At 34.5% G+C, this 266,103-nt stretch overlaps 3 protein-coding genes across 8 annotated transcripts; 1 reads left to right on the top strand and 2 right to left on the bottom strand.

Annotated features, from left to right (window-relative positions):
• Positions 1–22,541: 22,541 nt before the first annotated feature.
• LOC133332581 (cAMP-specific 3',5'-cyclic phosphodiesterase) lies at positions 22,542–230,788 on the top strand. 6 transcript variants are annotated; one of them, XM_061540957.1, is made up of 12 exons: positions 22,542–22,652; positions 160,226–160,402; positions 177,539–177,577; positions 212,784–212,888; positions 218,719–218,899; positions 218,998–219,091; positions 225,309–225,640; positions 225,717–225,981; positions 226,057–226,171; positions 228,389–228,551; positions 228,616–228,987; positions 230,496–230,788. In XM_061540957.1, exons 1-12 carry the CDS (start codon positions 22,600–22,602, stop codon positions 230,664–230,666), a joined length of 2,067 nt encoding a protein of 688 aa, XP_061396941.1. In that variant the 5' UTR covers positions 22,542–22,599; the 3' UTR covers positions 230,667–230,788. The 6 variants fall into 6 exon arrangements, with proteins under 6 accessions (XP_061396941.1, XP_061396944.1, XP_061396939.1 ...); XM_061540960.1 differs by lacking the exon at positions 22,542–22,652 and adding an exon at positions 135,040–135,434; XM_061540955.1 differs by lacking the exon at positions 22,542–22,652 and adding an exon at positions 135,156–135,434 and having other exon boundaries at positions 218,725–218,899.
• Positions 137,151–138,627, bottom strand: LOC133332584 (katanin p60 ATPase-containing subunit A-like 2). The gene has a single exon (XM_061540962.1). It carries the CDS (start codon positions 138,625–138,627, stop codon positions 137,152–137,154), a length of 1,476 nt encoding a protein of 491 aa, XP_061396946.1. The 3' UTR covers position 137,151.
• Positions 230,789–253,603: 22,815 nt separating the features above from the next.
• LOC133332594 (uncharacterized) lies at positions 253,604–259,094 on the bottom strand. The gene is made up of 6 exons (XM_061540973.1): positions 259,049–259,094; positions 256,520–256,673; positions 256,002–256,443; positions 255,481–255,940; positions 255,021–255,420; positions 253,604–254,945 (listed from the first exon to the last, which is right to left on the bottom strand). Exons 1-6 carry the CDS (start codon positions 259,092–259,094, stop codon positions 253,604–253,606), a joined length of 2,844 nt encoding a protein of 947 aa, XP_061396957.1.
• Between the last annotated feature and the right edge of the window lie 7,009 nt (positions 259,095–266,103).

The raw sequence follows: 266,103 nt of genomic DNA, 5'->3' as shown, positions 1-266,103 counted from the left end.
AAGGGTTATAACCGACTTAGGCGTGGATTTTTTAAAGGAATATTTTCAAGTGTTATAACCGACTTAGGCGTGGATTTTTTAAAGGAATATTTTCAAGTGTTATAACCGACTTAGGCGTGGATTTTTTAAAGGAATATTTTCAAGTGTTATAACCGACTTAGGCGTGGATTTTTTAAAGGAATATTTTCAAGGGTTATAACCGACTTAGGCGTGGATTTTTTAAAGGAATATTTTCAAGGGTTATAACCGACTTAGGCGTGGATTTTTTAAAGGAATATTTTCAAGTGTTATAACCGACTTAGGCGTGGATTTTTTAAAGGAATATTTTCAAGTGTTATAACCGACTTAGGCGTGGATTTTTTAAAGGAATATTTTCAAGTGTTATAACCGACTTAGGCGTGGATTTTTTAAAGGAATATTTTCAAGGGTTATAACCGACTTAGGCGTGGATTTTTTAAAGGAATATTTTCAAGGGTTATAACCGACTTAGGCGTGGATTTTTTAAAGGAATATTTTCAAGGGTTATAACCGACTTAGGCGTGGATTTTTTAAAGGAATATTTTCAAGGGTTATAACCGACTTAGGCGTGGATTTTTTAAAGGAATATTTTCAAGGGTTATAAAGGCCTATTTACATTTTGAATTTACATTATTTCAATGTACTTAACCCTTGTGTAAACTTTTCCACTTTTTAATATTCCTCCTTCCTCCTGTTTTTTCTCATTCCAGGTAAGTTTGCGAACTTCAGAAGAAATTTAATCAATTTATTTTTGAGAATTGTAATGTAAGTATACACGTAAAGGAGGGGTCCCTACCTCATAATTCCTGTATTTTAAAGTAAAAGGGTGGTGGCTATGAAACTTTTGCCCTGCGGATAATTTTGAACAAAAAAATATTCGCCATTGAAATAATTGTATCTAATTTTTGAGGAATGTATATTTTTTTAGATTTTAATGAAATTGAATAATTTTCTTTTATTCGATTGAAATGCTTCAAAGGACTTATCATTTTCTTTGTCGGAATGGCCTCCGACCATGCGCCGTTTTTTTTGTTTTTGTTATATTGAAATAAAACATCCATTGAAATATGAATAAATGGATTTTTGCAAATTAATTTTAAATTATAGAGAAAGAAATTCCAGCAAAAAAAAAATTGTACACTCAGAAAAAAAAACTAAAAAATTAATCGCCCTGGCTATCTTGACCTTTTTTTGAAATACTTCCGAGCGGCACACAAAGACTGGAGTAAAATTTCAACATTATTTAAATTTTCACTACTATTTTTTTTAATAACATTTTTCCTCGAGTGTAACGAAATCATTCGATACAAATCTGTGAAACATGAAAAATAATTCCTTCTTTCTTTTTTCGTTTTTGTTGTTGTTGTTATTGGTATTGTCTACAAAGTAAAGTAATAATTTCTCGTTTGCTTTTCAAACCCAATACAAATTATTTGAAATTACAACACAAAGCCGAAGATGGACAACATGAATGGATTCAATTCCATATAGAAAAATAAAATATCTTATTACAGGCTTTTTTGTTGGAGTAATGAAACCAATAAATTTCAGCCGCCATCCCTTGGCATGACAGTCTATGAGAATGACCCTCGGAACAATACTGTCTGTCATTATTATCTCCAAGAAATGTCATTGCCATAACCACCAATATGCCCACCTTCATTATGCACAGACAATTGGAAATCGATAAAGGACATTTTTTCACTATTTATTTCCGGCGAAGTTAATTTTGATATTTTTTTAAGAAATCATTTTCCGTTTTAAAAAAAAACGATTTTTTAAAAAATATTTTTGAGAGTCCCTACTAATAGGCGTGGATTTTTTAAAAATTATTTTTGAAAGGCCCTACTAATAGGCGTGGATTTTTTAAAAAATATTTTTGAGAGGCCCTACTAATAGGCGTGGATTTTTTAAAAAATATTTTTGAGAGGCCCTACTAATAGGCGTGGATTTTTTAAAAATTATTTTTGAAAGGCCCTACTAATAGGCGTGGATTTTTTAAAAAATATTTTTGAGAGGCCCTACTAATAGGCGTGGATTTTTTAAAAAATATTTTTGAGAGGCCCTACTAATAGGCGTGGATTTAAAAACTAAATTATCTAAAATTAAACCCCTATCCCTATTGTTTTTACCTTGTGCCCGTGTAGTTATTTGTCACAAAAGTTTCAACTCTATTCAATAATCGATTTTCCCCCATTCCCTTGTCATTTCCCTTACCACTCTCTCTCTCTCTCTTTAGCATACACTGTGAGACCTTTCCATTATCCATCGAGAAAAATCGAACCCCCGATAAACACTGCTACCAATATCATAATCTTCATCATCGACATCCGCATCTGGGTTATAATGGTTGAAAAAAAAAATACCAGACTCCAACAGTGCGTGAGCTATGTGCCACATAACTGAATGTGCCTGTGTGTGTTAGTGCCTAGATAGCTCTCTATGTATTTCAGGTTGATTGTGAAAATTTCATTATTCCACATTTAAAGCATTTTCAATGGATCGATGGATGGTTGGCAGTTGCAGGGGGGGATGAATAACTAAATGGATGAAAGGATGAATGTTCGTTCAGTTTTGTGTTGAACTGGGGTTTTCCTTTCGCCCGACAACTTGCTTTTGGTATTTCCATATTTCTGTCGTTGTGTTTGGTTATGAACTCTAGCCCATGCCCCTCTTCTTCCTCTCGAATATTCTCGTTTTTCATCGCGATTATTGGTCGGAACAATTGGAACATATTTCGAATTGTTGACATTCCGAAGTGCATAAATTATACGCCATTTGATGACGAGGAGGCGAGGGCCAAAATTATGCTGCTGTCCATAGTGATGATGATGACGATGGTGATGGAGATGTTTGGTAAGCGTCGGAGCAGAGATACCACTATTAAGGATAATTTTAAAGAAGATTATAGACCATTGGATTGTGATTGTCAGAAAAAATGTTCATCGAGGAGAAAAAGGAAACGTGTGGCTTCCAAAAGAGGGGTTCGATATATGGCTTTGGTATTTAGGTGGATCATCTAGGGAATATTTTATGAGAGCTCAAATATTCCTTTAAAAAATCCACGCCAAAGGCCTTTATAACCCTTGAAAATATTCCTTTAAAAAATCCACGCCTAAGGCCTTTATAACCCTTGAAAATATTCCTTTAAAAAATCCCTTGAAAATATTCCTTTAAAAAATCCACGCCAAAGGCCTTTATAACCCTTGAAAATATTCCTTTAAAAAATCCACGCCTAAGGCCTTAATAACCCTTGAAAATATTCCTTTAAAAAATCCACGCCTAAGGCCTTTATAACCCTTGAAAATATTCCTTTAAAAAATCCACGCCAAAGGCCTTTATAACCCTTGAAAATATTCCTTTAAAAAATCCACGCCAAAGGCCTTTATAACCCTTGAAAATATTCCTTTAAAAAATCCACGCCTAAGGCCTTTATAACCCTTGAAAATATTCCTTTAAAAAATCCACGCCTAAGGCCTTTATAACCCTTGAAAATATTCCTTTAAAAAATCCACGCCTAAGGCCTTTATAACCCTTGAAAATATTCCTTTAAAAAATCCACGCCTAAGGCCTTTATAACCCTTGAAAATATTCCTTTAAAAAATCCACGCCTAAGGCCTTTATAACCCTTGAAAATATTCCTTTAAAAAATCCACGCCTAAGGCCTTTATAACCCTTGAAAATATTCCTTTAAAAAATCCACGCCTAAGGCCTTTATAACCCTTGAAAATATTCCTTTAAAAAATCCACGCCTAAGGCCTTTATAACCCTTGAAAATATTCCTTTAAAAAATCCACGCCTAAGGCCTTTATAACCCTTGAAAATATTCCTTTAAAAAATCCACGCCTAAGGCCTTTATAACCCTTGAAAATATTCCTTTAAAAAATCCACGCCTAAGGCCTTTATAACCCTTGAAAATATTCCTTTAAAAAATCCACGCCAAAGGCCTTTATAACCCTTGAAAATATTCCTTTAAAAAATCCACGCCAAAGGCCTTTATAACCCTTGAAAATATTCCTTTAAAAAATCCACGCCTAACCCTTAAAAATATTCCTTTAAAAATCAAAATGGTCCTATTTTTATTTAATCATTTTATAGCCTTCCCCTTGCACTCCAGAACTTATCCAATTTTTAAATTATTCTCTCCATTATCGCAATATTAAATTTTCACATTTCATATAAAAAGAAACCCCATCCATACAACCAACCCCCACCACTACTCCCCCATACATGTCACTTTTTTGTCTTATGGAGTTCATATCCTGGAGACCCAGCTGGTGTTAAAACACCTATTTTACCAATGAAAATTTATCTTTAGTCCTCCTCTTTGTGCGATTTTTTTCAAATGCGTGAGTTTTATAAATTTATAGTTTCGTTTATAATTGAATAATGTAGTATGTGTGTGTGGGGGCGTGTGTGTGTCTGTGTGAGTATATTCCCACAATATTTCATATTTTACCCCTCATCGTTGTTGCTGTGGTTCATCCATATTTTTAATGGTTCCATCAAGGTAAAGCTTAATTCTATTTTAATCCATACACACTGTACAGCGGAGCAGCAGCTCTCCGCCGGATGCTCACAACTATGAAACTGAAAAAATACCACCAACACACACACATAAAACAAAACAAGGATTCATCAGTTTCCCCAAGCTTTGAAATTTTAAATATGATGCACTGTGTTGGGGGTTCGGAAATGGATAATTAAATTTTGGCTAAAAATTCGCTATGAGGTCTTTACCAAAAGGGGAATTTATTTTGACGAGTGTTCTGAAGAAGGCATTTCAATGTCAAGGTAAACATTAATTTTTATACCCTACACAACTATGTTGTCAGGGTATTATAGCTTTGTGCAGCCCCAAATGTTTGTAACGCCGCGAAATATTGGTCCTAGACATACCTTTAAGTATACCGATCGTCATATCTCGACTAGCTGAATCGATCTAGACATGTGTGTCCGTCCGTCCGTCCGTCTGTCCATTATAATTTGTAAACACGATACAGGCCACAGTTATGGACCAATCTCCACGAAATTTTGCATGTAGGATGGGTTCTGGCCAATGAAGACCCCTATTGTTTTTGGAAAAGATCGGTTAATATTTAGGGGATGAAATGGACCAAAAACATTATTTTTGTCGGTTTTTCTGGTCGCTCCAGAGGCCGCAATTATGGCCCAAACACTGTGAATTTTTGCATGGAGAAGGGGATCGGGCCAGAGAATAAGCATGCATGTTTTGATAAAGATCGGTCAATATTTAGCGGGTCAAATGGACCCTGACTTTTGTGTGAAAAATGACAAAATTTGTATTCTATGGCATATATATTTACTCCTGGAGGATGTAGACCCGAGGAGTTGATAGAATATCCAAGAGGAGTGGTTGGCCTTTAAATTGATACCAAATATAGTGATGTATCTACTCAGATGTGGGAGTTACATTCAAATATTTACAGGTGCTTACGTATTCAGATATTATTTAGTAACCCATTACCACATTAGAGGGGGAAATATCGCGCTGATGGCTTTGAAATTTGTCATGAAGTTCCAGTTATGGTCAAGAACAACGCCTACAATTTTCGATGATGATCAGATTAAAATTTTGGGATGAAATGGACCGAAAACTTAATTTTTTGTGTGTTTTCGAGTCGAGAATAATCCGAAAATCACAACACAACCCACCGTGAAGGTAATCTGGACAAGTAATTAGAAGGACTGTACTGAATATTCGAAAAAAGTAAGGAAGAGGTGTTGTTGACCTCTAGTCGGACAAGAGGGGGCAAATATCATGAAATATTACTCAGACTCGGAATAAACATCCTCAGAAAGTTAGAGTTCGTGGTAGTTGTGTAGGGTATCGTATGGTCGGCCCCGTCCAACTATACTGCTCCGCTCACTGGTTTTAAATTAAAATTTTTTTAACATCGTACTGAATGTGGCGTATACATATTTTTGATAAATAAACATACAAATTTATTGTGTATACGCTCCCAGATATTCCTATGGACACGATTTGAACTTTAATTATTCTTTGGGTGTAAAAAAAATATCTAAATCTACACCTTGTAGGCTGAAAGAAATATTCTTTAAAAAATATACGCCTTGCAGGATACATGCTTACTTAGCTGGCTTGTGACAGTTCTTTCGTTCCATAAGCCGAGCTTAGAAAAAATGTCCAGGCTCGTCGGTCTTTTGCGCAGTTTTTCCAATTTGAAAGCAGTTTTTCCATTTTCAGCGATGTTGTCATCGACTTGATCTTTCCAACGTATTCTTGGCCTTCTCCTTCTGCGTGAACCATCAGCTGGTTCGCTTTTATATGTCTTCTGGGCTGGGGCATCTTTATCCATTCTCACAACATGACCTAGCCAATACGTCTAACAATGTCCGAGAATAGCTGGTACAACTCATGCTTCATTCAACGGCGCTGTTCACCGTCAACGCAGATCGGCCCAGAGATCTTTCGGAGAATTTTTTTTCTCAAACACTCCAAGTGCTGCCTCATCTGTTTGCGTAAGTACCCATGCTTCAGATCCATATATCAGCACGGGTAGTATCAGCGACTTGTAGAGTGTAAGTTTGGTCTGGCGGGAGGTGGCCTTGCTTTTGAGTTGTTTGCTCAGACCATAGTAGCATCTTTTGGCCATCACAATCCTTCTCCGAATTTCAGAACTGATGACATTCGTTTTAAAATCTTTAACTACCTCGAAGCTGTAGTTCTCAAGTTCCACAGTTGGACCGAGTCGACTGGACATCTTGCGCGTTGATACCACCAGCTTGGTCTTCTCGCCATTTACTGTCCCGGACCCACTTTGGCAGACTCCTTCTCAATTTCTCAAATGTTGATGTTACCGCACGCAATATTCGATCTATTATATCGATGTCATCGGCGGAGGCGAGTACAGAGTGCCATTTCTGTTCACCTTTACGTCTCGTATGACCTTTTCCAGCAGGATGCTAAAAAGAACACACGACAAACTGTCTCCTTGGCCGAATCCTCGTTCGGTATTGAAGGGCTCCTATGGGTCCTTTCCGACTTTAACTGCTGACCTTGTGCCACTTGAAGTTATCCTGCATAGCCGTATTAATTTTGCAGGAATGTCGAGCGTAGACCTGGCTTTAAACACCTCTGAACGGATAGAGCTGTCGAATGCGGCTTTATAGTCGACGAATAGGTGGTATGTGTCGATGTGTTTTTCGTGGGTCTTTTCCAGGATTTGGCGCAGAGTGAAAATCTGGTCAATATTGGTATGGTCCAATAATGTCATTGACCATTGGTTTCAATCGTTCACACAGCACACTGGATAGCACTTTGTATGCGATGGGAAGAAGACTAATTCCTCTATAGTTGGCACATATCGTCTTGTCTCCTTTTTTGTGCACGGGACACAGGATGCTGGGGTTCCAATCATTGGGCATGCATTCCTCTAGCCAAATTGTACTAATCAGCTGGTGCATGCTCCTTACCAGCTTCGTTGGTAAAATTTCCGGACTTTATTCTGACTCCTGTACATCTCGATTTGGTACCCAAGTGTTGCTTTTGTTGCAGTATGTAGGGTGTGGGCAATTCTTTGCCATTGTGCTTCATTGACAAGAAATGATTTCTTCAAGCAGGTGGGTATGTTGGGCGGAGTAGGCTTCGGCTACCTGTTGTGTTTGCAGCTTTTCGACGCCGAGTTTCCGTGTTGTGTTAGATTTCACCTTTGCTGCATTAAGACGAGTGCGAACCTTGGCTGCTACAAGGCAATGGTCCGAATCGATATTCGCTCCTCGGATCGACCGAACGTCTAATACACTGGATGAATACCTTCCGTCTATCACAACATAATCAATTTTATTTCTCGTTGCTTGATCAGAAGAAATCCAAGTTCCCTTGTGTAGATCGAAATGCTTTAATCTGGTGCTGCTAACTACCATGTTTTTTGCTGCCACGAAGTCAATCAACCTTATGCCGTTGTCGGATGTTTCTTCATTAAGACTGAATTTTCCGTCGGTTGAACCAAAAATATTTTCCCTTCCGATTTTTGCATTAAAATCTCCTAGCAGAATCTTAATGTCATGGCCAGGGCAACGGTCATATGCTGTTTCTAGGCGCTCGTAAAATATATCTTTGGTCTGCTCATCTTTGTCTTCGGCATGGGCGCCAATAAGACTGATGTAGAAGAATTTCGCTTTTATGCGGATTATAGCAATTCGCTCATCTACTGGAGTGAATCTGGAGATGAGGTATTTTATTCTCCTGTTAACCATAAATCCGCAGCCAAATTCACGTCTCGTTTCATGACAGCTATAATACAGTGCGTAATCGTCTGATTTACTTAAACCTGTCCCTTTCCATCGCATTTCCTGTAAGGCAATAATATCGGCTTTGTACTGCTTGAGTACATCCGCCAAAGCGAAAGCTTCGCCTTTTCTGTACAATGTGCGCACATTCCAAGTGCAGATTCGCAGATCGAGGTCCTTTATACGTTTTTGGGATTCGTCAATATTAGGGGGGATTGATTTTCTTTTTCTTTGCTATTTCATAGTAAGAGGGGTTTTCCGAGTGTGGGCAACTAACTCGACGCCTCAACCCATTTTTTTGTAGTTCTTAAAGATGAACTCGCGGCACATATTAGCTCACTATTTCAACGGGTGATGAAAATAGCTACCCCAGGTGACAACGGGGAGGTCAGTGTCCACAATTGAGATGAAAGAGGGACCAAGATAAGCCTGAACTTCGTCATGTTAAAGCCAATCAGAGCCGTTGCTTGGTATCTATCATCCCCTACGCTACCCACGCCTTGTTTTTACTCCAACAATTTTGTTTAAAAAAGTCTACTCCATTGTGTTCACTTCAAAAAATATATATTTTTTTTTCATCCACGCCTTGGTAGACCCTTAAAATTACCATTTTTTGTGAGTGTACTCAACATCGAGACCCCAAAACCAGTAGCTAAAAATGCATCCCAGAATTTTATCTTCTGAAGCTTTACATCAAAATGCAATGGCGCTAACTTAGAGTATTAAAAAGCTTTTATTTCTCTACCAACAGTCTCCAACATGCGAGAAATTCCCCCCAAACAAATATACAAAATATTAACAACAACAATATGGATGCAGTTATCGACTCAGAGAGTTAAGAACTCACACATCATTGGGGTAGAGAGTGATAGAGAGCGCCCACAAACAGGCACGTTGTTGTTTGTTTTTGATGGAGTCAACATCAATGCATGGCAAATTCTGTTTGGCAGAAAAGAGCATAGAGATTCAATGAGAATAATGGAGATATTCAACTGCAGTATTGCGCATGTTTAATATTGTTGTTTTTGTTTTAATTCCATCAAACATAGGGAAGCTGTGAAATTTACTTAATGAGCGAAAGAGATTAAATAATTGCAATAAGTGTATTTGTTAAGGGACAAAAGATAGGAGACGATTAACAAATTGGTAACTTTAGGGCCTAGAAAAATTCGTGGATTTTTAAAAGAATATTTTGTATGGCCTAGAAAAAGGGGGGAACTGTTTAAAGAATATTTGGTGGGGCCTAGAAAAAAGGCGTGGATTTTTTAAAGAATATTTTTGTAGGGCCTAGAAAAAGGCGTGGATTTTTTTAAGGAATATTTTGTAGGGCCTAGAAAAAGGCGTGAATTTTTTTAAAGAATATTTTGTAGGGCCTAGAAAAAGGCGTGGATTTTTTAAAGAATATTTTGTAGGGCCTAGAAAAAGGCGTGGATTTTTTAAAGAATATTTTGTAGGGCCTAGAAAAGGCGTGGATTTTTTAAAGAATATTTTGTAGGGCCTAGAAAAAGGCGTGGATTTTTAAAGAATATTTTGTAGGGCCTAGAAAAAGGCGTGGATTTTTAAAGAATATTTTGTAGGGCCTAGAAAAAAGCCTATTAATAGGTGCGGACTTTTGTAAAGAATATTTTTGAAGGGCATCAAAATTGGTGTGGATTTTTTAAATTTTTTTTGTTAGCCTTAAATAATGTTGGACCCAAAATTATGTCCATCTCCTATCCATTCATTTCCCACACACATCTTACTTGGCAACCCTTGTCTCAAATGCACTTCATTAAATCGAAATTGCAATTCATTTATAACTGCCTACAGCTGTTTTTCTTTGCCAATCTCCCTTCTCTCTGAATCTCTCTGGCACTATGTGTGGAGATGTCATTGAATGAAGATGCCATTATTCTCGCCGTTTTTGTTGTTATTGTTGATTTTTTGCAATTGCTGCCGCTGCCTCAGTCACTGCTAAACCACATTAATAACAACAACAAAAATAAACGCGCGCATTTTGTATATTTGAGAGAGTACAAACGATTGTGAGAGATGTCTCCAATAATAAAATCTCCAGACGGCGGTATTTGTAGAACAAAAATAAAAAAACAGTTAATATTTTATGTGAATGGTTTACGATTTGGGAAATTTAGATGGCTGTCTCACAGGTCGGCCTATTGTATAGCTAGTTAAAAATTATCAAACCGGGAAATTTTTATCAGTGAGATAAATTTCAAACTGGAAATAGAGAAAAAAGAGCTGCTTATAGAGAGCAATTGCCAGTGAGAGCATAATCTGGTTATTGGTGTAGCGTAGTAGATTGTGTATTAACAGTTTACTGAGATATTATAGGTATTTAGTGGTTGTTGTTGTTATTGTTGTATTTAGCTTGTTGTTCGAGGTGAATGAGAACAATGGACAGAACAGAAAATAAAAACAACAACAAGAAAGAAAAGCAGCAACTAGGAGAGTGCCTATTACTAGTGCTCCAATATATACAGTGCACTGTAGAAGTATTTGAACACCTGTTTAATGAAGGAAAACTTTGGATAAGAATTTTGGTAAAAAAGAAGCCAGAATTTTAAAAAAATACAAAAGAACAGCGATTTTTCAGCCATCCTACAAGGCATAGATTTTTCAGTGAATATTTTTTCAGCCTCCCACAAGGTGTAGATTTTTTAAAGAATATCCACAAAGCGTAGATTTTGTAAAGAATTTTCTTTCAGCCGCCCTACAATGCGTAGATATTTAAAAGAGTATTTTTTCAGCCGTCATACAAGGCATAGATTTATTACAGAATATTTTCAAGCTTCATTTTTAAAGAAGCTCGGACGACCCTTGGAAATATCTCTGAAAAATGTTCTTTTAAAAACCATGCCTATAGCTCGAAGGACCCTTGAGAATATCTCTGAAAAATATTCTTCAGAAATGCTCGCCTATAGCCCGGAGAACCCTTGAAAATATCCATGAAAAATATTCTTTAAAAATTCACGCTTACAGTTCGTAGGACCCTTGGAAATATCCCTGAAAAATATTCCTTATTCGGAGGACCCTTGAAAATATTCTTTAAAAATCCACGCCTATAGCTCGGGGGACCCCTAAAATATCCCTTAAAAATATTCTTTAAAAATCCACGCCTATAGCTCGGGGGACCCCTAAAATATTCTTTAAAAATCCACGCCTATAGCTCGGGGGACCCCTAAAATATTCTTTAAAAATCCACGCCTATAGCTCGGGGGACCCCTAAAATATTCTTTAAAAATCCACGCATACACCTCGAAGGACCCTTGAAAATATCCCTGAAAAATATTCTTTATACGGAGGACCCTTGAAAATATTCTTTAAAAATCCACGCCTACACCTCGAAGGACCCTTGAAAATATCCCTGAAAAATATTCTTTATACGGAGGACCCTTGAAAATACTCTTTAAAAATCCACGCCTACAGCTCGAAGGACCTTTGAAAATATCCATGAAAAATATTCTTTATTCGGAGGACCCTTGAAAATATTCTTTAAAAATCCACGCCTACAGCTCGAAGGACCCTTGAAAATATCCCTGAAAAATATTCTTTATTCGGAGGACCCTTGAAAATATTCTTTAAAAATCCACGTCTACAGCTCGAAGGACCCTTGAAAATATCCCTGAAAAAATATTCTTTATTCGGAGGACCCTTAAAAATATTCTTTAAAAATCCACACCTACAGCTCGAAGGGCCCTTGAAAATATCCCAGAAAAATATTCTTTATTTGGAGGACCCTTGAAAATATTGTTTAAAAATCCACGCCTACAGCTCGAAGGACTCTTGAAAATATCCTTGAAAAATATTCTTTATTCGGAGGACCCTTGAAAATATTCTTTAAAAATCCACGCCTATAGCTCGGGGACCCTTAAAAATATCCCTGAAAAATATACTTAAAACATAATTGTGTAGGGTATAAAAAACGACGCCTAGTAATAGGCCTCGAAAAGCATACTTAAAACCAGTATAGTCTAACGGGGCCGACCATACGATACCCTACACAACTACCACGGAACTTTAACTTTCTGAGAATTTTTATTCCGAGCCTGGGTAATATTTCGTGATAGTGGCACCTCTTTCCCGATTAGAGGTCAACAGCACCTCTTCCTTAGACTGACATATTTTCGGAATATAACTAATAGTCAGTTCAGTCCAAATTGTCCAAATTCCCTTCACCGTGAGTTGTGTTGTGATGTTCAGTTTATAATTGTGGCCTATATATCGACTCGACAAAAAACCAAAAAAAAAAAAGTTTTCGGCCCATTTCATCTCCTTTATAATAACCGATCTTTACCAAAAACAATAGGGGTCTTCATTGACCAGAACCTATCATACATGCAAAATTTCGTGAAGATTGATCCATAACTATGGCCTGTATCGTGTTTACAAATTATAATGGACATACGGACAAACGGACACACATGTCTAGATCGAATCAGCTGGTCGAGATCGGTATACTTAAAGGTGGGTGTAGGACCAATATTTCGGGGCGTTACAAACTTTTGGGGCTGCACAAAGCTATAATACCCTGACAACATAGTTGTATAGGGTATAAAAATCCACGCCTAATGATAGGCCCTGAAAATTATTCTTTAAAAAATCACGCTTATTGATAGGTTCTGAAAAATATTCTTTAAAAAAATCACGCCTATTGATAGGCCCTGAAAAATATTCTTTAAAAGATCCACGCCGATTGATAGGCCCTGCAAAAATAGTCTTTAAAATAAAAACACGCCGTGGATAGTAAATATGTCCCTCACATATTTTCTATTACGCTCTCTTAATGATTTGTTCTCTCACTGCCAAAAACCTTTCTCCTTAACTGTAATCCCAGATATTTTGTTGATGCTTTGTTGTAGTTGTTGTTATTACTGTTGTTTGTGCTGCTGCTGTTCTTAACGTTGCAGTGCTGCTGGCGCCACTGTTGATTCTCTTGATATCAGTTAACGGCGTCATCATAGCAGATGTTGGTGTTGTTGTTGTTGTTGTTATTGCTGCTGTTATTTTGTTTTCTTTTCTATTTTCCCTCCATAGCCCCATAGATTGTGGCTGGCTGTTGTACGCCGTACGTTTTTAGTTTAGTATTTAACTAAGCAGAAGCTGTTCACATATTAGTACTCAACTTTACTAACTGACTGGTGCTGCTGCTACTGACAGATTTTGTCTTGCTCTTTTTCTTGGTCTTCATTTTTGGTGAATTGAAGTATACAAAAATAAAAACACACGCACACACATACAGAGCTGTGTATATTTGGCGCACTTGGTATAACGGAGATATCTCTTTTTTTTTGTTGTTGTTTTGTCTGGAGACATTAAAAAAAAACGCACCCATTCGTCGTTACTCTAATTGTCGTAGTAATGCCGTTACATTGCCGCCAAAGTGTCCATTCGTGCATTGGTCTGTCCTTACGCTCAGTTGGGTTGAGAGCAACAACAATAACACCATTAAGGAGAATAACAACAAGAACCATTTGGTTGTAAAATTCTTTGGCCATCATTGAGAAGTTGTCGTAGTCCATCGTAGACAACATCGTCGTCGTTGTTGTCGTTGACGTCGCTGCTGCTTGCTTAGGCTTGTCGTCAGTCAATCGTTTGTTGGTTGTTTGCCACATTCGCTCCTGTTTTTTGTATTATTTCCTCCATCTTTTGTTGGTGGCAGGCGAAATTTACGGATTTTTCGCAAAGGCGACACTTTTATGTTGTTTTTGGTCGTCCATTCGTTCGTTTGTTTGCTTGCTTGCACAGGCAGGCAAAGCGGCCACCAGACAAGGCAATTCGACAGTAGTCAGTCTACAAATTTTCAATTAAAACGTGTTTAACGTGAGTGGTGCGGTAAACGTTCGATTGTTCGTCCGTTCGTTCGCTGCTGGTTCGCAGGTTCGTTCAACAACGAGTTGTAGTAGTAAACGCGTCCGTGAGTCAGTTCGTGTTGACGTGCAATGGTGCGTGCATTAGTGAGTATGTAAAAAAAAACAATTTTTGAACGTACAAATTTATGTCTGTCTGTCTGTTGCGTTATGCGTCGCGTCGAGTCGCGTCATATCGTTCGTCAATTTTTGTGATTATTATTGATAATGAAAGATAATGATAATATGTGAGTGAGTACAGCATACGTATGGCTTGGCTGACTTTGGTATATGGGAGCGTATGTGTGTTTGTGTTTTTTTTTTTTTTGGTTCTGGAGTGTCTCAGGAGTGTGTTTATTATTATTTATCTATACATGTGAAATATTTAGTACGGGAAATTAATAATCTAAGAGCGAAGGCAAAAAAGTAATGTGATGGAATTTTCTCCAAAAAAAAAAGAAGCCAAAAGTAAACGAAATAAAAATTATAATTATAAATATTTTTACCGTGGGAAAATACATAAAATTAATACGCCTTTAAATAAAAAAAAAACAAATAAATGAAAACAGCAAATGCCCAATAAAGTTTAATGAACTTTGAAGGATGTGTGAACAAAAAATAAATACAATGCTGCCAAAACAACAATCCGTCATCTGAATATAAAAATACAACAAAAATATGTTTTTTTTTTTTGTGTAAAAAATATGAATAAAAAAACAACAACAAAACATGTCCATCCAAAACAATGCGAAAAAATGTGCAAAAAATATGCCAAGAAAATTGTGGAAATCGAATTGAATGAATGACTGGCTGGCTAGGCCAGCTAGCTCTCTGTACGATTTTTGTTGATTGCAAAAATTAGTCGTTTTACTGGTTTTGACGAGAATGGAAGAAACTGAAAATAGGCGAGAAATCAAAAATTGATAGTAAAATAGTAAAAAAAAACCTGCAAAAAAGCAAATAAACCAAAAAACACCTGGAAAAGGGAAAATAAATGCGAAAAAATAACTACATAAAAATCAGTGTAAAAAAAGCAAACAGAAAATTACCAGCAAAAAGCAATAAAAATTCATAAAAAAATCATAAAAATTAGTGTGTAAATAAAAAAAGAGTGAGTGCATAAAAATATGAAGAAAATGCTAATTTTTTCTTATTAAGAAATTAAAATTTTCAAAATATAATTAAACAAAAACCCTAAAAAAACAAATAAGAAAATACATTATAAGAAATGTTAGTGGAAATAAATGATACATACAAAATATTGTAACCAATCAATAAAAAAATTTAAATAACAAAATTGTGCAATCAAAAAAAAAATGATTATACACCAAAAATTGCACAAAAATATATTGTTAAAAAATAAACAAATAAATGTATAATAAAAAATTTAAATTAAATAAAAAAATATATAAACAATTACAAATTAAAAATAATAAAAAGTAAATTGATGTTAAATGCTTTAAAAATTAAATTAATTAATAAATTAGAAATAAAAAATAAATTTCAAAAACAACGATTTTTTCAATATGATTTAATATTATATAAATTTAATATTAAAATGCTAATAAAACAAAATAAATTTTACTCGAAAATAAAAAAAAATAATAATAATTTAAAATCAAAAACGTATAAAACAAATAATAAATAAAAAATTTACTGATGTTAATATTTAAAAGTGAAAATTTAACAAAAAAAATAATAAAAAATAATTAAAAATGTTAAATAAAACATATGAAATTAAAAATAAAAATTAAATAAAATTAAATTTTCAAAATGAAAACCTTACAGAAAAACGAAAAAAATAAAATATGTATAATGAAATATAAAAATAATTAATAAAGAAACATATGAAAAAATAAATGCACTGAAATTAAATTTAAAAACTGAAAATTTTAAAAAAAAAACTAAAAAATAATTTAAGATATCTGTAATGAAATATAAAAATAAAGAAAAAATAATAAATATTAAAAAGTTACTGAAATTAAAATTTCAAAACGAAAGTTCAAAAAAAAACGATAATGAAATAATTTTAAATATAAAATAAAAAATAAGTAAACAAATAAAAAAGTTACTGAAATTAAAATTAATAAAAGAAAAATTAATTGTAATATTGAACAGAACTCATACATAAATATGTCAAATGAAATAAAAAAGATAAAGAAAATAATTTGCAATACATACAAACATAAATATAAATAAACAAAAAAATTAAAATTTAACAAAGTAGAAAAAAAATAATAAACAAAATAAATAAATATAAATAAAAGGAATTCATACTTTGTGATATGTTTAAAACAAATATAAAGATAAACAAATTATTAAAAATAATTATATTTTTTAATTTAACCGAAAAATAAAAATCAACCATTTCAAACATGAAACAAAAAAAAATATGTTTAATTCGATATGGTGACCAAAAAATTATATACCTAATTTTATTAAAATTAAAAAAATAATATTTCATATCTTAAGAAATATATATAATTTAAATTTTTTAATTATAAAGTTATTCGACTGCAATTAAAATATACATAATAAATAAAAACAAGTTTTTAAAATTAAATACTTAATTTCAATAAATGTTTCAGAACTTAAAAAATATATATAATGAAAAATGATTTTTAATTATAATGCAAGTAAAATATATAAATAAAATAATATAAATTTAAAATCTATATATATTTTTTTGGAGTAAATGTCACAGCAAATTGTGAATGTGTGTTATATCAAAACTTAAACTAAAAATAAGTATTTAAAAATGTATGGTGAATAAATAATTATAAAAATTATTATTATTTTTTATACAATTATTCAAATGCAATTAAAAATCTATAAACATAAATATAATATAAATATCCTAAACATAAATATAAATAATATCCTGAAAATATCCAATTAAATATAAATGGTGTTTTTTATTATTATAAAGAAAAATAAATTAAATAAACAATTAAAATTAATAAATATTAAAAATCGTTACAAGATTTTATTATTACATACAATTACGAAAACAGACAAACTAGAAAATATGATGAATAAGAAAACTAGCAACTGCCCTGAAACTTATAGAAATAAAAAATTGAATAAACAATAATGAAGTGAAATTAATAAAAAAAAATTAAAGAAATAAAATAACAAACAAAAAAGGATAAAATAATTAGGTTAATGTGAATGAATATAGACAAAATATTAAAAGTTTTGAAATATATTAAAAGTTTTTAAAATCAGAAACAAGTACCATAAAAACAAATTTAAAATATTCAATTAAAAATAGATACAAAAATGGAATAAACAGAAGATGTAACTATAAAAAATATTAATTTAACATAATAAATAGTATTAGTAAATAATGAACATATAAAATGACATACTGCTAACAAATTGCGAATAAATAATTTATAATAAATATTCAAAATAAGATCCAATAAAATATTAGACAAATGTTTATAAATAACATAAAAAAATAATTGAAGTGAAATAATAGAAATTTTAAATTAATAAAAATATTTTTTTTTCTTATTACAATCTATGAATCATAACTTAAATATCTGGAATGTGATACAATAATAATAAATATTAAATAAAATAATAAATCAAATATTATATATACATGTAAATTATATTTTTTAATCATTTTAAATAAAATATATATATACAGTAAACAAAATTAAAAAATATTTTTTATTAATATTGAAAAAGAGTTCCAAAATTATTTAAAAAAAATAATATTTATAATAATAAAAAAAAATTAAATATACGTGCAATGGTGATAAAATAATAAACATAATGCAACGAAATGCAAATAAATTAAATTCCGCTTTAGAAAGAAAGAAAAAATAAACTGAAAAGACAATGAAGTGAATTTTTTTAAAACCTATTTACGACTAGCAAAAGCTCGTGCATTTTTCAAAAAAAAAAAACATTTGTTTCTATTTGGACCTTTTTAAACTTGTTTAAGGACCAACAGAAGCTTGTGGAAAAAGCTTCTGTATATATTTTAATGACAAGCATAGACTCTGAATTTTTTTAAATAGATTTTTCCTGTTAACAATGGATCTAGATTTTTATAAAAATTATTGTTATAATATTAATTAGCTCAGGCAGACTAAGTTGGATTTTTGGATTTTTATACCCTACACAACTATGTTTTCAGGGTATTATAGCTTTGTGACGCCGTGAAACATCGGTCCTAGACCCACCTTTAAGTATACCGATCTTCATATCTCTCGAATAGCTGAGTCGATCTAGACATGTGTCCTTCCGTCCGTCCATTATACTTTGTAAAAAGATACAGGCCACAGTTATGGACCAATCTTCACGAAATTTTGAATGTAGGATGGGTTCTGGCCAATGAAGACGCCTATTGTTTTTGGAAAAGATCGGTTAATATTTATAGGATGAAATGGACCAAATACTAAATTTTGTCGGTTTTTCTGGTCGCTCCAGAGGCCGCAGTTACGATCCAAAATTTTTACATGGAGAAGGGGATTAGGCCAAAGAATAAGCAAGCCTGTTTTGATAAAGATCGGTCAATATTGGAGTGGATGGCCATTAAATTGACACCAATTATATTGTCGTATGTACTCGGATGATGGAGTTGCACTTAAATATTTACAGGGGCTTACGTAGTCAGATATTATGTAATAAACTATTACCACACTAGAGGTCGAAAATGTAGCGCCGATCGCTTTGAAATGTTCCATGTGGTTGCAGTTATGGTCAACGACAACGTCTTTAATTTTCGGTGATGATCAGATAATAATTTTGGGATTAAGTGGACCGAAAACTTAATTTTTTTTTTTTCGAGTCTAGGCCACAATTATAAGTCGAACATCACAATACAACCCACGGTGAATATTAGTAATATTTGTTGGCCTCTAGTCGGTACAACTATCACGAAATATTGGCCAGGCTCGGAATAATCAGCAGAAAATTCTAGTTTCGCGGTAGTTTCGTGTAGTTGTGTGTTGTCGTATGGTCGGCCCCGTCCGACTATACTGCTCCGCTCACTGGTTTTAGTGTTATATTTAGGACTACCTCTAAACGGGGATGAATATTAATAATTTTTTGTAGGGAGATTGGTTACCATATACAACTACAAAATACAAAATTAAAGTGAATTCGGTTGAAAAACGCGTTCAAGAACCCCAAAATACCGAACATTGGGAGTTACCTTAAAATGGGTAAGGGGTACCCTTATATAGGGGCTACCAGAAAAAGTGGACCTATATTTATAATTTTTAGAGGAGATATTTGGTACCCAATAATATCCTAATGTATCCAATTTCAGCAAATTCGGTTTAAAAACTCGCCCAAGAACCCAAAAACAAACCGAACATTGGGGGGTACCTTAAATACCGAAAATTTGTGGGGTACACTTATATGGGGGCTACCAGAAAAAGTGGACGTATATTCATAATTTTTAGAGGAGATATTTGGTACCTAATAATAACCCAATGTACCAAATTTCAGCTAATTCGGTTGAACCCCAAAAACCGGACATTGGGGTGTACCTTAAAAAGGGGGCTATTGGTATTCCTTGAACCGATATATCCCATCTTCGAACTTGGCCTTCTTCAAACAAAAGGCGACTTTATACAACATTTTGGAAATGCAAAAATTTGCTTAACAAATAAACAAATTTCACTGATGATTAAAATATTTAATAAAAAGTACAAATAAAAATAAATAATAGGTATATTTAATTTTTTTGTTTGTTTCATAATAATATTCAAAATAAAATCCATTTAAATAAAAATATAAATATTTGTTTTAAATTAAATAAATCGCAAGCCAAGAAAATTCAAAAGAAAAAAAATAAAGAAATGACTGACAAGTAATAATAATATAATAATTTAATAAAAAATATTTATAAATACAAAATTTTATAAAAAATATTATTAATAATAAAACAATTAAATCGTATTTTTAATTAAATTGAGAATGAATGAAAAAATTACTAAATTTAACAAAATATTTTTTTTATTTAAAATAAATATTTTATTACAAATAAATGCATTGAAAACACAACACACATCTGACAATTCCAGAAAATCGAAAGCAACCCAAGTGACTACTCAATTACAATCAAGTGTCAATATTTTTTTTCTCAGTGTATTCGAGAGTGTAATAATATCACAGCTTCAGCTGCTGCAGCTGCTTCTTCTTCTTCTCCTTATCGTTTTACTTATTGTTCCTCTGTTTTATTTCTCAGTTTACCCTATGCTCTACGTTTTGCCGACACAAAAAAATTCTTTTAAAATTTTGAACAACAAACAAACGACCCAACAGATGGGCCCGAGAGCTACGACGGTGACAAACAACATGTGTGACAAGTGAATGTGTGTGGAGTGACAAACAATTAATTAAAAAATAATAAAATAAAAAATATGTAAACTAAACTATGATGTAAATAAAATATAATACAAGAAAATAAAATCAATTTAAAATAAAAAAATCTGTACACAAAAAAATATCTCAAACCTTAAACGGAGCTGCGGGTCGGTGTCTAGTAAAAAAAGGTTTGATGCACAAAACAAAAACAAAAAAAGAAAGTCAATAGAAAAACAAACAAAAAACAACCAACAAAAGGGATACAAACAAAAACAACAAAGCACCAAAGTGAAAATCAGCAAAAAACGGAGGCCACAATATTCCAAACAATGCGGCTTTTAACCCCGTACGGAATTATGTAAAGAATTTGACGAAAGTGGAAATAAAAAAGGAAAATAAAATAAAATGTATTGAAAAAGAAAATCAAAAAAGTAATTCAGTGTATAATAAAAAATTTGAAAAAAAATTTGAGGATGTAAAATAAATTTTTGAAAAAGTTTTCATAAAATTTTCGCCAAAGTGTCAAAAATTAAAAAATAAAACCTAACCTTAAATGTGTCAACAATCTCCGAACCACACCCTGGGTGCTGCATGTAAATAGCAAAGCCGTAAATTATAACAAAAGTGTTTTCAACTGTCGTAAAAAATAGAAATTACAACAACGCCAACAACAAAAGGAAATATTTGCTCAATTGTCCTTAGCCACCTTTTTCATCTTTCGTGTGTGTGTGTTTGTTTGTGTGTGCGCGAAGCTATCACAAGAAAAGCGTTTAAGGCCACCCGATTTAAGGTGGCGTCCTCAAAAATAAAATCTACGGAGGCAAAGGCTTTGCGGGGAACACCTACCACAACAAATGCCGCATTTGACAAAAGCCAACAACAGCAACAACAACAAAAGCCAACACCGCCACCATTACACGAGGAGGACAAACAAACGTCACAACAGCAACAACAACACAAAGGACAAGGAAAACAAACCAAAATAACAGCTAAATCAACAATTATTGCCGGCTACACCACCACCACCACTACCACCGCAACAACAACTACTTCGGTTGCTGCCTCAGCCACAACAACAAATGCCACCAGTGTAAATATAAAAAAAACCGCCACTGGAACACAAACCGGAACAACAGCAACAACAATAGCAGCTACCGCCACAAGTCGTGTTCCCAGCAACAACAAACCACGTACCTCCCTAACATCTTCCTCCTCGAACTCATCAGCTTCCACCAACAACAACTCCAGCCGATCCCACAAAACTCAACTCAAACAATTTACGAATTTACAGCAACAACAACACTCCGCCTTGAAACACAACAAACTTCAGCCGCGGCAGCAACAACAACAACAACACAAATCCTCGCCACCACCACCCACTCTCATAACACCGCCACAAAAATTCAATTCCAAACAGCTGTTGAAGGCCACCTCAAAGGTGAAAAAGAAAGCCAAACAGCTGACATTCGATCACACCAAGTGTCTGATCAATGTAACCACCACCCCGCCACCCTTGGGCGGATCGCCTTTAATACGCAACACCACCAAGGAATCGAATCAAACGTTTCGTAAATTTTCCCTGCCCACACATTTAACGGCGATCACTACCACCGCCGGCCAACACACCCATAGTCCCCTCTCGACCATCAATTCACCACCCCTTCTCAAATCCGATCCTTCCATAGCTCAGGCTTACTGCCTAAAGCAACAACAAAAACCCAAATCGAAATCAAAAACAACGCAGCGTTTTACGAAATTTCTTCGAGCTGCATCCTCCGCATCATCGAATTCTCCCAAAGCCAAGGGGCGTAGAAAATCATCGGCCGCATCCATTGTAGAGACAGCATTAGCGGCGGCAGGGGTAACCGTTAATTTAACCACAGCATCGGCATCCTCTGCCTCGGCCACTGAACTTTTGGGCCAGGATTATACCAAAACACCCACCCCGGCCTCAAACTGTGGTGATCACAATTGCGGAGGAGGAGGTGGTGGTGGCAGCGGAGGCGGCTGTAGCAATTGTGGCTTGCATAGTGGCGGGGGACGCGGCTTAGATTGTGGTGACACCGAAGACGATCCGGAGAACGCAACATCATCGTGGTGTGGTGGTGGTGTTAATTTTTTGGTGTATATGGTTTGTTCATTCTGTTGTTGTTGTTATAACTTTCGAAATTCACCAACAAGGTAAATACGATTGAAAAAAATATAAAATAAACTTAAAACAAAAATATTTAAATTTTTTTAGATTCACAAAAAATATGTTTCCTATAAATATATTTTTTTTCAAACTTTCATAAGTATTTTTTTGAAAATATTGTGTTATAAGCGTGCATTTTTCAAATACTTTTTGTAAAAGTGAATTCAAGAAAAATATTCAAGGATCCCCACTAGGAGTGGATTTTTTCAAAATATTTTTTAGGGTCAACGATACTCACATGTCGTGGATTTTATAAAAATATATTTTTTCAAGGGTAATCACAAGGCGTGGATTTTTTTAAAACATTTTTTCAAAGGGTCGTCGATTTTCAAAATGTTTTTTTTCATCGATTTTTTAAATGTTTGTTGTTCAAAGGTCGTCGTTTTTTTAATTTTAATATAAAAAATTTAAAAAAAATATTTTTTTTTTGCATTTAGTTGAGTGTATAGAGATTGAATGCTGAAAAACGGAATTAGGACCACTATTTGAGTTCAGGATTGAGGTAGATTTAAGAAATGGTACTTATGTGTACGAAACGTACTTAATGGTACTAAATTTGGTCCAAATTGGATTTGGGTTCACAGATAGAGCTGTTGCAGTGTAGGATTGAGTTAGTTTTGGAAATTCGAACTTATTGGTACTAAATGGTACAAAATTTGGTACAATTTGGATTTTGCTTGAACGGATAGAGCTAAAACATAAAATTTGGAATTCAGATTACTGCTGAAGATTGAGCTAAAGGGACATATTTGGAAATTCGTTTTTATGTGTACGAAAAGTACAAAACGGCACTTGATTTGGTACAATTTGGATTTGGGTGAACGGAGAGAGAGCTGGAAACCTAAAATTTGGAATAATGGATGCTGTTGGAGTATAGAATCATGATATGGAAGCATAGTACTTATGTGTACTAAATGGTACGATATTTTGTACAACTTGATTATGTGTGAATGGATAGAGTTGCACTTTGGAATTAAAATTACTGTTGGTGTGTAGGATTGACGCAGTTTGGGAAATTCTTAATTATAGAAACAAAATGGTACTAAATGGTACCAAATAATTTACAAATTGTTTTTGTATGAGCGGATAGGGTTGAGATCCTGAAGTTCTGAAATAAATTGGCAGTTGGAGTGCAAGATTGAGATATGTCGGTAGTTTTGAAATTTCGTCATTATGTGTACTAAATTTTGTACAATTTAGATTTGAGTGAACGAATAGAGATGGAAAACTTAAATTTGGAATGAAAATTATTGGAATTTCGTACTTATGAATACGAGAAGCACTAAATGGTACTAAATATGGTACAATTCGTTGTGTGAGAGCGGGAATCCAAAAAATTGCAATAAAAATTATAGTTGGAGTGTATAATTGAGACATGGGGGTAGTTTTGAAAATGCTTAATTATGTGTACTAAATTGTACTAAGTTAGGTATAATTTAGATTTGAGTGAAAATATAGAGATGGAAACCTTATATTTGAAAATAAAATTACTATTAGAATACAGGATTGAGATAGTGTTGGAAATTTGAACTCATAAGTACGAAAAGTACTAAATAGTACTAAATACAATTACAATTTGGATCTATATGAACGGATAGGGCAGGGATCCAGAGATTTATGATTAAAATTACTGTTGGAGTGTGGAATTGAAGACGTTTTGGAAACTCGTACATACTCGTCTACGAAAAGTAATAATGTGGTACTAAATTTGGTATAATTTGAATGTTGGGGAACGGATAGAGCTGGAATCCTTAAATGTAGACTTAAGGGTATCATTGGAGTGCATGACTGAAGTAGTAGAAAAGCACAAAATTTGGACTTTGGTAAACGGGTAGAACTCGAATCCTGAAAGTTACAACTTTGGTTACTGTGGGCGTGTACAGAATGGTACGAAATCTTGTACAATTTGGTGAATAGAAAGAGTTCTTAAATTTGATAATTGGGATAGGTTTGGAATATGGGTACGAAAAGTGCAGAATGTTATCAAATGATTTTTAATGAACAGGCATAAATAAATTAAAAACCGGTAAGGAAAGTAGTAAAGTCGGGCTGAGCCGACTATGTGATACCCTTCACAACAGATGAATCCTAACAGACGTCGCATTTTTGAAGGACCAGTAAAATGAAATTGGATCCGTAAATATGTCATTCTGCAACCTATACTAAATTTTTCATTTGGTCAGATATGGAGTTGCTTCTTACAATGGGACAAAATTATGTACATCAATTTTAAGCAAATATCAATCGGATACCCGTTGATTATTTGGAGAAATATCTAATACACTTGAGGAGTTTGGTGTACCTATATCTAAATCTGAACCGATTTCAACGAGACTTGAAAGAGATTCATTTATATTAACTACAGTTCATTGTACAAAATTGTGTGGCAATTGGTCAAACTTGGGGTCTTTAGTGCACAATTTACATAAAATCGGAAGAAAAGTTATATAGAAACTATATCTAAATCTGAACCGATTTTCACGAAACTTAACACACATCCTTCTAGATCTAGTTCATTACGCTGTTCCAAATTTCGTGCAAATCAAAATATATATATAGGGAATTTGGTACACCATTTACCTCAAATCGGACGTAAATATATATGGGAGATATATCTAAATCTGAACCGATTTTCAAGAAACTTAACACACATCATTATAAACCTAAATCATTAGGCTGTGCAAAATTTCGTGTAAATCGGAAGATATATAGGGACTTTGGTACACCGTTTACCTTAAATCGGACGAAAATATATATGGGAGCTGGATATAAATCTGAACCGATTTTCAAGAAACTTAGCACACATCATTATAAACCTAAATCATTACGCTGTGCAAAATTTCGTGCAAATCAAAATATATATAGGGACGTTGGTACACCATTTACCTTAAATCGGACGAAAATATATATGAGAGCTATATTTAAACCTGAACCGATTTTTACGAAAATTAGCACACACCATTCTAGGCTTAATTCAGTACGATATGCAAAATGTCGTGCAAATCGAAGGATATATAGGGACTTTGCTGTACCATTTACATTAAATCGGACGAAAATATATATGGGAGCTATATCTGAATCTGGACCGATTTTCAGGAAACCTAACACACATCATTCTAGACCTAATTCATTACGCTATGCCAAATTTCGTGCAAATCAAAAGATATATAGGGACTTTCGTACACCATTTACCTTAAATGGGATGAAAATATATATGGGAGCTATATCTAAATTTGAACCGAGTTTTCCCAATTTCAATAGGGTTCGTCCTTGGGCCAAATAAGTGACCTATGCCAATTTTCATCCAATTGGGATCATAAATGCGACCTGTACTTTGTTTACAATTTAACATGGACAGACGCACGGACAGACGGACATGTATAAATCGACTTACAAAGTGATTCTATGCATATTCTTAAAAGGAACCATTTGTCTATCTCGTTTCCTTTTGCCTGTTACAAACATATGCACATAGACATAATACCCTGTACCACAGAGTGGTGAAGGGTATAAACAATATTTTAAAATACCTATATAGCATATTTATATTAATATTTTCATTTATTTCCCATTATTATGACTGTACTAAAATTTTTCCTTTTTTTATTTTTAGGTAAGTCCTTAAGTTCCGTGGAACTCTGTTATATGCCTAATTATAGACCGGTAAGGAAATCTATTAATTTTAATTGAAAAAATATATATATATATATATATATATATACTGCAATATATTTTTCATTACTAATGAAAAATAATATTCCATTGTTCTTCTACAAAAACAAATACTTCGAATATTTAATAATATTTCGATTAATATTTGCCCAGTGTTTTGTTATAATGTCAAATTTAATATTTATTTGTTTACGAAGTAAACAAAACACAATGGCATTTATCTATGTCTTATTGTTCCAAAAGAAATTAAATATTTAAGACCTAATGATGATGGATCGATTAAATAAATATAAAAAATAAATACTTTATTTATATTTACTATGATTTATATTCAGTATGATTTGATATGGAAAACTGCGTCAGAGTGGAATTCTGAGATCACCTACCATATGTATACGAACGCATGTTAATTTCAAGCCCATTTTCCAAAAAAAAAACTATAAAAATTTGTTTACTGTGCTAACATTCGGTTTTAAGTTAATGTGAAATCTATTTTTAAAAACTGTGTGCGATTTTTTTTATTTTGCCTTTCGGAAACACATTATATTGATGCAATAAAAAAAACTCAATCATAGTCATGTTTGTTTATGTTTACTTAATTTGTTACTATATTTGGATCGATGTACAAAAATATGTTTGTTAACATTTCTATTTATAAACACCTTTGACGTAAATCGTATTAATTAGATCATTGACATCAACGTGTCAGAAATATCCAAGTGTGAAATTGTCATTCAAATATTTTTTCTTCGAAAATATATATATTCACATTTTTCCAAAATAAAAAAAAAATGCAATTGGTTTTCAGACACAGTCATATATATGAAAAAATAAAATCCGCAAAAATTTTCCTTTGATACATTTATTTTCTACCACCAAGAACCCAGAACACCTAAAACGATGCGGGACCTCCATATAAGCGCTATGTCAAAACAGTCACCTATAGTGAACATTTTCTGCAAAAATGTTTCTCAGCATCAGCCAATTACTTACTTAGCTGGCTTGTGACAGAACTTTCGTTACATAAGCCGAGCTTAAAAAAGATGTCCAGGCTCTTCGGTGTTTTGCACAGTTTTTTTTCAGTTTGAAAGATTATATTCGTTATTGTTGTCTTCCACTTGATCTTTCCATCTCATTCGTGGCCTTCCCCTTCTGCGTGAACCATCAGCTGGTTTGCTTTTATATGCCTTTTGAGCTGGGACATTCTCATTCATACGCACAACAGGACCTAGCCAACGTAGTCGCTGCAGCTCAATACGTCTAACAATGTCGATGTCCGAGAATAGCTGGTACAATTCATGGTTCATTCGACGCCGATATTCACCGTCAAAGCAGATCGGCCCATAGATATTTCGGAGAATTTTTCTCTCAAAAACTCCAAGAGCTGCCTCATCTGCTGCGAAAGTACCCATCCATATAACAGCACGGCTAGTATCAGCATCTGGTGGAGTGTGAGTTTGGCGTCTGGCGGGAGGTGGCCTTGTTTCTTAATTGCTTACTTAGACCATAGTAGCACCTGATGGCCATCACAATCCTTTTCCGAATTCCAATATTGATGTCATTCGTTTTATTTATGGCGGTACCAAGGTATATAAAATCTTTAACTACCTCGAAGCTGTAGTTCTCAAGTTCCTCAGTTGGTCCGCGTCTACTGGACGTCTTGCCCGTTGATACCATCAGCTTGGTCTTCTCGCCGTTTACTGCCAGATCCACTTTGGCAGACTCCTTTTCAATTTGTTCAAAGATGGCTGTTACCGCTCTCAGTGTTCGACCCATTATATCGATGTCATCGGCGGAGGCGAGTAACATGTGTTGTTTGGTGTACAGTGTGCCATTTCTGCTCACTTTTACATCTCGTATGACCTTTTCCAGCAGGATGTTAAAAAGATAACAAGACAAGCTATCACCTTGTCTGAATCCTCGTTCGGTATTGAAGGGCTCCGATAGATTCTTTCCGAATTTAACTGCTGACCTTGTGCCACTTAATGTTATCCTGCATAGCTGTATTAATTTTGCAGGAATGCCGAACGTAGACATGAGTTTAAACACCTCTGTTGAATGAGGCTTTATAGTCGACAAATAGTTGGTATGTGTCGATGTGTTTTTTCGTGGGTCTTTTCCAGGATTTGGCGCAGAGTGAAAATCTGGTCAATGGTGGATTTGCCAGGTCTGAAGCCGCATTGGTATGGTCCAATGATGTCATTGACCATTGGCTTCAAACGTTCATATTCATATATGCGATGGGAAGAAGGCTAATTCCTCTATAGTTGACACATATCGTCTTGTCTCCTTTTTTGTGCACGGGACACAGGATGCTGAGGTTCAAACCATTGGGCATGCATTCCTCTAGCCAAATTGTACTAATCAGCTGGTGGATGCTCCTTACCAGCATCTGACCACCCGTCTTGAATAGTACGACTTGTAACTCACCGGCTCCTGTTGCTATTTAGTCGACAAATAGATGGTATGTGTCGATGTGTTTTTCGTGGGTCTTTTCCAGGATTTGGCGCAGAGTGAAAATCTGGTCAATTGTGGGTTTGCCAGGTCTGAAGCCGCATATATGCGATGGGAAGGTGACTTATTCCTCTATAATTGGCACATATCGTTTTGTCTCCTCTTTTGTGCACGGGACACAAGATGCTGAGGTTCCATGCATTCCTGTAGCCAAATTGTACTAATCAGCTGGTGCATGCTCTTGACCAGCATCTGACCACCAGTCTTGAATAGTTCGGCTGGTAACTCATCGGCTCCTGCTTTATTGTTCTTGAGCCGATCAATTGCTTTTATGGCTAGGTGGTATACACTCTATACCATCATCTCTGGGGTATCTTCTTCACTGCTACTAATTGATACCAGAAGTTGTTCAAAATGCTCCTTCCAGATTCTCTGCATCAGTCACCAGGTGTCCTATCTGCATCAGTCACCAGGTGTCCTTCTTCATATCTACAGGAAGATGTGCCTGCACCAAAACCTTCGGTTTGGTGTTTTACTCGATGATAAAATTTCCGACTTCATTCTGACTCCTGTACATCTCGATTTACTAACGCAAACGTTTTTCTTGTTCTTTCTTCTTTTTTCTGAAAATACGTTTCTCCTCTCTCCTTTTCTCCCGATAATTCTCCAACACATTACGTGTTGCTTCTGTCTGCAGGGTTGCCCTATTCGCTGCGTTTTTCACATCAGTAGCAATACGACACTCCTGATCGTACCATGGGTTTCTTTGTGGTGGTCTTTGGTACCCAAGTGTTTGCTGCAGTTTGTAGGGAGAGGGCAATTCTTTGTCATTGTGCATCTATACTTTTATCGGTAGAAGAAGTGATTTCGTCAAGCAGGTTGCTAAGTTGAGCGGAGTTGGCCTCATCTACCTGTTGTGTTTGCAGATTTTCGACGTAGAGTTTCGGTGTTGTGTTAGATCGCACCTTTTCTGCAACATTTGGACGATTGCGAACCTTGGCTACTACTACGAGTAATGGTCCGAATCGATATTCGCTCCTCAGATCGATCGAACGTATAATACACTGGATGAATGCCCTCCGTCTATCACAACATTATCAATTTGATTTCTCGTTGTTTGATCCGGAAAAATTCATTAGGCCTTGTGTATGTCGAGATGCTTGAATCTGGTGCTGCTAACTACCATGTTTTTTGCTGCCGCGAAGTCAATCAACCCTCCTGCCGTTGTCGGATGTTTTTACATGAAGGCTGAATTTTCCAACGGGGGCCAAAGATATTTTCCCTTCCGATTTTTGCATTAAAATCTCCTAGCAGAATTTTAATGTCATGGCCAGGGCAACGATCATATGCTGTTTCTGGGCGCTCGTAAAATATGTCTTTGGTCTGCTCATCTTTGTCTTCGGTCGGAGCATGGGCGCAAAAAACACTGATGTAGAAGAACTTCGCTTTTTCTTTAAATGCCTGAAAACGAAAATAATTCTAAAAAATCACGTTTCTTCAATAATTTAAATTTTTAAATTATATATTTGACAACGTATTTATCTAATTATTTCTATTGTTGTTGTTTTGCTGTTAGTCTATCTCCTAAAACCCAAAATTTTATATTCATTAATATTTTTATTTTGTTTATTTTTTTCAACGCCAAACTGGTTAATATGGCATGGCGCCATTAATACCTGACTTTCAACAAAACAACGACCAAAACAAAATATTAATTTGTGGGTTCATTATTATTTATTTTTGTTTGTTTATCTTTTGGTACACATTTCTTACACTTAAGCCATAGAATGCAAATTAAAAAAAAAAACAATGTATATAATTTATTTGTTTTTTTAGATTTATTATCGAAAAGAAGAGACTAACATGTATAGCCCTCCTGTTATTTATCATATCTATTTAACAGTGCTACTCCACCATTAAGATTTTAATTTACTCTCTCAAGCTCTCCCTCTCTCTTTTTTAGTTCTTCACAAAATAAACCGAAAATTATTTTATTTTCGTTAATGTCATAAAAAAAGGTAGCAAGTCCATTATTTTTAGACCTCACTGGGTGGTGTTGTTTATTTTTGGCTATGGCCCCCAACTACACACAGTGTCCGCTCACCAAAAACAACAACAAACAATCATACACACACAGAAGGTGCAATAACTTCAATAATGGAGTATTTTTTATGTTACCCTCTCTCTCTGTCACTGTGAATTATTAATACTCTCACTCCCCAATTATAATGCAAATAAGAAAATTTGTCTCTCCTTTCCTATAAGAAAAATAATTTGCTTGAAACTTTGTTCTGGAGCACAGAGAGTTGTAGCTCTCTCTCCCTCTCTCTCTTTGTACCGTTTGATGTGTTGTCTATAAGATTTCGGTAAATAATTTAAGGCAGGTCGTTTTTGTTTATTTCTTGGTTTTTTATATTTCTTGTTGAACTTCGAAAAAAATTATTTTAAAAATCCACGCGTATTATTAATATCGAAAAACATTATTTTCAAAATCCAAGCCTATTATTGTTCACGATTTTTATACCCTCCACCATAGTATGGAGGGTATATTAATGTTGTTTTTCCGTTTGTAACTCATCGAAGTAATCATTTTCGAACCTATAAAGTATATATATATATTCTTGATCAGCGTAAAATTCTATTACGATATAGCCATGTCCGTCTGTCGGTCTGTCCGTCTGTCTGTTGTAATCACTCTAACCTCTAAACGAATTGAGATAGATCGTCAAAATTTTGCATAGAATCGTCTTTTGTCTGCAGGCAGGTCAAGTTCGAAGATGGGCTATATCGGTCCAAGTTTAGGCATAGCTCCCATATAAGGGTACCCCCCAAATTTCGGTATTTTGGGGTTCTTCAGCGTGTTTTTCAACCGAATTCTCTGAAATTTGGTACTTTGAGTTCTTATTAGGTACCAAATAACTCCACTAAAAATTATATATCTAACACCATTTTTTCTGGAAGCCCCCATACAAAGGTACCCCCAAATTTCGGTATTTTGGGGTTCTTGAGCGCGTTTTTCAACCGAATTTACTGAAATTTGGTAGATTGGTTTCTTATTGGGTACCAAATATCTCCACTAAAAGTTATATATATATATATATATATATATATAAGTCCATTTTTTTCTGGTAAGCCCCCATATAAAGGTACCCCCAAATTTCGGTATTTTGAGGTTCTTGAGCGCGTTTTTCAACCAAATTCACTGAAATTTGGTATTTTGTAGTCATATATGGTAACAAATCTCCCTACCAAAAATTATTAATAGTCACCCCCTTTTAGGGGTAGTCCCCATATAACCCCATTTTTTTATATTAAAATAGTTATCTGATTTTTCCGCGTTTTGGGTTTGGTTCTAACACTCTGTTGTAATCATTTCACCAGCGAAGAATATCGAGATAAAAAAAACTTGAATGTAAGGTTCGATAATTAACTATACGTGATCTATAGCCCGCATTTACGCCTAGCCGTAGCCCCTGTGTGGGAGGTACCAGAAGACATGGTCCGATATTCCCCAAATTCGGACTTGAACTAAGTTTCAGTTGAAGTAAGAACGTTGACTTAAAGACAACATAACTTTCTTTAATTCCCTGAGGATGATTGGAGAATCCAATCGAAATATTGGAAATAATAAATATTAAAAATCAAAATCAAAAACGATTTTTTATTTCTAAAAAGCCTACAGCCAAACTAATACAACAAAGGTTTGGAAGAAATAATAAGATGGAATGAAATCAAAATTTTCTGAAACGGATTTGGTCCAAAGAAACATGGGGCCTAGAACCAATATTTCGATGAGGCACATTTTCACCGTGTGAAAGAGTATACACACTAATTAGCCATTAGGATGAGGGTACAATTTTCTATTAAAAATTTATGGTTTACATTATCGGTTTGTAGAAATGTCAGTATAGGTTCACTTTTTGGTATGTTCCCTATATTTTCATTTCAAGTACCTGCCAGTATATCTATGGTGAAGGGTATCCAAAGTTCGCCCCGGCCGAACATAACGCTTTTTCACTTGTTTTTTTTTAATCCAGGCCTATAATTGATCTTGAAAAAATGATTTTAAAAATCCACGCCTATTATTGTCCACAAAAAAAAAAAAAAAATAAATAAAAAAATTGATCTAGAAAAAAAAATATTTTAAAAATTCACGCCCATAATTGATCGCTAAAAAAATTATTTTAAAAATGTACGCCGTATATCCAAAATTTATCGATGATGTTTATAAAAATCACCTACACAATGCAGTGAGAGAAAAACATCCGGCTAATTTATTACCCAGCTGAAACAATGAATGAATGGATGAACGATGTTATCCCCTCCCGAAACAAAACCAAATAAATGTTTTATGGCAGATAATCACATGACTTAAGGTCGTCTTCAAGTTAATAAATTTTTGCATTCATTTTAATTTATGAATTGTTTTGGTTTTCTTTGTTGTTGTTGTGAGATTTTTGATGGGGGTTTTGGCTCCATAATTTTTTTTTCAAGGGCCCATACATTTTCGATTTTCTTAGAGATTTATTTCATGCTTAGTCAGTATTTAACCCCAATAGCGATGTAATTATTTTTTTCGAATTGTGGGACGAAACTTTCAGCGTCTCTAGATTGTGGGTCACAGAATCCAAAAATTTGATTTGTATCCTTTTTTCTTATCCGGATAATCGACAGTATCAATTTTTGGGCTGTGACCCTATGTTCACACTGAAACTTCTCGGGTACAGGTTTTTTAGACGATTTATTGATCGACTTATGAGTGTGACCATATGGTCACGCTAGCACAGATCGGGTTGATAATAGATTTTTTTCAAGTCCAATTTAAGCACCCATCAAGCAATACCTTCACCATGCATTTTCAAGCAATACCTTCTGGATCTGCAAAATCCCCTCAAATCCTAATACCGATTTTCAAACAGTCTCCTTTTTGTCTAGTACTTCGCACATTTCTCTTTAGTGCTCTCCCAAACACAACGAAATCCTCCCATGAACTGTCAAATGAAATCGCAATATCTTGCATCCCCCCACACAGACTCTGTGACAGTTGTCAAGCATCATCAACCGAAAATGGAATAAAACAACTATGAATAAATAAATAGGTAAAGGGATGAACTGTCAAAAAAATTTTTGTTTGACATTTTCCCTTAATACCTAACTGACATTCGGTTTGACAATCTGAGCTGCTGTGTGTGTATCCAAAGAAGCTGAAAAAATGGCAATGCGAAAAGAAAAATCCAAAAAAGGGAATACATGAACGAGATAAAATTAAAAAAAAACACAATCAAAACAAATGTCAAAATAACATACAGAAGAAATGTTGTGATAAAATAGAAATCAAAAAAATCTGGAGCATGCGCCAAAAAATAACATCCCCCCTGCCTTCTCCTTCGCTCACCCAAGAACACATTTTGTTGAGATATCAAGTTGTTTTCTGGTTTGGAAAAGGCGGGCGGTTTTCAAAACAACAAATAAAAAACAACAACAACATCAAACACATATTCATTAAACGAAAAAGAGATGCTTTCGTTCTTGTTGTTTTTCTAATCAGCAATCGAGTTCCTTAGAAGTCTTGCTTGCTTGTTGTTTTCCTTGTTCTAGTTGTTGTTTTCTTTTTCTTTTTTGCCAAAGAAAACAAACATTTGTTTTGTTTACATTTATAAATTTCTTATTAGCCTCAAAGATTCATCGTATTTTCGTATTTGGGGGACATTGTCTTGCTCTTTTCTGGTAAACGAACGGTTACTCTCTCTGTCGCCCTACCTTTCTCTCTGTCTCCCCACCTTTCACTCTCTCTCATCGTGTGTTGTGTTGTGGAGCAATGCATGTTTTGTTTATCATGCATGCTGTTTGCTTTGCTTTCTGTTGCGGGGGCCCCAACACAGAGACTTAATGGCGGCATGCATTTCACATTTGCTCTTACTCTCTCTCTCTCTCTCACACACACACTCCCTGTATTTGCTGTTGTTGTTTGATGTTTAAGAGCACAACCAAGCAATTGCTATTGATAATTAGTTTGTTTGTTTGCTGCTGCTGCCGCCGCCACCTTGTGCTACTGTAGGCTTTTATTATTCGTGTTGTTTTTGTTGTTATTATTTTGGGTAGCAGGCGTTTGTTTTTTACCTCCCCCTTTATTATTACGATGTTTGCTTAGCACTCGTGTCGTGTGGCGTTCAATCTCTGCCGGTATTGGTAGCCACACACACCCCACTAATACTCAACCCCACCGTGTTGGTTCATGTTATTTTTCTTTCTTGGCGTTGTGATTTTCTCTGTAATATTTCTCTCTCTCTCCCACTCTCTCATGTGAGTGTATAACTGAGAGTATAGTTTTCATAACTTCGTGTGATTTTTCAACCGTCGTTGTTTCGTCTTGTTGTTTATCGTGACCGTCCTCGTCGCGTACTTTATGTATGTTTCGTTGTCATCGTTGATGTCGTTGTCGTTGCCGCGTCGTCATCTTTTTCTTCTTCCACTGTACTCTGTGTGTTTTCTGTGTGTGCTGTGCAATGCCTTCTGTTGTGCGATTGCTCTCCCTGTTATCGTCGTCGTCGCCTTAGTTCGAACGAAAAAAATGAAAACATTAGCCACACAATTTCTGTGTGTTAAAGTGATTAAATAATGATTTAAAGCAATAACAAGCAGCTCTGCATTAATAAAATACAGTAAAACAAAACCGAAACCAAATTAATAATAACAAAATCTCTGTGAAAGGCATATCGCGAAAATCAACGCAAACAAATTATGTGAAAAACTTTTAATTAAAAAAAAATGGAAGAAAAATAATTCTCGTCTCGCATAAAAAACGGCGTTGTGTGTCCAGCAACAGTGTTGTGTGAGAACCTTATAAAGAACACATGAAAAGAACGGAATAGAACGGTCGTTTGGACGGACGGACGAACGGTCGCTCGGTATTTCGGTCATATATCACAACACAGTACAAGTCGAGCAAACAAGAAGAAGAAGAAAAAAAAATTACCCAAAAAATATATACAAAATTTATATGTATGTGTATGTATGTGTGCAATCAGAATACAAGAAAAAAAGAAAAGTGCTTTGACAAAATACAGAAAAAAAGTAATAATAATAAAAAGGTGGGCATAATAAAACAAACAAACAAAAATATCAGAAAAAAGAAACAAAAACCACAATAAAAACAGAAGGCAAATTAAACCCTTTTCAATTGATCAAAATCTATACGAAAAAAATCGCTCAAAAATGTTCTACAAAATTTCCTTAAAAGGGAAACAAGTGTTGCTGTGTGTGTTGTTGTTGCTGTTATTTTTTGTGAGTGAAGGAAAATAAACATATCTCCAGGTCTAAAGCCGAAAAATGTATTTTTTTTTTTTTGTAATAAATTTCACCTAATTTTTTTTTAAATATCTGTTTTGTGTGTGTGCAATTTAAAACTTAATTACTCAACAACCCTTAACCCCACATTTTGTTGCTGCTGCCACTCTATAGCTCGTCTTACTCTCGTTATTATGCCGTACATACTCTCACTCTCCAGCCAGCCAGCCTGCCATCCATCCATCATCCCCTTTTAATAACAACACTAGTTTACGTTAAAACGACCCGGTGAAAAATCTGAATATGCAAATTTTTTTAAATTTCAAAAAAGAAAGGTTAAACAATATTAAAAGAATTACAAAAAAAAAATCCAATTACAAAACATAAAATTAAAATTTACTAATAAATAATAAAAAAAATTATTAATAATATCGAATAAAAAAAATTAATTAAAATATATAGATGAAAAATTATTAAAATTGTAAAAAAATAAGAAAATAAATTAAAAATGATAAAATAATATTAAAAATGTTAATAAGAAATAATTAAACTTATAAGAAATAAAAATTAAAAAAAACCAAGTAAGATGAAAAATATTAAAAAAAATAAAAAAAATATGTTTTAAAAAAAAGTTGGGATGGTGGATAATAAAAATGGCTGAATATGAAGTATCTTCGTTGGACATATCGAAACTCAAATATACAAAATTGTACCCAAAAGTTGAACCTACTTCAATTTTTTCTCCAAAATTAAAACCCGATTCCTGTTGCAATTTTATGTGAAATCGATTCTGTGAAATAATTATCTTTTTCAAATTTTATACCTTTCACTACACTGTGATATAGGATATTATGTCTTTGTGCATATGTTTGCAACAGGCAAAAGCAATTGTGATAGACCCAAGGTTCCTTTTAAGAATATGCATAGAATCACTTTCTAAGTCGATTTATGAATGTCCGACTGTTTATGATCCGATTTAAATGAAATTTGGCACATGTCACTAATTTGGACCAAGGACGAACCTTATTGAACGTGGTGAAAATCGGTTCAGATGTAGCTCCCATTTTTGGTTTCGTCCGATTTTAGGTAAATGGTGCACCAAACTCCCAATATTGTCCGATTGAGACAAAATTTGCACAGAGTACTTAATTAGGTCTATATTGATGTATGCGAAGTTTTATTAGAATCGCGAAATTTTGGTTAAATCGGTTCAGATTTAGATATACCTCCCATATATAGTTTCCTTCGATTTTATGTAAATGTTGCACCATACTGTCAATGTTTGTCCGATTGAGGCAACATTTTGCATAGCGTACTGAAATTACTGCAGTTTGACGTCCGCGAAATTTTGTTGATATCGGTTCGGATTTAGATATAGCTGTCATGTGTATTTTCGTCCGATTTTATGTAAATGGAGCACCATACTTCCAAGATTTGTCTGATGAAGAAAATTTTTTAGCACATCTTACTGAATTAGGTCCAGATCGATGTATACGAATTTATGTCTGTATTGTCAACTTTTGAGGTATTCTCACCTGTCTGGGTATACCCCCCCACCCTCCAGTCCATTAATGGATGTCACAACTTAGTGGACATGTCCGTCAGGAGTTCAGACACTATCGTGAAGGCATCAAAGAAGTCATTCCATTGGATGTTAACAGATCGTTTGATAGCGAACGCGATTAAATCTGAACATAAACAGGCTGTGAGACGTTTCTTCCTAGGCAAACCCGTTCGATTCTGACACAATAAGACAATTAAGCCCTCATGACACACACACCACCTTTTCAATTATCCGTCCAAAGCAAGAAGTCTACTATCTATAGACTTATGGATTAAGCAAATTTCTTCGGCTATCCTCTTCAAATCCTAATTCCATTCAAACAACATAACAAATTTCAATTGACCTACATCTGTTTCCTTAAATCAGCGTACTCTGTATTGTCGCAAAATTTAGTGACCTCAATGATTTCTTTACCATCCAGTACAGCAATGGATGTCAAATGAAGAAATGTCTAAATTGAGTTGTTTAATTTTTTGATTCCGCCATCTACATCCTCAGATACTAAAAAATTTAAATATCAGGCCTTTCCATATATTGATCAGCTGATCCTGCAACGATGTAGTTCAATGGGAACTATTCCGCAAAATGAAGCGATCGGTACTAGGATCATCTAGATCTTCTCGTTTATAGAACGAATGGCATGTACCAATGAACAATTGAATTAATATGAACTATGGAACAAGATGTATGACCTAGTTCCTGCCTGCAGAGCAATTACTCAGTTTTTCCATTTTGTCTGCAGGTGAGAAGACTCCCAAAAATGCTGGTTATTTTGAAAAGATGAGTTGGGGAATTGTCATGATAGTGGCGCTCAACGTTTATGTCACTTATCGCGATCCAAAAAGAACTGAGTGCGGTTATATAAAGAAAGCTTGTAGTGCAAATATCCAGTTCCTTATTTTCGGCTGCATGTGACGATACATTCAAAACCCCAGTAATAAATGGACTGAAAGTGTGTTTAGATTTGCGAAATCCACTCGATCTCATATGTCAATTTCATAACGTATATGTCAAATATAATCTACCACTGGGTTTTTGAATAGGATTGACGCACACGCTATGGAATTGACGTTTTAAATCGATTGGTTTTAGTAGTCTAGACGTCGTATGAGAACAAATCAGCTGATCCTGCTAAGTGTACACCTAAAAGTATGCATCGTAAACCAAAGGAAAATAATATGTGAATTATAAATCCATGTAAATTAGTGTCACAAATGATATAATAATATCCGAAGCAACATTCACTTTCAACTTTCATTCACATCACTCTCAAGCTCCTCTTTTCCCCTACCATCGTCTTCTCCTTTCTTACACCTTGCAACAACAATAATTTCGCAACCATTCTCTCTCTCCCTGACGTTAAATTTCATTTCATTTTGTCGATGTCGAGAGCTGTTGAAAATAAGTCTATAAAATAATATGTTGCCATGAAAACTAAATTCATGATATATACCGACATACATATATACAAACAATTTTTATATGTATGTATTTTATATACATATATTGCCATTTGAAATATACAGACGGTTGGAGCAGCAGCAACAACAGCAATAATGTTAAAACTAATCTCTCTGCTAAATACCTTGCAGAATAGACCAACATCATCGTGATGGAAAATCTAACAATAACAGCAGCAACAACAAGAACAAAAACTACAATAACACTTCAAACTACAACAAAATCGTGGCTAATAAGTATACAACAACAACAAAATACAAGTGGATGAGGAGGCGGAGATGAACAGGAAAATGCGTAGATGTTGCGAGAATCAATTTTGTTACCCCACTTGGGATTCATGGGATGAAGAAGGGGGCAATCTCTGAGCTTTGGGGATTTTGGGATATGTATAGATGTTTTGATTTCTAAGTATACAAGTCTTGACTTCTATGTATAGAAGTCTTGACTTCTATGTATAGAAGTCCTGATTTCCGTGTATAGAAGTCTTGACTTCTATGTATAGAATTATTGACTTCTATGTATAGAAGTCTTGACTTCTATGTATAGAAGTCTTGACTTCTATGTACAGAAGTCTTGACTTCTATGTATAGAGTCTCGACTTCTATGTATAGAAGTCTTGACTTCTATGTAAAGAAGTCTTGACTACTATGTATAGAAGTCTTGACTTCTATGTATAGAAGTCTTGACTTCTATGTATAGAAGTCTTGACTTCTATGTATAGAAGTCTTGACTTCTATGTATAGAAGTCTTGACTTCTATGTATAGAAGTCTTGACTTCTATGTATAGAAGTACTAACTGCTATGTATAGAAGTACTGAATTCTATTTATAAAAGTACTGACTTCTATGTATAGAAGACTTGACTTTTATGTATGAAAGGCTTGACTTCTATGTATAGAAGACTTGACTTTTATGTATTAAAGGCTTGACTTCTATGTATAGAAGTCTTGACTTCTATGTATAGAAGTCTTGACTTCTATGTATAGAAGTCTTGACTTCTATGTATAGAAGTCTTGACTTCTATGTATAGAAGTCTTGACTTCTATGTATAGAAGTCTTGACTTCTATGTATAGAAGTCTTGACTTCTATGTATAGAAGTCTTGACTTCTATGTATAGAAGTCTTGACTTCTATGTATAGAAGTCTTGACTTCTATGTATAGAAGTCTTGACTTCTATGTATAGATGTCTTGACTTCTATGTATAGAAGTGTTGAATTCTATGTACAGTAGTCTTGACTTCTATGTATAGAAGTCTTGACTTCTATGTATAGAAGTCTTAACTTCTATGTATAGATTTCTTGATATCTATGTATAGAAGTCTTGACTTCTATGTATGTATAGAAGTCTTGATTTCTATGTATAGAATTCTTGACTTATACGTATAGAATTCCTGACTTCTATGTCTAAAAGTTTTGATTTCTATGTATAGAAGTCCTGATTTCCATGTATAGAAGTCTTGATTTCTATGTATAGAATTCCTTACTTATATGTATAGAAGTATTGATTTTTATGTATAGAAGTCTTGAATTTTATGTATAGAAATCTTGACTTTTATTCGTAGAAGTCTTGTCTTCTACGTATAGAAATCTTAACTTCTATGTATATAAGTAGTGACTTCTGTCTATATATGTGCTGACTTCTATGTATGGAAATCCTGACATCTATGTATAGAAATTCTGTATTCTATGTATGGAAGTTCTGACTTATTTGTATAGAAGTCTTGACTCGTATGTATAGATTTCCTTCTCTAAACCCTTTTAGAAAAAAATCCACACAACTGAAATTCTGTCATAATAATTTTCACAACATCTTTTCACCATTCGCCCACCTCTCTCGCTCCCTCTTCATCTGTCAAAGTAAGGAAATTTGTTTGGTTTGTTCTGTCATGTTTGTTTTTCGTTTTCAACATCTCCGAAGATAACATCTCGGGCTATGTTTCAGCTGTCAATTAAATCACTTTCCCACCTTCAGCTAACATTGATACGACCCTACCTCTAGAATTCTGCCTCCTCTCCTCCCACTACCAACAAATAGAAGAAGAAAATAATAGCACACAATAATTTGTGTGCACTCGTACGTAAACGACGTAACGTAAACGCAAATCAAATCAAATTAAATTGAATTTTCACCTTGTTTTTGTTGTTGTTGTAGTTTTTTTTGTGTATTTTCAACTAAACAAATGATTGTCGTCATCAAAGCTACAGCCAGATGAAAATCATAGTGAGAAAGAAAAAAATAAATATATATCCCCTCAATCAAGAGCAGCAGCAGCAACAACAACAACCACGAAATCAAAGGCACGCGAATTTCTCAAACAGGCAGACAGACAGAAGAAGAAAAAACACACAAATTGGGAAAATAAAAATTGAAACGGGCGTTAACGCATAGCTCTATATGTCTGCTGTACATAAATTAATACGCGAAAAAAAGCTTCAGAGAAAAATAGCAACAACTACAACTAAAGCAATTTAAAAAGCAAAGCAAAACATACAAAATAATCAAATAAAAAATTGAAAATTTTAAATTGATGTATACCGCAAGGTTGTGAGTAAAATTAAAAAAAAAAAAATAAATATATAAATGTGAATTAATGTTTTATTTTACAAAGCATCGATAGTCAGATAACTCCAGAGTACCTAGGTTTTTTTTGTGTATCATTGTGTTAAGTGTTTAGTGTCTATGTGGGTGTTCCATTGATTCGGAAAACCCCAAATGAAGAAATCTAAGCAGAAACATCCAATTGATATTGTTGAATGATAAACCATAGCTGTTATCCGGATATCTTCGAACAAACGTGAAATGTGGTATGTTGAATAATTTTTTTTCTATAAAATTTTTTAATAATTTTTGGGCGGTAATATTTTTATTAGAATAATTTTAAAAAAAAGAAAAATGTTCTCAAAACCAAAGTTGTGTGTTTTAAAATATTAGATCTACCGCTTGAAGGGAAACTCTAATAATTATCTTAGAAGAAGTCTTGTGTTCTACGTATATAAGTCAAAACTTCTATTTATAGAAGTCATCAAGTCTTGTCTTCAATACGATGTATAGAAGTCCTGACTTCTATGTATAGAAGTCCTGACTTCTATGTATAGAAATCTTGACTTCTATGTATAGAAGTCTTGACTTCTATGTATAGAAGTCTTGACTTCTATGTATAGAAGTCTTGACTTCTATGTATAAAAGTCTTGACTTCTATGTATAAAAGTCTTGACTTCTATGTATAGAAGTCTTGACTTCTATGTATAGAAGTCTTGACTTCTATGTATAGAAGTCTTGACTTCTATGTAAAAGTCTTGACTTCTATGTGTAGAAGTCTTGACTTCTATGTAAAAGTCTTGACTTCTATGTGTAGAAGTCTTTACTTCTACGTATAGAGGTACTGACTTCTATGTTTAGAAGCCTTGACTTCTATGTATAGAAGTCTTGACTTCTATGTTTAGAAGTCGTGACTTCTATTTATAGAAGTCCTGACTTCTTTATATAGAAACCCTTACTTTAAATATGTTAGATTTACCACTTGGTGAGAAACTCCAATAATTATCTTAAAGGGAACACTTCGGTGTACTGACTTCTATGTACAGAATTCCTGACTTCGATGTATAGAAGTCTTGACTTCTACGTATAGTAGTCTTGACAGAAGTCTTTACTTCTATGTATAGAAGTCTTTATTTCTATGTATAGAAGTCTTGACTTCTATGTATAGAAGTACTGACTTCTATGTATAGAAGTACTGACTTCTATGTATAGAAGTACAACTTCTAAGTATAGAACTCCTGGCTTCTATGTATAGAAGTCTTGACTTCTATGTATAGAAGTACTGACTTCTATGTATAGAAGTACTGACTTCTACGTAAAGAAGTACTGACTACTACGTATAGAAGTACTGACTTTTACGTATAGAAATTCTGACTTCTATGTATAGATTCTATATATAGAAGCCCTGACTTCTATGTATAGAAGCCCTGACTTCTATGTATAGAAATCCTGACTTCTATGTATAGAAATCCTGACCTCTATGTATAGTAGTACTGACTTCTATGTATAGAAGTACTGATTTCTATGTATGGAAGTTCTAACTTTTATATTTAGAAGTGTCAAGTTAATATGATTCAAAGTATCCTTGGTATTATGCACGCATTATTTATCCTTCAGAGTCTAATGGCTATCCCTTCTTCCGTGTCGATGTCGTTCTATGCATTGACGTCGTTATTGAATGTGATCTTCCTACGCACGAAACCTACTCTTATCTTGCTACAACTTCATATCTCGATATGAAATTATCCCACAAACACATCTGGAAGCCACAGGAAAACACACATGAAATTTTTCATGGTTCATTCGACGGCGGTATTCATCGTCAACGCAGATCGGCCCATAGATCTACAGGATAATTTTTCTCTCAAACACTCCGAGTCCTGCCTCATCGGCTTGTGCAAGTATCCATGCTTTAGATCCATACAACAGCACGGGTAATATCAGCGTCTTGTAGAGTGTGAGTTTGGTGACCTTGATTCTAAACTGGTTACTTAGACCAAAGTAGCAGCTGTTGGCCAAAACTATCCTTCTCCGAAATTCAAAGCTGATGTTATTAGTTTTGTTTATGGCGGAACCGAGGTATATAAAATCGTCCACCACCTCATGGCTGTAGTTTTCAAGTTTCACAGTTGGTCCGACTGGACGTCTTGTTTCTACCATCAGCTTGAACTTCTCGCCATTTTCTGTCAGTCCCACTTTGGTAGACCTCTTCTCAACTCGGCAAACTCCTTCTGACTGTTACCGCTCGCAATGTTCCACCCATTATATCGATGTCGTCGGCGGCGTAGGCGAGTAACATATGTACAGCGTGTCATTTCTGTTCCACTTTGCATCTCGTATGAACTTTTCCAGCAGGATGTTAAACAGGTCATATGACAAACTGTCACCTTTTCAGAATCCTCGTTCGGTATTGAAGAACTCCGATAGGTCCTTTCCGGCTTTAACTGCTGACCTAGTGTCATTTAAAGTTATCCTGCATAGCTGTATTAAGTTTGCATAAATGCCGAACACCTCTGAACGGTAAGGGCTGTCGAATGCAGCTTTATAGCCGACGAATAGATGAAATGTGTCGACGTGTTTTTCATGGGTCTTTTACAAAGTGAAAATATGGTCAATGGTGCATTTGCCAGGCCAGAAGCCGCATTGATATGGTTCAATAATGTCATTGAACATTGGTTTTAGTCGTTAACACAGCACGTCGGATAGCACTGTTCTATGCGATGGAAAGGAGACTTATTCCTCACTACCCAAGAGGCAGCCAACGAAGAACACACACCGGTAATAACTGAAAATACAATGTAAAGGAGTAGCTACTATAATAGGACCTAACGCTACATACCGAGCACGTGTGCGGTAGTTACCCTGAAGGGAATCTGGGGTGTTGTGTCCCTTTTGTCTAATATTGTGGCGACATGTCTCCATATTTTCAACAACTTGTCTGCATATCATAGTTGGTCAATAGTATTGGTGACAATGTCAATTGTAAGTCAGTAGTGATTTTCTATAGACATTTCCTACAGGGTATGAACGGGCTGTTTTATGGTGGATACATCAATGCCATAAAGTGGTTGCTATATCCGAACCCAAAAGGAGATTTCTATACAAATATCTCCGTTTTTTTTTTCTTTTGAAGACTTAGACTTACCTTTTGTATTTTTTCGATAGTTATATGGATTTTCGTTGAAGTTCGAAAAATTTGATATTTTATTTAAAATTCAACATTTCATTCGAAAAATCATTAATTTACAAATTGGCTGTCAATGCCTGAACTGCAATTAATTTTATTTTATTTTCAAATTTCATTAATTGCAAACATTCTGTTTCCACTTAAAAGGCCTCCATATATTTTCATGTCCACGGATATAGTTCTCTTAGCTCTTGATTTTTTTATTTATTTTTTTGGTACTTGATATTGACAGTTGATTTATGATAATTTAGTTTTTCAATTCGAAAATAAATTTCAATAATATTGACAGCATTTTAAAGTTAACAGCCATACTATGCTCTAATTTTGTAAATATTTAAAAAAAAACTTTGCATATCTGTTTTAACGAAACTTGTCCGATATATGTTCTAGTTTTGAAAATAGAGACAGAGAGTGAGAGGGGAATCATGAAAACAACAACCGTTTGGTGTTGCTTTTGCATTATAATCAGCTTATATGCTGAATAAATAATCGCATTAATTTAAAATGCAATCAGCAATTCTGTTTTTAATGCTAACTAACCAGCTATAGCTGACCAAGCCAAGCATAAAGTTTTGGCCGGATGGATGGCTGGCTAGCTGGCCAATCGGCCACTGATATCTTAACTTGGTCTGAATGTTCACTGGCTCTGCCACGTCTGTCGTCATCATAGATGATTGCATTTGTGAAAAGATGCAGGGTCCAGTTTCAAAATTTTAATGTGATTTCTATTAGTCTTAAGGAGGGGAAGGAGCGTATTAAAAAAAAAATATATTTTTTTAAGAACCACAAATCGGTGTCAGTTTCTTAGAAAACACATATTTTAGGAGTTTATTTTAAAACCTCTAAGGCTTGATTTTTTTTAAAAATATTTTCAAACCAAAGTTGGATTAAAAAACCAGTAAGGAAAGTACTAAAGTCGGACGGGGCCGACTATATGATACCCTTTACCACTTTTGGTATATTCAACAGATGGATTTGAAGGACCATTAACATGAAATTAAATATGTCATTCTGCAAGCTATACTAAATGTTGGTCAGATATAGAGTTACTTCTTACAATGGGACAAAATTATGTAAATAAATTTAAAGCAAAATATCGAAATCTAAACCGATTTCATCGAAACATACCACATGTAAAATTACACTTATTTTAGTATGTTTTGTACATTCGGTCATTTTTTATAAATCCAAATTTGGTGCAACTCGAAGGATATATAGGGACTTTGATGCACCATTTACATAAAATCGGACGAAAATATATATGGGAGCTATATCTAAATCTGAACCGAATTTCACGAAATTTAACAAACATCGTTCTAGACTTAATTCAGTACGCTTTGCCAAATTTCGTGCAAATCGAGGAACTTTGGTGCACCATTTACATAAAATCGGATGAAAATATATATGGAAGCTATATTGAAATCTGAACCGATTTTCCCGAAATTTCACAAACATCGTTCTAGACTTAATTCAGTACGCTTTGCCAAATTTCGTGCAAATCGAGGAACTTTGGTGCACCATTTACATAAAATCGGATGAAAATATATATGGAAGCTATATTGAAATCTGAACCGATTTTCCCGAAATTTCACAAACATCGTTCTAGACTTAATTCAGTACGCTTTGCCAAATTTCGTGCAAATCGGAGGATATATAGGGACTTTGGTGCACCATTTACCAAAAATCGGTCGAAAATATATATGGGAGCTATATCTAAATCTGAACCGATTTTCACGAAATTTAGCACACATCCTTCTAGACTTAATTCAGTACGCTGTGCCAAATTTCGTGCAAATCGAAGGATAAATAGGGGCTTTGGTGCACCATTTACCTAAAATCGGACGAAAATATATATGGGAGCTATATCTAAATCTGAACCGATTTTCACGAAATTTAACACACAACGTTCTAGACTTAATTCAGTAAGCTGTGCCAAATTTCGTGCAAATCGGAGGATATATAGGGACTTTGGTGCACCATTTACCAAAAATCGGACGAAAATATATATGGGAGCTATATCTAAATCTGAACCGATTTTCACGAAATTTAGCACACATCCTTCTAGACTTAATTCAGTACGCTGTGCCAAATTTCGTGCAAATCGAAGGATAAATAGGGGCTTTGGTGCACTATTTAGCTAAAATCGGACGAAAATATATGTGGGAGCTATATCTAAATCTGAACCGTTTTTTCATAAATTCAATAGGGTTCGTTCTTGGGCCAAATAAATGAGCTGTGCTTTGTTTACAATTTAACATGGACAGACAGACGGACGGACATGCATAAATCGACTTAGAAAGTGATTCTATGCATATTCTCAAGAGGAACCATGGGTCTATCTCGTTTCCTTTTGCCTGTTACCAGCATAGGCACATAGTGGTGAAGGGTATAAAAACCCTTTTTTTGGTCTTCTTCAAGGCTTGGATTTTTTCAAATAATATTTTCAAGGACTCTTATAAGGCGTGGATTTTTCAAATAATATTTTCAAGGACTCTTATAAGGCATGGATTTTTCAAATAATATTTTCAAGGACTCTTATAAGGCGTGGATTTTTCAAATAATATTTTCAAGGACTCTTATATGACGTGTTTTGTAAACATGTTCAAGGAGACCTCAACTCCTTTAAATTCCAAAATTAATTTAATTTTTGGGGATTCAGTCCTTAATATACCTACATACCTATATATACATATATTTATTAATGCAGGCATGAGTGTTTTTGTGTATTTTGTTAATATTTATTAATTAACAATATGAATGACAAGAAGAATAAGAAGAAAAACTTTATTTCATTTCAATTTCATTTTGTGGTTTGAACTCGTAAGAGTTCGAAAAGTAATTTTGCTGTGATATGGCAGTTCGGTATTTAAAAACAAATCACATACCAACCAAACAAGCAACCAACCTACAAACATACATACATACAACTTAACATTGGAACATAAGAAAGTAAACATAATTATAATTCATTTTTGGTACACAGAAAGGGGGGAGGAAGTATTGGCTGGTAGGGTGCTGATGGAGGAAATATGTGGCTGTTTGGCGGGGAACACCCATCACAAACGAACAGCTGAAAATCATTTTAATTTTGTGCGTATTTTCAAGAATCGAATATGAATATGAAAATAAACACTCATATGTGGTATGTATGTACATATATATGTATGTAACATTTTATTTTCGTTGTTGTGTATGACAAACCAAAAACTTTTCATATAAAACATTCTGATGTCGTCGTCGTCGTTCACTCGCAATGTTCGTTCGTTCGTTCGTTACTACGTTTTGTCAGCATGTCAACATGCTGTCATTTCCATTACAAAACGACGTTTGGTTTGGTTGGTGGGTGGCTTGGTTGGTTGGTAGGTGTGTATGTTTGAGTATACATATATGAATATATCTATGTATGTATGTTTGTCATATTGTATTTATGCGGCTGATGTTTATGATAAGAGTGGTTAAGGGTGTTTTCTGTTTTTTGCGATATTCTAACAACAAAATTTCATAAATTTTATACCGATATAGAGATAGATACAAATGTACATATTCGGAGATATGGAAATAACATTTTTTTCGGAACACTATTTTATAGAATTTTAATTTAAATTTGCAAAAAAAAAAAAAAAATGGGACAAGGCCATATAATAGAAATGCTTTTTTGAAAAAAAAAAATTAGACATCGTTTTTTTTAATATTGGTAGAGTTCTTTAAATGGAGTGGATTTTTTTCCAATACATTTTTCAAGGTCCACCATTAGGCATGAATTTTTTAAAAATATTTTTCCGATGTTCCAGGATAGGCGTGGATTTTTAATAAATACTCTTTTATGGTCTACCAAAGGCGCTAAAGGCATGAATTTTAACAAGTAGGTTTTAAGTGGTTAAAATTCTTTTAGGCGCTGATATGCAATCGATCACTGATACTACGACTTGGTCCGAATGTTCGCTGGCTCTACCACTCCTCGTATTCACAGATGATTGCCTTTGTAAAAAGATGCGAGGTCCAGTTTGCAGCTTTTAATGTGTTTTCTATTAGTCTTAAGGATTGGAAATAGCGTATTTTTCAAGATATTTTTTAAGAACCACAAACATATTTTTTTAAGAACACAAATTGGGGGTCATACCCAATTTCCCTAATATTGTCTATTTTTTATACCCTTCACCACACTGTGATACAGTGTATTATGTCTTTGTGCATATGTTTGTAACAGGCAAAAGGAAACGAGATAGACACATGCTTGCTTTTGAGAATATTCATAGAATCACGTTCTATGTCGATTTATGCATGTCCGTCCGTCCGTCTGTCTGTCCATGTTAAATTGTAAACAAAGTACAGGTCCGAATTGCATGAAATTTGGTATAGGTCATTTATTTGGCCAAAGGATGAACCCTATAAAAATTGAAGAAAATCGGGTCAGATTTAAACATAGCTCCCATATATATTTTCGTCCGATTTGATAAAAATGGTCCCTATATATCTTTCGATATGCACGAAATTTGGCACAGCCAAATGATTTAGGTCTACAATGATGTGTGTTAAGTTTCCTGAAAATCGGTTCAGATTTAGACATAGCTCCCATATATATTTTGGTTCGATTTAATGTAAATGGTGTATCAAAGTCCCTATATATCTTTCGATTTTCACGAAATTTGGCATAGGGTACTGAATTAAGTCTAGAATGACGTGTGTTAAGTTTCGTGAAAATCGGTTCAGATTTAGATATAGCTCCCATATATATTTTCGTCCGATTTAAGGTAAATGGTTTATCAAAATCCCTATATATTTTTCGATTTGCACGAAATTTGGCATACCGTACTGAATTAAGCCTGGAATGATGCGTATTAAATTTCCTGAAAATCGGTCTAGATTTAGTTATAGCTCCCATATATATTTTCGTCAGATTTAATGTAAATGGTGGACCAAAGTCCCTATATATCCATCGATTTGCACGAAATTTGGCAAAGCGTACTGAATTGAGTCTAGAATGATGAGTGGTGAGTTTCGGGAAAATCGGTTTAGATTTCGATATAGCTCCCACATAAGATTATATTTCTTAACAACGCGGCGTGCCGAATAGCGTGTATCAAGTTTGCTATAAATCGTTTCCATGTTACGCAGACGGCTCTAAATCTGTTCGAATGAAATTAAAGTTAGGATAGGTTGGAGAAAAGTGGTGAAGGGTATCATATAGTCGACCCAGTCCGACTTTACTACTTTCCTTACTGATTTTTATATTTTTAAGGCGTCCTCTCTAGGTTGATAAAACAAAAAAAAAAAAAAATCAAGGGCCCTCCAGAACCTGTGGTTCTCATGCTCAATTTCCCTAATATTGCTTAGTTGTCTTTCTTATAGAAACGATTCATTGCCCTAATCACCCTACCTAATTAGACGATTTATTTAATGGCTTATTTGGTTCGTTGTTGTTGTTGTTTGTTTGTTTGCTTGTCTTCCACCCCCTCATTCGGCCAAATAAAGCAAATAGAGGAATTACAATTAATTCCTCTTAAATACAATAATAATAAATAAATCAAAATATTGGCGAAGCCAATAAAAATTGCTAAATAATCACCTGCTGGCATTAATGATAATACTTAGAATAATAAAGCAACAAAAACAACAACAACAAAATCAACTAATGTCTGAATAGCAAAAACAACAACCGCAACGACAAATGCTAAGTGAAATCACAGAATTTTACAAAAAAATACAAAATTACTCAATATCTGTGAAATAGTAAAATAGAATCCATCACCCAGACAACAACAACAACAGCGATGGGGGTAACAATAAAAAATCTCCAACAACAATGGAGGAGCAGCGGACGACGAATACATCAATCAATTTCATAAATTGGCGCCACTTACGCAATTGCAGCGAAGCAAATAAAAAATGTGTTCCTCCTCGATTTGCATTTCTCCGTGATCTTCCCCTATGGTGGAACAACCGAATGACAGATTGCTTAGCCCGGCGATAAAGGTACGCTGAATAAAAATCGCAAACTCAGTGGACGGATGGTCATTGGCGTAGTTGCCATAAAAAGACCTCAAGAAGGGGTAATATAAATTGCAATTGGATACTACCCAGCTACCTCTATGTCGTACGTACACTCTGACAAAATGGAAATATGAAAAAAAGTTATTACATTACTATAGGACTCGCAGGGGCTTGCTGCTGACTGGCAGTCACTGTGCGCAAGCTACCTAGCCACCCAGCTAGATGACGATTTAGAATCGAATATGCGTTGATTGTAACTGATTACGTTTTCGTTCATTGTCGTTGTTGTTGTTGTTGCTGCAAAACAATGTTGATGGCAAAAAAAGAAATAAATCATCCCCACCAAATCCCCATAGCGCCGCATGGAAATGGAAATCAAACAATCATCATTTTAATATATGATGACGTCGAACGAAAAAAAATATATGACGACGATTGTAGTATTTCTACCTCCCATGACTCGACGTAATCTGAGTTCGAATGGCAAGCAGCAAGGCAACCAGTCATCTGGACACAAAAAAAAAATCGCTTGGAAATAATTAATATACGCAAATTCGTAATGAAGACAAACCATAATTAATTAAAGCAGAGGGCAAACAAAAAAACCAACAACAACACAGTATGCCAAATATACAGCAGTAGCATCAGCTTGCCAAAATATTTAACCATGGAAAGTCATTTGTCAAGCCCGGGACAGACACATGAAGGGATAAAGGTCAAACAAGTTATTCATTTTTTTTTTTTGTTTGGAGGAAAGGGGTTGGAAAATTTCATCTTAAAGGTTTTTTTTCTAAACAATAATTTTTTATGAAATACATGTTGTCAAGGACTTTACAAAGGCGTAGAATTAAACCAGTAAGGAAAGTAGCAAAGTCGGACTGGGCCGACTATCTGATATCCTTCACCACTTTATATTTATTGTACACACGTATCCTAACAATTTCATGTCAAAGTAACCTCGAAGGAATATACACCCTTCTGCAAAATATAAAATCGGAAGAAAATATATATGTGGGACCAATATCTAAATCTAAACCGATATCTTCGAAACTTAACACCTCATTCTAGACTCAATTCAGTACGTTATGCCAGAATTGAATGAAATCGAAATATATATAGGAATTTTGGTGCATTATATGTTAGCATATATATGTTAGCTACATCAAAATCTGAACCGATTTTCATATTCATCATGATTCTAGACTTAATTTAGTACGACATGCCAAATTTCGTGAAAATCGAAAAATATATAGGGACTCTGGTACACCATTTACATAAAATTGCACAAAAATATATATGGGAGCTATATCTATATCTGAACCGATTTTCACGAAACATAGCACACACCATTGTTGACCTAATTCAATACCCTATGCCAAATTCCGTGCAAATCGGAAGATATATGGGGACTTTGGTGCCCCATTTACCATAAATCGGACGAAAATATATATGTGAGCTATATCAAACTCTGACCCGATTTACTCGAAACTTAACACACATCATTCTAGGCTTAATTCAGAACGATATGCCAAATTTCGTGGAAATTGGAAGTTATACATGGACTTTGGTGCACCATTTCTAATAAATCGGACGTAAATATGTATGGGAGATATTTTTAAACCTGAACCGATTTTCATGAAACTTAGCACACATCATTCTAGGCTTAATTCAGAACGATATGCTAAATTTCGTGCAAATCGGAAGATATATAGGGACTTTGGTGCACCATTTCTAATAAATCGGACGTAAATATATATGGGAGTTATATTTAAATCTTCATGAAACTTAACACACATCATTTTAGACCCAATTTATTACGCTGTGCAAATTTTTGTACAAATCGAAAGATATGTAGGCACTTTGGTGCCCCATTTACCATAAATCGGACGAAAATATATATGGGAGCTATATGTAAATCTGAACCGATTCCAACGAAATTTAGCATACATCATTCTGTGCCTAATTCAGTACCCTATGCCAAATTTCTTGCTAATCGAAAGATATATAGGGACTTTGGTGCCTATATCGAACGAAGATATATATCAAAATCTGAACCGATTTTCACCAATTTCAATAGGGTTCGTCTCTGGGCCAAATAAGTGACTTGTGCCAAATTTCAATCAAATCGGATCATAAATGTGACCTGTACTTTGTTTACAATTTAGCATCTATAGACGGACGGACAGGCATAAATCGACACAGAAAGTGATTCTATGCATATTCTGAAAAGGAACCATATGTCGATCTCTTTTCCTTTTGCCTGTTACAAACATATGCACAAAGACATTATACACTGGTGAAGGGTATAAAAATCCAAGCTTTTTGAGAATCTTTCAAATTTTTATTTTTAAAATCCAAGCCTGAGAACCTGAAAAATTTATTGAAGAATGTAAGCCTTTCCCTAAACTTTGAAAAATGTTTTAAAATCCCCGCCCATTAAAGGACCCTTAAAAATTATTTTTAAAAAATCCACGCCAGTTTATGTTCCCTGAAAAAATATTTCAAAATTCCACCAAATATTCCAAATTCCACCTTAAAATGTTCCCCGAAAAATATTTTTTAAAAAATCCATACCAATTTACGTCCTTTAAAAATTCCCCTTTGAATGCTTGAAAAAACAATTATTTCTCTTCCATGAATAAATGATGATAATCGTTTCAATATCTGAAGTTGGCATGAATACCAAAAAAAGATATTGCATTGCATAGCAATGCTTCTGCTTTTGATTCCTAATGCTCCGGTGCTTGCAGGATCAAGGCTAACACAATGAACAGGAATCGATGTATAATTTCATAAAAAAAACATAGCAATGCTGATAATTCTTCTGGTTTTTATTGCCATATTACGTGTCAATATGCTGCGAATGCTAAATGAAAATTGTGGAAATGTAGGAAAAAAAAATAGAAAACAAAGGAGAAAAATACTTCGTGGCATAACAATGCGAACTTGAAGCAATATCAATGCAATCATCCAACGGGTAATGATTATATTGCGAAAAAAATGGGACCCAAACGAACATCATAATGTATTGTAATAAAATTATACATTGTCCACCCTTATCCTCTTGTTTAGATGGAGGCACTGGTATCCTTCTCCGCCATAATAATTATGAAGTTCCAAGTGACTCCTCGAAAAATATGTCGGTCATTATTAGATTCAGCCAAAGGATATTAAGATGCGGATTTGTTTTTTTTAAATCGGCAAATTGGAAATTCTTCTAAGAGGATTCACAAACCGTCTCTTCATCCTTCCCTCTCTCTCCCTTTCTTCCTCCTCGTCTTTCTAGTATTCTTTTTTTCAAGATTCCTATTCAAAAATGTTCCACCTTGTCACTGCCAGCAAGTTTTTTGCTGTATCAGAGGTAGCCACCTTATCATGGCTTGAAATCTACACCAACAAACACCACAACAACAACATCATAAAAAGGAAAAACAAGGAAAATCCTTTGTAGTTGTTGTTTTTGCTGCTATTCTTTATTAAGATGTTTCATTTCAATTTCATGTTGCCATATTTTTTCCAAGCCAGCAATTTTATTTAGTTGTGTTGTTTTTCTGCCCTGCCTCAAATCGCCTTCAGAATGTCCATGTGTTTGTTTTGTGTTGTTGTTGCTGTTGTATTACCTTAACCCAGTTTTTTTGCAGCAGCAGACTTTTCATTCATTCTCCTCCACTTTACCACCTCGGCATAGCTAGGCTAGGTGCTATGTGTGAATAGGTTTTTGGCCATTCAGGCTTGGTTGGATGTTTTTTTATTTACCACCTAGATTTCTTTCGTTTTTCCTGTTGTTGTTGCTGTTTGTTTTTGTTTTGTGGAGGGCGTTTTATTCTTGGTCATACCAAACAGAATTTTGAAAAAAAAAACAAATAGTTGTTCATGCCTAAATAAAATTGAAATGTTACGACAAGTAAAATGCAACATATCGGAACAATACTTTTACTACTCCCATTCCATAGCAGCAACAGGATCAATGATGGCAAGTAAATCGCAAAGAAAAAATGTACCAGAAAATACGGAATGCCAAGCGAAATATTTCACAAAGGATATAGGATCTACTTTTTGGTCTGATGGACCCTAAGTTCTTTGAAAAAGATTAATAAAAAATCCATGTATGATGGACCCTAAGGCCCTTGAAAAATAAATTCTTAAAAAATCCACGCCTGACGGACTCTAAGTTCTTTGAAAAATTAACTAAAAAAATCCACACCTGACCGACCCAAAGGTCCTTCAGAAATTAATTTTTAAAAAATCCAAGCCTGATGGACCCTAAGGTCCTTGAAAAATTAATTTTTAAAAAATCCAAGCCTGATGGACCCTAAGGTCCTTGAAAAAAATGAATAAAAAATCGACGCCTGACGGACCATAATGTCATTGAAAAATTAATTTAAAAAAAATCCACGCCTGACGGACCCTAAGGTCCTTGAAAAATTAATTTTTAAAAAATCCACGCCTGACGGACCCTAAGGTCCTTGAAAAATTAATTTTAAAAAATCCACGCCTGACCGACCCTAAGGTCCTTGAAAATTTAATTTAAAAAAAATCCACGCCTGACCGACCTCAAGGTCCTTGAAAATTTAATTTAAAAACTATACGCCTGACCAACCTCAAGGTCCTTGGAAAAGTAATTTAAAAAATCCACGCCTGACCAACTTAATTTAAAAACTATACGCCTGACCAACCTCAAGGTCCTTAAACAATTAATTTTAAAAAATCCACGCCTGACCAACCTCAAGGTCCTTAAACAATTAATTTTAAAAACTCCACGCCTGATGAACCCTAAGGTCCTTGAAAAATAAATTTAAAAATCCACGCCTGATGAACCATAAGGTCCTTGAAAAATAAATTTAAAAAATCCACGGACCCTAAGGTCCTTAAAATATTAATTCTAAAAAAATCCACGCCTGACGGACCCTATGGTCATTGGAAAATTAATTTTAAAAAAATGCACGCCCGATGAACCCTAAGGTCCTTGAAAATTTAATTTAAAAAATTCCTTGAAAAAATTTATCAAAAAATACACGCCTGAGATCCACGCCATTGTCAAGGACCCTGGAAAAATATTTTTATAAAATCCACGACTATCAATGAAACTTAAAAAATATTTTTTAAAAAACCAATCCTGTCAAGGACCCTGAAAAATATGTTTTTTTTTTATTAAATCCACGACTGTCAATGAATTAACGCCTATCAAGGACCCTTAAAAATATTTTTTTGAAAATCTACTCCTGTAAAGAAGACTGGAAATATGTTTTAAAAAGCCATACCTGTCGAGAACCCTCAAAAAATATTTTTTGAAAACCAACTCTTGTCAAGGACTGTAAAAAATATTTTTTTTAAATCTGCTGTCTATGAACCTGAAAAAAAACATTTTGTTGAGTCCTAGTAAGGAAGCTAAAAATAATGTTTTTAATCCGCGCCTATATATACCCTGAGAAACATATTTTTTAAAAATCCACGCCTGTCAAAGAGCTTAAAAAGAAATTATTAAAAAAATAATTTTTAGAAAAATCCACACCATTTTTAAAAGAATCTACACCCTCTACAAATTTCCAGGAATATTTTTTGCTGGGAGTTTTTCTCCAACCCCTTCAAACTGAAGTTTGAGTTGTAAATAGAACCCAGTAGAAAAAATAGAGTTAAAGTTTGCCGTGACGCACGTATTTTTGTTTATATACCACTACCACCACCTTATGTACATATAGCTTTATATATCTATATCTATGTACACAACATTTGTGTGTATTTTTGATGATGTTGTTGTTATTGTTGGTGTTTGTGTATTTACATTTTCATTTTAGCAAACATTTTTCTGTATGCACTTGGTAATGGCCTTTGAGTTTTCTGAACGCACACCGACACACACACCATCACTACACCAACTACTGCTACCAATCTACCTGTCAGAGTGTTTGCTTCCTCCATTTTTTGATGGTGTATTTTATGTGCAAATGGTAAATGTATGTATGTGTGTGTGTGCATCATGCATTTGAAGTTCGTCCTGGTTTCAGTTAAGGTTAAGCGCTCACTTCGATTTTCCTTGAAAAAAACTGGTTTTTTAATAAAACTTAAATTTCAAAGGCGAATTTGATAGTGTCGGAAATATTCTCGAAGTGGGTATTTGGTTCTCTAGAAGATATTGGAAATGTGAGAGGAATTTTGGAAAGCGAAAAGATAAAAATTTTTTTTTTAGGAAAAAATGTAGAAGTTTCAATTGAAAAATCTTCTTAGAGCTTCACTAGAAGTTTATAAATCTATGAATACTTTGGTGTCTTTAAGGGACACCCAATGTCCTTGTTTTATTGTCAAGTGATCCTTATATTAATGACTATTTTCCATCCTAATATTATAAACGATTCTCTCCTTGATCTCTGCACATAATTTTATGTGACCATTTAGAATTATTTTTTATATTTCTATTTTTTTTATTCAATCACATTATCCAATGCATTCGAAATGGTTTTCATCCCGCCAACACATTTCTGCAAGGATATACTTTTGATGTTCTTGGTTCTCCTCCTGAACGTCGTTACTATTTTTTTCAAATGAAATTGATTGTGCACTCATGGCAATTGAAACTGCCAACGAGTGGTAGTTTTTCCATCAATAACTGTTGGTAATTGACATTGATGTAGTACACGGACACACACACACATATATATATATATATATATATATACCTATAATGGGTTAGTGGAAAATCTGCTGGGATTTTTATTTGCAATGGGTGTTGTGTGAAAATAAAACCATAAGAATTTGATGGGATTTCTTAGGTTATGTAGGGATTTGTTCAAGTAAAAAAAAAACATTATAAAATAATCCTTAATCCTTATCCTTTTAAAGAGCCCATAAAGGAAAGGTAATTTAAAACCCAGTGAGCGGAGCAGTATAGTCGGACGGGGGCGACCATACGACACCCTACACAACTACCACGGAGCTCTAACTTTCTGCGGATGTTTATTCCGTGCCTGGGCTATATTGAGTGATATTTTCACCCTCTTGCTCGATTGAAGGTCAAAAGCACCTCACTACACTTACACACATTATCCGAATATTACTAATATTCAGCACAGAACTTCTAATTACTTGTCCAGATTCCCTTCACCGTGGATTGTGTTGTGTGAAACCAAAAAAAAAAATCTGATCATCCCCGAAAATTATAGGCGTTGTCCTTGACCATACCATGGATTCTCATGGTAAATTTCAAAGCGATCAGCTCTATATTTCCCCCTCTAGTGTGGTAATGGGTTACGTGAACACCTGTAAATATTTAAGTGTAACTCCCACATCCGAGTACATATGACAATATAATTGGTATCAATTTAAAGGCCAACCACTCCTCTTGGATATACCGTTAACATCTTGGACCTATATCCGTCAGGATACGCCAAAGAATGCAAATATATACGACATAGAATGCAAATTTTGTAATTTTCCCACAAAAGTCAGGGTCCATTTGACCCGCTAAATAATGACCGATCTTTATCAATGCAGGCATGCTTATTTTTTGGCCCGATACTCTTCTCTATGTACAATTTTGCGATGTTCTTTTTTTTTGCGGTCTCTGGAGCGACCAGAAAAAACCACAAAAATTAAGTATTTGGTCCATTTCATTCCCTAAATATTAACCGAACTTTACCAAAAACAATAGGGGTCTTCATTGGCCAAATATCTATCCTACATGCAAAATTTCCAGAAGATTGGTCTATAACTGTGGCCTGGTCCATAACTTGGGCCTATATCTTTCAGGATACGCCATAGAATGCAAATATATACGCCATAGAATGCAAATTTTGTAATTCTTCACACAAAAGTCAGGGTCCATTTGACCCGCTAAATAATGACCAATCTTTATCAAAGCGGGCATGCTTATTTTTTGGCCCGATACTCTTCTCTATGTAAAATTTTGCGATATTTGGGCCATAATTGCGATCTCTGGAGCGACCAGAAAAAAAAACAGAAAAATTAAGTATTTGGTCCATTTCACTCCCTAAATATTAACCGATCTTTACCAAAAACAATAGGGGTCTTCATTGGCCAAATATCTATCCTACATGCAAAACTTGGGCCTATATCCTTCAGGATACGCCATAGAATGCAAATTTTGTAATTTTTCACACAAAAGTCAGGGTCCATTTGACCCGCTAAATAATGACCGATCTTTATCAAAGCAGGCATGCTTATTTTTTGGCTTATTATTTGACCAAAAACAATAGGCACCTTCATTGGCCAAATATCTATCCTACATGCAAAATTTCTTGAAGTTTGAAACCCCCTCTGTGGCCTGTATCGTGTTTACAAATTATAGTGGACAGACGGACGGACACATGTCTTGATCGACTCAGCTAGTCGAGATATGATCGATCGGTATACTTAAAGATGGGTCTATGACCAATATTTTGTGGCGTTACAAACTCTTGGGGCTGCACAAAGCTTTAATACCCTGACAACATAGTTGTGTAGGGTATAAAAATCACAATCCAACCAAAGGCCTGGATTTTTAAAAATACATTTTCAAGAATTATTCAAAATATTTTTTGAATGTCTATAAGACGACTCTAAACAGGTAGATTTGTTTAAATTAATTTTTCAAAAGTTAATTTTTAAGGACCTTGAGGTCCGTCAGGCGTAATTTTTTTTTAAATTAATTTTTTAATGACCAAGGGTCCGTCAGTCGTGGATTTTTTAAATTCATTTTTCAAGAACCTTAGGGTCAGGCGTGGATTTTTTAAATTAATTTTTCAAGGACCTTAGGGTCCTCAGGCGAGGATATTTTAAATTAATTTTTCAAGGAACTTAGGGTCCGACAGGCGTGGATTTTTTAAAATTAATTTCTCAAGAACCTTCGGGTCCGTCAGGCGTGGATTTTTTTAAATTAATTTTTCAAGGACCTTACCGTCAGGCGTGGATTTTTTTTAATTAATTTTTCAAGGACCATACCGTCAGGCGTGGATTTTTTTAAATTAATTTTTCAAGGACCTTACCGTCAGGCGTGGATTTTTTTTAATTAATTTTTCAAGGACCATACCGTCAGGCGTGGATTTTTTTTAATTAATTTTTCAAGGACCATACCGTCAGGCGTGGATTTTTTTAAATTAATTTTTCAAGGACCTTTGGTCCGTCAGGCGTGGATTTTATAAATTAATTTATCAACGACCTTGCCGTCAGTCGTGGATTTTTTTAAATTAATTTTTCGAGGACCTTAAGGGCCATCAGGCGTGGATTTTTTTAAATTCTTTTTTCAAGGACCTTGGGGTTCGTCAGCCGTGGATTTTTTTAAATGAATTTTTCATGGACCTTACCATCAGTCGTGGATTTTTTTTAAATTAATTTTTCGAGGACCTTAGAGCCCATCAGGGGTGGATTTATTTAAATTCATTGTTCAAAGACCTCACCGTCAGGCATGGATTTTTTAAAAATTAGTTTTTCAAGGACGCGTGGATTTTTTTAAAGTCATTTTTCAAGGACCTTTGGGTCAGGCGGGTTTTTTTTTAAATTAATTTTTCAAGAACCTTAGGGTCAGGCGTGGATTTTTTAAATTCATTTTTCAAGAACCTTAGGGTCACGCGTGGATTTTTTTAAATTCAGTTTTCAAGAACCTTAGGGTCAGGCGTGGATTTTTTTAAATTCATTTTTCAAGAACCTTACCGTCAGCCGTGGATTTTTTTAAATTCATTTTTCAAGAACCTTAGGGCCAGACGTGGATTTTTTTAATTCATTTTTCAAGAACCTTAGGGTCAGGTGTGGATTTTTTTAAATTAATTTTTCAAAAAACTTACCGTCAGGTAAATTCATTTTTCAAGAACCTTAGGGTCAGGCGTGGATTTTTTTAAATTCATTTTTCAAGAACCTTACCGACAGGCGTGGATTTTTTTAAATTCATTTTTCAAGAACCTTAGGGTCAGGCGTTGATTTTTTTAAATTCATTTTTCAAGAATTTTAGGGTCAGGCGTGGATTTTTTTTAAATTCATTTTTCAAGAACCTTACCGTCAGCCGTGGATTTTTTTAAATTCATTTTTCAAGAACCTTAGGGCCAGACGTGGATTTTTTTAAATTCATTTTTCAAGAACCTTAGCGTCAGGTGTGGATTTTTTAAATTCATTTTTCAAGAACTTTGAATTTTTTTAATATTTTCAAATGTCTGAGCTAAAGCGTGAATTTTTTGAAAATATTTTTCCAGGTCTGATTTTGTTTAATCTCAACATTGTATTAGCTGCATCTTTTTACCTTATCCCTTTTAAAATAGTTCTCCCAACTATCTCCCACATAGGTTTATTGCTTTCAACTTCCCACCCAAGTAATTATTGCCAAGATTTTTTAGTTCATTCTTTTCATTACAAATCGCTTGGTAGCATGTAACCTACCACCCTCCCACACCTTTAACAATATTATTCTCCAATATGACGTTCCGAACAACATTGTTGTTGCAATATTTATGGATTGTAAAAGCCATAAAAATCGACACTTTCTTTTTTTCTTCGCTCTCGCCCTCGACCTCTCTCTCGATGACAGTTGTTTTTGTAATTCCGCGTGCGTGTAGATTACAACAACAGGTTTCATTTACCGACATTGTTGTTGTTGTTGTTGCTGGTGGTGGTGAAAGGTTGGCAACAATTTGTAGTAGCAACAACACATGCCGAACATACATTTTAAGAGAATACTTGGTGGGGACGGGTTATGAGCTGACGGAGCAAAAGGTCATAAATACTTCTACGGTTCACATTACCACCTCCTCCATATGCCTGCCGTGGCATTGTAACACAAAGTAGCTACACATCCGGTAGTGACCATAAAATGTTCTGCTAACATTTTTTCCGCTCCCCCACTCCACCCCACCAACTAATTAGATGGCTTTAGGTAATGATGTTTTTAGGTGTAACAAATTCCAAAGCTCCAGCAGCAACTGGTAGTGGCGGTGATGGTCGCACGGTTCTGGTGCCACTATTAAATATTTTATAAATTCGCAAAAATTAAGGCATAACAAAAGGGGTAGCAGGATTATTATTATGGGAAACATTGTTTTTTTTTCTACCTTGGGAACTGCAACATTTTGTAGCTGGGGAAAGGGTGCTAAATTCAATATGCCCTGCTGCCACTGGAGAAAAGTTTGTCTTTGCCGAACCAAAATGTTCGCAGACCCATTTGGTTGGTGAACGGTATTTTTAAAGTTTGAATTTTAATTTTTAATTATCAAAATTTGTTAATGTTGTTGTGTTTTCTTCTTCTTCCTGTTAAAAACAAATGCCGAACAAAGTTTTGCTGTAAATATACCAAAGTTTGTTATGGCGGTAAATATTGGGAATAAAAAATAGGAAACATTTATAAACAGGAAAATTTGTTTCGGGGAAAAATGTATTCCTTGAAAAGAAATATTTAAAAAAAAAATCCACACCTTTGTTGGAACCTTAAAAAATATTTACAAAAAAAAAAAAATCCACGCCTTTGTAGGAGCCTTAAAAATATTTAAAAAAAAAATCCACGCCTTTGTAGGAACCTTGAAAAAATATGGATTTCTTGGATTTCCAAGCACGCCGGTATTGTGCGCATCTCCTCCAATTTGGAAGACCACGTTCCAAGATATTGTTTTCTACTTTGTCTTTCCATGTTCCCGTGACCTTCCCCTTCTACGGGAACCATGAAAAATATGCCTTTTGAAAAAAACATGGCCTAGCCATCGTAGTCGCTGCAGCTCAATACGTCTAAAAATGTCGAAGTCCGCGTATAAATTGTAAAGCTCGTGGTTCATTCGACGCCGATATTCACTCTCGACGCAGATCGGCCCATAGATCTTTCGGAGAATTTTTCTTTCTTTTTCAAGAGCTGCCTCATCTGCTTGCGCAAGTACCCATGCTTCAGATTTATATAACAGCACGGGTAGTATCAGCGTCTTGTAAAGTGTGAGTTTGGCGTCTGGTGGGAGGTGGCCTGGTTTCTAAACTGCTTACTTAGATCATAGCAGCATCGGTTGGCCATCACTATCCTTCTCCGAATTTCAAAACTGATGTCATTCGTTTTATTTATGGCGGTACCAAGGTATATAAAATATTAACTACCTCGAAGCTGTAGTTCTCAAGTTCCAATCTACTGGACGAGTCTACTGGACGTCTTGTGCATTGATAGCATCAGATTGGTCTTCTCGCCGTTTAGATCAGATCCACATAACAGCACGGGTAGTATAGGCATCTTGCAAAGTGTGAGTTTGGCCTGGCGGGAGGTGGCCTTGTTCCTAAACTGCTTACTTAGACCATAGTAGCATCGGTTGGCCATCACAATCCTTCTCCGAATTTCAAAACTGATGTCATTCGTTTTATTTATGGCGGTACCAAGGTATATAAAATCTTTATCTACCTCGAAGCTGTAGTTCTCAAGTTCCACAGTTGGTCCGAGTCTACTGGACGTCTTGTGCGTTGATACCATCAGTTTGGTCTTCTCGCCATTTACTGTCCCGGCCCCACTTTGGACGACTCCTTCTCAATTTGTTCAAAGGTGGCTGTTACCGCTAGCAATGTTCGACCCATTATGTCCATGTCATCTGTGTAGCCGAGTAACTGGTGTTGTTTGGTGTACAGAGCGTCATTTCCGTTCACCTTTGCATCTCGTATGACCTTTTCCAGCAGGATGTTTAAAAAGATCACACGACAAACTGTCACCTTGTCTGAATCCTCGTTCGGTAGTAAAGGGCTCCGATAGGTCCTTTCAGACTTTAAAGTTATCCTGCATAGCCGTATTAATTTTCCAGGAATGCTTTAAACACCTCTGAACGGATAGGGCTGTCGAATGCGGCTTTATAGTCAACAAATAGGTGGTGTCGATGTGTTTTTCGTGAGTCTTTTCCAGGATTTAGCGCAGAGTGAAAATCTGGTCAATGGTGGATTTGCCAGGTCTGAAGCCGCATTGGTATGATCCAATAAAACCATTGACCTTTGGCTTCAATCGTTCACACAGCACACTTGATAGCACTTTATATGCGATGGGAAGGAGACTTACTACTCTATAGTTGGCACATATCGTCTTGTCTTCTTTTTTGTGCACGGGACACAGGATGCTGAGGTTCCAATCCATTGGGCATCCATTCCTCTAGCCAAATTGTACTAATCAGCTGGTGGTGCATGCTCCTGACCAGCATCTGACCACCAGTCTTGAATAGTTCGGCTGGTAACCCATCGGCTCCTGCTGCTTTATTATTCATGAGCCGACTAATTGCTTTTATGATCCATCTTGGCTAGGTGGTATACACTCACCTTTGGTTAGATCTTCAAAAATATTTTTTAAGAATTCACAGCTTTCTTAGACCCAGAAAAAAATTTTTTTTTAAAAAACTCTTGAAAAAAAAAATATTTAAAAAAATATATCTTCAAAACATCCTTAAAGGAGTCCTTGACAAACTATTCTTCTCTGTGATTTTTATACCCTTAAATGGTGCACAAAAGTCCTAAAAAATCTTTCAATTTCATGTCAATGTTCTGTCTGAAAAGTTTATAATAATGTATGCTTTTAGGAGACTATATATATTTTCGGAATATATATATCCCAAAGTGGTGAAGGGTATCATATAGTCGGCTCAGTCCGACTTTACAACTTTCCTTACTGGTTTAATTTAATAATTATTCAATTGTCATATTTTTATCCTGTATCTCTTGTTTACAAACAAAAAAATCCTTTCACTGAAGATATCAACTTACACACACACACTCTCTCTCTCTCTCCCTCTCACACACACACACTCACTGAGCCTTAAGGCAAATCCATCACTGTCATTGGAGTTTTGTGCCTTTTGTTGTTCTTATTATGAAAATGAATGTAACATTTGTTCCGCTGCTACATGCTCTGACAGCTTATTAATTATATTTATAACAACAATAATAATAACAACAACTACAACAATAAGTTTTAATCTGACCATGGGGATGATGATGACGATGATGAGGTGGAGATTGCTCCTCGCTTTGCGCTAATGATAATTGTTAATTCGAAATTCTGTTAATATTCCTTGATGAGGGAGGGGTGAGGGAGGTGAGGGTGAGGCAGGGGTGAGGAGGAGGAGATGACATGCTATATATGTAGTTGGGAATATTCCCGAACAGCTCATGAAATATTATGTTAACGAGTTAAGCTTTCAACATTTAACATAATGGTCGGTATAATAACAGGTGAATAGGGATGCCATGTGGAAATTATTTTCCAAACAAAACAAAGGGCATAAAATATCAGATTTTTAAGTCAAATAATTAATTAGGGAATCTGTGGATTTTTATGAATAATCTGAAAATGTTTCTTCCTTAGAATCCTTGGCAGGACTTCTCTAGGACTTAACATGCAGTTGTCCAAACATTACCGCCCTCCTTGCAACTCTGCTTCACCCTGAGGTAATCCCGGTGATTATCTTCAGTCATGTGTAAGTGATAATGTGTTGCATTTAATGTCTGAATGTGTGTGAACACCCACACACGCACACACTCGCACACCTGCCCTGCATCCATGGGGAATTATTAAAAGCCATTTAATATTTAAAGTCGAATAAATGGCATGGCTTTAATTACCCGATGTGCATCAAGCGCATTTAATGCATAAAACATTTTGCATTTTTAAATAAGCGGTTGCACGATTCTCACATGCTGGGCAAATGGCCACCCACCGACCACAAGCACTTCTTGCCGTTATGGCGAAAAAAAAAACGAAAATGAAAGAAGAGAGAACTCATGTAATAAAAATATCCTGGCATGTGTAACAGTAGTGGTGGCAAATACCATAAACTGCTTGTGGAATATATGTATATGTGTATGGAGTATCTGTGTGTGTGTGTCTCGATGTGCGTGGGAGAATATTTGTGTGTTTACTTTATTGTCTGCCTTCTGCTGTTGCATTACAAAATATCTCCGGTAATTGGTAAGAACTCCTTACAGCACCACCATCACCTATACGAACCTGTTGGGACCATGCAACAAGCTCGCTTGCTCGCGTACACACCTTTAACCGACAACTTTGACCCCACCCCACACCTTTTGCGAATAGTGATGGTGGCGGAGGTGGCACTCCTTGGTAGCGCCGTTGTACAAACAGCGGAATTGCAACCACAACAATTTTCATTAATATCCAACACCTGTTTGTTTAACAAAGAAAAATGAGCCAACTACGTGAAGCAAAGACACGAACTCGAAGGGGATGCGACGAGAGGTGTGAGGTGTGAGGGGGGACCCCCATTGTATTCTATGTATCTTAAAGGTTAAATGTCGTATTATTTATGGAAACAAATTAAACCATAAATGTGAGGTTCCTTTAACATAGATTTTAACACACACTCCGGGTAATTTTAGAAAAAAAAAACAGGATCAGAAATCATGTGGCCTTGGATAAGGGGAAGAAAATATGTTTTTAAGGATGTAACAAAAGCGTGGATTTTATTAAAATATCTTTTCAAGAGTCTAAAAAGGAAGAATAAAAGACCTCGTCTCCAGATTCACTGCAGTAGAAGAGCGAATTGCTATAACCCGTATAAAAGCGAAGTTTTTCTACATCAGTCTTATTTGCGTCCATGCTCCGAACGAAGATAAAGATGAGCAAACCAAAGACATATTTTATGAGCGCCTAGAAACAGCATATGGCCTGGCCTGGCGTTGCCCTGGCCATGACATTGAAATTCTGCTAGGAGATTTTAATGCAAATATAGGAAGGGAAAATATCTTTGGCCACACCGTCGGAAAATTCAGCCTTCATGAAGAAAAATCCGACAATGGCATGAGGTTGATTGACTTCGCCGCAGCAAAAAACATGGTAGTTAGCAGCACCAGATTCAAGCATATCGATATACACAAGGCCACCTGGATTTATCCTGATCAAGCAACGAGAAATCAAATTGATCATAGCATCACGTAATGTGATGGAGAATTATCGGGAGAAAAAGAGGAGAGGAAAAACGTGTTGTCAGAAAAAAGAAGAAAGAACAAGAAAAATGTGAGCGTGAGCAAATCAAGATGTACAGGAGTCAGAATGAAGTCCGGAAATTTTACCAACGAGTAAAACACCCAACAGAAGGCTTTGGTGCTGGCACATCCTTCTGTAGAGGTGAAGAAGAAAACCTGGTGACAGATACAGACAGCGTGTTGAGGATCTGGAAGGAGCATTGTGAAAAACTTCTGGTATCAAATAGTGGCGATGAAGAAGGTATCCCAGAACTAATAAGAGATGGTACAGATAGATGGTATAGAGTGTATACCACCTAGCCAAGATGAGGTCGGAATAGCAATAAATCGGCTGAAGAATAATAAAGCAGCAGGTGCCGATGGGTTACAAGCCGAACTATTCAAGCCTGGTGGACAGATGCTGGTAAGGTGCATGCATCATCAGAGGAATGCATGCACAATGATTGGAACCTAAGCATCCTGTGTGTCCCGTGCACAAAAAAGGAGACAAGACAATATGTGTCAACTATAGAGGAATAAGTCTCCGTCCCATTGCATATAAAGTGCTATCCAGCGTGTTGTGTGAACGATTGAAGCCAATGGCCAATTACATTATTGGACCATACGAATGCGGCTTCAGACCTGGCAAATCCAACATCGACCAAATTTTCACTCTGCGACAAATCTTGGAAAACACCCCCGAAAAGCACATCGACACATTCCACCTATTCGTCGGCTATAAAACCGCATTCGACAGCCCTATCCGTTCAGAGGTGTTTATAGCCATGTCTACATTTGGCATTCCTGCCGAAAATTAATACGGCTATGCAGGATAACTTTAAGTGGCACAAGGTCAGCAGTTAAAGTAGGAAAGGACTTCTCAGAGCCCTTTAATACCTAACGAGGATCCAGACAAGGTGATAGTTTGTCGTGTGATCTTTTTAACATCCTGCTGGAACGAGTCGTAAAGGTGAACAGAAATGGCACTCTGTACACCAAACAACACATGTTACTCGCCTACGCCGATGACATCGATATAATGGGCCAAACATTGCGAGCGGTAAAAGCCACCTTTGAACATATTGAAAAAAGAGTCTGCCAAAGTGGGTCCGGGACAGTAAACGGCGAGAAGACCAAGCTGATGATATCAACGCGCAAAACGTCCAGTAGACTCGGACCAACTGTGGAACTTGAGAACTACAGCTTCGAGGTAGTCAAAGATTTTATATACCTTGGTATCGCCGAATAAATAAAACGAATGACATCAGTTTTGAAATTCTGAGAAGGATTGTGATGGCCAACAGATGCTATTATGGTCTAGAAACAAGGCCACCTCCCGCCAGACCAAACTCACTCTTTACAAGACGCTGATACTACACGTGCTGTTAAATGGATCTGAAGCATTTGCGCAAGCAGATGAGGCAGCTCCTGGGGTGTTTGAAAGAAAAATTCTCCGAAAGATCTACGAGCCGATCTGCGTCGACGGTGAATTCGGCGTCGTATGAACCACGAGCTTTACAATTTATACGCGGACATCGACATAGTCAGTCGTATTGAGCTGCAGCGACTACGTTGGCTAGGCCATGTTGTGCGAATGAATGAGAATGCCCCAGCTCAAAAGGCATATAAAAACGAGCCTACTGATAGTTCCCGCAAAAGGGGAAGGCCACAAATTAGATGGAAAGACCAAGTAGAAAACAAAATCTTGGAACATGGTCTTCCAAATTGGTGGATTTGCGCACAAGACCGATGCGCTTGGAAATCTTTTTTAAGCTCGGCTTAACAAGCCAGCTAAGTAAGTAAGTACGTATATCTAAATCTGAACCGATTTTCCCCAATTTCAATAGGGTTCGTCCTTGGGCCAAATAAGTTACTTGTGCCAAATTTCACCCAAATCGGATCATAAATACGACCTGTACTTTGTTTGCAATTTAACGTGGACAGACAGACGGACTGGGGACATGCATAAATCTATTCAGAAAGTGGTTCTATGCATATTCTCAAAAGGAACCCTGGATCTATACCACAGTGTGGTGAAGGGTATAAAAATCCAAAACCAGAGAGGACCCTTGCAAAAATATTTTTTAAAAATCTACACCAATGTAAGATTATTGAAAAATAGAAGACTCTGGTATCATTCAGTAAATTTTAATACATATTTTTTTTGTTTTATTTGGTTTTGTTTTATTTTCAAGATAAGATTGTTGGGCCCAATATTGAAATATCAATTGAATAATGCAACAACAAAATCAACAATTGGAAATGCAAAAGGGCTGGGAGGTGGTGGTGGTATTGGAACAAAATGTTTGTTAACTGATATCGATGAGAAGATACTCGCGTGATGATAAGAAGGGGCGCGAGAAACAAATATTGAAATGCGTAGACAAACAAAACGAAACGAATCGGCCCAACGGTTGTTAAGATTTATGATATCGGCGAGGGAAAAAAGCAAAAAAAAATACAATTGAAACAGAAGTGGTTGGTAATAATGAATAGGAAGCAAAATTGGAGCAACCGAAATGTAATCAAAGCGATTTTATTTTCAAGTATTTTTTCGAAAACCAAAGAGGGTAGGATGATTTTAATTTCTTTTTTTATTTAAAAAATATTCAATGTGAGAACACATTATTTTGACTAAAGTGGCTAATTTTATTTTATTTTTTTCTTTTTTGTAATATTTTGTTCTCAACTTCCAACCCAAGATAACCCCACCTTTGGAATTCCGTGTCGGGTTGTGCTAAACCCTAATTGAGTGTACACATTTTAAGTTTTCTGTTTTTTTTTTTGAATATTTAATAAAGTTGACAAACTAACAATCAGTCAGTCAACAACAGTTATGGCCCACAACACATACACACACACGCACCCACCTCAGCTCACCACACCACACCAGGCATTAAAACCAATTTTAAACGTGACCAGAAAACTTTTCAAGAAAATTAAAATTGTCGTGTATCCGCCGCCGCACCGGTGTTAGGCATGGGTGATAAACTACGCTGTTGTGACAACAACGATTTTGTGTTTAACAAAATATCGAAAATTACTTAATAAATTATTTTGTTGTTTATTACAAAAAAAGTTTATTGTTGTTGTTATTGTTTTGAAAAAAAAATATTGGGTTGAGTGGACAAGTACCCAACAATTGATTGGGAAAAAAAATGTTGGAATACACAATCCGAACATATGTTTTCGAAGGCATATTAACGTTGATGAATGTTAAAACAATTGTCAACAACGGCAATAAAAATAATATAAATAATAACAACAATAGCAAAAAAATTTTTAAATTTGGGTGGGAATTTGCAAATTGATTTATTAAAAAAAATAAAATAAAAACATCTTTAATTCATTTGAAAAATCGTAAATTTGTATAGAATCGCAATTTTGAAGGTCTGTTTGGACCTTCAAGAAGTATTTTTAATAAGTCCTCGCCTTTGGTTGGACCTTCAAAAAATATTTTTAAAAAATCTTCACATTTGGTTACTTACTTAGCTGGCTTGTTACAGAACGGTTGTTCCATAAGCTGAGCTTAAAAATAATATTTTCAAGCGCATCGGTTTTGTGCGCATTTCCACCAATTTGGAAGACCACGTTCCAAGATGTTGTTTTCTACTTGGTCTTTCCATCTAATTCGTGGCCTTCCCCTTCTACGGGAACCATCAGTAGGCTCGCTTGTATATGCCTTTTGAGCTGGGGCATTCTCATTCATTCCCAGAACATGACGCCTAGCCACCGTAGTCGCTGCAGCTCAATACGTCTGACTATGTCGGTGTTCGAGAATAGCTGGTACAACTCATGGTTCATTCGACGCCGATATTCACCGTCAACGCCGATCGGCCCATAGATCTTTCTGAGATTTTTACTTTTAAACACCTCATCTGCTTGCGCAAGTACCCATGCTTCAGATCCATATAACAGCGCGGGTAGTATTAGCGTCTTGTAGAGTGTGAGTTTGGTCTGGAGGGAGGTGGCCTTGTTTCTAAACTGCTTACTTAGACCATAGTATCATCTGTTGGCCAACACACACTCCTTCATCGAATTTCAAAACTGATGTCATTCGTTTTATTTATGGCGGTACCAAGGTATATAAAATGTTTAACTACCTCGAAACTGTAGTTCTCAAGTTCCACAGTTGGTCCGAGTCTACTGGACGTCTTGCGCGTTGATACCATCAGTTTGGTCTTCTCGCCGTTTACTGTCCCGGACCCACTTTGGCAGACTCCTTTTGAATTTGTTCAAAGGTGGCTGTTACCGCTCGCAATGTTCGACTCATTATATCGATGTCATCGGCGTAGGCGAGTAACATGTGTTGTTTGGTGTACAGAGTGCCACTACGGTTCACCTTTGCCTCTCGTATGACCTTTTCCAGCAGGATGTTAAAAAGATCACACGACAAAATGTGACCTTGTCTGATTCCTCGTTCGGTATTAAAGGGCTGCGATAGATCCTTTCCGACTTTAACTGCTGACCTTGTGTCACTTAAAGTTATCCTGCATAGCCGAATTAATTTTGCAGGAATGCCGAACGTAGACATGGTTTTAAACACATCTGAACGGATAGGGCTGTCGAATGCAGCTTTATAGTCGACGAATAGGTGGTATGTGTAAATGTGTTTTTCGTGGGTCTTTTCCAGGATTTGGCACAGAGTAAAAATCTGGTCAATGGTGGATTTACCAGGTCTGAAGCCGCATTGGTATGGTCCAATTAAGTCATTGCCCATTGGCTTTAATCGTTCACACAGCACACTGGATAGCACTTTATATGCGATGGAAAGGAGACTTCTTGCTCTATATTTGGCACATATCGTCTTGTCTACTTTTTTGTGCACGGGACACAGGATGTTGAGTTCCAATCATTGGGAATGCATTCCTCTAGGCAAATTGTACTAATCACCTGGTGCATACTTTTGACCAGCATCTGGCCACCAATATTGAATAGTTCGGCTGGTAGCCCATCGGCTCTTGCTGCTTTATTGTTCTTGAGCCGATTAATTGCTTTTATGACCGCATCTTGGCTCTATACCATCATCTCTTATTTGTTCTGTGGTATCTTCTTCACCACCACTACTATTTGAAGCTTTCAAAACTGCTCCTTCCAGATCCTCAACACGCTGTCTCTATCTGTCACCATTTCAGTTTACTGGTCCTTCAAAAATGCGACGTCTGTTATGATTCATCTGCTGTATATACCCAAAGTGGTGAAGGGTATCATCAAGTCGGCCCCGTCCGACTTTACTACTTTCCTTACTGCTTAAAGTATTTTTAGGCGTAATTTTTTAAAAATATTTGTTAAAAGTTATCCAAAGCATATTTTTTTTTTTTTAAATTACCCAAGTTGTGGATTTTTTTAAATATTTTTTAGGCTCTCCAATAGGGGTGGATTTTGAAAATATTTTTTAAGGCTCAAATTCAGACGTGGACTTTTTATACCCTACACAACTATGTTGTCAGGGTATTATAGCTTTGTGCAGCCCCAAAAGTTTGTAACGCCGCGAAATATTGGTCCTAGACCCACCTTTAAGTATACCGATCGTCATATCTCGACTAGCTGAGTCGATCTAGACATGTGTGTCCGTCCGTCCGTCCGTCTGTCCATTATAATTTGTAAACACTATACAGGCCACAGTTATGGACCAATCTTTACGAAATTTTGCATGTAGGATGGGTTCTGGCCAATGAAGACCCCTATTGTTTTTGGGAGAGATCGGTTAATACTTAGGGGATGAAATGGACCAAATACTAAAATTTTGTCGGTTTTTCTGGTCGCTGCAGAGGCCGCAACAATGGTCCGAACATCGTGAAATTTTGCATGGAGAAGCTGATCGGGCCAAAGAATAAGCATGCCTGTTTGGAGAAAGATCGGTCAATATTTAGGGGGTCAAATGGACCCTGACTTTTGTGTGAAAAATGACAAAATTTTTATTCTATGGCATATATATTTACCCCTGAAGGACATATACCCGAGAAGTTGATATTATATCCAAGAGGATTGTTTGACCTTTAAATTAAGACCAATTATATTGTTGTATGTGCTCGGATGTTGGAGTTACACCTAAATATTTACAGGTATCTCCGTATTCGTATATAATTTAGTAACCCATTACCACTCTGGAGAGCGGAACTATAGCGCTGATCGCTTTGAAATGTTCCATGAGGTTCCAGTTATGGTCAACGACAACGCCTATAACTTTCGGTGATGATCAGATAATAATTTTGGAATGAAGTGGACCGAAAACTTAATTTTTTGTGTTATTTTCGAGTCGATCTATAGACCTCAACCCACGGTGAAGGGAATCTGGACAATAGCTGTACTGAATACTCGTATTATTCCGAAAATATGTCAGTGTAAGGAAGAGGTGCTGTTTACCTCTAATCGGGCAAGAGGGTGCAAATATCATGAAATATTGCCCAGGCTCGCAATAAACATCCGCAGAAAGTTTGATTTCCGTGGTAGTTGTGTAGGGTATCGTATGGTCGGCCCCGTCCGACTATACTGCTCCGCTCACTGGTTTTAAATATTTTTTAAGGCTCATAATTAGGCGTAGATTTTTAGAAATATTTTTTTCAAGGGTTCTCACTAGGCTTGAAGACTCACCAATATCGAAAATATTTTTTAAGGCGTGGATTTTTTTAATATTTTTTCCAGGCCTATTCATAAGGATGGAGTTTTTAAAAATACAGTTTTTAAAGGGTGCCAAAAAGTGTGAAGTTTTTTAATGTATATTTTTAGGGCTTCAACAGAAATATTTTATCAAGGCTCTATTTTAAAGCCGAATTTTAAAACTATCCTTTCAATCGCCTCTGATTATTTTATTTCCTTCATTCTACGCCTTGTAAATTCTTCAAACTGGCATACCATTTAAATTTTTGTTTATGTCACTTAATTTTGTTGTTGTTGTACCAAGACTTGTTGTTGTTGTTGTTGTTCTTGCTCAACTCAGTCTCATTGCACTTGATTTGTTCCATTGCCATTAATGACGACAGTTATTATCATTGTCATCGTCGTTTATTGTTGTCATTAACCTCGTGCAGACGACACCGACGACGACGACTCTGATGGTGACATTCAGTCGTGAACTTATGTCAACCTAGTTTTAGCAAACATCAGACAAACGAAAAAACAGCAACAGCAGCAGCAACAACAACACATGATAAATATTATCTTCTAAAATTAACCTCATAAATTTCAGTTTTAGGTTTTGTGTACAACAATTCTGTGTGACATGATGATGTACACAAACACACACATACATGTATGTGTGTGTGTGGTGATTGGTGTGCGTATTATACATAACTGACATCTTGGCATTATTGCACAAAATCGTACAATCAAAATGTTTATGAATATGATGAAGATTTCTTTCAATCACAGAGCCATCATTGCCGAGTAAAATAACAGAAAAGAAATTGAAGGTTTTTTTCTTCCAACCATCAGCCTCCTGCTAGTCGGACAGCCTATTTGCTTGTTGTATGTTAATCTAACGAGAGGGTGGTATCCTCTCCACTCTTTGCAGGGAGGCTAAATGACCTTACGATGTTGTTCTCGTTTTCAGTGTGCCAAAATGTCTAGGGGATTGATGAGTGTTAAGAGAAATGGGTGAACATTTCTTTCATTCAGACTTGCTCTCTCTCTCTCTTTCTCATTTTGGGTGTCGTAGTTTACTCTCACTCATTATTTCTAGGTTGGTATTTGTTTATGTCGGCTTTTAAAGGATGTACTTTACTCTTTATCTTTGTCCTACAGTGTTGTGATACATCATCAAATATTTTTTTCAAATATCCATTCCTTGGTTAGACCCTTGTAAACATATTTTTAAACCACTAAGGAAAATAGTAAAGTCCGTCGGGGCCGACTATATGATACCCTTCACCACTTTGGATATATTCAACTGATGAATCCTAACTGACGTCGAAGAACCATTAACACGAAAATGGATCCATAAACATGTCATTCTGCAACCTATACTAAATTTTTCATTTGGTCTGATATAGGATTGCTTCTATATACATATATATGCTATATCAAAATCTACACCGACTTCAATGATACTTGCCAGAGATTAACTTATATTATTGTGTGGCAATCGGACAAACTTTGGGTCTTTAGTGCACAATTTACATAAAATCGGAAGAAAAGATATATAGGAGCTATATCTAAATCTGAACCGATTTTCACTAAACTTAACACAAATCGTTCTAGACCTGATTCATTAAGCTATGCCGTGCAAATCGAAAGATATATATTGACTTTGGTGCACCATTTACATTAAATCGGACGAAAATATAAATGGGAGCTATATCTAAATCTGGAACGATTTTCAGGAAACTTAACACACATCATTCTAGACCTAATTCAGTACGCTGTGCCAAATTTCGTGCAAATCGAAGGATATATAGGGACTTTGGTACACCATTTACTTGAAATCGGACAATAATATATATGGGAGCTATATCTAAATCTGGACCGATTTTCACGAAACTTAACACACATCATTCCAGACCTAATTCAGTAAACTATACCAAATTTCGTGCAAACCGAAAGATATATAGGGACTTTGGTACACCATTTACATTAAATCCGATGAAAATATATATGGGAGCAAAATCTAAATCTGAACCGATTTTCACGAAATTTAGCACAAATCATTCTAGGCTTAATTCAGTTCGATGTGCCAAATTTCGTGCAAATCGAGAGATATATATTCGCTTTGGTGCACCATTTACATAAAATCAGACGAAAATATATATGCGAACTATATCTAAATCTGAACCGATTTTCACGAAACTTAACACACATTATTCTATACCTCATTCATTAAGCTGTGCCAAATTACGTGCAAATCAAAGGATATATAGGGATCTTGATACACTATTTACCTTGGGAGCTATATCTAAATTTTCCGGAAACTTAACACACATCATTCTAGACCTAATTCAGTACACCATACCAAATTTCGTCCAAATCGAAAGATACATAGGGACTTTGGTGCACCATTTACATTAAATCGGACGAACATATATATGGGAGCTATATCCAAATCTGAATCGATTTTCACGAAACTTAACACACATCATTCCAGATCTAATTCAGTACACTATACCAAATTTCGTGTAAATCGAAAGATGTATAGGTCTTTGGAGTACCATTTACCTTAAATCGGACAAAAATATATATGGGAGCTATATCTAAATCTGGAGCGATTTTCATTAAATTTCGCACAAAGCATTCTATGCTTAATTCAATACGCTGAACCAAATTTCGTGCAAATCGAGAATTATATAAGACCTTTGGTGCACTATTTACCTTAAATCGGACGAAAATATATATGGGAGCTATATCTAAATCTAAACCGATTTTTCCCAATTTCAATAGGGTTCGTCCTTGGGCCAAATAAGTGAACTGTGCCAAATGTTATCCAGATCGGCTCATAAATGCGACCTGTACTTTCATTACAATTTAACATGGACAGACAGACGCACATGCGTAAATCGACTCAGAAAGTGATTCTATGCATATTTTCAAAAGGAACCATGGGTCTATCTCGATTATTTTTGCCTGTTACAAACATATGCACAAAGACATAATACCCTGTACCACAGTGTGGTGAAGGGTAAAAAATCCACACATGAGTTAGATTCCTGAAAAAATAGTTTTAAAAAAAATATGTGCCTATGGAAGACCTTAAAAAAATATTTTAAAAAATCCTCAACTGTTGTTTCACAATGAAACTTATTTTTAAGAAATCCACGTCTTTGGGTAGGCACTTGTAGATGTACCTTGAAGAGGTCTGGCTTCAAAACTTCCCCAGGAGTACCTCGAAACTTCCCATTCCAGGATTGCCTTCAAATAGCTTTTTGTTCTCTTATAGTTTACCATATCCCATCCAATGTTATTTTCTATCTCTTATTATGATTATCTTACTCTTTCTTGTGTATACCTCTCTCTCCCACACACTCACGCTCTTCTATATGCTGTAGGCTTAACAAGGTCATTTGCCTAGTTTTGCTGAGGTGTCTCCCCCAGTTTGCGTTCATCGATGAGATTTTTTATGAATGTGAATGTTTTCGTTCTTCAAGATGTGAATGTTTTAGACGGCAGGGATGGGAAAAGGCCGCACTATGCCTGAGTTTTACGAAAAAATGTGGTTGTGTAGATGAGAAAAATATTTATGGAAATAAAAATAAAACAACCCGAACGAAACATTATTTTTAATTAAAAACTATTTTTCTTCAGCGTTGTTCTTTTTGCATCTGTGTTTTTGCCATTTGTATGGCCTCTGCTGCTGGTGCAGTAGCTTAATGATTTTTTTTTTGCAATTTTAATTCGGTAAACTTTATGTGCAGCTAAGTTTTTCGACGAAGATGACGACAAATGGAAATAAATTACGCACTGTTGCACAAAATCGGTCACGTTTAATAAATTAATATTAGTCTGATTTTTTATTTTCTTCAACTACATTTTTAAAATATTCTCAATTTTTTGTTTGTTTTAAAACTCTGAGCAATACAAAAAAAATGTGATGCCTATTTTTAGGCAAATTATTAATTATTATGTCAGCTGTTCAATAATGACATATATTGATAATATAATAATGGCATAAGTTGAACATATGGCAATTTATAATCTGCCTAAAAATAGGCAATACATAGACAACTTCCAATCCAAAAAAAATATATATATCAGAGAGTTTAGATTGCCGCTTCAATCACGTATTCTTGAAATTTGTATTCAAATTTCGCATAGAAAAACAGTATTTGAGAGACAATATTTTTTCACTCTTCTCTAGATGGGGCCAGATTTATTCAGGTTTATGGAACCTTATATATATTAGCAATTGTGTCCTTTTGGAATATATTTTGTTTTTCTACATCATTCATTTTAAGTCGTGAGATTTTTTTCTTTACAACTTTTCATTGCAACGAATGACGTTCATGAGTTTTCAAAGGAAATTTCTTGCCAGCCCACACACACAATAAGAAGAAGACGAAGAACTATAATTTATTTTCACAAACTATATTTTTGCAAAATTTATTAACTTCTTGGGCTCTCAGTTGTTTGCAATTATGTACGAAGCCTAAAGCTAGGCAATATTTATACCCTTCGCCACACTGTGGTACAGGGTATTATGTCTTTGTGCATATGTTTGTAACAGGCAAAAGGCAACGAGATAGACACATGGTTCATTTTGAGAATATGCATAGAATCACTTTCTGGATCGATTTATGCATGTCCCATTTTCCATCTGTCGGTTTTAAATTGTAAACAAAGTACAGATCGCATTTATAATCCGAATTGGATGAAATTTGGAAGAGCTCATTTATTTGGCCCAAGGACGAACCCTATTGAAATTGGGAAAGATCGCTTCAGATTTAGATATAGCTCCCATATATAGTACCAAAGTACCTATATATCTCTCGATTTGCACGAAATTTAGTATAGCCTACTGAATTAAGTCTAGACTAATGTTGGCTAACTTTCGTGAAAATCGGTTCAGATTTAGATATAGCTACCATATATATTTTTGTCCGATTTTAGGTAAATAGTTCACCAAAGTCCCTATATATCCTTCGATTTCCACGGAATTTGGCATAGTGTACTGGATTAAGTCTAGAATAACGTGTGCTGAGTTTCGTGAAAATCGGTTCAGATTTAGATATAGCTCCCATATATCGTTTCGTCCGATTTTCAGGAAATGGTGCACCAAAGTACCTATATATCTTTCGATTTGCACGAAATTTGGCATAGCGTACTAAATTAAATCTAGAACGATGTGTGTTAAATTTCGTGAAAATCGGTTCAGATTTAGATATAGCTCCCATATATATTTTTGTCCGATTTTAGGTAAATAGTGCACCAAAATCCATATATATGCTTCGATTTGCACGAAATTTGGTATAGCGTACTGAATTAAGTATAGAACGACGTGTGTAAAATTTCCTGAAAATCGGTTAAGGTTTAGATATAGCTCCCATATAAATTTTCGTCCGATTTTAGGTAAACAGTCCAAAAAGTCCCTTTATATGCTTCGATTTGCACAAAATTTGGTATAGCGTACTAAATTAAATCTAGAATGATTTGTGTAAAGTTTCGTGAAAATCGGTTCAGATTTATATATAGCTCCCATATATATGTTCGACCGATTTTATGTAAATGGTCTCTATATATCTTTTGATTTGCATGGAATTTGGCATAGCGTACTGAATTAAGTCTAGAACAAAGTGTGTTAAATTTCGTGAAAATCGGTTCAGATTTAGATATAGCTCCCATGTACATTTTCGTCCGATTTTAGGTAAATAGTCCAAAAAATCGCTTTACATCCTTCGATTTGCACAAAAATTGGCATAGCGTACTAAATTAAGTCTAGAATGATGAGTGGTGAGTTTCCGAAAAATCGGTTCAGATTTCGATATATCTTCCATATATATTTTCGTCCGATTTTATATAAATGGTGCACCAAAGTCCCTATATATTCCTCGATTTGCATGAAATTTGGCATGCTATAAATCGTTTTCCATAAATTTTCCCATGTTTCTCAAACGGCTCTAAAATCGGTCCAGTCCGACTTTACTACTTTCCTTACTGGTTTTAATATATTTTTTTCTTAATCCCCTCTTGGAACACGAGATCTGCATGATCTGCCTAAAAGTATGCTTGAAATTTTTTGCTGACAATTTTTTTTTAATATTCAATGTCTAGGGGGGAAAAAGTGTTGCTGTTTTCTTTTTTCTCTTGTGGTGTTTAATAATTCATTTTCCACCTTACCTCATCCCTTACTCCCGCCTCTTATTCACCTCCAAACCACCACAACGTTGTATGAATATTAATTATGATATTTTTTTTTTGGTTTGTTATTGAAAATCAGTCATCAATTTTTATGACATCGCAGCTCTTCCACCAATAACAATGATGACGGATTTTTGTGGTGTCGTTGTTGTTGGTTTTCGCTTCGTTCTTGTTTTTTTTTTTTGGCTATGGGCATATTTTGTTATCCAAAAAACGCCAGAAGAAAAAAAAACACACACAGAGAGGTGTTATTCTAACTAGGCATTCCAGACACGTTCTGAAACTAACCACAGAACATCAATACCTCACACTCCCCAATCTAATCATCAATATTATATGACGGTGAGTCTCCCACCACCACCACCCTGCCACACCGTCAGTCAGACAGACAACCGTTTTCATTTCCATTCATAATGATGCACAATTTAACAATTACCTTCCTCATTGTCAGCTCGTTTATTTGAATAGAGTGGCAGGCTGACTGGCTGGATGGCTGTCAGGCAGGCAAGCAGGCAGTCCGTCCCTCTACAAAGTGAATAAAAAACGATGAACGAGAAGAAGAAGAAGAACAAGAAGCTGAACATGATGACTGACAACGACGACATTTGTTTGTTCATTGCTGGAATAACAGTTTTTTATTCTTTACTCTCGGGATGGCGGTGGTGCTGGCGGTGATGGCGGTGCTATTGTCTGCTGCATACGTCAACATTTGAAGAGATCTGTGTGTGTGTGTGTGAGTGTGTGCCAATGGGTCTGTCATATGACAGCCATTATAGCTAACTATACTGTTTCGTCAATGAATTTTGAATGCGTAGGAGGAAATCATTTAATCGCACCTCAGCAACAAAAATTGCAGCACGTGCGATTATGTGTTCATAATCCGCACAAGATGGCATAGAGGTTAGGTTTGTGGACTCGTTGTGGGGAACCAATTATTCAGGAGACAATATCTTGTAACAAAACTCCATAGCTTCTGCTAAACAATTTGATGCCATAAGTTGCACAAATGTGTTTGAATTTTTATTAAATAATTTTTATTATTATTATTTTTTTTTTTTTTTTTGTTTTTTGAAAAACCGAAACTTTGCCACTATTTGCCTTGGCTTTCGTATGAATATATCATATAAAGTTCTTTTGAATATGAAACTAGTTTGCCAAACTATGAAAATAATGCGTTTGTGTCTGGCCGGGTCGGTTTGTTTGTATTGTGTCGAATGAATGAATAAAATGTTAAAACTTTGCCAAACAAAAAATTTGTACTTGAAAACTTTGGAATATTATTTAAATTGACATTCAAAACTATATTCAAAACTGTTCTAAGACAGATTATGAAGTACAAACTCCCACTCAATATAAATTATTCAAAACTGAAAATTGTGTTGCATTCATTTGGGGGTAAGGAAATTGAAAAATCGTGGTTGAATGTTCAAAACCTATTTCGCGCTTGTGTTGGACATTGAAAAAAATATTTAAAAAATTCTTCGCCTATGTTGGACACCGAAAAAAATACTACACTTGAAAAAAAATATTTTTTATAAATCTACGCCTATGTTGGACATCTAAAAAATATTTTTAAAAAATCTACACGATATTCGGTACGCTGCACTGTAAAAAATTTAATTTCAATCAGACACCCGTTCAAAATACATATGGAAGCTATGGCTGCATAACGCAATAACGTCATTCAAGTCTCAATTTGATACATTTGATACAAAATTTCATGTTAATCGGATAAACATTAGAAGTTTGGTACACCATTTATGTAAAATCGGATCAATATATATGTACACCGAAATCTGAAGTAATTTTTTCCGAAACTTATCACACTTCACTCTGGGCTCAATTCAGTACGCTATGTCAAATTTCGTGCAAATCGAAGCATATATATGGCCTTTGGTACAACATTTACCTAAAATCGGGCGAAACTTTATGTGGGAGCTATAACTAAGCTGAACCGAAACTTAGCACACGTCATTCTAGACATGATTCAGTACGCTATGCCAAAATTCGTGCACATCGAAGGATATATAGAAACTTTAGTTTACATTAAATCGGGCGAGCATATATATGGGAGCTATATCTAAATCTGAACCGAATATTCCCAATTTTAAATAGGGTTCGTCCTTGGGGCAAACATATCAGCTGTGGCAAATTTCATTCAATTCGGATCATAAATGCGACCTGTACTTTGTGTACAATTTAACATGGACAGACGGACGGACATACATAAATCGATTCAGAAAGTGATTCTATGCATATTCTCAAAAGGAACCATGGGCCTATCTCGATTATTTTTGCCTGTTACAAAGATATGCACAAAGACATAAGCCATCGGCATTTGCTTCTTTATTATTCTTCGGACGATTGATTGCTATTCTGGTTTCATCTTGGCTATGTGGTATACACCCTATACCATCCTCTCTTATTGGTTCTGGGGTATCTTGTTCACCGCCACTATTTGATACCAGAAGCTTTTCAAAATGCTCCTTCCAGATTCTCAGCACGCTGTCTGTATCTGTCACCAGGTTTCCTTCTTCATCTCTCATCAGGAGGATGTGCCTGCACCAAAGCCTTCGGTTTGGTGTTTTATCCGTTCCCGGTAGAATTTTCGGACTTCATTTTCCATTCTTTTTTCCTTTTTTTCTGGAAATATATTTCTCCTCTCTCCCTTTCTCCCGATAGTTCTCCATCGCATTACGTGTTGCTACTGTCCGCAGGGTTGCGCTATACGCTGCGTTTTTCATATCAGTAGCATTACGACACTCCTGGTCTGGTTTTTTGGTGGTGGTCTTTGATACCCAGGTGTTGCTTTTGCTGCAGTTTGTAGGGAGTGGACAATTCTCTGCCATCATGCTTCTATATTATTATCGGGACAAGGGATGCTTTCGTCAAGCAGGTGGGTAAGTTGAGCGGAGTAAGCCTCGGCTACCAGTTGTGTTTGCAGCTGTTCGACGTCAAATTTCCGTGTTATATTAGATCGCACCTCTGCAGCTACATTAAGACGGGTGTTTACCTTGGCTGCCACAAGGTAATGGTCCGAATCGATATTCGCTCCCCGCATCGATCGGACGTCTAAAACACTGGATGAATGCCTTCTGTCTATCACAATATGATCGATTTGATTTCTCGTTGTTCGATCGGGAGAAATCCAAATGGTCTTGTGTATATGCTTGAATTTGGTGCAGCTAACTACCATGTTTTTGCTGTCGCGAAGTCAATCAACCTTATGCCGTTGTCTGATGTTTCTTCATGGATTCTGAATTTTCCAACGGTGGGGCCAAATATATTTTCCCTTCCGATTTTTGCATTAAAATCTCCTAGCTAAATTTTATTGTCATGGCCAGCAATGGTCATATGCTGTTTCAAGGCGCTCGTAAAATGTATCATTGGTCTGCTCATCTTTGTCTTCGGTCGGAGCATGGGCGAAATCGCTCATCTACGGGAGTGAATATGAAGACGAGGTCTTTTATTCTCATGTAAACCATAAATCCGCAGCCAAATTCATGTCTCTTTTCATGGCAGCCATAATACAGGGCGTAATCATCTGATTTTCTGACGCCAGTCCCTTTCCATCGCATTTCCTGTGAGGCAATAATGCGCCTGTAAGGCAATAATACGCCTGTTCTGTACAACGTGCGCACGTTCTAAGTGCAGATTCGCAGATCGTGGTCCTTTATACGTTTGCTTTTTCATAGTAGGAGGGGTTTTCCGAGTGTGGGCACATATTAGCTCACTAGTTCATCGGGTGATGAAAATAGCTCTCCAGGAGGCACAGCGAGGAGGTCAGTGTCTACAATTGAGATGAAAGAGGGACCAAAATAAGCCTGGACTTCGCCATGTTAAAGCCAATCAGAGCCGTTGCTTTGTATCTATAATCCCCCTACTCCTCCAGTGTCCAACATAGGCGTAGATTTTATTAAAAATATTTTTTAGGTCTCCAATTTTTCGTGTCTCCAATATGCGCAGATTTCTTTTTAACAAATCCCTCCCAAAGGACATTTCTATTTCGTTTTTAATTGTCTTTAATATTCTAAGCACTTCCCATTTATGATCTCTTAAGTATGACAAGGAAATAAAAAAATGTTTTTTTTTTTCTTTTTTGAATTCAAATGGACTTCCAGGAAACTTTTTTCCCAAACTTCATACAATAGAAACTGTGTGGCACGTGCTTAGAATTTGTTCAACTACCATGAAGCTTTAGGCATTAAAAAAAAAATTATGTGTCGTTGTGGGATGGAATGCATGTTGTAATGTCTTCTGTTTAAGTGGATTTAATTTCCATAAAGAAATAAATATTTTGGTGATTTTATTTATCTGCAACACTCTGGGAATGATACTTAGGAACTTCTCAGATAGAATTTAATATGCGGGATAAATATTTCAGTTCAGCACTAAAGGGAATTGTCCACATATACATATTTTAGTTTTTTTTTTAATGATAGCATTCTGGAATTGCCTATGTGTGAGTGGAATTTTTTGAATTGTTTTTAAAAAATATTTTTACTGTTTGAAATACGATGCCTAAATATATGCTTTTAATTTGAGGCGCCTAAAAATAGTCAATGGATATTTTAATTAAATAGAATCACTCATAATACCATAGGAATTTAATAATTTAAGAATATATATCATAAAATTTAATATTTTATTATCTGGTGTATACTTTTAGGCAAGTAGCGCCTAAAAGTATGCTAATTTTGATATATTTTGTTTTGAACATTTCAATTTTAATCACTCAATCACTTGTTTGCCACAACAACTTCTTGACCAAAAAAGAGGCAGCAAGAGAAACAACTTTTAATTGACAGTTTATATCAAATCAGTCCCTAACTAAAAAGTTCGGCAAACTTTTTGATAAGGGTTTGGAAAATGAAGGCCAAGGAACCCCACAAAATAAAGTTGTTAATAATATTGCCTCCATTTTGCTTGGTTTGTTTTTCCCATTTATCAAATTTGATGACTTTCAGTTATGCAAGATTTTATAGGCGATATCTACTTCCACCTAAAAGTATGCAATAAATTTATTCTTTTCTTTTGTAATGTTTTACCTTAAAATAGAAATATAAGCCAGCTCTTTTTCATTGATTTGCATTTTGTGCATATATTTATTCACAAAAAATAGCTATTTTTAATTTTCTCCAACTCATCAGTATTCGACAATTTGTAAATATCGTTGCATATTTTAAGGCAAACAAAAAATAAAACGTAATGTTTTAAATAGAACAGAGCCAAACCCAAAAACGAAGGCAGCAACGATAAAATTATTTTTTCCAGCATTTGGTGACTAAATTGACCTGAGGATAAAAATAACGACCCTGCACCACCCCCTTACCCCACCATTCGCTTTGATTATTTTCCGCTCATGCAGAAAGTAGGAATAAAATTAAAAATTGTTGGGCCATAAATACAAGGAAGAAATTTACATAAAAACGATTTAATATTGAGTGGCTTCTAGGGTACGATAAAAAAGTACAACAACAAGGAAACTTGATTGAAAAGAGATCCCGAAAGGTCAATGAAGGTCACTTTACAAACAAAAAATTGAAATAAATCAAGACTGTGCCGAGTCCGCATTGTAGAAGGGGGACTATAATATATCCTTTAAAATATATTTCAATAAAATTCAGGATATTATTGAACTTTGAAAAAAATTCCCTGAAAATAAATTTAAATGTATCTCACAATATTTATTTTTACGGTTTCCAACACTGTATTTTTCAACGAGTTAAATTTAATTTTGAATACTAGTGGGAAGAGGGTTTGGCCTCTGTGGGAAATCGGAGTGGTCTGTGGAATTGGGGTATGCATTTTCGAAATGGGCATCGAAAATGCTACTAGGCCAAATTTTTTCTGAAGCTCTATCCAATTTTTTAGACCCACAGTGGCCTGACTTAAATTCCATATAATGGAAAAATAGTTTAGGTCCCACTATGGGAAAACGGCGGTGTCTGTCACATTGTGGTATGCATTTTCTAAAAGGGCATCCAAAATGCTTCCTGGCCAATTTTTCCCGAAACTCTATCCTAGTTTTTTAGACCCAAAGCGACCTGACTTAAATTCCATATAAGGGGAAAATAGTTTAGGTGCCACTGTGGGAACCGATTTCAACAAAACATTGCACATGCTATGTTATATTGACTTCAGTATGTTGCGCAAAATGTTGTGTCAATCGGCCTAACGTTGGGTCTTTGGGGTGCCATTTAACTAAAATCGGACGAAACTTTATATGGAAGCTATATCTAAATCGGAACCGATTCCTACAAAATTTGGCAAACGTTAGGCAATATAAATTTCAGTACGTTGTGCAAAATTTTGTAGCAAATGGCCTAACTTTGGGTCTTTTGTGCACCTTATACTTAAAATCGGATGGGAACTATATCTAGGAGCTATATCGAAATCTGAAACGATTACAACAAAACTTGCCATACGTTATGTTATAGTATCTTCAATACGTTGGGCAAAATGTTGTGCCAATCGGACCCACCTGGGGAGTTCGGTGTAGAATTTATATCTAACTTCTAGGTTATACTACTTCAGTACGTTTCGCAAAATTTTGTGTAAAATCGAACGAAAATATATATGTAGAAGCTATATCTAAATCTGAACCGATTTCAATGAGACTTGCCAGAGATTAATTTATATTAACTACAGTTCATTGTACAAATGTGTGTGGCAATCGGACAAACTTTGGGTCTTTAGCGCACAATTTACATAAAATCGGAATAAAATATATATAGGAGCTACATTAAATCCGTAGAAAATATAGGAAACTTAACGCACCTTTTTCTAGACCTAATTCATTACGCTGTGCCAAATTTCGTGATAATCGAAAGATTTTACGGGACTTTGCTGCACCATTTACATCAAATCGGACGAAAATATATATGGGAGCTATATTTAAATCCGAACCGATTTTCACGAAACTTAACACACATCATTCTAGACCTTATTCATTACGATGTGCCAATTTTCGAGTAAATCGAAAGATATATACGGACTTTGGTATACAATTTTCTGAAAATCGGTCGAAAATATATATGGGAGCTATATGTAAATCTGAACCGATTTACACGAAACTTAGCACGCTTCATTCTGGACCTAATTCAGTACGCTGTGCCAAATTTCGTGGAAATCGAAAGATATATAGGCACTTTGAAGCCCCATTTACCTTAAATCGGACAAATATGTATATGGGAGCTATATCTAAATCTGGAACGATATTCACGAAACTTAACACACATTATTCTAGACCTAAATCATTAGACTGTGCTAATTTTCGAGCAAATCGAAAGATATATAGGGACATTGGTACACCATTCACATGAAATTGGACGCAAATATATATGAGAGCTATATCTAAATCTGAACCGATTTTCTGGAAACTTAACACACATCATTCTAGACCTTATTCATTACGCTATGTCAAATTTCGTGCAAATCGAAAGATATATATGGACTTTGTTGCACCATTTACATTAAATCGGACGAAGATATATACGGGAGCTATATCTAAATCTGAACCGATTTGCACGAAACTTAACACACATCATTCTAGACCTAAATCATTACGCTGTGCCAAATTTCGTGCAAATCGAAAGATATATAGGGATCGTTTACATTAAATCGGACAAATATGTATATGGGAGCTATATCTAAATCTCAACCGATTTTTCCCCATTTCAATATGGTTCGTCCTTGGGCCGAATAAGTGACCCATGTAAAATTTCATCCAATTCGGATCATAAATGCGATCTGTACTTTGTTTACAATTTAACATGGACAGACAGAGAGACAGACGGACGGACATGCATAAATCGACTCAGAAAGTGATTCTATGCATATTCTCAAAAGGAACCATGTTTATATCTCGATTATTTTTTGCCTGTTACAAACATATGCACAAAGACATAATACCCTGTACCACAGTGCGGTGAAGGGTATAAAAAACCAGTGAGCGGAGCAGTATAGTGGGACGACATATTTTCCGAATATTACTAATATTCAGTACATTCCTTCTATGCACTTGCCTATATTACCTTCACCATGGGTGAAGGGGCTATAGATCGACTCGAAAAAAAACACAAAAAATTATTTTTTCGGTCCACTTATTATCTGATCATCACCGTAAATTATAGAAGATGTCCTTGACCATACCTTGAACCTCATGGAACACTTCAAAGCGATCAGCGCTATATTCCTGCCCTCCAGTGTGGAATACGTAACCAACTGTAAATATTTACCTGTTACTTCCACATCCGAGTACCTACGACAATATAAAGGTCAACCACTCCCCTTGAACATACCATGAACTTCTCGGGTCTAGGTCCTGCATGAGTAAATATATACGCCATAGAATACATTTTTTTTTTAATTTTTCACACAAAAGTTAGAGTCTATTTGACCCGATAAATATTGACCTATCTTTATCAAAACAGGCATGCATATTCTTTGGCCCGATCCCCTTCTCCATGTAAAATTTCGCGATGTTCGGGCGACCAGAAAAACGGAAAAAATTAAGTGTTTGGTCCATTGCATCCCCTAAATATTCACCAATTGTTGATAAAAACAATATGGGTCTTCATTGGGCAGAACCCATCCTGCATGCAAAATTTCGTGAAGATTGTTCCATAACTGTGGCCTCTATCGTGTTTACAAATTATATTGGACAGACGGACGGACACACGTGTCTAGAACGACTCAGCTAGTCGGAATATGACAATCGGTATACTTAAAGGTGGGCTAGGACCAATATTTCGTGGCGATACAAACTCTTGGGGCTGCACAAAGCTATAATACCCTGACAACACAGTTGTGTAGGGTATAAAAATCAGTTAACAAATTTTTCAAAACCCTCCTCTAAATTGAATATTTTTGTATTGACGGATGTTGTATTAAACTCTATGTTTTAATTTGTTTGTTTTGTTTCGAACTCATTTCAATCGAATTCCCCTCGTTTTCTGCGCTTAGCATCACAAATTACAAGGTTTTTAATTTAAAATGGCCAAATCAATTTGAATATGTCATGAGGCATGTTAAGCAAACTGAAAAACCAAAAAAATAAGGACTCGCGAAAATTGATTGGCATATATTTTTAGTTTCAAACCCCAAAATTTCAGTTTATTTACAAATGTTGGCGGACCATGTCAAATTCGAAGTGGACATTTATGACATGAAAAAAAATCATATCAGGAAATGCATTTTGGACATTTCCATCTAAAAACGTATTGGGAGAAAATATATTGCAATCAAATGGTCATTACAATCGATATAAATGGAGTGGACAGAAAAAAAGACAGTAATGCAAAACAATTTATGCAAATTTTTTGAAGCATAACCCTAGGGGTTATGGAGAGAGCAAAAACTATTTACATATATGTGAAATCAATTGGAAATTAATTTCGTATATTGTTTTTCCTCCAAAAAATTTTTTTTTTATATATGATAAGGCCATACAAAATTATAAATTGTAAAATTTAATGTGTTTAAATATTGAAATGTGAAAAAATTAATTTGCAGCCTAATGATATGCTATAGAAATTATTTATATTAAATAATATGTGGTAACATGGTGGCGTATAAGTAATATCAATAATAATACTTAAACGAAATAATATCAATCATACGCACTCAGTCCTAAAAGCGAATTATTTTTTAAGGGGTCATTCATCGCATACAAAAGTTATCTGATTCCTTAAACAAAATTGTATCACTAAAATTAATTCTCCATTTAAAAAAAAAAATTATTTTTCAAGACTTTAACCAGTAAGGAAAGTAGTAAAGTCGGCTATATGATACCCTTCACCACTTTGGGCACATTCAACATATGTTTCCGAAAAGACGTCGCCTTTTTGAAGGAATTTTGACATGAAATTGAACGAACTTAAATATGTGATTTTTATGACTATCTGGATCCTATGCTAAATTTCATTTGATTTGGGCAAGTTTAGAGTCGTTTGCGCCCAGTGGGACAGATTTGTGTAAATCGATTTAAAGCAAACTTTGCACATGCTATTCGGTATGCTGCAATATTTAAAATTTAACATAAATAAGTAGAACCTACGATATATCTATACCTGAACTGATTTGAAGCAAACTTGCCATCTTTTGTGCACAATTTATTTAAAATCGGACGAAAATATATATAGGAGGTGTACACATCATTCTAGACTTAATTCAATACGCTATGCCAAAATTCGTGCAAATCGAATGATTTTCAGAGACATAGGTGCACCATTTACCTAAAATCGGACGAAACTATGTATGGAAGCTACATCGAAATCTGAACCGATTTTCACGAAACTTGGCACGCATCATTCTAGACTTAATATAGTACGCTATACCAAAATTCATGCCAATCAAAAGATTAGCATGGACTTTGGTGCACCATTTACCTAAAATCGGGCGAAACTATATATGGAAGCTATACCTAAATCTGAATTGATTTTCAGGACACTTAGCACACGTCATTCTAGACTTAATTCAATACGCTACGCCAAAATTTGTGCAAATCAAATGATTTTCAGGGACTTTGGTGCCCCATATACCTTAAATCGGACAAAACTATATAAAGGAGCTATATCTAAATCTGAACCGATTTTCCCGAAACTTGGCACACATCATTCTACCCTTATTCAGTAGGCTGTACCAAATTTCGTCCAAATCGAAAGGTATTTAGGGACTTTGGTGCCCCGTTTACCTTAAATCGGACGAAAATATATATGGGAGCTATATCTAAATCTGACCCAATTTTCGCGAAACTTGACACACGTCATTCTAGACTTAATTCAGTATGAAAGATATATAGGGACTTTGGTGCCCAGTTTACGAAAATATATATGGGAGCTATATATAAATCTGACCCTGATTTTCTCGAAACTTTGTACACATCGTTCTAGACTCAATTTAGTATCATGTACCAAATTTCGTGCGTATCGATTGCTATATAGGGACTTTGGTGCACCATTTACATAAAATCGGACAAAATTATATATGGGGGCTATATCTAAATCTGAACCGATTTTCACAAAACTTGGCACACGTTATTCTAGACTCAATTCAGCATCCTATGCCAAATTTCTTGCAAATCGAAAGATATATAGGGACTTTGGTGGCCCGTTTACCTTAAATCGGACAAAACTATATAGGGGAGCTATATCTAAATCTGAACCGATTTTCACGAAACTTAGCACACATCATTCTGGACTCAATTCAGTATCCTGTGCCAAATTTCGTGCAAATCGAATGATATACGGGGACTTTGGTGCACCATTTACATTAAATCGGACGAAAATATATATGGGAGCTATATCTAAATCTAAACTGATATTCACGAAACTTAGCATACATCATTCTGGACCTAATTCAGTACTCTGTGCCAAATTTTGTCCAAATCGAGAGATATATAAGGACTTTTGCGCCCCATTTACCTTAAATCGGACGAAACTATATACGGGAGGTATATCTAAATCTGAACCGATTTTTCTCAATTTCAATAGGGTTCGTCCTTGGTCAAAATAAGTGAGCTGTGCCAAATTTCATCCAAATCGGATAATAAATGCGACCTGTACTTTGTTCACAAAAATACATGGACGGACAGACGGACATGCGTAAATCGACTCAGAAGGTGATTATATGCATATTCTCAAAAGGAACTATGGGTCTATCTCGATTCCTTTTGCCTGTTACAAACATATGCACAAAGACATAATACCCTGTACCACAGTGTGGTGAAGGGTATATATAGTTTTTAACTAATATCTACTTTAAAAATATTTTTTAATAATTAAAACAAAAACTTCATAGAAAATATAATTAAGGGGGAAAAAGTTTAGCTATAAAATTAAAATTTTGTTTGTTGTTGTAAACAAACATCTGTATGTACATACATACAGACAATGATATATGTCAAAGAAATCTCTTGTCTCAAGTTGTTCTGCATCTGTTCTGTTCTGTTTTGATTTATTGTTTATGTGGCTAGAAACAGTGCCTACTTTTTGGCGTTGGGGATTATTATAAATCACAGGCAGAAGGAAAAAAAATCCAAATTTGTGTGCCTGTGTGTGAAAGCACACACACAGCCTAACAGGCACATAACATATACAGGAAGTCAAAGGCATTAACATGCTAACAGATGTAAGAAGATATTACAGCCATAATATATATTTTTCGTTGTTGTTGTCATCACAGAGATAACAACAGAAACAATATTTTTCCTTGTTGTGATCACAGATAACAAACAGCAGAAAAATCAGGAACCGCATTTATTTTCAGGACTTTGGCTAAATTTCCATATGACAATTTGAGAATAAAAACTCCAAAGTAATGTAGCATATGTACAGGGCGTCTGGTATTTACATTTGTGTATTCTACATTCAGTGCCATTTAAAACCACAAAAATTTAAATTTTGTGGTTTTAACTCCACCCCAAAAGAAGATAGGATATTTCATTTGTCATAAAACAATGAAATTTCTTTTTGAGCCTTAATAAAATCTACATAACATTACTTGGAAATTGTTATGCCAAAGTTTGTCTCAAGACAAAAAAACAGGAAAAACAAAAATCAAAGCATACTTTTAGGTGGCTTCAACTTAAAATGGAATATAAAGTTTTGCTGTTTTGCCATTAAAGGCTTTTCGAATACACACAATTGAGTTCGAAACAAAAAAAAATGTGAGAACGATGAAGTGGAAATGGGAGGGGGGGGACATATGAGAATTTCTTAGAAAACATTTTTTTCATAAATCCACGCCTATAACTCAGCCTTGAAAAAAAAATTTTTTTTCAAAAATCCATAGCCTATATAGGTTCAACATTTACTTAATTATTTCTTCCCGAACCTCATATTTAAATATTAATTTTTCACAAGACAGAAATTTTTTAAAAAATGCCCTTAGGTCAAAGAAACATACAAAGAAACAGTAAGGAAAGTTCAACAGTCGAACGGGGCCGACTACATGATACCCTTCACCACTTTGGGTACATACAAGTAATGTTAATATCTCCAATATCCTGTATATAGAACAGACATAGAATCTTTAGGGGATCTTTGAGATGAAATCGGGCGAAATTATATGTGCTATCTAGATAGATATTTGAACCGATAGAAAAAACCCCATTCTGAAATCAATAAAAAATTACATGTCAAACGGGCAGATTTGGATTCTATGGTGTACCATTTGTATGAAATCGAGTAAAATTATGTATGGGAGCTATATACAAAGACATGGGCCCAATTGAGCAACCGTTGTGTTATACCATTTGTTTTTTATTATCACTCTATATCCAATTTAATACCATCTGCCAGATTTCGTGTAAATCGAACAAACATTGGCCCTTCGGTGCACCATTTACATAAAATCGAACGAATATAAAACCTACATCAAAATCTGAACCGATTTCCACAAACCTTATCACACATCATTATTTCCTCAATTGCATACGCTTTGCAAAATTTTGTCTGAATCGGAAGAGCTATATTTAAATCTGAACCGATTTTAACAAAACTTCGCAGACATCAATCTGGACCTAATTCAGTACTCTGTGCAAAATTTTGTCCCAATCGGACGAATATTGGGAGTTTGGTGCATCATTCACAAAAAATCGGACGAAACTATATATGAGAGCTATATCCAAATCTGAACCGATTTTAACAAAACTTCGCAGGTATCAGTCGGGACCTAATTCAGTACTATTTGCAAAATTTTGTCTCAATCGGGCAAATATTTTTTTTAATTCCATTCCTTTTGGAGACTCTTTAAAAAGTTCTTTTAAAAATCCACACCTTTTGGAGACTTTTTAAAAAGTTATTGTAAAAAAAGAGACCTTGAAAAACAATCTTTAAAAAATCCACGCCTTGTGGAGACCTTGAAAAACAATCTTTAAAAAATCCACGCCTTGTGGAGACCTTGAAAAACAATCTTTAAAAAATCCACGCCTTGTGGAGACCTTGAAAAACAATCTTTAAAAAATCCACGCCTTGTGGAGACCTTGAAAAACAATCTTTAAAAAATCCACGCCTTGTGGAGACCTTGAAAAACAATTTTTAAAAAATCCACGCCTTGTGGAGACCTTGAAAAACAATCTTTAAAAAATCCACGCCTTGTGGAGACCTTGAAAAACAATCTTTAAAAAATCCACGCCTTGTGGAGACCTTGAAAAACAATCTTTAAAAAATCCACGCCTTGTGGAGACCTTGAAAAACAATCTTTAAAAAATCCACGCCTTGTGGAGACCTTGGAAAACAATCTTTAAAAAATCCACGCCTTGTGGAGACCTTGAAAAACAATCTTTAAAAAATCCACGCTTTGTGGAGACCTTGAAAAACAATCTTTAAAAAATCCACGCCTTGTGGAGACCTTGAAAAACAATCTTTAAAAAATCCACGCCTTGTGGAGACCTTGAAAAACAATCTTTAAAAAATCCACGCCTTGTGGAGACCTTGAAAAACAATCTTTAAAAAATCCACGCCTTGTGGAGACCTTGAAAAACAATCTTTAAAAAATCCACGCCTTGTGGAGACCTTGAAAAACAATCTTTAAAAAATCCACGCCTATGTTGAGACCTTGAAAAAACATTTTTTTTTTCAAAAATCCACGCCTATACCTCAGCCTTGTAAAAACAATTTTTTAAATCCATGTCCTATATAGGGTCAAAATTTACTTAATTATTTCTTTTCGAACCTCATATTTGAATATTAAATTTTCACAAGACAGAAAGTTTTTAAAAAATTCCCTTAGGTCTAAGAAACATACAAAGAAAATGCGGTGACAAAAAGTGGCAAAAACACACAGACACACACAATGGAAGTTACGGAAACGTTTGTGGAACAAGGATTTTTGTAACTGAAACACACACACACAAAGAAAGGATAAGACAGCAAAAAAAGTGCCACCAACCGTGATTATGACGATGACAACGAGACGCCAGCTAGCTGGCCACCAAAAAAACAACGACTACAACACATTAAGCAATGACATATAAACTGAGTGTCATTTAAGGCACACAACAAGAACAAGAAACAAAAAAACAGCAACAAAAAATTATCATAAAAAATACGTCACAAAAGTGTACACCACACACACACACAACAGTGTACCAACACAGTTTACGTATATCATAGTTTATATAGTTGAGGTAGAATGCAACCGAACTCACACACACACACACACTCACTCACATAGTTGTTAAAGTTTATTTTTCTAAATTATATCCTTGAGCCTCTCTAAACATTGTCTTAAATGAGTGGTGGACAAAACAGCTACAACAACAAGTGGTGAATAAAAAAACCAGAGTGGAAGAAAGCCAGCTAAATGCCGTTGGCATTTGTAACTTTTTAAAATGTAACGGTGTAATTGCAGTTGCAACCACACACATATATACATGCAAACACACACATAAAGCTAGCTGTTCGCTATTTTATTTGAGTAAATATTTTGCCTAGTTTTAGGGTGGCGAGAGTCGCCACTGAAAATAAACTAAAGCCACAGAAAAATATAAAGTGAAAATAAACCCTACAACTTAGTTGGGGGTTTTTAGTTTTGTTGTGTGTGTGTGTGTGTGTGTGTTGTATAGAGGAGGAAGCTCCTCTCTATTACAAAACTTTCACAAACAATTACTTTGTTGGCTGGTGGTGGTAGCCAAAAGTCCAAAGTAATTTATTATATGAATATAGTTGTGGTTGGTTAGTTGTTTTTTTTCTGCAATTTTTTTCGGTTAAACCAAAGCACGTTTTTAATTTTAGTCGTTTTTTTTTCTTTAAGCAACATTTAGGAAAATAGTGAGGAACTTAGAATAGACTTGGATTTTTGTACCCTACACCACTATGTTGTCAAGATATTATAGCTTTGTGCAGCCCCAAGAGTTTGTAACGCCGCGAAATATTGGTCCTAGACCCACCTATATGTATACCGATCGTCATATCTCGACTAGCTGAGTCGATCTAGACGTGTGTGTCCGTCCGTCCGCCTGTTCATTATAATTTGTAAACACGATTCATGCCACAGTTATTGACCCATCTTCACGAAATTTTGCTTGTAGGGTGGGTTCTGGCCAATGAAGGCCCCGTTTTCCTGGTCGCTTCAGAGGCCACAATTATGGCTCGAACATGCATGGAGGAGGGGATTGGGTCAAAGAATAACCATGCCTGTTTTGATAAAGATCGGCAAATATTTAGCAGGTCAAATGAACGCTGACTTTTGTGTGAAAAATTAGAAAAAATGTGTCCTATGGTGTATTTATTTACTCCTGAAGGACATAGACCCGAGAAGTTGATTGTATATCCAAGAGGAGTGGTTCGTTTGTACTCAGATGTGGGAGTTACACATAACTATTTACAGGTGCTTACGTACTGAGATATTGTTTAGTAACCCATTACCACACTAGAGGGCGGAAATTTAGCGCAGATTGCTTTGAAATTTTCCATGAGATTCAAATTGTGGTCAAGGACAACGCCTATAATTTTCGGTGGTAATAATTTTGGGATGAAGTGGACCGAAAATTATATTTTTTTGTGTTTTTTTTTCGAGTCGATCTATAGGCCACAATTATAAGCCGAACATCATAACACAACTCACGGTGAAGGGAAGCAGGACAAGTAATTAGAAGGGCTGTCAGTGTATGGAAGAGGTGCTGTTGACCTCCAATCGGGCAAGAGGGTGCAAATATCAGGATTAGGACTATCAGTAGCGTTGATTTATAAAATAATTTTTTCTAGCGGAATATCAGAGTCTTGGTTTTTTAAAAATATTTTTTCTAAGACTATTAGAAGGTTGGAAATATGGCCCACGCTCGGAATAAACATCCGCAGAAAGTTAGAGTTCCGTGGTAGTTGTGTAGGGTATCGTATTGTCGGCCCCGTCCGACTTTAAAGCTCCGCTCATTGGTTTAAAAATAGTTTTCAATGGTTCTTAACAAGCGGGGGTTTTTATACCCTTCACCACACTGTGGTACAGGGTATTATGTCTTTGTGCATATGTTTGTAACAGGTAAAATGAGACGAGATAGACTCATGGTTCCATTTGAGAATATGCATAGAATCACTTGCTGAGTCGATTTACGCATGTCCGACTGTCCATGTATTTTTGTTAATAAAGTACAGGTCGCATTTGTGATCAGATTTGGAAGAAATTTGGGACAGTTCACTTATTTGGCCCAAGGACGAACCCTATTGAAATTGGAGAAAATCGGTGCAGATTTCGATATAGCTCTCCTATATAGGTTTGTCCGATTTTCAGTAAATGGTGCACCAAAGTCCCTATATATCTTTCGATTTGCACAAGATTTTGCATAGAATACTGAATTAGTTCATGAATGATGTGTGCCAAGTTTCGAGAAAAGCTGTTCAGATTTAGATATAGCTCCCATATATAGTTTCGTCCGATTTAAGGTAAATGTTGCACCAAAGTCCCTATATATATTTTTCGATTTGCACGAAAATTTGGCATAGAGTACTGAATTGGGTCTAGAATATAAATAATAATATAAACTAATCTCTGACAAGTTTCGTTGAAGTAGGTGCAGATTTAGATATAGCTCCCATATATTATTTTCGTTGGATTTTAGGTAAATGCACAACGTATTGAATTGAGACTAGAATGACGTTATTACGTTTTATTGAAAATTGTGCAAAGCAGATATATTTCAAACGGGTGTCTGATTGAGATAAAATTTTGAAGAGTACGCAAACCACTCTAAACTTGCCCGAATGAAATGAAATTTAGCATAGTTTCCAGAAATGCATACAGATTACAATATTCAAGTTCGTTCAATTTCATGTTAATGTTCTTTCGAGAGGGAGGAGTCTGTTAGGAGACATATGCAAAAACCAAAGTGGTGAAGTTTATCATATAGTCGGCCCAGTCCGACTTTACTGCTTTCCTTAATGGTTTTATATTATATATATATATATATATACATATTAAATTAATTTATGGTCGTTGATTTTTTTTAACAAATTTTCAATACTTTGTGAGCTTTTCAAGAGCCACCAATATCAAAACTGTGGGTAGTTTAAATAATACTTATATTTTGGGTTCTTTAAGCCTAAAATTATGCATCACACAAATCAACTACTGAAGATTGATATAATCTTTTATCAAAGAATCGTGTCCATCTATTCCCCTACAATCATTAATAATTTAAATTACTAATAAGTGATCGCCTGAAAGTATGCATCACTCCTTTATAAATGGATCTAATTTGGTTTAAGTAATTTGCAATTTTGGGCATTCATTTCATTCTTGGAAATAATTTCACCCACACCCACAAGATAGTCTAACAAATCACATATTCAAAATGTATTCAATTCCCCCTTCTCCTACCCTTTGTAGTGTCCTTCCGCCCGTATTTTACATAATAACATTATTTATTATTTAAAAATCAATTGTCACCATATTTACAAGCAACAAACATATGTCGATATTTCCTTGTCGATATTGTATTATCCTTGTGAACATGAAAATCACAGCAGTATTTAAAAATTCGAATATGTGTTTATGACAATACAATGATTGCCAGTGTAACTTTCTGAAGGGGTGGTAAAAACCAGAAGAGTTGGGGAAACCAGATGAGATTTATTTCTTGTATATACATGCAAATGTGTTGTTAACATTTGTGAATATTCATCGAAACCCTAAGGGGGACAAATGTATTGCAAAATTGAAAATTATGTTAGAAATGGACGGAATATGATGAAAATAAAAAAGGAGGGTAAGGTGATGGAGATATTATATATTCACAGTTTAGAGCAGGCGGGTAAATATCTAGTTCGTAGATATACTTGAAAAAATATGTTTATAAAAGATTTATTAAAAAATCCACTCTTCCTTGTGGCTCTTAAAAAATATGCCTCATTGTGGACCTTAAAAATATTTAAAAAAAAAATACGCCTATACATGACCCTGAGAAAATATTTTTAAAAAATCATTGACTTTTTTTGACTTATAAAAAAATATTTTTAAAAAATCCACCACTGCTGTGAACTCCTTGAAAGGTTTTTTTTTGGTTTTTATTGGTATTTATGAAATTTCTTAATTTACGCCTAAAAGTATACACCACTTTTTGTTACTTTATTATATTTTCACCCACCCATCTTTATACCTATTATTCGGAATGTAATTATTATCAATATATATTTATTATCATCACCATCACCATCATCGTGATTACCCACTCTTCCGCCAACCTCATACCATTTTTTATAGTCTAAAATTAGGCTGAGCTGTAAATAGAAAATGCTGTCGAACATTTCCTTTATTGATACACACAAACTAACACACCCACAGAGCGCAGAGCCGAAAGGGAGAGAGTGAGCCAAAAACCTAACTATGACTAAAGCACTCCAAGTACAATAGCCTTCTCTCTGTATGTATATGGCATGTGCCCAGATCAAATGCCTCCTTGCCTGACAGGCTGGCTGGCTGTTCGCAGCCACTATGCCAGGAAGTTGGCCTACAATGGAAGGAAAACATTTAATTAAATTACATTTAAGTGTTATGGTTCTATTAAGGGAACCGTGTCATAATGGAGCTTGTTAACATTTTTCACTCCGCACTTTTTTTCGTAGATTCGTATTCGGTGGGGGCTCGTTTGCTCTTTGAAAACTGAAAATTCGCATTTGTTAGAAACTTGTAAGGCAGAGGCAAAAAAAATATCTTTTTATTGAAAACTGAAATTTGATTTAATGTCAGTTTAGTGTTGCCGAATGGCTAACAAAATAAAGGTAAATTTTTGGTAGAAAAATGGTACGGATTTTCTCTAGAAAAATGTTAGGGTCATTTATGCCCCACGCGAGTTTTATTTAGAAAATTTTTAGGGGCCTCATATGTACGACAGATTTTCTACCGAATAATATTTCTTGGAGCCCCAAATATAATTTATTTTTAGTTTCGGAAAATATAATAGTGAATATTTAAAGCATAATTTTAGGCGCCACAAAAAATAGTGCCTACTTTTAGGGGCTAATTCATTAAATTTGTATTCATTATTTTTTATTTCTTTATTATTTATTTCCGAATAAATTTTATTTAAATAATTAAAAAATTGGTTTTGCTGAAGACAATGTTGAAAATTTAATTAAATTTCCAAACCCTTGTCTCCTTTCAATATCTCTGACTCATATCAGATCAACATGTAAATTCGCCTTGAGGTATATAATAATGCGGAAGTAAACAGTTAATAAATATTTGCCATCGGATATCGAGAGAAGAGATGAAAAGTCAAACAAAAATTATTAATTAATTTTTGTATCTTTTGCACAATGAATGAATTCAATCAAGATGTGAATATGTTAAATAAACAATAAACGAAATTCATACATATGTATGTCAATAATGTATTGTACGGGGTAAACATCACAAAACCAGAAAGGTAAATATATTAAAAACTCATTGGCATCGTTGTATTGATACTGGCAGTGCAGGAAAAAAAATAAATAGCTTCAAAGTCAATCTTATGAGAGGGTAGGAAGTAAGAGACGAAAAATCCACTACAGGCACATAGAAAATCCACCGAAATATTTTTTTCAGGGGTCTTTAAAATTATTTTTCAAGGGTCAGAAACAGGCATATTTATACCCTTCACCACACTGTCGTACAGGGTATTATGTCTTTGTGCATATATTTGTAAAAGGCAAAAGGAAACGAGATAGACCCATGGTTTCTTTTGAGAATATATTAGGCCCAAGGACAACCCCTATTGAAATTGGGAAAAATCGGTTCAGATTTAGATATAGCTCCCATATATATTTTTGTCCGATTTAAAGTAAATGGTGCACCAAAGTCCCTAAATACCTCTCGATTTGCCCGAAATTTGGCATAACGTACTGAATTGAGTACAGAAAGATGTGTGCTAAGTTTCGTGAAAAACGGTTCAGATTTAAATATAGCTCCCATATATATTTTCGTCCGATTTACTGTAAATGGTGCATCAAAGTCCGTATATATTCTTCGATTTGCACGAAATTTGGCACAGCGTACTGAATTGAGTCTAGAATGGTGTGTATTAAGTTTCGTGGAAATCGGTTCAGATTTAGATATAGCTCCCGTATATATTTTCGTCCGATTTAATGTAAATGGTGTACCAAGATCTGTATATATCTTTCGATTTGCACGAAATTTGGCATAGCGTACTGAATTGAGTTCAGAATGATGTGTGCTAAGTTTCGTGAAAATCGGTTCCGATTTAGATATAGCTCCCATATTTTCATCCGATTTCAGGTATATGGAGCATCAAAGTCCCTATATATTCTTCGATTTACATGAAATTTTGCACAGTGTACTGAATTGAGACTAGAATGATGTGTGTTAAGTTTCCTGAAAATCGGTAGCTTATATCTTCATATATATTTACCTCTCGATTTGCACGAAATTCGGCATAGCGTACGGAATTAATCCTAGAATGAAGTATTGTAAGTTTCGTAAAAATCGGTTCAGATTTAGATATAGCTCCCATATATATTTTAATCCGATTTAAAGTAATTCTGGCAACAAAGGCCCTATATATCTTTCGATTTGCACGAAATTTGGCATAGCGTACTCAATTAAGTCTGGAATGATGTGTGCGAAGTTTCGTGAAAATCGGTTCAGATTTAGATATAGCTCCCGTATATATCTTCGTCCGATTTAAGGTAAATGGTGCATCAAAGTCCCTATATATTCTTCGATTTGCACGAAATTTGGCACAACGTACTGAATTAAGTCTTGAACGATGTGAGTTAAGTTTCGTGAAAATCGATTCAGATTTAGATATAGCTCACATATATAGTTTCGTCCGATTTAAGGTAAATGCGGCACTAAAGTCCCTAAATATATTTCGATTTGCACGAAATTTGACACATCGTACTGAATTAAGCCTAGAATGAAGTGTACTATGTTTTGTGAAAATCGGTTCAGATTTGGATATAGCTCCCGTATGTATCTTCGTCCGATTTAAGGTAAATGGTGCACCAAAGACCCTAAATATCCTTGGATTTGCACGAAATTTGGCACAGCGTATTCAATAAAGCCTGGAATGATGTGTGCTAAGTTTCGTGGAAATCGGTTCAGATTTAGATATAGCTCCCATATATATTTTCGTCCGATTTACTGTAAAATGGTGCACTAAAGTGCCTAAATATATTTCGATTTGCACGAAATTTGGTACTCTCTGCCAAATTAAGCCTAGAATAAAGTGTGCTAAGTTTCGTGAAAATCGGCTCAGATTTAGATATAGCTCCTAGATATATTTTCATCCGATTTTAGGTAATTGGTGCATCAAAATCTCTGAAAATCATTCGATTTGCACGAAATTTGTCATGGCGGCTAGAATGAGATGTACTAATTTTCGTGAAAATCGGTTCAGATGTAAATATATCTCCCATATATATTTTCGTCCGATTTTACATAAATGGTGCACCAAACTTCTAATGTTTGTCCAATGCACAACGTATCAAATTGACGTTATTGGGTTTGGTTGAAATTGGTACAGATTCAGTCATAGCTTCCATATGTATATCGAACGGGTGTCTGATTGAGATTAAATTGTTAACAGTGTGGCGTACCGTATATCGTGTATCAATAAATCCTTGCAATAAATCATTTTCCATAAATTTGTCCCATGTTACGCAGAGGACTCTAAACCTGCCCGAATGAAATTAAATTTATCATAGGTTGCAGAAAGACATGAGTAGGTTCCTTCGAGAGAACATTGACATGCAATTGTAGGGATACATATGTACAATATACCCAAGTGGTGAAGGTTATCATATAGTCGGCCCAGTCCGACTTTATTAAATTCCTTATTGGTTTTTTGAAAATAATTTAAAATTTCCTTTAGGTTTAGAAAAATCATACTTTTCTTATCCCGAAATTATTATTAAAAATTCCATAAATAGTTTTTTTCTTATTTGCCATTCCAACATCTTTCGGGTGCAATCATTGTCTACAACAAAATATTTCCTGGTGGAATTGACCTTTTGTGGCATTTCTTTGGCAGGGTGGCTGGCGGTGACGCAAAAGCTTTTCCCCCCCTTTCAAACACTTTATTCCTTTTTATGTTTCTTTCGTTCGCTTCAAATGGTAGCAGATGTGTGTGCGTAAATATTTATTTTTATCGTGACATTTTACTTCAGTTCTCCATTTTTGTTGTTGTTGCATTATTCTTGCAACTTTATTATTATCTCAATGTGCTGAGATATTTGGTATTTTTAACTGGCACTTTGTTGCTGCTGTTGTTATAGCAGCTATTTTTATAAACATTGTAGTCTGGGAATTTTTGATGTTGTCGTTTATCCTGATCTGACACTTGCATACAAAGTAGGAGAGAGTGAAATTTAAATGTCAAATTTTGGTTGGTAGCTACGTCAACTATTAATGTTACTTTGTGGTGGGTGGTTGGATATATTCAGCCAGGGGGTAAAAATCATCATAGATGGCTCCTCAATATACAAGGGACATAGAAGTTTCTTGCAATTTTATATTGAAAATCCATGCGGACCATAGAGGGCATTACAAAATTTTCTATATGAAATCCATGACCCTCAAATGGGCTTTATAATTTCGATAAATTGGGCCAGGAGGTACATAGAGGCTACAGAAAAACTGATGGCTTATAGATAGCCCCGCAGCAAATTTTATATTGAAAATCCATGCGGACCATATAGGGCATCACAAAATTTTCTATACAAAATCTATGATTCGCAAATGGGTTTTATAATTTGTATAAATTAAGCCAGGAGGTACACGTAGGCTACAGAAAAACTAATGGCTTCTAGATAGCCCCTCAGCATCCAATGGCCATAGAAGGCCACAGATTTTTTTTATAAAAAATGTAGAGTCCATAGACCAACTATTTTCTATAGAAAATCCATGGACCGCAAATTCATCTTTGAAATATTTTATTGGAGATTCATGATCCGTAGATGAAGGATCATGAATCTTCAATAGAATATTAGAAAGATCAATTGCGGTCCATGGATTTTCTATAGAAAATTGTGTGAGGCCAACTATGGACCCTGCATTTTTTATAAAAAAAATCTGTGGCCTTCTATGGCCATTGGCCATAGCCATACATTTTGATGTAGCCTCTGTGTACCTCCTGGCCCAATTTATCCAAATTATAAAGTCCATTTGCGGGCCATGGAATTCAAAATTGAAACAAGCTTCCCGCACCACTTCCACTACCTCTCTGCCTATTTAATTTACCACACGTTTTTGAAAGATCAATTGCGATCCATGGATTTTCTATAAAAAATTGTGTGAGGCCAACTATGGACCCTGCATTTTTTATAAAAAAAAATCTGTGGCCTTCTATGGCCATTGGATGCTGAGGGGCTATCTATGACCCATACATTTTGCTGTAGCCTCTGTGTACCTCCTGGCCCAATTTATCCAAATTATAAAGTCCATTTGCGGGCCATGGAATTCAAAATTGAAACAAGCTTCCCGCACCACTTCCACTACCTCTCTGCCTATTTAATTTACCACACGTTTTTGAAAGATCAATTGCGATCCATGGATTTTCTATAAAAAATTGTGTGAGGCCAACTATGGACCCTGCATTTTTTATAACAAATCTGTGGTCTTCTATGGCCATTGGATGCTGAGGGGCTATCTATGAGCCATACATTTTGCTGTAGCCTCTGTGTACCTCCTGGCCCAATTTTTCCAAATTATAAAGCCCATTTGCGGGCCATGGATTTCAAAATTGATACAAGCTTCCCGCACCACTTCCACTACCTCTCTGCGTATTTAATTTACCACACATTTCCCCTTCTTCTAAGCCAAAATTTTTACTTAGCATTCTTCTTCTTCTTTTTTTTTGTTGCTAAAATTAAAAGGCCTAACTGAATTACAAAAAACATCCGCATTTATTAATTATCTATTTTTATTCTCTACCCACTCCCCGCTCTAAAATGAAATGAAATAACTTCCTGGCAAAGCAACAACACGTTGAAGGCCTAACCACCCATTTTCCTCCTCCTACCAACCATATTTCATAATTATTACGACCATTAACACTGTGAATGTTTGCTGTTGTTGTTGTTGTTGTACTTTTTTTCTGTGCTCCAATTAAGGCCTAATGACAGGCTTTTATAAAGCTTTAAAATAAAAAAAGAGAAATTGATTTTTTTCTTCAATCCCCCACCCCCTTTTGATATTAAATTTAGAACGGTTATTGGTCTTTGGGCGCATACATACACACAAATTTATTTCGACACATTATAAATGGCCTGAGATGCCTGTGAAATGCTTGTGACGTCATTTGGCAAAAAAAAACCATGGAGGGAGTCATTATTTAAATTTCTTAAATTCTTGGCTGGAATTTAATTAAAACTTACAAAAACCGGTTTTAAGAGTGGGGGGATGTTATATTATGGTTATTAGTTTTTATATGAGTATGGCAATGTGTTAGTGTGTGGGTTTTAACACAAACAGGAAGAGTTCATTCTCCCACTGTGTTGGACCCTTTTGAAAGTATGTTAAAAAAATTTATTTCTTTGCAGGACCCTTGAAAAAATATTAGTTTTTAAAAACTTCAGGTCTTAAGGAGAGACCTTGAAAAAATATTTTTTTCACACATTTTTTGGACCTTTGAAAAACTATTTTTTTTTCAAACCACATCTTGTAAGGACAATTGAAAAAATATTTGGTTTTTAAATCCACGCCTTGTAAGGACACTGGAAACATATTTTTAAAAAATCCACGTCTTGTAAGGACCATTGAAAAAATATTTATTAAATTCACGCCTTGTAACTAGCAGTAGGAAAGTAGTGCAGTCGGACTGGGGCGACTATATGATACCCTTCACCACTTTGGGTATATTGTACATATGTATATAGTACATTTATCTTGTAAGGACCATTGAAAAAATATTTCTTAAATTCGCGCCTTGTAAGGACCATTGAAATCCACGCCTTGTAACTACAAGTAAGGAAACTAGTATAGTCGGACTGGGCCGACTATATGATACACTTCACCACATTGGGTATATTGTACATATGTATACTTACAATTGTAAGGATACAATGTTCCCACGAAGGAACATGCTCATGTCTTTCTGCAACCTATGATAAATTTAATTTCATTCGGGCAAATTTTGGAATCGTCTGCGTACCATGGGACAAATTTATGGAAAACGATTTATAGGAAAATTTATACACGCTATTCGGTACGCCGCACTGTTAAAAATTTCAATTTCAATCAGACACCCGTTCGAAATACATATGGAAGCTTTGGCTGCATCTGCACCAATTTCAACAAACCCATTTATGTAAAATCGAACGAAAATATACATGGGGGCTATATCTAAATCTGAACCGATTTTCACGAAACTTATCACACATCATTCTAGAAACAAATTAGTACGATATGTCAAATTTCGTGCATCTCGAAAGATATTTAGGGACTTTGGTGCACCATTTACCTTAAATCGGACGAAAAAACATATGGGAGCTAAATCTGAACCGATTTTCATGAAACATAGCACACATCATTCTAGACTTAAGTCAGTACGCTATGCCAAATTTCGCGCAAAACGAAGGTATATAGGGACTTTGGTGCACCAATTACCTAAAATCGGACGAAAATATATATCGAAGCTATATCGAAATCTGAACCGATTTCCACGAAACTTATCACACACCAAATTTCGTGCAAATCCAACGACATTTAGGGACCTTGGTACACCATTTACCTTAAATCGGACGAAAATTTATATTTGGGAGCGAAATCTAAATCTGAACCGATTTTCACAAAACTTAGCAGACATTATTCCAGGCTTAATTCAGTACGCTATGCCGAATTTTATGTAAATCGAAAGATATTTAGGGACTTTGGTGTAGTATTTACATTAAGTCGGACGAAAATATATACGGGAGCTATATCTAAATCTGAACCGGTTTTCACGAAACTTATCGCACAACATTATAGACTCAATTCAGTGTGCTGTGCCAAATTTCGTGGAAATCGAAAGATATTTAGGGACTTTGGTGCACCATTTACCTTAAATCGGACGAAAATATATATTTGGGGGCTATATCTTAATCTGAACCGATTTTCACGAAACTTAGCAGACATTATTCCAGGCCTAATTCAGTACGCTATGCCAAATTTCGTGCATATCGAAAGATATATAAGGACTTTGGTACACCATTTACCTTAAATCGGACGAAAATATATAAGGGAGCTATATCTAAATCTTTATCGATTTTTACGAAACTTAGCACATATCATTCTAGACTTAATTCAGTACGCTGTGCCAAATTTCGTGCAAATCGAGTGATACATAGGGACTTAAATTGGACGAAAATATATATGGGAGCTATATATAAATCTGAACCGATTTTCACGAAACTTAGCACACATCATTCTAGACTTAATTCAGTACACTGTGCCAAATTTCGTGCAAATCGAGAGATATACAGGGACTTTGGTGCACCATTTACCTTAAATCGGACGAAAATATATATTTGAACTATATCTAAATCTGAACCGATTTTTCCCAATTTAAATAGGGTTGGTCCTTGGGCCAAATAAATGAGCTGTGCCAAATTTCATCCAATTCTAATCATAAATGCGACCTGTATTTTGTTTAAAATTTCATATGGACAGACAGACGGACGGACGGACATACATAAATCGACTTAGAAAGTGACTGGAAAAAATATTTGTTATCTACATGTGTTATCTACATGTTGAAAAAATATTTTGTTAAAAAAATATCTACCTGTTGACCATTGAAAAACATATTTTAAAACCAGTGATCGGAGCAGTATAGTCGGTCGGGGCCGACCATATGATACGGCTACGAAACGTAACTTTGTGTGGTTCTTTAGTCTGAGCTTGGGCAATATTTCGCGATATTTGCAACCTCTTGACCTCTAGAGGTCAGCCAATATTACTAATATTCAGTACAGCCCATCTAATTACTTGTCCTGATTCCCTTCACCGTGGGTTGTGTTGTGATGTTCGACTTTCAATTGTGGCATATAGATCGACTCGAAAAAAAGTTAAGTTTTCGGTCCACTGCATCCAAATATTATTATTTGATCATCATCGAAAATTATAGGCATTGTCCTTGACCATAACTGGGACCTCTTGGAACATTTCAAAACGATCCATGTGGTAATGGGTTACTAAATAATATCTGAATACGTAAGCACCTCTAAATATTTAAGTGTAACTCCCACATCCGAGTACATACGACAATATCCTCTTGGATATACTATCAACTTCTCGGGTCTATATCCTATATCCGCTAACTATTGACCGATCTGTATAAAAACAAGTATGCCTATTCCTTGGCCCGATCACCTTCTCAATATAAAATTTCACGATGTTTGAACTATAATTGCGGCCTCTAGAGCCACCAAAAAAAACCGACAAAAATTAAGTATTTGGTCCAGTTCATCCCCTAAACATTAACCGATCTTTACCAAAAACAATAGGTAAATTGGTCAGAATCCATCCTACATGCAAAATTTCATGAAGATTGGTCCATAACTGTGGCATGTATCGTGTTTACAAATTATAATGGACAGACGTACAGTCGAGATATGACGATCGGTATACTTAAAGGTGGTTATAGGATCATTATTTCGCTGCGTTACAAACTCTTGGGGCTGCACAAAGCTATAATACCCTGACAACATAGTTGTGTAGGGTATAAAAAATCGATGCCTGGGAATCGTTGGAAAAATATTTTTAAAAAATCCACTCCTGCTGGACCTTAGATAATGTTTGCAAAAAATCCACGTCTTTGCCATGTTTCGCCTTTGGAAAGACATTTTAGAAAAATCCACGATTGTTGTAGAACCCTGAAAAATATTTTTAAAGTATCCACGTTAATGTCCATATATGTTGTATGTATTTTTGTATTTATGTCTGTGTGTGTGTAGTATTGTTGTAAGTGAAAAATTCATTACTTATAGTTATGATCGACGTGGGACAATTTAATAAAGTATTATCGCACCATCATCGCCATTATTATCAACACCGTTCGTCATTGGTAAAACATTACAACAATTTACGCACATCAATGCATTTATATATACACACACATATATATATACATATATATGTATATATATATATATATATATATATTGATTTTGCCAAGAGATATGACAAATAAAAAAACACCCAGCACCCAACCAACTCATGTTCGGCCCGTCAGAGAAGTCATAGACTTTTAATATCCTTTTGAAGCAATTACACAAACCATTTATACAACATAGACATAGTAGATAGATGTACAAATACAAACACACACACATACATATTAACAAATTGACAAACAGTTAGATAGACGGAAGGCAGTTACATTCCAAATGTTTGAATGTAATGGTGAAGTGTTTGGTGGGGGTCATAAAATCGTCATCAGGGCCACTACTATCCCAACACTTCAAATAAGATTTTTTTATATGAATTGGTGTATGTGTGAGTGTTGGGCACACAGACATTTATTCATTGCCGTTTGGGTAATGTGTGTCACATATACTAGAAGTCGTGTTTTTTATCTCGTTTTTTTTTCTATTGGCGTTCTTTATTGGTTTGGCTTCTCTATATTCTGTTTTTGTCCCTCTCAACACTTATAAGTGGATGTCATCATTACTCGGCAACATGTCAATAATATTGACATTAATTTGAACAATTTTACTTTATGCGAAGGAGAATAGGGGGAGTTAAGCAAAATAGTTTTCTTAGAATCTTGAAAAAAAAATTTAAGGAAATCCACGCCATTTCTTAGACTCTTGAAAAATATTTTAAAAAATCCACGCTTTTATTTTCAAAAAAAAAAAAAAACGCCTTGTTTGGAATTTTGAAAAAAAACTATTTAAAAATCCACGCCTTTATTAGACCCTTGAAAAAAATTTTAAAAAAATATAAGACTACGCATTTTGAAGACTCAAAAGAATATTCTTTAAATGCCCTTCTGTTAAAGATTGAAAAAAAAAATATTTAAAACCAGTGAGCGGAGCTGTATAGTCGGAAGGGGCCGACCATATGATACCCTACACAACTTCCACGAAAATCTAACTCTCTCTGGTTCTGTATTCGGAGTTTGGGCAATATTTCGCGATATTTGCACACTCTTGACCGATTACAGGTCAGCCAATATTACTAATATTCAGAACAACGCTTATAATTTCTTGTCCATATTCCCTTCGCCGTGGGTTGTGTTGCGATGTTCGGGTTTCAATTATGGCCTATAGATCGACTCGAAATAATACAAAAAATTAAGTTCTCGGTCCAGTTCATCCCAAAATTATTATCTGATCATCACCGAAAATTAAAGGCGTTTTCCTTAACCATAAATTGAAGCTCTTCGAAAATTTTAAAGCGATCAGCGCTATATTTTAGCCCTCTAGTGTGGTAATGGGTTACTAAATAGTACCTGAATACGTAAGCACCAGTAAATATTTAAGTGTAACTCCCGCATCCGAGTACCTACGACAATATAATTCTTATCAATTTAAAGGTCAACCACTCCTCTTGGATATACTATCAACTTCTCGGGTCTTTGCACTTCTGGAGTCAATATATTCGCCATAGAATACAAAATATGTATTTTTTCACACAAAAGTCAGTGTACATTTGACCCGCTAAATATTGACCGATCTTTATCAACACAGACATGCTTATTCTTTGGCCTGATCCCCTTCTCCATGTAAAAATTTGCGATGTTCGGGCTGTAATTGCGGCCTTTGGAGCGACCAGAAAAACCGACAAAAATTAAGTATTTGGACCATTTCATCCCCTAAATATTAACCTATCTTTACAAAATAACAATAGGGGTCTTCATTGGCCAGAACCCATCCTACATGCAAAATTTCGTGACGATTGGTTCATAACTATGGCCTGTATCGTGTTTACAAATTATAATGGACAGACGGACGGACACACATATCTAGATCGATTCAGTTAGTCGAGATATGACGAGCAGTATACTTAAGGTGGGTCTAGGACCAATATTTCGCGGGTTACAAACTCTTGGGGCTGCACAAAGCTATAATACCCCGACAACATAATTGGGCAGAGTTTAAAAATCCAAACTAACCATAAATTATTTCCTTATGAAAACTTAATTGACTGTCTGTCCACTAGTTTTTTATTTGCTTTTATTGACAGAAATCCGGGGCGGCTACGTACAGTAAAACATAAAATTGTCGATTTCATCGTTTTTGGCGAAAAATGAAAAAAAAAACACTTCAATGACTTTTCAATATAAGTGGATTTTTTGTTTTATTTTCTTATTTTTGGGCCAAAAGAGCAAAGACACCAAATAATAATTTCTAAGGACATTTGTAAAGACTGAAAAACTATTGCAATAGAAATATATGTGTACATCGAATTGGTAAATATATTTTCAGAGACTTTTTTTTTGGAGTAGACAGACAAGGTTTACAACTGAAAGACAAAAAAAAAACGGTCTTCAAATAAAAAACCGATCAACGTCCAACTTCTATTATACATGTATGAGTATTTCATTGTCTACGTCCTTTGTAACAACAAAAAACTATTAAATGCGAAATTGAGTGTGTATGTATGTGTGCAAATACCATAAATATTGTGGTGTCATGTCACGACAGTCATTCATTGCTGCAGTCGTGTTTCTGCGAAAACAATGACACCAACAATTGTTGGCAGCCAAAAAGAGTGACAGCCAGCCAGCTGAACAACAACTAAAACAATCATGGTCGTCATCGACGTCATTAAAATAAAACGTCGTTAAGTGTGGATGTGTGTGTATGTTTGTAAAGAAAAAAAACACACACACACACAAATCAACCAACACATACTCACATTCATAGCATTTGCCTCACACACACATACACACACGTACACATTTCACGGAGAATGTGTGACGTACGTTGTGACATGTCAAAGTATGTGAAATATTTGTACCCATACACTCACTCACACATACACACAGAACGACACTTGGCGCTTCTACAACTATGACACGTCCTTATATTTGGAATTCAAAAGGAAGTACCAAACGAAATCTAGATCGTCATCATATATATTTTCCTCCGTTTTTTATGTGTTTCTCTGTGTGTGTGTGTGTGTGTGCAAGAATGTTTGCCGTCTTCATTGGTGAGTGACTTCTCAATCGCTTCGTGTTTTTTTGTTCGGTCGTTGATACTATTTTTATTAGAAATTCCGAAATAGTATTTTGTGTGAATTGTATTAGGTGTTGGTATGTGTGAGTGTACCTAAGTTTCAGGCTAGATGACTAAGTGACATTTCATTGTCACTATTTTAAGTGTTATGTGTTTGGTTATTCAAAATATATATTTTTAGTTGTAGTCTACTTTTAGGCGTTTGAATATTTGGGCAATATTATTTTAAAATATTTTTTTCAATGCTTTTCAAGAAAGGCGTGGATTTTTAAAAATATTTTTGAAGAGTCTTTTTAAAGGTCCTCGACAGAGTGGGTTTAAAAACAAATAATTTTTCAAAGGTCTTCAACAGGCGTGCCTTAAAACAAAACACTTTAAAAAAATAATTTCTCGAAACTGGTTTATAAGCGTAGATTTTTTTAAAAACATTTTTCCAAAGCCTATTTTTAACGGTCCTCGACAAACGTGGATTTAAAAAAAAATAATTTTTCAAAGGTCCTCAACAGACATCGATTTTGAAAGAAATAATTTTTCAAGGGTCCTCAACAGGCGTGGATTAAAAAAAAACACTAAAAAAATAATTTCTCGAAACTCGTTTATAAGCGTAGATTTTTTTAAAAACATTTTTTTCAAAGCCTATCAACCTGCGTAGAATTTTTAAAAATATTTTTTCAAGGCGTAATATTTTCTTAGACATTTTTGTACAAGTCTCGTTTATTGGAGTATTTATACACTACACAACTATGTTGTCTGGGTATTATAGCTTTGTGCAGCCCCACGGGTTTGTAACGCCGCGAAACATTGATCCCAGATCCACATTTAAGTGTACCGATCGTCATATCTCGACTAGATGAGTCAATCTAGACATGTGTGTCCGTCCGTCTGTCCATTATAATTTGTAAACACGATACAGGTCACAATTATGGACCAATCTTCACGAAATTTTGCATGTACGATGGGTTCTGGCCAATGAAGACCCCTATTGTTGTTTGTAAAAATCGGCTAATATTTAGTGGATGAAATGGACCAAAAACTTTATTTTTGTTGGTTTTTCTGGTCGCTCCAGAGGCCGCAATTTGGCCTCGCTCCAGAGGCCAAATTGCGGCCTCGGGATCGGGCCAAAGAATAAGCATGACTGTTTTGATAAAGATCGGTCTATATTTAGCGGGTCAAATGGACCCTGACTTTTGTGTAAAAAATTAAAAAATGTATATTCTAAGGCGTATATATTGACTCCTGAGGACATAGAACCGAGAAGTTGATAGTATATCCAAGAGGAGTGGTTGACCTTTAAATTGATGCCAATTATATTGTCGTAGGTACTCGGATGTGGGAGTTACACATAAATATTTACGGGTGGTTACATATTCAAATATTATTTAGTAACCCATTACCCCACTAGAGGGCGGAAATATTGCGATGATCGCTTTGAAATTTTCCATGAGGTTCCAGTTATGGTCAAGGACAATCTTTTTAAATTTTGGGTGATGATCAGATAATAATTTTGGGATGAAGTGGCCCAAAAATTTATTTTATGGTGTTTTTTTCGAGTCGATCTATAGGCCAAGATTGAAAGCCGAACATCACAACACTACCCACGGTGAAGGGAATATGTACAAGTGATTGGAAGGGCTGTACTGAATATTTTTAATATTTGTTGACCTCTAGTCGGTCAAGAGGGTGCAAATATTGCGAAATATTGCCCAAGCTCAGAATATAGAACCACAGAAAGTTATAGTTTCGTGGAAGTTGTGTAGGGTATCATATGGTCGGTCCCGTCCGACTATACTGCTCCGCTCACTGGGTTTAAATATATTTTTTAGAATCTTCAACAGAAGGGGATTTTTATAAACATTTTAACAATAATTTTTTCATGGCTAATTTTTAGGCGTGGATTTTTAACAATAATTTTTTCTGGCATAATTCTTTTGTACAGAAATTAATTTTTAAGTATCGCTATTAAGGACTATCACTTCTCTTTCCCCTTACATTGTATCCTTCTTTGTTTAATTTCCCTTTAATGTTTTCCTTTTTTTGTAATTGTTTGCGTTGTTACTGCCCTTTGCTATTCTCCTCTTGGTTTGCCGCTGTTTACCGGCACCGCTAGACAAATTTCAATACGCTTTTCCATAGCTAAACACGCTATGCTAATTTTCCACATGCAAACGTCATAGTTCATTTCACTTGTTGGCATTTAGCAAACGGAAAAGCTCAATGAAAACAAACACACCCACATACGACTGGAAATTGTATTAAGGGGACCCCCCCCATTCTCGGTGTCAAAAATTTTTTTGATTTAGTTCGAATCTACTCTAATTCTAGAATGTCTCTACAAAATTTCAAGTGAAAATCTCAAGAACTCTTAAAGATATAGCCGATTTATTGTGTTAGCATCAAGTGACGGCTAAAGGGCTTCTCAAACTTTAAACGCGTTTTTCTCAAAACGAATGGCGGGCACGATAACTCAAAAACTAATAATCCAATCGGTTTCAAATTTTGACACGTTTCTCTGGGAGTGTGTAGCTCTCGTATGAACTAGGATAAAGCCAATCGGTGAAGATCTTCTTATTTTTTAACTTAGTTTGTGGTAAAAAATAGGCGATTTTCCATAAAATTTTTTTCAAAGTTCCGCCATTTTGTTAATTGTTGTGCGAAGTCAATAATCCTAGTTCATACGAGAGCCAGACATGTCCTCTTTCTAAAACAGTTGGAATTTTCGGATTCCGATGTTCCAGTGAGGAGTTATCATGCCCGCCATCGAAAATATGGACTTTTCACTGAACCCAAAAAACAACAACAAAACAACAACAACAACAAATTTTGGTAAATTATTTTTCTTCCTTTTTAAATCTTCAAATACATATGTGCCTAGTTACAAACCTTAACAAGCATTGGTATTCATTTACCAGCCCATTTAAAATCTTAAAAATAAAAAATCGAGAATGGGGGGGGTTCCCTTAAAGACAAATTAAGAAAATTGAAAAACAAACAAAAAATTGTTTTAAAAAAATCAAACCATCACACCTTGAAATACCTTTGAAGAGTGGTTTGGAAAAACCTCACCATTAACGAATCTTAAAAAAAAGACTCCTCGACTTTCTCTTGAAACAATACCTTAGGAATACATGGCTTACTCGTGTTCTTTGAAAAAAAATTAAAAAAAAAATCTCGCCATTTAATGACATTGAAAATATTTTAAAACCCCGGAAAAAATCAAACCATCACACCTTGAAATACCTTTGAAGAGTGGTTTGGAAAAAACCTCACCATTAACGAATCTTAAAAAAAGACTCCTCGACTTTCCCTTGAAACAATATCTTAGGAACAACTGGCTTACTCGTGTTCTTTGAAAAAAAAATTAAAAAAAAATCTCGCCATTTAATGACATTGAAAATATTTTTAAACCCCCATAATTTTAATAAGGCCCTTGACAAATATTTCGAACAAAATACGCCTTGAGAGACTCTCGAATAATGTATTTATGTAGCTATGCTTAAAAATTATACATTTTTAAAATAGCGTTCCTTAAAATCCCGTTTCAAAAATACTCCTCGCAAACTATGTTTAAAAAAAATTCATGCCTCTTGAGATCCTCCCTCTATTGGCCCATGAAAAATATTTTAATTTCCTTTTAGTTCTAATCCCTTTTTTTCTATTTTCATCTTACCTCTGGCATTCCAGAAATAATTCCATTCATATTAAAATCTTCTATTATTGTAATACAATTAATTTCAATCTAAAACATGGGCGTAGGTGTTACTCAGAGGGGGAGTTGGAATAAAGTTTAAATCTGTTATCTCCTTTATTTATTTTTCGAATAAAAATCGCATATATTTTTTTCAACAGGCCATCAGCGCCCTCTTAAGAAGCATTAAATCTACCACCCTGCCTTTTACACAATACTATCGTTTCTATTCCCTTCGGCTTCATCATTATTCGGTAAAATATCCAAAGAATATTTAAATATAAAATTCCAACCAATATCCTCGTCCCCCCACTCACTTACACACACACATACAAACACACATTTATTTGCCCATGTTCATTTGCATTTTACCTTGGTGGTGGTGATGCTGCTGCTTCTGCTGTCGATGATGATGATGATGATGCTTAAAAATGTTGTGGTAGGATTTTTACAACAGCAACAACATTAAGCAGCTTTTTTTCCCAGAGTATATCATCAAATTGGTAACCAGGATACCAACTTCCAGCATTCTCTACACCCTGGCAACCAAACAGTTACATATATATACAGTATGTGTGTGTGTGTGAGGGGATTTGTATATTTAATGTATCAGAGGTAGATTGGGAGGGGCGTCTGTTGGTTAGTTAGCTGTGTTACCAACTACCAACTCTATTGGTGGTCTAAGGGGCTTTGGGTGAATAAGTGGATGTTAAGGATATTTATTTTTTTCCTTGTATTTGTGGTCATATATTTTTTTTTTTTGCATATATTTCTGTGCACACTTGTATATTTTCAATTTTAAGTGGCAAATAAATCATTACAATGTTGGCTTTTGGTCAACAATGTGCAGCAGACCTTTACATGTCTGCTAAGGACACTTGGAAATATATTTTCAAAAAATTAACGCCTGTTATGGACCCTTGAAAAAGTATTAAAAAAATCCACGCCTGTAATGGACCCTTGAACAAATACATACTTACATAGCTGGCTTGTGACAGAACTTTCGTGCCATAAGCCGAGGTTATAACAGATTTCCAGGCGCGTGGGTCTTTTGCGCAGTTTTTCCAATTTGAAAGACCATATTCGGCAATGTTATCTTCCACTTGATCTTTCCATGTTATTCGTGGCCTTCCCCTTCTGCGTGAACCATCAGCTGGTTCGATTTTATATGCTTTCTGGGCTGGGACATCTTCATCCATACCTTTAACAATGTCGATGTCCGAGAATAGTACATGGAACAACTCATGGTTCATTCGACGGCGATATTCACCCATAGATCTTTCGGAGAATTTTTCTCTCAAACACTCCAAAAGCTGCCTCATCTGCTTGCGCAAGTACTTATGCTTCAGATCCATATAACAGCACGGGTAGTATCAGCGTCTTGTAGAGTGTGAGTTTGGTCTGGCGGTGATCTTGATCTTGCTTTTGAGTTGTTTGCTCACACCATTGTATCCTTCGTTGGCCATCACTATCCTTCTCCGAATTTCAAAACTGATGTCATTCGTTTTATTTATGGCGATACCAATGTATATAAAATCTTTGACTACCTCGAAACTGTAGTTCTCAAGTTCCACAGTTGGTCTGAGTCTACTGGATGTCTTGCACGTTGATACCATCAGCTTGGTCTTCTCGCCGTTTACTACCAGATCCACTTTGGCAGACTCCTTTTCAATTTGTTCAAAGGTGGCTGCTACCGCACGCAATGTAAGACCCATTATGTCGATGTCAAAGGCGGAGGTGAGTAACATGTCTTGTTTGGTGTACAGAGTGTCATTTCTGTTCATCTTTGCATCTCGTATGACCTTTTCCAGCAGGATGTTAAAAAGAACACACGACAAACTGTCACCTTGTCTGAATCCTCGTTCGGTATTAAAGGGCTCCGATAGGTCCTTTCCGACTTTAACTGCTGATCTTGTGTCACTTAAAGTTATCCTGCATAGCCGAATTAATTTTGCAGGAATGCCGAAAGTACATATGGCTTTAAACACCTCTGAACGGATAGGACTGTCGAACGCGGCCATATAGTTATACATCGATGTTGAAAAGATCACATGACAAACTGTTACCTTGTCTGAATCCTGGTTTGGTATTGAAGGGCTCCGATATCTCCTTTCCGACTTTAAGTGCTGACCTTGTGACACTTAAAGTTATCCTGCGTAGTCGTATTAATTTGGTAGGAATGCCGAACATGTCTATGTTCGGCTTTAAACACCTCTGAACGGATATTGAAAAGATCACACGATAAACTTGTCACCTTGTCTGAATCCTGGTTTGATATTGAAGGGCTCCGATATCTCCTTTCCGACTTTAACTGTTGTCCTTGTGCCACTTAAAGTTATCATGCGTAGCCGTATTAATTTTGCAGGAATGCCAAACGTAGACATGGCTTTAAACACCTCAGAACGGAAAGGGCTGTCGAACGCGGCTATATAGTTCTCCATCGCATTACGTGTTGCTACTGTCTGCAGGGTTGCTCCAAGTGTTGCTTTTGCTGCTGTTTGTAGGGAGTGGACAATTCTCTGCCACTGTGCTTCTATATTATTATCGGGAAAAATGGGTGCTTTCGTCAAGCCCTTGTGTAAGTTGAGCGGAATAGGCTTCTGTTATCTATTGTGTTTGCAGCTTTTCGACGTCAAATTTCCGTGTTACATTAGATCGCACCTTTGCTACTACATTAAGACGCATTACTTGTTGCTATTGTCCACAGGGTTGCCCTATACGCTGCGTTTTTCATTACAGTAGCATTATGACACTCCTGACCACCATCACGGATTTCTTAATGGTGGTCTTTGGTACCCAAGATGTGGTGCTGCTAACTACCATGTTTCTTGCTGCCGCGAAGTAAATCAACCTCATGCCGTTATAGGATGTTTCTTCATGAAGGCTGAATTTTGCGACGGTGGGACCAAAGATATTTTCCTTTCCGATGTTTGCATTAAAATCTCCTAGCACAATGTTAATGTCATGGCCAGGGCAACGGTCATATGCTGTTTCTATGCGCTCGTAAAATATATTTTTAGTCTGTTCATCTTTATCTTCGGTCGGAGCATGGGCGCAAATGAGACTGATGTAGAAGAACTTCGCTTTTATACGGATTATAGCAATTCGCTCATCTACTGTAGTGAATCTGGAGACGAGATAAATCCGCAGGCAAATTCACGTCTCGTTTCATGGCAGCTATAATACAGGGCGTAATCTTCTGATTTACTTACGCCACGTCCCTTTCCATTGCATTTCCTGTAAGGCAATACTATCGGCTTTGCACTTCTTGAGTACATTCGCCAAAGCGAACACTACGCCTGTTCTGTACAACGTCCGCACATTCCAAGTGCAGATTCACAGATCGTGGTCATTTATACGTTTCCGGGGGTCGTCAACATTAGGTGGGTTTGGTTTTCTTTTTTCTTTGTTTTTTCTTAGTAGATTCAGTTTCCGATTTTTTTCCCTTGAAAAAAATTAAACAAAAATCCCCTCCTGTTATTATTATGGACACTTTAAAAAAAATTAAAAAAAAAATCCACGCCTGTTATTATTATGGACACTTGGAAAAATATTTTAAAAAAATCCACGCCTATAAATGAGCATTAAAAAATTTTTCATTAAATCCACCCTATTAAATATGTTGAGTTTTTTTCTTATTTTCTTCCTCAATAAGAGTGTAAAGGCTCACATCCTCCATCCACATCACTTCTTTTCAATATTTGTTTTTTGCACATCGAACTAAATATCCTTACATGTGTATTGAATGTTTTCCCCCCGAATTGCATGTAACGGAAATGATACTGGAGGATACTGTCCAGCTATAGGTGGTATTTCAGTTACCAGATATTCCAATTACGGTATTAAAGACACATACATACAGGATGTCATTTCAGCAACTGGAGTGGATATGCCATTTGTTGTATGCATGTGTGTGTATGTGTGGACACCTCTCTCTCCCTCTCAGGTTAGCCATTTGAATCCTCTACGGATCGAAGCAAACCATTTGCCCAGGCCATTCAGTCAGCCATTCAATGATAATTTTGTTAAGAGTATAAAATTACCAAACATTAAATTAATTTGAGTTTTTTTTTTCGTTCCTATAAATATTTAATTTAATAATACTCGAAATTGTTTTTTTTTTTGTGTTTGTTTGTGTAATTTCCCCAAAGCGATTTACAACAACTCGGCAGCTTAATCAGGAAAATTAATGGCTGTAAATGCCGGAGGCAGACTGGTGATGATGTGAAATTTTCTTTTTATAGAACTTAAAAATTATGGCTAATATGGCTGAGGAGGGGAAAGGGTAGAGGGATGGGACCAGCACATTAAGAAACATTAGGGCAACATTCATGTCGCAAAATTTGGATTTTCTGTGCCTTTGGTCTCATGAGGAAAATAATGAATGCACGTTCAATTTTCTTTACTTAAAAATCTTCGAAATTATTCTTCCCCACCCGCTTCCCATCAAGAATCTAATATTAAAAAATTGCCATAAACATTAGTCAGACATGAAATAATTTTTGGTCATTATTTCATTATCCTATTCTTTACGGCATTCAATTACAATAATTTGTCCTGATCTTCAAATGGCTACAAAAGCAAGATTTTGCCAACTGTTGGATGGCAGTTTTCTTTGGAAGTATAGCGTGTATAGAAGAGTATTTTTGTTAATGTAAAAAAAAAATTAATAAAAAATAATATATTGAAACCCTACGCATGCATACACCAACATATACAACTGTTATTCGCAGACGCGGAACCTACGTGTGGATACAGTTAAGTATAAAATTACAAATAACAAAAAAGCCATAAGTTAGGATTTTGAAGAAAAAAATGTGAAAATAATTTTTTTAGGTCCTATTCGAGGTGAGAAATTGTAAAGAATAATTTATAGGAGCTATCAATAATCGTAGATTTTTGAAAAAAATATTTTTGCAGGCCTTGCTTTTTAAAACAATATTTTTCCGGAGCTGAATTTTTTAAAGAACAAATTTTCCAGGTCAGTTAGAAAGCGTGGATTTTTAAAATAATTTCTTTTCAAGTCTGCTAGATGGCGGGGTTAATTCAACTATAATTTTTCAAGGCCCATCAATAGGCCTGGTTTCTTAAAAGACTTTTTTCTAGGCCTACCAAATGGCGTGCTTTTTTCAATCAAAAGGCTGGATATACAAGACGTGGTTTTCTTAAAGAGTATTTTTCCAAGGCCCATCAAAAGGCTGGATTTCTTAAACATTTTTTTTTTTCAAGCCCCACCAATAGGTGTGGATATTTCAAATTATATTTTTTCAACTTTATTAAAAGGCGTGGATTTTTTAAAGAATATTTTTTTCAAGGATTCTGCCACGGCGTGGATTTTTTAAAGAATATTTTTTCAAGGATTCTGCCAAGGCGTGGATTTTTTAAAGAATATTTTTTCAAGGATTCTGCCAAGGCGTGGATTTTTTAAAGAATATTTTTTCAAGGATTCTGCCAAGGCATGGATTTTTTAAAGAATATTTTTTCAAGGATTCTGCCAAGGCGTGGATTTTTTAAAGAATATTTTTTCAAGGATTCTGCCAAGGCGTGGATTTTTTAAAGAATATTTTTTCAAGGATTCTGCCAAGGCGTGGATTTTTTAAAGAATATTTTTTCAAGGATTCTGCCAAGGCGTGGATTTTTTAAAGAATATTTTTTCAAGGATTCTGCCAAGGCGTGGATTTTTTAAAGAATATTTTTTCAAGGATTCTGCCAAGGCGTGGATTTTTTAAAGAATATTTTTTCAAGGATTCTGCCAAGGCGTGGATTTTTTAAAGAATATTTTTTCAAGGATTCTGCCAAGGCGTGGATTTTTTAAAGAATATTTTTTCAAGGATTCTGCCAAGGCGTGGATTTTTTAAAGAATATTTTTTCAAGGATTCTGCCAAGGCGTGGATTTTTTAAAGAATATTTTTTCAAGGATTCTGCCAAGGCGTGGATTTTTTAAAGAATATTTTTTCAAGGATTCTGCCAAGGCGTGGATTTTTTAAAGAATATTTTTTCAAGGATTCTGCCAAGGCGTGGATTTTTTAAAGAATATTTTTTCAAGGATTCTGCCAAGGCGTGGATTTTTTAAAGAATATTTTTTCAAGGATTCTGCCAAGGCATGGATTTTTTAAAGAATATTTTTTCAAGGATTCTGCCAAGGCGTGGATTTTTTAAAGAATATTTTTTCAAGGATTCTGCCAAGGCGTGGATTTTTTAAAGAATATTTTTTCAAGGATTCTGCCAAGGCGTGGATTTTTTAAAGAATATTTTTTCAAGGATTCTGCCAAGGCGTGGATTTTTTAAAGAATATTTTTTCAAGGATTCTGCCAAGGCGTGGATTTTTTAAAGAATATTTTTTCAAGGATTCTGCCAAGGCGTGGATTTTTTAAAGAATATTTTTTCAAGGATTCTGCCAAGGCGTGGATTTTTTAAAGAATATTTTTTCAAGGATTCTGCCAAGGCGTGGATTTTTTAAAGAATATTTTTTCAAGGATTCTGCCAAGGCGTGGATTTTTTAAAGAATATTTTTTCAAGGATTCTGCCAAGGCGTGGATTTTTTAAAGAATATTTTTTCAAGGATTCTCCCAAGGTGTGAATTTTTTAAAGAATATTTTTTCAAGGATTCTGCCAAGGCGTGGATTTTTTAAAGAATATTTTTTCAGAGATTCTGCCAAGGCGTGGATTTTTTAAAGAATATTTTTTCAGAGATTCTGCCAAGGCGTGGATTTTTTAAAGAATATTTTTTCAAGGATTCTGCCAAGGCGTGGATTTTTTAAAGAATATTTTTTCAAGGATTCTCCCAAGGTGTGAATTTTTTAAAGAATATTTTTTCAAGGATTCTGCCAAGGCGTGGATTTTTTAAAGAATATTTTTTCAAGGACCAGTAAGGGCGTAGATTTTTTTAAAGAATATTTTTTCAAGGACCAGTAAAGGGCGTAGATTTTTTAAAGAATATTTTTTCAAGGTCCAATACAAGGCGTGGATTTTTTTAAAGAATATTTTTTCAAGGACCTATACAAGGCGTGGCGGGTAAAATGGATCCGGAGTTTTGTGTGAAAAATTATAAAATTTGTATTCTATAGCGTATATATTTACTCCTGAAGGACATAGACCCGAGATGTTGGAAGAGTTGTTGACCTTTAAATTTATACCAATTTTATTGTCGTATGTTACTCGGATGTGGCAGTTACAGGTAAATATTTATAGGTTCTTACGTATTCAGATATTATCTAGTAGACCATTACTACTACACTGGGGGCTGGAAATATAGCGCTGATCGTTTTGAAATGTTCCATGAGGCCATAACTGGCCAAGGGCAATGCCTATAATTTTCGGTGATGATCAGATAATTATTTTGGGATGATGTGGAGCGAAAACCTAATTTTTGTGTGTATGTGTATGTGTATGTTTTTTTTTTTTTTTTTTGAGTCGAGCACAACCCATGGCGAAGAGAATATGGCCAAGTACATAGAAGGACTGTACTGAATATTAGTAATATTCGGAAAATATGTCAGTAAAGAGGTGCTGTTGATCTAAAATGGCCCAACCATCACGAAATATTGCCAGGCTGGGAGTAAAAATCCGTAGAAAGTTAGAGTTCGGCCCTGCCTTACTTACTATACAGCTCCGCTCACTGGTTTTTAATATTTTTGAAATTCCTTTTAAAGGCTTGAATTTTTTAAAACAAATTTTTCCCAGTTGATCTTTTTTACAATCCCTTTTTAAATATCCTTCAAAGTTGTTTTTTTTTCATATCGGCCATATGTGTCTAATAATTATTACCAGATGTTAACACTTTTATTCCATTCCATTAGTATCTTCCCTCCTTCCCTGGTGGGTTTCTTCGGAATTCAATCAAATTTATGAACCCATTTTTAAAAGCATATTGTTTATGCTTTTGCATTTGTACGACCCGACTTCGTATGCTAAGCCAATATTCTCAGTGTTGTGTTTGGTTTTTTTTTATTATCGAAACATCTTCTTCCAAGTATTTATGTCTCTGTGCGTGTGTATGTGTGTGTTTTTTAACGAAAGGATACATGACAATATCAACACATTTCCGCTACAATGAACCTTATGTTGAAATCATAACACTTCTTTTTGCAATGTGTGTGTGTGTGTGTTCGAGTGTGAGTGTATGAAGGTAATTGTGTTAGTATGGGTGTGTCTTCCAAATGCTACAGCAATAAGCAATACAAATTCTGGGCATTTTTATTCTCGTTGTTGTTGTTGTTTTCTAAAGGAATATCATGAGCAGGAAGAAAGAGAATCAAGAAAAAAAACTCAACAGAAAAGAAAGCCAATCAATTGGAAACAAGTGTAAAGGAGGGAAGATGTAGTAGAGGGAAATAAAGAGACAAAAAAGAAAGGTTATATGTAAAACGGAAAAACATCAACTCGTACATGACAAAGGATATCGATGTGTGTATACAACACAAGTACAACGCTTGAGACAGTATTATTATTGTTGTTGTAACAAAAAAGGAAGCGGAGGATATCAGCATAGCATCTCTGAGTAAATACAGTTGCTGGCAACGAAGTGGAATGGAAAAAAACATCGTGTAATTGAAAGAACTAAAGAACAATTGCTGCATTGATTGGCCTTTACGCCTAAAAGTATGTTACATGTGGGCATAAATGTTGGTAGATGAGATGTGTTCATTTGGGGGTCTAAAAAAGGGGGAAACATTTTACACATGGAATCACGTCGAGGGAGAACTTTGAAAACTTTTTTTAATCTATACCTTTTTGAGAAAATTTAAAAAAAATATTTATAAAGTTCTACGCCTTGTCCCTTTAAAAAAATATTATGTACATTTTACGATTTTGTAGAACCTTTAGGAGCCTTAAAAAAGTTTAGGCCCTTGTAGAAACCGTGAACCATTTTTTTAAAGTCTAGGCCTTAATAGAAACCTTGAACAAAATTTAAAAGTGTAGGTCTTGGCAGAATCCTTGCAAATTTCGTGCAAATCGAAGTGTATATAGGGACCTTTGTGCACCATTTACATAAAATCGGTCGAAGATATATATGGGAGCTATATTTAACTCTGAACCGATTTTCAGGAAACTTAACACACATCATACTAGACTTTATTCAGTACGTTTTGCGAAATTTCGTGCAAATCGAAAGATATATAGGCACATCGGTACACCATTTACATAAAATCGGACGAAAATATATATGGGAGCTATATCTAAATCTGAACCGATTTTCATGAAACTTAGCACATATTATTCTAGACCTAGTTCAATAGGCTATACCAAATTTCTTTCAAATCGAAAGATATATACGGACTTTGGTAGAGCATTTAATCGGAAAGATATATAGGGACTTTGGTGCACCATTTAGATTAAATCGGACCAAAATATATATGAGAGCTAGATCTAAATCTGAACCGATTTTAACGAAACTTAGCACACTCAATTCAGTACACTATGCCAAATTTCGTACAAATCAAAGAATATACAAGGACTTTGGTGCACCATTAACATAAAATCGGACGAAAATATATATACGAGCTATATCTAAATCTGAACCGATTTTTCCCAATTTCAATAGGGTTCGTCCTTGTGCCAGAGACCAGAGACGTATGCCAAATTGCATCCAATTCGGATCAAAAATACCAACAGACAGACAGACGGACGGACATGCATAAATCGACTCAGAAAGTGATTCTATGCACATTCTCAAAAAGAACCATGTATCTATCTCGTTTCTCTTTGCCTGTTACAAACATATCCACAAAGACATAACACCCTGTACCACAGTGTGGTGAAGATACCCTTGAAAAAAATTTTATTAATGTTGGCGAACCCCTAAAAAACAAATCAAATCCTATAAATTTCTAAAAATCCTTCAATATTAGTTACAAGATCTAGGAATATTGGTGAAGCTTGAACAAGTATTTTTTAAATAATGAAGTTAATCGTGTGACACAGGGTGGTTCATATTATTCTTAATTCGTATTAATTATACGTCACATGTTCCATAGCTATTATTATCAATCATACGCAACAGGGTGTCAATATTTGTTAATTTGGGTTAAACCGGGAAAAATATGTTTTTTTTATAAATCCACACCAGTTGTTGACCCTTGAAAAAATATTTTTAATAAATCCGTATCTCTGTATAACCTTTGAAACTCTTGAAACATATATATTTTTAAAGCCACGCCAATTGGCGCCTCTTGACAACTAGATTTTTTTTATTACCACATATCCTTTAATCCTCTCAATACACTGATATTGCTTGGCAATATCCAATCGATTCACAATACCATCGACGTGCGTGTTCTCATACCAAAAAAAAAACTTTTGTTACAAAATACACAACTTTGTATCGTTGTTATTGTTGTTGTAATCGTACATCTTGCCCTGCAGGTTTACATGCAAACTTAAATAATAATTTTTGCCTTCGTGTTGTTGCTGTTTCAACAATAAACTTTATCTTAGTCAGAACAAAAGTACAAGAAGACTGCAGGCCAAGGAGAGAAGTAAAAAAACCTCGTAGAAGAAACCTTCTTCCTTGTATGCCCTTCTGAGTTAATATTTTACTACTCCTGTAAGACATTGTTGCGCATACACACAGTGTATTTTATGTTCGGTTCGTTTCCTTCGAACCTTGCATTGATGATGATGATGTTGCCTGGCTGGGGCATATTAACGAAACAAAGTTATCTTTCTTTCCTCCTTTCGTTCTACGTTTAATGCCCATTTTCTTTATTTTTCATGCACATGTGTTCGTAGGAATTCGACTTTTTCGTACTTTGTTTCGAAATTTTGTTGCATCATGTTTTTTTTTTGCGTTCATCCGAAAAGGTCACACACAACTCATACAAATTAATCAAAATTTATTATTGTTTGGTAGCAACAAAGTATGTTAAAGGCAAACTTCAAGGAAAAAAGTCAAGTAAATCATACGTCACAGGGTGTTACATACAATACTTAATTCTTATTAAGTATACGTCCCATAGTCCATAGCTATTAGTATCAATCATACGCAACAGGGTGTCAATATTTTTAATTTGTAATTTTTTTGCACAAAAGGACTTAGAATTTGGAAAAAACATGGCTCATGGCAATACAAAAACTTCTCTTCCCGGTTTCAATTTATTTTGTTTAGTCCAATTTCATCGCAATACTACAAAAAGTAGTTTTTCCTTGATCAGGAGAACCGGAAAAAACCAACAACAATTTTTAATTAAAAAACATTTTTTTCTCCATGATTTTATTTTTGTTATTATTTTATTTGTGTTTTTGCAAAGGTATTATGCCTAAAGCGTAACTCTTTGGTAGTAAACAAAAATGAAACTGGAAAATGGAATTCAATTTGAAGTTTTGTAATGAAATAAACAAAGTTGCTATTTACACAGAGCTCCATTGCACCGTTTTAAGGATTGAAATGTAGGAGGATTAAAAAAAAAAAAACTCGGTAAAACAAAACTAAAATCAAGAAAAGAGTGGATTTATAACAAATATTTTCAAGGATCACAAACATGGCGGAGATTTTTATACCCTACACAACTATCTTGTCAGGGTATTATAGCTTTGTGCAGCCCCAAGAGTTTGTCACGCCGAAAAATATTGGTCCTAGATCAGGGCTGCGCGCCCTTGCACTCTAGCGGTCAGCTCAACTTACACGGATTCTTACGCTCATTTGTAATACGACAATTATATTGTCGTATGTACTCGGATGTGGGAGTTACACTTAAATATTTACAGGTGCTTAGGTATTCAGATATTATTTAGTAACCCATTACCACACTAGAGGGCGGAAAAATAGCACTGATCACTTTTAAATTTTCCATGAGGATCCAGGTATGGTCGAGGGCAACGCCTATAATTTTCGGCGATGAACAGTTAATAATTTTGGGATGAAGTGGACCGAAAAATTTTTTTTGTTGGTGTTTTTTCGAGTCGAAAGCCGAACATCACAACACAACCCACGGTGAAGGGAATCTGGACAAATAATATTGGTAATATTCGGAAAATATTTCAGTGTAAGGATGGGGTGCTCTTGATCTCTAATCGGGCAAGATTGTGCAAATATCACGAAATATTGCCAGCTTCGGAATAAAAATCCGCATAAATGTTAGAGTTCCGTTGTAGTTGTGTAGGGTATCGTATGGTCGGCCCCGTCCGACTATACTGCTCCGCTCACCGGTTTTAAAAATATTTCTTTTTTATTTTTATGGGACTTTATAAAGACGTGGATTTCTATACCCTTCGCCACACTGTGTTACATACGTTTGTGTATATGTTTGTAACAGGCAAAAGGATTCGAGATAGACCCATGGTTCCTTTTGAGAATATGTATAGAATCACTTTCTGAGTCGATTTAAGCATGTCCGTCTGTCTGTTCATGTTCTTTTGTGAACAAAGTACAGGTCGCATTTATGATCCCATTTGGATTAAATTTGGAACTGTTCACTTATTTGGCCCAAGGACGAACCATATTGAAATTGGGAAAAATCGGTTCAGATTTAGATACAGCTCCTATATATGTTTTCGTCCGATTTTATGTAAATGGTGCAACAAAGTCCCTATATATCTTTCGATTTGCCCGAAATTTGGCATAGCGTACTGAATTGCGTCTATAATAATGTGTGCTAAGTTTCATGAAAATCGGTTCAGATTTAGATATAGCTCCGATGTATATTTTCGTCCGATTTAAGGTAATTGTTCAAAGGAATGTCTCTACAAAATTTCAAGTGAAAATCTCAAGCCGATTTATTGTATCAACATTAAGTGACGGCTAAAGGGCTTCTCAAACTTTAAACGAAAATCGGTTCAGATTAAGATATAGCTCTTATATATATTTTCGTCCGATTTAATGTAAATGGTGCAGCAAAGTCCCTATATATCTTTCGATTGGCACGAAATTTGGCAAAGAGTATCAAATTAAGTCTATAATGACGTGTGTTAAGTTTCGGGAAAATCCGTTCCGATTTAGATATTGCTCCCATATATATTTTCGTCCGATTTAAGGTAAATGCTGCAGCAAAGTCCCTATATATCTTTCGATTTGCACGAAATTTGGCACGGTGTACTTAATTAAGTCCAAAATGATGTATGTTAAGTTTCGTGAAAATCCGTTCCGATTTAGATATAGCTACCATATATATTTTCGTTCGATTTAAGTTAAATGGTGTACCAAAGTATTACCACATAATTGCTTTAATAAATTTTCTCACATAGTAAACAAATTGAGTTAATAAATAATTATATTTAATTATAAAATAAATACTGACGTTTATAACGCCATAACCTTGCAAGTGTGCCACTGGCACACACCTACACACTCATATCGAGGCTATTAACCCACAATCATAATTAGCTTCTAACATCCAACTGTTGTGTTGTTGTTGGAATTGATATTATCAGAAAAAAAACACAACAAAAAAGATTAGAAGACATCAGAAGCCAATTAGGTCAATGGACTGGAGAAATTTGCGCACAAAAAAATTTCCCCAAAAAAACAATCGACAAAAAACCACATTTCAATAGAGTTGAATGCCTTGATTGTTGTGTGCTATGTTAGAATATCGATATTTTGGCCATCGTCATTATAAATGTAGATAAGCAGCAGAGACGACTATACAGGAACCTATTTCTTTTCCTTCCATATACATTTATAAATAATCGACTTAATGACAGGCAGCCATTTAATAAATAAATTTCGCCGATTTTTTTTTTTTTTTTGGCAAGGCCAAAACCACCTGTGCAGTAGCGAGCGTGTTGGTTGGTTGGTGCGTGTTGCAAGGTCAAAGAAATTGCCACTAATTTACAACTTCAACCCAAATTTCCTTTCTTCCTAATAATAAATCTAAAAAAATGGATTCTTTAAAGTTCAATAAACTGTATTGAAACTTGGCAGATTTTTTTTTGGCACTTAGGCCGTCTACCAAAAAAAAAAAAAAATAAATAAAAATTTGCAATAAATTAATCTGGAGTATTTTATTTGCCGCCACAAATACACACACAGCGAACACACCAGTTATTCCGCAATATCAAAATCATGTTAATCAACAAATGGGCTAATGTTCTGTCAGAAATTTGAATTTGCAGGGTACGCACTTAAGCAAATGGGAGAGGGGTGATTTAAAAATAGAATACTTATTTTTTTTAAATAATTTTCCAAATTTGTTATTGCAACATCGTGTATGGTTGCTGGGCGTATTGTGGCATATATTTTTAAATTTCGTCATTCCGAATCGGATAAAAAAAATAACAAAATTTTGAAACATTTCAAAATTCAAATTACACATTCATAATTATACCCTATACAACTATATTGTCTGCCGCGAAATATTTGTCCTAGACCCATCTCGACTAGCTGAGTCGATCAAGACATGTGTGTCCGTCCGTCTGTCCATTATAATTTGTAAACTCCATACAGGTCACATTTATGTACCAATCTTAACAAAATTTTGCATGCAGGATGGGTTCTGGCCAATGACGACCCCTATTGTTTTTGGTAAAGATCGGTTATTATTTAGGGGATAATATGGACCAAATACTTAATTTTTGTCGGTCACTTTTTTTTGGTCACTTCGGAGGCCGCAATTTCTTTCCATATTATTTGTGGCCTTCCCCTTCAGCATGAACCATCAGCTGGTTCGCTTTTATATGCCGTTTGGGATGGGGCATCTTCATCCATTCCCACAACATGACTTAGCAGGCTGGCTGGCTTAGGCATATTCATCCATTCTTACAACATGATCTAGCGAACGTAGTCGCCGCTGCAGCTCAATACGTCTAACAATGTCGATGTCCGAGAATAGCTGGTACAACTCATGGTTCATTCGACGGCGATATTCACCGTCACAGCAGATCGGCCCATAGATCTTTCGTAGAAAATTTCTCTCAAACACTCCAAGTGCTGCCTCATTGCGTAAGTACCCATGCTTCAGATCTATGTAACAACACGGGTAGTATCAGCGTCTTGTAGAGTGTGAGTTTGGTCTGGCGGGAGGTGGCCTTGTTTCTAAACTGCTTACTCAGACCATAGTAGCATCGGTTGGTCATCACAATCCTTTTCCGAATTTCAAAACTGATGTCATTCGTTTTTTATGGCGGTAGCAAGGTATATAAAATCATTAATTACCTCGAAGCTGTAGCTCTCAACTTCCACAGTTGATCCGAGTCTACTGGACGTCTTGCGCGTTGATACCATCAGCTTGGTCTTCTCCCCATTTACTGCCAGAATCACTTTGGCAGACTCCTTCTCAATTTGTTCAATGGTGGCTGTTACCGCACGCAATGTTCGACCCATTATGTCGATGTCATCGGCGTAGGCGAGTAACATCTGTTGTTTGGTGTACAGAGTGCCATTTCTGTTCACCTTTGCCTCTCGTATGACCTTTTCCAGCAGGATGTTAAAAAGGTCACACGACAAACTATCACCTTGTCTGAATTCTCGTTTGGTATTTTAAGGGGGCGAGAGGTCCTTTCCGACTTTAACTGTTGATCTTTTGCCAGTTAAAGATATCATGCATGGCCGAATTAATTTTGCAGGAATGCCAAACGCAGACATGGCTTTAAAAACCTCTGAACGGATAGGGCTATCGAATGCGGCTTTATATTCGACAAATAGGTGGAATGTGTCGATGTGTTTTTCGTTTTTTTTCAAGGTTTGACAAACTGTCACCTTGTCTGAATCCTCGTTCGGTATTAAAGGGCTCCGATAGGTCCTTTCCGACTTTAACTGCTGATCTTGTGCCAGTTAAAGTTAACCTGCATAGCCGATAACTAATTTTGCAGGAATGCCAAACGAATGCCAAAGTGCAAATCTGGTCAATGGCGGACTTGCCAGGTCTGAAGCCGCATTGGTATAGTCCAATAATGTTGACCATTGACTTCAGTCGTTCACACAGCACGCTGCATAAGTCTCCTTCCCATCGCATATAAAGGATGGGAAGAAGACTAATTCCTCTATAGTTGGCACATATCGTCTTGTCTACTTTTTTGTGCACGGGACACAGGATGCTGAAGTTTCAATCCAATTGGGCATGCTTTCCTCTAGCCAAATTGTATTAATCAGCTGGTGCATGCTCCTTACCAGCATCTGACCACCAGTCTTTAATAGTTCGGTTTGTAAACCATCGGCACCTGCTGCTTTATTATTCTTCAGCCGATTGATTGCTATTCTGACTTCAACTTGGCTAGGTGGTATACACTCTATACCATCATCTCTGATTGGTTCTGGGGTATCCTCTTCACCGCTACTATTTGATACCAGAAGTTTTTCAAAATGCTCCTGCCAGATTTTCAGCACGCTGTCTGTATCTGTCACCAGGTTTCCTTCTTCATATCTACAGGAAGATATGCCTGCATTAAAGCCTTCGGTTTCCGAACTTCATTCTGACTCCTCTGCATCTCGATTTGCTCACGCTCACGTTTTTCTTGTTCTTTCTGCTTTTATCTGAGAATACATTTCTCCTGTCTCATTTTCTCCCGATAATTCTCCATCACATTACGTGTTGCTACTGTCTGCAGGGTTGCCCTATAGTCTGAGTTTTTCGCATCACTAGCATTACGACACTCCTGACCGTAAAATGGGTTTCTTGGTTGTTGTAGCAGCTAGTACTGCTGTGTATTTTTCTATTTTCTTTAATCTCGTTCTGCCTCTAACTCTAAATTCAGAAAGGCTGCGACCTGTATTGGTTGAGTCCAGAGAGAAGATGGGGTTAGCTGAGTGGGTTTGGCTGGGCAGTTGAACAGATGTAGCGTTTCATGTGGTCCGTTACCACATGTCGGGCAGACATTGTCGACCTCTCCATCAATTCGCGCCCAACACGAATTGAGGCGGCTACCTCATCCAGATCTCAGTTGTGCCAAGACCACTCTAGTTTGTCGAGGTAGCTGCTGCTCTTCTGCTGCTATCAAAGGCGGATGGTCTCTGAGGATGGTATTCACGCGATATTCTCGAACTGCTTGGTGGTGCTGCAGTTTGTAGGGAGTGGGTAATTCCCTGTCATTGTGCTTCTATATTATTATCAGGACAAGAAGTGTTTTCGTCAAGCAGGTGGATAAGTTGAGCGGAGTAGGTCTCGGCTACCTGTTGTGTTTGCAGCTTTTCGACGTCAAGTTCCGTGTTGTGTTAGATCGCACCTTTGCTGCTATATTAAGACGAGTGCGAACCTTGGCTGCTACTAGGTAATGGTCCGAATCGATATTCGCTCCTCAGATCGATCGAACGTCTAATACACTGTATGAATGCCTTCCGTCTATCACAGCATGATCAATTTGATTTCTCGTTGCTCAGGATCAGGCGAAATCCAGGTGGCCTTGTGTATATCGAGATGCTTGAATCTGGTGCTGCTAACTGCCATGTTTTTTGCTGCCGCGAAGTTAATCAACCTCATGCCGTTGTCGGATGTTTCTTCGTGGAGGCTGAATTTTCCCACAGTGGGACCAAAGATATTTTCCCTTCCGATTTTTGCATTAAAATCGCCTAGCAGAATTTTAATGTAATGGCCAGGGCAGCGGTCATATGCAGTTTCTAGGTGCTCGTAAAAAATGTATTTGATCTATTCATCTTTGTCGATGTCCGTCGGAGCATGGACGCAAATAAGACGGATGTAGAAGGACTTCGTTTTTATGCGGTTTATAGCAATTCGCTCATGTACTGGAGTGAATCTGGAGACGAGATCTTTTATTCCCCTATTAACCATAAATCCGCAGCCAAATTCACGTCTCGTTTCATGGCAGCTATAATACAGGGCGTAATCATCGGATTTACTTACGCCTGTCCCTTTCCATTGCATTACCTGGAAGGCAATAATATCGGCTTTGTACTTCTTGAGTACATCCGCCAAAGCGAAAACTGCGAGTGTTCTATACAACGTGCGTACATTCCAAGTGCAGATTCACAGATCTTGGTCCTTTAAACGTTTGCGGGGGTCGTCAACATTGGGGGGTTTGCTGTTCTTTTTCGTTGCTTTTTCATAGTAAGAGGGGTTTTCCGAGTGTGGGCAACTAACCCGACGCGTCAACCCATTATTTTATAGTTCTTATGGGTGAACTCGCCGCACATATTAGCTCACTATTTCATCGGGTGATGAGAATAGCTCCCCAGGTGGCACCGCGGGGAGGTCAGTGTCCACAATTGAGATGAAAGAGGGACCAAGATAAGCCTGGACTTCGCCATGTAAAAGCCAATCAGAGCCGTTGCTTGGTATCTATCATCCCCTACGCCACCCGGTTTGGTGTTTTACTCGTTGGTAAAATGTTCAGACTTCGTTCTGATTTCTCCCTTAATGGGTTAATTGTTTTTATTTGCCTGCCTCTCAGTGAATAATCAATGAAAGTCATTGCGAAAATTGTCTCTGCCAGATGTGTTGTTCCTACTACAGAAATGGCAGCATGTCTGGCCCCCAGCCAACCCAGTTGTGGGCAGACAAGGTCCACTACGTAAAATCAAATCAAATTATAGCGATCTTGATTAAACTAAAAATAATCCCACACCACCACCAGCAGAAAAAAACACAATTATTTTGTAAAGAAATTCAAATGATGACCTAATCAAAACAAGAACAAGAACAACAAAACCAAAAATTCAATAGGCAGTCGTATTGAACGAAAAACAGCAACAACAGGAAAACACAACTGTTTTGAGAACATTTTTTTCAATTTTTTTTTTCAAAAAGTAAATAATCAGCCAGCTGGGGATCACCAAACAGTCTTAACGAGAATTTCCACTTTAACAATACCTTCCTTCCTTCAAATTTTCTTTACAGAATTCCGTTCAAATTTTGCCGTGTTCAGATATTCGAAATTGAAAATTAAAAACAAAAAATAATAAAAATGTGTGTTTAAATAAAATTTGCAATAAATAATGTTCAAAAAAAAAATCAAAATAATTGAATATTCGTTGTGAAAAAATCAAATCAAAACAAAAACGAAAAAAAACTTCCTCCCTCAAACAAACCGATATTGAATTCAAATCCGAAAATTTCCACCAAACAATGTAACAACGGCTATGTTTGCAACGCTTTTTATCATCTTTGCATTTATACGGGCGTTTCCCTGGCGAAGAAGGCGTGGCGGTGAGCTGTTGGCTATAGAAGCTGCACCTGGTGGTACGGCCGCCACTGCATCGGCAGCCCCTGAGAGAAGAAGTAACAACGGCGAAAAACAACAACAGTCACGTCCATATTCCACCCACCCACCGTCTCCAAATGGCAGCAATCTCCACGAAGAAGAAAATCAGATAGTGCCAATTAATCAAGAATATGATCAAAGGAGGACCGTAACCTCCATTGCCGCCACCTCATCGATTTTAAGCCAAACTGTAACTACCTCCACTGGTGGTGAGCCGGCACGAAAATATTCCACAGCCCGGCGAAAATCCTCGAAATATCATGAAGTAACTTTCAGTGGTAGTGTTGGTGGTGGTGACAGTGATTCGGAACGTACACCCACCTCTTCGCGTACCCCTGCCCGCTTGGTAAGACAACCACGTTCATTAAGCCCGTCCAGAGGCCATTCGCCCGATAGTAATAGCTCCCTGAACTATTATCGCTCCTCCACCCTCTCATCACGTTCCCATCCCACCCGAGCCTCTTCAGATTACGAGACCGCCGCCAGCGACTATTACACCCCGGGACGTTCAAAATCTTCCGCCGAACGGGAGCTGAACGGTAATTCCTCGCACAATCGTAACAGTGCCTCGCGTACCATCCACCGTAGCTCCAGTAACGGTTATCTCACCCATTCCGACACCCTTGTGGGTTCCGATGAAGAGGATCGTTTAGCCAACACAACACGAGAGTCGAACGATCCCCATTTTGAGGCCGACAACGAAGCGGAGGCAGACGATTCATACGATCGTGATACAGAGGAGTTCTATAGTAATATTCAAGACGCCGCCGGCACCTCTTCAAGTCGTAGCAAACGTTCATCGTTATTTTCGCGTTCCGATTCATCGGCAACAACAACCTCATCGAGTGGTTGTACATTTACGGGGGCAAAGAGACGTTCGACCGCCTCGATTATTTCAACGTCTATGTGTTCGGATATAATACCCATCGATCGTAGACGCAGTTCAACCGCCACGGAATATAGTGTACGTTCGGTATCGAGTCAACAGAGGAGATCGAGTGGCCGTGTAAGGCGTCATATATCCAGAATGACGATAGCCGGGGCAAGAAGACGCACAACGGGCAGGTATATTGAAAAAAAACATTGAGATTTTTTTAAATTTAATTTTTAATAATTTATTGATGAGATCTAGGTGTTCGTGACATATCACGAAAGACCCGTGACTTGTCACCAAGGGCATCCGATGGGAAATAAGTAAAACAATTATAAAAAATGCTCCTTCAATTTAAAAAATCCACGCCCCTGAAAAAATATTTTAAAAAAATCCACGCCCTTGAAAAAATATTTTTAAAAAAATCCACGCCCTTGAAAAAATATTTTTAAAAAAATCCACGCCCTTTTAAAAAATATTTTTATAAAATCCACGCCCTTTTAAAAAATATTTTTAGAAAATCCACGCCCTTTTAAAAAATATTTTTATAAAATCCACGCCCTTTTAAAAAATATTTTTATAAAATCCACGCCCTTTTAAAAAATATTTTTATAAAATCCACGCCCTTTTAAAAAATATTTTTATAAAATCCACGCCCTTTTAAAAAATATTTTTATAAAATCCACGCCCTTTTAAAAAATATTTTTATAAAATCCACGCCCTTGAAAAAATATTTTTATAAAATCCACGCCCTTTTAAAAAATATTTTTATAAAATCCACGCCCTTTTAAAAAATATTTTTATAAAATCCACGCCCTTGAAAAAATATTTTTAAAAAAATCCACGCCCTTGAAAAAATATTTTTATAAAATCCACGCCCTTGAAAAAATATTTTTATAAAATCCACGCCCTTGAAAAGATATTTTTATAAAATCCACTCCCTTGAAAAAATATTTTATAAAATCCACGCCCTTGAAAAAATATTTTTAAAGAAATCCACGCCTTTGTTGAGGAGCCCTGAAAAAATATTTTTAAAAAAATCCACGCCTTTGTTGAGGAGCCTTGAAAAAATATTTTTAAAAAAATCCACGCCTTTGTTGAGGAGCCTTAAAAAAATATTTTTAAAAAAATCCACGCCTTTGTTGAGGACCCTTGAAAAAATATTTTTTTAAAAAAATTCACGGCTTTGTCGAGGAGCCTTGAAAAAATATTTTTAAAAAAAATCCACGCCTTTGTTGAGGAGCCTTGAAAAAATATTTTTTAAAAAAAATCCACGCCTTTGTTGCGGAGCCTTGAAAAAATATTTTTAAAAAATCCACGCCTTTGTTGAGGAGCCTTGAAAAAATATTTAAAAAAAATCCACGCCTTTGTTGAGGAGCTCACGTCTTGAAAAAATATTTTTAAAAAAATCCATGCCTTTGTTGAGGAGCCTTGAAAAAAATTTAAAAAAAATCCACGCCTTTGTTGAGGAGCCTTGAAAAAATATTTTTAAAAAAATCCACACCTTTGTTGGGGAGCCTTGAAAAAATATTTTTTTAAAAAAATCCACGCCTTTGTTGAGGAGCCTTGAAAAAATATTTTTAAAAAAATCCACGCCTTTGTTGAGGAGCCTTGAAAAAATATTTTTAAAAAAAATCCACGCCTTTATTAAGGAACCTTGAAAAAATATTTAAAAAATCCACGCCTTTGTTGAGAGCCTTGAAAAAATATTTTTAAAAGAATCCACGCCTTTGATGAGGATCCTTAAAAAATATTTTTAAAAAAGTCCACGCCTTAGTTGAGGAGCCTTGAAAAAATATTTTTAAAAAATGTATTTTTTATTAAAACATAATTTTTATTAATTTTTAGTTTTCCTTTAATTCGATTTTTTTCTTTCCTCCCTTTGTATGTGTGTTTTACTACACGTCCTCCCTACGACCCATGTTCCTTTTGCCATTTGCTGTGCTTGTCCATCAGCAGCAAACTCAAAGGTTTAATTAGTTTGAAAGCATTTTCCACCGGTACATCCTCCAATGATGGTTCATCACCCTTCAAAGTGGCCTTTGTCAACCTTCTCACCGTCTGCATGGCAATTTCTTTGCAGGCCAGGCGTATCTCATCACCTGTAAAATTATGCGACAATTTTACCAACGTTGTCATTTGATCCGCCACCAATCTCACATTGGGTGGTATTAATTTCGCAATTAAATTCCGACGTTCCATTTCATTGGGCAACTGAACGAGCAGTTTCTTTTCGAAACGCCTTAGGAAAGCCTCATCTATCTCCCATGGCAGATTGGTGCTGGCCAATATGAACACACCGCTACCCTGTTGGGTGGAATTTTCCATGCCATCCATTAGCTGAAGTAATTCATTTTTAAATCTCTTCGAAGATTCGTGATCCGTGCTGCGATCTCGCTTCGAAGTGAGGCCCTCAATTTCATCGAAGAATATAATTGAGGGGGCATGCCTCTGGGCCAAGTAAAATAGAATTTTTAGTAATTTTTCAGACTCTCCCCTCCACTTCGATATGACCACACTGGAGGTGATGTTGAAAAAAGTCACCTGGCCTTGCGTTTCGGAATATAACACTTTGGCGAGTAGGGTTTTACCGCTACCGGGTGGGCCATGTAACAACACTGAACGCCAAGGTTTTAGGCCGTTCGAGAAAAGTTGTGGATATTTGAGTGGTGTTACAACGGCCTCTTTTATGGTTTCCATGGCCTGGGAGTTGCCACAAATATCCGACCATTTTAATTTTGTAGTTTCCGTGAGAATTGTGGACTTGACCAGTTCGGCCAAATTTTGCCACTCCTGGCAGCTTAGAAGTAAATCACCTCCTGGGTTGGAATTTTGTGGATGGTGTTGAATTTCTTGTAACCTGTTTAGGGCAGAATCTCCTCCTCCTGCGCCACCATTTCTTTCCAAGGTATCACTATCTGCCGGACTCATATCCCCCTTCGACATCTGTGCCGCAGTTTCCATTTTCTTTACCACAATCTGCAGGTCATTCACATCGAAACTTGGAGGAGGATTTACCACCCCTTTCCCTGTCAGTGTCTCTTGTTGTTCCTGCCTACCTTCCTTGTTGTCTGTTGCCACATTACCTCTGCCATTTTTCTTTCTCGCCTTCGAACTAACCTCCACCTTCACACCCGGCCTGGCTCGCTTTACAATTTTTGGATATTTGCCAAATTTCAGCTGATAATAGCTGGCATATTCCAAATAGATGCCATCCAAATCGATATTATCACACAATTCGAAATCTTCACTCAGCAGTCGAGATGCCTCCGTGGCCAAGGCGGCTGCCGTACCATACAGACCCGTATCCTGGAGATAACGCTGCACCAAAAATAAAATATTTCGTCGACGGTTTTGTACATTACGAACTTCGTCGTCTTTTGACATTTCGAAGTTTTTCAGTTTTGTTTTTTTTTCGAACTTTTATTTTTACAACAATTTTTACAACTGCTTCCAGTCAGTCAGTCAGTCACTCAAACCGAAGACACTGAACAAAAAACGTACTTCGAAGTAGGAAAAAATAAATTTCTTTTGTTGTTTGGCCATGTCTTTCCTCCGGTTGTCATGTCAAAGTGGTAAAAAAAAACATGCGTTATTATGCTGCAGCTACTGTTGTTGTTTTTGTTATTACTGCTGTTTTAGCCACAAATGGTTTCTTTGGCAACTTTGACAAGTTGCTACCCACCGAAGCAGTTAAGTTGCAAACAACAACAACATCATGGCAGCTTAAACCACCACACAAACTTGATTAAACAGGGATGTTGTTATAGTTACTTAGGAAATTTATTACCTTTTGCAAAGTAATCCGAACCCTCTTCGCTACCCCGCACTTCTCCTTAGCAAAATATACTTACGCACACATACATAAATAACTCTGACAAGGGAAAATATTATGTCTCGGACTATGGAGAGACTATTTTGTGAGGGTGCATTAAAAATCCAATTGGAAAAAACCGAAATTTTGATATTACAAAAAATATTTATTTTAAAATCCAATTGGAATTTTTTTAACGTTCCGATTAAACATATTTTTATTAATCGCCAATTTAAAAATAAATACACATCATACGCTGGGCCAAAATTCGTGCAAATCGAATTATTTTCAGGGACTTTGATGCCACATTTACCTAGAATCGGGAGAAGCTATATATGGGAGCTATATCTAAATATGAATCGATTTTCACGAAACATAGCAGATGTCATTCTAGACTTTATTCAGTTCGCTATGCCAAAATTCGTGAACATCGAATAACTTTCAGGACCTTTGATGCCCCATTTACCTAAATTCCGACGAAAATATATATGGGAGCTATATTTAAATCTGCACCGATTTTCACGAAATTTAACACACATCAATCCAGACATAATTCAGTACTCTGTGCCAAATTTCGTGCAAATCGAATGACTTTCAGGGACTTTGATGCTCCATTTACCTAAAATCGGGCAAATCTATATATGGGAGCTATATCTTAATCTGCACCGATTTTCATGAAACTTGGCACACGTCATTCTAGACCTAATTCAATACTCTGTGCCAAATTTCAGGCAAATCGAATGACTTTCAGGGACGTTTATGCCCCATTTACCTAAAATCGGGCGAAACTATATGTTGGAGCTATATCTAAATCTGAACCGATTTTCATGAAATTTTACACACATCATTCTAGACTCAATCCAGCACGCAACGCCAAATCTCGTGCAATTCAAAGGATATATAGGGACTTTAGAGCAGCATTTACCTAAAATCGGGCGAAACTATATGTGGGAGCTATATCTAAATCTGAACCGATTTTTACAAAACATAGCACTCATCATTCTAGACGTAATTCAGTACGCTGTGCCAAATTTCGTGCAAATCGAAAGTTATTTAGGGACTTTGATAAACGATTTACCTTAAATCGGACGAAAATATATATGGGAGCTATATCTAAATCTGGACCGATCATCACGAAATTTAACACACATCGCTCTAGACTTAATTCAGTACGCTATGCCAAATTTCATGCAAATCGAAGAATATATAGGGACTTTGCCGCAGTATTTACCTAAAATCGGACGACTTTAGCACAGTATTTACCTAAAATCGGATAAGGGAGCTATATCTAAATTTTAACCGATTTTCACGATACTTAGCACACGTCATTCTAGACATAATTCAGTACACTATGACAAATTTTGTGCAAATCGAATGACTTTCAGGGGCTTTGGTGCATCATTTACATAAAATCGGACGAAAATATATATGGGAGCTATATCTTAATCTGAACCGATTTTCATGAAATTTAACACACATTATTGTGGACTTATTTCAGTACGCTATGCCAAATTTCGTGCACCTCGAAAGATATTTAGGGACTTTGGTGCACCATTTACACAAAATCGGACGAAATTATATATGGGAGCTATATCTAAATCTGAACCGATTTTCAAGAAATTTTACACAAATCATTCTAGAATCAATCCAGTACGCAGTGCCAAATTTCGTGCAACTCGAAGGATATATAGGGACTTTGGTACACCATTTACATTAAATCGGGCGAGAATATATATGGGAGCTATATATAAATCTGAACTGATATTTCCCAATTTCAATAGGTTTCGTTCTTGGGCCCAATAGATGAGCTATGCCAAATTACATCCAATTCGGATCATAAATGCGACATGTAGTTTGTTAACAATTTAACATGGACAGACGGACAGACCGCGGACATGCATAAATCGACCATTTATCCATTTTTTTTTAAATCTTTTACGTTGAAAATGGTGTATTTAATAATGTATTTATTTGTTATCTATATAAATATATTATATAGATGGTTATATTATATATGTGTGTATTGTTGTACACAAAAAAAATCCCATAATTATTATGGTATTGAATTGTATTGTAAAATGTTTACTTATGTTCGAATCCGAACACTGGGGAATTGCTGTTCGATTCAGCCATCCATCCATTGTTGTGGTTGTTGTTATTATTGTTGTTGTTGTTGCTGTTCAGTTACACATGAATGAATTTATGATTGGATGGATGAATTGTTTGTTGTTGCATTGATTTTTGTTGTTGTTGTGTTGTTATTGTTAATGGACTTTTGATTATAACAATGAGGCCGCACAATTGCCTAATTAGAGGAAGCTTCATAATTGGCAAAATATACAATAAATAAATACATAAATATATATATTCATGCATCATAGATAATTGAATTGTTATTACAAATTTTTTAAAAATTATTTAAATTTGTTTGGAAAAAAATTGAAGAAATTTTAAGGGCGAAGAATTATGGTAAAAATTTAGGCTTCAATAAAATATAAAAAAGTTGAAATCACAATTTCTTGGCATATAAAATCTCATATCCTTAATCTTTCCTTCAGTATCCCTTTTTCCTTCTTTTCGAAGAAAAAAATTATGTGCAAATAGATTTTCTATTGCTAACAACCCAACCTGCCTTCAGGATACATGTTTTTTTCTTTTTGCAAACTATCTCTTCCTAGGCCATAATTCTTTATTGCCCACCACAACAAAAAAATGGCAGAACAATTTATTGCTAACTATTACGGCAACATTATTCGATTATCCATAAAACAAATGGACCATAAAATATATAGGACAAGAAATAAATCAACTTCCCAAAAACACAAAGGACGGAGACAAAATACTGAGATTCATGCCTGGTTCCCCATTTTTTGGGGGGATGTGTGAACAAAAAATAAAAAGGGAAAGGCATAACACTTATGTTTGCCAGACTTTTTTTTGTCAGGATATAAATAGGAAATAAACAAGAATTTTAAGCTAGGCAATAAACAATAAAATCCAATCCACAAGCTTTGGATTTTCTTGATTCTTCAAGACTTTCTTCTAAGCTCCTTGTATGTGGTCATATAACTTTTTAGTTGAAAATGTATTTTTCAGAGTCTATTCCTAGGCCTACATTATTATTTGAAATTATTTTTTAGGCGTCAAAAATCGGCGTGGATTTTTATACCCTACACAACTATGTTGTCAGGGTATTATAGCTTTGGGCAGCCTCAAGAGTTTGTAACGCTGCGAAATATTGGTCGTAGACCCACCTTTAAGTATACCGATCGCCATATCTCGACTAGCTGAGTCGATCTAGACATGTGTGTCCGTCCGTCTGTCTGTCCATTATAATTTGCAAACACGATACTGGCCACAGTTATGGATCAATCTTCACGAAATTTTTCATGTAGGATGGATTCTGGCCAATGAAGACCCCTATTGTTTTTGGTTAAGATCGGTTAATATTTAGTGGATGAAATTGACCAAAAACTATTTATTTTGTCTTATTTTCTGGTCGCTCCAGAGACCGCAATTATGGCCCGAACATAGCGAATTTTCACATGAAGAAGGGGATCGGGTCAATATTTAGCGGGTCACATGGACCCTGATTTTGGTGTGGAAAATGAAAAAAAAAATTGTATTCTAAAGCGCATATATTTACTCCTGCAGGCCATAGACCCGAGAAGTTGATAGTATATCTAAGAGGAATGGTTGACATTTAAATTGATACCTATTATATTGTCGTATGTACTCAGATGTGTGGGGGATGTGGGAGTTACGTATTCAGATATTAATTTTTGTTATTTGAATTTTGCCTTGTTAGGGCAGTGATCATTTCAAAGTAATTTTAAGTGATTATTTATACTCTTTCGAGTCGAGCTTGATGATCTAAGTTTTGCAATGAAAAGGAAAGCCAGGAAAAGAACCTACGTTCCTACCATTATGCGACGCGTTTCGCCGTTGGTTAAGCGGCTCATCAGGCATATTGGGCTATGTGGCCTTACAAAGGTCGTACGTTGATAACTTGTATTTATTCCGCCCTAATGTGAAACTTGCAGATATTATTTAGTAACCCATTACCACACTAGAGGACGGAAATATAGTGCTGATCGCTTTGAAATTTTCCATGCCCATCCATGTCTGGTCAGATTTTGGTGGACTTTGTGTAGGATATTATTTGGTCGGCCCCGTCCCACTATACTGCTCCGCACGCTGGTTTAAAAATATTTTTCAAAGCATATTTTTAGGCCAGGATTTTTCAAAAAATATTTTTAAGGCCTATTTTTAGACTGGATTTTTTTTAATATTTATAACCTTCACCACTCTGTGGTACAGGGTATTATGTGTTTGTACATATGTTTGTAATAGGCAAAAGGAAACGAGATAGACACATGGTTCCTTTTGAGAATGTGCATAGAGCCACTTTCTGAGTCGATTTATGCATCTCCGTCAGTCCGCCCTCTGGCCGTCTGTAGATGTTAAATTGTAAACAAAATACATGTCGCATTTATGATTCGATTTGGATGAAATTTAGCACAATCACTTATTTGGCCCAAGGACGAACCCTATTGAAATTGGGAAAAATCGGTTCAGATTTAGTTATGCACGAAATTTGGCACAGCGTTTTGAATTAAGACTAGAATGATGCGTGCAAAGTATCATGAAAATCGGTTCAGATTTAGATATAGCTCCCATATATATCGACGACCGATTTTATGTAAATGGTGCACCAAAATCCCTATATATCCTTCGATTTCCACGAAATTTGGCACAGCATTCTGAATTAAGTCTAGAACGATGTGTGTTAAATTTCGTAAAAATTGGTTCAGATTTAGATATGGCTCCCATAGATAATTAAGTCTAGAAAGATGTGTGTAAAATTTCATAAAAATCGGTTCAGATTTAGATATAGCTCCCATATATATCGTTGACCGATTTTATGTAAATAGCGCACCAAAGTCCCTATATCCTTCGATTTGCACGAAATTGTGCACAGCGTACTGAATTAAGTCTAGAATGATGTGTGTTGAATTTTGTAAAAATCGGTTCAGATTTAGATATAGCTCCCATATATGTTTTCGTCCGATTTTATGTAAATGGTGCACAAATCCTTCGATTTGACACAGCGTATTGAATTAAGTCTAGAAAGATGTGTGTTAAATTTCGTGAAAATCGGTTCAGATTTAGATATAGCTCCCATATATATTTTCGTCCGATTTTATGTAAATGGTGCACCAAAGACCCCATATTACCTTCGATTTACACGAAATTTGGCACAGCGTACTAAATTCAGATTTAGATATAGCTTGGCCCGATTTTAGATAAATGGTGCGCCAAAGTCCCTATATATAGCTTTCGATTTGCACGAAATTTGGCACAGCGTACTGAATTAAGTCTATAAAGATGTGCGTTAAGTTTCGTAAAAATCGGTCCAGATTTAGTTATAGCTCACATATATATTTTCGTCCGATTTTATGTAAATGGTGAACCAAAATCCCTGTATATCCTTCGATTTGCTCGAAATTTGGCACAACGTACTGAATTAAGTCTAGAACGATGTGTGTTAAATTTCGTGTAAATCGGTTCAGATTTAGATATAGCTCCCATATATATTTTCATCCGATTTTATGTAAATGGTGCACCAAAGTCCTTACATATCCTTTGAGTTTCACGAAATTTGGATTTATAAGTAAATGAAGAACTCAAAATGTGGCCGAATGCACAAAACATACTGAAATAAGTGTAACCTAACATGTGACAAGTTTCGATGAAATCGGTTTAGATTTGGATATTTGGCTTAAAATCTATTTACATATGTCTGACCAAAATTTAGTATCGGCTGCAGAATGACCTGTTTAATTTCATGTTAATGGTCCTTCAAAAATGCGACGTCTGTTAGGATTCCATCTGTTGAATATAGTCAATGTGGTGAAGAGTTTCATATAGTCGGCCCCGTCTGACTTTACTACTTTCCTTACTGGTTTTATTCGTGGATTTTTTAAGAATTATTTCTTGATATATTGTCTTTTGTAAATGGTGTATTGTCTTCGTATATATAAATATTTTTATTACATGCATTGCTTTATTTTCATATATATATAGCAAACGGACGTAGTTGCCAATAACCATAAAACCACAAAATGATTGCACAAATAATTAGCCTCAACAATGAACAGAAGAACCACAGAACACAAATCGAAAAAATAAATCTGAAAATGATGAATATTAAACAAAAGGCATTACACACAAACGATATTGATGGATGTTTTTAAATTTTTTTGCATTTTCATTTTGTAAAGGTACACAAAAATTTATTCTATTCGAAATGAGCAGAAAATAGTCGGACTGCAGCTGAAGGCCTTTAGGGCCATAAACAAGAGCGTTTATTATGTTAATTATAAACTATTAAATATTGTCCTGCATTTTATTTTTAAAAAGGATAGTGTTTGGTGGATTTGGTTTTTTTAAATTTATTTTATGTGAACATTAAAAAAAATGTGGGGAATGGAAAATTCATAGAGCTATTTTGACTTCATTAACAAATTTTTAGAAATGTTTGTTCGACCTAAATTGGCCTACAAAAATCGTAACCCTTTTATAATTTCAACATCACTCTGTGACAAATTTGAAATATTTTTTTCTCAATTAAACCCACCCCATAACTTGTCAATATACAAATATTCTAAAATAACAATTGGCCACAGAGAAAGAATTGCTCAAAATATATATCCCGACATTTGTAAAGATGACAAATAAATTATATTTTATGAGGTGTTACAAAAATACGTCAATGCACAAAAAACAAATATGAATATGTAAATTCTTAGATAATAAGCACGCTTCGATGAATTGGCACATAAAATTAGAAAATATTTTTCTATGACAAATTGGGAAAAATTAAATAAAAATATACATATATAATAAAATATGTTCTTCGTATTCGAGTGGTATTGAAGATGTGTTTTATTGTTTTCAAACAGCTACATATTAAATGAAAAATCCTATTACACTCCGCCATATTAATTTCTCTACCTGACAATTTCCTGGTACTTTTGACCACAAGCGTTTTCTTTTTTCTTTTCAAGCTATTTCATAACTTCCCACAAACAAGAAAATTAAGAAAAGTATTTTTTCATTTTTATATTCCATGTTATTTTTGTGTAATTTTCAAAGAAAACGATGTAATATTTACCGAAGATATTAAACGAAGTACACCTTTATAAGCTTTTCATGGAAAGGTATTTAATAATGTTCGACAGGATTATTTTTTTACATTTTTCCTCATCCATTCATTCATTGTGGTGGAAAGTGTCTGAGTGTGATGCAGAGAAAATGAGAGGGGAATAGTAAGGTATTCGAAGAGCATAGAAATATGCAAACAGAGAAAATATATATATTTTTTTTAATTCACGACTTAAGGGGACCCCCCATTCTCGATTTATTTTTTCAAGATTTTCAATGGGCTGGTAAATCAATACCAATCCTTCTTAAGGTTATAATAGAAGATTTAAAAGAGAATACAAATAATTTACAAAAAATGTTTGTTATTGTTTTATTATTTTTTTTTTTTTGTAATTAAAGAAAAGTCCTTATTTTTGATGGCGGAATCCGAAACATCGGAATCCGAAAATTCCATCGGTGTTAAAAAGAGTACATGTCTGGCTCTCGTATGAACTAGGATTATTGACTTCGCTCTAAAATTAACAAAATGGCGGAACTTTGAAAAAATATTTTTGGAAAAACTCCGATTTTTTACCAAAACCCAAGTTAAAAAATAAGGAAGATCTTCACCGATTGACTTTATCCTAGTTCATACGATAGATATACACTCACAGAGAAACGTGTAAAAATTTGGAATCAATTGGGTTATTATTTTTTGAGTTATCGTGCCCGCCATTCGCAAAAGAGAAAAACGCGTTTAAAGTCTAAGAAGCCCTTTAGCCGTCACTTGATGCTGACACAATAAATCGGCTATATCTTCAAGAGTTCTTGAGATTTTCAATTGAAATTTTGTAGGGACATTCTTGAATTAGTGTAGATTCAAATTAAATCACAAAAAATGTTGACTCCGAGAATGGAGGGGGGGGTCCCCTTAAAGTATTCTTCAAAACATATTTTTTTTAAATACATGCCTTAGTATTCCTTAACAATTTGTTTTAAATCCACGCCTTTAAGTAGATTTTCCTTAAATCTGACGAAAATATATATGGGAGCTATATATAATTCTGACGTCATTCTAGACTCACCCAATTCAGTATGCCAAATTTAGCGCAAATCGAAAGATATATAGGGAATTTGGTGGAACATTTACATAAAATCGGACAAAACTACATATGGGAGCTATATCCAAATCTGACCCGATTTTCTCGAAACTGGGCACACGTCATTCTAGATTCAGTCGAGTACGCCATGCAAAATTTCGCGTATATCGAAAGAGATATAAGGACTTTGGTGCACCATTTACCTTAAATCGGACGAAAATATATATGGGAGATGTATCTAAATCTGAACCGATTTTCCCGAAACTCACCACTCAATTCAGGACCCTATGCCACATTTTGTGCAAATCGAAGGATATATAGGGACTTTGGTGCACTATTTACTTAAAACCGGACGAAAATATATATGGAAGCTATATCTAAATTTGAACCGATTTTCACGATTTTCACATCATTCTATACTCAAGGATTTGAAGGATATATAGGTACTTGGGTGCACCATTTACCTTAAATCGGACGAAAATATATATCGGAGCTATATCTAAATCTGAACCGATTTTCCCGAAACTTACCACTCATCAATCTATACTCAATTCAGGACCCTATGCCAAATTTTGTGCAAATCGAAGGATACATAGGGACTTTGGTGCACTATTTACCTAAAATCGGACGAAAATATATACACACATCATTCTGGACCTAATTCAGAATCCTATGCCAAATTTCGTAAAAATCGAAATATGTATAGGGACTTTGGTGCCCATTTTGCTTTAAATCGGACGAAAAATATACAGGAGCTATTTCTAAATCTGAACCGATTTTCTTCAATTTCAATAGGGTTCGTCCTTGGGCCAAATAAGTGACTTGTGCCAAATTTCATTCAAATCGGATCATAAATGCGTTCTGTACTTTGTTTACAATTTAGCATCTAAAGACGGACGGACGTGCATAAATCGACTCAGAAAGTGATTCTATGCATATTCTCAAATGGAACCATGTGTCTATCTCGTTTCCGTTTGCCTGTTACAAACATATGCACAAAGACATAATACCCTGTACCACAGTGTGGTGAAGGGTATACAAATTTACGCAATGAAATATGCCCAAAAAAAAAAAATAATCCACGCCTTTAGGTAGACTTCAAAACCATTTTTTTTTTTTTTGAGTAGACTTCGAAAAAAAAAAATATATATATATATATATATATATATATTTTTTAAATCCGCGCCCTAAAGCATTCCTCCAAAAATGTGTTTTAAAAATCCTAGCCTTTAAGAAGACTTCGAAAAAAATATTTTTTTTAAATCCGCGCCCTAAAGTATTCCTCCAAAAATGTGTTTTAAAAATCCAAGCCTTTAAGTAGACTTCGAAAAAAATATATATTTTTTTAAATCCACACCTTATAGTATTCCGCAAAAAATGTGTTTTAAAAATCCACGCCTTAAAGTATTCCTGAAAAAATGTGTTTTAAAAATATATGCCTTAAAGAATTCCTCCCAAAATGCGTTTTAAAAATCCACGCCTTAAAGTATTCCTCAAAAAATGTTTTTTTTTTTAAATCCACTCCTTAAAGTATACCTCAAAAAGTGTGTGCTTAAAAATCCACGCCTTAAAGTATTCCTCAAAAAATGTGTTTTAAAAATCCACGCCTTAAAGTATTCCTCAAAAAATTTGTTTTAAAAATCCACGCCTTAACGTATTCCTCAAAAAATGTGTTTTAAAAATCCACACGTTAAATTATCTTCAAAAAAATATTTCATAGAAATCCACGCCTTAAAGTATTCCAAAAAAATATATTTTTTTATATAAGGACCACCTCCCAGATTCCAATATAAAAACATTTCTTGTTTAACTAATTACTTAATATTTCCTCCAAACAAAACATCCCAAAAGGGATTTAAACAAATAAATATAAATTGTTTATTATCGACGTCGACGACGACCTAAAATGGTGTGGGAGTAAATCCATATTGACTGCTGTGCAGAGAACCACCTTCGAAGCAGAAGGAAAACAAATATTTCAAGTAACTAATTGGAGTTATTTGCCTTTGTCATTGAATATATATATGTGTGTGTGTGTTTAATTTCAAGATATACTCCCACACATCTAAAACACAAGATGAACTTCTGTTGGGAGTTCAAATTGTTTGTATGTGTGTGTGTGTTCGTGTGTCCCATTGTTGTGGGCTTACCATTGTTGTATTGGTTATTTATTTTTATAATTTGTTATTTATTTACTCTTAAATACACTCAAGGGATTAACTAATTCAAAACATATACACATGTACACTGATTTACAATTTTCTTTTTTGTTGGGATAACAAACAAGCCCTTAACTTTTTCACATATACACACACACCTCACACATTTAAGGGTATTTGTAATAAATGGTCGATGAGGTTACACATAAAGGAGCCCTTAGAGATCAAAACACAAAAATTTATGTGGAGACCATTATTGTTTTTTTGGGGAGGTAAAGGGAACAATGAAACAGGAAAATATTTTAAATAAATATTTTTGCCCCTAAATGTATGCTATTAATTTGCAATAATACATACATATATGCAATATGTATTAGAGGTTGCCTAAATTGATTGAAGAGAATTTTTGTTTTTATATTAAATTTCATATAAGAAAATATTGAATCACTAAAGAGGATTTATTTGAATATTTTCAAAAATAAATATAATAAAGTATTAAATCAATTTTGAAATTTAATAAATAAAAAAATTTGATTTATGTCTCATATTCTTAAAACCACCCCCTGCCATTGGTAATATTTTGTAATAATTGGAAATTCAAGTGCCACAAAAAATCCAATTATTGGAGAAATCAATCTCAATACAAACCTAAAAGTATGCAATCAATTTGAAATTAAATAAAAATAATGATACTTGTTTGCAGAATATTTGCTATCTAAATATTAGGACAACAAGTATCATCAAATAAAATTCATACAACTACTTCAAATCGAAATTTGAAAAAATGTTTTTTTGAAACAAAGAACATCAATTGAAAAAATCCTTTCATTTCCAAACTCAAAATCAATGATCAGGTCTTCAACTCTTAATCACTAGATAATAAATCATACCTAAAAATTACTACTCCTTGTAGCTACCAATACACATGCACATCATTAATAGCATTAATTCTAAGTACTCTCATTGTCCGCACATGATACTAATAGGGAGAGGTGAAGAAGGGAGGGAGGTAGAGGTCTTTACAAAATCCATTATGCCATATACACTCACAAAGGCTTAAGCTAGTAGTAGTAGCAACTATAGTAGAACAGGTATTTATACTGATGCTACTCCATTATGGCTTGTATGTGTGTGTGTGTGCATGCATCTTTATGTGTGTGTGTAATACCATTGTACAGTGTAGGATTAATTAGATAGCCATTGGCGTTCCCAGTTTTTCTGGTTAACTAAATGAAAAAAGAGGATTCCGTGCAACAATGTTTTGTGTGATGAACAAGAGAACAGGACCCATGGGTAGCAGGATCTACTGCTATCAGTCAAAGATCCCAGAAGAGATTTAAACAAATAAATATAAATTGTGTATTATCGACAAAACGACCTGAAATGGTTCGACACCATATAAGCGGGAATTCTAATTACTATTCTTGAATGACCATCTAAGATGTTATTAAAAAATTTTATATATATATTGCCTTAAAAAATGTCCTTAAAAATATTCTGAATGTTCTTGATATTTTTTTTTTTTTTTGATTTTGGAGTCTTGAAAAATATTTTAATGTCCTTGATCCTGGTAAAATGTGATAGGCCCCTCAAAAATTTTGTAATTATCCATAAAAAATATTGTTGATACTTAAAAAAACCTGATGACCCCTTAAAATAGTTTTCCTCCTTGAAAATATTTCTTAAGGTCTTAAAATACAATATTTCTAGCGCTTAAAAATTTCCCAATAGTCCTTAAAAATATTTTTGACTCTTAACGATTTTTTATACCCTTCACCACACTGTGTTACAGGGTATTATGTCTTTGTGCATATGTTTGTAACAGGCAAAAGGAAACGAGATAGACACATGGTTTCTTTTGAGAATATTCGTAGAATCACTTTCTAAGTCGATTTCTGCATGTACGTCCGTCTGTCTGTCTATCCATGTTAAATTGTAAACAAAGTACAGGTCGCATTTATGATCCGAATTGGATGAAATTTGGCACAGCTAGTCTATTTGGCCCAAGGACGAACCCTATTGAAATTGGGAAAAATCGGTTCAGATTTAGATATAGCTCTCATATATATTATCGTCCGATTTCATGTAAATGGTGTACCAAAGTCCCTATGTATCTTCCGATTTGCACGAAACACAGCGTAATGAATTGGTCTAGAATGATGTGTGTTAAGTTTCCTGAAAATCGGTTCAAATTTAGTTATAGATCCCATATACATTTTCGTCCTATTTAATGTAAATGGTGCACCAAAGTCCCTACATATCTCTCGATTTGCATGAAATTTGGCACAGCGTAATGAATTAGGTCCAGAATGATGTGTGTTAAGTTTCCTGAAAATCGGTTCAGATTTAGATATAGCTCCCATATATATATTCGTCCGATTTATTGTAAATGGTGCGCCAAAGACCCTATACATTTTTCGATTTGCACGAAATTTGGCACAAAGTAAATAATTAGGTCTAGAATGATGTGTGTTAAGTGTCCTGAAAATCGGTTCAGATTTAGATATAGCTCCCATATATATTTTCGTCCGATTTAAGGTAAATGGTGCACCAAAGTCCCCATATATCTTTCGATTGGCACGAAATTTGGCACAGCGTAATGAATAAGGTCTAGAATGATGTGTGTTAAGTTTCCTGAAATTGGTTCAGATTTAGATATGTATAGCTTCTATATGTGACCAAATGAAAAAAATGTGACGTCTGTTAGGATTCATCTGTTGAATATACCTAAAGTGGTGAAGGGTATCATATAGTCGGCCCCGTCCGACTTTGGTACTTTCCATTTTTTTTTTTTTTTTTTTTGATTTTGGAGTCTTGGAAAATATTCGAGTGTCCTTGATCCTGGTAAAAGGTGATAGGCCCCTCAAAATTTTGTAATTATCCTCAAAAAAATATTGTTGACCCTAGAACAAATTCTGGTGCACCCTTTATATAGTTTCCGTCCTTGAAATGTATTAAAAGTCCTTTAAATTTCATTGACCCTTGTTTGTATTTCTCATTATTGCCTTAAAACATTTTTTTTTTAGAATTTTGAAGTCATGATACATGATACATATGTATTTTGTAATAATCCTTTGGAAATAATCTAATGATCAGTTTTTGTCCTTGACACATTTTCCTAATAGTCCATAAAACTATTTTTATGAATTTTCTCAAGGAAGTTTATAAATGTTGGTGGTCCTTGAACAAATCCGTTGATACCCTTCCAAATATGTTGATTTTTTTTTTTTTTTTTTGAAAATATTCTACAAGACCTTTGCGGAAGTTATAGCCTAGACAGACGACAGCCTTAATTTGCATTAACAGCCTTAATTCAAATTAACTTGTACATTATCCTCATTTTTATGTGCTGTTAATGCACAAAATCGAACAGAAGTTATACTGAATTAGGCAATTTCAATATGGCAATGCTGTCGAAAATTAATTGTTTCTTGTCAAATTTGTTTATGTTTATGAAAATAAAAATAAGAAATAAAGGCAAATTTTAACATTTTTGCTAACAGCATAGCTTCTATTCTTCCCTTATGTCATGTATCTATTTCCTAAAGATGTAAATCCCGAAAAATATCAGGACAATTGTAAGCATTTTCTTTCTACATACAGACAAACAATTGTTTTAAAACAAAAAACTGTTTCGTAAATGCAGAAACTCTCGTCTGTCAGGGGTAAATATTAATTCAAATTAAGAATTTTTTAATGCAAATTAAGGCTGTCGTCTGTCTATGGTATTATTGGTCATTGAATATATTTTGGGTCCTTCTAAATGTACCTCAAATATATTTTATAGACTTTGAAGCTTTAAAAAGTATTTTAATACCCTGAAAAATGCATTTTTAAACTTGAAAACTTCGTCCTTCAAAAATATTCCTTCAAAATTTCCAAATATTCTCAAGGAAGTGAAAAAAATTGTTTGGTCCTTGAAAATTGGTTTTGATGCTTGAAATATTCCTATTGGCCTTTCCAAATATTTTGATTATCCTTAATTAAAATATTCTAAAGATCCTTTGTAATGGTCGTTGAATGGCCTTGAAAGGTTTTTTTGAAGCATTTGAAAAATAGTCTAAAGTACTTTAAATATTTTTTAATCCTTGAAAAATATTTTAGTTGCTAAACAAATATTTGAATAATTCTTTGGAAAATAATTTTATATTCCTTAAAAACAGTAGTTCTTGACCATTTTTCCCAAGGCTTAATAATTGTTCTAATAGTCTGTACATATATTTAGATTATGCTTGACAAATATTCTGGATGTCCTTTTAAATAAATTGATGGTCGTTGAATATAAATTTGGTCCCGGAAAAATATTTTAAAGGTCATTAAAAATAGTCGCCCTTGACCATAGTCGTCATTGACCATAGTCGTCCTTGACCATATTTCCCAAGGCTTAATTATTCTAATAGTCTTTACATATATTAAGATTATCCGTGATAAATTTTCTGGAGGTCCTTTTAAACAAATTGATGATCGTTGAATATAATTCTGGTCCCAGAAAAATATTCTAAAGGTCATTAAATTCCATTTCCCTTGCAAAATATTCTGATGATTCCTAAAATAGATTTTAATGGTCTTTGCTATTTATTCTTATGAACCCTAAAACTATTGATCCATGAAAAACATATGGACACAAAAAAAATTCTTTTAGAATCCAATCCCTTTAATAAACCCAGAAAAATTATTCTTTCAAAATCCTCTTATAGACTTTGGAAATATTTCATTTAAAAGTCCACGTCCTCTAATATACTTTGGAAAAATATCCTTTAAAAATCCACGTCTTCTAATAGACCTGGTAAAAATATTTTTTAAAAAATCTACACATCTATGGTACCATGATAAAGTATTTTTTAAAACACGCCTATTTATTGGCCTTGAAAAATAAATTTTTTTAATCTACGCCTTGTATAGATCCACGCCTATTTATAGGCCGTGAAACATATATTTTTTTAATCTACGCCTTGTATAGATCCACGCCTTGTATTTATAGGCCTTGACATTTTTTTTAATCTACGCCTTGTATAGATCCACGCCTTGTATTTAGAGGCCTTGACATTTTTTTTAAATCTACGTCTTGTATAGATCCACGCCTTGTATTTATAGGCCTTGAAATTTTTTTTAAATCTACGTCTTGTAAAGATCCACGCCTTGTATTTATTGGCCTTGACATTTTTTTAATCTACCCCTTGTATAGATCCACGCCTTGTATTTATAGGCCTTGATATTTTTTTAATCTATGGCTTGTATAGATCCACGCCTATTTATAGGCCTTTATAGGCCTTTATAGGCCTTGAACAATATTTTTTAAAATCTACGCCTTGTATAGATCCACGCCTATTTATAGGCCTTTATAGGCCTTGAACAATATTTTTTTAAAATCTACGCCTTGTATAGATCCACGCCTATTTATAGGCCTTGAAAAAGTATTCTTTTAAAAATCTACGCCTTCTATAGATCCACGCCTATTTATAGACCTTGAAAAAGTATTATTTTAAAAATCTACGCCTTTGTATAGATCCACGCCTATTTAAAGGCCTTGAAAAACTATTCTTAAAAAATCAACGCCTTGTATAGATCCACGCCTATTTATAGGCCTTGAAAAAATATTCCTTAAAATATCCACGCCTTGTATAAATCCACACCTATTTATAGGCCTTGAAAAAATATTCTTTAAAATATCCACGCCTATTTATAGGCTTTAAACTTATAGAATTTAGATATACTTCGATTTTTTTTAATTCACGACTTAAATAGACCTTGAAAATATATATTTTAAAAAAATATTATTTTTAATCCAGCCCTTTTGAAAAGTTTGACTTCAAATTTGTTGTCAAGTACTCCTTATTTTATATTCTGTATCACTTTTAAAATGTACTAAATTTTTTTAAATTGCTTGAAATTCTTTTCAAAAACTAGTTCCTATTTCATCTTATTTGCTACAAGTTCTCTGCTAAGCTTCCAATTTCAAAAAAACACGAAAAAAATGAAAGAAAATTTTCCCAGCTTATATTACCCAACAAAACTTGAAAATCCTCTCCACTAGATTACATACACGCACACACACACGCACACATTTCTATGTTTTTTGTTATTGGCAAATTCCCTAAGAACATGATGTCCTCCTGTGAACAAAGGCCATGGCAAAATATACAGCTCCTAGAAAATTGCAAAGATACTTGTGTATTTCTTTGTATATGTATGTGTGTCTGTGTGTAAGGGAATGAAACTTTTCTATTTACTTATGTTTTTTTCTCCTGCCACTTGAAAACAAAACTCTTACAACACTCACTCACGCACTTGCCCACACGTTTAGTTATTTTTTCCACATTGAGGCGAGTGGACCAGCAGTTCCCCATCCTTGCAAACCTGTTAAAAGTAAAGGAAATTGTAACTTTTTAAAAAAAAAGAAAAACAGTTTTCTCATTAAGAAAACAACAGGAGCCGCACTTTGTTATGAATGACTAGTTTTTGTTTCTTTTCTTTTTTCTATTATTTTGTTTGTTCTTCCCTTTGTTACATGTAATGCTATTGACACTTCTCCTGCTGCGTTCTATTTTTTCTTTTCTTTTCCGTTTTACTGCGACTTGTCAGACATTCTTCATTGTGTTGTACAGGCATTCATTCATCTTCTGCATAACTCAGACCCTGTTTCAGTTTTTTTCCGCAACCTCTTCCTTAAGGGGGAGAACAAATTAAGTTGAGGTGTGAAAAAACGTTCTGCTTCCCCTCTTACAGCCTTCGACTTCTTCCTTTATAAGATACTCACACAGGACATGCCTATGTTAGGTCCTGCTACCTTTATTATATACATTTTTCTCCGCTTTGTTTGTTTAGTTCTAAAAGTAGCAGAATATAAGTTGTAAGGAAATTGTTGATATTATTACAGCTGTTGTTATTTTTGTTTATTTTTTTCTTCTTTTACTATTTTCTCTCCTTTTTATTATGTATGGAGGAAAACGGAAAAGTTTCCTGTTTTTTCCCCTAGTTAACAACTCTCTTGTTTATGTGCAGCAAGCGTGATTTAATCATGTTAGCGTAATGACACAAGAATACACAAATTTAAGTTCTTCCTTTAATAATATTTTTTAATATAGCTTAGAAAAAAAAAATTTTAAAATATCCAAGCCTAAAAATATAACTTGAAAATATTTTTTTTTTTAATTTTTCCCAAGATTATACCTTGGAATATATCTAAAAAAATTTATTCCTATAATAGGCTATAGAAACTATAACAAATACTTATAATAGGCAATTGAAAAATCGTCTTAAAAATGTGCGCCCAATAATAGGCAATGAAAAATATTTAAAAAAATATATTCTCTAAATAATCCACTCCTATTGATAGGCCATGAAAAATATTTAAAAAAATATATTCTCTAAATAATCCACGCCTATTGATAGGCCATGAAAAATATTCTCTAAATAATCCACGCCTATTGATAGGCCTTGAAAAAATATTATTAAAAACCCCACGCCTATATATACAAAAAAAATATTCTTAAAAAAAATCACGCATATTTATGGCCTTGAAAAAATATTCCTTAAAATATGCAAGCCTATTTATAGGCTTTAGTCTTTTAGAATTTAGACAGACTTCGATAATACTAGGCATTAATAGTATTTTTTTGGAAAATCCACTCCTAACTAGTAATGAAAGTAGTAAAGTCGGACTGGGCCGACTATATGATACCCTTCACCGCTTTGAATATATTATACATATGTATCGTAAGCGACGTCGCCTTTTCGAAGGAACACTGACATGAAATTGAACGAACTTAAATCTAAATCTATGCTATGGAAGGGACAGATATCCCTCTCAAAGACATGAACATGCAGAACAACAACAACATCAGGTGTAAATAATAATATACAGAAAAAAAAACAAGATTTCTGTAAAAACACATATCATGAGCGAACAAATATATAAGAGAGGTTGTTAGATGTACTTCAACGTATAAAACATTCAATTATAGTAACTTCAGTACTTTGTACGAAATTGTGTGCCGGTCGGCAAAACTTTGGGTCTTTAGTGCACAATTTATATTAAATCGTGCGAAAAAATATATATGGGAGCTAAATCTAAATCGGCAGCGATTTTCACGAAACATAGCACACAACATTCTGGACCTAATTCAGTACCCTATGCCAAATTTCGTGCAAATCAAAAGATTATATATCTTCGGAGCCCCATTTACCTTAAATCGGACGAAAATATATATGGGTGCTATATATAATCTGACACGATTTTCTCGACATTTGGCACACATCATTCTAGACTCAATTGAGTACGCCATGCCAAATTTCATGCAAATCGAAAGATATATAGAGACTTTGGTGCACCATTTACCTTAAATCGGACGAAAGTATATATAGAAGTTATATCTAAATCTCAACCGATCTTCTCAAAATTAGGCACACATTATTCTAGACTCAATTGAGTACGCCATGCAAAATTTCGCGCACATCGAAACATATATAAGGACTTTGGTGCACCATGTACACAAAATCGGACGAAACTATATACGGGAGCAATATCTAAATCGGAAGCGATTTTCTCGAAACTTAGCACATATCATTCTAGACACAATTTAGTACACTATACAAAATTTCGTGCAAATCAAATTATATAGAGGGGCTTTGGTGGACCAATTACATAAAATCGAACAAAATTATATATGGCAGCTATATCTAAATCTGAACCGATTTTGAGCAAACTTAACACACATCATTCTAGACACAATTCTGTATACTATGCAAAATTTCGTGCAAATCGAGTGACATATAGCGGCTTTGGTGGACCATTTACGTTAAATCGGACGAAACTATATACGGGAGCTTTATCTAAATCTGAACCGATTTTCTTCAATTTCAATAGGGTTCTTCCTTGGGCCAAATTAATGAGCTGTGCCAAATTTCATCCAAATCGAATCATAAATGCGACCTGTACTTTGTTTGCAATTTATCATCTACAGACGGACAGACTGACGAACATGCATAAATCGACTCAGGAAGTGATTCTCTGCATATTCTCAAAAGGAACCATGTGTCTATCTAGTTTCCTTTTGCCTGTTACAAACATATGCACAAAGACATAATACCCTGTACCACAGTATGTACCTAAGGGAATACCTTGAAAACTATTTTTTAAAATCTCGCCTAAGGGTATACCTTGAAAACTATTTTTTTAATCCACGCCTTATATACCATACGACACACTACACACCTCCACGGAACTCTAACTTTCTGCGGATGTGTCTTGCCAGCCTGGGAAATTTTTCCGGTATTTGCACCCTCTTGCCTGATTAGAGGTCAACAGTACCTCTTCCTTACACTGACATATATTCCGAATATCACTAATATTCAGTACAGCCCTTCTAATTACTTGTCCAGATTTCCTTCACCGTGAGTTGTGTTGTGATGTTCGGCTTATAATTAAGTTTTAAGTTTAAGTTTTCGATCCACTTCATTCCAAAATTATTACCTGATCATGACCGAAAATCGTAGGCGTTGTCCTTGACCATAACTGGAATCTCATGGAAAGTTTCAAAGCGATCAGCGTTATATTTCCGCCATCTAGTGTGTTAATGGACTACTAAATAATATCTAAGTACGTAAGCACCTGTAAATATTTAATTGCAACTTCAACATCTGAGTACATACGACCAAATAATTGGTATCAATTTAAAGCTCAGCCACTCCTCTTGGATTTACTATCAACTTCTCGGGTCTATGTCCTTCAAGAGTAAATATATACGTCATACAATACAAATTTTGTCATTTTTCACACAAAAGTCAGGGTCCATTTGAACCGTTAAAAATTGACCAATCTTTATCAAAACAGGCTTGCTCATTCTTTAGCCCGATCCCGTTCTTAATGCAAATATTCGCGATGTTTGGCCCATAATTGAGGCTTCTGAAGCGACCAGAAAAATCGACAAAAATAAAGTTTTTGGTCCATTTCAACCCCTAAATATTAACCGATCTTTACCAAAAACAATAGGGTTCTTCACTGGGCCGAACCCATCCTACAAGCAAAATTTCGTGAAGATTGGTCCATAACTGTGCCCTGTATCTTGTTTACAAATTATAATGGACAGACGGACGGACGGACACACATGTCTAGATTGACTCAGCTAGTCGGGGTATGACAATCGGTACACATAAAGGTGGGACTAGGACCAATATTTTGCGGCGTTACAAACTCTTGGGGCTGCACCAAAGCTATAATACCCTGACAACATAGTTGTGTAGGGTATAAATATTAAAATAAAAAAAAAACACTTAAAAATATACCTTGGAAGATAGTTTTTAAAATTATCGCCTAAGGGTATACCTTGAAAAGTATTCTTTTTTAAATCTATGCCTTATATAAATACTATTCTTAAAAAACCAACGCCCAAAAATATACCTTGGAAAATAAGTTTTAAAAATCTCGCCTAAGGGTATACCTTGAAAACTATTTTTTTAATCCACGACTTATAATAGGCTATAAAAACTGTTTGTAAATTCACTTCTTATAATAAACTATTTTTTTTAATCCACGCCTTATAAAAGGCTATAAAAACTATTTTAAAAAATCTCGCCTAAGTGTATACCTTGAAAACTATTTTGTTTTCACGCCTTATAATAGGCTATAGAAACTGTTTGTAAATTCACGCCTTATATATAGGCTATACAAACTATTTTTAAAAAGTGCTCAATTCTGTTAATTTTTTTTATTTCTTTGAATTCTTAGTAATAATTATTTTCCCCCCATATTTTCTCTCTTTTTGCAGTTTCGATGTAGAAAATGGCCAAAGTGCTCGATCTCCGCTCGAGGGCGGTTCACCAAGCGCCGGTCTCGTCTTGCAAAATCTTCCACAGCGTCGCGAATCGTTCTTATATCGTTCCGATTCTGATTTTGAAATGTCACCCAAATCAATGTCCCGCAATTCAAGCATTGCTAGTGAAAGGTAAGTTTCGATGTTTTTTATTCAAATAATTAGTTTTTTATATATGCTTAAAATTTTAACGAAAAATTTAAACTAAATAATTATAATTGATTAAACTAAAAAATAATGCTTTCAAACGCATTTGCTATTTAAATTTTTTTTTCAATTTTATTTGTTATATAAAATGTGTAATTAATAATTTTTAATATTTTATAGTATTTCAGTTCATTCTTAAATAATTTATTTATTTACGTATATTTTTAATTTGTCATCTATAAATGTTTGCTATGACATTTTAATGGCCTGACTTGTTTAGAATTTTTTTTTTAACACTTCATGTAATTGCATTGATTTTGAAATTTTACACAGTAACCCTAACACTTGCAAGCTATAATATCAGATTATTTAGAATTCACGCGTAATAAAAGAGCTCGAAAAAATGAATTTAAAACTCCACGCCTAATAATAGATCTAAAAAACTGGTTTCAAAGATACACTCAAATTGATTGTACTTTTAAAAAATTATTTTAAAAATCCACGCCTAATAATAGATCTAAAAACGGTTTTAAAAATACACTTCTATGGATAGTCCTCCAAAAAATTATTTTAAAAATCTGCGCCTAATAATAGACCTTGAAAATAATTATTTAAAAAATCAACCTCAATCGATAGATATTGAAACCATTTTCCTTTAAAAAATTATATTAAAAATATTTTTTAAATTCAAATTTCCCTATATATAATTCCAAAACCTCAACGGAAGCCATAACTGATCAATATCATGTTCGTAAAATTTTAATGTAATTAAATCTATTTAATAACATTTTAAATCTCTCCACAAAAAAAACTACTAATATTTTTCAAAAAAAAAAAAAAATATTCAACACAGCAAAATATTAACAGCTGCAATTTGCAAAAATTATGCAGCTGCACATAAAGAGAAACCACAAATTAAATGTTATTAACCAAAGCAAAACAATTTCGAGCACTACCACCCTGCACACCTCCCCTCGTTCACCCTCTCCCTCCACAACTGTAAATAGTCTAACAACACGCCAACAAATTCGCACTTAAAATTTATGAGATTTTTTTTCTCAGTTCAGTTTTTAGTTCGTTTTTGTAAAAGGCCAACCCGTCCGTCCAACCATCACCCCAAAACTCATTAGCAATAAAATTATATATTTAACGTTTTGCCAGTTGCCGTTGTTGCTGTTGTTGTTTCTGTTATTTTTTTTGATACGAAAATAAGCTCATAAAAATTGTAATCTGAAAACAAAAATCAACAACTAGAAATGCCAGAGAAAATTTGTTGTAACAAAAATATTTTACAAAACTAGCAGTTTCGGACATTTGATTTCACCTTCCTCTTCTTCTTTTTTGGAAAAATGTGGAATATATATTTGTAAAATATATTTGATTTGAGGCGTAAAAGAGAATTAATAGGCATTTACACCGGTACTGCAGATTTTAGGTATTGCACCAAAGTCCTTATATATCCTTCAATTTGCACGAAATTTGGCACAGCGTACTGAAATAAGTCTGGAGAGATGTGTGTTAAATTTCGTGAAAATCGGTTCCGAATTAGATATACCTCCCATATATTTTTTCGTCCGATTTTATGTAAATGGTGTACCAAAGTCCCTATATATCCTTCGCTTTGCACGAAATTTGGCATAGCGTACTGAATTAAGTCTAGAAAGATATGTGTTAAATTTCGTGAAAATCGGTTCAGATTTAGATATAGCTCCCATATATATTTTCGTCCGATTTAGGTAAATAGTGCACCAAAGTCCCTACATATCTTTCGATTTGCACGAAATTTGGAATAGCATTCTGAATTAAGCCTAGAACGACGCATGTTAAATTTCCTGAAAATGTGTTCAGATTTAGATATAGCTCCCATATATATTTTCATCCGATTTTAGCTAAATGTCTGTATATATCATTCGATTTGCACCAAATTTGGCATAGCGTCCTGAATTATTTCTAGAATGAAGTGTGCTAAATTTCGTGAAAATCTGTTCAGATTTAGATATAGCTCCCATATATATTTTCGTCCGATTTTATGTAAATGGTGCACCAAAGTCCCTATATATCCTTCGATTTGCACGAAATTTGGCATAGCGTAATGCATTAGGTCTATAACTATGTGTGTTAAATTTCGTAAAAATCGGTTCAGATTTAGATATAGCTCTCATATATATTTTCGTCCGATTTCAAGTAAATGATCCGCCAAAGTCCCTCCATTTCTCTCGATTTGCACGAAAGTAGGCATAACGAACTAAATTAAGTCTAGAACGATGTGTGTTAAATTTCGTGAAAATCGGTTCAGATTTCGATATAGCTCCCATATATATTTTCGTCCGATTTTAGGTAAATAGTGCACCAAAGTCCCTATATATCCTTCGATTTGCACGAAATTTGCCACAGCATTCTAAATTAAGCCTAGAACGATGTGTGTTAAATTTCGTGAAAATCAGTGCATTTTTAGATATAGCTCCCATATATATTTTCGTCCGATTTTACGTAAATAGTGCACCAAAGTCCCTCGATTTGCACGAAATTTGGATTTATAACTAAATGCAGAACTCAAAATGTGGCCGAATGGACAAACCATACTGAAATAAGTGTAATCTAACATATGGCAAGTTTCGATGAAATCGGTTTAGATTTCGATATTATGCTCTAAATTTATTTACATAATTTTGTCCCAATGGAGGAAGTGACTCTATATCTGACCAAAATTTAGTATATGTTGCAAAAAGACATGTTTAATTTCATGCTAATGTTCCTTCAAAAATGCGACGTCTGTTAGGATTCCATCTGTTGAATATACCAAAGTGGTGAAGGGTGCTATACTGTTTTTAAATATTTTTAAAATTTTTTCAAAAAAAAAAAAAAAACAACAAAAAATTATGGCGGGACGCCTCTAAATGGTCCTTAAAAACACGCTTTTAAATAATTACTTACTTAGCTGGCTTGTTACAGAACGTTTGTTCCATAAGCCGAGCTTAAAAAAGATTTTCAAGCGCGTCTGTCTTGCGCCTAAATCCACATTTGGAAGTCCACGTTCCAAGATGCTGTTTTCTACTTGGTCTTTCCATCTAATTCGTGGCCTTCCCCTTTTACGGGAACCATCAGTAGGCTCGTTTTTATATGCCTTTTGAGCTGGGGCATTCTCATTCATTCGCACAACATGGCCTAGCCGTCGTAGTCGCTGCAGCTCAATACGACTGACTATGTCGATGTCCTCGTATAAATTGTAAAGCTCGTGGTTCATTCGACGCCGATATTCACCATAGATCTTTCGCAGAATTTTTCTTTCAAACACCCCCAAGAACTGCCTCAACTGTTTGCGCAAGTACCCATGATTCAGATCCATATAACAGTGTGCGTTTGGTTTGGACTTGTTTCTAAACTGCCTACTTAGACCGTAGTAGCATCTGTTGGCCATTACATTCCTTCTCCGAATTTCAAAACTGATGTCATTCGTTTTATATATTGCGATACAGAGGTACATAAAATCTTTAACTACATCGAAGCTGTAGTTCTCAAGTTCCACAGTTGGTCCGATTCTATTATACGTCTTACGTGTTGATACCATCAGCTTGGTCTCGCCGTTTACTGCCAGACCCACATTGGCAGATCCCTTCTCAATTTGTTCAAAGGTGGCTGTTACCGCACGCAATGTTCGACCCATTATATCGATGTCATTGACGTAGGCAAGTAACATGTGTTGTTTGGTGTACATAGTGCCATTTCTGTTCACCTTTGCGTCACGTATGACCTTTCCAGCAGGATGTTAAAAAGATCACACGACAAACTGTCACCTTGTCTGAATCCTCGTTCGGTATTGAAGGGCTCCGATAGGTCCTTTCCGACTTTAACTGCTGAACTTGTGCCACTTAAAGTTATACTGCATAGCCGTATTAATTTTGCAGGAATGCCGAACGTAGACATGGCTTTAAACACCTCTGAACGGATAGGTCTGTCTAATGCGGCTTTATAGTCGACGAATATGTGGTATGTGTCGATGTGTTTTTCGTGGGTCTTTTCCAGGATTTGGCACAGAATGAAAATCTGGTCAATGGTGGATTTGCCAGGTCTGAAGCCGCATTGGTATGGTCCAATAAAGTCATTGACCATTGGCTTCAGTCGTGTCATGGGAAGGAGACTTATTCCTCTATAGTTGGCACATATCGTCTTGTCTCCTTTTTTGTGCACGGGACACTGGATGCTGAGGTCCCAATCATTCCAATCATGCATTTCACTAGCCAAATTGTAGTAATCAGCTGGTGCATGTACCTGACCAGCATCTGACTACAAGTCTTGAATAGTTCGGCTTGTAAACCATCGGCACCTGCTTCTTTCTAGGCGCTCATAAAATATGTCTTTGGTCTGCTCAAAAAAAATCCAACCATCTAATGGTCCGTGAAAAAATATTTTTAAAAATAAATTATTATTTTTCGGCTTCTTTAGAGAATCCTTGAAAAAATATCCTGAGTGTGTGTGTTTATGAGGTTTCGATGTTTACCCACTTTATTCATGTGAGGTATCTTTCGAAGATACCCTCACACAGAAATTCACTCGTATACCAAAGCACACATTGACCTCCAGTCAACCACTGTGTAACCAAGTTTTATAACCTTTTCATAATATTCTCCACCCCCTCTCTACTTCTGGGAGGCTCGGCTAGCCAACCATAACTGTATTAAAAGAAAAGCAACAAAAAAAACTCATACCGAATTTTTGGCATAGAAAAATATATTTTTGTGTAATCATTTCTTTTTTTTCATAATAGTTCATACACAAAAACAACAACCAACTACCACTACTGTTGCTCACTCACACAAACACACACACTTTGTGTAGATATATATTCACAATGATATCAAACAAAAATAGCCTTTGGCATCAAAATATTTCACTTTGCAGGTCATCTTATGTGTGTGTGCCTGTATGAAGTTGTGTCAGTGTAAGTTTATGTTTGTGTGTATATTTGTTTGTTTACCTTGTATTACAAACAAACGTTTCTCTTTTGTGGCGCAAATCTATGTGTGTATGTATGTGTGTTGTTTATCACCATCCATCCGAAAAAAAAACTATCACACATGAACACAAAAAAAAATAGTCCTGCCTTTGTGTTTGTGTTGGTTGCCCACTTTGTTTTTGGTTTAGTTTCTAGTTTTGTCGGCTCATCTTCATCGTCATCATGCTCATCATATCCTTAGCCTCTATACATCCATCCATCCTTCCAAGAGCTCTTGTTTTTCCTTCTCATCATGCATTATTATGCTTCTCAAGGCGCCACTCAAGCGTTCATAGGCTTTTGTGTTGCCATTTGACACCATTTTTCGCTTTAGAGCAAAAAGAAAATCTTGTTAATTTTTTTGTGTGAATTACACACACACACACTTGTATACTTACAGCATTCACACATGACCGGCCATAATCACCCACATGTGCTCACACATCTTATGGCCAAAAAGTACTTAACGAGAGAGGGTTAGTTTTTAAGAGCTTACTAGGCAATCCAATTTTTTGTTGTTGTTTTTTTTCTCTCTCAGTGTTATAATTGAGCTTTGATCCACTCTTTGAAAAAATATAAATATATTTTTTTTCGGAAGAGGCAAATTAATTCAAGTATTGGAAATATCTATTAGAATAGAAAAAAAGTAATGAACAAGGGCGGAATTTACATATATCCTTGGGAACAATTACAATGTATTGGGGCGCAGAATGTAGACCGAAGGGTCTGTTTAATAAATTTCAGCATTTTAAATAATACCAGTAAGGAAAGTAGTAAAGTCGGACGGGGCCGATATCCTTCACCACTTTGGGTATATTCAACAGATGAATCCTAACAGACGTCGCATTTTTAAAGGACCAGTAAATGAAATTGGATCCATAAACATTTCATTCTGCAACCTATACTAAATTTTTCATTTGGTCAGATATAGAAGCTATATCTAAATGTGAACCGATTTCAACGATTTCAGGAAACTTAACATACATCATTCGAAACTTAATTCATTACGCTGTGCCAAATTTCGTGCAAACCGAAAAAAATTAAGGGACTTTGGTACACCATTTACCTTAAATAGGACGAAAATATATATGGGAGCTATATCTAAATCTGAACCGACTTTCACGAAACATAACACACATCATTCTAGACCGAATTCATTACCCTGTGCCAAATTTCGTGCAAATCGAAAGATATATAGGGCCACACATTTGGTATGCAAAATTCCAAATGAAATGATTTTCACCCATTTACATTAAATCGGACGAAACTATATATGGAAGCTATATCTAAATCTGAACCGATTTTCATGAAATTTAACACACATCTTTCTAGACTTAATTCAGTACGATGTACCAAATTTCGTGCAAATCGAAAGATATATAGGGACATTGGTACCCCATTTACCTTAAATCGGACGAAAATATATATGGGATCTATATCTAAATCTGAACCGATTTTCACGAAACTTAGCACACATCATTCTAGACTTAATGCAATACGCTATGCCAAAATTCGTGCAAATTAAATGATTTTCAGGGACTTTGGTGCACCATTTAACTTTAATCGGACGAAACTATATATGGGAGCAATATATAAATCTGAACCGATTTTCACGAAACTTAACACAAATCATTCTAGACCTAATTCATTACGATGTGCCAAATTTCATGCAAATCGAAAGATATATAGAGTCTTTGGTGCACCATTTACCTTAAATCGGGCGAAACTATATATGGGAGCTATATCTAAATCTGAACCGATTTTCACGAAACTTAGCACACATCATTCTAGACCTAATTCAGTAGGCTATACCAAATTTCGTGCAAATCGAAAGATATATAGGGACTTTGGTACATCATTTACCTAAAATCGGGCGAAGCTATATATGGGAGCTATATCTAAGTCTGAACCGATTTTCACGAAACCTAAGACACATCATTCTAGACCTAATTCAGTAGGCTATACCAAATTTCGTGCAAATCGAAAGATATATAGGGACTTTGGTACACCATTTACCTTAAATCGGGCGAAATTATATATGGGAGCTATATCTAAATCTGAACCGATTTTCACGAAACATGGCACACATCATTCTAGACTTAATGCAATACGCTATGCCAAAATTCGTGCAAATGAAATGATTTTCAGAGACTTTGGTGCACCATTTACCTATAATCGGGCGAAGCTATATATGGGAGCTATATCTAAATCTGAACCGATTTTCGAAACTTAGCACACATCATTCTAGACCTAATTCAGTAGGCTATACCAAATTTCGTGCAAATCGATAGATATATAGGGACTTTGGTACACCATTTACCTTAAATCGGGTGAAACTATATATGGGAGCTATATCAAAATCTGAACCGATTTCCACGAAACTTTGCACACATCATTCTTGACCTAATTCAGTAGACTATACCAAATTTCGTGCAAATCAGGCGAAACTATATATGGGAGCTATATCTAAATCTGAACCGATTTTCACGAAGCTTAGTACACGTCATTCTGGACTTAATGCAATACGCTATGCCAAAATTCGTGCAAATAAAATGATTTTCAGGGACTTTGGTGCACCATTTACCTAAAATCGGGTGAAACTATATATGGGAGCTATATCTAAATCTGAACCGATTTTCACGAAACTTAGCACACATCATTACCTAATTCAGTAGGCTATACCAAATTTCGTGCAAATCGAGAGATATATAGGGACTTTGGTGTACCATATACTTCAAATCGAACTAAAATATATATGGGAGCTATATCTAAATCTGAACCGATTTTTCCCAATTTCAATAGGGTTCGTCCTTGAGCCAAACAAATGAGCTGTGCCAAATTTCATCCAATTCGGATCATAAATGCGACCTTTTTGTTTAAAAAATCACATGGACAGACGCCTCTATGCAAAATAGCCCTTAAAGTGATTCTATTTTTAAAAAATCCAAGGGTCTATCTCGATTATTTTTGCCTGTTACAAACATATGCACAAAGACATAATACCCTGTACCACAGTGTGGTGAAGGGTATAAAAATCCACGCCTCTTAATAGCCCTTAAAAAATATTTTTAAAAAATCCACGCCTTTTTATGGACCTTGAAAAAAATCTTTTAAAAATCAAGCCTCTTTGGCGAACCTTGAAAAAAAATTCTTTAAAAATCCACGCCTTTTTGGCAAACCTTGAAAAAATATCTTTTAAAAATCCACGCCTCTTTGGTGAACCTTGAAAAAATATTCTTTAAAAATCCCACGCCTCTTTGGCGAACCTTGAAAAAATATTCTTTAAAAATCCACGCCTTTTGATGGACATTGAAAAAAATTATTAAAAATCGACGCCTTTTAAAGACCCTTAAACATGTATACTCTATTACAGGCCCTTGATTTTTTTTAAATCCTAGCCCGTGAAAAATATTCTTTAAAAATTTTAATCTAACCACCCAATGAGACCTGTCATATTTTTTGTTGTCCTGTCTGTCATTATTTGTGACAATTTCCGCAAAATGCGATATCCATTATTTATTAATATTGAACAATGTAACATGTCAAATTTTTGTGGGGAAAACTTTTTTCAAAATTTTTCTTTTGTGTGATGTAAATAAAAAACTCCCTCCACTACACAAATCTCCAAATGGAGGACCATGTTCCCTTTTGAAATGACAATTGGATTTTGCATTTCATTTATTTTTGTGTAAAATAAAAAAAATGAAAACAACTTGGCATAATAATATTTTCGGACAGGGCCATATGACGTTATCTAGGGTAGGGTGAATAATATTTAAATTTTTTACGAGTCCTTTTAAAGGACATGAAACAGATTTTTACAAATAACTTTCTTTCCCCCCACCCAATTCCCAGAATTGAGAAATTTTTGCTGTAACTAAAAAGGAAGTGGCTGTTAGTTTTTTATTGTTGTTATTGTTGTTCTGGTTCCCAGTAAATCATCAGGGTACCATTATGAAATCAAAACATGTAACACCTCCAACACAAACAAAAGTCAAGTGGTGTTAGTGTCGAAGCAAAAGAAGAAGATGGAAAAAAACGTGTCATTGTTGCGCTGACCAACTTCGAATATCTGCACAACAATACAAATCACTCCGGGAGCTATTGTTGCTGACGTTGTTGTGTGTATGTGTGTGTGTGTGATGTAGTTGTGGTAGTCGTGCATAAAATCCGAACAAACACCAAAAGACACTTAATCAGTGTTTGTGTAACTAAAATGTATTAAGCAAATGTCCTAAAGGAAATTGGCACTACTGTACGATGGGCTGTTACTCGGGGAATAAACTTCGGGTATGGGAATGAGGGTTTGTTGGCTTTTAGCCACTTGTTCGTTTGCTACTTCTGCTTGAGACATTATGAGAAGTTCTTCAGCAAATTTTTAAATTATTTTTTCTTAAGGTCCCTATGAGGCGTGGATTTTTTTAAATAATTTTTTCCCAGGTCCCTATGAGGCGTGGATTTTTTAAATATTTTTTTTCAAGGTCCCTATGAGGCGTGGATTTTTTAAATAGTTTTTTTCCCAGGTCCCTATGAGGCGTGGATTTTTTAAATAGTTTTTTCCCAGGTCCCTATGAGGCGTGGATTTTTTAAATAGTTTTTTCCCAGGTCCCTATGAGGCGTGGATTTTTTAAATAGTTTTTTCCCCAGGTCCCTGTGAGGCGTGGATTTTTTAAATAGTTTTTTCCCAGGTCCCTATGAGGCGTGGATTTTTTAAATAGTTTTTTTTCCCAGGTCCCTATGAGGCGTGGATTTTTTAAATAGTTTTTTCCCAGGTCCCTATGAGGCGTGGATTTTTTAAATAGTTTTTTTCCCAGGTCCCTATGAGGCGTGGATTTTTTAAATAGTTTTTTTCCCAGATCCCTATGAGGCGTGGATTTTTTAAATAGTTTTTTTCCCAGGTCCCTATGAGGCGTGGATTTTTTAAATAGTTTTTTCCCAGATCCCTATGGTCCCTATTTTTATACCCATCACCGCACTGTGGTAATGTCTTTGTGCATATGTTTGTAACAGGCAAAAGGAAACGAGATAGACACATGCTTCCTTTTGAGAATACGCATAGAATCACTTTCTAAGTCGATTTATGCATGTCCGTCCGTCAGTCTATCTGTCCATGTTAAATTGTAAACAAAGTACAGGTCGCATTTATGATTCGAATTAAATGAAATTTGGCACAGCTCATTTATTTGGCCCAAGGACGAAACCTTTTCAAATTGGGAAAAATCGGTTCAGATTTAGATATAGCTCCTACATATATATTTTTGTCCGATATAAGGTAAATGGTGCACCAAAGTCCCTAAATATACTTCGATTTACACGAAATTTGGCACAGCGTGCTTCATTAAGCCTAGAATGATGTGTGCTAAGTTTCGTGAAAATCAGTTCAGATTTAGATATAGCTCCTATATATATTTTAGTCCGATTTAAGGTAAATGGTGCACCAAATCCCCTAAATATGCTTCGATTTGCACGAAATTTGGCACAGCGTACTAAATTAAGTCTAGAATACTGTAGTCTATGTTTCGTGAAAATCGGTTCAGATATATTTTCGTCCGATTTTAAGTAAAATGTGCACCAAATTTCGTAAATATGCTTCGATTTGCACGAAATTTGGTATAGTGTACTGAATTAGGTCCAGAATGAAGTGTGCAAAGTTTCGTGAAAATCGGTTTAGATTTAGATATAGCTCCCATATACAGTTTCGTCCGATTTAAGGCAAATGGTGCACTAAAGTCCCTAAATATGCTTCGATTTGCACGAAATATGACTCAGCGTACTAAATTGAGTCTAGAATGCTGTGTGCAAAGTTTCGTAACAATCGGTTCAGATTTTGATATAGCTCCCATATATATTTTCGTCCGATTTTATTTAAATGGTGCACCAAATTCCCTAAATATCCTTCGATTCGCACGAAATTTGTCACAGCGTACTGAATTAAGCCTAGAATGATGTGTTCTAGGTTTCGTGAAAATCTGTTCAGATTGAGATATAGCTCTCATATACATTTTCGTCCGATTTCAGGCAAATGATTCACTAAAGTCCTTAAATATGCTTCTATTTGCACGAAATTTAGTACAGCGTACTGAATTAAGCCTACAGTGCTGAGTGCTAGGTTTCGAGAAAATCGGTTCAGATTTAGATATAGCTTCCATATATATTTTCGTCCGATTTTAGGTACATAGTGCACCAAACTCCCTATATATCCTTCGATTTGCACAAAATTTGGCACAGCGTACTGAGTTGAGTCTTGAATGATGTGTGCTAAGTTTCGTGAAAATTGGTTCAGATTTAGATATAGCTCCGATACACATTTTCGTCCGATTTAAGGTAAATAGTGCACCAAAGTCCCTATATATCCTTCGATTTGCACGAAATTTGGCACAGCGTACTGAATTATGTCTAGAACGATGTGTGTCAATTTTCGTGAAAATCGGTTCAAATTTAGATATGGCTCCTATATATATTTTCGTCCGATTTTAAGTAAATAACGCACCAAATTCCTTAAATATCCTTCGAAATTTGGCATAGCGTACTGAATTAAGCCTAGAATGATGTGAACTAACTTTTGTGAAAATCGGTTCAGATTTAGGTATATATTTTCGTCCGATTTAAGGTAAATGGTGCACCAAAGTCCCTAAATATCTTTCGATTTGCATGAAATTTGGCACTGTGTAGTGAATTAAGCCTAGAAAATCAGTTCAGATTTAGATATAGCTCCCATATATATTTTCCTCCGATTTAAGGTAAATGGTGCACCAAAGTCCCTAAACATCTTTCGATTTGCATTTTCGATTATAAATAAGCGTTTATTCGGTTTGAATGTCCATGAAACAAAAAATATTTTTTTAAAAACCCCACGCTTATTGGATTGTAAGGTCCTTGAAAAACTCCATACTGAAGCACTTTACATATTTAAAAAATATTTTTTAAAAAGTCCTCGTAGTTCTCTGTTAATACCTGAAAAAAGTCTTCTCCGAAATTCCCTTTCTTTTTTCAAAGTTTTCATTTTTAATGTTCCATGTTTACTTTGTTTTAAAATGCCCCCATTCCCTTTTGTTTTCAAATATTAAAATCCCATATTCAAATTATGGAAATTTAATATTCATCGCTGGCTCAATTTTTATTATTATTCCCATTTAAGTAAGGCAGAATTAATTAGGCAAATATGTGAAATTAATTAGCACCATAAAATGTACGCGTGCTGTGGTGTTGTGTGCTTGCAGCATATTCAAATTACATGTATCTCAAAAACTTCGCAATTCCATAAAATTCAATACCTATTGTAGCTAAAAATAAACTCCAGCCTAGTGGCAAAAGCGGTCGGAGGTTAGGGCACACACACATGTCGGAAAAATAAACACCTACTCATTAATAACGACGACGACGACAGACATAACTTTATTTCCGGTCTATTATTATTATCGACATCATCATCGTCATTGCCATGAAAGCCATCCTTGTATCAACAATAATTGAAATGCGTGTGCCTATGTGTGGTTGTCTGTGTGTGTATGTTTGTTTGCTTGCTTGTACACAATATTACAATTTAATTAAGACCGCTCGCGCTCGTACACCATTGTCACATACCTACCACACAATTATTTCAATTCAATTTAATTATGCAGCAATTGAATATTTTACGCATTCTATTCTATTTTTGTGAATATGTATGTATGACGGTGTGTGTGTGTGGTTCTGTTTGATGTGGCTCGGACTGTATATATCCAAACATACACACACACACTCTTTTATTATAAATAAAGTGATTTTATTGTTATTATTTTCGTTGGCAAAACATGCCTGGAATTTCAAACATCTGGCTGGAATTTCAAACGTGGTGTTATTGTTTTGAAAATATGTTGTGTTATATGTAGCTGTGGGTGCAGGTATCACATCTCGGAAGGTAGCAAAATACCACTTTAAAAAATTTGGTCTTTATGGATACTTGACAAAAAATAATTTTGAAATAAGTCATGATTTTAGGGAAATATTTCTCTCAATAAATCCATGCCTATGGGGCCCTTGAAAAATTGTTTTTAAAGAATACATGCATATTGGACTCGTGACAAAAATTATTTTTAAGTTCAGGGTTATTGGATTCTTCATAAAATCCACCTTGCTTAAGGTCCTTGAAAATCGTTGTTTTTTATCACGCTGATTGGATTCCTGGAAAACAAATGTTCATAAGGCATGGAGGAGGCCTGGATTTTTTAAATAATTTTTCCTAAAGTCCTTATGAGGCCTTGGTTTTTTACATAATTGTTGCTCCCTTTGAGATGTGGAGTTTTTAAATAGTTTTTTTTTTTTTTTTTTTTTTTTTTCACAAGTCCCTATGAGGCCTGGGTTTTTTAAATAATTTTTTCCAAGGTCGATATGCGGCCTGTACATTTTTGAATACATTTTCCAAGGTGCCTATGAGGCGTGGATTTTTTAAATAATTTTTTTCATGGTCCCTATGAGGCGTAGGTTTTTATAAATAACTTTTTCCAAATTTCCATAAGGCGTGGATGTTCTCGTGTTCATGTAAATAGTTCATTTTTCAAAAGACCCTATAAGACCTGTGATTTTTAAATAATGTTTATACCCTACACAACTATGTTGTCAGGGTATCATAGCATTGTGCAGCCCCAAGAGTTTGTAACGCCGCGAAATATTGGTCCTAGACACACCTTTAAGTATACCGATCGTCATATCTCGACTTGCTGAGTTGATCTAGACATGTGTCCGTCCGTCCGTCTGTCTGTCCATTATAATTTTTAAACACGATACAGGCCACAGTTATGGACCAATCTTCATGAAATTTTGCATGTAGGATACATATTTGGCCAATGAAGACCCCTATTTTTTTGGAAAAGAGGCCACAATTATGTCCCAAAGGCGTTGATACCATCAGCTTGGTCTTCTCTCCGTTTACTGCCAGACCCACTTTGGCAGACTCCTTCTCAATTTGTTCAAAGGTGGCTGCTACCGCTCTCAGTGTCGATGTCATCGGCGTAGGCGAGTAACATGTGTAGTTTTGCCTCTCGTAAGACCTTTTCCAGCAGGATGTTAAAAAGGTCACACGACAAACTGTCACCTTGTCTGAATCCTCGTTCTGTATTAAAGGGCTCCGAGAAGTCCTTCCCGACTTTAACTGCTGATCTTGTGACAGTTAAAGTTATTCTGCATAGCCGAATTAATTTTGAAGGAATGCCAAAATTAACGAATAGGGCTGTCGAATGCGGCTTTATAGTCGACAAATGGGTGGAATGTGTCGATGTGGCGCAGAGTGAAAATGGTGGCCAATGGGGGATTTGCCAGGTCTGAAGCCACATTGGTATGGTCCAATAATGTCATTGACCATTGGCTTAAGTCGTTCACACAGTACGCTGGATAGCACTTGGGAAGAAGACTTATTCCTCTATAGTTGGCACATATCGTCTTGCCTCCTTTTTTGTGCACGGGACACAGGATGCTGAGGTTCCAATCATTGGGCATGCATTCTTCAAGCCAACTAGTACTAATCAGCTGGTGCATGCTCCTTACCAGCATCTGACCAGCAGTCTTGAATAGTTCGTCTTGTAACCCATCGGCACCTGCTACTTTATTATTCTTCAACCGATTGATTGCTCTATACCGTCATCTATTATTGGTTCAGGGGTATCCACCGCACTGCTACTATTTGACACCAGACATTTTTCAAAATGCTCCTTCCAGATCCTCAGCACGCTGTCTGTATCTGTCACCAGGTTTCCTTCTTTATCTCAACAGGAGGATGTGCCTGCACCAAATCCTTCGGTTTGGTGTTTTACCCGTTGGTATAATTTTCGGACTTCATTCTGACTCCTGTACATCTAGATTTGCTCACGCTCACGTCTTTCTTGTTCTTTCATCTGTTTTTTGAAAATACGTTTCTCCTCTTTCCTTTTCTTCCGATAGTTCTTCATCGCATTACGTGTTGCTACTGTCCGCAGGGTTGCCCTATACGCTGCATTTTTTATATCAGTAGCATTACGACACTCCTAATCGTACCACGGATTTCTTGATGGTGGCCTTTGGTACCCAAGTGTTGCTTTTGCTGCAGTTTGTAGGAAGTGGGCAATTTATTGCCATAGTGCTTCTATATTATTCTGGGGACTAGGGGTGCTTTCGTTAAGCAGTTGGGTAAGTTGAGCGGAGTAGGCTTCTGCTATCTGTTGTGTTTGCAGCTTTTCAACGTCAATTTTCCGTGTTACATTAGATCGCACCTTTGCTGCTATATGAAGACGAGTGTGTACCTTGGCTACCACAAGGTAATGGTCCGAATCGATATTCACTCCCCGGATCGATCGCACGTCTAAAACACTGGATGAATGCCTTCTGTCTATCACAACATGATCGATTTGATTTCTCGTTGTTCGATCGGGAGAAATCCAAGTAGCCTTGTGTATATCGAGATGCTTAAATCTGGTGCTGCTAACAACCATGTTTTTTGCTGCCTCGAAGTCAATCAACCTCATGCCGTTGTTTGATGTTTCTTCATGAAGGCTGAATTTTCCGACGGTGCGGCCAAAGATATTTTCCCTTCCGATTTTTGCATTAAAATCACCTAGCAGAATTTTAGTGTCATGGCCAGGGCAACGATCATATGCTGTTTCTAGGCGCTCATAAAATATGTCTTTGGTCTCTTCATTTTTTCCTCCGTCGGAGCATGGGCGCACATGAGATTGGTGTAGAAGAACTTCTCTTTTATACGGATTATAGCAATTCGCTCATCTACTGGAGTGAATCTGGAGACGAGGTCTTTTATTCTCATATTAAACATAAATCCGCAACCAAATTCATGTCTCGTTTCATGGCAGCTATAATACAGGGCGTAATCATCTGATTTACTTACGCCAGTGCCTTTCCATCGCATGTCCTGTAAAGCAATAATATCGGCTTTGTATTTCTCGAGTACATCTGCGAAAGCGAACACTGCGCCTGTTCTGTACAACGTGCGCACATTCCAAGTGCAGATTCGCTGATCGTGGTTCTTTATATGTTTGCGGGGGTCTTCAATATTAGGTGGGTTTGCTTTTCTTTTTCTTTGCTTTTTCATAGTAGGTTGGGTTCTCCGAGAGTGGTCAATTATAGTTCTTTTTATAGTTCTTATGGGTGAACTCGCGGCACATATGAGCTCACTATTTCATCGGGTGATGAAAATAGCTCCCCAGGTGGCACCGCGGGGAGGTCAGTGTCCACAATTGAGATGAAAGAGGGACCAAGAAAAGCCTGGACTTCACCATGTTAAAGCCAATCAGAGCCGTTGCTTGGTATCTATCATCCCCTACGGATGTGGCAGTTACACATCAATATGTACAGGTGCTTACGTATTCAGATACTATTTTGTAACCTATTACCACGCTAGAGAGGGGAAATATAGGGCTTCATTCGGTCATTTGAACAAAATATTAGTGTATTCATGGATTTTTGGATTATGCGAAAAATATTAGGTTATTTTTGAAAAAATATATTTTGCTGGTGAAAAATTAAGATTCTGGGGTGTATTAAAAAAATTCAAAAAAATTTGGGTTAATCGAAAACATGTGCTCCAAAAATTTAAGAATTTTTGTTTTTTTGTAATTTTCCTTTTTTTAAGGTTAACTATTTAAATTAAATTATCTTTTAATCGTTTTGAATAATCTAAGAGCTTATGTAAATGTTATTTGTTTTATGTGTCCCCTTGCTTTTTTTCGTTTTGTTTGTTATGTGCGTATTCGCTTTCCGTTTCCTGTTGCATTAAACATTATTTACGTTTTTTCTTTTTGTTTATTTTTTATTTATTTATTTTTGTTTATTCGCCTACCGTTTTCCTACTTTATTTTTATTTTATTTTATTTTTTTTTTTTTGTAAAGAAAATATTTATGCTTTTCCAGCTGTAGATATTCTCAACCAAAAAAAATAAATGCCATGCTTTAAAGCAAAAATAATAATTAAACAAAAATGTTAAATAAAAAGTTTTTTTAAACAAATGTTTAGTTTGGCTTATTGTTAAATAGCTGAGGATGCAAAATATCCTACCGTTTTTTTTTTTGTTCGATTTTGTTTAAAACAAAAATTTTGCAAATACAAACCTACTGTGATACAATCAAAACGTTCATTGTGTTGTTATTTGTTGTAACCCTTACAGGTTTAAAGAACAGGAGGCCTCCATCCTGATTGACAGATCGTACGTATCTTTCTCTCTCTATCTCTCTATATCTACCTATCTCTATCTATATTTAATTTTGTGAATGTATTCAACTAAATCATTACAAAAAAACAACATACATATAAATATTTTCTGTAGACAAAACAAAATAAATATTAATTAAATTAAAAATATAAGTATATTAAAAAAATTCGCCAACAACAAAAAAATTGAAAATGCTTTCTCTCTGCTCCCCCCGGTGTTTGTGTGTTGGTAGTGGTGGTGGGGGCAAACAAAATCGAAAAATACTACTACGCTTTATTTTTGTTTGTTTCACAAAATTGTTGTGTTGTTGTTGTTTTTTGTTTTATTTTTATATTGTGTGAGGCTAAAATTAAATACGCTTATTCATAGGCATTCCAAAACTGCACACCTTCAAAAACGAAAATCAAAACAACAACATCTATACTTATACAAATATAATTAAAAAATATTTTATTTTTGTTATCCCAAAACGAATGCAAAAGAATGCTATGATTGCGATTTCCAATTTTTTTGTTTTTGTATTTATTTTTTCAAAGCACTTTATTTTTTCATTTCACCACTGCAAATATTCAAATAATTACAATAATCATAAAAATGGAATTTTTTTTTTAATAAAAATGTATTTTCATTCCCATATGAAAATTAGAAAATAAGCATTCTGGTTGTTATTTTTGTTTTCAAACATGGCAAATACGCGTAAATATTTTTTTTTTAATTTTGGTGTTGAAATTCAAAATTGTAGTTTAAATTTTAGCACACTTTTTGTGTACATTTTCTTTTGGATTTATTATCTAAACAATTTGATAAAATATTTTAAATGTATCTTGAATTTAATTTGTGATGTTATTAGTCTTTCACCTTTAGAATAATTTCAATTGGCGTCTAAAGGAAATTTATAGTTTTGAAAAAAAAAATGTAGATAAAGAAATTTGTATGGAATTCAAGTGCAATAACACTGAGTTCGGTGCGGTCGGATATGTTATGGCATCTAAAAAGTTATTTAAAAAATATTTGTTTAAAAAATTCACAGAAAACTGCATATGTCAGAAAAAGTACCAACTAGTACCAAATTTCATGATTCAAGCTCTAAAGTGATCCTTAATCCAAGTTTTAGAATTCCAAGTCTATCGGTTCACCTACAATTCAATTTAGTACAGAGTAGTATGAATTTCTAAAACCTCCTTCTTACCCCAAACCTACACCCCCATAATTATCGTAAGTTCAAGTTTCAGGATCCCAACTCTATCGATTCACACACAATTCAAATTGTACCAAATTTTGTACACAGTAGTACCAATTTCCAAAACATTCTACATACCCCAATTCTACACGTCCACAGTGATCCTAAATTAAAATTTCAGGATTCCAACTCTATCGGTTCACCCACAATTCAAATTGTACCAAATTTAGTACACAGTAGTACGAATTTCTAAAACCTCCTTCTTACCACAAACCTATAGTGATCCGAAATCCAAGTTTCCGGATTCTAACTCTATCGGCGCACCCTCAATGGTACCAAATTTAGTACACAATAGTACGAATTTCCAAAACTTCCTACATACCCCAATCCTACACCTCCACAGTGATCCTAAATCAAAATTTAAACTCTATCGCTTCACCCACAATTCAAATTCTACCAAATTTAGTAAACATTAGTACAAATTTCATAAACTTCCTGCATATTTCAATCTTACATCTCAACAGTGATCCTAACTCCAAATTTCATGATTCTAGCTCTATTCGTTCACCTAAAATGCAAATTGTACCAAATGTTGTACCATTTAGTACTATTAAGTATTAATTTCTTAAACTGAATCCTGACCCCAATCACACACCCCTACAGTGAACCTGACTCCAAATTTCATTGTTCCCGCTCTATCGGTTCATCCAAATTCAAACTGTACCGATTATAGTACGATTTAGTACTTTTCGTACAAATAAGTAAGAAATTTCCAAAACTACGTTCATATTCCAAATTCCAGGATTCCAGCTCGATTTGTATCTCCAAATTAAAATTGTACCAAATATAGTACCATATAGTACTTTCGTACACGCTTTCAAAACCATCAGCTTAAATAGACCCTACATCTCAACCATTATTCGTATTCCAAATTTCAAGTTTTTAGCTCTATCCATTCACATGCTACGAAATTGTACCAAATATAGTACATATTAGTACTTTTGGCGTACTTGTAGTTGGAATGTCCAAAAAACCCCCATTTGCTATATCTATTCTACACTCCATCCGTAACCCTTATTTAAAATGTAAGAGTTCTAGCTCTACTGGTTCGACAAATACAAATTGTATCACATTTAGTAGTTTGTAGTACTTGTCATACCGTTCTAGAACGAATTTCCAAAAACCCAGTCACCTTTGGACCAAAAGTGACCCTCACCCAAAATTTCAAGATTGTAGCTTCTGCCGTTTCGTCTGGGCGTTGATGAATCGTTAAATCAGTCAGTCAGTCAATCAATTTACTCTTTTATTAGTATAGATAGATATTTTCAAGGGCTCACCAGTGCGTATAAGTAACGACAACACTTATACGACATGAACTAAAATTTGATTTATTTTTAATAATGTCTTTCTTTGCCATAAATCCAGCCAATCTGATGGCTGATAATATATATTTGACTTCATTAAAGCTTCAGATTTTACATAAGTTTTATTTTAAAACCTAACCCCCCCCCCCCCCTTTTTATACCCTACACAACTATGTTGTAAGGGTATTATAGCTTTGTGCAGCCCCAAGAGTTTGCAACGCCGCGAAATATTTGTCCTAGGCCCACCTTTAAGAATACCGATCATCATATCTCGACTAGCTGATTCGAACTAGACATGTGTGTCCGTCCGTCTGTCCATTATAATTTGTAAACAAGATACAGGTCGCAGTTATGGACCAATCGTCACGAAATTTTGCATGCATGATGGGTTCTAACCATTGGTTAAAATTTAGGGGATCAAATGGACCAAAAACTTTATTTTTGTCTGATTTTCTGGAGAAGGGTATCGGGCCAAAGAATAAGCATGCCTGTTTTGATAAAGATCGGTCAATATTTAATGGGTCAAATGGGCCCTGACTTTTGTGTGAAAAATTACAAAATTGGTAGTCTATAGCGTATAGATTTACACCTGAAGGATATAGACCCGAGAAGTTGATAGTATATCCATGAGGAGTGGTTAGCCTTTAAATTGATACCAATTATATTGTCGTATGTGCTCGGATGTGGGAGTTACACGTAAATATTTACGGGTGTTAACGTATTCATATAATATTTAGTAACCCACTACCCCACTATAGGGCGAAAATATTGCGCTGATCGCTTTGAAATATACCATGAGGATCCAGGTATGGTCAAGGACAACGTCTATAGTTTTCGATGATGATCAGATAAAAATATTGGGATGAAGTGGACCGAAAACTTATTGTTTTGTGTTTTTTCGAGTCGATCACAACACAAGCCACGGTGAAGGGAATCTGGCACGTAATTAGAATGGGAATCTGGCACGTAATTAGTAATATTTGGTGGCCTATAGACAAGAGGGTGCAAATTATGCGAAATATTGCCCAAGCTCAGAATATAGAAACACATCAACTTATATTTTCGTGGAAGTTGTGTAGGGTACCATATGGTCGGGCCTGTCCGACTATACTGCTCCGCTCACTGGTTTAGAAAATACTTTATTATTGAAATATATTTATCGTGTGTCATAGAAAGCATTTACTTCAGTTTTTTAATACTATTTTCGAAAACTCTTCTACATTAAACATCTCACGAATTTATATGTATGTGGCGAACCGTATAGTTAAAGCTTCTTGAGGTTAGTTAAACCGTACATTTAAAGCCTCTTCCAATCTTTGAGGGGGGAATTGTCGATCTCCCTTAACGATTTTTTAAGCGATATAGAAAAACTATAAACTTCTATGCCAAAACAGGGACAAAAAACATTATCGTTAAAACAATATTGGCATTCAATGCGTATGAGTAACGACAGCATGTATACGTTACCACTCCCAAATTCAATTCATTGATAATCCCACTGAAATAAGTAAATGAGTAACGTTTTAAAGATTTACTCTCATTCATGATCAAATCGTTCGCCCTAAAAAAAATTTTATTTGATTTGAATTTTACGGATGTCTTTAATCTGGCGAGTCATTATTATGACCAATGGAGATCCTTAATTTAAATACATATTTAAACTTTTTAGATATTTTTACAGGGTGTTTCTATTTAATATCTCAATTCTCCGTCCATTAGATTAGCTCTCCAATTTTTCTCAAAATGTCAACTCTAAAGTGAAAGGCAACATTTAAATTTATTTTTCTAATAAACATTCAATTTAAATTACCTTATTATAATTTTTACAATTTCCTTATATTTTATATTTCTCTGTGTATGTATATATTTTCTTTATTACCTCGCCAATTCTTTAATTATTTTTTTGTTTTTCTCAAAACACAAAAAAACTATTAATTTCCCTTAACAATTTCATTTCTCGCCTTTACTAATACTATCAACGGATTGTTAATAATGAGTTCATGTTTACGTCAATTTTATTTGTTGTTGATATTATTTTTTGTTATTGTTGTTGTTGTCTTGTTATATAGTTTTTATTAATTTTTCATATTACCCCCCGAATTTACAAACATATATTACCGCATTATATCTTATATACAAAACAAATATTTCTATATAAAAAATTATAAATAATTTGCTAATAATAAAATTTATTATAAATAAATTTTTTTACTACGAAGTACTTCTCTTTCAATAGAATTTTATTGTGTAAATTATTTGTTTCTTAGAGAATATAATGTTTATATTTAAAAAATATATATTTTAATGAAATTATTATTTTTATAATTATTGGAAGTACACTGTGACGTATACGTTGCATCAACAATTATACGTCACATTGCTTCGGATACAAATGTGTTATTCATTTATATTTTTTGTATTATAATATTGAAAAACTATTTTGAATTGGTTTGTTTTCAGAATTTATAGCTTACAAATGTTATTTTGAAATCAACATAGAAAAATTATATTGAGCTCACTTATTGTGTATTCGCTAAGAACAAAATTTGCGTCAATTAGTGTTGAGAAATATTTTATTTGTCGAACATGAAAAATAAGTGACAACATTAGATTTTGAAGCGTAATAATGAAAAGAGAAGGAACGTAAAGAAATAATTTAAATGATAACATAACAATTGTTTTAATAGGTGTTTAGAAATACTACTATATATTTTAAGAACTATAAAAGAGATTTTATTGCTCTTAACAATTTTCAGTTAGTAAGAATCTTATAATTTTTTATACGTACATTTTTCAATTATTTTCTCTTGCGGAACTTTAAAAAAATATAAAGTCAATAAACATGTAATTTCAAAAATATTCTAATAAGTATAATTATAAATATTACACATAATTGAGGATTATTTTAAATAACATAATCAAATTTCCTTGAAAATTGTAATTTTACAATACTTGTATTCGATGCATATGAATAACGACAACATTCATACGCCACAAACCACAAATATAAATAAATGGTAAAAACTTCAAATAATGGTGCCCATAGCTTGGAAAAAAACATTTTTAATACCCGTCTGTTAAGGACCCTTGAAGAAACATTTATTTTTAATCAGACGAGGGTTAAGGACCTTGAAAAAATATTTTTTAATCTTCGCTTGTTAATAAGTATCTTACGATCTATAAAGTAATAAAATAAAGTAATCAAATATCCTTTAAAATTTTTATGTTACAATACTTGTATTCGATGCGTATAAGTAACGACAACATTCATACGCCACAAATCACAAATATAAATAAATGGTAAAAACTTCAAATAATGGTGTTCATAGCTTGGAAAAAATATTTTTTAATCCACGCCTGTTAAGGCGGGGATTAAAAAATCCCCCGAGGATTTAGGACCTTGAAAAAATGTTTATTTTTTAATCCTCGCATGTTAATAAGTATCTTACGAACTATAATTGAGGATTTTTTAAAGTAATAAAATATCCTTAAAAATTGTAATTTTAAAATACTTGTATTCGATGCGTATGAGTAACGACAACATTCATACGCCACAAATCTCAAATAGCAAATAGAAATAATGATGTTCATAGCATGGAAAAATATTCTTTTAACCAGTAAGGTTAACCATATGTTAGGTTACACTTAATTCCGTATGTTCTGCGCATTCGGCCACATTTTGAGATCTTCATTTACTTATAAATCCAAATTTCGTGCAAATCGAAGGACTTTGGTGCACCATTTACATAAAATCGGACGATATCTAAATCTGAACCGATTTTCACGAAATTTAACACACATCGTTCCAGACTCAATTCAGTACACTATGCCAAATTTCGTGCAAATCGAAAGATATTGGGCCATTTTCGTAAAATCGGACGAAAATATATATGGGAGCAATATCTAAATCTGAACCGATTTTCAGAAATTTAACACACATCTTTGTAGACTTAATTAAGTACGCTGTGCAAATTTCGTGCAAAAAGTAGGATTTACATAAAATCGGAAATATATATATTCGTCCGATTTTATGTAAATTGTATATATCTGAACCGATTTTCACGAAAGTTAGCATACATCGTTCTAGACTTAATTCCGTACACTGTGCCAAATTTCGTGCAAATGGGATATATAGGGACTTTGGTGCACTATTTACCTAAAATCGGACGAAGATATATATGATATATGACAGCTATATCTAATCTAAATTTTTCCCAATTTCAATAAGGTTTGTTCTTGGGCCAAATAAATGAGATGTGCAAAATTTCATCCAATTCGAATCAAATATAGGGACTTTGGTGCACTATTTACTTAAAATCGGACGCAAATATATATGGGAGCTATATCTAAATCTGAACCGTTTTTTCCCAGTTTCAATAGGTTTCGTCCTTGGGCCAAATAAATGAGCTGTGCCAAATTTCATCCAATTCGAATCAAAAATGCGACATATACGTTTTTTACAATATGACATGGACAGACAGACGGACGGACATGCATAAATCGACTCAAACAGTCATTCTATGCATATGCCTGTTACAAACATATGCACATAGACATAATACCCTATACCTCACGAAGTAAAAATACTCACGCTAAAAATATTTTATTTTTAATCCCCGCCCTCCGTTGGCCTTTACAAATGTTTTATTTTTAATGCTAGTCATCCGTAGACCCTTAAAAAATATCATTTAAAAATTCCTTACCCTAAAAATTTAAATAATAAATTTTTTTTTAATTCACGCCTATTGATGACCATTTGAAAAAATATTCTTTAAAAAATTAACGCCTATTGATGGCCGCTTGAAAAAATATTCTTTAAAAAATCCACGCCTATTGATGGCCGCTTGAAAAAATATTCTTTAAAAAATCCACGCCTATTGATGACCGCTTGAAAAAATTAACGCCTATTGATGGCCGCTTGAAAAATTATTCTTTAAAAAATCCACGCCTATTGATGGCCGCTTGAAAAAATATTCTTTAAAAAATCCACGCCTATTGATGGCCGCTTGAAAAAAATATTCTTTAAAAAATACACCCTTGAAAAGTGTTCTTTAAAAAATCCAAACTTATAATGGACCCTGGGAAATTACTCTTTGTAAAATCTTATAGCTGATCCTTAGAAATTATTCTTTAAATAATCTATGAATATTGTTGGCCTTTGATATATACTTGTAAAATATCAACATTTCTTGCCCTGATTGCCTATAAAGAATGATATTTTCTACATACGGAATTTGATGCGTATGAGTGCTGACAATATATATACGACACCATGCTCAAAAAATTAATTTATTTAACCATTGTTTAAGCGGTTGGAAAAATCTGCTCTTTTTGTTGTACGGTAGGCTCTTGAAAAATAAACATCAGAAATAAATAATTACTTTTCTATTGGGGCTTCGAAAATGTTGCTTTAAAAATGCACGAAAGTCGATCTGTTTGCTCTAGGAAAACAACAAACTTGCAAAATAAATTTAAAATTCCCATGTCAATCTGATCCTGTAATAATCAATATTTATATTTTTGTTTGTTCTTAAAAAAGAATCGTGAAAAATTCCAACATATGGATCCTTGTTACGTCTCATAGCACTGGTAATTCCTTCAAAATACCCATTATTGTGGTGTAGGTATTTGTAGTGGTGCCCATTGTGGTGTATACGTATTGTCAACTCTTATACGCCACAATGATTAATTTAATTTTATCTGAATCGAATAATGGTCATTACCATTTAAATAGGCTCTTGAAATATAAACATCAGAAATATATAATTACTTTTCTGTTGTGCTTCGAAAATTAGACTTTAGAAATCCAAGCTCTAGAAGAACAACAAACTAGTAGACTAGAAATGCTTTATTGTCTTTCTTATCCTTGCATAAATTTAAAATTCCAATATCAATCTGATCCTTAAATAATCAATATTTATATGTCTGTCATTAAAAAAATATTGTGAAAAATTCCAAAATATGGATCCTTGTTACCCATTATTGTCGTGTAGGTATTTGTAGTGCTACCCATTACGTATACATATTGTCAACACTTATACGCCACACTGAATTATTAATTCCTATCAGAATCGAAAGAAGGTCATTACCACATAAATATAATTGTAACATAACTAAAATCTAGAACCTTTCCTCGTCACAAATTAGATTCCCGAAATATTTTTTATTACGATTTTTGGGGTATCTTTTTTTTCAAATGAAAAAAACCCTCTAAGAAAAAGAAATGTCGTCGAAAACCATAGAAAAAAAAACATTGACAAATGTTCTTTCATTACATTTCTCAATGATGATGGTTTTTATCTTGGCAAAAATATATCGCGCGCTTTTTTTCAATACAAAATGGTTGTTTCGTTTTCGAAAAAAAGAAAACAAAAACGATGCATTGAGTCTTAAACTGAATGATTGATGATGGACGCCAACAACTCGGTCATATTGTGGGAAAGAACAAACTAATGAAACATTTTCAGATTTGATATCTACACATTACGAACCAGTATTTTTTGTTAAAGCAAATAAATGAAAGAATAGCAAATGGTTGGTTTTCAGAAAATGTGTATGTACGTACACACCATCCTCTAGGTGGTAACCTTCTTATTAAATCACAATATTTGTTTTTTTTTCTGTTTAGATATACAGTGGAAAAATTATGAAATCCTAAGATCTAAGAACTAAATATTCCAATTATTCACAATTATAGGAAAAAAACTCATTATATGATTATATTTAGACCGAATTTGTTAATAGTTCTGAGTTATTGTATCAATTTGGTGATATTTGAAATAAGTTTTTTTCCAAAATAGATTTTTTCCTAGAAAGATTTTTTAATTTTTAAACTGAAACCTGTGCTTTAATGGCTTCGTTTTTCCTAAAATGAACACTTTTAGCCTATTGGCATTCGATGCGTATGACTAACGACACCATGTATACGCCACCTTATACTGAATATTATAAATTTAGTTTTTTTACAATATCCCGCTGATGAAATTCCATAGTTCGAAGAACTAAAAGTGCCAATTATTCGCAATTATTGGAAAACAAATCAAATCATATGATTATTCTTAGAATGAATTTGACACTAGTTCTAAGTTATTTTATCAATTTTGTGATATTAGTAAGTAAGACAAATATATTTTCCGTCAACTTTGAAATAAGTTTTTTTCAAAATAGATTTTTCCTAGAAAGATTATTTAATTTTTAAAAGGGAACCTATGCTTTTTAAAATCCCTGTTAATGCCATCGTTTTTCCTAAAGAGGACACTTTTGGGAATATTGGCATTCGCTGCGTATGACTAACGACACCATGTATACGCCACCTTATACTGAATATTATAAATTTCGTTTTTTTCACAATATTCCGCTGATGAAATCCCATAGTTCTAAGAACTAAAAGTTCCAATTATTCGCAATTATAGGAAAACAAAATCACATCATATGATTATACTTAGAATGAATGTGACACTAGTTCTATGTTATTGTATCAATTTTGTGATATTAGTAAGTAAAGCAAATGTATCCGAAAACTTTGACATATTTTTTTTTTCAAAATAGATTTTTTCCTAGAAAGATTTTTTTTTATTTTTAAACTGAAACCTTTGCTTTTTCAAATCCCCTTTAATGGCTTCGTTTTTCCTAAAGTGGCCACTTTTAGAAATATTGGCATTCGCTGCGTATGACTAACGACACCATGTATACGCCACCTTATACTGAATATTATAAATTTCGTTTTTCACAATATCCCGCTGACTAATGTCAAATTCCTATTAAAGAAAATATAATTTCGTTTTGTCGTTTTCATAATTAAAACATTTTTTTTTCTTACATTATCATATCTTTGTTGTGTTTTTTTTTTTTTCTCATTTCATTTGCTTGTTTTGTTCGGTGACTTTTAACAAGAAATGTCATCAACATCATCAACAATGTCAATGAAATGTCCTCGTGACGATTCTTATGATGAATAAAGATTGATGCATGTGATAGGAATTTTTGTTTTGTGTAATACTCGCGAAATAAATGAAATGAGAGATATGCAAAAAGAACGGAGAGAGGATATTTTTTATGTGGCAGGTCTCCAATCGCATTTGTTTCATGTTTGTGACCTACATGCCGCACACCGAACGACCGAAGAACAACTGTCTGTTTTTCCCCATATATATTTTTTTATACCGGAAATAGGAAATGTGACTACGATATGTAATGTAACGGACTGACAGACAGACAGACTGGGGACTGACTGGCAGGGTTTTTTTTCCGGTGAGTAATCTGATTTGCTCTTAAATAGACAGAGCTTATAAAAAAATAATTAATTTCTTAATTACATTTTTAATATTGAAAATAGAAAATTATTCCCTGATATTTAAAAAACATATTTCGAAAGCCAGAAATTCAAACCAACTAACTAAGTTTGTGCCAATTTTCATAATTACAAACTAGAACTATATATATTTCACTTTGACAAATTATATATTTAAATTACTACTTAATATTTGACGGTCATTCCCGCCTTTGTTGTTTATTTTCCAAATATTTTTACGTTCTACTTTTTAAGTTGATTTATTTATTTTCTGCTCCGAACGTTAAAGGTCATTAAAGTAGTTTTTTTTTTCTTTTCTTTATTTTGTGTTCATTTAGTTTTGTTTTTTTTTTTTTCATTTTCATCTTTTGCCACAGTAATTTAGGCCATAGGGACGTGCTGATTGATGCACAGACATAATTTGTTCCACATCGTTAAACAGTGGAACTGGCATGAAATTCAAATTTGTACACTGATGCGTATAAGTGGTGACAGTATTTATACGCCACCAATTACCATGAATGGATTTCATATATGGGGATTTAAAAAATAGTTTCCAATGGTTCTCCATTTGTTTTTTAATATTTTTTTCTAGGGTCCAATACAGGCGTGGATTTTTTAAAGAATATTTTTTCTAGGGTCCAATATAGGCGTGGATTTTTTAAAGAATATTTTTTCTAGGGTCCAATATAGGCGTGGATTTTATAAAGAATATTTTTTCTAGGGTCCAATATAGGCGTGGATTTTATAAAGAATATTTTTTTCGGTCCAATACAGGCGTGGATTTTGTTTTTTTTTTCGGTCCAATACAGGCGTGGATTTTGTTTTTTTTTTCGGTCCAATACAGGCGTGGATTTTGTTTTTTTTTTTCGGTCCAATACAGGCGTGGATTTTGTTTTTTTTTTCGGTCCAATACAGGCGTGGATTTTTTAAAGAATATTTTTTCTAGGGTCCGTCCAATACAGGCGTGGATTTTTTAAAGATTATTTTTTCTAGGGTCCGTCCAATACAGGCGTGGATTTTTTAAAGATTATTTTTTCTAGGGTCCGTCCAATACAGGCGTGGATTTTTTAAAGAATATTTTTTCTAGGGTCCAATACAGGCGTGGATTTTTTAAAGAATATTTTTTCTAGGGTCCAATACAGGCGTGGATTTTTTAAAGAATATTTTTTCTAGGGTCCAATACAGGCGTGGATTTTTTAAAGAATATTTTTTCTAGGGTCCAATACAGGCGTGGATTTTTTAAAGAATATTTTTTCTAGGGTCCAATACAGGCGTGGATTTTTTAAAGAATATGTTTTCTAGGGATTTTTTAAACATATTTTTCCAAAAGGCGTGGACTTAAAAAATATTTGTTGGCCCTTAAAAAATATTTGTCCTCGCTTGTTGAGGACCCTTGAAAAATATTTGTTTTTTAATCCTCGCCTGTAAAGGGCCCTTGAAAAACTATTATTTTTTTAATCCTCGTAATGGTACCCATTGTGGCGTATACCTATTGTCAACACTTATACGCCACGATGATTAATAAAATTCTATCGGAATAAAATAAAGGTCATTGCCTTATAAATATAATTGTAACCTAACTAAAACTAGAACCTTTCTTCGTTAAATAGAAATCCAAAGGTCCAATACAGGCGTATTTTTCCAAGGGTCCTTAAGAGTCGTGGATTTTTTAAAAATGTTTTTTTCTCATTGGTCCCACTGTCCCGTCCACAATGCCTGTTGCGTTTTAATATTTTCGTCTTAAATGATTTGTTGACAAACAAATGATTAAGTAATGTTGTTGTTTGTTGCTGTTGTTGTTGTTTTCGATTCGTTCTAGTTGCTCATTTCTTAAGATTATTATTATTTTTATTATTATTATTGTTTTGTTTTCATGTCAACGACATGTTGTTCATATTTAGAAATAAACAATTTTGTGAAATTTTATATTTTTGTTTATTTTTAAAATTTCCCACCGGGGGACAATAAATGGCAACAAACAAAATCGAATGTCACAATGACAGCAAATCAAAAAAAAAAAAATAAATACACAACATTGACAAGTGAAAATTCAAACACGGAATTTAGGTTTACCTTTGATTTTAATACCCTTTACCACAGTGTGGTGTTCATATGTTTGTAACAGGCCAAAGGAAACGAGATAGACCCATGGTTCCTTTTGAGGATATGCATAGAATCACTTTTTAAGTCGATTTATGCATGGCCATCCGTCCGCCCGTCTGTCCATGTTAAATTCTAAACAAGTACAGGTCGCATTTGTGATTCGAATTGGATGAAATTTGGCACAGTTCATTTATTTGGCCCAAGGACGAACACTATTGAAATTGGGAAAGATCGGTTCAGATTTAGATATAGCTCCCATATATATTTTCGTTCGATTTTATGTAAATGGGCACCAAAGTCCCTATATATCCTTCGATTTGCGCGAAATTTGACACAGCGTACTGAATTAAGTCTAGAACGATGTTTTCTAAGTTTCTTGAAAATCGGTTCAGATTTAGATATAGCTGTTGTATATATTTTCGTCCGATTTTATGTAAATGGTGCACCAAAGTCCCTATATATCCCTCGATTTGCGCGAAATTTGGCACAGCGTACTGAATTATGTCTAGAACGATGTAAGCTTTGTTTCGTGGAAATCGGTTCAAATTTGGCATAGCGTACTAAATTAAGTCTACAACGATGTGTGTTAAGTTTCCTGAATATCGGTTCAGATTTAGATATAGCTCCCATATATAATTTCGTCCGATTTTAGGTAAATGGTGCACCAAAGTCCCTATATATCCTTCGATTTGCACGAAATTTGGCAAAGCGTACTAAATTAAGTATAGAACGAAGTGTGTTAAATTTCATGAGAATCGGTTCAGTTTTAGATATAGCTCCCATATATATTTTCGTCCGATTTAAGGTAAATGGTGCACCAAAGTGCCTATATATCTTTCGATTTGCACGAAATTTGGATTTATAAATAAATGAAGAACTCAAAATGTGGCCGAATGCACAAAAAATTGAAACAAGTGTAACCTAACATGTGACAAGTTGCGATGAAATTGGTTTAGATTTCGATATTTTAAAACCAGTAAGCGGAGCTGTATAGTAGGACGGGGCCGACCATACGATACCCTACACAACTACCATGTAACTCTAACTTTCAGCGGATTTTTATTCCGAGCCTGGCAATATTTCGTGATAGTTGGGCCATTTTACCCGATTAGAGGTCAACAGCAGCTCTTCCTTACACTGACATATTTTCCGAATATTACTAATATACAGTATTTGTCCATATTCCCTTCACCATGGGTTGTGTTGTGATGTTCGGCTTATAATTGTGGGCTATAGATCGACTCAAAAAAAAAACACACACAAAAAATTAAGTTTTCGGTCCACTTTATCCCAAAATTGATTATCTGATCATCACCGAAAATTATAGGCATTGCCCTTGCTCAGTTATGGCCTCATGTAACATTCAAAACGATCAGCGCTATATTTCCAGTCCCCAGTGTAGTAATGGCCTACTAGAATACGTAAGCACCTATAAATATTTAAGTGTAACTGCCACATCCGAGTACATACGACAATAAAATTGGTATCAATTTAAAGGTCAACCACTCCTCTGGCATATACTACCAACTTCTCGGGCCTATGTCCTTCAGGAGTAAATATATACGCTATAGAATACAAATTTTATAACTTTTCACACAAAAGTCGGGGTCCATTTGACCCGCAAAATATTGACCGATCTTCTTTGGCCCGATCCCCTTCTCCATGTAAAAATGTTTGGGCGATGTTTGGGCCATAATTGCGGTCTCTGGAGCAAACAGAAAATCAGAAAAAAATAAAGTTTTTGGTCCATTTCATCCCCTAAATATTAACCGATTTTTACCAAAAACAATAGGGGTCTTCATTGGGCAGAACCCATCCAGCATGAACAATTTCATGAAGATTGGTACATAACTGTTGCCTGTATCGTGTTTACAAATTATAATGGACAGACGGTATACTTAATGTTGGGTCTAGAACTAATATTTCGCGGCATTACAAACTGTTGTGTAGGATATAAAAATCCAATCCTCAACATTTTCTTGAACAGCCTTGAAAAAATATTTTTTCAATCCGCTCATATTTAGTGTGAAATTTTGGGGTCTCTCCCCTGCAGCCTTAAAAAATTGGCATATCATCATCCATTAAATTAACGCATAGATTTCAAGAAAAAAAATATCTTTCACCTGTCACATATGATGGTAACTGAAACCGTGCAATCACCTCGCCTCCATTGTTGGCTGATTGTCAGTACTGTCAAAACAAAGACCTTCTGGCGAACAAAAAAATAAATCACAACAAAGGAAAAATTTTCCTTTTTAATGGAAAACTTATAGAAACCCCCATGTATTTTTTCTTCTTAACAAAATCCCAGAAAAAAATATGATATAAAAATTCTGCGAATTTTTTGTAGTACTCAAAATTTAACCCCATTTCTGAAAAAACTAAAAAATACCCCTTTGACTATTTTTTTTCTTCAAATTCTATTATTAATGAGCCTCTATACCCCCACTACAATTTTTTTTGGCGGTCAGAGTCAAAATAATTTTCTCATACTCTTTTTCAATACCTTTTCAATTTTAATATTATGGTAGGTAAGTGCAGATTTTCACTTTAATTTTCTTCTGAGAATGAAAAGAGCAACAAACAAATCCACTCATCATTCTCCTGCTCTTTTACTCAAAAATTGATATTCTGCCCATGGCAGCTACTCCACACTCACTGAGTAAAAATGGGGGGGAAAATAATCTCAGAACAAAAAAAATTCAAAAAGATGTTATTTCTCATATCTTGTGAGAAATATTTAATTTATTATGGTGCAAAAGAGGGAGATGAGGACGGAGGGGCCAAGAGAGAACAAATCAAACCATAAACAAAAAATCTGCTTTAATAGTCATATAAAAATTACATTCCGAACCGACAAATACTTTGAGCTATGTCACGTCCAATGGTTTGTTCAGTTTGGGTCTATCATTCGCCGCTGTGGAGGAGGCTGTGTGGAGGTGATGATGATGGTGGTGGCTTTGGGAAATCGAATCTCTACTTTGAATCCATGGAATAAGGACATAAAATATGTTTCATTATTACATTTCAATATCATCATCATCACGATGATGTTGGGTGGCGGGTGGAGGGCACAACAGAACAAAACATGAATATATAAATATATATGTATGGACATGCTTATCCTCGTAATATCCTTGATAAAAATTTATTAGTTTTTTCCATACATTGGAAACAAATTCCGAACAACACACGTCCATCAGGGATTCAAACGAAAGAACAATGAAATAGAACGTGAAGAGAATAAAGACATGGCAAGATAGATTACGAATGAAAAAATATTCCTGAAATGAAAAAATACATGCACTTAAAAAATGTTTCTGAAAATATCCAAGCAATTGTTAGACTCGTGAGAAAATATTTTAAAAAAATCTAAACTTTGCTGCACCGTTTACATAAAATCGGACGAAAATGTATATGGGAGCTATATCTAAATCGGAACGGATTTTCACGATACTTAACACACTTCATTCCAGACTTAATTCAGTACGCTGTGCCAAATTTCGTGCAAATCGAAAGATGTATAGGGACTTTGGTGCACCATTCGCATTAAATCGGACGAAAATATATATGGGAGCTATATCTAAATCTGGACCGATTTTCAGGAAACTTTACACACATCATTCTAGACCTAAATCATTAAGCAGTGCCAAATTTCGTGCAAATCGAAAGATATATAGGGACTTTGGTGCACCATTAGCATTTAATCGGACGAAAATATATATGGGAGCTATATTTAAATTTGGACTTAACACACATCATTGTAGACTTATTTCAGTACGCTATGCCAAATTTCTTGCAAATCGAAAGATATATAGGGACTTTGGTGCACCATTTGCATAAAATCGGACGAAAATATATATGGGAGCTATATCCATATCTGAACCGATTTTCAGGAAACTTAACACACCTCATTCTAGACTTATTTCAGTACGCTATGCCAAATTTCGTACAAATCGAAAGCTATATAGGGACTTTGGTAAACCATTTACCGTAAATCGGACGAAAATATATATGGGAGCTATATCTAAATCTGAACCGATTTTCAAGAAATTTAACACACATCATTGTAGACTTATTTCAGTAAGCTATGCCAAATTTCATGCAAATCGAAAGATATATAGGGACTTTGGTGCACCATTTGCATAAAATCGGACGAAAATATATATGGGAGCTATATCTAAATCTGAACCGATTTTCAGGAAACTTAACACACATAATTCTAGACCTAAATCATTAGGCTGTGCCAAATTTCGTGCAAATCCAAAGACATATAGGGACTTTGGTGCCCCATTTACCCTAAATCTTTGCCAAATTTTGTGCAAAATATATATGGGATATATGGGAGCTATATCTAAACCTTAGCCGATTTTCATGAAATATTTTTTAAAAAATCCACGCCTTTGTGAAGGACCGATCTTTTGTGGAGGAGGAAACTTAACACACATAATTCTAAAAAATCCACTTTGCCTTTTGTGACCCTTCTTGAAAAAAAAATCCATTTGTGATTTTTTAAAAAATCCACGCCTTTGTTAAGGACCCTTGAAAAAATATTTTTTAAAAAATCCACGCCAATGTTAAGGACCCTTGAAAAATATTTTTTAAAAAATCCACGCCTTTGTGCAGGACCCTTGAAAAAAATATTTTTTAAAAAATCCAAGCCTTTATTAAGGACCCTTGAAAAAATATTTTTTAAAAAATCCACGCCTTTGTGGAGGACCCTTGAAAAAATATTTTTAAAAAATCCACGCCATTGTGGAGGACTCTTGGAAAAATATTTTTAAAAAATCCACGCCTTTGTTAAGAACCCTTGAAAAAATATTTTTTTAAAAAATCCACGCCTTTGTGGAGGACCCTTGAAAAAATATTTGTTAAAAAAGTCCACGCCTTTGTGGAGGACCCTTGAAAAAATATTTGTTAAAAAACCACGCCTTTGTGAAGGACCCTTGAAAAAATATTTTTTAAAAAATCTAAGCCTTTGTTGGGGACCCTTGAAAAAATATTTTAAAAAATCCACGCCTTTGTGAAGGACCCTTGAAAAAGTATTTTTAAAAAATCCACGCCTTTGTGGAGGATCCCTTTTTGAAATTAAATCTGTAAAAAAATATATCTGCCTTTGTTTGGGTATATGCCACATGTAGCCTGCCTCCATCCACAAAATCACAATATTCAAGAGACATTAATAATTTTTTCATATCAGATCCGACCGTTGATGATGATGATGAAAATTAACTCGTTTATGTGGGAATGTTTAATAAAAAAAATCAAGACGACGATGATGATTACGATGACGCTGACGATGATTTGCTCCAAATACCGTTTGGGGCCCATTTGGATTTCTCTGTTTTTTTTTTTATTAATAATCATCTTCATCATCATCGTCTTCCTCTTCTTCTTCTTTGTGTATATTATTTTTGTTTTTATTATTATTTCGTTTTCATGTTGTGTGTGGCGATGTTGTCGTTGTTGTTGCTGCTGTTGTTTTTGTGTTTTGCAAAAATATGAAATTCTTTGGTTATTGAGCGAACAGCGGGAATGTGAGCGAGCGTGGTCTTCTCCACTACATATTGCATGAATATGTATGTATGTATGTCTATATGGATGTAGATATGTACGAAAGACATCATAAGGCCTGGCACCAGCCACAATTTGTGGATGAGGATGAAGATGATGATGACTTTTTTTCTCACAAAGTTTGTGTGTGTGTGTGTTGCTGATGTTTGTGGGAAGACATATGCCTGTGTGTGTTGAGGGGGGGGTGTCTGAGGGGGGGGCCCAGCAGCAAAAATATAAAACTCAAAAAATATATTTTTCTTTAGTATCTGCCACCGCTGCTGGGAGATTCGAAATGAAAATCATTTTCATTTTTTAGTATATTTTGTAAAAACGCGCAAACACCATCTAAACACAGACGCCAGACCAAGACCACAAATATTTTTTTTTAATATCAGAAGAAATCTTTATAAAATGAAATAAAAAAAACAAAACTGCCTTTAAAGAAAACAAATGGAATTTTAAATAAAATAAAAAAATATATGAAGGCAAATTATTTATAAAAAAATATGGAATTGCGCGTTTAATATCTAAAACCGTAATGTCGATTTTTGTAAAAAAGTGTTACGCTCCCACTATGTGAATGTTGTATAATTACAAGAACATACAACCAACCAACAAAAGAATGCATTGATAATGAAATGCAGTAAAATACAGCTTTAATTATAAAACAAATACTCAGTGTTAATTTAAAATAAAAAAGTATGAAAAGTGTCACAAAAATAAAAAAAATTAAAAAAAAAATTCAAAAAAAAATTAAAAAAAAAATCAATCAAAAAATTATTTTCCAAAAATGTTTGGCCACCTGAATGACGATTTCAAATCCCAAAAAATTATATTTCTTGTCTAATTTTTTTTTTGTCAATATAATAACTAGCTGCAAATCGCATTTTATTGCCATGATAAAATATTTATGAATGTGTAAAAAATTAATAATAAAAAAATCTTATAAACGAAATTCGAAAAAAAAAATAAATATCTCATTGATTCCAAAAAGAGCTACTTATAACCTGAACTGAACTAGCTCACAGCTGTTCACAGGGTTTTCATTGCATAAATCTGAAAATAAAAGTATATACAAAATGACATACATATGTTTGTGTCTATATAGCTCAGGTGAAAAATTGAATTGAATGCAAAAATTAAAACAAAAAATTAAATATTTCAAAAATTATTATTAAATATTTAATTTCCAAAAATTCCAATTAAATATTTCACTTAATATTTTTAAAAACAATTACGCCTGTTGATGGTGCGAAAGACCATTGAAAACATTTTTCAATATACACCTTTAAATGACCTTTGAAAAATTACAAAAAAAAAAAACAACTCGTCCAAATGGGCATTGAAAAATCATTTTTCTATGATACACTTCCATAAATGGACCTTATACAATTTTTCTAAAATCTACACCAATGGATTTTTTTTTTAAATCCACCTCTAAAAAGACAACCATCTAAAATTCACGCCTTTAAATGGAGCTTAAAAACATATTTTTAAACCAGTAAGGAAAGTGGTAAAGTCGGACGGGGCCAACTATATGATACCCTTCATCACTGGGTATATTCAACAGATAAATCCTAACAGACGTCGCATTTTAAAAGGACCAGTAAAATGAAATTGGATCCTTAAACGTGTCATTCTGCAACCTTAAATCGGACCAAAATATATATGGGAGCTATATCTAAATCTGAACCGATTTTCAGGAAACTTAACACACATCATTCTAGACCCAATTCATTACGCTGTGCCAAATTTCGTGAAAATCGAGAGATATATAGGGACTTAGGACCCGAAGAATATTTATATTGGAGCTGTATCTAAATCTGAACTGATTCCAGCAAAACTTCGCAGACATCAGTCTGGACCTAATTCAGTACTCTGTGCAATATTTTGTCTCAATGGGACAAATATTGGGAGTTTGGTGTATCATTCACAATAAATCGGACGAAACTACATATGAGAGCTATATTTAAATATGAACCGATTTTAACAAAACTTCGCAGATATCAGTCTGGGCCTGTGCAAAATTTTGTCTCAATCGGACAAATATTGAGAGTTTGGTACATCATTCACCATAAATCGGACGAAACTATACGTGGGAGCTATATCTAATTATTTTTTCGATTTTTACGAAACTTAGCACATATCAATCCAGACTCAGTTCTGTACGCTATGCCAAATTTCGTGCAAATCGAAAGCTATATAGGGACTTTGATGCAACATTTACTAAAAATCGGACGAAAGTATATATGGGAGCTATATCTAAATCTTAACCGATTTTCACGAAACATGGCACACATCATTCTGGACCTAATTTAGTACTCTATACCGAATTTCGTGCAAATCGAAAGATACATGGGGACTTTGTTTCACCATTTACATAAAATCGGACGAAATATATATGGAAGCTATATCTAAATCTGAACCGATTTTCACGAAACTTAGCACACATTATTCTAGACTCAATTCAGTACACTATGCAAAATTTCGTACAAATCGAAAAATATATAGGGACTTTTGTGCACCATTCGGACGAAACTATATATGGGAGCTATATCTAAATCTGAACCGATTTTTCCCAATTTCAATAGGGTTCGTCCTTGCGTCAAATAAATGAGATGTGTCAAATTTCATCCAATTCGGATCATAAATGCGACCTGTACTTTGTTTACAATTTAACATCTACAGACAGACGGACGGACATGCGTAAATCGACTTAGAAAGTGATTCTATGCATATTCTCAAAAAGAACCATGTGTCTATCTCGTTTCCTTTTGCCTGTTACAAACATATGCACACTGTACCTCAGTGTGATGAAAAAATCCAAACCAACGCCCCTTAATGACTCTTGAAAAAAATATTTTTAAAATGGTCCTTGAAAAATCCACACCTTTTAAGGACCCTCGAAAACGTATTTAAAAAAATCCCCGCTTCTTAGGGACCCTTGAAAATATATTTTTAAAAGATCCTCGCCTCTTAAGGACCATTAAAAAGTATTTTTTAACCAGTGAGCGGAGCAGTATACGCGGACGGGGCCGACCATATGACACCCTACACAACTTCCAGGATAATACAACTTTCTGTGGTACTACATTCTGAGCTTGGGCAATATTTCGTGATATTTGCACCCTCCTGGCCGAATAGAGGTCAACAAATATTACTACTAATCAGTACAGTTCTTCTAATTACTTGTGCAGATTCCTTTCAACGTGAGTTGTGTAGATCGACTCGGAACAAACACAAAAATAAGTTTTCGGTCCACGTCATCCCAATATTATTATCTGATCATCACCGAAAATTATAGACGTTGTCCTTGGCCATAGGTGGAACCTCATTTCAAACCCATCAGCGCTATATTCCGCCATCTAGTGTGTTATTAGTTCACTAAAAAATATCGGAATATGTAAGCACCTGTGTAACTCCCACATCCGAGAGCATACGGCAATACAATTGGTATCAATTTGAAGGCCAACCACTCCTCTTGGATATGCTATAAACTTCTCGGCTCTATGTCCTTCAGGATTAAATATATACACCATAGAATACAAATTTTTTCATTTTTTCACACAAAATTCAAGGTCCATTTGATCCGCTAAATATTGAGCAATCTTTTTCAAAAAAGGCATGCTTATTCTTTGGCTCGATCCCTTTCTCCATGTGAAATTCGCGAGGTTTGGGTCATAATTGCGGCCTCTTGAACGCCCAGAAAAACCGACAAAAATTAAGTATTTGATCCATTTCATCCCCTAAATATTAACCCATCTTTACCAAAAACAATAGGGGTCTTCATTGGCCAGAACCGGTCCTATATACAAAAGTTCGTGAAGATTGGTCCATAAATGTGGCCTGTATCGCGTTTACAAACCGACAAAAATTAAATATTCTGTCCATTTAATCCCCTAAATATTAACCGATCTTTACCAAAAACAATAGGCCAGAACCGGTCCTACATGCAAAATTTCATGAAGATTTAAAAATTACTATGGACAGACGGACGGACACACATGTCTAGATCGACTCAGCTAGTCGAGATATGACGATCGGTATACTTAAAGTCTAGGTATACTTAAAGTCTAGGTCTAGGACCAATATTTCGCGGCGTTACTAACTCTTGGGGCTGCATAAAGCTATAATATCCTGACGACATAGTTGTGTAGGGTATAAAAAATGTGTTTTTTATTGCACCTGTCGCCTTCATCTCCGAACACATTGTTGTATTAGTCTTTAATAATGACACATTTTTTTTTTTTTTTTTTTTTTGGGGTTTTTTTATTTTTTTGAAACCAAAATTTCCCATGCTGATGATTGGGGCTACCTCCACTTCTTAGGAACCCATATAATATGTGCCATTATTTTGTGCTGATGGTTTTGTATTATTTATTTTTAATTAATTTAAAAACATAATTTTGTTTTTCTAAACTATGTTCGGCATCTCTGCTCAACTGGAGGTGTTAATTGATTGGCTCAAACCTGATTTCTTCATCGACTTAAACAATGGAAAGAAACAGAAACAGTAGCTCTTTTTGGTAATCAAAATATTTATTTGCCTATGATATTTTAATTTAGTTATATTTAACAGGTCTAAGCAAATAGAAGAGGAATTTTTTTAAAAGAAACGCAGTTTAGAAATAAAAAAAAAAATCTTCCACAAAGAAGAAAAGTTTGCAACAACAAAAAAACAAAATGTGACTTTTACGTGAAGAAAACAGAAAATTAAACTACAAGTGATTTTACAAAAAAAAAATTTAAATTTAAAGAAAAATTGGAAAATCGGAAAATCGAGGAAAATTTGAAAAAAAAAAATAATAATAATAACAATAACAATAAAAATTAAATTTAAAGCGAACCAATTTTTGAACGTGAATTTGAAGAACGTGTACATCCAAAGAAGAAATTTCTCAAAATCAAAAAAACAACAAAGAAAAATAATTGAAAAACGTGTTCCAGTAAGGGAAACCAAGAATTTTTCAAAGCAACAACAACTACACCGGAAAAAAATTTACCAAGCATCAGGAGGCTTTTTATTGGATTACAAAAAAAAATAATATATAAACAAAAATAAATATACCTATAATTTTATTGGTGGCCCCCTGCAACAACAAAAAATTTAAAAAAAAAGAAAAATTTTTGTATTAAAAATAAAAAAAGAATCTCCAACTGTGATAAATCAACAAAAAACAACAACAACTAATTTTACAACAACAAAAAAACCACAACGCAAACCAAAAACCAAATCTACTTTCCTAAACCATTTCTTACATGTGATGCTTAAAAAGCAAAAGCAACAACAACCACAAAAATACACACCCAACAAAATCCAAAGAATTTTATATTTTATATGTAAAATTAATGTAAATAAAAATTAAAAAAAAAAATATTTAAAAATAATTTTTTTAAATAAAAAAAAACAAAACAAATCCCAAGTACAAGTAGTTCATAGTTTATAACCACAACAACAAAAACAAAAAATACTCAAACACACCTCCCTTCTTCACCATACAAACACCAATACACACCCACCAACCACCCCCAAAATGATGCTCAATAAAAATTCACCCGGATCGCAGTCAATGCCACGCGTCCACTCCTTTTTCAACATGATACCCACCATATTGGAGGGTGAATTGGCGCTGGCCGTCAACGAGGATAAGGATCGCATGTTTACACTCAAATCAAAAAGGTAGAGCAACACCAACAACAACAAATGAAAAAAATATTTTTTTTTTATAAAAAAACCCAACAACAAAACCATAAATTAATTAAGAAATATATGTAGAAAACAAATTCTCAGACAAAACATAAAAAAGTTCGCAGAAAACCACCCCCACCACCACCACCACATCTTGATGTGGATGCGTATGTGTGTCTTGGCCTGTGACGAAGTGACTAAATTCGAATTCTTAAAAAAAAATGTACTATAAATTGTCCCGATTTTTTTTTTTTTTTTGCACTCACAAACAACATCAAATCAAGTGCTACGTGATTATTAACACGACGACCCGCAATGGCTATGTGTGACAAACAAACAGACAAGCGGCGAAACCACTTAGAAAAGCATAACACCATAATTCTCATTAAATATATATTTTGCAAAAAAAAAAAACATTTTTTATTCGCCATATATAAAATGCATATAGAAATATTATTTTTTTCATAATTTTGCAAGGTATTTTTTTTTCGATTTGAAAAAATATTTTTGGCTGCCAATTTTTTAATTTCTATTTTTAAAAATTTTAGCCAACAATTTGAAACACATGCCCATTTGTTTTCTTTTTCTTCATATTATGTGAAAGGCCTCTTTGACCCACTTAATGTCAATAATCGAAGACCACTGACCCTTAGACATAAAATTTATTTTTATTAAATTTTCCTCAATAATTTTTTGGGTTGGCATTTTTATTAATTCAAAGGCCTTTACTCAGAGGCACGTGTTTCCACAATTGTTTTTGTTTATTTATTTTTTGGAATTTTGAAATTGTCAAAATTTTGCAATGGAATCATAAACAAATAAATAAACAAACACACACCCCTAAATATTTCATTTTTTTCCAAAGACCTCACAGAGGTGAATATTTTTTGGAAATATTTTTTCAAGGGTTCAATAAAGGCGTGGATTTTTAAACATATTTTTTCAATGTTCTACAATAGGCGTGGATTTTTAAAAATACTTTTTCACTTCTCTACAATAGGCGTGGATTTTTAAAAATATTTTTTCAAGACTCTACAATAGGCGTGGATTTTTAAAAATATTTTTTCAAGACTCTACAATAGGCGTGGATTTTTAAAAATATTTTTTCAAGACTCTACAATAGGCGTGGATTTTTAAAAATATTTTTTCAAGACTCTGTTTTTTTAAAAATATTTTTTCAAGACTCTACAATAGGCGTGGATTTTTAAAAATATTTTTTCAAAATAGGCGTTTTTTAAAAATATTTTTTCAAGACTCTACAATAGGCGTGGATTTTTAAAAATATTTTTTCAAGACTCTACAATAGGCGTGGATTTTTAAAAATATTTTTTCAAGACTCTACAATAGGCGTGGATTTTTAAAAATATTTTTTCAAGACTCTACAATACTTTTCAGTAAGGAACGTAGTAAAGTCGGACTGGGCCGACTATATGATACCCTTCACCACTTTGGGTATATTGCGCATATCCTTATCCTATCATTTGCAAGTCAATGTTCTTCGAAGGAACATACGCATGCCTTTCTGCAACCTGTGAAAAATTAATTTCATTCGGACAGATTCAGAGTCGTCTGCATACCATGGGACAAATTTATAGAAAACGATTTATAGGAAAATTTATGCATATCAATTCAGTACGCTATGCCAAATTTCGTGCAAACCGAAAGATATATAGGGACTTTGTTGCACCATTTACATAAATTCGGACGAAAATATATATGGCAGCTATATGTAAATCTGAACCGATTTTCACGCAACTTAATACACACCATTCTAGACTCAATTCAGTTCGCTATGCCAAATTTCGTGCAAATCGAATTATATATAGGGACTTTGGTGCCCTATTTACCTAAAATCGGCGGAAAATATATTTGGGAGCTATATCTAAATCTTAACTGATTTTCACGAAATTTAACACACATCCTTCTAGACTCATACAATACCACCATACGATACCCTACACAACTACCGCGGAACTCTAACTTTCTGCGGATTTTTATTCCAAGCCTGGGCAATATTTCGTGATAGTTGCACCCACTTGCCCGATTAGAGGTCAAGAGCATCTCTTCCCTACACTGACAAAGTTTTCGAACATTACTTTTATTCTGTACTGTCCTTCTAATTACTTGTCCATATTCCCTTCACCGTGGGTTGTTTTGTGATGTTCGGCTTATAATTGCGGCATATATATCGACTCGAAAATCCTAAAATTATTATCTGATCATCACTGAAAATTATAGGTTTTGTCCTTGACCATACCTGGATACTCATGGAAAATTTCAAAGCGATCAGCGCTATATTTCCGCCCTGCAGTGTTGTAATGGTTTACTAAATGTCTGATGTAACTCCCACGTAATGTCCTTCAGGAGTAAATAATACGCTGGAATATAATTTTTGTCATTTTTCACACAAAACCCGCTAAATATTGACTGATCTTTATCAAAACTGGCATTCTGAGTCTTTGGATCATAAATGCGGTCTCTGGAGCGACCAGAAAAACCGACAAAATTTAAGTATTTGGTACATTTCATCCCCTTAATATTAACCGATATTTACCAAAAATGTCGTGAAGATTGGTCCATACTGTGGCCTATACCGTGTTTACAAATTATAATGGACAGACGGACGGACACACATGTCTAGATCGACTCAGCTAGACGAGATATGACGATCGGTATACTTGAAGGTGGGCCTAGGACCAATATTTCGCGGCGATACAAACTCTTGGGGCTGCACTAAGCTATAATACCCTGACAACATAGTTGTGTAGGGTATAAAAATCTACGCATTATTTTTAAGAAATATTAAAAAAATCACGCATTTGTTAGGTACTTGAAAGTATATACTTTTTTTAAATCCATCTCATTCTTTATATAATTTCCTCAGATTTTGCACTCCATTTGTCTCAGATTTATTTTATTATTATTTTTATTTTAATTGTATTTGTTTCACATTCTTATGTGAAACGATAAGAATTAATTTCCAGTCATATTAACCCAGTTTCAAAATTATTAATAAATTTTGACAATGTAATGACCCTTTGTCGCTTTGCTGTTGGTATATATATATATATATATATATATATTTATGAATACGTGTTGTATTCCTTAGTATTTATTGAATAATTAAGAAATTCCTTTCTTTTGCATCCAAAGTGAATTTTTAAAATATGAAAATAATATTAAATTCGCAACAAAGACTTTTTTATTTTTCTTTAAGATATATAAAGGGGGGTCAATGGTCGCAGTAAAAATATGGGGCATATTTATATAAATATTATGTATTTACATGTTTATACCCTACACAAATATGTTGTCAGGGTATTATAGCTTTGTGCAGTCCCAAGAGACCCACCTTCAAGTATAACGATCGTCATATGTGGACTAACTGAGTCGATCTAGACATGTGTGTCCGTCCGTCCGTCTGTCCATTATAATTTGTAAACACAATACAGGCCACAGTTATGGACCAATCCTCACGAAATTTTGCATGTAGGATGGGTTGTGTAGGGTATCGTATGGTCGGCCCCGTCCGACTATACTGCTCCGCTCACTGGTTTTGTTTTAAATTTTCCTGTCTCTTGAATTTATTTTTTTTTATTTGTAAACCCCACGTGAGAATTATCAACACCTACATTCAATATTTTTATCACAGCCTCTAAACTTACAACATTGTTATTTTTTGTAATCTTTAATGGGGTTTTATCTGCTTGTGCATTTTGTGGCACTTATAAAAAGTTTAATTTATATTTGTTTTTTTTTTAATTTTTATTGTTCAAACATTTGCCACTGTAAATTCAATTCACTGACAGCTGCAATGTAAATTATCTGTTTTTTCTGTGACAAACGAACTGCTCTCAATATGAAATGATTTTTTTTTAATTTTTTCTTATTTATTTATCGGAATGATAAAAACATAAGTTACAAGAATTTTGAAAGTCAAACACATGATTTGCAATTATGCAAAATATCTATAGAAACATACATACACACATATTTCGTAGAACCAACATCTATGGATTTTCAATATTTCAAAGACATAAAATATTTTACGATACGATTTGACTTTGGCAAATGACATTAAAAGAAATTCATAGTCTAAACCATAAATAATACAAATACAATAAAGTGTCCGTAAGATTTGTGGATTTTTTTATTTTTTCAGTGGTCCGGAAGATTCGCGGATTTGTTAAAAATATTTTTTCATTGCTCATTTATCGGCGTGGATTTTTTAAAGATCTTTTTTCAATGCTCATTTATTAGCGTAATTTTTATACCCTTCACCACACTGTGGTACAGTGTATTATGTCTTTTTACATATGTTTGTAACAGGCAAAAGGAAACGAGATGGACCCATGGTTCCTTTTGAGAAAATACATAGAATCACTTTCTGAGTCGATTTATGCATGTCCGTCCGTCTGTTGGTGTTAATTGGTAAACAAAGTACAGGTCGCATTTATAATTCGAATTGGAAGAAATTTGGCACAGCCCTATTGAAATTGGGAAAAAAATCGGTTCAGATTTAGATGTAGCTCCCATATATATATTTTCGTTCGAATGGTGCACAAAAGTCCCTATATATCATTCGATTTGTATGAAATTTGGCATAACGTACTTATTTGAATCTAGTGTGATGTCTGCCAAGTTTCGTAAAAATCGGTTCAGATTTAGATATAGCTCCCATATATATATTCGTCCGATTTTAGGTAAATGGAGCACCAATGTCCCTAAATACCTTTCGATTTGCACGAAATTTGGCATAACGTTCTTATTTGAGTCTAGTGTGATGTCTGCCAAGTTTCGTGAAAATCGGTGCAGATTTAGATATAGCTCCCATATTTAGTTTCGTCCGATTTTAGGTCAATGGTGCACCAAAGTCCCTATATATCTTTCAATTTGTATGAAATTTGGCATAACGTACTGAATTGAGCCTAGAGTGATGTCTGCCAAGTTTCGTGAAAATCGGTTCAGATTTAGATATAGCGCCCATATATAGTTTCGTCCGATTTTATGCAAATGGTGCACCAATGTCCCTATATATCTTTCGATTTGGACGAAATTTGGCCTAGCGCACTCAATTAAGTCTAGAATGATGTGTGCTGAGTTTCGTGAAAATCGGTTCAGATTTATATATAGCTCCCATATATATTTTCGTCAGATTTACATAAAATCTGGTGCTTCAAAGTCCCTATATATCTTTCGATTTGCATGAAATTTGCCATAACGTACTGAATTGAGCCTAGAGTTATGTCTGCCAAGTTTCGTAAAAATCGGTTTAGATTTAGATATAGCTCCCATATATAGTTTCGTCCGATTTTATGTAAATGATGCACCAAACTCCCAATATTTGTCCGATTGGGACAAAATTCTGCACAGAGTTCTGAGTTCTGCGAAGTTTGTTTTGAAATCGGTTCAGATTTAGACATAGCTCCCATATATAGTTTCATACGATTTTTTGTGAATGATAGACGAAACTCCCAATATTTGTCTGATTGAGTAAAATTTTGCATAGCGAATGCTATTGAGAAAAAAATGATTCGTGACAATGTTTGTTGAAATCGGTTCAGATTTTTATATAGGTCTTATATATATTTTCGTTCGACTTTATGTAAATGGTGGTTACACGAAATTGGGCAGAGGGTAATAATTGAATTGATTACAAAAAACAAATGGTGCATACAACGGTTACTCAATTACGTCCATGTGTTTATATATAGCTCCCATACATAATTGTACTCGATTTCATACAAATGGTACACCAAAGAATCCAAGTTTGTCCGTTTGATATGCAATTTTTCATTGAATCGTATGTGTATGGGGTTTTTCTATTGGTTCAAATGTCTATCTAGATAGCACATTTAATTCCGCCTCGATTCCATCTCAATGGTCCTCCAAAGATTCAATGACAGGATATTGTAGATATTAACATGTCTTGCATGTACCCAAAGTGGTGAAGGCTATCATATAGTCGGCCCCGTCCGACTTTTGAACTTTCCTTATTGGTTTAAAATAATTTTTCAATCTTTGCTTCCGGTTTGTTTTTTTTTTTTTTTTTTTTTTTGTTTTTTTATAAATCATTTTGCCAATAGTTGACAAATCATATGATAACCAGCTCTAATTAATAACTGGTCATGTGTATGTGTGCCAAAATCACATAAATATATATATATATATATATATATTTATACATTTATACATTTATACATATTTATATATATATATATATATTTATACGTATACACATTCATACAACTCTTAAAATGGGGATTTTTATGAGCAATTCATAACACAAGTGGTGAAATATTTTAGCACATGATTTCGTGTTTTGACGTCATAGAATTAAATAGAAAAGACACATCCATGACAATTTTAACTAAAAATAAATTTAATTTCCCACAATATGATTTAATAAAAAAACTTTCGTTTGACATTTTTTATGCCCTGGCAAATAAAATATTTTTTTTTCCAAAATATATTTTTTTATATACATTTAATTAGCACACCTTAATATGGGCATATTTTATTTCCTTTTTTTCCCATTATATATTTTTGGATTAAGTATTTATTGGAAATCTAGGAAATACTGAAATAAAAAAAAATTCAAAAATTTTCATTCAATATTTTTTTTTTGGCATGTGTAGTTTTTTATTCATTCCCGATTCCGTTGTTTAGTGTGTGTGTGAGATTTTGTAAAACTTTTTTGAGGTCAGTATTCTATTATTCAAATTTGAGAAAACAAATATAGATTTCAAATACTACCCAAATACAATATTTTGTTTTTGGTGGGCACTTTACTCTCAGTCGAAGTGATTCCACTATATAAATTAAAGACCACTAAAAACTATTTAAAACCAGTGAGCGGAGCAGTATAGTCGGACGGGGCCGACCATATGATACCCTACACAACTACCACGGAACTCGGATGTTTATTCCGAGCCTAGGCAATATTTCGTGATATTTGCCCCTACTTGCCCGATTAGAGGTCAACAGCACATCTTCCTTACATGTTCCGAATATTATAAATATTCAGTACAGCCCTTCTACTTACTTGTCCATATTCCTTTAACCGTGGGTTGAGTTGTGATGTTCGGCTTATATTCGACTAGAAAACACAAAAAGAAATTAAGTTTTCGGTCCACTTCATCCCAAAATTTTATTCTGATCATCACCGAAAATTATAGGCGTTATCCTTGGCCATAATTGGAACTTCATGGAAAATTTCAAAGCGATCAGCATTATATTTCCGCCCTCTAATGTGGTAATGGGTTACAAAATAATATCTGAATACCTAAGCAACAGTAAATATTTAAGTGTAACTCTCATATCCGAACACATACGACAATATAGTTGGTATCAATTTAAAGGCCAACAACTCCTCTTGGATATACCATCAACTTCTCGGTTCTATGTCCTTCAGGAGGAAATATATAAGCCATAGAATTCAAATTTTGTCATTTTTCACACAAAAGTCAGGGTCCATTTGACACGCTAAATATTGACCGATCTTTATCAAAACAGGCATGCTTATTATTTGGCCCGATCCCCTTCTCCATGCAAAAACACGCGATGTTTGGACCATAATTGCGGCCTCTGGAGCGACCAGAAAATCAGACAAAAATAAAGTTTTTGGTCCATTTCATCACCTTAATATTAACCGATCTTTACCAAAAACAATAGGGGTCTTCATTGGCCAGAACCCATCCTACATGCACAATTTCGTGAAGATTGCTCCATAACTATGGCCTGTATCGTGTTTACAAATTATAATGGACAGACGGGCAGACGGATGGACACACATATCTAGATCGACTCAGCTAGTCGAGATATGACGATCGGTATACTTGAAGGTGGGTCTAGGACCAATATTTCACGGCGTTACAAACTCTTGGGGCTGCTCAAAGTTATAATACCCTGATAACATAGTTGTGTAGGGTATAAACATTGGGTTTTTGAACACTTAAAAAACAGGCATATTTTTATACCCTTCACCACACTGTGGTATAGGGTATTATGTCTTTGTGCATATGTTTGTAACAGGCAAAAGGAATCGAGATAGACCCATGGTTCCTTTTGAGAATATGCAAAGAATCACTTTTTAAGTCCATGTATGCATGTCCGTCTGCCCATGTTAAATAGTAAACAAAGTACAGGTCGAATTTTTGATTCGAATTGGAGAAAATTTGGCAAAGCTCATTCATTTGGCCCATATATAGTTTCGTCCGATTTTCAGTAAATGGTACACCAAAGTACCTATATATCTTTCGATTTGCACGAAATTTGGCACAGTGTAATGAATTAGGTAAAGAATGATGTGTGTTAAATTTCGTGAAAATCAGTTCAGATTTAAATTTAGCTCCCATATATATTTTTGTCCGATTTTATGTAAATAGCGCACCAAAGTCCATATATATTCTTCGATTTGAAATTTGGCATAGCGTACTGAATTAACTCTAGAACAATGTGTATTAAATTTCGTGAAAATAGCTTCAGATTTAGTTATAGCTCCCATATATATTTTCGTCCGGCACAACGTAATGAATTAGATCTAGAATGATGTGTGTTAAGTTTCCTAAAAATCGGGTCAGATTTCAATATAGCTCCCATATATAGTTTCGTCCGATTTAATGTATATGGTGTACCAATGTTCATATATAATCTTTGATTTGCACGAAATTTGGCATAGCGTACTGCAATTAGTCTAGAATGATGTGTGTTAAGTTTCGTGAAAATTGGTTCAGATTTAGTTATAGCTCCCATATATATTTTTGTCCGATTTAATGTAAATGGTGCACCAAAGTCCCTATATATTCTTCGATTTGCACGAAATTTGGTATAGCCTACTGAATTAAGTCTAGAATGTTGTGTATTAAATTTTATGAAAATCGGTTTAGATTTAGATATAGCTCCCATATATATTTTCGTCCGATTTTAGGTAAATAGAGCACCAAAGACCCTATATAATCTTCGATTTGCACGAAATTTAGCATAGCGCAATGAATTAAGTCTAGAACGATGTGTGTTAAATTTCGTGAAAATCGGTTCAGATTTAAATAAAGCTCCCATATATATATTCGTCCGATTTTATTTAAATGGTGCACCAATGTTCCTATATATCTTTCGATTTGCGCGAAATTTGGCATAGCGTACTAAATTGGGCCAGGAGTGATGTGTGCCAAGTTTCGTGAAAATCGGTTCAGATTTAGATATAGCTCCCACATATAGTTTCGTCCGATGTTATGTGAATGATGCATCAAACTCCCAATATTTGTCCGATTCGGACACATTTTTGCACAGAGTACTAAATTAGGTCCAGACTGATGTCTGCGAAGTTTTGTTAAAATCGGTTCAGATTTAGATATAGCTCCCACATATAGTTTCGTTCGATTTTTTGTGAATGATGCACCAAACTCACAATATTTATCCGATTGAGACAAAATTTTGCACAGAGTACTGAATTAAGTCCAGATTGATGTCTGCGAAGTTGTTAAAATCTGTTTAGATTTAGATATAGCTCCAATATATAGTTTCGACTCCCAATATTTGTCCGATTGAGACAAAATTTTTCATAGCGAATGCAATTGAGGAAAAAATGATGTGTGAAAAGGTTTGTTGAAATCGGTTCAGATTTTGATATAGGTCTTATATATTTTTTTGTTCGATTTTATGTAAATGTTGCACTGAAGGGCCTATTTTTGTTCGATTTACACGAAATTTGGCAGAGGATATTAAATTGAATATAGAGTGATAATAAAAACAAATGGTGTATGCAACGGTTACTCAATTAGGTCCATGTGTATATATAGCTCCCATACATAACTTTACTCGATTTCATACAAATGGTACACCCAAGAAAAGAATCCAAGTCAGCCCGTTTGACATGAAATCTTTCATTGATTTCAGAATGGTATGTGTATGGAGTTTATTTTTAATTGGTTCAAATATCTATCGAGATAGCACATTTAATTTCGCCCGATTCCATCACAAAGATTCTATGTCTGTTCTATCTACACGATATTGTAGATATTAACATCTTTTGTATGTTCCCAACGTGGTGAAGGGTATCATATAGTCGGCCCCGTCTGACTTTTAAACTTTTAAAAATATATTTTATACATATTTTACCAATCCCACCGATTATAGGGCGCCTAATTCAAAGAATTTCTAATGCCCGAAAGCATGTATTTTTTAAAGCAAATTATTAAAAATTGTCACACACACACACACAATAAACTGAGTGGGCGTTCCTTGTAGAAAATTCTCTTTTTTTTTGTAGTTTGAATTCTGAATTCTTATTAAATGTTTGAGAAATTGTCTGACATTGTCACTGATTCGAATGTAGTATTCATAGTCTAACAGAATGCTATGAGGATGAATATGATGGTGTTTATAATAATAAATGATAAAAAACTATTGTCATTGTTTTAAATTGTTTTTTTTTTAATATATAGAGACGAAGATAATCATGATGTTCCGCAAAAAAAATCCGCCGAACGGCAGTAATGAATATATTGATGAGATTAATAATGAAATTCTTTAATGATAATTATAATATCATTGTTGGTTTGAATAGCTAATTGTATTATGAACACAATAATAATTATTGTGATAATTAAAAAAAAAATTAATTAAAAATAAACACTATTTATTATTATTAATTTTATAAACATAAAAACAATTAAAAATCCCAACTGATTTAATTAGTTGAAATGTATGCCGCTACTGTAGTCTGCACATAATTAGATTTCAAATTTTTTTAAATTTTATTTATTTTGTTTTTTTTTTTTTTTTTGTTATGACAGTTATTATTATTTTTATTATTTTTAAATTATTAATTTATTGCAACTAATTTTCATTCATTGTTTTCATGTATGTTATTTTATTTTTATTTTATAAATTTAATTTTAATTAATAGTTATTAAAATAAGCCTATTACTATGTAGTGTCTATTTTTCCTACCATTATAAAAAAACAAAAATTAATTAATCCATTTATTTCCTTTCTCTCGTTTTTTTTTGTAGCCATGGCGAGGATCTCATTGTGACACCATTTGCCCAAATTTTAGCAAGTTTACGTTCTGTGCGCAATAATTTATTAAGTCTGACAAATGTTCCGGCATCCAACAAGTAAGTGTATTTTTCTTTTCTTTTTATTTTTCATTTTCCATTGTTATTTTGTTTCGTTTTCCGCTCACACTCTCTCTCTCCCCCTATCTACTATTTTTTTTCGTTATTCTTAATTAATATGGATTTAGCTCCTTCACTCTAACCTAACCTAAATTTAAACGTTGTAACAAGAAAGCAACAGCAGCCCTGCCCTACCCCTTTTTACACTCTTTCAAAAACCCACTCACTGACCGGCCAAAAATAGATAGATTGTTGTTCTTGTTGTTTAAATTGTTTTCGTTTTATTTCTTCATTGTCTTGATATAATAAATTGCACCTGGCTGAATCTTAAAAAAAAAACAATATCCTTAATTAAAAAAAAATAGGAAAAAATAAGAATTACAAAAAAATATTTAAAAAGAAAAGTAAAAACATTTTCACTGTGGCCCTACTTTTTCTATACACCATTTCCTCTTCATTATAAACTTTTCATTTTAGGAATGTGCAAAATTTTAAAAATAGAGAATCTCCCATCAGCGAATATTTTAAATTCAAGCAAAAGAAAATCCCTTAATGAAGTTTTACCTTTAATGCCTAAAAGTATGCACTAAGAACGATATGTAAGAAATATACTAAATTGTGATATAGATGGCGCTATTTATACTCGATGAAATCGCTCATAAATAATATATAAATAAAAATAGAGAATAAGTCCTCCTGTAGTAAATTCCAATAATATTTAATTTTTTCTTAAATTTATATATTCTTAAAATTTAAATATCGGGCTTCAGACATATTAAGTTTTTATTTAATTAGCGCCTAATATTATACGAACAAATGTTATAAAATAATCTAATGAGTATAAAATATAGATGGTGCCAAGGTTTACAATTTAAAATATGCATCCTAATCTCCCTCCAGCGAAATTTTTATTTCAAGCAAGGGAAATACTCCCTTAAAGAAATTGTTTCATTTAGTGCCTAAAAGTATGCAGTAACAATGTTATTTGATAAATATACAAAATTCTAATACAAATGGCGTAATTTATACTCGATAAAATCGGACATAAAGCATATACAAATAAATATATTTTTTAGCTCCTCCACTCTAAATAAATCGGACGTCTGACATAAACTGCTATGGTAAAATATCGCCTCAAAGTATACATCAGAAACAAAAATAAGAATACTTGATTAATATGAAGCTAAGATATAGATGGCGCCAAAGTCTTCTACCTAAAAATTGAGGAAAAATATATTTTAAAAATAATTTCTTATTTTTTGTTATTTGAATTTTGACTTGTAAGGGCAGTAATCATTTGAAAGTAATTTTACGTGATTATTTATACTCTTTCGAGTCGAGCTTGATGATCAGGCATATTGGGCCACATAGCCCAATATGCCTGATAAGCCGCTTAACCAACGGCGAAACGCGTCGCATAATGGCGGGTACGTAGGTTCTTCTCCTGGCTTTCCTTTTCATTGCAAAAACTTAGATCATCAAGCTCGACTCGAAAGAGTATAAATAATAACTTAATAATTTCTTATGCTGAACAAGAAAATGATCAAAAACTGAAAATTTCGAAATTTAATTTTTTTCTAGAAGTATAAAATTGTATTTAATTAACACCTAATAGTATACACTATAAAGAACAAATGTTACATATTAGCCTAATATATAAATATAGATGGCGCCAGAGTTTACAATTTAACATTTGTATCCTAACCCTTCCAACCTGAAGAATTGAAAATAATGAACAAAAGGGTAAAATCGAGAATGTGGCAATCCAGTTCACGTAGCGGATCGATCTTTCTAGTTCCTTTTTTAAAAAGGAACTAGTTCCTTAATGAAGTTCCTTTGCTCTTCATAGTTCCTTTGCTCCATATAGTTCCCACTCCTATATAGTTTCTTTAAATCTCTCTCTTTCATCGTTACCCAACTCTAGTAAAATCTCTCTCAGAATAAAGTACAGATGACGTAGGTTCTCTCAGTGTAAGAAAATCACATACATAAACTCAAAAAAAAGAGAATCGCCAACCAGCGAAATTTAATTTGAAAATAATGAACAAAACGTGCAAAATCTCACTCAAAATATAGTACAGATGGCGCAGGTTCTCTCACATACTTCCCTCAAACACAAAGAAATTAACATCAATTATTCTCTTAGCTTCATATGTTGGTGATACCAAAAAAAATTTGGCGCAAAGTTTGGTTGAAATCGGACACTCCATCCTATACAGATGTTTGAACATAATTTAGAAATATGAAATAATTATTACGACGTACAGAGCTTGTATATAATCGATCACGAGAGTAATTGTGTGCAACAACCATTTTAAAACAATACGGAGCTAATTGAAGTATAGAGGCCGCTCTTATACTGATTTTACTGTGGTCAGTAAAATCCGTTCAGCATTGTGGCACATACATATTTGAAGTACCAAAGAAATTGCTCTTCATTTGTGATTTCATTTAGGTATTTCTAAAAATTTAGAAGTGCTTTAAAAAAACTTTCACATCTATTAAACTCCAATCAAATATAAATTCACTAAATTTGAGAATAGATGGCACTAATTATGTTACTTTATCAAAGGTTGTTCCATTACTATGGATAGTTAGTAATGTCCATCGATTTCAGCAAAGCTTTTGACACATTATCACATCCGAAACTGCTATGTATACTAGAAATAAATGGGATAAGAGGTCAATGTTTAAAATGGTTTAAACAGTATTTAAACTGCAGAAGATTTAAAGTCAAAATTGATAATTGCACTAGTAAGGAGCACCAATCTGAATACGGAGTACCTCAAGGCTCCAAGCTTGGGCCAATTCTGTTCATAATATATTCTAATGATATGATTAAAACTCTTAATGACAGCATTACCTTTTCGTATGCCGATGATACAGCCATAATAGTGTCAGACAAATCCGTAAGGTTTGCAGAATATGGCATGCAAAATGAAATAAATCAATTAATAAGATGGTGCCACGATAATGGTTTGGTTATCAACGCAAAGAAAACCAAACTTATGCATTTTCGACCCAAACACATAACCCCCGCAGATATATCCATAATATTTCATAACAATGAATGCCTTCACCATTATGGGGAAAACATTCAACAAGGAGTGGAAACGTGCTCAACCAAAATTGATGTAGTAGATACGTTCAAATATTTTCTAATTCTATTAGACTGTCATATGAAATGAAGACCACAGATTGATAATATAAGAAAAAAACTACGCAAATCATCCTACTCCTTGTATCACCTAATTGTTTGTGCACCATATAAAGTGTTGAGGCAAGCATATTTTTCGTTGGTTGAATCCTATATACGACATGGAATGTCTACATGGGGCAACGCACCTAATTGCAGAATACTTCAAATTACACAAAATAGCCTGTTGAAAATACTACAAAAAGAGTTTACGCCTATCTAACACTAACCGACAAGGTAGTAACTCATCATCCCAATAGATAGATATATAGATAGAGGAACTTCGAAGAATATTAAAAGAAGTAGTACACAAGAGTACACAACGTTCGCTAATTTAAAAAATAAGAAAATATTAGGTCATGAAGACGTTTTCTAATACCATCTACATAGATGTTATTATGTAATTAATAGATAGTCAATTGAAGTATAGATGGCGCTGCTTATAATACAACTCAACATTAATTCTATGTTTAAGGCAGCCATATGTGATACACATGAAACTCGTGCATAATTTTAAGCTAAAATTTAAAATCAGAGTATAGATGGCGTTCTTTCTAACAAAATTATAATTACAACAATATCTTCTGGCAATCTAAATTTTATGTTGATCTTTTTTTTTGGGAGCTGTAGGTTCCACAGCTCCCAAAAATAATTTTTAATTGCAATTCAAATATTATTTATCCAAGCTTATGCACTATATAAATTTAAATTAATTCACAAAAAAATCATAAAAATTCACACTCACGTCTTGTTTTTGAAAAATAGTCAGGCTGTATTACAGTTTGTTTTTTTATAAAACGCAACTATTTATTAATGGGGAAGTATGGCATTGTCCACCAAGGGTTAAGGCAGGAAAGACTATAGTTTCGGATCTCGACACTGATCCTCATCAGTTCCCTTAGTTTTTTTTGTTAGTATATTCTCCCTAGAAGCTATTTATTGCTTCTTTACAAAAAACCTTTCATACCCAAATGTCTCTTGTAACAAAGCGAAGTACTTAGCTGACCAACGAAATAAACTGCATTAGAATTTCACTGGTGCCTCACTTCGAGGCATTTGTAAACAATACCATACTTTCCCCACAGTTGTGTATAGTCATCTTTTGCTGAAAATTAGATATAAATGTCCAACGTTCGTTAGATCGACATGGAAATATTTTCACTCAAAAACTAATTGATTTATGCATTCTGTTCACGTAGCGAACATGGTTTTTAAATAATAAAGATAGTGAATGTCTTGCTGTGGGTCTCTTGTGTAAAGGAGAGAATATTTAGTTAAACAGGGATCTATTTGTGTCTACAGTCCACTTGAGATAAGAGATTATTTTGGTTGAATATTTGTACACAATAAGAAGATAGGAGTTTTATATTGCCACATGTGGTATGTTTGGGTGATATTACGGGGAGTAATCTTCACTACAGACTGATAAGCATGTGTAGCGTGCTTGCCACATGTGAGATAAAGAAATGTGTGTGTCCACTCCATGTGTTATGGCAGATGCACTTTCTCTCTCTCTTTTACACATTAGTCTAAGATAGGTTAAGTTATATTGTAATACTTAGTTCTTAAGAAATACTTTTTATATTAATAAATTAGAGTGTAAATGCACAGCAAATAAGAAACATACGAGCTTTCACTCATTGTTATATCCCCAATATTCACAGTAGTTTCTAATATTCATTCTCAGTACTATTATATTTTTCATTCTCCTAAATGTATGTATGCTATGCCGAATATTATAGGGAAAATTTTAATAAAATTCTTTGAAAAAGACTATAACAAAAATATTAAATAATTTATTCCAATATTCAATTGTCAGTAGACAGAATTTAAGTGTATAAAATTCTAGCAACAAAATAAATTCTTCGAAAAAATATTTTGAAATATATACAACATTAATTTTCAATATAAATTGAATTGCACAAACAAATTCCCCTAGAAGTATGCAATGCAATTTATAACTATTGCACATTCCTAAAAGATATACCACCATACAAATCCAATTAAATAAATGTTTCTTGTTTGTTTGTTTTTATTTTATGATCACAAATTAAATTCCATAATAATAGAATCCTTTAAAAAAACATTTTTTTAAACAAAATATTTATAACATATATTTTTACCTTAAATTCTTTTTTCTCTTTCTCCTTTTTATTCCCCCCGTAAAATAATGAAACAAAAAAAAACGAAACACAACCGAAAAATATTTAAAATAATACAAATTATTTTTTTATGATTATTAATACCGTTATTTTATTTTTATAAAAAATAAATAAATGCTTAATTTACCCACTTTTTTAACCATTAATTTTTTATTCTCTTTTTTCTTTCATTTCTTTTTTTGTTTGATTTGTTTTTTTTTTTAATGTTCTGCAAATGCTCTTGAATGTGTCCCCAAATTTTGTTTTTTATTCCTTTTAACACAACTTTGTTTGCCTTTATTATTTTGTTATATTATTTTATCCCGCCAAACCCCCTACCCCAAATGTTGCCCTATGTCAATGTCATTTGTTTCTTTGTTACCCAAAAATTTTATCCGTGTGTGCTTGAATGTGTGTGTTGTGTGTGAATGTCCTTTGTTACTCTCTCTCTCTCAATGTCTGTGTGTGTGGAACATTGTATTAATCATCTAAGATCTAGGCGACCAACCCAAACATCTATGGGACGTTCATCGACGGCGGGTATTATCCTAAACCAGGGCGATGAGGCGTATACACGTTTGGCCACCGATACCATTGAAGAATTAGACTGGTGCTTGGATCAATTAGAAACGATACAGACCCATCGTAGTGTATCCGATATGGCATCGCTTAAGGTGAGTTGGAAAATACAAAAAAAAAAATTACTTCAGCCTAAAAGTAGGCACCATTTTTTGACATAACAATTAATTTGAATATATCTTCCCATATTTAGTTCAAACGTATGCTGAACAAAGAATTATCACACTTTAGCGAATCGAGTAAATCTGGAAATCAAATCTCCGAATATATTTGTTCAACATTCTTGGGTAAGTTGCAAATAAAAAATAAATCTTAAATTAAAAACAAAAATCCTAAAAATATGTAACATATATATATATATATATATATATGTGTATGTGTGTATAGCCTTAAACGCATACAATAATTTGCATATGGTTTTTCAAAAGTTTCACCAAAATTCTTAAAACCTAACATCAATCATTGAACCAATCATCACCCCAAAAAGTATGCTTCAATAAATTTATGCTAATGCCCAATTTTTTTTTTTTTTTTTTTGTCATCTCAAAAAACAACCTTGGAATATTGACAACAACCCTCTAAACAAGGACATTTCCATTTTCTTTGTTGTTTTTGTAATTAGATTTACTCAAACATCAGGGAAGAACCTTGCCCTTCGCAAAACGGATGCAAATGATTTTAATCTTTGGTGTGGGTTTTTTTTTGTCGCCTCTTAGCATTAATACAGTTTTTCTGAAAATCTCATTTATATCCAAGGTTTGGTTTTATCCTATCCTACCACAAGAACTTGTAGGAGACACCTGGATGTGTATTCACATTAGGAGAGGTCGGACCTTAATGTTCGCCACTTGAGGATATTTGACAAATATTTGTTTATAGCCTACACCACACTGTGGTACAGCATTAATACAGTTTAGCATTAATACAGTTTTTCTGAAAATCTCATTTATATCCAAGGTTTGGTTTTATCCTATCCTACCACAAGAACTTGTAGGAGACACCTGGATGTGTATTCACATTAGGAGAGGTCGGACCTTAATGTTCGCCACTTGAGGATATTTGACAAATATTTGTTTATAGCCTACACCACACTGTGGTACAGGGTATTATGTCTGTGTGCATATGTTTGTAAGAGGTAAAAGGAAGTGAGATAGTCCCATGGTTCCTTTGGAGAATATGCATAGAATCACTTTCTGAGTCGATTTATGCATGCCCGTCCGTCCGTCTGTCCCTCTGTTGATGTTAAATTGTAAGCAAAGTACGGATCGCATTTATCATCCCATTTGGATGAAATTTGGCACAGCTCATTTATTTGGCCCAAGGACGAACCCTATTGAAATTGCGAAAAATCGGTTCAAATCTAGATATAGCTCCCATATATATTTTCGTCCGATTTAAGGTGAATGGTGCGCCAAAGTCCCTATATATCTTTCGATATGCATGAAATTTGGCACAGCGTATTGAATTAAGTCTGGAATGATGTGTGTTAAGTTTCGTGAAAATCGGTTCAGATTTAGATATATCTCCCATATATCTTTTCGTCCGATTTAAGGTCAATGGTGCACCAAAGTCCCTAAATATCTTTTGATTTGTATGAAATTGGACATACCGTATTGAATTATGTCTGAAATGATGTGTGTTAAGTTTCGTGAAAATCGGCTCAGATTTAGATATAGCTCCCATATATAATTTCGACCGATTTAATGTAAATGGTGAACCAAAGTCCCTAAATATCTTTCGATATGCACAAAATTTGGCACAGCGTATTGAATTAGGCCTAGAATGACGTACTTGAGGTTTCGTGAAAATTGATTCAAATTTAGATATAGCTCCCATATATCTTTTCGTCCGATTTAAGGTCAATGGTGCACCAAAGTCCCTAAATATCTTTCGATATGCACGAAATTTGGCACAGCGTATTGAATTAGGCCTAGAATGACGTACGTGAAGTTTCGTGAAAATTGATTCAAATTTAGATATAGCTCCCATATATCTTTTCGTCCGATTTAAGGTCAATGGTGCACCAAAGTCCCTAAATATCTTTTGATTTGTATGAAATTTGACATAGCGTGTTGAATTATGTCTGAAATGATGTGTGTTAAGTTTCGTGAAAATCGGTTCAGATTTAGATATAGCTTCCATATATATTTTCGTCCGATTTAAGGTAAATGGTGCACCAAAGTCCCTAAATATCTTTCGATTTGCACGAAATTTGGCACTACGTACTGAATTAAGTCTGGAATGATGTGTGCTGAGTTTCGTGGAAATCGGTTCAGATTTAGATATAGCCCCCATATACATTTTCGTCCGATTTAAGGTAAATGGTGCGCCAAAGTCTCTAAATATCTTTCGATTTGCAGGAAATTTGACATAGCGTACTGAATTAGGCCTAAAATGACGTACTTGAGGTTTCGTGAAAATCGTTTCAGATTTAGATATAGCTCCCATATATATTTTCGTCCGATTTTAAGTAAATGGTGCACCAAAGTCCCTATATATCCTTCGATTTGTACGAAATTTGACATAGCGTACTGAATTGGGCCTAGAATGACGTAAGTGAAATTTCGTGAAAATCGGTTCAGAGTTAGATATAGCTCCCATATATAATTTCGTCCGATTTAAGGTAAATGTTGCACCAGAGTCCCTAAATATATGCCGATATGTACAAAATTTGGCATAGCGTACTGAATTAGGCCTAGAATGACCTAAATGAAGTTTCGTGAAAATCGGTTCATATTTAGATATAGCTCCCATATATACTTCCGTCCGATTTAAGATAAATGGTGCGACAAAGTCTCTAAATATCTTTCGATATGCACGAAATTTTGACATAGGGTACTGAATTGGGCCTAAAATGACGTACGTGAAGTTTCTGTTCAGATGAAGATATAACTCACATATATGCTTTCGTCCGATTTAAGGTAAATGGTGCACCAAAGTCCCTAAATATATCGATATGCACGAAATTTGACTTAGCGTACTGAATTGGGCCTAAAATGACATACGTGAAGTTTCGTGAAAATCGGTTCAGATTTAGATATAGCTGCCATATATATTTTCGTCCAATTTAAGGTAGGCTTCCTTGTTAGTCCCCTCTGTGACATTCTCCTTTTATTCCCTATAAAAATACCTTCCGCTTGATTGGATTTATTCAGCCCTTAAATCATTTTCACGCGAAGCTATTATTTGATTTGAGTATAAAAAATGTGTCCCTGCCACCCACATCTACTACCCTCCGTTCACACTTATTTACATAGCCACAACAGCATGGCACAGCTAAAGCCATCTTCTCGGCTACTACTACTGCTGTGGTAATGCCCAGCCCAGCCACACGTTTTGCGTAGATTTTTTAAGTGTTTCAGCTTAAGCTTTTATAATTCTATCCCGACACAAACGTGGCTAAATAAAATCAAATCGTTTTAGCTTGGCAACAAGCAGCAAAAAAAGCTGGCGGTAGTAGTACATTAACAAGTAAATCAAAGCAACGGAAATGACAGCAGCTGGATGGGGTGTTGACGGGCAGTAGCAACAACAACGAAACTTGAAAAAATATAAAATTCAAATTTTATTTCCAGCATTTTTATTTCATCCGTTACGCATCTAAAAAACACACCTTTATATATATATATATATATTAAAAAAACACTCACACACCTGTATATAGCCCACAGTAAGGACCCATCCGCACACACACACACTTTCATGTAGCAATACTTTTCACACCTTACTCTCCAAGGCATTGATGCAAAGTAGGAACAAAAAATAACATCCATTGCCTACCTTTAGGCATTTAGTAACCATGTTTTTGTTTGAGTGTGTGTTAGTGCACGTGTATAAGTTTATATATAATTTTATTTTAATATGGTTTATGTAATTTCCCCCCACATTCGCTGGCATTGGGGCGTAGAAAAAAAAACAACAACACATTTTTACAATTTTATTGACACAAGGGGTTTTCAAAAAATCCGCGGCTTTATAAAGGCCTTAAAAAATATTTTTAAAAACTCCACGCCTTTAAAAAAATATTATAAACCAGTAAGGAAAATAATAAAGTCGGACGGGACCGACTATATGATACCCTTCACCACTTTGGGTATATTCAACAGATGAATCCTAACTGACGTCGCATTTTTAAAGGACCAGTAAAATGAAATTGGATCAATAAACATGTCATTCTGCAACCGAAACTACAATTTTCATTTGGTCAGACATAGAACCTATATCTAAATCAGAACCGATTTCAGGAAACTTAACACACCTCATTCTAGAACTTATTCAGTACGCTGTGCCAAATTTCGTGCAAATCGAAGGATGTATAGGGACTTTGGTGCACCATTTACATTAAACCGGACGAAAATATATATGGGAGGTATATCAAAATCTCAACCGATTTTCACGAAATTTAACTCACATCATTCTATACCTAATTCTTTACGCTGTGCCAAATTTCGTGCAAATCGAAGGATATATAGGGACTTTGGTAGACCATTTACATTAAATCGGACGAAAATATATATGGGAACTATATCTAAATCTGAATCGATTTTTACGAAACTTAACACACATCATTCTAGACCTAATTCATTACGCTGTGCCAAATTTCGTGCAAATGGAAAGATATATAGGTTCTCTGGAGTCCTATTTACCTTTGATCGAACGAAAATATATATGGGAGCTATATCTAAATCTGAACTGATTTTCACGAAACTTAACACACATCATTCTAGGCCTTATTCATTACGCTGTGCCAAATTTCGTGCAAATCGAAGGATATATAGGGACTTTGACGCACCATTTACCTTGAGTCGGACGAAAATATATATGGAAGCCATATCCTAATCTGCCCCGATTTTCACGAAAATTAGCACACATCATTCTAGGTCTAATTCATTACGCTGTACCAAATTTCGTGCCAATCGAAAGATATATACGAACTTTGGTGCCCTATTTACCTTAAATCGGACGAAAATATATATGGGAACTATATATTAATCTGAATCAATTTTCTTGAAACTTGGCACACATCATTCTAGACTCAATTCAGTACACCATGCAAAATTTCGTGCAAATAGGGACTTTGTTACACCATTTTCCTTAAATCGGACGAAAATATATATGGGAGCTATATCTAAATCCGAACCGATTTTCACGAAACTTAACACACTTCATTCTAGACCAAATTCATTATGCTGTGCCAAATTTCGTGCAAATCGAAAGATATATAGGGACTTTGGTTCATCATTTACATTAAATCGGACGAAAATATATATGGGAGCTATATCTAAATCTGAACCGATTTTTCCCAATTTCAATAAGGTTCGTCCTTGGGCTAAATAAGTGACCTATGCCAAATTTCATCCAAATCAGATCATAAATGCGACCTGTACTTTATTCACAAAAATACATGGACGGACATTCATAAATTGACTCAGAAAGTGATTCTATTCATATTCTCAAAAGGAACTATGGGTCTATCTTGTTTCCTTTTGCTGGTACAAACATATGCACAAAGACATAATACCCTGTACCACAGTGTAGTGAAGGGTATAAAAATCCACCCTACGTCTGTGTTGGACCCTTTAAAATATTTTTAAGAAATTCACACCTATGTTCTGACCCTCAAAAATATTTTGAATAAACCCACGCCTTTGAAGGGTATAAAAATCCACCCCACGTCTGTTTTGGACCCTTAAAATTATTTTTTAAAAAACCCACGCCTTTGAAGGGTATAAAAATCCACCCTACGTCTATGTTGGACCCTTAAAAATATTTTTAAGAAATTCACACCTATGTTCTGACCCTCAAAAATATTTTTAATAAACCCACGCCTTTGAAGGGTATAAAAATCCACCCCACGTCTGTTTTGGGCCCTAAAAATTTTTTTTTAATAAACCCACGCCTTTGAAGGGTATAAAAATCCACCCCACGTCTGTGTTGGACCCTTAAAAATATTTTTAAGAAATTCACACCTATGTTCTGACCCTCAAAAATATTTTTAATAAACCCACGCCTTTGAAGGGTATAAAAATCCACCCCACGTCTGTTTTGGACCCTTAAAATTATTTTTTAAAAAACCCACGCCTTTGAAGCGTATAAAAATCCATCCCACGTCTGTGTTGGACCCTTAAAAATATTTTTATGAAATTCACACCTATGTTCTGACCCTCAAAAATATTTTTAATAAACCCACGCCTTTGAAGGGTATAAAATCCACCCCACGTCTGTTTTGGACCCTTAAAATTATTTTTTAAAAAACCCACGCCTTTGAAGGGTATAAAAATCCACCCCATGTCTGTTCTGGACCCTTAAAAATATTTTAAAAAAACCCACTCCTCTGTTCTAACCCCTAAAAATATTTTGAAAAAATCCACGCCCTTAAAGAATGTTCTGAAAAGAATTACTCAATATTCAAGGTTTTAAGGCATTAGTAATCGATTTTTTTTTCAAAATTGTATTTGAAATAATTTTCAATTTAATAAATTTTTACTTTCTTTCCTTTTCCAGACAAACAACAAGAATTCGATTTACCCTCAATGCGCCTGGAAGAAAACACAGCTGCGGTGCATGAGCACAGTGCCATTACTGGGCCGAATCAACAGCGCAGTCGCAGTCCACGCGGTCCACCCATGTCACAGATATCCGGTGTTAAACGTCCTTTATCGCATACAAATTCATTTACCGGTGAACGTTTGCCCACCTATGGTGTTGAGACACCACACGAAGCGGCACTGGGTACACAATTGGCCGAATTGGATACATGGGGCATCGATATCTTTAAGATAGGCGATTTGAGTAACAATCGTCCGCTCACCTGTGTGGCATACACAGTATTTCAGGTGGGTAGCCATTTAATTTTTTCGAAAGTGACATAATTCTAAGATTTTTTTCCTATTTTTGTTTCCACCCCAACAGAGTAGAGAATTATTGACCAGTCTTATGATACCACCGAAAAACTTTCTTAATTTTATGAGCACTCTGGAGGACCATTATGTCAAAGACAATCCGTTTCACAATTCATTGCATGCGGCTGATGTCACACAAAGTACGAATGTCTTATTGAATACTCCTGCACTGGAAGGTGTCTTTACGCCACTGGAAGTGGGCGGTGCATTATTTGCGGCTTGTATACACGATGTTGATCATCCTGGTCTAACTAATCAATTTTTAGTTAATTCAAGTAAGTCGAGTGGAATATCAAATTGAAAATGAAAATAATAATCAAAAATAACTCTTCTGACCTTCATTCATTTAGGTTCCGAATTAGCCTTAATGTATAATGACGAATCTGTTTTGGAAAATCATCATTTAGCTGTTGCCTTTAAATTATTGCAAAATCAAGGATGTGATATATTCTGTAATATGCAAAAGTAAGTATTGAAACCACTAAAAAAATCCACTCCTAAAGGCAATCCCACGACGGTCGGTTCTATGCACCGGATTGACTCTAAGGAATCAACTTTCGACCAAGTGCTGTCAACCCAGCAAGTACATGTTCGTGTATTTTTGAAACTTGTAAGCTTCATTACCCGGAATGTTTGCTCCGGATACTTTTGGTCCGTGTCGGGATTGAGACAAACCCCGGACCATGGTTCTGCTCAGTTTGTCACAACAGCATCCACCACAGATCTATCTCGGTGAGATGAACAGATGCAGAGAATGGGTACATTTCAGGAGTTGTTCCAGCCTTAGCCGGGTACAGGAGTATAGCGAAAGGAACTACGTTGCTTCATGCTGCGCCAATACAGTCCCCAGCGGGTCGTCGTCATCGCCGTGGTCCACGTCATCATCGTCGTCGTCTTCGGATTACGTGACTTCCCCGCAATCTCCGCAGCAACAACCTGCGCCGCAGCCGCTAACACCGCACATTGCTGTAGCAACTCCCGATAACGTATCTTTTCTCCAATTCAACTGCTATGGACTTCGAGGGAAAATCAATGAGATAGTGGATTTTATGAGTCAAAGACGTATTATGGTCGCTGCGATCCAGGAACCGAAGATAAACCACACCTGAAGTCTTCAGATTTGTGATGGTTACAACGTAATTAGAAAGGATCGTACAAGAGGTGGAGGATTAGCATTCCCATTGCACCATTCTGTCCAGTACAGACATATCTCGCTTGAGCTAGACTCTAGTGACCCATACATGGAATGTATGGGGGTAGCGGTCAAGTGTGTTACCACCGAGGTAGAGGTGCCTAACGTGTATATCCCGCCGTTAAATAGCTGGCCCCGCCTTATTTGCTTGACATTAGTCATCTTTTGGAAGACAATAACCGTCTGGTGATAGGGGATTTCAATACACATCATGAGTTATGGACATGGCGCAGGCCGATCAAGTAGATAGCTCAACGTTTTGCACGGTGAATGAGGACCTACCCACCAGGATAATGGGAGACTGTCAAAGCTAACCGGACATCTCCATCGTGTCTCCGGATCTGACGAACGACGGTCAGGTCACCTCCCTATTATCATATCCATCAACAGACCACCCGACTTCATAACTTTTGAACGCCGTACTTTCCTTAATCATGGGAAAGCCAATTGGCAAGAGTTCAGAAATTTCACCAATCGTCGCTTCAGAGAACTGCCCGACCCTTCTGATGCTCGGGTAGCAGAAAGAAAGAAAAGAAACGCAGTGGAAAAGTCTTCAATCCTGCCAGAATGCCATCCTGAGGACAGCAACAGGGTGTCTTCTCATGACTCAAATAGACCACATACATGAGGAGACGAAGATCCTTCCTGTGCGTCAACACAACAAGATGTTGTCGATGCAAAACCTGCTTGGATGTTATCGGAGTAGCCATCCCAACCGTTACCTAATGGATAGGCACCCACCACCTAGGCATGTCAGGAAGGATCTCAATGATCTGGAGAGAGAGTGGTCCAAAGGTACAAAAGGGAGCATCTAGATCAACAGGCCTATCAAGCAGGATTAAATCGTTCACACGGATGCAGTTGAGGAAGCAGTTCAAGAATATCGTGTGAATACCATCCTCGGAGATCATTCTTGGCACACTCTAAGATCTGGATGGTGTAGCCGCCTCAATTCATATTGGGCACGAATTGATGGAGAGGTCGACAATATCTGCCGGGCATGTGGTAACGGATCACATGACACGCTACATCTATTCAACTGCCCAGCCAAACCCACTCACCTAATCCCATTCTCTCTTTGGACTCAACCGATACAGGTCGCAGTCTTCCTGAACTTGGAGTTAGAAGCAGAAATAGGTTAAGGAAAATAGAAAAATACACTGCAGTACAAGCTGCTACAACAAAAACAACAACTCCTAAAAATAGGCTTTGGAAAAATATTTTTTTCAAAATCAAAGCCTAAAAATAGGCTATAACGATATTCTTCAAAATACACGCCTTACAAAATAAAAAATATCTTTTAAAATAAAGGCCTCTTGAGGACTCTTAAAAATTTGCGCCTCTTAGGGACTTTACAATTTTTTTAAACTCCTTAAAATATACTTTTAAAAATCCATGCCTTTTTATGGTCCTTAACAAATTATTTAAAAATTTAAAATTATTTTAAAAAAGTCAATATTTGAATTTTTCATTTTGATTTTTTTTTCCAGGAAACAACGCCAAACATTAAGAAAAATGGTTATTGATATTGTACTATCAACCGATATGTCCAAACATATGAGCCTATTGGCCGATTTGAAAACTATGGTAGAAACTAAAAAGGTAGCTGGATCTGGTGTACTACTGCTGGACAATTACACAGATCGTATACAGGTAAGCATCATATTTTATTTTCCCCACCTCAAGACCCGTAATAAAATTCTCTTATATTTTCTAGGTTCTTGAAAATCTTGTCCATTGTGCCGATTTAAGTAATCCAACCAAACCGTTGCCGCTGTACAAACGCTGGGTTGGCCTTCTCATGGAGGAATTCTTCCTGCAAGGTGACAAAGAACGCGAATCGGGCATGGACATCAGTCCAATGTGTGATCGTTATAATTCGACGATTGAAAAGTCGCAGGTCGGCTTTATTGATTACATTGTACATCCACTCTGGGAAACTTGGGCCGATTTGGTACATCCAGATGCTCAAGATATATTAGATACGCTTGAAGAGAATAGAGACTATTATCAGAGTATGATACCGCCATCACCACCACCATCACAGGCCGATGAACAATTAGCGACAGATGATAAGATTAGGTTTCAGGTGAGTGACAAAAAGCCAAACGATGGGCTTTGAAAAATATTTAAAAAAAAATATCCAAGCATAAGAATAGACTTAAAAAAAATTAAAAAAACCTTGAAAAAAATATTTTACAGTAGTAAAAGTAAAGTAGTAAAGTCAGACGGGCCGACTATATGATACCCTTCACCACTTTGGGTATATTCAACACATGAATCATAACAGACGTCACATTTTTAAAGAAGCAGTAAAATGAAATTGGATCAGTAAACATGTCATTCTGCAACCGATACTAAATTTTTCATTTGGTCAGATATAGAAGCTATATCTAAATCTGAACCGATTTCAGGAAACTTAACACACATCATCTTAGACGTAATTTATTACGCTGTGCCATATATCGTGAAAATCGAAATATATTTAGGGACTTTGGCGCACCATTTACCTTAAATCGGACGAAAGTATATATGGGAGCTATATATAAATCTGAACCGATTTTCACGAAACTTAACACACATCATTCTAGGCTTAATTCAGGACGCTGTGCCAAATTTGGTGTAATTCGAAGCATATTTAGGGACTTTGGTACACCATCTACCTTAAATCGGACGAAAATATATATGGGAGCTATATCTAAATCTGAACCGATTTTCACGAAATTTTACACACATCATTCTAGACTCAAGTCAGTACGCTATGCCAAATTCCGTGCTAATCGAAATATATTAAGGGACTTTGGTGCACCATATACATTAAATCGGACGAAAATATATATAGGAGCTATATCTAAATCTGAACCGATTTTCAAGAAACTTAACACACATCATTCTTGACTCAAGTCAGTACACTACGCCAAATTTCGAGCAAATTGAAAGATATATAGGGACTTTGGTGCACCATTTACCTTAAATCGGACGAAACTGTATATGGGAGCCATAACTAAATTTGAACCGAATTTCACGAAACTTGGCACAATCATTCTAGACCTAATTCATTACGCTGTGCCAAATTTCGTGCAAATCGGAAGATATATAGGGACTTTGGTTCATCATTTACATTAAATCGAACGAAAATATATATATGGGAGCTATATATAAATCTGAACCGATTTTCTTGAATTTCAATAAAGTTCGTCCTTGTGCCAAAGCAGTGAGCTGTGCCAAATTTCATCTAAATCGGATCATAAATGCGACCTGTACTTTGTTTACAATTTAAAATCTACAGACGGACGGACGGACTGACGGACATGCATAAATCGACTCAGAAAGTGATTCTATGCATTTTCTCAAAAGAAACCATGTGTCTACCTCGTTTCCTTTTGCCTGTTACAAATATATGCACAGAGACATAATGTCCTGTACCACAGTCTGGTGAAGGGTATAAAAATCCACGCCTAAGAATAGACTTTAAAAAATATTTTTAAAAAATCCACGCCTAAGGATGGACTTGGAACTTAACTTTCTTTATTGGAGTCATTTTTATTTTTATTTTATTTTTTTTATCTAATTTTCTTTTTTTATTTTCCTTCTTAGGTAACCCTTGAAGAGTCCGATCAAGAGAATTTAGCTGAATTAGAGGAGGGCGATGAAACCGCTGCCGAACGTGGTGATGATGTTGGTGTTAACGCTGCTGATACGATGACCACCACGGGTGATAATAAACCGTCGGGGAGTCAAAATCAACCGCATCACGCTGGAATGTGACGGAGAGTCGTGGGACTTTGCCGAAAAATAACTGAAAAGGCGCAAAATTTTTTGCTAATACGTTAGTGACTTTTAACTACAAACAACAAAACAAAAACAACCAAATAGAAAAAAACTACAACTACAAAAAAAATAACAGAAAAATCAAAAAAAAAAAAAAATATCCTCAACCACAACAAAAACAAATATAGAATTTCTTCATCATCTCTCTTATACGCAACAACAACAACAACTCTATATATACAAAAACCAAACAAAAAACGGAATAATTTTCAAGACAATGCTAAAATAGCAAAACAAAAAATACAAAAACAAATAGTTAAGATTTTACTTTTTTCTAACAAACTTAAAAAAAAAAAAACAAAAACAACAACTAAAATAGAATTACATATTTTTTTCATTTAAGTTTTGAAAATGAAGAAGAACAGAAAAAATTTAAATTATTTTTATGACACCGACAAGTTGACAAAACCAAAAAAAAAAAACATAAACAACAACAACTATAATAATTGTTTAGGGAAAACATAGCAAAACCAACAACAACAAAAAACTTCATGAAAAACAAAAACTTCACAAAAAAGTAACCAAAAAAAATCAAATTTTCAAAAAAAAATTAATTCTTTAAAAGATCTTATTTTTATATTTTAAAACCCCAGAAAAAATCAAATTTTCAAAAAATTTTTTAATTCTGTTAAAGATTTTATTTTTTTTTAATTTAAACCCCAAAATTTTGAATTCACCATTATTTATATGTAATATTATTATTATTAATTTTTTAAATTATTTTTCAATACCTTTTTTTATAAATAATGACAAACAATTTTTTTTTACTGGACATGCGTTCTCCCCCAACAAACAAACAACCAACCAAACAATTCACACACACACCCAAACACTGTTATACAAATGACATTTTTTAAAAAAAAAATAAAGAAAACAAATATACTTTTGACCTTTACTGACCTTAGACAATGACATTACAAACAATTACACACCTACTGATTTATTTTAATATAACACATTACCCTATATTATAACAGTTATACGAAACAAAAAATGTTGCCCACTTTTCAATTCAAAACCAAACAAACTAAAAAATGTATTCAAATGTTCTTTCATTTTTATTATTTTATAAATAATTTTTAATTACAAAAAACCGCAGCAAACCACAAACTGTTATACAGCCAAATATGGATATAAGAAAATTTTAATTGGGCAAAAAATCTTAAATATCCCAGTGATATGATTTCTAAATTTTTTAAAACATAACAAAAACATTTTTCTCTTCTTCATCCTCTAAAATTTTTTTTATATCCCTGTTTGGTTGTAACTATAAATATTTATAAAAATAATGCAAATTTGTTTTGTTTTTAATTCTGTAGTTATTAGTTTATATTTTTTTCATTAAAAACATTAATTAATTACTGTAATTTGCATGCAATTTTTTTAATTTATAAACTATAAGATAATAAGAAAACAATCGAGAAAAACAATATCCCCAGTAAAAAGAGAGAAGAAACCAAACAATGGCTAAAAGAGAGAAAAAATATTTTTCTTCCTTATTATGTTTTTTTTTTAATAATAATATTAAAAAAATATTTTCTTTAGTTTTAAGATTTAAGTAACAGAAACTGCAAACAAACAGGTATATATATTTTTTCAAAACTTTAAACCCTCACAAGATCGACGAAATGATGAAAAACGAAATTGACTAGAAACCAAAGCCAAACTAAAAACAACAACAACCATATGGTTGTTGTGTGCATGTGTGTGTGAACTTCAAAAATACTTCTTTTTGTTATACATAAGAAGGAAAAAATTCGTGGAAGTGATGCCAAAGAAATATTTGTTTCGAAATTATTTCATTAAATGAGAAAAGAATTAAAAATAAAAAAGAATTCAAAATCAAAATTTAGACAAAAATTTAGAGTTGTTAATAAATTTATTTTTTTGTGTTTTATAACAATTATAAATTGTATAACATATCGCTCATTTGTTCTAAGAGAGGCATAACTCTAAAAACGTGATTTTCGAGTTAATGATGCACGATTGTTCGCTATAATAGTCCTCATGTTGTGTAAAAAATTCATATGAATATCTCTTACACACTCTAATTGAGAAGCTGTAGAAGTTTCATTTTTGAGTTATGCCTGTCTTGCAGCAAATGAGCGATATATAAATTGCATCACAGTTCTATATATTTATATATATATATATATATATATACATATTGTATAACAGTTTTCATATTTTATACAAGTTAAAAACTAATATTTTATAGCGAAAATATTCAATATTAAAAAATGTTGGCTTATAGCGTGTAATTTACTCAGTCCCTTGAATATTGTTAAAACCGATTTCGACAGTAGTATAGCAATTATAATTTGTATAACAAGTTTTTTTATTTCAAAACAATCAGATAATAGTTATGGAATGGTATAACAGTTGTATAAAAGTTCTAAAACTTATACTCAGTCGCCTACGGTTACTAATTTCTCCGGTCTATTGACTGTCGTTATAACCATCATTTCAACTGTAGTATAACAATTGTTAAATGTATAACAGTTATGAATTTCAACAACTATTATGATTTGTATAACAGTTATGGTTTTTATTAACCCAGATCAAAGCTCCAAAAAATGTATAACTTTAAGCTTTATTAACCCAGATTTTATTTTTTAAAAATTACACAAATTTTATAATTGTTATACATTTGTAATTGGATTGATATACATTTTACTGAATATTATAACAGTTATGGATGGATGAAATGTAGCAATGATATAAATTAAAAAAAATAAAATAAATTGTAACTCATTGTATAACAGTTTTAAATATTAAAAAATATTTGTATAATTGCCATAAACTGTATGATTTTAAAATAATTTATTTGCGTATAACAGTTATAAAATCATTATGGTCTTATGATGATTTTTCTTTTATAAAATATATAACAGTTGTTAATTTTAAAACCATTATAAAGTATAACAGTTATACTTATCATATACATGAAACTGTTATACAATGAATTGTATCTTATTGTATATCAGTTTTAATACTTAAAAAATATTTGTATTACAGTTATAATTGCCACAAACTGTATGATTTGATAATAATTTTGTTTTGTATAACAGTTGTATAAAAGTTAGAAAATCGTTATGAGAATATGGTTTTATTTATAAAATGTATAACAGTTGTTAATTTTTTCAAATCACACAGTTTAGGTTTAAAACTGTGTGATTTGAATTTTTAAAACAGTTATAAAATCATCATGGCCTTATGATGATTTTTTTGTAAAATGTATAACAGTTGTTAATTTTAAAACCATTATAAACTTTGTAAAATGGTTAGTCAGTATAACAGTTATACATTTGATATACATTAAACTGTTGTACATTGAAACTGTTATACAATGAATTGTATCTCATTGTTTTAGATATTTAACAAATATTTGTATTACAGTTATAATTGCCACAAACTGTATGATTTAATTTTTTTTTTTTTTTTTTGTATATGATGGTCTTATGATGATTTTGTTTATAAAATGTATAACAGTTGTTAATTTTAAACCATTATAAATGACATTATAACCGTATAGTCAGTATAACAATTATACATTTGATATACATTAAACATTACATTTAAACTTTTATACAATGAGATATATACATTGCATAACAGTTTTAATATTAAAAAAAAAATTTGTATTAAAGTTATTATAATTTAGTCAGTATAACAGGTATACATTTGATATACATTAAATTGTTATACAGTAAAACTGTTATACATTAAAGTTGTTATACAGTAAAACTTTTATACATTAAAACTGTTATACAATGTATATATCTCATTGTATCAAAAAAATATTTGTATAATTTTAAAAGAATTTTGTTTTGTATAACAGTTATGAAATCATGATGATTTTTTATAAAATGTTTAAAATCAATATAAAATGCTTTGTTAACAGCTATACATTTGATATACATTAAACTGTTATACATTATAACAGTTTTAATAAAATCATTAAGATTTTTTTATAGCATTTATAACAGTTGTTAATTTTGAACACAACTGTTATACATTAACACTGTTCTACAATGAATTGTATCTCAATGTATACCAGTTTTAATGTTTAAAAAATATTGTTATTACAGTTTGTATTACTAACTGAATGATTTTAAAACGATTTTGTTTTGTATAACAGTTATAAAATCAGTATGATCGTATGTTTATTTTGTTGATGATAAAAAAAAATTATAACTGTTAAATGACTTCAAATTTCTTTAAAAAAATGTTCTTATTTGGCTCAAAAATTAATATAATTTTTTGTATAACAGTTTAATAAAAATTCATAATTTTGAGTTTATATATTTTTATTAACCGTTATACAATTTTCGTTTAACCCAACATAAAATAATTATTAATGCTGGTATAAAATATTAACTGTTATACGAAATTGTTATAATACACATAAAACTGTTATACACATTAATTTTTCAAATTTTTTAAGGGCTTGAAATATTTTTTATAAATTCATTTTAACTCATAAACGTGATTTCCTAACAGTTTGTTCAGTATAACAGTTATAAATAAATGGGAATCACTGTTTTGAACGACTGTTAAAAAAACTTAAAATTTCTTTAAAAAAATGTTCATGAAAATCACTTCATACCTTTTTTGTATAACAGTTTAAAAAAAGTTGAATCATCTATTTTTATTAACCGTTATACTATTTTCGTTTAACACAAAATAAAAAATGCTTGTATCAAATATTAGCTGTTATACAAAATTATTATAACAAACATAAAAAACTGTTATACACATAACTTTTTATTTTTTAAGGGCTATGAAATATATTTTGCATATTTTTAATTTTTTCATATATACTCCTATGTAGAACAAAATAAAATTATTAAGACTTTTTTATATAACAGTTTAATAAAAATTCATAATTCTGGGTTATCTATATGTATTAACCGTTATACTATTATCTTCTAACGCTAAAAATATCAATAATGCTGGTATAAAATATTAGCTGTTATACAAAATTGTTATACTACCCATAAAACTGTTAAACACACTCATTTTTCCAACTTTTTAGGTGTTTTAAAATATTTTTTTTATATTTTTAATTTCTTCCTTATGTATAACAAAATTAAGTATTTATTTTTGAAAAAAGTTTAAACATACACACATTTTATTTTCTCTAGGACAAACAAAAACAAACATGAAACTATACTGAACTGTTGGACTCGAATTTAAGTAGAAAAGGAGAAGAAGAAGAAAAAGAATTATGAAAGCCAAAAATGCAGACATGAGAAACAAAAAAGAGAATTGCAAACAAAAATTAAGTTAAAAATTAAAAAAAAAATATTTTTTAAAAAATATTTTTTTTAATTATTTGAAATTTAATTTTTGTTAAAAAAAATTAAAAAATTATTCGAAATTTAAAAAAAAAATGTTAAAGAAAAAATTATTTAAAATTAAAAAGAAAATTTATTATTTTGTTTTAAATTATTTAAATTTATTTTTAACTTGACAACATATTTTCTTTTTTTAATTGAAATTCAAAACCAAATTAAATGCTTCCTTATACTCTCTACCAAAAAACAACAACAAAAACCCTAATGCATCACAAAGTCTTCTTCTTTTTTTGGTTATGAAACAAAAAAACCAAAACTAAAAATCAATAAAAAAAACAAAACTAAATGCACAATTATTAGTTTTCAAGGAAACAATTTTCAAAGTTTATTTAAAAAAAAAACTGGATTTTATTTATACGACATGAAGAAAATTTGAAAAAACATAGATTTTTATTTCTTCTATTCTGATTTTAGCATATGAAAAAAAAAACAATTAAAATAAATATTTTATAAACAATAACAGTAACAACAAAAACCAACAAAAAGAAATTGTTTTTTAACTAAAATGACAAATTATGGCCAAATAATATAATATATATTGGTAAATTTAGTAATGATTTTTTTATAATTTTTTCGTTTTTTTAACTAACTTATTTACCCAAAAAACACAACAACAACAATGTTAATTTATTAGTTGTTAATTATTATTTTTTATTTTAAATTTTGTTGACAGGGCAGGATCCCGCTCTTTATTTTTACAAAAAAACAAAAGAAAAAAATACCAAACTAAGATTAACTAATAAATTTAAAGAAACAAAAAAAAAACTGAAACAGAAAAAACAGTTTTGCTTTTAAGCAAAACTAAACAAAAAAAATTATCTATATATACATACATATATATATTTATAATTAGTAGCGAAAATACATGAAAACTAAAATAATAATAATTATTAATAGGAAAAAAAAACAAAACAAACAACAACCTTGATGGTTAAAAAAATATCATTTAAAAAAATATTAATATTTATCGATTAAGAAACAAAAAACAACTATGAAAATAAAACATAGCATTACAACAACAACAACAAGAAATAAATGGAAACCGCAACAAAAAATTTGTTAAACTAATAGTTTATATTATTATATAACAACAATATTTAAAAACTGAAAAAAGAAACAAATGTTAAAAAAAGATAATGAAACACACAAGCAAACATACAGAGAACTACTACATACATACAAACAAATATAATGATGATTGTAATTATTATTAAGTATAGACAACAAAAAGAAAAAACACTGTACCATCCACTGCTCGAAATCCAAACCAGCCAACATCCAAACAAACGACAATATTTGCAATATTGTCCAAAGCCCCCCATCACCTCCCAGCCCGACTCTCCTTCTCCCCTCTCCTCTCCCCAACATCCACAATTACTGTCTAAATTGTAATGAAAAAAATAATTGCAAAGAAAAATGAAATTTATTAATAAAAAAATATTTGCAAATAAAATGAAACTTAAACCAACAACAAAAAAACATTTTGAGTGAAAATTTAATTATTTACAATAAAACAAATAAACCATAAAAAACAACACAAAAAACAACACAAAAAACAACAAACCATCAAATGTCTTTTTTCTCTTTCTCTTGTAAACTAAAAAACTAAACTAGTATACAATAACAATACAAAAAAAAACATCAACTAACTACAACACAAAATTAAGCGTAACATTTAATATTAATAGAAAGGAAAAAACAAAACAAAAAATAACTACTAATCTAACTGACATGAATTTATAAATTTAATAAAAAAATAAATAAAGAAAAAATAAAACTGCTAACTTATGTAATTAAATTAGGAATATATTAAAAAAATAATTAATTTCCATACTTTTCAGAAAATTTTGAAAATTTTCCCGATTATTCTATTTACATTTTTTTCTGAAAAATTAAAAAAAAAAATCTTGTATAACAGTTTTTTCATAAGTGTTATACGTAATTTTTCAAACTGTTATACATTATTTCCCCAACAAAATTCTTTATTTTTCAATATTTCCAGTTTTTTCGTAACTTTTTCATTGTATAACAGTTTTTTCGAAACAGTTATACTAATTTTTGTCAAACTGTTATACATTATTTCCCAACAAAATTCTTTATTTTTCAATATTTCCAGTTTTTTCGAGCATTGTTCATTGTATAACAGTTTCGCATAACTTTTGTACTAATTTTTTCCAAGTTTTATGCCAGATTTTCTATTAGAATATATGTAATTAAATTAGGAATATATTAAAAAATAATTAATTTTCATACTTTTCAGAAAAATTTGAAAAATTTCAACTTTTTCTGAAAAAAAATCTTGTATAACAGTTTTTTCATAAAAGTTATACGAAAATGTTCAAACTTTTATACATTATTTTCCAACAAAATATCTGTATTATTTAATATTTCCAGTTTTTCCGTCAAATATTCATTGTATAACAGTTTTACATAACTGTTATACTAATTTTTTCCAAGTTTTATGCTAGATTTTCTATTATATTTCTTTATTTTTCCAATATTTTCATTACAATCAATAATTTGTTTCATCGTATAACAGTTTAACATAACTGTTATACCCGCATAACTGTTTCACTTAACTGTTATATTCAGTTTTATACCAGATTTTTAATTTCATTTATTTAACAACCATAGGTTCAAAATTTTCGAAAATCGGTTAAGTAGTCGCTGAGTTATTTCCATTTGAATTCAACGATGCTCCGTAATACACCCTGCTGTTCGGTACTGGGCGCCTATTACTCGAAAATGAAAAAAACACACAAAAATCGATTTTAAATGAAGGGGCAAATTGTCCTTTTTTAAAAAATCCATTTTGTGTGGGTTTTTCATTTTCAGGTAATAGGCGCCCAGCACCGACCAGTAGGGTGTATTACGGAACATCGTGGAATTCCAATGCAAATAACTCAGCGACTACTTAACCGATTTTCATGTATTTTGCACCAATGGTTCGAGGGAATACTAAAATTTTATTCCAAAGACATATAGTTGCATTGGTGCTCCATTAACATAAAATCCGACGAAAAAATATGTGAGAGCTATATCTAAATCTGAACTGATTTCCATGAAACTTAGCACACGTCATTCCAGACTCAATTCGGTACGCTATGCCAAAGTTCGTGCAAATAGAAAGATATATATGGCAATTGATACACCATTTACATAAAATCGGACGAAAATATATAAGGAAGTATACCTATCTAATCTTACCAAATTTCATCCTAATCGGATTACAAATACCACATGTGCCGGACATGCTTAAATAGACTCAGAAAGTGATTCTATGCATATTATATAAAGGTACCACGGGTCTATCTCGATTCCTTTTGCCTGTTACAGGCATATGCACAAAAACATAATACCCTGTACCACATCGTGGTGAAGGGTATAAAAAATAGTTTTAAATCAAAATTTCCTTTAAGAAATCCGCACTTGGCATTTTTAGCAAAATTGTAGAGTTAAATTATTTTTTCTCTTAATTTATTGCAACACATAAAAACTACATCTCTCCCCCTATCCAATGGTGAAAGTTCCACTCAAATATCTCCGTTCAGCGCCGAGTTATGGCTATTTGAAATTGACCATGTGTCAAAATATAGCTGCTACACGATTTGCGGGACACTTATATAGATATAGAAACTACTCGTCAAAACATATACTCCTATACTAATAAATATCTGCCAAGAAGTGGTATTTTATGCTTTGAAATCTTAAATATAAAATTTCAACCACTTTGATTGGAAAATCGGTGAATGGGAACAGCATTTTGCCGATTTAAATGATGTCCACTTGATAAAAGTGCACCACAATATGTTTTCTTTATTTCCTTCAATTTTCCGACAATCGTTATTTTTTCTCAAAATGAATTAATTTCCCAATGACAACAAGCATTCACCAACAATCTAATATCAAAATTTTCTCAAAAACACCAATTTCAAGCCATTCCAAGCTAATTTATGGTTTTTCCAAATGATCACGATTTCCCCAGGTCTCCGTGGTGAAAATACTTGTTTATCGACACACATACAAACTACACAATCTCCCCTAATCGACGGTAAAAGTTTTATGTCGATACGTACATTCATTACTGAGTTATAGCCATTTCAAGTTGACCTTGTGTCAAAATATAGCGGCTACACGATTCTGTTGGCCTGGTACCTCAAATTGGAAAAATGAAGAAATTGCAAATGGGTAAAACCACAAAATACTGCAATGTTACCAGATCGCTACCATAGTATTTTAATGTTAGTTTATAAATTCTGAGCATACTTTTAGGCGCTACATTAAAATCACGAGCCAATTAACTTTCACATGGATATCATTTTAAATGATGCGCCTGAAAGTATGCTCAGAATTTGTAAACCAACCATCAAATCAAAGAAAAATCGAACAATGTGGCAATGATGCTGCTGCGGTTTTGTACTTTTTCGCTTTTGTGAAAATGCCAATTTCAACCATTTTTCCAATTTGAGGTACCAGGCCAACAGAATCGTGTAGCCGCTATATTTTGACACAAGGTCAATTGAAAATGGCTATAACTCAGTAATGAATAAACGTATTGACATCAAAGTTGTACCATTGTTTAGGGAAGATTGTCTATTTGTTCAAGTATTTTCACAACGGATAACTATGAAAATCATGACCATTTGCAAAAACGTTAAATTAGCTTTGAATGGCTGGAAATTGGTGTATTGGAGAAAATTTTGATATTTGATTGTTGCCGAATGTTTGTTGTCATCGGAAAATTAATTCATTTTGAGAAAAACAATAACGATTGTCGGAAAAATTAAGGAAATAATTAAAACATGTTGTGGTGTAATTTCATCAAGTGGACATCATTTAAATCGGCAAAATGCTGTTCCCATTCACCGATTTTCCAATCAAAATGGCCTCTTGGCAGATGTTTATTAGTATGGGAGTATATGTTTTGACAAGTAGTTCCTATATAAATAAGTGTCCCGCAAATCGTGTAGCAGCTATATTTTGACACATGGTAAATTTCAAATGGCCATAACTCGGCGCTGAAAGGAGATATTTGAGTGGGACTTTCACCATTGGATAGGGGGAGAGATGTAGTTTTTATGTGTTGCAAATTAAATTAAGAGAAAATATGATTTAACTCTAAATTTTTTGCTAAAAAATTCTTAAAGAAAATTTTAATGTACCACGAGATTTTTTACGAATATTATTTATTAACGTTTCAATCAAACAAGAATTATTTAAAGAATATTTTTTCAACTACTACTAGACGGCAGATTTTTTATACTTTTTCAACGTACCAATAGGGCTGAAAAATTATATTTTTGAGTACCTATAGTGGGGAATATTTTTAATGAATACTTTTTTAACTTCTTATCGAAGTATTAATCTAGTGGGGATATTTTTAAACTATTTTTTATAACCTTCACCATGCTGTGGTACAGGGTATTATGTATTTGTGCATATGCCTGTAACAGGCAAAAGGAATCGAGATAGACCCATGTTTCCTTTTGAGATATGCATAGAATCACTTTCTGATGTGTGGTAAGATTCGGGAAAATTAGTTCCCGTTATTTAGTTATTTTTGTCCGATTTTATGTAAATGGTACATCAATTGCTCTATATATCTTTCTATTTGCACGAACTTTGGCATAGCGTACCGAATTGAGTCTGGAATGACGTATGTTAAGTTTCGTGGAAATCAGTTCAGATTTAGATATAGCTCTCACATATTTTCATCGGATTTAATGTTAATGCAGCACCAATGCCCCTATAAGTCTTTCGATTTGCATAAAATTTGACATGGCATACCGAATTGAGTCTAGAATGATTGATGCAAAGTTTCGGGAAAATGGGTTCAGATTTAGATATAGCTCCCATATATATTTTCGTCCGATTTAATGTAAATTTTGCCCTGAAGAAAGTTTGGCCGTTTGGCACACAATTTTGTACAATGTACTGAAGTTATTATAACCTTACGTGTGTCATGTTTTCTTTAAATCGGTTCAGATTTACATATAGCACCTATATATATATATATATATATATATATATACATATATTCGTCCGATTTAAGTAATCATGCACTAAAGACACATATTATTTTTTTGTTGCCGATTAATTTGCGACATTCATTAAGTGAAGTCGCAACGAAGTTAAAAATGTAAAGGAAAGCAAATAGAAGAAAGTATAAAAAATATTAATAATTGCAAATTTTAAAGAAGGAAAATCCTATAGAGAGATAGGAACAATTCTTAAGTTGTCATGTTCTAGTGTGCAAAATATCATAAGAAATTTTAAAATATATAAAACTGTTGCAAACTAGTCTAGAAGTGGGCGTCCAAAAAAGCTTTCTCAAAGGGATGTGAGGCATATTGTTAAAGAGGTGCACAGGCAACTGGTATTGCAAAATCTACCGGCAAACTTGTTCGCCCAAAAACCTTCGAAAGAGGTTATATGCCACTGGCTTTTGGGAGCAGAGTACCAAGTAAAAAACTAATTTGCAAAAAAAAAAAATACAAGAATAAGGACGATGACTTTTGGAGAACGATGAATTAAAATTCAATATTTTTAGCGGGGGGCAAAGGTTTGGCAAAAATCCTGCGTTACAAAAAAGTTATTTAATACCGACAGTTAAACATGGTGACGGAAGCGTTATGGTTTGGGGAGAGATTGGAGCAGCAGGCACAGGACGACGAGTTTTTATTGATGGTATTATGGATCAAATACTGTATAAAAGTATATTGGAAAAATTTAGCTAGGGTCCTGGAAGGTATTGGACAATGATCTTAAGCACACCACACGTTCAGTAAAGGAATGGTTATTGTATTATGCCCCCAGGTAAACTTTATAGTCCGGCCGGATTTAAACCCAATTGAGTATGTTTGCGAATTATTGATCAGGAAAATGGATTATGCAGCGACGACAAGCAGAGATTCACTGAAAGAAGCGTTTAAAAAGGGTAGTTCTGAAATAATATAAGCAGATACAAAAAATTTGGTATTGGATTTTCCTATAGGACAATGATCCTAAGCACACCGCACGTTTAGTAAAGGAATGCTCATTGTATTATGCCCCACGTGAACTTTATAGCATATTTGGGAATTATTGGCCAGGAAATGGATTTTGCAGCGATAACGAGCAAAGATTCATTGAAAGAAGCGTTAAAAAAATTTGGTCTGAAATAACATCAGCAGAGACAGAAAATTTTGTTCATTCCATTGCCAGCCACTGAAGCAAACGGAGGCCCAACCAAATATTGATATAATTTATTTTATATTAGCTAATGTAGCTGATTGATTTCACAGTGACACATTTTTCAACTTTAAAATCTTGAACCAATCGAGACCCCCAAAATCTTGAAGCTTGTGATGGTGGAAGAAAATCCCTAGCTGGGTTTTACATTATTAGCTAAGGTTTTTTTTTTAAATTAATTTTTAAAATATTCGACTGGGGTGGATTTTAGCACATTTTTCGAATAATACGTACTTATTATTGAGTGTATATTTCGTGAACTATTCGAAATATTGCTTTTCTCTCTTAAGCAATAGTTTTCCTCTTAATTAGATCTAAAAATTTTCTCTTGAGATAAAATCAATAAAAAAAATCAAAAAAAAAAATAGCACAACTGCAAAAAAAAATTAAAATTTCGACATACTTTTTCCTAATATTGCATAGAAAAAAGTTCATGTAGTCCACGCTGTTTTTTATATATTTTAAACTGACCATGCCATAACTATAACATTTGAGAAATTGATAATGGCAACCCTCCTTAATGTGGAATTCATATATAAATTTCAAGTAAAATGAAAAATAAATTCCATAAAATGGGCGCCAAATGCAAAATGGACAAATCAATAGTTTATAAAATAATAAAAAATAGTTCTAAAATCAAAAAAGCTTCAAATTCGTGTAATCTAAAAATATTGCGCAAAGAAAAGGCGATCAGCCTGATATTGAAAAGGTGTTTCGTGGTGACTGGCCTATTGAAGAGTGTTAATATTTGTCATGATGAAGAATGCACTTTATATATATATATAATTTAATTTTTAATAAACTTTAATTTGATTTAAAAAAGTAAATACATTGTGTATAGTCCATGACGTGTATTATATCAGAATTCAGTTATAGTCCATTAGAGATGTTAAAAACGAAATTTGGATATTGTGTAACGATAGTTGTGGACTATAAACGTAAACTACTGTACTACTTTTTCTCAAGTATTTTCAACCAAAAATTCCATAAATTATCTGTCTGATTCATTCTGAATCTGCATAGTTATTTTCACTTATATAAACTATAGACATTATTTCCACTCAGATGTTTCAAGTTTCGAACCTTTTCCACTATATATTTTTCAAATTATCTGACAAAAAAAATTAAACTAAAAACTTAAGAGCAACTAATAAGCAATTCTTTGAAGATACCTACAAAAAATGTGAAAACTAATATTTGAACTAAAAAATATTAAAATCCAAAAGAGAAATAAGTAAAACTTAATGTGTGTACTAAATAAAGAATAAGAAGAAGAAGTAGTAGTGGAAAAAAGGTGTCATAAACAAGAATAGGCTCTAAAAATAAAATGTAAATAAATCGTATTTAAAAAAAGAGAAGTAAAAGAAAAAAGAACTAAGCTAAAATGCCAAAAAAAGAAACTAGAAAAAAAAAATTGGGGGAAAACTCAGCAAAAAAGAAGAAGAGGAAAAACAAAACCCAAAAACTGAGAAAACTGAAGACAAAAAAGGTTGAAATATTAATTACAAATTCTATATATATAAATAAATGTATTAAAAAAATTAATAAAAATTTAGTTATACACAGTGAAGTAATAAATCATAATGGAAAAACAAGTATTAAAATTACTTTGTAAAAAAATTAATGATTTAGTAAACTAGTAGTTTTATTGAAGATATGAAAAAATAAAAACTATATATGATATATAATATTAAATAATAATACTTGTGTAAATATATATTTAGTATTTCCAATGAAAAAAAGAATAATAATTCCAAAATATACATACAAAACATATATTTAAACAAATTTTATGTAAATGTTATCATTAAAATATTTGAAAATAAAACTGGCATACTGACATACTAATCACATATTCACACAAGAAAAAAAAAATAAAAATTAATGAGCAGACATACATACATATGTAGAGTATATACAAAAATAATAAAAATACAAAAAATAAATACTGAAGAAATAATTAAGGACAAACAACAAGAACAACAAAACTATACAGGTCCTGGAATCTAAACCAAAATAAAATAAAAAAAAAACTAAGACCTAAAACCATAAAAAATGTGACAAACCAAAAAAATTTGATCACTCAAAATAATACTGTGACGCTGGCGTTACATACATATTTTATTTTTTAAAAATCACCAAAACACACAAAAAATCTTCTTTTTAAGTTTTATTTAAAAAAAATAATTTTAATTTTTTTCACATTAATAATCATTTCTTTCACAATAAAAATATAAAATATGAATTGAAAAAAAAAAAATATTTGAAAAATAGGTGGCACTATTTTTTTAAAACAACTTTAAAGAAATTTAAAAAAAATGTATTTAAAAAAATAGTGACATTTTAATTTTTTTAATTATTTTTTTAATTACAGCTAGTTTTCAATCCAAAACATTTTTTTATTTTCATAAATTTGTTTTTTTATAACAAAAATATTTAAAAACTATCCACACACATATGTTATAGAAGAGATTACTTTATTAAAAAAAATAACAACAACAACAAAAATGAAATCCATACAATACATATATTTATAAAAAATTTAGTTAATCGAAAACAAAAAAAAATAAAACCAAAAACAACAACAAACCAAAATTTATGTTTATCAATGGTAAAGTAAAACAAATTAAGAAACCACAAAACATAAATTTCAAATAATTTATAAAAAAAACCAAAAAAAAAAACACAGTGGAAAAAACCCCCAATGATCAGATCAAAAATTAAAACAAAAATCTATTGTGAAATTAGTGAAGAAATCCGACAAAAAAGAAATCCAATAAACTCTATAAAATCCACAAAAGAACAGCATTACAAAGTTGGTGAGGAATACATATATATGATGAACAAAAACACACAAAACATTAACAATTTAATTATACATATTAAAAAAAAACAAACAAAAACTATAAATGGTAAAAATGACAAAGCAACATGAACAACAACAACAACAAAATGAATATTTGGCATAAAACAGTCTAAAAAAAGAATTATAAAAATAATAAAATAAAGAAAAAAATGAGAATACAGAAAAAATTAAAAAAAAAATCGGTATTTTCTTTGGTTTTATCGAGGGGTAAGTATGACAACTACCATCTCTGGCTAGAAATGAAAAACCAAGCGCCTAAAAGTATGCTTTGAAATTGATAAAAATAATTCAAAGATACAAAACCAAGCAACTATTTATTGGAATAAAAATAAACCAGTAAGGAATGTACTAAAGTCGGACGGGGCCGACTATATGATACCCTTTACCAGTGTGACTATATTCAAGAAATTCCTTACAGACCTTAATTTTTTGAAGGACCATAGACATGAAATTCGAATATGTTAAATATATGATCTGTGTCTATATGTGAACCGACTTAACCCAACGATCAATAACCGAGTATATTTGTATAAAGTATAGGTATATATATTCTTGATCCGCGTAAAATTCTGTAACGATTTATGCAGGTCTGTCTTTCTGTTGTAATCACTCTAGCGTCTAAACGAATTGAGATAGATCGCCAAAATTTTGCTTAAATTTGTCTGTTGTCTACAGGTCCGAAGATAAGCTTTATCGGTACACGTACCAAATGTCTCCACTAAAAATTATTAATATCGATCCCATTTTTCGGGTAGCCCCCATATAACGGTTAACCCAGACCAATTTCAATACGTTACGCGTAATGTTGTTCCAATCGGACACACTTTAAATCTTTGGTGCACCATTTGCGAAAAATCGGACGAACATATATATGGGAGCTATATCTAAATCTGAACCGATCTCAATAAAAGTTGGCACACGTTAGTCTATCCTAACTTCGGTACGTTGTGCAAAATTTCATGCCAGTCGGCCTAAATTTGACTCTTTGGTGCACCATTAGCTAAAAATAGGACTAACATGTATATGGGAGATATATCTAAATCAGAACCGATTTCAATAAAACTTGGCACACGTTAGTCTATTCTAACTTCAGTACGTAGTGCGAAATTTCGTGTCAATCGACCTAAATTTGACTCTTTGGTGCACCATTTACCTTAAATCGGACGAAAATATATATGGGAGATGTAACTAAATCTGAAACGGTTTTCAGGATACTTAGCACACATCATTCTATGCTTAATTCTGTACGTTGTGCAAAATTTTGTTCAAATCGAAAGATATTTAGATACTTTGGTGCACCATTTAACTTAAATCGGACGAAAATATATATGGTAGCTATATATTAATATGAACCGATTTCCACGAAACTTAACACACGTCATTCTAGGCTTAATTCAGTACGTTGTGCCAAATTTCGTGCAAATCGAAAGATATTTAGAGACTTTAATACACCATTTACCTTAAATCGGACGAAAGTATATATAGAAGCTATATCTAAATCTGGACCGATTTTAACGAAACTTGGCACACATCACTCCAGGCTCAATTCATTACGCTATGCCAAACTTCGTGCAAACCGAAGGATATTTAGGGGCTTTGGTGCACCATTTACCTTAAATCGGACGAAAATGTATATGGGAGCTATAACTAAATCTAAACCGATTTTCATGAAACTTAACACACATCATTCTAGACTCAATTCAGTACGCTGTGCCAAATTTCGTGCAAATCGAAAGATATTGAGGGACGTTGGTGCACCATTTACCTTAAATCGGAGGAAAATATATATGGGAGCTATATCTAAATCTGAACCGATATTCAGGAAACTTAACACACATCATTCTAGTCTTAATTCAGTACGCTGTGCCAAATTTCGTGTGAATAGAAACATATTTAGGGACTATACACCATTTACCTTAAATCGAACAAAAATATATATGGGAGCTATATCTAAATCTGAACCGATTTTTCCCAATTTCAATAGGGTTCGTCCTTGGGCCAAAAAAGTGACCTATGACAAATTTCATTCAATTCGAATCATAAATGCGACCTGTACTTTGTTTACAAGTTAACATAGTCAGACGGACGGACATGCACAAATCGACTTAAAAAGTTATTCTATGCATTCTCAAAAGGTACCATGTGTCTATCTCGTTTTCTTTTGCCTGTTACAAACATGTGCACAAAGACATAATACCCTGTACCACAGTGTGATGAAGGGTATAATAAATATGTTGATCTACGCCTAATAAAATCAATAAAAACCAGTAAGCGGATCTGTTTAGTCGGACGGGCCGACCATACGATACCCTACACATCTACCATGGAACTCTAACTTTCTGCGGATATTTATTCCGAGCTTGGGCAATATTTCGTGATATTTGCACCCGCTTGCCTGATTAGAGTTCAACAGCACCTCTACCTTACACTGACATATTTTCCGAATGTTACTAATATTCAGTACTAATAATCAATACAGCCCTCCTAATTACTTGCCCAGATTCCCTTCACCGTGAGTTGTGTGGTGATGTTCGTCTTATAATTGTGGCCTATATATTGACTTAGAATAACACAAAAAAAATTAAATTTTCGGTCCATTTCATCCCAAAATGTTTATCTGATCATCACCGAAAATTATAGGCAATTATAGGAAAATTTCTAATCGATCGGCGCTATATTTATGCCATCCAGTGTGGTAATGGGTTACTAAATAATATGTGAATATAAATATTTACGTGTAACTCCCTCATCCGAGAACGTACGACAATATAATTGGTATCAATTTAAAGGTAATATCTTGATATACTACCAACTTCTGTAAATATTTCAGTGTAAATATATTCGCCATTGTAATTTTTCACACAAAAGTCCCGATCTTTATCAAAACAGGTATGCTTATTCTTTGGTCCGATTCCCTTCTCCATGTAAAATTTCGCGATGTTCGGGCCATAATTGCGGGCTCTGGAGCGACCAGAATAATCGACAAAAATTAAGTATTTGGTCCATTTCATCCCCTAAATATTAACCGATCATTACCAAAAATAATAGGGGTCTTCGTTGGCCAGAACTCCACCTACATGCAAAATTTCGTGAAGATTGGTCCACAACTGTGGCCTGTATCGTGTTAACAAATTATAATGGACAAACGACTCTGATTAGTTTTAACATGGCAAAGCCCAGGCTTAGGTCCCTCTTTCATCACAATTGTGAACACTGAACTCCCGGGAGTGTCACATGGGGTAGCTATTTTTACCACCCGTTGAAATAGTGAGCTGATATGTGCCGCGAATTCATCAGATGATAAATTAAAACGTTACGCAATGTGTTATAGCTGCCAGGAAACGAGGCATGAATTTGAATAAAATATCTCGTCTCGAAATTCACTCCAGTAGATGAGCGAATTGCTATAATCCGTATAAAAACGAAGTTCTTTTACATCAGCCTTATTTACGCCCATGCTCCGACAGACATCGACAAAGATGAGCAGACCAAAGACATATTTTGCGAGCGCCTAGAAACAGCATATGATCGCTGTCCAGGCCATGACAATAAAATTCTGTTAGGAGATTTTAATGTAAAAATCGGAAGGGAAAATATTTTTGGTCCCACCGTCGAAAAATTCAGCCTCCATGAAGAAACAACCGACAACGGCATGATGTTGACTGACTACGCGGCAGTAAAAAACATGACAGTTGTGGCAGCCAAGGTTCCCACCCGTCTTAATGTAGCAGCAAAGGTGCGATATGTAATGTAACACGTAAACTCGACGTCGAAAAGCTGCAAACACAACAGGTAGCAGAAGCTTACTCCACTCAACTTACCCTCCTACTTGAGGAAAGCATTACTTGTCCCGATATAATAATAGAAAAGCGCAATGGTAAAGAATTGCCCTAATATCAAAATTTTCTCAAATACATCAATTTCCAGCCTTTCCAAGCTAATTTAACGTAGTTGCAAATGATCACGATTTCCCTAGTTCTCCGTGGTGAAAATACTTGTTTATCGATACACATACAAACTACACAATCTCCCCTAATCGACGGTAAAAGTTTTATGTCGATACGTACATTCATTACTGAGTTATAGCCATTTCAAGTTGACCTTGTGTCAAAATATAGCGGCTACACGATTTTGTTGGCCTGGTACCTCAAATTGGAAAAATGAAGAAATCGCAAATGGGTAAAACCACAAAATACTGCAATGTTACCAGATCGCTACCATAGTGTTTTAATGTTAGTTTAAAAATTCGGAGCATAATTTTAGGCGTTACATTAAAATCACCAGCCATATAACTTTCACATGGATATAATTTGAAATGATGCGCCTGAAAGTATGCTCAGAATTTGTAAACCAACCATCAAATCAATGAAAAAAATCGAACAATGTGGCAATGATGCTGCTGTTTTGTACTTTTTCGCTTTTGTAAAAATGCCAATTTCAACCATTTTTCCAATTTGAGGTACCAGGCCAACAGAATCGTGTAGCCGCTATATTTTGACACAAGGTCAACTTGAAATGGCTATAACTCAGTAATTATAATGTACGTATCGACAAAAACTTGTACCGTTGGGTAGGGGAGATTGTGTAGTTTGTATGTGTATCGATAAACACAAGGGAGAACTAGGGAAATCGCGATCATTTGCAAAAAACGTTAAATTAGCTTTGAATGGCTGGAAATTGGTGTATTTGAGAAAATTTTGATTATTAGATTGTTGCTGAATGTCATGTTGTCATTGGGAAATTAAATCATTTTGAGAAAAACAACAACGATTGTCAGAAAAGGAAATAAAGAAAACATGTTATGGTGCAATTTTATCAAGTGGACATCATCATTTAAATCGCCAAAATGCTGTTCGCATTCGAAGTTTTCAATCAAAGTGATTGAAATTTGCTATTTAAGATTTCAGAGGATAAAATACCATCACCTTGACAGATATTTATTAGTATTGGAGTATATGTTTTGACGAGTAGTTCATATAAAAATAAGTGTCCCGCAAATCGTGTAGCAGCTATATTTTGACACATGGTCAATTTTAAATGGCCATAACTCGGAGCTGAATGGAGATATTTGAGTGGAACTTTCACTTTTGGATAGGGGGAGAAATGTAGTTTTTGTGGGTTGTAATTAATTAAGAGAACAAAAAAAATTGAATCGATTTTTTTTAATTTTCATTGCTAAAAATACCACCTGCAGATTTCTTAAAGGAAGTTTTTATGTATCCATCGGCTGGAGTTTTTTTTATGAATATTTATCCAAGTTTTAATCGAACAAGGCTTATTTAAAGAAAATTTCTTTTCAACTGCTAATAGAGCGTCGATTATTTAACGAATATTTTTTTTTCAAGTACCAATAGAGCAGAAAGATTATGTTTTGGAGTACCGATAGTTTGAGAATATTTTTAATGAATACTTTTTCGAAGTTCTTATAAAAGTATTAATCTGTGGGGAATTTTTAAACTATTTCTTATATCCTTCACCATACTGTGTTGCAGAGTATTATGTCTTTGTGCATATGTTTGTAATAGGCAAAAGGAAACGAGATAGACGCATGGCTCCTTTTGAGAATATGCATAGAATCACTTTCTGAGTCCCTATATATCTTTCGATTTGCACGAAATTTGGGATAGCGTACTTAATTAAGTCTATAACGTTGTGTGTTAAATTTCGTGAAAATCGGTTAAGATTTAGATATAGCTCCTATATATATTTTCGTCCGATTTAATGTAAATGGTGCACCAAAGTCCCTATATAGCTTTCGATTTGCACGAAATTTGGCATAGCATACTAAACTGAGTCTAGAATAATGTGTGTTAATTTTCGCGAAAATCGGTTTATATTCAGATATAGCTCCCATATACATTTTCGTCCGATTTTGTGTATATGATGCACCAATATACCCTATATAGCTTTCGATTTGCACGAAATTTGGCATAGTGTGCTGAATTGAGTCTGGATTGATGTTTGTTAATTTTCGTGAAAATCGGTTAAGATTTAGCTATAGCTCTCATATATATTTTCGTCCGATTTTAGGTAATTGATGCAACAAAGACCCTATATGTCCTCCGATCTGCACGAAATTCGGCACAGCGTACTAAATTGAGTCTAGAATGATGTGTGTTAAGTTTGATTGATGTGTGCTAAGTTTCGTGAAAATCGGTTCAGATTTAGATATAGCTCCCTTATACATTTTCGTCCGATTTTAAGTAAATGGTGCACCAAAGTCCCTATATATCTTTCGATTTCCACGAAATTTGGCATAGCGTACTAAATAGAGACTTGAATGCTGTGTGTTAAGTTTCGTGAAAATCGGTTAAGATTTAGCTATAGCTCCCATATATATTTTCGTCGGATTTTATGTAAATGGTGAACCAAAGTCCCTACATAGATTTCGATTTGCACGAAATTTGGCATAGCGTACTAAATTGAGACTAGAACGATGTGTGTTAAGTTTCGTAAAAATCGGTTATGATTTAGGTATAGCTCCCATATATATTTTCGTCGGATTTTATGAAAATGGTGCACCAAAGTCTCTATATAGCTTTCGATTTGCACGAAATTCGGCATATCGTACTAAATTGAGACTAGAATGATGTGTGTTAAGATTCATAAAAATCGGTTAAGATTTAGCTATAGCTCCCATATATAATTTCGTCGGATTTTAGGTAAATGATGTACTAAAGTCCCTATATAGCTTTCGATTTGCAAGAAATTTGGCATAGCGTACTGAACTGAGTTTAGAATGATGTGTGTTAAGTTTCGAGAAAATTGAATCCTGTGATTAGACCTCAAAAATTAATTCCCAATTTATATATAAAAACAATATTTTTTTATTGAATATAACATACAAAAATATCGAGGGCTGGTAATGAAATTTGTATGGCCCCTTTTATTTGTATAGTATGTGTATGCTACAATATATATATTTATGTATATACTTATATACAAAATCCTGTTATATCAAAAAAAGAAACATATATACATAAGGTTTACATAAATAAATACTTAAAAACTAGCTGTAGTATATTTAAACTTATTTTAATTACAAACAAAATATATATAAAAAAAATCGACATACAAAAATTTTAAAAATATAACACGTTTCGGTTTCGTTTTATAAAAAAAAATATTACTTAAATATTGTCCTGGGCTGAAAACTGGTATTTTTGTTTAAATCAGCTTCTAGCCTAAAATCTGAAATGGATTTAAAGTCAGTTTGAAGTTTTTGTTCTCTACAGGTCCACAGCTCCTAAGGGACAATTGTATTTCCCAATATTTATTTGAATTATTTTTGTTCTAGGTATATCACATATATATTTTTTTCATCTCTGTATTTTTTAATTTTAATTTTTTTTTCAAGGATCTCAACTGCCAAGCAGTCCCCTTTGGATCCGATTTGAAAACCAAAATTTTTGAAAATTCTATGATTTTTTTAAATTCGTTCTGCTACTACTGTGATATGCGTTAAAAAATGCCGCTCGTGCTGTACGAGCCCTGGGTGGCCTATAGGTGGGTAAATCAATAAATACCGGTTCATAGTCGGGATTTTCCGGTTTCAATGCTCTCGATTCGGTCATAACAATATTTGTATAATATGTGGGTGAATCTTGTGACTCTTGGGCTATGGGCTCGGGTTGTGCATTGGCCATAATACCCATTGGCCTAAGGAGAGCAAATATATTACGTTGTTCCCTCTGAGAATCAGAATTGGTACGTTTCCTTTTATTTGCGCTAAGCATCTGAGGCTGATGTTCCTCAAAGCGTGGTATATAGCGGGGTTTACGAGTTTCCGATTTAAGGCTCTCTGCATTGGGGCCGGCAGCAGCAGCAGGACCGACATTAAAACCAAAGAAACGTGGTGCCTGTACCGATATCAAGGGGAGTATCGTTTCTCGGGCATATCTCTCGGCCCGCTGCAATAATTCTCCCAAGCGGAAGGGGAACAATTGCACGGTCACAGTTTCTGTTTCCTCCGTGGCAGATTTCGGCCTCTCCTGTTTATTTAAGGGGGTTATTTTGATTATCTCAAATTTATCGGGGCGATCAGTTATGGGCTGCGGATCAGGTAAAATTATTTCCTTGCCCTTCTTCACCCGGGGTGTGGTGGCCTTCAATACCGGTTCCATAATCTCGCCCACCCCCGTGAAATCATTCAAATTCCTACCACGATTTACATTTAATCTGCGATCATTTAAAATGGGCTCAAATATCTCTTGGGGTTGTTCAGAAAAGCTGCGACTAGTTTCTCCTTGTTCCTTGTCCAACGAATTACCCTCCAATATGGGTTGCCAGGGCAAATCGCCATTCTCCTCCAAGGTGAAGGATTGATTTTCACCCAGCTTGAAGCTGGAGCCCAGGTTGAGGAAATTTTTATGCTTCTTTATGGTTTCAATAGCATCGGCATCTGCTTCGGGTGCTTGTACACTCTCTTGGGCTGTGGAATCGGCTGGAGCTTCTGTTACAGGTTTTGAGGTAAAGGCGCCGTATTCATCCTGGTTGTCAAGTTCACAATTGCCGGGTTGCAATTTCAGGCGCACCGGGCTGCCGGTGGACAGTTTTGTATTGGGTTTGCACAGGGAATGGCTGCGACCATAGCTATCGGTTAGGATTACCTTGTCTATATCCCAATGGGGTAGACCCTTGGATAGCCAGCCGCTATAGTGTTTGTAGTTCAGGCTAAGGGTTGTTGGAAAGCCCAGAGCTGGATGTGGCACAATGATTTTGGATACAATGTCGCCGGCAAAGAATTCCGAATCATCTTTTCTGAAAAGAGAAAAAAAATATTTGATAGAAAAAATTAAAAAAAAAATTTTAATGTTTAAATTTTTATTCACTTACTCTGATATCTGGAACGTCTCATTGAGTCCCCCCTCTCCCTCCAGTATGGCCTCCAATCGACCAATGGTCCTCAATGGCAAATCATTAAAGGAATTAAATATTTGCAGCTGGAACTGATGGGCACAGAATGGTTCCTCTTCTCGCGTCAGTAGATACAATTGGCCTCGTCCCGACGACCGGTCAGCATAATAGCCCATATTACCACAGCGGGGTACACCTTCAGCCAAATCCTCGTCATCTTGGGCACAGGGAAAGCACTTGCCCTTTAAAAAGTCTTCATAACTGGCACAGGGGAAGGCGGGGAACAAACAGCGCGGAGCCACCGAATCAATGAAGAATTTATAGGCCCGACGATGATTACACAGGGAACGACCCTCTTCCTCCTCCGCAGTTTGGGCAGCTAATGGCAAAAAAATATAAAATGAAAATAAAATTCATAGATTTTCAGTCCCAAACATACACCATATAAAGTCGGTCACAGCTCCCACGAAAAGATTTGAGCATCCCGTCTGAACTCTTCCTCCATTCGGATAGAAATCAACATCACCCATGGGTTGCCACGAACCCAAACCACCCAATATCAAATTCTCTCCATTCGAGTGGATGACATCAACAAATTCTGCATCGCTACTATCCAATCGAACTTTAGGATGTTGTGCCTCAAAGAGAGGTCCTGCAGGATCCAAACCGGTAATACGAGCCAGGCCTGGTAGTTCGGCTCCAGCAAAACCCGAAACATGGGCACCCAAACTAAAACCTATGATGTGGGTTCGGGCCAAATTTAAGCCCTTATATTCTTGGAGATTTTTCAGCAACATGGCCAGTTGTTTGCCGACCAAACGGGTATTTGTGGCAGCTCTGACATAATTGGGGAAGGTGGCCCCATTCTCCCAATCCACACAGATGACAATGCAATCTTCCTGCAAATAGGATTTCAATTAAAAACGATTCCAAAAAAACTCCCGCATTTCAAATACCCACCACTGCCATCAAGGCGGTCTTCATTTCATAGATCCAAACATGAGGACATGCGGAGCCGAAACCATGCACAATAACCCTCACGGACATTTCATCGAAACCATCCAAATCGTCCAGGGTAATCGGAACCTTATGGAAGGTTGTTGTCTTGCGTATGGGCATGGCTGTTGTTGTTGGCTGTTCTGTGGCCATTTCGGGATTCTCGGTGCCATTCAGACTTCTCTTACGATGATACGATTTGGTATTCTTAAAGGCCTCAGACATATTGAGGAAAGGCAATTCCATGAGTGGTCGTTCCGAACGATTTTTTGTCGAATAGAAAAAGAATTTGGTGTTGATTTCTTGGGGCGGTGATGGCAACATTTCCAAATAGGCGAATGGACCGGAATCTTCAAAGCAACCCAATTCATCGTAACACACTCGTTTGGCAGAAGCTCGTTTGACCCTAGTGCAAAAAAAGAGAGGTTATATAGATATAGGTTATATAGAATTTTTTGGGAGATGAGTCTTTAAATGCTTACCTTGATCGTTTCTGCCTTTCCCTATAGAGTTCATATTCCCGCAGGGATTCACGTACCGCCCTCACCAGTTCCGAATGAGTGGCATTACTGTTGGCGAATTTGCGATTAAGGGCCTCATCGGGTGTTAGTAGGGATTCGGATGTTTCGTGGATGTCTGGAAGATAAAACAAAATAATAACATTAAAGGTTATGCAAAAATATGTAGACCCAAAAAAGTTATTAAAAATATCCACGACTCTCAAAAAATAGCTCGGGTGGCGAAGGGGATGATAGATACTAAGCAACGGCTCTGATTGGCTTTAGCATGGCGAAGTTCAGGCTTATCTTGGTCCCTCTTTCACCTCAATTGTGGACACTGACCTCCCCGCGGTGTCATCTGGGGTAGCTATTTTCATCACCCGTTGAAATAGTGAGCTGATATGTACCGCGAGTTCACCCATAAGAACTATAAAAAATGGATTGAGGCGTCGGGTTAGTTGCCCACACTCGGAAAACCCCTCCTACTATGAAAATGCAAAGAAAAAGAAAACCAACACACCCCTCCCCAACCCACCCCCCCCCCCCCCCCCCAAATGTTGCGGATTTATGGTCAACGGAAGAATAAAATACCTCGTTTACAGATTCACTCCAGTAGATGAGCAAATTGCTATAATCCACATAAAAGCGAAGTTCTTCTACATCAGTCTTAGACGATCGATCAATCCGAGGAGGGAATATCGATTTGGACCATTACCTTGTGGCAGTCAAGGTTTGCATTCGTCTTAATGCGATCTAACACAACACGGAAACTCGACGTCGAAAAGCTGCAAACACAACAGGTAGCCGAGGCCTACACCGCTCAACTTACCCACCTGCTTGACGAAAGCACTTCTTGTCCCGATAATAGTATAGAAGCACAATGGCAAAGAATTGTCCACTCCCCACAAACTGCAGAGCAACACTTGGGTACCAAAAACCACCACCGAGAAACCTATGTATGGTACGATCAGGAGTGTCGTAATGCTACTGATGTGAAAGACGCAGCGTATAGGGCAACCCTGCAGACAGTAGCAACACGTAATGTGATGGAGAATTATCGGGAGAAAAAAAGGAGAGGAGAATCGTGTTTTCAGAAAAACGAAGAAAGAACAGGAAAAACGTGAGCGTGAGCAAATCGAGATGTACAGGAGTCAGAATGTAGTCCGGAAATTTTACCAACGGGTAAAACACCAAAACGAAGGTTTTGGTGCAGGCGCATCCTACTGTAGAGACGAATACGGAAACCTGTTGACAGATACAGACAGCGTGCTAAGGATCTGGAAGGAGCATTTTGAACAGCTTCTGGTATCAAATAGTGGCGGTGAAGAAGATACCCCAGAACCAATAAGAGATGATGGTATATAGTGTATACCACCTAGCCAAGATGAGGTCATAAAAGCAATTAATCGGCTCAAGAACAACAAAGCAGCAGGAACCGATGGGTTACCAGCCGAACTATACCAGCGTTCGGCATTCTTGCAAAATTAATACGGCTATGCAGGGTAACTTTAAGTGGCACAAGGTCAGCAGTTAAAGTAGGAAAGGACCTATCGGAGCCCTTCAATACCGAACGAGGTCTTTTTAACATCCTACTGGAAAAGGTCATACGAGACGCAAATGCGAACAGAACAGAAATGGCACTTTATACACCAAACAATACATGTTACTCGCCTACGCCGATGACATCGATATAATGGGTCGAACATTGCGAGCGGTAACAGCCACACTTGAACAAATTGAGAAGGAGTCTGCCAAAGTGGGTCCGGGACAGTAAATGGCGAGAAGACCAAACTGATGGTATCAACGCGCCAGACGCCCAGTAGACTCGGACCAACCGTGGAACTTGAGAACTACAGCTTCGAGGTAGTTAAAGACTTTATATACCTTGGTACCGCCATAAATAAAACGAATGACATCAGTTTTGAAATTCGGAGAAGGATTGTGATGGCCAACAGATGCTACGATGGTCTATGGTAAGCAGTTTAGAAACAAGGCCACAGTCCCGCCGACGTGAACTCACACTTTACAAGATCCTGCTGGAAAAGGTGTTATATGGATCTGAAGCATGGGCACTTGCGCAAGTAGATGAGACAGCTCTTGGGGTGTTTGAAACAAAAATTCTCGCCTACGCCGATGACATCGATAATATCGGGTCGAACATTGTGTGACGAGCTTTACAATTTATATGCGGACATCGACATAGTCAGTTGGTGGCTAGGCCATGTTGTGCGAATGAATGAGAATGCCCCAGCGCAAAAGACATATAAAAACGAGCCTACTGATGGTTCCCGTAGAAGGGGAAGGCCACGAATTAGATGGAAAGACCAAGTAGAAAACAACATCTTGAAACGTGGTCTTTCAAATTGGTGGAGATGCGCACAAGTCTGACGCGCTTGGAAATCTTTTTTAAGCTCGGCTTATGGAACCACCGTTCTGTAACAAGCCAGCTAAGTAAGTAGGTAAGAAATATACTGCAAAAAAAGGAAAGCCAGAGAGATACTACATTCTCACCATTATGCGATACGTTTCGATGTTTGTTAAGCGGCTCATCAGGCATATTGGGCAATTGTGGCTTACAAATGTCTTTATTTGATAAGTTGTATTTATGTCGACTGTTGCGAAATTGCATCTACGAATTAAATTCAACCGTGTCAAGGTTCGGACATTTGGCATCATACCAGAACATTCCTTTTTATGCCATGGGAACCAGGGTTCAAATCCCAGCCGGGCTCAAGCTGAATTTTTGAGTTTTATGCCTTTTTAGGGCTAAGGATCATTCATGTAAATGTTTTTTTTTTATTAAATTCTCTTTCAAGATGAGCTACATGATCGGCTACATGATTTAAAATTAGTGGTCTTCTTCTCACTCTAATCATACCCACCTCGTAACCTTTCCACTTAGTTACGCTTTATATTTTCCACGATACACATATTATCAGAAGCATAAGACAACAACTGCAACAACATCAAGCGAAAAACACTACAACTACCGCATCATTAACTAGCTGAAGCGTTAATTAACTTCGCTTACAATGGCTGGCCATTGTGGAGTAGGAAGAGTTTCGTTCAACCGAACACCCCGAAAAAACACAGCAGCAACAACAACCATTCAACCAGGTTCAGAGTAGGTGACGGTGTCACTTCACAAAAAAATAAAAAATGTAATGCGTCAAACATATTGTCATAAAAAATACAACAACAATCGTTGTTGTAATTACGACTTGCCGGTTAAGGGATTATCATCATTATATGAAGTACGAAGTATTGTGAGATGCATTTTTTATGATCGGATTATATATATTTTTTAGTTAGTTTTACTTTTTAATTAAATTATATATTGTGAAAATTGTGCGGTGGGCTTTTATGGGAGGCAATAAATCTTAGAATGGCGCCCAATTGTCTGCCATTACCTCACCTCTCTAATTTGTGTGTGATTTTTCGGGCCTTTATTACTACCCTATTGTTGACTGTTGCTGTTATGGCATGATGACTTTTAAGCTGAGAATTTCAATTAGCCAAAAGTGTGTGACTAAGTGATCATTCACTTTGTTGGGGTTCGCAAATGTTGAGGTTTAACTTTTTTGTCAAAGCACTCAACACTGCAATTAAAGTATGCAAATTGTAAAAAATTATTTTTAATATGTTTTCCTTAATGGGTTTCACATTCTGCACTTTGGCAAGATGAAAAGCGATTTCAACAAAATGTTATTGCTTCCGCTTTATTTGATGGGCTATTTCAAAAGATACAAATAGGGGAAGGGTGTAAAAACAAATTTTTTCAGACACAGGCCTGATATTCTTAATAAAATCGCTCGAATCCGACTCTAATTCGTTTAGCGAACACTGAAGGCTTAGAGTGTAAACGCAACCAGAGTGTCAGGAGTCAGCGGCATACTTTTTCGCCGGCGTAAAAACCAAAGGAAAGAGTTAGCGGCTAGAGGCAACAAATGTAATGCTCTTCCAAATTTCTTCCTTTTTTATTGTGTTCTTGTAAGTTATACAAAATATCGTATTTTTTATTTCTCGATTAATTTTTCTTCCATTTTATTATTAATTCGTTAAAAATCGTCCACAATCTTTGAAAATATTTGTTTTTTTTAACAGCATTGCCATATGTTTTGATATAAATTTCCATTGAAATGTTGGTAGCACTGCTGATTTTTACCTAAAATATGGCAACTCAATTGAGAGCAAGAGAGAGAGAGAGAGCGTCAAGCCGCTAGACGCGATCTTCAGCCATCGAGGTTTCTCGTTGCCAATAAGAAACACACGGTAAACGACCGTCGCTGACTCTAGACTCTCCGGTTGCGTTTAGACTCTAGGATCATTAACCACACTTGCCCATGTTGGTGGAATCCGATCATAAGCTGGAAGTAGTTCCTAAACAAGGAGTAAAAGCATTATTTTAAATCTTGTTGTTTGGGTGAAGCCATACCAGCTCCGCCCACGAGCTGCTTTATTGACGCCCAACGTGGAGCTGCTTTATTGGCACACAACGTCCAGCGTGCGTTATTGTCGCCCAACCCAGTGGCCACGAACTACGGCCTATAGGTAAAAGCCGAGGACAACAACAACAAATCAGACAGCGACCAGTACGTATCAGGTGAAGAAGAAGAGACGACGCAGTTTAGTGAAAACCAATTTAAACAACTGATCCAGGCAATGCAGAACAACAACCGGACGGGTTCGTTTTCCCATTGTACTTTGCGTTTTCGGGGGGGGCAGAGAGATGCCGCCGCAGTTGAAGAATTTGTGACATCCATAACAGTATATAAAGACATCGAGTCAATCTCTGACGCAGACGCAGTGAACGGATTGCAGCTGCTATTGGAAGATTATGCAGTTCCGAGAAAATATGGTATTTTGCAGAACCCAGAGACATCCCGGAGAACGCCATCTTCATTACTGAATCAACACTCCAGCTTTACTTAACATCTATCAGATTCCACAAACCTTTATTACTGATGCATCATCGAGACGATTTCAGCATCAGAGGGAGAGACTAAAGCGGATCAGCTCTATTTTTTATTCAAATTTTAATTACTATAGCATAAACACATACGTTTAAATACTAAAATGCAACTCTTATTTAAATATTTGAAAGTAATGGTTACATATGTAAATAATCTGTAAATAGTACCAAAAACTACAACACTGATATTACTACATTATTACACAACCAATACTAGACGAGGATCTTGCTTCTCATAAGTAGTACCAAAGCTCAATCTAATTTCAATAAAATCGCGGCGATTCTCATTGAGATCGATTGTGGTTCGATAGAATTAGGTTCGGTTAGAACTTTCTTCAATTTCGGCAGGATGAACATCCGTCGATATAGGGAACGTTTGCGTAGGGGCTTGGAGGAGGTTACTCTACCAGCCGACCGCAATGTATCCTTATCGGAGATAGATGGGTGTATTGGGCAACATTCCACCTAAAGTCACTCGCTTTATTAGGGAGCGTAGGCGGCTCTGTCGAGTGTTACGTAGATCTGGCGATCCTGAGCGACTTCCTGTCCTCAGGGCAGATATTCGCAACCTTGACCGAATTATTGATGCCAATATTCGGCAGTTCGAGAGCGGACGGTATACGAATTTCCTTGAGGGGCTCACGGTAAATTCGAAGACGTTCGGCAAGGTTAAACGGTTGGCAGTCTAGCTTCACGCGAGCCTGTCGGACCTCTTGCTTACTCGGATGGTTCTAGGGTTAGTTGCGATCAGCTTAGGGCTGAGATGTTGGCGGACCAAGTGCCGGGAACGCTTCGACACGGGGGAGATTTGGGCGACGATCTCTTCAACCGCCATGTTAGCTCGGCGATTGAGGGGATTGAAGACCATTCTCCTATCGTGTCGTTTAGCAGTTCATTTTCTGCAAATGGCTCCTCTGTGGACAACACCTCTCTTTGGGAAGTTGGTGGATTTGTCGACCCCAGGTCCGTTGGCTTTGCGCTTTCACGCCGGTCATCGCGTAAATCCTGTGGTATGGACAATATCCCAGACGTAGCGTTGAAAAGGGCAGGTGACGTAGTTTTGACCTTCCTCACCATTCTCTTTAATCATTGCCTGAATTTAGGATACTTCCCTAGGGCTTGGAAGGAGGCTTTGTTAGTTCCCATACTGAAGCGGGGTTCCGATCCCTCTCAGTGCGGTAGCTACAGGCCTATCTCCCTTCTCTCGCATTTTGGGAAGTTATTTGAATCCTTTATTCTAGCCAGGATTAGAAGAACTGTTGAGGATAGGAACATTCTGCGGGACTGCCAGTTTGGTTTTAGGCCGGGTCTTTCTGCGGTCCATGCCTTAACGGTTTTAAGTAGCTTCGTTGGAAAAGGTTTCGATAGGAGATACGGAACTATAGCTGTGTCGTTAGATATTGCCAAGGCTTTCGATTCAGTCTGGCATGATGGAATTTTATATAAATTCCAGTCGTTTGGCTTTGATAGTCAAACATGTAGAATGGTGTTTTTAGATTGAGGGTGGGTAATCGGCTCTCTAGCCAACGCCCGATTTTTGCTGATGTTCCTCAGGGTTCTTTGCTCGGTCCTATGTTGTACAATATCTTTTCGTGCGACATTCCGGCTCCTCCCCCTGGTGGTCTTCTTTTGACCTATGCCGATGACGTCCTGTTAGCATTTTCTGGTCCACTTGCTAGGGCGGTTAATAGGCGCGCTAACGAGTACCTTGATGCACTTCATCGGTACTTCGTTAGATGGCGTCTTAAGTTGAATGTAGGAAAATGTAGCGCTGCGGTCTTCCTTGGTAGGCCAGGTGTTGTTTATCCTAATTTTAGGAGGTTTCAGCCGGTTCTGAAGATAGGTTCGGAGCAGGTTTCAGTGTCGGATAAGCTGAAATACTTGGGGGTAGTATTTCAGGAAAGGTTCGATTTTATCCGCCATGTAGACTACATCCTTAATAGGGCGAAAGGTCTCTTCTTCGGATATAGTAGGGTCTTGCGGATGAGAGGTGGTCTTTCCCAGGAGGTTAGGCTCTTGATCTACCGGCAGGTGATCAGGCCTACCATTGCCTATGCTTTTCCTGTCTGGTATGACATTTCGTCACATCAGATGGAAAAGTTAAGGATCTGGAAAAGGAAAATACTATCCTCTTGTCTGCGGTTACGACCTTTTCGTTTAGAGGACGGTTCCTTTAGGAGGCACTCTTATAGGTCGATCTATGAAAAGGCACAGATTGATAGGATTGATTGGTCTCGCATTCTTAGACAGATGTCAGTTTGTTAAGAAAAGCATCGTTGAGGATTTAATTCGTAGTGAGGAGGGATCGGATCACTGAAGGCTTAAGATCATTAACCACGCTTGCCCATGCTGATGGACTCAGAGCATAAGCTGAAAGCAATTCCTGAACAAGGCGTAAAACGTTAATCTTGTTATTTCAGAAGAAGCCATACCAGCTCCGCTCATGAGCCGCTACAATTCTAAATATTTTTTAGTAATAGACGCAGATTTTTTTAAATTATTTTTAGAAGTCTTGCCCCCGAATACCTTAAAAAACCCTCTGTTTATATATAACAGTTAAATTGTTTATAATACTCGCATTCATAACTTGTCAGTAATAAATTCGGCTCGACACTCTCTCCACATCTGCAGTAACAATTGTGGCAATTATTATTATTTATTTATTTATTTTTTTGCCAATTTTTTGTTTAGTTTTATTTCCCTTTTTACGGTGTTTTTTCCCATTTTTTTTCACCATTCATCGCGATAGTTGACTGACTGATGATAAGTGATAACTGTTACACAATAATTTATTGCTAAGCGAATGTGTTAATTAATGTGTGCGATCACTAACAAATATTCGGTAATTTTTTTTTTTTTTTGTATGTTAAATAAATATTTACGAATTAGATGTTGTCTCAAAATTTTTGTTTATTCTATTGTTATTATTTTGAAATTAAAGATTGCACAATCGTCCACGAAAGTTTAAACAAACGTAACGGTAATAACTTTGATGGCTTACATTTTTATAAAAATATTTTTAGGTCCAAGATAGAGCGCGGATTTTTTAAAAATATTTTTTCAATGGTCTTCCAAAAGGCGTCGATTTTTATACCCTTTACCACACTGTGGTACAGGTTATTATGCATTTGTGCATATGTTTGTAGCAGGCAAAAGGAAACGCAATAGACCCATGGTTCCTCTTGATAATATGCATAGAATCACTTTCGGAGTCAATTTATGCATGTCTGTCCGTCCGTTCGTCTGTCCATATTAAATTGTAAACAAATTGCAGGTCGCATTTATCCGAATCCGAATAAGATGAAATTTGGCACAAATCATCTATTTGCCCCAAGGACGAACCCTATTGAAATTGGTGAAAATCTGTTCCGATTTTAAGTTAATGGTGCACCAAAAAGCCAAATTTAGGCCGATTGGCACGAAATTTTGCACAACGTGCTGAAATTACGATAGCCTAACGTGTGCCAAGTTTTATTGAAATCGGTTCAGATTTAGATATAGCTCCCATATATATGTTTGTCCGATTTTAAGTTAATGATGCACCAAAGTCCCTAAATATCTTTCGATATACACGAAATTTGGCTTGACGTACTGAATTTAGCCCAGAGTGATGTCTGCCAAGTTTCGTAAAAATCGGTCCAGAATTAGATATAGCTCCCATATATAGTTTCGTCCGATTTTATGTAAATGGCGTACCAAAGTCCCTCCATATCTTTCGATTTGCACGAAATTTGGCATAATGTACTGAATTGAGCCCAGAGTGATGTCTGCCAAGTTTCGTGAAAATCGGCCCAGAATTAGATATAGCTCCCATATATAGTTTCGTCCGATTTTATGTAAATGGCGTACCAAAGTCCCTCCATATCTTCCGATTTGCACGAAATTTGGCATAGTGTACTGAATTGAGCCTTGAGTGATGTCTGCCAAGTTTTGTGAAAATCGGTACAGGTTTAGATATAGCTCCTATATATATTTTCGTCTGATTTAATGCACTCAAGTCCTTATATATCATTCGATTTGCACGAAATTTGGCATAGTGTACTGAATTGAGCCTGGAGTGATGTGTGCCAAGTTTCGAGAAAATCGGTTCAGATTTAGATATAGCTCCAATATATAGTTTCGTCCGATTTTTAGCAAATGGTGCACCAAAGTCCCTATATATCATTCGATTTGTACGAAATTTGGCATAACGTACTGAATTGAGAACAGAATAATGTCTGCCAAGTTTCGTTAAAATCGGTCCAGATTTAGATATAGCTCCAATATATAGTTTCGTCCGATTTAATGTAAATGGTGCACCAAAGTCCCTATATATCATTCGATTTGCATTAAATTTGACATAGCGTAATGAATTGAGCCTGTAGTGAAGTGTGCCAAGTTTCGTGAAAATCGGTTCAGATTTAGATCTAGATCCCATATATATTTTCGTCCGATTTAATGTAAATGCTGCACCAAAGTCCCTATATATCTTTCGATTTGCACGAAATTTGGCAAATCGTGATGTGGCATGGAGTGAAGTGTGCCAAGTTTCGTGAAAAGCGGTTCAGATTTAGATATAGCTCCTATACATATATTTTTTTCTTCTGATTTTATG

This window comes from Musca vetustissima, unplaced genomic scaffold (assembly GCF_032173495.1).
Source record: "Musca vetustissima isolate MV318-11 ecotype Yass unplaced genomic scaffold, APGP_CSIRO_Mvet_v1 utg539, whole genome shotgun sequence".
Lineage (NCBI taxonomy): Eukaryota > Metazoa > Arthropoda > Insecta > Diptera > Muscidae > Musca > Musca vetustissima.
The sequence above is the reverse complement of the archived record's forward strand: the minus strand, read 5'-3'. Positions and strand labels throughout refer to the sequence as shown.

What these genes read in the sequence shown, in the direction of transcription:
- LOC133332584 (XM_061540962.1), bottom strand. Translation starts at nt 138,627, where the DNA reads ATGTCAAAAGACGACGAAGTTCGTAATGTACAAAACCGTCGACGAAAT.
- LOC133332581 (XM_061540960.1), top strand. Translation starts at nt 135,274, where the DNA reads ATGTGTTCGGATATAATACCCATCGATCGTAGACGCAGTTCAACCGCC. An exon ending in TCAATTTTTAGTTAATTCAA is followed by an intron (nt 225,982 to 226,056) that starts GTAAGTCGAGTG and finishes TCATTCATTTAG; the next exon opens with GTTCCGAATTAGCCTTAATG. An exon ending in ATTACACAGATCGTATACAG is followed by an intron (nt 228,552 to 228,615) that starts GTAAGCATCATA and finishes TATATTTTCTAG; the next exon opens with GTTCTTGAAAATCTTGTCCA.
- LOC133332594 (XM_061540973.1), bottom strand. Translation starts at nt 259,094, where the DNA reads ATGCCTGATGAGCCGCTTAACAAACATCGAAACGTATCGCATAATG. An exon ending in GAAAGGCAGAAACGATCAAG is followed by an intron (nt 256,444 to 256,519) that starts GTAAGCATTTAA and finishes TTTTTGCACTAG; the next exon opens with GGTCAAACGAGCTTCTGCCA. An exon ending in TGTGACCGACTTTATATGGT is followed by an intron (nt 255,421 to 255,480) that starts GTATGTTTGGGA and finishes TTTTGCCATTAG; the next exon opens with CTGCCCAAACTGCGGAGGAG.